We start from the raw sequence: 232,029 nt of genomic DNA, 5'->3' as shown, positions 1-232,029 counted from the left end.
AGGTGTCTGAAGTTGTACTATTTAACCCTATCTTCAGGAGGCCCTATAAAAATATGATTTACGTGCACTTAAAAATGGTTAAAATGAAAAATTTTGTTATGTGTATTTTACCACACAAACATTTTTGGAAAGATATGCTACAAGATGTCAACAGCGTTGTTTTTCTAGATGATAAGAATTTGGGTAATTTTACTTTCATTTTTATATTTTTTGAATTTTTGAAGAACTGAGCATGTATTATTTGTATAATCACAAAGGAAGATAATGCTCTTTCTGTTTTGAGAAATAAACACTTTAACTTTCAAGAAAAAAGAACACAATTTGTCCCCTGGAGAGGCAACACCTTAAGTCAGTATGTGTCTACTTCCTAGCTCAGGGAATTTTGAAAAGAATCCCCTGGAAAGGATGGAAGAAGTACAGGTTCCCTGGCCCAGGTGGCAGAGCAGCCCCAGTGGTTGTGAGGGTGGCCAGGTCTTCACATCCCAGCCTTGGAGGCCTGGGAGTGGAGCAGCCCGAGCAGTGGGAAGGGAAGCGGGTGAGGGAATGCTCCGGCCACCCCGCCCTGCTCTTGCTGACCACTCCCTGTCAGGGGCAGGGGCCAAGGTAAGGTTTTCCCAGTTCCTTTAGGTTGGAGCCTCCACATGCCTTTCCTTGTCTAATAGATGCTTTGGGGAAATGGCAAGGATGGCCACCTTGATGGCAGGGTGCACCCAATCTTTGGGGCTGGACGAGACCTGGAAAGGTCATTCAGTCCATTCCCCTGCCTCCAGGCAGCACTGGAATTAGCCCAGCTGGGCCAACCTTTATCTTGTTTTGAGGACTTCAGAAGCTGGGCATTCCACACCCTTCCTTGGTCAGTCATTCTCATGTGTAGACGTTTCTAGCCAGGAAGTCCTTCCTCATGTCTAATCCAAACTTGCTTTGCTATGAGTTTCCATCCTGTGGCTCTGATGGGTCTGGTTGGAAACAAAGAAATGCCTCTTGCTTCCCTGGCTTCATCCTAGGTCAGGAGCCACTAGGGCCTTGAACTAGGACCAAAGTCCTAACTCGCTATGTGACCCTTGGCAAGTCACTACTCCTCTTTGAGCTTCAGTTTCCTCATCTGTAAAGTGAGGCCAGTGATGTCCATAGGGCAGGAGTTGAGAGGTCAAATGAGACTGCGAATGTGTGGAAGAGCCACGAAATTTGCTCCTAATGTGAAGCTATAATTATTATTAATAAATAATAACCACCCATCCTGGCTGAACCGTTGTATAAGACAGTGCCCAATGTGGTGATACACAAAATAATTTTAGGTGATACAAGAACGAATATTCTAAATTAAAATTTAATGTATATTAGGAAAAAAATTAGCATATCAAATCCAGGATTTCACAAGTATTATTCCTTAGAACAAGGGCATGTAAAACAACAAAAACTTAACATTGTTTTAAAGGAAAAATATTGAGTAAATAAGACTCCAGGTAGCACAAGACTAGGGCAGAAATTGCGAAGGTGGTTTGAGAAACACTGGCTGAGTGGAGACAACAAAGGGGAAAAAAGGAGGCCGGTTCTTAAGAGTGGGTAAGTGTGGCTGCGTCAGGGGAGGGATGAGAAGCAATGTCCCAAGGATGGGAGGAGACAACTGTTAGTGGCCGTTGAGTGGCCTGCCCGCAGATGAGCCCTCTCTGGGTTGTGGAACAGTCTGTCTGCCCCAGAGCTGGGCTGTTGCCAGCTCCAGCAAGGCAAGTGGGCAAGCAGAGCTGGGCTTTCCTGTTCACATCCGTGGTCCCCAGCGCTGAGAGCCCCCTCTGCATCCAGCTCTCCCATCCCCGAGGGAATTGGACAAGTCTAACCCCACCTTGAATCCGTCCTGCAGTGTCACCCATCTGTGGTTTGTTAGCCTGTGCTGTGGAACACAGCCAATGACAGGAAACTTGTGCCTTCTCAAACAGATACCCCTTCTCCACTCTCACTGTGGGACTGGGTAAAGAGGCCCTGGGTAAAAGGCCTCTGAGACCTTCTGTGCATCAGGCCCCTGGCTAGGCACCGGGGACACAAAGTGAGTGAAAGAGGCCCCTGCCCTCCCGGAACTCACAGCGAGCCAGGGAGACCCACCTCTCATGGCCATCCCAGCTATGTTGGAGCTGGGTCTAAGATGGGGGGGGTGGGGGTGGGCAGAGGGCGGAGGTTGGAGGAAATGGTCCCCTCTGCCTAGGAGTCCTCAGCCTCTCAGGAGCAGGCATTCTCCTGGAAGAGGACATTACCTCCCTGTGCCCCAGGAAGAGACTCCAGGCCCCTCGCTTACCCTTCATGCCCCAGCCCCAGCACTGAGCAGTGCAGTCTTCCTCTTGAGCCAGCGTTTCTCAAACCCTGGGCTCTGTAGACAGGTTCTCTGGAGTCTGAGCGGTCTCTATGAGACTTTAGAATGTTTGTGTTTTCATTTTGGAATAATCTTTAAAAAAATCAATATCAACATATTTTAGACATCTGAACACTTGGCTTACAGCTGATTATGTGATCACAAAATTTTAGTGTCTCCATTTGCACTGATATTTATGGAAAGCAGTTAACTTTTTTTTTTTAATTTAAGTAGAAGCTACATACAGAAAAATACATAAACTTGAAGTATATAGCTGGATGCATTTTCACAAAGAGAACACATCTGTGAAACCAATAGATCAAGAAACAGAACATTATTACTGCACCCCCAGACACCCTCCTCCAGGCCTTCCACAACCCCCAAAGGTAACCACTACCCTGACTTCTTGCACCATACATCAGTTTTGCCTGTTTTTTGTTTTTTTTGCTTTTTCTCCCCAAATCCACCCCAATACCTAGTTGTATATTTTAGTTGTGGGTCCTTCTAGTTGTAGCATGTGGGACGCCGCCTCAACGTGGCCTGACGAGAGGTGCCATGTCCGCGCCCAGGATCCAAACCGGCAAAACCCTGGGCCGCCAAAGCAGAGTAAGGGAACTTAACCTCTCAGCCACGGGGCCGTTCCCTTGCCTGTTTTGAACTTGATATAACTAGATCATGAAGAATGGCTCTTTGGTCCCTGGCCTCTTTCTCTCAACATTACGCTGCGAGATTCCTCCATGTTGTCATGTAGCCCTGGTTGGCAGTGGTTAGTTTCCAATACAGTGCTTCTCAAAATGGGATCCTCAGTACTGGTTCTTGGGGTTCTGTGAACCTACAAGTTGGAGAAAAGCAAATGTGGGTGCCTGCTGGTTCGGAAGGGGCTTGAAGCACCCAACTTCATGGCACACAGTCCTCTCCTGGGCATTCATTCCACAGCCTGGGTCCTGCCATAGTCCCCCTCCTGACTTGCATTTTCCGTGGTGCACCGTGCTCAGCCATGCCTCTAGGTCTTTGTAGATGCTGTTCCCTCTGCCTGGGATGGCCACTCCTTGCTTGTCTGCCTAGCAAAGGCCTATGTGTCTGGTATCATCTGAAAGGCTGCCTGCTCTGTGAGGTCTCCCATGGGTACCCTGGGCAGATTCGGGTACCCCTGCTCTTATGCTCCCACTGTGCTTTGTCCATGTTGTCCCTGCAGCATTTATCACACTGTGTGATCAGGGCAGGTCTGTCTCCTCATTAGACCGTGGGCTTCTTGAGACCGGGAGTTGGGGGGGGGGGGGTATGCTGGGCTCACTCTGAGAGGAGTGAGGACTGAGTAGGGAGTCTTGCTGCACCCCCCCCCTCCCAGGGCCGTCAGAGGCAGGGGCAGGGTTCTCTGTCCTGGCTCACCTGCCCTGTTAAACATGGGGTTCAGTTGGCCCCAACTCTGCGCCATCAGCAAGGGTGGACAGTGTCAAAACTATGGCATGGGGCTTCCTTGGATAGGCCAACACGCCAGGGATTAAAGGCTGGAGAGCCCTGCGTGGGCCCAATGCCAGGCCGCAGGGCCCAAGGGTGAGATATATTACCAGGCAGGCATCAGTTTTCTCATCTGCGAAATGGGGACAATGAACCTGGTCACCTTGCTCTTTCTTGGGAAGAGTGCGAGGTTAATGAATGCTTAGGACCGGATGTGACTATAACTAAGACAGAGTGCAAGCTCCCTTGAGGCAAGGGAACAGCCTTGGTGACCCTTGGTTCTCTCTTCCTGCCCAGGACTGGAGGACAGTGTGAGACCCACAATTCAGCTGTGGCTGCTCGTCTTGGTCCCCCACTCTGCCCCGGGTGGGTCTTGGCTTGGAAGCCCTAATCTGCTTGCTAAGCACCTACCCTACTCATTCCTACCCAAATTTGCCCAGCCCAGTGACTTACCCCTGCAATGTTGTGTCCACTCATTGCAGTAAATTACCCAATTTACTTCTGGTAATTTGACTCTTCTAACAGAACCCTAGAACCGTATTCATAGTGTCCCCTGTCTGGGCAGCCTTCTCTTATCACTCTTGGGCATGCTGGGGCTCATCTACACTGTTGCCATTTGTCAAGAGTTTGGATCCTAGACTCCCTCAACTTCTGACCCCCACTCCATCCTGAGGTAGAACTGGGGCCACAGAGTGTGACCTGGCTGGTCCTTGGAAAAGCAGGCTCAGTCCTGTGGGAAAGCAAGATGCAGCTCTCTGTTGCCATGGCAACCAAAAAGCAACCTCCGTGAGCCTTTTCATTGGACAATGAGGTCGAGATCCCGCCTCTACAATCAGAAGGGACCAAACAGAGGCAGACTGCTGGAGGATTAGTGGGTCATCCCGCAGGGAGACCCATGGACACATGATCCCACTTCTCATGGCCACCCTGGCTACGATGGAGCTGTGCCGAAGAGTCAGTGGAGTGGGGGTGGCGGGGGTGGCGGGGGTGGGTGGGAAGCTTCTCGCAGGACGTTTCCTCGGACAGGGCTGGGCAGACGCCGAGCTGAGTAGATGGATGGAGAAGGAAACTGTTTTTCTTCCCAGCAATTCAGGCTGCCAGGGAAGGCAGGCTCCATGGGGCTGCGGCCAAGAGGTCACCGAGGGCCGCGAGGCAGAGGCAAAGGTGTTTCGGGGCAGGGGAGGAGGCTGCGGAGAATTATTAGGAAGTTGGGGGAGGAACCCCACTAACAAGACGACTGAAGCTTCTGGAGGTGGTAAGAGTCTGGGCTCGGAGTCACAGAGTACACGGGTTCGAATTCCCACTCTGCCCTGGCCAGCAGTGTGACCTTCTTGCACACATGTACCTACCTCTCTTTGTTTGGGGGGGAGGGGTCGAACACCTGGTTCTTTGTGCCAATCCCTGTGCGAACACCCTAGGAGTTTACTCTCCCCGTGCCCTCAAAACGACCCTGAAATAGGTGGGTGCCACTTTACAGATGAAGAAACTGAGGTTCAAGGAGGCTACGTGGGAAAAGCCCAAGGTGAGCTCAATTCCCAGACGTGAGACTGCTCTGGCCCGGTTGGTGGTTGTCTGGAGGGAAGTGGGCGGTGCCGTTCCCACTCCCACCCCCAGGCATCCTGGCCTGCTCGGCAGGAAGGGCTGTGCCAAGCGTGAGACTCGGGTGGTTTCCTTTAGCAAAACTGCGTCAGGCCCTCTCTGGGGGGTAAACCGCTGCTAACTGGTGACAGCGCCTCAACAGCGCCTTGACTACATGAGATCAGAAAAGGGAAACAGGCTTCTCCAGAAAGTTCCCTTTGCAGGAGTCAGCAGATTAAAGAAAATAGAGAGAGCATGCCCTCACGGGAAGGAGGGAGAGAGTGTTTGTAACTCCTTTCTGCCCTTTCAAAACCAGCTAAGATTACTTCTGGAAGCCCTCATTTGACAAAATAGACCCATTTAATTTAGCCTGGTGGAGACTGAGAACGGCAGGGAGCACTCACCCTGGGAAAGTACTGACGTGCTCCGAGAGAGGGGCTGAGCCAGCAGAGTGGACACTGGATTTAGTGGTAGGTTGGACCTAACCTCTGAGCCTCTCATTCCTTGTCTGTGAAATGGGCTTGATTAGATTGTGAGGATCAGGAAGAGTAACCATGACATCCACTAGAGCCTTTCTCGGTGCCACCTGTGATCTGGATGGGTCAGGCAGTCCTCAGTGCAGGTATGTTCCCCCCACACACCAGAGTTTCCTGGGACCCCACAGACTAGGGAAGAGGCTTTTGCCCTGATGCCCTTGTCGTTCACTCTGGGGGTCAGAGTCATTAGCAAACACTTAGGGAGTCCCTAAAGGTGGATGTTTTTTGACTGCCTAAGTGTCAGGCTCTATGTTAAGTGTTGGACCCTGATCCATCTTTTTAATCATCCCCGAATAACCCTTCCTTTCTCCTGAAAAATACCATTACTCTCATCCCCATTTTGCAGAAGGGAAAATTGAAATTTACAGAAAGGTTAAGAGAGGTCACCAGGTGAATTTCAGACTCTTTCTTATGCAAATGACAGAAAACCTGACTCAACCTGGATTATGCTAAGAAGGGAATTTCCTGGCTCAGGAAACTGAAAAATCCAGGCATGGCTTGATCTGGAGACTCAAAAACGTCATAAAGACTGAATCTCTCCACTCTGCCTTAGCCATCTTGGCACCATGTTTGGGTTCCATGGGGTCTTCTGCAGCTCCAGGTTCATATCATCCCAAGTTCTAGTTCAGTAGAAAAGAAGGTCTCTTCTTGGTAATTGTAACACAAGCCCCAGGATTTACTCTAATTAGATAGTTGAAGGTCACATGACCACACTGATAAAAGGCATTGCCCTGGAAGATTCAGTGTTGATTGGTGGGTCTGGTCACAGGCCCCATGCCTGCAGCCTCGCCTCTACCAATGTGCTGAAAGGGAAGGAGGGAGGAATGTTTCTCCAAAGGAGGAATAGAAGAAATGCGGGATGGCTGCTGGCAGCTAACTTGGCCTGTGTGCTCCACACTGAGGTCACAAGTTCACACGGTTGAAAAGAAGTGAGGCTTGGATTGAACCCTGGCAGTCTGACTCCAGACCCCACTTCCTGAACTCCTCTGTACCTTCTGCTACAGGTGCCAACACAGATGTGGAAGGTGAGGCCCCTGTCCTGAGAGAGAGCCCACCTCTTCCTCACTGGTCCCAGGTCCCTCCTCATCATGTCTGGTGCCCATCTCCACCTCTGGCCCTGGCTCTTGTTCAGAGGGTTGCTAGAGCCTTTCTGATTGCTGGGCCTGGGCTATTGCCTGCCATGCTTCAGAAGGCCCTTGGCATGTGGCTGGAATAAGCACTATCCTGGGGTCTAATTGCTTCCTGTTTCTCCAAGCAGAAGGGTTCCTCGGGGACTGGGACTAGGTTCTCCCTTCCCCTGTGTGTGGTGCCTCTCTGGAACCAAGCAGGATTTGTGCAGTAGGCAGCAACTGTGATTTTGAGGGACCCTAGGAAGGCCCCTCTCTACCTCCTATATACTTCCTTTACTTTTTAAAATTCCATCATTAGATGAAATGTCACTCCTTTAATTCCTGTTAAGATTCAAATTTCTCTGAGAGAGGAGGCATTGTAGGTCTTATCACTCATTCACACTTTAGTGAGAAGTAGTTCACAGAATTCTTCCTAAGGACAGGCTTTATTATCATGGGCACCATTTACTGAGTGCCTACTAGGTGCCCTCCACGGATTCAAGAGCTTCTCATGCATTACCTCATTTAAATTTCACAACTCTGAGGGGTGGGTACTATTATTACCCCTGTTTTACAGATGAGGAAACCGAGGCCCAGAGAGGTTGAGGATCATGCCCAAGGTCTGCAATCAGTGGAGCGGGGTTTTGAATGCAGGAGGTCTGGCTCCAGAGCCTGTGCTGCCTATCACTCCACAAAGATAATCCCTGACATGCCTCAGTTTACAAATACATTCAGTGTATTCATATAGACCTTTTGGACTGCCCTACAATTCAGCGAGGTGGTTACTATGACCATCCTCATTTCATAGAGGAGAGCGTTGAGGAGGCTCAGTTCAGTCAACTGGTGAGCGGCAGATCCAGGATTTAGACCCAGTACTCCTATCTCAGATCCATTCTCTTCCCTGGACCCCACACAGCACACAGTGAGAGGAGCCTTGAGTTTACTCACTGGTGTCCTGGGCACAGAGGGAAAGTGTGGTGGGCGTGCAAGCTGGGAGCTCCTAGAACAAAGCTGCTCCTTCCCCCTTCTTCTTCTCCTCCCTCCCTCCTTCTCTTCCTTCCCTCCTTCCTCCCACTGACCCATTCATCCACCTAAGCACGCCCTCAGGGTGAGGGCTGTGAGTAAGCAATAGCCAAGACCATGTCCCTCACGCCCTCACAGGACTGATAGTCTAACAAACAAACAAACCCTTGCTAGTTCTTGAGTGTTTCTGGTGAGCTGGGCCCTTTGCTGAGTGCATCATCTTCACAGCTCTCTTTTTCAGGTAGGAGACGGGGGCTTAGGAAGGGCTAAGTGCATTATCTCACTTAGTAGGACTCCAGTCTGACTCCAAAGTCCCAACATCTCACCACAAAGCTGGACTGCCTCCCTATTGGGGTGTAGTGGGGATCCAGTGAATATTTATGGAACATTGAACAGGCGCGCGCGCGCGCACACACACACACACACACACACACACACAGAGCCCTGGCTCTGTGACCCCAGCACCCGGTACCAGAGCCAGCCATCTCTGCTGTCTCCAGCACCCTCCATACCACCAGGATGCAGGCCCCATCCCATCCAGGAAGCTGAGTGGGGAAAGGCCATCTCCCAGGGCAGGGACAGCTGGCACACTTCAGGACCTCTGGATGGAAACTCCCAAGGAGATTGAATGAGAGAGATCTAACCAGAGGTCCCAGAAGGAGAAACCAGAGCCTTGCAGTTGAAGGGAGCAGAGGAAGCTCAACTCTGCTCCCTGGGCAGCCCTTTGGCATGACTTCCTTGTGCCTCAGTTTTCCCTTCTTTAAGTGAAGCTGTTCACAAGCTGTGTCTGAAGTTTTATGCATCAGAAACTTCCTCAAACTGGCTGGATGCTTCATCCCCCCTGCTTTCTCACCTTACAGATATGGAAGCAAGGCTCAGAGAAGCTGAACCACAGCCACACAACGAGTGTTAGAAATGCAGCGAGAACCCAGCTGGGTCTTGAGTCTGTTGCCCCAACAAGTATCTACTAAGCGCTCAACTGGGTGCTAGAATCTGAACCGTGCCTAGGAGATGTAGCAGTGAGCAAGATGGACTTGTCCCACCTCTAGGAGCACCAGTTTTGGTAGGGGGTGACAGACAAGGGAGGAAGTGTTGGAAGTATTGGCAGGACAAGGTGACAAGAGCTAAGAGACTTTTGGGAGGCAGGGGACAGAGGTCTGCTTGGGGCTGTCTCAGCTCCTTCACTTGGGAGGACCCAGCAGAGCAAAGCTTTGGGGGCTGGGGGATTGAAATGGGGAAGGCTGGGGTCCAGGGTCAGTATTCCCGGCTCTAGTGGGGTGCTGACTGGGAGAGGGAGTTGGAGCTGCCCCACCCCCAAAAATACCCGGACCAAGCCCACTTTCAGCCTCTGCCTGCCGCCTCTCAGCCTGTGCTCTGCCTGTCTGCAGTTTCTGTCCCATCGGTTTCCTTGCCCCGGGTGAGTTCCACCTGCTTTCCTGGAGCCCAGTTCATCCATCACTCCTGCCAGGCATGTACCACTGTCCCTCTGAGTAGCTCCAAGGACCCAGGGTGACCTCACCTGCTCCTGATTCAGTTTGACTGGCCCTCTCTATTTCTGGAAGGTAGCTCTTGGCTATTCTTACCTCATGCTTGGGCACCCAGGGCCTGTGGGAGGGGCAGATCCCCCTCCCCGCTCCTGATGTTAACCAGGTCTGTATCATGCAGGGGAAGTGAGGGAGCCCTGAGGAGGGAACCCTCATCCACACGGGATTAACTCACTCTCGCTTCGGACATGTCCTTTCCAACAATCCTGAACATTCTTCAGTCTACTTTCCTGTTTTTAACAGGAAAAGGACATTATTTAGGAAGAATTACTCTTGTTGTTAATTATCATTTGCTCTAAGCCAGGCACTTTATAGGCATCATGAGAGTCTCACAACATTCTATTATTGGTCTTCATTTTCCAGATGAGGAAACCGAAGCTCAGAGAGGGGACTTGACTTGTCTAAGGTCACACAGCAAGGAATTGCCTGAGCTGGATTGGAAGCCAGGTGTGCTTGATTCCGGAGTTGTTTAACCAGGGCCACACACCTGAGCCCTCCTCCAGCTGCCCATGGAGGGGGAGGGAAGAGGGAGATCATCCCACCCACCAAGCTTGAGCCTGCACAGATCTGGCCTCATGCACCCCCAAGAGCCCTTGTGGTGTTGGAGGGGATAGAAGCTCTGAAAAGGGCCGCCCAAGGATCTGAGGGCCATCCCTTCCTTGGTGGGTGGAAGCCCAGACCTACAGAAAGCCCACAGGAGGCCCTCCCCTTGTGACCTGTGCTGCTTAGTGGGAGCCACGTGCAGTCATCCCGCCTCATTTTTAGGTGGGCCCAGGCCTGCCCCCTCAGCTTTCCCCCACTTTTTCTCCCACAGCTGGTCTCCAGTCTGCTCCGGATCCCACCCGCTGGGCCTCTCCCACCCACCCTGCCTTCACACCAGGTGAGGACGTATGGCCCAGAGCTATGCTCACCAACACAGTGACCACTAGCCACATGTGGCTGCTGAGCACTTGAAATGTGGCTAGTGCAGCTGAGGAGATTTAAATTTTATTTAATTTTAATCAATATACATTTAAGCTTAAAAACTGATACTCAGTGCAGTTTTCTGAAAACATTTAAGTATGTTGGGAACAACCTGAGTATGTAAATTTACTTCTTCAACTGTGAATTTTATGAAATCTAAGTACAGATCATTTTCTGATGAAAATTTAACAAGAGTTTTAAGGGTAAACTAGACACCAGATTTTGGAGACTTAGTAAAATAAAATGTAAAATATCTCATTAATTTTTTAATATTGATTACCTGTTGAAATGGTAATATTTTTAATATATCAGATTAAATAAAATATATTATTAAAATTAATTTCACCTGCTTGTTTTTTTAATGTAGCTACTAGAGAAATTTTCAGTTACCTCTGTGGCTCATATTATATTTCTATCAGACAGTGCAATCTAGAGGTTAAATGTGTGGGTTAAAATCCTGGCTCTGTGTGTCCTTGAGCAACTTAACCAACCTCTCTGGACCTCAGTTTACTCACCTATAAAACAGGAATGATAGTAGCACCTCCTTCATAGAGTTATTCAGAGGAATAAATGAGATAATGTTTGTAAAGCATTTAGCATAGTTCCTGGCATATAAGAGTGCTCAGGAAAAGAACAGAAAAAAAATTATTATATGTTTCCTTTTATCCTAACAGTCAAGTGCAGTTCAATTAAACTCAATACTCATTGAGGGCCTGCTACGTGCCAGGATCCGGGGTTTCGATGGAGGACAAGCCGACCACTGCCTCTGCTCTCATGAAGCCCCTGTCCTCTAGGATGGAGGCAACCGCTGAAAGAAGTAGGGTGAGTGCAGGTGGTGCTAAGCGCTGGGGAGAAAATGAAACAGGAGATGAGCTAGAGTGGCTCCAAGACACTCTAGCAGGAGTGGCCCAAGAGGGCTTCTCTGTGGAGCAGGGACATGGGAGCTAAACCTGACCAACAGGGAGCCAACCGGGTGAAGCTCTGAGGGAGCGGCCAGTGCAGAGGCCACAGCGCAAGTCCCTGCGCCGGCCGTCTGTCTTCTCTATTGTACAAGCTGCTTCCACTTCTTGCATCCGGCTCTCTGGGCTACTGCACTGTCGCCTGCTCATGGCAATCTTTGTAACTCGGGCGCATGTTATTCCCCTTCTCGTCTGTTTTGCCTGCTGCTGTCTGCCTTCGCAAACCTCCCCCCTGCCGCCCCTCCAGCTCAGGTCCCCTGTTCTAGGAAGTTTTCCCTGATGGCTCCTGTCCCCACTCTTCTCTCTGTGGGGTTCTTCTAGACTGAATACTTTGTTCTACACCATCCTACCCTCCTCACCCCTTCATCTTCCTGGGGCAATCATGCCTCCCCAACAAACTTGCTCCTTTTCCTACGGCAGGCACCAGGACCAAGTCTTACACTCTTCGCCCTGAGCTGAGCAGTTCAATAACACCTGCGGTCTGCCAGAGGCATGTCTGCCCAGGCAGAGTGGAAAATCCCTGACTGGGGGAAGGGCCATGGAAATTTCTTCTTAAAGTTCTCTTTCCAGACTTGGACTCGCCCCAGAAAGCAGTCAAGCATTTGCCCAGTGACCTGCAAGGCTGTTCTGTTCTTCCTCCTCACGCCAGCCCCTACCGGCTCCCCACTCCAGGCTTGAACCCAGGGAGCAGTGAGGGGCGGGGCTGGGGAAAAGCAGCAGAAGCAGCAGCTGGCAGGTGAGCTTTGCCTCAAAGAATCACTCTTGATGTCATCCAGTCCCACCCCCTCAGTTCGAAGATGAGGAAATAGGAGAAATGAAGTAGATGAAGAAAAGGTCAGCGGCAACATCGTACCAGATTGCGGGTCTCCCCACCCCCAGTCCAGGCTCCTTCCACTGGCTCGTGTTCCTGGGTTTCCTCATCTGTAAAATGGGAATGATCATAACAGTACTTTCTTCATAGGACTGGTGATATGTTAGGTGAGTTAAAGACGTAAAGCATTCTCTAATGATGAGCGTCGTATCCTCTCTGGCCTGAGCCTGCCTCCCTCGCAGCCCCATGGTGGAGTGTGTAGTTCCCCTTCTGCCAGAGGCTGACCTCTGGGTGGGCTTGAATGAGGGCTTGGCGTAATCACTGGGCCAGGCAGGTTCCAATGAGGCCTGTCCCCATGTTGTCTGTAGACTGTATCCACAGCATGTCTGGCCCATATTTGTCCTGCTGCTTTTTCAATGTATGTAGATGCAGTTATAGTGAATAAAATACAAATTCACTTGACAGTGTTACTGAAGTCACAGGTTTATCATATAGTTGCTCCATCAGTGATAGCAAAAGTCAACTAAAATTTTTGGAGATTCAGAATGTGTTGGGGGCCACTGGGACAGGTGCCCAATCCTCAGCCCTCCTTCCCGGGGACAGAGGACAGAGGTTCCTCTCCTGTCCTCGGAGATGTACCAGCCCAAATCAGCTCCTCTTCTCTGTCCCCAGCCCTCAGACTACCCCCCCCCCAGAGGGGCTCTGACAGGGAATCGGAATGTGTTGCGGGAGGCCCAGGTGAGAGGAGTAGGAGAGCTGCCCTCACATGTTCAGTGCTGAAGTCTCATTCTTCCTCCTCTGGGAACCTGTCCTCGCTCTGTCTGGCTGATGTCCCTCTCTCCTCTGACCTCCTGGAACATCACAGAATACTGCAGATGGGTAGCCCTCATCCAGCCCTTCACTGCTTCCCACCTGGTAGTCGTGGGTGCGATGGGACATGAAGGTCGGGGTATTTGGAGTTGGCCTGGGATGGAGAGAGGCATAAAAGTGCTTGGAAGTGCTGTGCACTGTTGGTGGGAATGTAAAATGGGGCAGCCACGGTGGAAAACAGTTTGGTGGTTTCTCAAAAAATTAAAAATAGAGTTATCATATTATCCAGCAGTTCTACTTCTGGGTATATACCCAAAAGAAGTGAAAGCAGGGTCTTGAAAAGAGTTTGTACACCCGCATTCATAGCAGCATTATTCATAATAGCCAAAAGATGGAAGCAATCCAAGTATCTATCCATGATAAGCAAAATGTGATATATGCATACAATGGAATATTATTCAACCTTCAAAAGGAAGGAAATTCTGACACATGCTACAACATGGATGAACCTTGAAGACATTGTACTAATTGAAGTAAGCCAGGCACAATAAGACAAATATTGTATGATTCCACTTATATGAGTACCTCGAATAGTCAAATTTATAGAGACACAAAGAAGAATGGTGATTGCCAGAGGCTGAGGGGAGGAGGAAAAAGGGAATTATTGCTTAATGGGTATAAAGTTTCTGTTCTGCAAGATGAAAAGATTCTGGAGACTGGTTGCACAACAATGTGAATGTATTTAACACTACTGAACTGTCCACTTAAAAATGGTTAAGATGGCAAATTTTGTGTTATGTGTATTTTACCAGAATGAGAAAAAGAGGCCCAATGGGCCTCTCGAGAAGATGGCTAATTTGAGATGTCATGGGCCTCTCCATCCTTCCTTTCTTCCACACGCATTCACTGAGCATTTTCTATGAGCCAGGCAGTGTTCTAGGTGCACAAAAAACGTGAGCTGAGCTTCTACTGGCAGAGACAGACAATAAATAAAACTTGAACCAAAATGCTCATGCCTTCTCTTTGCTTTCCTTTTCTTAGTGAAAAATTTGCCATATTTACACTAAACAACCATAATTATGGATCCCCAATTTATGTTTTAAAACTTCTAGAGGGTTGGGGCTGGCCCCGTGGCCGAGTGGTTAAGTTCGCGCGCTCCGCTGCAGGCGGTCCAGTGTTTCGTTGGTTCGAATCCTGGGCGCGGACATGACACTGCTCATCAAACCACGCTGAGGCAGCGTCCCACATACCACAACTAGAAGGACCCACAACGAAGAATATACAACTATGTACTGGAGGGGCTTTGGGGAGAAAAAGGAAAAAATAAAATCTTTAAAAAAAAAAAAAAAAAAACTTCTAGAGGGTTGGTCTGGTGGTGTAGTAGTTGAGTTCACACACTCTGCTTTAGTGGCGTGGGGTTTGCAGGTTCAGATCCTGGGTGTGGACCAACACATGGCTCATTAACCCGTGCTGCGGCGGCCTCCTACATAGAAAAATAGGGGAAGGTTGGCACGGATGTTAGCTCAGGGCCAATCTTCCTCACAAAAAAGAAAAACCTTCCAGAGCTCATTTAATGTACTTTTTTGGAGGTGTTAAAAATTTTTTTAATAGAGGTATAATTTGCATATGGCACAATGCACCCGTTTTTAGGTGTTCAATTCTATGAATTTTTAAAAATGTGTACTTAAAAAAAGCTTTATTGATGTAATTTATATACTATAAATTTCACCATGTAAAGTGTACAATTTAATAGTTTTTAGGATATTGACAGAGTCCTACAACCACCACCACGATCCATTTTAGAATATTTTCATCACCCCAAGAAGAAACTCTGTACCTATTAGCAGTTACCCCCATCACTCCTCAGTCCCCCAGGCATAGGCGACCACTAATCTACTTTCTATCTCTATGACTTGCCTATTCTGGACATTTCATGTAAATGGAATCATACAATATGTGGTCTCTTGTGACTTGCTTCTTTCACTTAGTGTAATGTTTTTGAGCCCATCCATGTTGTAGTATCAGTATTTCATTTCTTTTTGTTGATGAATAATATTTTATTGTATGGATATACCACATGTTGTTTACCCATTCATCTGTTGATGGACATTTGGGTTGCTTCCACTTTGATATTATGAAGAAAGCTGCTATGAACATTCATATATAAGTTTTTGTGTGGATATATGTTTTTTTAAAACAGATTTTATTTTTCCTTTTTCTCCCCAAAGCCTCTTGGTACATAGTTGTATATTTTTAGCTGTGGCATGTGGGACGCCACCTCAGCGTGGCCTGATGAGTGGTGCCATGTCCACGCCCAGGATCCAAACCTGCAAAACCCTAGGCGGCTGAAGCGGAGCACGCAAACTTAACCACTCGGCCACTGGGCTAGCCCCTGTGGGCTTATGTTTTCGTTCCTCTAAGATATATACCTAGAAGTGGAATTGCTGGGTCCTATGGTAACTCTATGTTTAATGTTATGAAGAACTGCCAAACAGTTTTCTAAAGTGTCTGCACCATTTTACAATCCCCCCAGCAGTGTCTGAGGATTCCAGTTCCTCCACATCCTTGCCAGTACTTGTTCTTCTGTGTCTCTTTGATTACAGCCATTCTGGTGGCATGAAATGGTATGTCATTGTACTGCTGATTTACATTTCCCTGATGATCAATAGTGTTAAACATCTTTTCATGACTGGCTTATTGGCCATTTGTACATCTTCTTTGGAGAAATGTGTATTCAGACCCCTTGGTCATTTTTAGTTAAGTTATAAGAATTCTTTATATAATCTAGATGCAAATCACTTATCATATCATACATATGATTTGCAAAATATTTTCTCCCAGTCTGTGGGTTTTCTTTTTATTTTCTTGATTATGTCTTTTGAAACACAAATGTTTTTAATTTGTATAAAGCCCAACTTGGTGATCTCTTTTATCACTTGTATTTTTGGTGTCATATGTAAGAAATCATCGCCTAATCCAACATCATGGAGATTCACTCCTGTATTTTGTTCTAAGAGGTTTATAGTTTAGCTCCTATATATAGGTCTATAATCCACTTTGAGTTAACTTTTGTGTATATATACTTTTTAAAAAACTTTCTGGGGCCGGCCCTGTGGCTGAGTGGTTAAGTTCGCACACTGTGCTTCGGTGGCCCAGGGTTTTGCCGGTTCAAATCCTGGGTGCAGACATGGCACCACTCGTCAAGCCATGCTGAGGCAGCATCCCACATGCCACAACTAGAAGGACCCACAACTAAAATGTATGACTATGTACTGGGGGAGATTTGGGGAGAAAAAGCAAAAAACAAAAAACAAAAAAAAACCACAGGCACAACTGTGTACCAGGGGGGCTTTGGGAGAAAGGGGAAAAATATAGTCTTTAAAAAAATTTTTTTCTGGTATTAAGGTATAATTTACATTCAATAAAATCACCAATTTTAAATATACAGTTTAATTAGTTTCATCTTATATACTTTTAGTTATTCTATATCGTTGGGTATTCTTTCCTGAAAAGTTAGAGCTAGGGAAAATTGAATATGTGCCCATTTCCTCTTCCTCTTATGCCCCATAGTTTTGCTTGTAAATGTATGTGATTATTTGTGAGTATGTGTGTGATTATATGCGAATGTGTTTGTGTGTGTGAGAGAGAGAATTTCAATATTGGCTTCTTAAGGGTTCCTGCTTAAATTGGCTTTCTCTTGCAGCTGCCTTGGACCCTTTTAATTATATCTAAGTCATATAAGTTGAATGAATGAATGCAGTAATCAAGTGACAGCCCGTCAGTATCTGCCTTCAGAGCCATCAGTACCACATGGCCACAGGTGTTTCCATGTAGCTGCCATGGTTGGGATTGAGATGGACACTCCTCAGCTGGGCCCCTGCATGGATGTGCCTGGGTTTAATGGGCTGTTTTCAAATTTGTGATTCCTTCATAAAGAGACCCCCTTCCAGGATAATTACAGAGTCCTGTAATAATCTATTAACTGAACCTGGTTTCTGTGCCTTGTGTTTCCTCAGCCTTCTGCTGGGCTGCCCCAGCAGCAGTTGGCCTTCTCCAGCAGCTTTCCTCTGGCTTCTGTCTGGCCACCCAAGAAAAGGAGCAAGTGTGCTTGCTGCCTCCTGGTCTTGGAGAAGGGTTAGTGCTTACCGCCTTATCCAGCTCTTGCCTCCAAATACCAAGAAAACTGTCTGGCTGATCTGGACACCCTGAGAACCAGGAGATTGAGTGGAAGGCCCGGGAGGGAAGAGGCCACACTTCCCATCTTAGCCCTGCAGCCCCGCTCACTGAGCCCCTCTGTGCCTTTGCATTTCCTTCTGAAGCATGAGGTAGAATTAAAGGAGCCTTATATAGGGGGCTTAATATGTGCCAGGCTTAGAAGAACACAGCTTAGAAGTGAAGCTCTCTGAGCATATTCCCCACAAATGACGTTTTGTATAAGAATTTATTAAGGTAGGGGCTGGCCCCGTGGCCGAGTGGTTAAGTTCGTGTGCTCTGCTGCTGTGGCCCAGGGTTTCGCTGGTTCAGATCCTGGGTGCGGACATGGCAACGCTCGTCAGGCCATGTTGAGGCAGTGTCCCACATGCCACAACTAGAAGGACCTGCAACTAAGATATACAACTATGTACGGGGGGGATTTGGGGAGATAAAGCAGAAAAAAAAAAAATATTGGCAACAGTTGTTAGCTCAGGTGCCAATCTTTGAAAAAAAAAAAAGAAAGAATTTATTAAGGTAATATGTTGACATGACTGTTGTTAAGATGGTGACTTTTGAAAAGGCGTTAGAGGGAAGTAGGACCAGAAGGGAAGGAAGTCCCTATTGCAGGCGCTTGCCCTGCAGCCAGCCCCGCCACGGCTCAGGCCACCACCTCTTGCCCGGCCACTGGCTTCCTCTGCCAAGGCTGGACCTCAGTTATGTCTTGATATACATAATTTCCTCACCCGTATCCCATTTTACAGATGAGGAAACTGAAGCTTAGACAGGTAAAGTGACTTGCTCAAGGTCATCGACTAAGAAATGTCTGAGCCAGGATTCAAACCCAGCTTTCACTAACTCTCATGCACAGTAGCCTTAACCACTAAGGACACTACCTCCCTCCCCAGACCGCAGCCTCTAACATTCCTCCACGTTAGGTGGCAGGCATAATAACAACTAAATGTTTCTACCCTGCCCTCCTCTCTCCTTAGTTTGAGGGTCTAAGGCTGGTGGGGGAATTTTGTGTTGTCCGAGCCAAAGAAGAGGAGGACAGCCAGGCCTGAGGGGACCCAAGGGGTATCCCAGAACTGGGATACAAAACAAAGAACATACAATGAGATTAGAAAACTGCTAAATTTTCAACACTGCAATTGTGAAGGATGAGGCAGGAGGAGGCAGAGGGCAGCTATAAAAGGGCTACAACTTGCTCTGGGCCTTAAAGGAAGGGCAGGGTTTGTAGGTAAGAGAGAGGGACCACATCACTGGTAGAAAGCACTGGAATCAGCAGAGTCTGGGGCTAGAGAAGAGGGCAGGCCATACTGACTTGTACCAAAAAAGAGGAGTGGTAAGGAGTAGTGGGCAGTCAGCCTGAGTAGGGTGAATAGGGCCCAATATCGAAGATTTTGAAAGGCATACAGTAGGGGCCGGCCTTGTGGCTGAGTGGTTAAGTTCATGCACTCTGTTTCAGCAGCCCAGGGTTTTGCTAGTTCGAATCCTGGGGGCAGACATGGCACTGCTCATCAGGCCACGCTGAGGTGACGTCCCACATGCCACAACTAGAAGGACCCACAACTAAAAATACAGAACTATGTACCGAGGGGCTTTGGGAGAAAAAGGAAAACTAAAAGGAGCCGAGTGTGCTTGCTGCCTCCTGTTCATGGAGAAGGGTTAGGGCTTACCACCTCATCCAGCTTTTGCCTCCAAGTACCGAGAAAACTCTCTGGTCTGGAGCTAGACACTGTCGCTTTCCTTGCCCCTCTTTTGGCACCAGGGAAGCACAGACATGAACATAGGCATGGATCTCTAGTCCTGGAAAGTGCCCCTCAGACACCGCCCAAGTGCTGAGCCTGCTTCACTCCCGGCTCCCATCCTGAGGGGCTGAGAGTGGACAGGGGCAGCCATGGTCAGAAGAAGACAGGTGTTCGAGGGCTGGGCCTCTGTTGCCTAGTCTGTGAAGCATTACAGCTCCTGTCCCACCTGCCACCCCTCACAGGGTGGCTGTTAGGAGGATGTACCAGGAAAATGAATATGAGGGCTCTCCTGAGACTGCTCCAGGCACCTTCTTATTTGTTATCACCATGTTCAAATCCAGTTCTAACCCAAGTTCATTTATTTTGGGGAACAAAGCAGTTCTACCAAAGAGATGAGAGTCTTCTAAATATCCCAAAGTTGAGGACCCTGTGTGAGAATCTCTGGTGAAAATGCAGATTCCTGGGGCCCTACCTCAGACACACTTAGTCACAATCTTCACCCAGGGCCAAGGGATCTATGCATTAATCGGAGCCCCCAAGAGATTTGACTACACACGCAAGTGGAAGAACTGCGGTTTCACACTTGGGCAAACAAGGCCTGTCTGGGACCAGGAAGAGAGGTGATAACAACCCTCCAGAGGCCAGTGTGGGAGGACCGCCCCACTGTCACAGGGAGGGAGGAGTGGGAAGGGCCTTGGCCCTCATTTGCGCCAACCCCGATTTCACTGATAAGGAAACCGGGGCCCAGAGCCTGATGAGTCCAGTTCACCCCAGGGATTCATGAAGACAGGCCTGCAGTCCCCTTGCTCTCTAAGCCCTCACCACTCTCCTTCCTTCTTTGACCTCCATGTGCCTGGTGCATTCTGCAGCTGCCTGGGCCACACCTCCCAGTGGCAGGTCATGCCCTTCTCTGAACCCTAGGTTCCTTGTCCAGTAAGAGGCTTGAACTAAGTCATCTTTTTCAAACTCCATTTCCTAACTCCCTAACCTTTTTGGTCCTGCTCCCTAACCTTTTTGTATCTAGAGATAGAATTTGTAATTTTCATGACTATAGAACAAATACAACTGTGACTTTTTTCACAGAAAGAAAAAAAGTCTTTTGCAGTCCCTTTAGTACCTATGCAGACCTCAGGCTCAGGGGGCCCTTATACACGGCCCTTCTACCCAGGACAGCCAGGTGAGCTCTCCCTGAGACTCTGGCTCTGCGGGAGGTCTGACTCACCCTTCACCTTCCAGCACTTTCTAGCGCTTTCCCCTGGCAGCCTCAGCCAGCATAGAGCCAAGGGACCCAGGGTTTTGGCAGATGGCACACAGTCCACATACCTCCATTACCAGGCTGGCAGGCAGCCCCAGAAAGGGACAGAGAAACAACACACAGGTAGATGCAAGTCCAGTGAAACCTGCCTTTTACCAGCACCCATCCCCCTCCTCCCTTTTATTTCATGGCACTGATGAGAGACAACCAACTGTTTAACAAACATGTTTTTTTATTAGAAAAGTAAAAAATATTGCATAGGTCTTAATACTTGAACATCAAGTGTATTCATGAACAGCGAGTATCTTCATGTAAACAGTTCTAGATGGAAGACCCAGATGGCACTCCTCTGGGGGTGGGGTTCCAGCCCCCACCCCAAGGCTCTATCCCCTCAGACTCAACTCTTCAGAACACAGCAGGGGATGGGCCACACGCAGCTCCTGGGTGTATTTTTTCTTTGAGTGTCAAAGATCCCCAAGTGATCCCAACACCCGCCCCTTCCTCCTCTCACATTCATGCGTCTGTAAGATAGCTGCCTAGAACAGGTCAGTAGTGGAGCTCTGATCAAAAAGACAAAAGATACAAAAACAAGGAACAAACACCTTTGGCCCCTTCAGACCACAAACACAAATCACCTCCATGACCTCCCCCCTCCCACCAGGACCAGCTCCCCTGAGCACACCCCTTCTGCAGAGGCCAGTGCAGCCCAGCTGCTCTCCTGGCTGTCACATCACTGTTGTCTTAACTCTTAGTAATAATAAAAATAATAAGGTACATGCTACATACACATCCAGCCAGAAGCCTGGCAGGCCCCGAGCCTTTGTTTCATGCTACAGTGCTGAGGGGCACGTGCCCTCAACGGGAGCCGTCCGCACACGCCTCAGTGAGCGTCCTCGGAAACACTATGCTCCCCGCACCTAGAGGTTCCTCCCCTCAGGTGGTTGTCAGTTTTCTAACGATAGCCATCAGTCCCTCAGCTCCTGCCTGCCGATGTACATCCCAAAAGTTCAGCTGTCTCTGCCGTGGGGGCAGTGTCAGCCCCCCAGGCCCAAGTTCAACACTCCTCAATGAGCAGCTGCTCAGAGCTGTACAACTTCTTCTTGATGACTCGGAAGCCCGTGCTCAGCGTCAGGGACTGGCTGAAGCCAGGAATGAAGGGAGAGTTGGTGGAGCTAAACAGCCCCTGGATTTTGGGCCAGAGGCGTGAGTCCAGGCGCAGCACGAGGGTCAGCTGGAAGGTGGGCACCAGGCTGGGGTCGAGGGCCAGCTGGCCGACGCTGTGGCAGTTCTTGCCCTGCTCCACGCAGACGTCCAGCAGCGCCCCCCGCAGGCCGCACGGTTCGCTGTAGGCCAGGCGCAATAGTTCTTTGCCCACCTGGCTCACCAGCTGGCCAGGCATTAGCAGGCGAGCCGGGCGCCGCGAGCCCAGCCGTGCCTGGGCCAGGCTCTCCCGCAGCAACTGCATCAGGTTGGCACACAGGTGCTCATCCTCCGGGTCACTGAGCAACTCGAAGTCGGGCAGGGACACCCCATCCAGGTATGCCGAGTCTGGAAGGGAGAGCACACAGAGGAGGGGTGTAAGAGCAGATCCAAAAGGGGGAGGTGCTGTTTCGCTAAGAAACCAGCACTCTTTCCGACTCCGTGCCTGTTTCCGCCCCACACTCGTACCCTATACTCCAATCCCCCTCCCCCACTGCAATCTGGGTTCTGATGGAATAGGAGGCCAAGGTGGCTTTTCCTCCTTCTAGCGCGGCGCGTTCTCACCTCCCCGGCTCCTCGAGTCGCGACTGGCCCCCGCCCACCGCTTACCTTCCTCCGGCCCAAAGCCACTGTTGCTGCTGTCCAGGGACTCGCAGTCCGAGCTCTCCAGGCTCGCGCAGCGGCCGAGCCCCTCTTCTCGGGCCGCCGACCCCCAGGCTGAGCGCGGCGGCTGATCTGGGGTGGGAGTTCGGGACAAGGACGAGGACGAAGAGGAGGACGACGAAGAGAAGCGATCCCAAAGGCTAGGCATGGTGAGGACGGACGCCAGAACGTTTGCAGATGAGCTCAGGAGGTGGGAGCGCCGAAGACGCTGTAAGACAAGAGAGGCACGGACGAGGCGTCAGTCTGGGGGCTGGACCAGACTTCGAGCGCTAGGACTCGCACGGCTGAGGCCTCCCTGCGCAGGGATCAGCACACACACAAGGGACACTCACCAGCTAGCGCGGTCAGCGGGAACTGCTGGGACAGTGCGTACTGCCGCTTGAATGGATGCGCGAACTGGTGCCAAACCCCGAGCGCTGCCCAGACCTGTCCCTTCTACCCACCCGCGCCTCCCCCTCGGCCTGCGGCGGTCCCTGGCACCAGCGCTGAGAGGCCTATAAGGACTAGCGCGGGAAGCCACGCCCCCTTGGCGCAGCGGCCCAATCCAGACCCGGGAGTGTGGCCCGCCTCGGCCAATGGGCTTCCGGCGCACGTTCGCAACGTTCTCTCCTGCCCGGTGACAGCGGTCTGGCCCCGCCCCCGTAAAGCCCCGGAACGCTCCGGGCCGAACCTGGAGCCGCGGCCACGCCCCCTTTCTGGAAGAGATCCTCGGGCGGCTGCAGCTGCCAAGGTCCCCGAGGGCGCTCGCGGCAGGGGAGGATCAAGGAAAGACTTGTTTATTATAGGGTCGTGTTGGTGGGGGAGGGGGCAGCCCCTGACCGCGTGTTGGGAGAGGCAGGGGAACTTGAGGGGGCGGCGGGCAGGGAAAATGGTTGCCCCCAGCGTCTGGGAGCTTGCGAGCTACGGGCACAACTGGGCGCACGGGTGGATGCCCGTGGGACGGCGGAGCGGGGAGCAGTCGTTAACCAGGCCAGCCCTCGCGCACGTATCCCACGCTAACCCTGCCTTACGAAGGTCGGGATATGGGAGTGGGGTCCAAAGACTGGGCAGCCCCAGGCACCGAGCTCCGCCTTTCCCGTGGCCCCACTTGTACACCCTCCCGTTACTCTACAGCCCCAGGGGATGGGTTAATGAGGTCCGCGCCCCCCACTGGAGCCTGGCCCGCCAACCGTGTCCGCTCCCACCCCACAACTGCTCCCGAGGAGAGGGTCTGGGGAGGTTGCTTAGGGGAGTGTTGATGGGCTTGGGTTCCTAGCGCCTAGTCGTGGGGCTGAGAAATGGCACCCATATCAGAGGGACACACTGACCCGCCCGCGGGCCGAACAGACTGTCCACGGCGCAGCGGTGCCTCCCCCGCCCGCAGCGGCCCCGAGCCGCTGGGCGTCCGCCGGGTCCTAGCACCCCTCTCTCAAAAGCGCTTTGTGTAAAAGAACCGGAGAGTTGCATCAGGACGGAGGACCTAGGTCTCCGGAAAAGCCCGAGAGTGTAATGGCCACCCCCTGTTTCGTCATTCAGGCGGGGCCACAGGAAATCTGGCCTGACGGCAGTGTTCTGAGACAGTAACTGCTGAGGGTGGGAGGAGGTTTGGACGAACTCGACCTTTATTTCTTTAAAGGTTTATCAATTTGGGACACGGGGATCCTGATGGAAGAGGGAACCAAACTTACATCAGCCGCTCCCGCCCCGGGCGGGCACTAGCAGAACCAGATCCGATAGGCGGGCCTCGCCTGGGGGCAGACTTGCGCGTGACAGATGACACTTCCCAGAGAGGTCAAGCCACTGCCATCCCCATCCCCATTTTTTAAAAAGAAGCTGACCCGTGGGCCATCCGGACAAACCAAGACCTAGAACCAAAAAGGACTGGAACTGAAGCCCTGCACCCCATCCCCATTTCCCGTATAAGGAAAACAAACCCCGGAGACAAATTTATGGATAAAAAAATAAATTAGGGGACTCATTAGGAGATATCTTAAAGACTACTGCAAAACAGAATAGTCTTTTTGGGGCCAGCCTGGTGGCGTAGCATTTAAGATCACACATTCTGCTTTGGCAGCCCGGGGTTCGCCAGTTGGGATCCCGGGTGCAGACCTACACACTGTCAAGCCATGCTGTGGCAGGCGTCCCACATAGAAAGCAGGGGAACATGGGCACGGATGTTAGCTCAGGGCCAGTCTTCCTCAGCAAAAAGATGAGGATTAGTGGCAGATATTAGCTCAGGGCTAACCTTCCTCAAAAGAATAGTCTCTTAGCTGCTGGGGCTTTCAAGGCCTAAACACTGGCCCTTCCTATCCTCCAAGCTTCAGTCACTTACTGGGAGCCTTAAAGACAACAGGTCAAGACAGTTAGGCCCAGGGTTTGGAGGGCTGCGGGTAGATGACATCCTCTTGAAATCACCCTTTACTGACGTGGGAAGAAAAGAGGAGGGGTGATCTGTGTGGGTTTGGCTTTCTGTCCCAGGAGAGATCAGGGAATTACCATCAGAGGACCCTTCACTCCCCACCAGGCTGACTGGGTCTGGGGGCATCTAAGACTTAGGGTGTTTTTCTTCTTTTTTTCTCTCCCTCTCTTTTTTGGCAAAAAAAGAAGGAAATGTTTCAGAAAAATGTGGAACACTAATCTAAGAAAAATAGAGATTTTTAAAGAAGTGGATATTCATAAGCAAAAGAATCCCCAGCCAGTTGGGAATGGTCAGTTTCCTAGGAATCTTTCATTCATTCAATACATACCTTCAGGGAAGCAGTGTGCTCAGCACCTTTTTCCATTCACTGCCTCATTCTGTTAATAAAACAGCTTTTCCCAAATGGGAAGGGCTGTGTTAATGAGAACTGAGTAATTTTGTTTCTTTTCAAAAGAAATCTGTTAAAGATGTTGTCTCGTGTTTTTAAAAAGTGATGATAAAAGGACTTGCAGTTTTACCTCTGGAGGCTTTTCCCAGAGTAGGAGGGAATGGGCTAGGGGTAAGCAACCACCTGCAAGGAGGCCTGGCTGAGGCCTGGAGGGAGAGGGGGCCTCCCAGCTGACGCCCTTCATCTCTGTGGAGGATGGGGCAAAGCCGCATACCATTGTCTGCCAACAGAACCTTTGGACCTAGAAGGGGTCCCTCTGTGGAGCCAAGGCGAAGGGTCTTGGTTCATCCTGTGAGGTGGAGGGTGGGATCCCTTCCCCCTGGCTCTGGCTGTAAAGACTTGGTTAACACCTCACACATCCCTCCCTTCATTAAGCAGATGGGGTTGGAGGAACTCCCAAAACAAGGCACTCCTGCAGAGGAGGCAGCTCTCCCTTCTGGCACCTGAGCCAGGCCTCTTCAGAGCCCTAGAAGATTCTATAAACCCTGGGTTCGGTGAGCTGCTCTCCCCATCCTACTCCCCTCAGACCTAGGCTGGCTGCAGGTCAGGCTTGCCTGGACATGTTCCCACCAGCAGCCTTAAAGACCTAGCTCTGACATCCCTTCTCCAGGAAGCCTTCTCGAGCACCCCTACCTCAACCCTCCATCCCTTAGGTGCCCCTCCTCAGGTCATCCTTATACCCCATGCATGTCTCTGTTAACGGTTGTTTCCACTTTAGTCTTCCCACTGGACTATGAGCTTCTTGCGGGTAGTGGTCTAATCTTAATTTCCAGTGGCCAGCACATAGTAGAGGCTCAGTGAATATTCCTCTGATGAATAAATGAATGCATGAATAAATGGATGGCTAGATAAAGCAACAAGGTGGATTTTCACAGAATTGCAGACCTATATCTGGATTCCCAGGATGGGGTGGGCCTTCAGAAGGACTTGATGCTAACTTTCCCTCCCCTTTCTGACAAGTGCTGCCAAGAGCCTTGGATATGTCTGAACATTTTCCTTCCTCTTCAGCTCAGGTCTGGAAGGGGGGCTTCAAAGGCAACCTAGTTCTTCCAGTTGGAATATAGTCAGCTGGGGAGTGAGGTGACATTGTTACGAGGACTGACTTGTGGGAAATCTTTCAAAGCAATTAGGACTTTACCTTCAAGTGCCTCAAAACACTTTAAAATGTTTTTTTAATTGAGATGTAATTCACATATAAAATTAAACATTTTAGGGGCCAGCCGTGTGGCCAAGTGGTTAAGTTCTTGCACTCCACTTCGGTGGCCCGGGTTTCGCCGGTTCGGATCCTCAGCACGGACATGGCACCACTCATCAGGCCACGCTGAGGCGGCATCCCACATCCCAAAACTAGAAGGACCCACAACTAAAATATACAACTATGTACTGGGGGGACTTGGGGAGAAAAGGCAGGAAGAAAAGATTGGCAACAGTTGTTAGCTCAGGTGCCAATCTTTAAAAAAAAATTTTTTTAATAAAATTAACCATCTTAAAGTGAACAATTCAGTGTCATTTAGTGCATTCAAAATGTTGTGCAGCTACCACCTTTATCTAATTCCAAAACATCTTTATCATCCCAAAGGAGACGCTGAACCCATTAAGCAGTCACTCTCCTCAAAATACTTTTGAAGTTTATATTCTCTTGTTGGTGGGAGTAGGATTGCCCCCTTTGCGCAACCCCTGAGGGCACCGTTCCCATGAGAGTCTGTGCTTTTACTGTCTTTTGGGGAATTGTGCTCCAGGGAGGTCTCGTCACATAGACACAACATGCAACATGGAACCTGCATCAAGACAACCCTGGTGGGGAGACTGGCTGAACTCTGAGCAGGAGTGGGCGAGTGTCATCCCTGGGTGACTCAGGCCTCTGGAGTTGGTAACCAGGCCCCATGTCCCAGACTTTGTGGCCAGAGCCCTGACCATGCAGGTGCTCTGCCTCTTCCCAGCTCTGCTCTGTTCCCGTGGGACCCGCCACAGCCTGCAATTTAAAGTCAATGAGCACTCGCTCCTGGACACCCACCCCTCCCTGTTCAGGTGGTTTCTGTCCTGCACACCGGTTCCCAGGGCCTTAGTCTAGCGACTTGCCCCAGTCAGGTTTGGGGAGTTAAACCAGATCTTGGGGTGGGAGTGTGATTCTGGGAACCTCAGAATTCATGATGGGATTTCCTGAAGGCCAGCTAGCTTGCCTACACAGCTCTGCTTGGGGCACCTCTGTAGCCCTTGGAAACATCTCCTTGTGTGTAGTGGAGGGGGCAGGAGGAGCTGACAGGTCGGGGTGTTGGGGGAGGGCTGAGTGGTGGTAGCAGGTGGGGACAGCGAAGCCAGCAAAAGTGATCCCAGGACTTCTGTGGCTTTTTTACTTGAAAAACAAAAAACAACTTGGTCAAAATAGCAAGATTGTAAGTGCACCTGCTTTACTAGGAGGGTTGTTGAAAAGCTGTTGACAGCCCAGGACTGCTATTGGAGGGAGAATTAAAAACTCAGTGGGGACTCTCTTTGCAACTGAAGCTACTTTTTGAAATGGAAATACTAACAATACATTGTGTTGTGCAGCCTTTCAAAGAAGTTTTTCAAATGTATTATCTGCTTACACCCTGAAGAATGAATTATAGTGCCATTCTACAGATGAGGACATTGAGGCCCAGAGTAAGAGTCCAGTCATCCTTCCATCAACCAAGGGCTTTCAAACCCGATTGATAATTAGACCATCTGAGGAGTTCATAAACTATAGAATCCCAACTCCCCAACCCTCATTCTAATTTGGTAGGTCTGGATAGGGCCCTTTTGTACAAAAGCTCTCCAGGATGCTGATGCTCATCTTTAGTTGGGATGTCTGCTGACTTTTCAGAAAGAAAGATAGGTCCTGGAAGGAATGCTGGGTTGGCTCCCCAGCCTATCAAAGGGCCTCCTTGTGGGTTAGGGGTGGATTAAGAGCAAGTAAGATGGCATGCAGCTGTGGAGACCAGGGCCACAGTTGATAATAGTGAGCTCACAGCCAGCCAGTTCTGCTGGGCTCCTAGGTTTCACAAGAAGTCATTTCCTTTGGGGACAAGGCACAGGCAGTGGGAACCCCACAAAGGGCTGGCTTGATAAACCACCATGATAAAGGATGGAGGTTTTGAGAGCTGGGAGGGTAGCCTTAGGATCCTGATAGAGCTTGTTTACCCTGGCAGTGGTAAAAGGCACAGAGGCCTGCCAGACTGCCATTGCTCCCCCACCTCATTTCCCATGCAGCCAGAGTAGTCAAGTGAGCTGTCCTAGGGACCCAGCCAGACTCCAGGGCACTGTCTCTTCTTGCTAACCCATCCCACTGCCTCTCAGGAAGGAATCCCATCTGCTTGGGGCCAGCTTTCAGCCAGGTTCCCAGGATCCCTCTCCCATTCTGGCTTCTGAACCCTTAGAAGGAAAGAAAACAGTGAAGTGGAGGGAAGGCGAAGCAACACTCCACTCCAGGTGGTACCTGAAGCCTAGGCTAAATGGCTCTCATTTTCCAAGGCAAGCCCAGGCCCTATGAGGGGACAGGAGGCAACTGACCTGAGTTCGGGCTATTTGGCCACTAAGGATGAATAGGGCTCTGGGCTATGACCCAAAGCAGCCTCTAGGAAGCATAACATGTCTTTGAGGTCTAGTATTTTTATTACAAATGATCCAGTCTTGCATTCTATTTTACATTTTATCTGTGTTAATTTTAGTAGCAAATTGTTCAATTACTTGTTAAATTACTTAATTTCTCCTTCCCCCTCCAAAAAAAAAAAAGATACATTGTGATTATCCTGGGGTTCAGGTAGTGGTGGGATTTTCACGCTCCAGTTTTTTTTTTCTTTTAAGATTGGCACCTGTGGGGCTGGCCTGGTGGCGCAGCGGTCAAGTTCGCACGTTCTGCTTCAGCGGCCTGGGGTTTGCCGGTTCGGATCCTGGGTGCGGACATGGCACCGCTTGGCAAGCCATGCAGTGGCAGGCATCCCACATATAAAGTAGAGGAAGATGAGCATGGATGTTAGCTCAGGGCCAGCCTCCCTCAGCAAAAAGAGGAGGATTGGCAGTAGATGTTAGCTCAGGGGTAATCTTCCTCAAAAAAAAAAAAAAAAGATTGGCACCTGAGCTAACATCTGTTGCCAAAGCTAACATCTGTTGCCAATCTTCTTTTTTTTTTTCTTCTTCTTCTTCTTCTCCCCAAAGCCCCCCAGTACATAGTTGTAGATTCTAGTTGTAGGTCCTTCTGGTTGTGCTATGTGGGATGCCGCCTCAGCATGGCCTGATGAGTGGTGCCATGTCTGCACCCAGGATCCGAACTAGCGAAACCCCAGACCACCGAAGTGGAGTGTGCGAACTTAACCACTCGGCCACCAGGCTGGCTCCTTCATACTCCAGTTTTAAAAACCCAGAACTAAAGAATCTCGAAGGCCTCTTCAACCTCCACAAGGATCGTAATGAAGGAAAAGTCATGACGAGCTCCATGGAGCTGCTTTTCTAAAAATCCCAGGCCAGGCAGCCTGTAGTGGGTGGACCATCTGGAGGAGGCCTGCCAGAGGAGGTGGAAACAGACGCTCCAGTTCCAGCGCTTTCAGTGTTCTTGACTTTTGAGGGTTTCCAATTGCCATATATCAAAGGGGGAGGGGGGTCATGGTGGGCTTGTTCATCAAGCTGGGAATGGAGTGGGGTGGGGTGGGGGTAGGAGATGAATGGATGATCAGGGGCTGCTACAGTGAGGACAGCCTGAATCCAGGCTCACCACCTGCCTGGACAGCAAAATGAAGTCACTTTTTGTTTTTCCAGAGAAGAGAGACCAGCAGGGCTGTCCAGGAGGCTGGGGTGAGTAGGGCTGGCTTAGAGTGCTCAGTAGAGGGAGGAGTCGGTCCTCTCACTGTCAGTGGAATGAACCTTAAAGTCTTTGAATATTAGGGCCAGCAGGCCCTGGGAAGGCACCTCTTCCAGTCACTCCATCTCACCCCTTTATGGACAAGGATCTAAGCTGGAGGGTGAGGAGCCTTATGAGGTGCCCATGATCTCCCATTCTCCCGCCAGTCAGGCCTCACTCAATCCTCAGGAACTTTCTTTTCCAGGCTTGCAACCACTTCCTTGTCCCTCTGCCAAGCCTCTAACCTCACTTAGAAGTGTGTGTGTTTTTTTTTAATCTCCAGTGGCCTTGGTAGCCAAAGGCTTGGGAAACTCAGATCTATACAAAAGGCAGCCACCCAGTCCAGGGTCTGCATCCTAGGCCTTTTTCTGGAATTCCTATGCTGGCAGGTAAAGGGAGCTGCTAGCCCCACCTGGCAACTTTGCCACCTCTTCACAAAGAGCTTTGACCTTTCTGGAGCTCTTTTTAAAAACACTTGCATATCCTTTATTATTTTCATAACTCTGTCAATAAAAATAACAGCTAATGTCTGTGTAGTGTAAACAGGACAGGCCTCATGAGTGTCACTTTACAGGTAAGAAAACTAAGCTTCAGAAAGGTGCAGTGACTTGCCTAAGGTCACACAGCCAGTCAGCAGACTGGAGCCATACATGACTCTAGGTCTAGGATCATTTCCTTGGCTCCAAAACACCGACACTCTTAGTTGTGAGCCAAAGGGGACTGTATGACTGGAAAGGGGGGTGGCACATGTTGAGGAGAGGTGGTGTATGACAGGTAGACTGAACACCTGGAGTTGTTGACAACAAACTTTCTCTCCTGTGTTGGCTCTCGTTTTATCTGATCAGGTTCTTCTTTCCCTTGCAGAATTTAGCAGGGCCCAGCAGTCCTGACAATGGCAAGGCAGACTGCCACCCAAGGGGTTTCCCTTTAGGTAGACAACCCCAAGCCCAGAAGTGACAGTGATTCTGTCATCACATCCCCCCTCTGAGTATCCTCTCCAAGAGCTCTGCTCTGCTCTAGGAAGGTCAGTCTTGGAAGTGGTGGGCTGAAAGAGGGGCCTCTCCCCACCTTCAGGTGTCCCATTTGTCACCCACAAGGGTACAGCCTTTGGCATAGGAATCCAGGAGCCACTGCTGAATCCTTTTGTATTTATAAAACAAATGCAGAGAAACACAAAATTCTAGATTTCCAGATTCTGCTCTGATAAGAGGTGCACACAAGAGCTGGACATTGGGGCCGGCCCGTGGTGCAGCAGTTAAGTGTGCGCTTCCCAGCAGCCCAGGGTTCGCTGGTTCGGATCCCAGGCGTGGACATGGCACCGCTTGGCAAAAGCCATGCTGTGGGAGGCGTCCCACATATGAAGTAGAGGAGATGGGCACGGATGTTAGCTCAGGGCCAGTCTCCCTCAGCAAAAAGAGGATTTGGCAGTAGTTAATTCAGGCCTAATCTTCCTCAAAAAAAAAAAGAGCTGGACAACTTCCCCCGGGGTCTGCAGAGGAACCGGCCTGATGGGGGATGGACAGAACCCCTGCTCTCCCTGCCCTCCCCGGAGGTGCACCCTCAGGGGTGCCTGGCCGCGGAGGTGACAGATGCAGAGCAGCTGACAAGAGATGCGGGGGCGCTAATCTGTCTCGGCGGACCCCCTACCGGAGGGGAAGCTAGAACGTGACTTGGAGAACGTCTGTCTGGGGGACGGAGGGGGATGGGGGAGAAGGACGGGGCTGGCCCCGGCCGGGCTCTATCCCGGGAAGCAGGAGACTCCTCCCACTGTCCCAGAGGAAAACGGCCCGGCCGCAGAGATGCTGAGCTCAGCGCTTCGGTCGCCTGGCTGCTCGGTGGGGGCAGGGCGGAGGGGCTGGCGCCTTTCTGGTCAGGGCAGGAGAGAGGGAGACGGGGAGGGAGGGAGAGGCAGAGGAGGCCCTCACAACCCTGGGGCTGTAACTCTCCTCCGACCGGGTCTGCTAACAAAGCCGTCTCTGTTGGGGTGGGGGAGGCCTCCTGAATGCGAGCAAAACCTTATGGGGGTGGGCGGGGCACTGTCTGTGAGTCACCACCCTAAACCCTGCCTTAGCCCCAAGAGCCCGCGTCAGAGAGGCCGAACCCTTGTGCCCTCTGACCCCAGGATTTGTTTCCTGGAGGGAGTGCGGGCAGCAGGGCCTGCCCCGTAGGCCTGCAGGCCAGAACTGCCCAGGCCACCTCCAGCTCGTGCAGGAAGGAACTTTTATTTAAGGAAAGATTGAAAAAAGCAGGGAAAATCGGCTTGGGAAGGGAAGGAAGAAAACCCTTTGTACCCACCTGGCACAAATGGTTACCCAGGCCGAATGGGTGGGTGGCTATTTTTGAGCTGACCTACATACCTATTTGCCTCTTTATCTTTTTATTATCACACATGGTTATTATGGGAGCTTTTTTAGCACTTGGTGCAGCTGCTGCATTTGCTGAGGGCTGCACAATGAGGTGTGTTGCCTCACTCTCCCAGGAAGTTTTAAGAGTCTCTGGCCCTGGAAAGGAGGACATCAATAGACCTGCAGAAGCTTCACCAAGCTCCTTCCCCAAAGGATAGGATCCTAATCCTGATGCACCCACTCCAGAGCTGGTCAGCCCTGGAGGTAAGGAATGACGTGCAGATTTGACAACAATGGGTTTTGCTGAGGTCACTGGGTTTTGGTGAGGCTGGCCTAAAGCCTCCTCAGCCTCTGGGCCTCATTGCTTGCCAAAGTTGGCCTTGTGGTCCTGCAACCCCACACTATGGCTGGAGAGACTTCCTTTACAGATGGAGAAAGTGAGGCACAGAGATGAGCTGTTGACAGAACTCTTTTGGGATTTACTGCTCTGATTGTGGCGGCAACTCTGTTTTCTTAAGTAGAAGCAGTGAGAACCTGGAACTTTTATTGATTTTACCGTTGTTCAGCCTCACTAAGGTCTCCTTCTAGAACCTGTTAATAAATCCCTATTGCATTTAGGGCAAGTTGGGCTCCCTACCTGGGCCTAGCAAGCCTCCAGGGCAGGCCCTTGTCTATCTCTAGATTCATCTCCCTCCCACAGCCCAAGAAGGGAAAATCACAAATGGTTCTAATTACCTCTGAAATGCTCTTAAATTTCCATAAAGTACAGTATGCAAGGCTTTGTGTATACAACTTTGCACAGTAATATGTATGTAGATATGCAAAATATATTCAGCCATGTACAGTGAATCATAAAGAGGACAATAGTGTAAGCATATAACTTACAGTATTTTTTTTTTGAGGAAGATTAGCCCTGAACTAACTACTGCCAGTCTTCCTCTTCTTGCTGAGGAAGACTGGCCCTGAGCTAACATCCGTGCCCATCTTCCTCTACTTTATATGTGGGACGCCTGCCACAGCAGTGGGACTCCTACCACAGCATGGTGTGCTAAGCAGTGCCATGTCTTCACCCGGGATCCAAACCAGCGAACCCCGGGCCGCCAAGAAGCAGAACATGCACACTTAACCACTGTGCCACCGGGCCAGCCCCTAATTTACAGTATTTTTAATCACGCTAAAGAGAAACAGACTTTCAGACCTGGAAGTGAGACTGGCAGAGGTAAGAACAGATTTCTATCTTCTCCCATGTGCTGCCCTCTCTGGGACGTGAAATCTGTGGCCCCAGCAGGAGAAGGGGGACACTTGCACTCCTTAAACTGTTCTTTTTCGTTCGGGTTTTTTTTCAACACTGGTGTAACTGATGCGGCCCAGGTTCCCCGTGCCCTGTGGGATGCCTTTCCTCCATGGCCTCAAGCACCTTCCCTTCCAGCTTGCTCCCATCTTCACACTGATTACTCTTCCCAGATGTCCTTGTAGCTCCTTCTAGCTCTGCCCAACACTGCAAGCTTGTCTCAAGCTCAGGCCCTTCCAGAAGCCCTCTTTGAACACACTTGGGAAGCTCCATGTTCCCCTGCCAGGGAGTGCAGCACAGAGCCCAGCCCAGACCTGCCTGACTTTGCAGCGGTTCACATAGCTGTGGATGAGGTGCTCTCTTCTCACTTGACGTTGTATATTGAAATGACCCTTTCCTGGCTCAGATGCCCCATCAGATTGTAAACTCCTTCAGAGGTTGCATATTTTAAATCTTTAAACATCCACCACCACTACCACAACTTCCCCCAACACATACATACACACACCCCTCTATATGTTAGATACATATGGTATTTACTCAGCAAGTATTTGGCCCAGAACTGAACGAAACTAGAGCCCACGTGTGACTCAAGGTCAATGTGAAGTCAGTGAGAAGCCTTGCCTGACCCCTCCCAGGCAGTAGGGAACTCTGCTTCCCCTGACCTCTGATAGCATTTATTATTGTCACAGAAAGTTAAAACCAAAAGGGGGATTTCCCTTCTTGTCAGATGAGAAGACTAAAGGGGAAGTGTCCAAAGTGGCCTGGAACGGGAACCAGCTCCCGTGGTCAGCTGGCTTGCACTGGCCCTCTCTCCACTGCACCTCATCACCTCTGCAGAGAGTCTTCTCTGGTGGCCCCATCGCTTCTTTTCCACTGCTCTTTCCTTTCAAAGCACTCATTCCATATGTAATTTTACATGTATTTCTCTGTGCAAGTGCCCAATGCCTGTCTTTCCCACTAAACTGCAAGCTCCAGGAGGCCAGAGTCTGAGTCTGTTTCATCCTGGAGCTCCAGTGCCCTGCACAAAGCCAGGCCCAAAGGGTTCCCAAAAATATACGTGGAAAGAAAGAATGAGTCTCCACGTGGCCTGAGAACCCCCTAACATTTCCCTAGGGCAGCACTGAGATTGGCTCAAAAACTCCAAAGCTGAAAGGCCCAGAGTGCTCCTTGCCAGGAGCTCCAGGGGAAACACTCTGTCTTGAGAAGCTTAAGATCTAGCAGGGGAGATAGGGAATAACCCTAACACAAGGAGGATGGTTGAGCTGGGAATGATAGTCAGGTTGGGTGTTGGAATTGAGCAGGGGTGAGGAGGGCGGATTGGAGGTTTGAGACTGGAGGCAATTAGATAGTGATTGCAAAAACGGAAAACCACCTCAGTGTCTATGGCAGGAAAATGGTTAAATCACTTATAGTACATCCATGTCATGGAATATTATGTGGGTGTTAAAAAGAGTGGAGTAGATTTTGGAAAGATGTCCAAGATATATTGCTAGGTAAAAAGAACAAGTTGCAGAACAATGTGTATGTGATAATCTCATTCTGAAGAAAAAAGAGGACACTCCCCTACAGACACACACTTAAATGTGCAGAGAAATCATCTAGAAGGACCCTGGAAACACTGTTCACAGAGGTTATCTCTGAGGGATGGGGGGAGGGAGAGGTTTTACTTTTTCCCTTTACACCTGTGCACTGTTGAATTTTTTTTTTTAATTTTTCCTTTTTCTCCCCAAAGCGCCCCCCGGTACATAGCCGTGTCGTTTTTAGTTGTAGGTCCTTCCAGTTGTGGCATGTGGGATGCCGCCTCAGCATGGCCTGATGAGCAGTGCCACATCCGTGCCCAGCATCCGAACTGGCGAAATCCTGGGCCACCGAAGCAGAGGGCGTGAACTTAGCCACTTGGCCGTGGGGCCCTACACTGTTGAATTTTTATTGTGAGCTCCTATTACTTTCACAAGAATTTTTTGTTTTTTGTTTTTGCTATTGTAGGATTGGGGGGGGATGGTTAAAGAGATGGGGGTGGGGCTGGAGCAGTGGAAACCCAATGAGAAGTACTACAGAATGAGGGGCCACTGACAGGACCTGGGAAGATGGAGGAATGGTCTGAGAAGGCTCTGTGGTTCTAAATGGGGAAAAGTGGGGGTTACTGTGGAGACGGATTGTGGGAAGCACAGTGCAGTGTAGGGGAGGCTCATTCAAGGTGACTGACCTCCATAGTGCCAGTGACCCTGAACAGGGGACAAGGAGCCCAAAGCCAGGAAACCTTGACTTTTAGGAACAAGGGCAATGAAAGGAAGAAGGTCAACCTTTAGGACCCTACGGATTCCTTGGCCATTTCACCATCCTCTGGGTACAGGCTGTTCTGGCTGCAGCCTGGAAACAAACAGAGCAAGGAGGGGCCAAAGCCAAAGCGGGCGGAGAAGGGCTGCCTTCCACAGGCCTTGGTGGCACGGTCTCCGCCCTCCTCCTGCTTGCTCCTGCTTGCTCTTGTGGGCTCATATCCAGGCTGGGGGTGAAAGGCTAGGGCTTCTGGCTCCTTCCAGAGGCAAAGCCCCTTCCCAGGACCAGCATCGAGGAAGCCAGAACAATGCTGTTTGCGGAGAGGTTGGGGGAGAGGGAGCTGAGTAGGGGCAGGAGAAGTTTCTTGGCTCAGATAAGCCAGTAAAAGCCTGGAGAAGGTCAAAGATGAGGAATGTTCTGTGATTTCTAAGACAGCAGCTCATTTATCTCATAAACACTTGCTCTGAGCCTGAGTCCAGTGGTAATACTGCCCCCATGCAAGCTGGATAAGAACCTCCTCGGAGAAACTATGTTTAGAGTCTTCTCCAGACCCTATGAAAGGAAGGAGGGAAATGTCTGCCATGTGCCATGGGCACTTTCACAGGTGTCTGTTAGTCTGCACTACAACCTTCTAAAGGAGGTATTCTTTTACAAAGCAGGAAAGTGAGGCTGGGGAGGATGGTGCCTTGACTATGACCACATGGTTAGGAAGTGTTAAAACTGGGATTCGAACCTGGGTGTGCCTGTGCCCCACTTATAATTTGGTTGCTTGGAGCTCAGAAGACATTTTCGCATCAAAATAATGCTGTAAGTGGTGGTTTGGTTGCCATAATGGCCTGGCTCACCCAGGGTATAGCTGGAATTAATTCTATGTCTCGGTGTGGTTGTGGATGAATCAGGCTTCTGCGGGTTAGCCTGGAAACCCACAGAGAGGGAAAATGCATTTGAGGGTGTGCCCAGCTGGGAACTCTTGCCCTAACTATAGGCCTGATTCAGGGCAAGCAGGGAATATGGTGGCTCAGGGAATGCTTGGCCATTTCTAGAGCTCTTCCAGCAAGCCCTGCTGAGTTCTAACTCTTCACAGGAGTCGGGCAGAGCATTTGGCAGGTTTGGGGTTTATAAGACAGCAAGAATATGCACTAATTTTCCGACTCTGCACATCTTAGTCCTTTCTCTTTCTTCCTTACACTGCCTCTCAATTCCGTGCAGTCATCTTACACCCTCTTCCTCTAGGATGGAGCACTAAAGGCAAGATGTAGGGTTCATTGTCATGACTAAATTTGGTGTCTGCCTATGAAGTGGGTGGGTGATAATGACTGCACAGGGTTAGGAGTGATGGAGATCAAAGCAAGATGGAGAGAAGCAAGGATCCATCGAAGCTTTTAGAGTAACTTCAGGGAGAGCATTCACTCATTCATTCATTTGCTTGTTTACTCGTTCATTCAACAAACGTTTTTTGTGGGTGTGCTGAGCACTGTGCTCCTTCTTTCATGGCACTTCTGCTGCCAAAAGAATCCTGGGCAGGACTGACTGCGGGTCTCAGACCCAGAATCTTAGCATTGGAAGGAATCTTTTTACAGAGGGAAACTGCAGTCATTCATTAATTCAGGAAGGTCCGAGTGTCAGGCTACATACTGAGAATACAGAAAGCATGGAAATTACAGTACACAGAGAGATGAGAAGTGATTTGCCTGGTATCTCAGTCCAGTGTCCCATTGCCTGGACCAGTAGCTGCCTCTTCCAGCCACACCCATGACCTTCCTGCCTCAAGATGTGTCCCAGCCATCTTTTAGGAGTCCTCTGGTTTCCCGAGGAATGGAGTCTAGGGCCTGGGGGAAGGCCACTAAGAAGCAGTAGGATTCCTTTCTCACAGACAATAACAATGCCTCAGCTCTCCCCTGGAGTGAGAACCAGATTTCCTCTTGGTGGAGTTCAGAAGACTTAGAAGACTTTTCTCAGTTCTTTCGATGAGCTACCTGCTCTCTGAATTCCAGGTCTTCACAAGCAGTTACCTCTGCCTGGACCTCCCTTTCCTAACCTCCTTGTCGGGCTAATTCCTACTTCCCTTTGGGTCTCAGCTTAAAGATCTCTTCCTCAAGCACTTTGCTGGGCCCCTAGTCGTCCGCCGTCATTAGGTCTCCCTGCTCTGTGCTTGCTCCCAGTTCCCTGGACTTCCCCTGGGTTAACCGTGCACCCTTGGGATTGTGCTTGCTTACTGAATGCTTTTCTTTGCACTGGACTGTGATCTCCACGGCTGCCTTCCTTTGCATATCTGTTTTTAGCAATCGTGTGCCCATTATCTCAGTCAGTGCTTAGTACACAGTAGGTGCCCAATGTGCAGTTGCTGAATGACTGTGATCCTAAAGGCAAGGCCTTCCAGGGAGTGACCTTCACTCAGGTCTTTCAACAACCGTTTATCAAGGAGCAGCACACACACACACACTACAAAAATGACCTGGAAAAAGAGGCTTACAATCTAGTAGAGGGATTTATAATCCAGAATCCACTTTAAAAACTGCAAAGATCTCTTCTAACCACAGAGCCTCCATCCCCTCCTGAGTCCCCTCTCCCTCCCTGCTGTCCCACTGGTTCTTGGCTACTTGGGCTGGGTCTCGGCATGTGCCTCTGAGTTCCAGCCCCCTACACAGGAACAGAACAGCTTGGGGCCTGGTGTGGTGCTGCACAGAGGCTCATGGTGGCAGCTGCAGGGAGCTCGTGCACAGGGCAGACGAGATCACTAGGATGAGCCAGGCGCTGGGCAGGGCAGGAGTCAGGCTGTGGCTCCTCTGGACAGCTCTGCACCACATGCCTGAACTTTTGGCTATTTTGGAGAATTCATTAAGAAAGTGCCTTATTCTCAAATTGATCTGGAGAGAAACTTTGAAAGCAAAGGCTCACATTCATTCCAAGTGTTTGAAGTCATGTCTCAAAATCAGTTATCCCTAAAGTCTCAGGAGACCTGGGTCCAAAAACCTTAAATACTGACTTTGGCTGTGCCTCCCTATTTCCCAGAGCCTCAGTTTTGTCATCTGAAGGATGTTTTGTCAAGAGGGACATGAGATGCTATTGTGTGACAGTTCAAGCACATCGAAGATGCTTTGGAAATGCAGGATGAATTGGAATGTAAGTGGTCACACTCTGGTCGCTGGCGGCCTCACTCAGTAGGGAGGACACAAGGGAAATGGCCTCCCAGGGTCCTACAGTGGGCTTCACGCCTGCACTGGTGAGCTCAGGCTGAGGGCAGATGAGAGAGCAGCACTAGGACCCAGGGGCCGAGTCAGCAGCGGCTCCGCCGGGTAAGTTCACAGCCAGAACACAATGTTCTCAGTGTGCCCACAGGAAACCCTGAAGAGGAGAACTGCACATGGCCCTCTGCTGGGTGTGTTCTGGTCCCAGCCTTTTATTCTTTTTCCTAACCTCAGTCCCCACTTTCACATCCTGTAACCTGCAGAGCTGCCTGCCCCACCCCGCTGGGCTGGTCCCAGGCCCCGGGAAAGCAATCAGTGCAGGAAGCCCAAGGCCTTACTGGCCTTCACCATTTTCAAATAAGACCATTTGCCTCTAACCTTGGTTTCCTGAATGGACCCTTTGTGATGGAAACTTTTTCACAGTGCGGAAGCCAGTTGCAGGGGACAAAGCTGAGTTTCTAGCCGAGGTGAGGGTCTTGGCTCAGAGGCTGGGAAACAGCTGATGTCTCTGAACCACCTCCTCCCTTCCTCCCTGAAGGCCAGACCCCACCTGGGACAGGGCGAGGTCCTCCACTGCTGCCGCATAAATCAGGAGCAACTGGGAGCTGCCTGGGGAACCAGGGCCAAGTTTGGAGCAGAACATCCTATGATGTGGTTCCTAGTTTTTATTTCCACGAATGCTATAATATGTTGTCTCACCAAGCTATTTTTATTGAATGAAAAATTTTTTAAAAAGCAAACCTCTGCAAAACCAACAGCCTTCTCTTACAGGGAAGGACAAGGTGAACTTTTCACTTCCTTCCCCACAGCCTATCAACTCATCTGTGGTTTGGTGTCACCCACACTTCTGTGCTATATTCAATCTCAATTTTTGCCTCCTTGTTTTTGAAGACGCAAGAGCAAGGCTCTTAAACCCATGTTGCTCCTGCAAGTTGCATGAGATTTTCAAAAGAGCCTTCTTAGTGAGTTCTCACAACAGACTGCAAAATGGAGACCTACCAGCCTTCTGGCCAGGTATTCAGGCCTGCTGCCAGCCTCTGGGCAGAGGCAGGCCCGGAGAGTGAACGATGGGAGAGAGCATGTGAGGAGCTAGCACCATGCAGCCGTATTCTGGCTAACTGTGCTTTTGGGGGCTGCAAGTAAGGTGGAAAGCTCTGGATGACAGACTACATATCTGCCTTCTGAAGGAGGGGCCTGGCCGTTGAAAATGATCCCCAGTGCTTATATTAAGCTCTGTTAATAGGGCTCCCTCCACTCTGGCACTTCAGAGTCTTTTTCGAAATATTGGTTTGTACGAGAGTTTTAGTGTGTCCTCATCCCAGGTGTATGAAGAGATTCGACTGGGTGCTTCCCAGACTTGTCCAAGCTCAGGGATTTCCTTTTTGGAGAAGAGGCTTCAAAAGCAGACAGTGCTGCTTGCTACTCCTGGAGAAGTCCACTCAAAGCTCAGGGCCCCAAAAGACCTGAGTTCTAGTCTTAGTTTTTTCAATTTGCTGTGTGACCCTGTGCAAGTCACTTTCCCACTCGAAGCTTCAATATCCTTATTTATAAAAGGAGAGGGTTTGGTTAGATATTGCTGTTACAGGTGGAATTGTGTCCCTCCCTGAAATTCATATGTTGAAGTCCTAACCCCGGTACCTCAGACCTTATTTGGAGATAGATCTTGACAGAGGAAATCACATTAAAATGAAGTCAGTAGGGTGGGCTCGAATCCAATGATAACTGGTATCCTTATAAAAAGAGGAAATTTGAACACAGAGTCTTTCATAGAGGGAAGATGGTGTAAAGAGACATTGGGAGAATATTGTCATCTACAAGCCAAGGAAAGAGGCCTGGAACAGATCCCTTCCCTCACAGCTTCCACAAGGAACCAGCCATGCCAACATCTTGATCTTAGACTTCTAGCCTCCAGAACTGTGAGACAATTAAGTATCTGTTTTTAAGCCACCCAGTCTGTGTACTTCGTTATGGCAGCTCTCGCCCAAATAGAGTTGCCAAGCCCTTCATCTCTTAGGCTATGGGCTTCTTTCCTGCCATCCCTGGCCTTTCTCTTACCTTCCCCCAGTGTATGAGAAGTGCTTAGCACAATGCCCCACATATGGTAACTCCTCACTATATATTAACCATGATGAACTTTCTGAAGAGTTCCAGTGCCTGGATACCTCTTGTACCTACACTGAGACCCTCTGTGCCAACATGAAAGGTGTGGGTTCTGAGCCTAGGCCCTCATGATCACTCATGCCTTCATTATTGAAGCCTTTCCCATCCCCCTCAGCAGCTTTTAAATCTAAGAGTATTAAACTGGCACCTTCCAGGAGCCTAACTCTTTTTAATGGAAAGCTCATTTTGGTCACAGAGCCAGCAGGACTCAAGAGACTGCAAAGGCTCAGAATGGGAGATTGTTTCTCTGTCCTTGGACTCAATGATCCCCAGGGTCATGAAGGGCTGCAGAACTCTGAAGCTAAGCCTCTGTTTTCCTATTTGCCTAATGAGGACACCCCTTGGCTGGCAGAACACTGGATAAGGCTTAACTACAGGTGGGGTCAGCGCTTGTGCTTCCAGACAGTAAGGCGCTACCTTCCTCCTTGATCCCCTACCCACCTTGTGCTTCTGTTATAGTTCTTGGTATGAATACTCCTCTGTAACTGAGAGATGGTGTGGGGACGATGGCCTGCTTTCTTCCTGACTCCTGAGTCCATGGGTCTCTGGTAGCCATAGCACCTAGTACTCCAGCTGCAATCTTGGCTGGCTGGGAGAGTCTGATTTTCCTTTTCATTATCAGGAGCGCTTTCAAAAAGCACTCTAGCCTTGAGCATTGAAGCAGGATCACAGAATGAGCCTTGAGCCTTCTCTGGGCAATGACGCTGGTCCAGGATAGCCAAGTCCTAGGTTGTCCTCCAGGCAGTATGCGTTTGTTTGAGAGCTAAGTTGCCCTGACTTCATAGCGTATTCCAGATTTACTATGTTTTGGAGACTCTGCAGAAAGTTAAGTGGGTAGAGTCTGACTTCAACAGCCCTCAAACATGACCTCTGGGTTTGTTAAACACAAGAAATGCCCATGCAAGTATAGTTTATCTTCAAATATATGCCTGGAGATTTCTGAGAATAAGGAGAGGGAGAAAGGGCGTGGGAGTTCACTTCAGGCTTTCAGGGCCAGGGAAAGGAGGAGGAGAAACCATTTGGGGGAAAAAACATCTCTACACAACGTTCACATACTTTAGATTTGCTCACTTCAGGCTGTCTCTTATCCTGGTTTTTGGCTCAGAGCCCAGAAGGGAGGCTCCTTCAATAATTCTCTCTCAGCTTAGGACGTCTGCCTTTCCCTAAGAGTAAGTCAATAAATACAAATCTGTAAATGCTTAGTTTCTAGTCAGAGCAAAAATACTCTTCACCACCTAGTGGCCTGGAAAGATCAAATCTGATGCATCACAGCAGTGATGGGGCTAACTCTTCCAGGCCCTGTTTTCTAAGTTACTTATTGTGAAAGTCAGGATTCTTTCCCTCTTTTTTTTCTTTGCTTTCTTTTTTTTTTTTGAGGAAGATTACCCCTGAGCTAACTACTACCAATCCTCCTCTTTTTGCTGAGGAAGAGTGGCCCTGAGCTAACATCCGTGCTCATCTTCCTCTACTTTATATGTGGGACACCTACCACAGCATGGCTTTTGCCAAGCGGTGCCATGTCCGCACCTGGGATCCGAACCGGCGAACCCCAGGCCGCCGAGAAGCGGAAAGTGCAAACTTAACCACTGTGCCACCAGGCAGGCCCCTCTTTGCCTCTTTCTTAAGTGTACCCTGGCTGTGTCAGAGAAATGCTCTTTTGATGAAAAGTAGAGCATGGTGAATGAGGCTTAAAACAATCTTGTTCTTGGTTCCTTCTTCTCCTGAGAGGTCCCACCACTCCTGTTTACACCCTCAGCTCCAGCTACACCAAATAACTTGGAGTTCCAGAGATGGAGCCCTGCCTTTGCACACGCTGTTCCCTGTATTTGGAACGCTTATTTGGCATCTTCCCCTCTCGGCTTGGCTAACTCCAATTCACCAGGCACTGCCTCACCTTCTCTAGGAAAATTATCCTGTCATCCCCTCATCAGTCCCACCTCTAAGACCTTTTGGCTTCCATAGCACCCTGTGCAGACCAGAGTCATGGAGTTATGGCACTATATATATTCCATATGTCTGTTTCCTTGTCTCCTTTTTCCATTGGTTCAAGTGGTTTCCAAACCTGGCCACAGAAGAGTCACATGAGACCCCAGCCTTAGACCTGTTGGACCTGAGGAAGGAGGCCCCATAGTCTGTATTTTTATTAAGCTTGATTCTAAGCACAGCCAGGTTTGGGAACGATTGCCCTACCTTTGTGTTTCTGTTTCCCTACATATTACCAGAGACGTAGAAGGCTCTCAACTAATGTTTGACCCTTCTCGTTTCTCTCTGGCAAGCTCTTCTTGTTTTCACTTCCTTCCCTTTCTAGCCCTAGACCAACAATTTGCTTACCCTCTTGCCCTTACTACACAAAATTGTAACCGCCAACTATTCATTTTTTTCCGTTCCTACTACTAGGCTGCTAAGAGCTGCTAGTGCCCTTCCCCAAAGATTGGTGCTACTGCCAATTCAGGAATTCTAACTGCATTGGTCCTAAATGGCTTGGCAATCATCTGACCCTGGTCAGCTCTCTCCCATTCTTCACAGGGACTGTTCCCACTTCCTCCTGCCCCTCACCACAGGCAGTGGACCAACTCACCTCCTCCTTCACAGAGAAAATAGAAGCCATCTGATGGGAATTCCCTCCATTTCCTGCCACCTCACCTACACATTTACCCACATCAGCATTATCCTTTTTTTTTTCTTGGAAGATTAGCCCTGAGCTAACATGTACTGCCAATCCTCCTCTTTTTGCTGAGGAAGACTGGCCCTGAGCTAACATTCGTGCCCATCTTCCTCTACTTTATACGTGGGATGCCTACCACAGCATGGCATGCCAAGCGGTGCCATGTCCGCACCTGGGATCCGAACCAGTGAACCCTAGGCCGCTGAAGCGGAACGTGCAAACTTAACTGCTGCACCACCGGGCCGGCCCCAGCATTATCCTTTTTGCCCTCTCTCCAAGAATAATCGCTCCAACTGGGCTCTGGATCCCATCCCCTCCCACTTCCTCAGGGGCCTTACACCCTCAGTCTCCTTTCTCTTTGACCTCTCCCCTCATAAAAGAAAAAAACAAATGTCTTGACTGTGTGTCCTCCTTTAACTGCCACCCTCTCTGTTCCTGATATTTGCCTCCCCTTCCTGTTGAACTTCTTAAAAGGGTTGCCTAGATTTAGCCCCACGTTTTCACCTTCCACTCACTCTCCCACCCACAGCAGTCTGGCTTTGTCTCCACTACGCCACTAAGACAGCTGCTCTTGAGAAAAGGTCGCCAGCAATCTCCTTGGTAAAATCCAAAGGCCTTCTCCATCCCTTATTTCACTTCATTGCTTGGCTACGCCAGATACTGCTGTTTGTAGTCTCCTTCTCAAACTGTCCTTTCCCTGGTTTCCATAATTCCAGCCTCTGGTTTTCTGGCTCTCTCTCTGGTGACTTCCTGCCAGTTGCTTTCCTGGGCTCCCCCTCCCGTGCCTGTCCCTCACATGTTTGGGTTCCTCAGGGATCCCTTCTTGGTCCAATTCTCTTCTCACTCTATGGGCTCTCTCTCAGCAACTCCATCCATACCCCACCATCTCTAGCCTGGTGAGTCCCAAATCTAACTCCAGCCCAGCTCACTCTCCTGAGCTATAGAACCATAGAGTCACCTGCCTATTGGACATCTCCTTGAGCCTGCTCTGCTTTGTGTACCCCTATCTCAGTGAATAGTACCACCAGGCCCTCAGCTACTGACCTAAGAAAACTGGGTGTTCTCCAAGTTTGACCAGTCACCAACTCTTGTATACACTTCTTGCGTAATTCTCAAATCAAATCCATCCTCTTATCTCCATACCTTTAATTCAGGTTGCAGTCATCTCTCATCTGGATTTCCACAATAGCTTCCTAAAGGATCTGGATCTTACCGCTACTGACTCGCCATCATTCCCTCCAACTAAAATTTCTGAAGTGAAACCAGATCTTGCCATTCTCCTACTTCAAACCCTTTAATGGTTCCCCTCATGTCCTCTGGTTGAAGTTCAAATTCCTTAGCAAAACCCATCACATCCAATCCTCCGTCTCATCTCTAGATCACCTGGATCTCTAGAATCACCTTATATTCTATGAATCAGCCATAACAAAGCACCTGCAGCCCCACAAAAGCATCCTGTCCTTTCTCACCCTTGGGCCTTTGCAGATTTTATTCCCTCCACCTAGAAGGTCCTTCCTTCTCACCCCACCTACTCGTTCTTCAGGTCTCAGCCTAAACAGCATCCTTCTAGGAAGCCTTCTCTGACCCCTTGCTCAGCTGGATTAGCTGTCGTGATTCCACAGTATCTCATGCTTTCTCCTATCACACAATTGTTACACTTAAAATTACCCTTTTCTCTCTCTTATTTATAAACTTGAGGTTTCTGACTGTGTCTTGTTTGACAGCACATCCTTAGCAACTAGCAGATGCTAGTTACATATTAAATGCTCAATAAATGTCTGTTGAATGAATAAAAGACATTTGGAAAGGAACATCCCCTCTTTTGTTACTGGTAATAAATTGTACGTTGTTTCATTACTTGCTCTAAAGAGCTTATATGATGAAAATGAAATAAGCTGGTTCCGGAAAACTCCTCTAGGGAAACTTGACAGACTGAGAAAATTAAAGTATCTGGAAGGGTGGAGACTAGCTTGTGGATGCTGACACGTGGCACTACCACCAGCCCATGTGCAGGAACCCATGAAGAGGGCAGGGAGCCATCAGCATCACTCACCTTCATTTACATAAATGGGATCATGTGAGACACGGCTGCTTTGGCACACATTTCCTTTTGTTCCACAGCTTCCACCTGTCAGTGCAGCATTGTGGAGAGCTCTGAGCTGAGATCTGGTTTACAGCCTTGGCTCTGCCCATGACCTATCTCAATTACCTTAGGCATTACTCCACTATGGATGTTGCACTACAAATAGCTAGCACAGCTTCTAAAACAGGGTAAGCACACAACAAATTAATACATTCCTTCCCTCGATAAATACCCATAATACACCTACTGTGCACTAGGTAGTGTTCTAGGTACTGAGTAGTGAATGAAACAGACAAGGTCTGTGTCCTATCTGTAAATCAGGGATGAATTAGATGAGCTCTAAGGTCTCTTCCAGCTCCAAAATTCTGAGACTCTTTCTTTGACCAGATGCAAAAAAACAAGGCAGGCTAGTGGCCAAGCATTATGCTGCAGCCTCCTTCCCCTGTTCTTTCTTCACCTTTGGTGTCATCTCCATCCCAAACTGAGCTGGGAAACAGCAAAAGGTCTGTACTTTAGGTAAAGTACATTTGTACTTTGCCTGAAACCCAAGATTTAACTTTCCCAAGTATCCGTTATTTAAGCCCTTTCTCTCTTTTGTGGAAAGGCTTTGTCTTGGTTAGAACTTCAGGCAATTACAAGGAGGCCTGGCAAGATATTTTAGGCAGAGTTAGGTGCTTTGGCAAAAGGACAGGGACAGGCACAGTAGCCTTCTCCTCCAAGTGTAGTATCTCTTAGGTTTGCCTGAAAGGGCACCATGTCCTTGAGCAGGTTCTTCCTCTTCCCTCTGGATGACAGGCATCTCCTGGTTCTGTATCTTTTCTTCTGCCTTTGACTTGGCCTTCAAGCCTGAAGTTTCCACCACTTCAGTATCTGGTGTTGATTGGGAATAAGAGATTCAAGGACTCCCAGCCATATGTGAAAAGGGAAGCCACAGGCTGCAAGTAAATGGAGAGAGCCAAGAGAGGTGCTTGGGTGAGGAACTTGATTGAGAGTTCCAGACCACTGTCATTCCAGGTGGGTATCAGGTATAGGATGGCACTAATAAATAACATATTTAAATCTACCAGTGAAAACTCAGGATTTTAATGCTGATCCTGGATAATTAAATGTGAAGTCAAAAAATAACATTTTTGACTATGTAAAAGTAAAACCAGCTTTATTTAAGTTTACTATTTATAACTTATTACCATGACACAAATGGTTATATGGAATTATGTATATCAACATGAACGATTCTTTATTAACAGCAAATTCTGCCTTCAGATTTTCTAATATATGATAAATTAGAAGGCATAGAGCCAAAAGTTTGAAAGACCTAGCTCCTTTGCTTATTAACTGTAATCTTGGTTAATAATCTTGGTACCTTACCTTCTCTGTGCCTGCTTCCACAACTGTGAAATAATATTTGCCTTATCTCACAGGGTTGATGTGAGAATCAAGACACAACATGTGTGAAAATGCTTTGTTTTATGCACAGAGGCACCATTACCAACACCGTTCTTAGGATGGCTGTCTGTGCAGTCCTGGTCATTAGCTGCCATCTGCCCTCCTGCGTTCCTCCTTGCTCATTTAGGTGTCCCTCAAGCATCTAACTACATGTTCACCATACTGAACCTTAAAAAGCTATGTAGACACTAACATATAGCTAATTCCTATCAGTTCCTAAAGGAAGAGGCTGTTCCTTCATTGTGCATGAGACTCCTTGTCACCAAGCACTGGGAGGAAGAAGGGGAGGTAGTGACAAGGCTTATTTCCTCCAGGTAGTTAATTCATTTTATTATTAAAAAAAAACGGTTTTAGGATTTCTCTTTGTACAAGGCACTGGGTTGGGCTCAGGGGGATGCAGCATGGTGCACCTAAAATAATCTTAGCTTTGGAGTCTGGCAGACTTTGAGTTCAAATCCAGACTTGGCCATTTTCTTAGCTATGCAGCCTTGGCAAGTAATGTTTGCTCTCAGCTTCAAGTTCCTCTTCTGTATTAGGGGGTACTACATAACTTGCAGCATTATTGAAAGGATTATAATTAATGCCTGTGAGTGACTGACACATGAGTGTACAGGAGGTGACAGATGAGCAACAAGGTCCATCTTCAAGCCCAAAACATGGTAATAGGCGTTGTGGATGCTGAGACATAATGACCAATAGAAAGGTGCAGAGAGGGAAGGGCTGTCTTGAAAAACAGTGGTCTTGTTCCTGGCAGCACTCAAGTAGCAACTAAATGATCACTGTGAAAGGTGCTTCAGAAAGCATTTCTGTTTAGGATCTCTTCAATTTCTAAGAACATAAAAAGAAATGTCCAACTTAAAGAGAAAAATACTCTGTAAGTTCAAATACCAAAGGGGAAAGATGAGGGAATACAGTGTCTGTGCTGGACAGTTTCACAGGTGAAACAAATGAAAGAAAGTTAGTGATTGCTTCTAAACTCTCACTGAAAATATGATTTAAAGGTTTACTACAGTCTAGGTATTTTTAATTTTTACTTTGGTAATCAATCAAGATGGTTGATGCTAAAAAGTACAATGTTAGGAAACTCAATGGCTTTCAAATGTGAAACTTGTTTGGGTTTGAGAAATAACATGGAAATAGATGAGTTTGTGGGCTGGTAATTTTTGTGGTCAGATGTGCTTTATAGAATAGTGGGCTGAATTATCAATCAACTGCAATCTTCTAAGTTCCCAGATTTTCTTCTGCCTGGGCTATGTGACCACGAGCAGGTGTTTAACTTCCTGTGTTCAGAATCCTTACCGACTCAATGAGGTCACCACCTCCTTCCCTGTCAGGTAGTATGTGTTAAACATTTTAAACTCCTGAGATTGAGGCCAATTGCTACTGGGATTATATGTATTCATGATTAAGCAACCCTAAGCAGGTCAGGTACAAGTTATTACTGAGGAGAAACGCAAATGTTGTCTGAGGCAAAATCTGCATACAATCTAATAAATGATTCTCCTAATTGCGCAGTGTGGACCCTGGGGTCCCATGAGGAATAACAAAGGACACCTCTTAGCTTTCTAGGTTTTTCCCTATCATGGTATAAAAACCTACTCAGATATTGTTTTTTTCCCTAAAGATTGGCACCTGAGCTAACAATTTGCCAATCTCTCTCTTTTTTTCTCCCCAAATCCCCCCCAGTAGATAGTTGTATACTTTTAGTTGTGGATCCTTCTAGTTGTGGCATGTGGGACGCCGCCTCAACATGGCCTGATGAGTGGTGCCATGTCCGAGCCCAGGATCCGAACTGGCGAAACCCTGGGCCATGGAAGTGCAGCTCGTGAACTTAAGCACTCGGCCATGGGGCCAGCCCCACCTACTCAGATATTGATAAGATAAATTCACATACTTCTGTAAGGACAAATATCCCTGAGATAAAGCAAGTCTACCATTTGCTTAGGAGAAATGGTTTTTAGATTCCCTTCTTATAAAAAGCAATTTGACCTCTTCCCCCCTCCTAAATCCCTGAGACTTTGAACGGATAAAGAAACCAATTTGGAGCTCTTTCAAAGGATTTATTTGCTACAGAATTGCTTGAGTCCACCAAGATGAACTCAGAATTTCTGTGTTTAAAAGGATTTTGCTCACTGCTTTATTTTTACAAGTGCTTCAACATTCAAAAAGCAATTCTTTTTGCCAGCATTTGGCATGTCTAGAAGAGGTTAGAAAAAGTTAGAATCTATAGAATTAGATGTCTAAAAATAGGAAAAAACCCAAACATTTAAAAATTCCTCATTTGGACAGATCCTGAGTTGAAATCACATTCATCTGCAAAAAAGAACTGTTTTAGGTCAGAAATGCTGTATTTTATAACTCCAGATCCTGACCTCAGACTTCACTGGTGGAGGATTCCAGGCACTGCATGAATGATAGGAGAGACACCATTCAGTTGGCCAATTCTGGCATGTGTCCTACCTGGCTTGTGAAGTTTTATAAACATCTCTTAAACTCAAACCTCATAGTTCTCTAATGCCGATTGTCTTAATCTGATTCTCAATCCTTTTTTAAACAAATAAAAAAAAATTTTCCCTGCAAGGTCACACATAAGTATTTGTTGCTTTAGATACAGAGAAACCAAGTATGGATGTGAATTAACAATTCAGTGATGGAGCTGTGTATCTCTGGATGGCTATGTAAGCTGTAAGAAAAGTCCCTTGCTGGCCCTGCACTTGCTGTGCACCAGAGGTGACCATCCAGGCAAGGTTAACCTGAAGAGGGTGTGAACCCCAGCAGCTGCTCGATGGGTTTAAACCGCCACTCATCTGCCTCCAGCTCTTCTACCAAACCAGCTAGTTTTTCCATCCGAGCAACTTGCTGATCTGTAAAGAGTGAAGGAGGTAATATATACATGAGATAGTCACCAACCACCAACATAATCATTGGTTTAAAAATAATTTCTAGAAGAATTTTTTCCCTCAATATTCTAGTAGTAATGGAGTCTTATTCTATGTTGGTCAGAAGACTTAATCTTAAAAAAAAAAAAGTAATACTTATCCTCCATGCCATAGTGACTTGTGTACTAAAATCCTAGGGTTATGGGCAACTGCAACCTTTCCCCCCATATTACACTTTCAATGGAGAAACGGTCTGCGGGGCGGGGGGGACAACACAGTTCCCTGATGCACAAACGAGGGCCTGGTGAGGTAATGATGGAACAGAAGAGGTGGCACCACGATCTTCGAGTCCAGATAGAACATGAGGTATTATATAAATGTTTGAAGATGAAGATGATAATGGTAAAACCAGTAGAGGACAACATTAAAAGAAGGTTTCAGAAAGGAGAGGAAAATGCAACACAAGAGGAGTAGGAAGCATCGACTCCCCTGGAAAACTAACCCTCCCGACTCCACTGGAAGCCTTAATGTGGACATTATATCCAGATTGAGACAGAGAATGTTCTTGTTGGCAGGTAATTTACAAAGTCCACTTACATAGTTAAATTTCAGGAGTTTTTGTCACAGAGCACACTGACCTTTCTGAATCTCCGTCTCCCACTCCCCCAGTAAACTTATTCTCATAGTTAAGTACACAACACTCACGTGCTTACCATGTTTCACCTGTTTAAGCGTAGATGCCACTTGATAGCTGAAAACAGATTCGCAGAGGAATCTCTCAGAGCCATCTACAAACAGAAGAGGAAAAGTTTTAATCTGCTCTAAGGGTTTTATGGCTTCTGATAAACCAAGTAAACGTGTCCCTTCTTTTCCATGCTTTTCCATTCAGGGTCTGGTTTTTAGTGTTTACAAAGAGGGCTTCTGTTTCATTTAGAACTAAACTGCTCTGTTATAAAAGCTACTTCTTCTATACCGAGAATATTAAAATAGTCCCTCTACTTATTTAAGAGTTTAAAAATAGCATTTAAAAAAACAAAAACAAGAAACCTCAGTTTGATGTCCTGGTTAACATTTTCCCCCTCCCAGCCCGATGGTTTCTTAACGTTCTCCTGTTCTGTATGTCAGGCAAACACTGACAGCTGACGCATTTGGCCACATGGCTCCTGTGCTATCAAAATACAAAGGTACACCAAAACTCTAAGTCATTTTCATTCTAAAAAAGTAAAGCTGAGGGAAAAATAGCTGTTGTTGATTTTTAATATATCAAATTACATCACTATGACCATCGCAAAACAATGCTGGGAAATTTCATTCTGTAAACGCAAACTGTAACCTTGATATTCCAACTGAACCAAAACCCTGGGATTTGGATGGCGATAAGAGTATGGTGCAATTGTAGAACCTAGCATTGTACTGGTGCCAAGAACTGGCAAGAAGAAGGTGGCTAACTCAGTCACCACAGCACATGGAAGATGATTGTGAAACAGAAGCTAGCTCATGTTCTTCCATCAGGCAAGGGCTGATACAGCAAAACATACCCCAAAAGAGCTCATGTTGGAGAGTGCGACTTTCACAAGGGTAGCAAAAACCATTTGGAGAAGGTGTCTTATTGCAAAAATCCTAAAACAAATGGAGGGAGAGGACACAGCTGTCTTTTTTTAGATGGTGGTTCATGCCAGCACCATTAGGTGTCAAGACCTCACTCATCAATCATGGGTTGGTGTGTCAGCCAGGTATTAAGTAACGAGACAGGACTAACACATTCTAGCTTTATGCTGAGTTTCACACAAGGCAGACCTTATTTCAGAAGTCACGGCAAATAATAAGAAAAACTACAGATATTGTATCCAAATGGCTTGAACATACAACCAAGAGGGCTTCTGTTTAATATTATCTTTAAAATTAATGCAAAAAAATGAAAATTATTTTCATACATAATACATTTCAACATATATATTATATATTATTTCAAAATATAATTTATTTCATAAAGTAATGTACACTTTAGGGAGAGTGTTACATTCTTTAAATTCAACCTCTTTTCTACATATTGTGCTATATGGGATACGATCCTATCTCTGCCTCCCACCCCCACTCCTCTGGCTGAATGTAAGTAATTTGTGAGCAGATATCCAAACTGAGCAAAAAAAATTTTGTTTTCAATTAACTGAGTATTATACTGACTGTCCAGTTTAAAGATCTAGGTAAGCTAATGACATCACTGAGTTTTTTAGATAAGGGCAAAGGGCAGTGAAATAACTGACTCCCACTATGGGAAGAGGAACTGTGTGAACATTTGACACCAATGACGCAATTTATTATGTCTCTTCTGTGTCAATATGCCAGTGTTCATTATCCTATTCATACCCCCTTGCTTAAAGAGTCAAATTATAACTCAAGTTTTATTTTAGAAAGAGCAAAGCAGAGAAAATTAGAGCTTACTCCTCAGGTGGTTTGATCCTGAACTTTAGGATCTCACACAAGGCAGGGTGGATTATAGGCTATAAGGATCAGGCCAAGAAGTATTTGGAAGCTCTTGGAAGTCCTACCTCAAGCTTACATTTAATCACACGTGCCATTAGCATAAAATGCTTAAGTTCTAACATTTGCATATTTCCCTTGGTAATGAACTTCAAAGCAAAAGGATATAAGCTAATCTTTCAAAAAGGCACCTGCACAAGACTTTGCCACTCTATATGCCTATGGAACACACTTTTGCTGATTTGCAGCTCTGTATTAACCACAAGTCCACTGCTTCTTAGCCACATCCTATTACATATGATATCTGTACCAATCTAAAGCCTGGAATTTCTCCAGAGAGGAGTCAGTCTGGGGCAATCTGTCTTTCATTTAGAAATTGTAATCAAACCCTTTGTAACACATCAAGTAGCAACATATTAGCTTTCCTCTTAAAGGGACAAGCAAAGGTTATAAATAGTGAAAAGTTCAGTAAATTGCCCAAATTTAACACCATTGCCAACTCCAATAAATAGGATGCTAACAAATTCATTTAAAAGAATATTACCTCATAGCAGGAAATCAGACAATGCTAGATAATTTACACTTCAGTGGCCTACAATGTCACTAAAATTCAACCACTTCTGGGCTGGAAAGCAGTCTCTAACTTGCTGACAACTGGGTGAGGACAATCTTAGCCAAGGGCAAGAGAATGCTGACAACTGCTATATACTGCTTATGTGAGATGTCTGTTATCAGAGAGCAGATGCATGAAAAAGTTAATTTACAAGGTTAAGTACAGGTTATTTGGCTTTATTATTCTAGTAAGAGGATGCAAGATCAAGTTGAACCTGTTAAGATTATAAACAGCATGCAACTTTGATTCCTGATCGCTTTGCCTTACTACTTTTCCTTACTCTAAACAGGTAACTCTTCCTACTTTATTTTCATAGTTGATTAAACTACATACTGTAAGAAAAATGGTCAGGTACAAATGCATTAGATTAACTGCCTAATAGTATCACCTATAAACATGGTAGAAGATGCTTCGAAATCCAACATTCTTATTAACTCACACTTAGGAGTACTTTTTTCAATTTAACATTCTTGATTTCACCAGGATAGTTCAGGGATTGCCATCTCTAATTTTTCATAGTTTGTCCTTAAGTGTAAGCAGCTTTAAAACATAGGTGAAACTTTAAACCTGAGAGAGAGAAAACTGTGCACTATAAATTTAAACTTAATATAAATTCATTCTATAATAGAAAGCCAACACATTCCTTCATGAAGCACAGTGGGATGGAATAAAAATGGATAGAACTATAACTTGTTAGGACAGCAACATTCAGACCAATCTCAGAAGCCTTTCTTCTTTAATGTTCCCAAGTAGTCTGGTGTATACTGACAAAGAATGCTGATAGCTTTGAGATTAAGGAGGTACCTCCTGAATTAAATTCCTCCTGTAGCTGGACTTTAAATGACTTCAATTTTAGAGTACATCATTAAACATTGATTCCTCTTCTGCTGTTATAAAACTCGTTAAACAATTTAAGTGCCTCCAACTTTTGTTTTGTGGCAAACTTCCTTAATACCAGGTCTCTGCTGCATATAATTCAAATCATAATATATTTTTAGTGCAAATATAGTAAACAAGGCCCCAATTGTTCACTACCTCTAGACTCAGTGATACTAACTCAAGTATTCAGTTAACACAATTGAAGAGAACAAAAAGGCAAAGATAGAAGTACATACACCTCAGATGGATCACTAACTACACTACCTGAGTCTACTTCACACATCATGATTTGAACCAATTTTAGGGAGCCTTATGGTCCCAGTCTTCCCATGTTTTCCTGCCACAAATGATTCTTCTGTTTGCCCTGGCTTAACCCCAAACTCTGCTTTTTATTATACCTGATATAAATGAATAAAGATCACCCCAAAACGCTGACTCCTACCTATAGTTTGTACATTTCCCACAGACATTTCCAGATTAATTTTTAAATATACTTACTGAAATTTGCAAATTTAAAGCAAAAAAGATCAATATAATTAAGCACAAAAGTGCTAGAATCAAGCAGATTTTGAATCCTTAATATGCTGTTTGTCAATTTTTTTCAAAGTATGTGGAATAGTTTAATAGTTAAAGACCACTTTCATGAGAATCCCCTGTATGTTAGTCAAAATGAAGATTCCTGTGCTGTACCTTAGACTAATTTAGAATCTCTAAGGTGGGCCAGAAATGTGCATTTTATTTTTAATTTTTTTGGTGAGGAAGATTGGCCCTGAGCTAACATCCACCACCAATCCTCTTTTTTTTTTGCTTGAGGAAGATTGTCCCTGAGCTAACATCCGTGCCAATCTTCCTCTATTTTGTATGTGGGATGCCACCACAGCATGGCTTGACAAGCGGTGTGTAGGTCTGTCCCCAGGATCTGAACCCACAAACCCTACGCCACTGAAGCGGAGTGTGCAAACCCAACCACTATGCCACTGGGCTGGCCCCCAGAAATGTGCTTTTTAAATAAGCTCTTCGGGTGATTATTAGGCTTCCTATTAAGAATTTATTGGCCTAGCTCCTAAAGTGACATGAATCTGATGAATTCCGGGTGCCAGTGCTATTTCATGCTTACAGTCTAAGCCCTGATCTTGGCCAATCAGTTTGCAAATGTGTGCTGAATAAGATGGTGGATGATTTCATGCAAATCCAGCTCCAGTGCTAGACAAACTACACAGCACTGTCCTGCAGTAGGCCAGGAGACTCAGCTTCCCATAAAAGAGTAATAGATTAGTTCTTATTTCTTAGAACCTCTTTGATGGGGTGAATCTGTCTGTAGATTAATTACATTAGAAAAATACATCAATCTACTAACCATAGGGAGGCAGACTCGTGCCAGGATACAGCAAACTGGAACAGGAGGTCAAAAGAATTCCTGGTTCCAGTGCTAATTTTGTCTTTAACATGGTCAAATCACTTTTCTGGGTCCACATAACTCTAGATGACCTTCTTATTTTCCAAAGTCTTTTTCAGCTCCAAAATTTTGCTTCTGGAGAAAGATTTGTGCTTTAAAGATATTGTTTTGAAATGAGGACAAGAGATGAAATGTGGAGCTGAAATCAGGGCAAACTCGTCTCTAATCCACTTAATAGCTTCTTTACAATTAATATTCATTGCAGGTCTGAATCCAATTATTCAGCACAAAGCAGCATGAGATCACCTTCTAACATCTCTCCAGCTCCTTTTGGGTAGGTGAAAAGGGCTTTCCGTGGTGGGGCAAGGTCTGAGACACTGAAACCAGATCCAGTGACAGAACTTCCACTGACCCCACCAGCTGAGGAGGATGATGAAGAGGCAGCCATTTCCTCTCTAGTAGAATTCTCACTTCACTACAGAGAAAGAAAAACAGCAATTGGCAAGTTTATGGAAGTGAGACTGACAACATTTCATTCTAGCTGCCATAAAAGCCAGCATACAGTTTAGTCAAGAATTAGCTCCCCTTTTTTCCCCTCTCTACTCCCACAGTCTTTTATTGATGCCTCAGGCCAAAATGTCACTCAAGATTTTAAGTGAAAAATATGTTTACTCTTAGTTTTTCTACTTAAAATACCATTTCCTACTATTAGCAAACTGTTTATGTCACTTGGGATTGACTGCGGGTGATTTATGGGTTATGAAGAGGTGGTAAGGCAGTGCCAAAGTAGCAATTTGATCGAGGAAATAAATTATATGAGGATAAAACAACCATGCCTCATAGGACAGTTTGTCTTGGATACATCCTGACCAAGCCACACCAAGAAATTCAGTTATAAAATTTTCCAAATAAAATTCCAGAATAACACTGTGTTCTGTTCCCAAGGAAGGGGAACTGGGTAGGAAATACATACTGGCCCTTTCATTAAAAATGTTAAAAAACTTTTTCATCCAAATGTAATACCCAAATTGATCACTTGGTGGCATCCCATAACTGGAACAAGATAGCTCAGGAAATGATCTTAGAATTCATGTTCTATTAGGAATAGAGCAGCTGCCAGTGTTTAATCCTATGTCATATAAAAAAATCCAAATGTAGGGGCTGGCCCTGTGGCTGAGTAGTTAAGTTTGCATGCTCTGCTTCAGTGGCCCAGGGTTTTGCAGGCTGGGATCCTGGGTCCAGACCTAGTGCTGCTCATGGGGCCATGCTGAGGCGGTGTCCCACATAGCACATCTGGAGGGACCTGCAGCTAGAATATACAACTGTATACTGGGGGGGCTTTGGGGAGAAGAAGAAGAAGAACAAAAGATTGGCAACAGATGTTAGCTCAGGTGCCAATCTTAAAAAAAAAAAAAAATCCAAACATAAATAAGAGAATCTGTACTGAACACATGCACCTTACAAAAGTTCAAGACAAAAATACTACTTTTGCTATAGAAAAACACAGTTACAAAAGATTCTAAAAGTGTATGTTTTCTGAAAAGAATGGTTTTAGTACTGTGCTAATAGAACTTTCTGCCATTATGGAAATGTTCTAATGTTCTATTTCTGTGCTGTCCAATGTGGTAGCAACTAGCCTCATGTGGCTATTAAACTACCATGTCTGAAGACGCGTATTTTTAGTTTTATTTAATGTTAATTAAAATTTAAATAGTCACATGTGCATAGTGATTACTGTGTTGGAAAGGGCAGCTCTAGTATTTAGACAAAAAAATGACTTTACACTGAATTATACACTTTAAAATGGCTTAAGGTTAATTTTATGCTATATGAATTTTAGCTCAATTTTTAAGAAAAGAAAAAAATGAACTTAAAAAGATTTTAAAAATGTATTTCCCTCTTTAATGGCCAGAGAAAATTTTAGTTGAATTTTTTTTGCTAGTTGCAAAATGAAAACATTTGTTTAAAAAGTTGAAAGTTATTTTTAAAGTTTACAAATAGAAAAGATGAGGGAGGGGCCGGCCTGGTGGTGCAGCGTTTAAGTTTGCACGTTCCGCTTCTCAGCGGCCCGGGGTTCGCTGGTTCGGATCCCGGGTGCGGACATGGCACCGGTTGGCACGCCATGCCATGGTAGGCGTCCCACGTATAAAGTAGAGGAAGATGGGCATGGATGTTAGCCCAGGGCCAGGCTTCCTCAGAAAAAAAGAGGAGGACTGGCAGTAGTTAGCTCAGGGCTAATCTTCCTCAAAAAAAGAGAAAAAAAAAAGATGAGGGAATGCTATGCAGATATAAATCCTATACACACATAATCCAGGTTCCTAGCAAGGAAAATGATACACTGTACATTTCTGAAATGCTGGCTGTGCTGTTTCCTTAATTTAGTGATGATGATTTAAGGCTGTCAGGGAAGCAGAGTTTAGTTTCTGATTTCATTACATGTCTATAAGTAATACTGATTAATACTGAAGTGGGATACGGTAACAGTAAGGCAACTGCTATAATTAGAATGTCAGGCTATTTAAAAATACAAATTAATGACATTTTCAATCTTGCTATTAGATTACCTTTCTTTTTTTCTTCAAGCTCTAAAACTTTCCAAATTGTATTCATATTCATAGAGGTGACTTTTCAAGTTAGATGCATATCCAATCCTTTGGACTACACTAGCTTAAAATACGGCTTGACAAGTTTTTAAATCCTCTTTTAAAAAGAAATTAAGAAGTAATGGACCAGGTCCAAATTTCTAAAGTGGATTCCTGCTGGGGTCCCAATAAAGTATATAGACAACTTAGCCATCTCTTGGAGAGTAGCTCAGTCTCATTTCCCATCAGTTCAGAGTAGAACCTACTGTGAACTCTTGATATATCTCACCTAAGACTTAAAACTCTAATCTTTTTCCTTGATATATGCTCTATTCAGTTGCAAATGCAAGGAATACTTTATATTTTGAAATCAGTTGCTCAGCAGGGCACTCAACCAACTGCCAGAGTGAGGACAGCTTCAAACGCTAGACACAATGTGACTTCTAAACTGAATATAATCAAAGGAATTCCCTGTCATCCTATTTTCTTTCAAACTCCGAACTACTATCATTCAATACACAAAACAGCCAGGGTTGAAAACTGGAGTGCAGAATTAGCACAAAGCTAACTTTAACATAAATAAGCAGTTTTTTGCTGAGGTGGAAAGATACACCTAAGTAATATCTGGCTTTAAAGATTTTAGGTTAAATTTTGAATGCTATCAGCAGGTGGTAACAGTAGTTAAAGCAAAACTAACAATAAACTCTAGTTTGTAACTGCTCTATGAAGGGAGGCATTCTAATCACCAGAACCAAACATAATGGTTGGCCTATATTTCATAGCTATTGACTTAAATAAATGTTTGCTAAATGAATTAAACATTTCATAGGAACTACAAGATTCCTTAAAGGTCATCTAATCCACCTCCCTCGTTTTAACTTATTTGCTGCGACTTTTTTCAAGCAATGGCTTTGTTGGCACATCATGTGCCATGTGAGATGTGAAACAGCATAGGGGTTAAGACTCAGACTCTGAGCCTCCTGGCCTGGGTTCATGTTCTAGTTTTGCTACTTGACTTGCTGTATAACTCTGGACAAATCACTTAACCTCTCTGTTGCTCAGCTGCCTCATATCTAAAATGGAGATAATATTACCTACTTCATAGAAGTGTCATGAAGGTTAATATAATTAAAGCATTTCGAAGTTATAGGCACCGTAAACACTTAAAAATTTTAGCCATCCAAAATCACTCATGGATATATACTCCTGAATCTTTTTTTTCTATGCAGATCCCAGTTTTCATACTTACGACGTCCTAACATACTTACTCATGGGAAAAGGTTTAATTCTCTCCATTTGACACAGAGTCACCAAACTACTAGAGGGGAAAGGGTCTGCTCAGGAAGAGGGAAAATGCTCTCCATTAATGCACTTCACACTTTCATTTTAAGGTTCATGATCTTAGGAAGAGTCCTGTGATCTAGAAAAGGGGGAAGGAGTTGTCTTTCTACCCTCAAGGCCTTGCACAGGACCTGGATCACAACGTTTCCTGATGAACGATGAACAAATTACAGAATACAGGGCTAGCAGCTCAGCAAGGTTATGCAAGGGTTAGAGAAGCTTGGGGTCACGAGGGTCGGTCCATTACTGTTTTCTTTTTCTTCCTCATTCTGTAAATCTAGTTACACAACTCTCTCCCACTAGGCCGCCAGGACCCAGGGAGTGCTCAGTAAAATTCTGTTGAATGAATGAATATCGATGATGAAGTAACCTGGGGTTTAGCTGGGACTACTGACAGTAGAGATCCTCATAGGGGAGCAATGCTATTTTGGGGGACACAGCATGGCTGTGTGCACACTAAGATGATTAAACACTTACTTCACGTAAGACAGGGACGACCTCGTATTCATACTTTCCTTCCTAGCAGATCTATGCGTATTTTCTTAAAAAGAATTCTTCGTTTTGAAAAAAATCTCCTTATTAAAAAGACGCTGAAAGAAGTACCCTGGTACAATTGCACATTATTAGAACCAATCATTAAATTCCATCACCGACAAATCGTTCCAGTGCGTCCCGCTTAAACAGCTGATTACCGTCCAAATAGGGGTTGCGGCTAAATCCAGGTGGGGTGGAGAACAAGGACTTGAGAGAGGAGGGGTCAGAACGCCAGCGTTCCCAATCTAACTCCAAGCCACATCCCCCCCACCTCCCCGCTCGGTCCCAAGGGGACGACGCCACAGGCGCCGTCCCACTGCGCAGGCGCCGCCCCTCGGCCCGCATGCGCACTCAGTCTGGCGCAGCCAGAGGAGATTTCCTGACACGCCCTCTGCAGCAGGCTCCTGTTTCTCCTCCTACCTTCTCCATTTTACTAGTCCCTGCAGGTAGGATCCCAGGGATCAACTCCCTATCCACCAAGCTTCTGAGGGTCCCTGAGCCCTAGGCCACTTACCTCAGCGGTTTTGGCACTTTCCCCTACAGCCCCGCCCCCAGGGCCAGCCGGAGCGGCCGCGCTTCCAACGACGAGGACGGCGGCGTGCTCGCGCCCGTGCGGAGGGAGCCGGCGGCGGCGTGCGCGCGTCCGTGCTGTGGTGGGCGTGGCCGGGGCGGAGAGGCGTGGAGGACGCGCTCCTGGGGAGCGCTTCCGGGTCCTTTGGCCCCTGCGCCTTACTTCGGTTTGTCTGCGGTGGCGGTTACGTCTTCTCTCAGTTTGGCGTGCTCGTTATTTCGCTCGCTTTTGTGATTCAGGGCTTCGCCTCCTCCGCGACATCGCACGCCTTCTGCTTTCCTCTCCCTCTCCAAACGACCACGAAGCAGGGTTAAATTGGCTGTGCCGCTTTCCTTCCTCCTGAGCAGTCTCGAAGCCCGGGGCTGTGTGAAAGGCGGACGAAAGCGACTGCGGTCTCTGAGGCAGCTCTCTGCTTCCAGAGCTTCTGGTCTGAAGGCCCGGTCTTAACATTGAGGTCTGCCTTTGTGGAGAGCCTTGCTTTTTTTTTTGAGAGGTTCTGGGGGAATAAAGCACTAGGGTGTAATGTCATTAAGCTATTCCTAATAATACCCCATCTTCCCCCCATTCAAGTCGGTTTACCTTCTAAGTTATTTCTCACAACGCAAAATCTCTCTTTGGTTCCATAAGCAAACTACCAATTAAACTGACTTATGTTCTGGGGGTTGGATTAGTGTATTTAGTAAGGATTGATCTGTTTTCTTTGGGACTCTTCACGTGTTTTGGGTTTCAAGACTATCCAGCCTATGTGGTAGGAACACTGGTTGAATTTAAACACAGCTAGCCCGTAAGGAACCTTTCCTTCCTGAATTATTGATTGATTATGTGGTGACTAGAAGCTTGACTTCTCACTGATGCACAGTTTATTGGACAGTGGCCTATAGAAATTGGATTCCTCCCCTCAGCAATGTATTATTGGTTTGAAGAACCACGTTGGTTCGGCCATATTTTAACTGTCTTCATAGGCAACTGGATCTAGTCATTGAGTGTATATTTCAAGCACCTCTAAAAGTACTTAGGGGCTTTTTTTCCCCTGAAGGATAAGTGTATTAAATATTCCTAATTCTCTTAATTATCATGCTGGACGGAAAAGGTGAAACACTTTGCAAATGGTTAAACACAGAAGGTTGCATTTTGTTTCTTTTAAAGTAATAAGCAGACCTGTTCTCTCTTACACAGTGATGGGCAGGCTGTATGTAAAGGGCTCAGTACTTTTTAATCATCTTTTTTGGAGCACTGAACAGTTTATAAATTGTTGTCTAGAGTGAGCCAGGAATGGAATAGTGTAGTGGAAAATGCAGCAATTGGCTTAAAACAGCTTACAGATAGGGGAAATCTAATGGAAACACTGCTCGTTTTGCTTAGGATGTATTGAGAACAGATGCCCAATTATGGTCTTTCAGGCCTACATAATGATCCATATGATAGAGATAGAGTTTTTATTTCTGATTGAAACAAAAGGTAAGGTGATGATTTATTTTTCAGGATTTCACTGGAATATTATTTGGGAAACGTATCATGGAAGTTCTTCGCCCACAGCTTATAAAAATTGGCGGACGGATTTACAGGAAGAATCCCATCCAAGAACAGACTTATCAACATGAAGAAGATGATGAAGACTTCTATCAAGGTAATCCTAGTTGCTCTTTGGTCAGATTAGAAGTAAAATGTTCTCTGTATTGTAAAAGCAATTCTTTGTTTTGTTTCAGTGTGCTTCTGTGTAAGCGCTGAAATTTGAGATGTTTGGTCTCTCATACCTCTGTTCGTGGTGATGTCTTAGGGGACTGATGAGTTTGGGTTTGATGAGGTGTTCTCAGTTGCAGTTCATAAGTCAAGTTATGTTATCTTTCTACAGAGGCTTAGGTGTAATAAGGAATAACTTTAGTTAACTATTAATATTAACCATTAATATTCTGTGACAAAAGTTGCTTTATCTGTAAAGTTGTCAAGTAATATATATCAATTATTAAAAGAAGTGAACATATGTAAAGTATTTTTATCCTCGCCCAATAATGTTAGCTGTTACTGTTATTGTCTTATTTTTTCCTCTTTTGCAGATATATTCAGGCAGTTCCAAATATACAACTAACATAACTTTATTATTATCTAGGGACAATTTTAAGAAGTAAACTAAACATTTGAGATGATTATAAATATTTTCAGGCTAATTAACTTTGACTTGGGTTTAATGCATATACAGGCCCTTTCAGGTTCTCTGCTTCCTTTTTCTTTTGGTTTATGAGCTTTTCCCCTGGCCCTGAGCCAGGGGGTTAGTCTTCCCTGTGGTCCTCCCCATTGTTTTCCTTCATCCTTCGGGTCTTGAGCTCCTTTATTTCACCTCCTCCTTTCTCTTTGTCTTGGCTATATGGAGTAAGTTCTTCCAGTATAGCTCCTACCTCTTTCACTGACGCAATTTCGTGTCTTTTTTTTTTTTCGAGAGGTTTTTTTTTTTTTTCTGCTTTATCTCCCCAGACCACCCCCGTACACAGTTGTATATCTTAGTTGCAGGTCCTTCTAGTTGTGGGATGTGGGATGCCACTTCAACGTGGCCTGACGAGTGGTGCCATGTCCGCGCCCAGGATCCGAACCCTGGGCCGCCGTGGAGCGCTCGAACTTAACCACTCGGCCACGGAGCTGGCCCCGCAATTTTGTGTCTTAATACTAAAAAGCGCCGAGTTGTGCATTTTAAGAGGATGAGTTTTATGTTATATGAATTATATCTCCATAAAAAAATGTTTATTGTGTCTTAGCCTTCTGGGAGAAAACAGTTAAATAGTGGTGTGTATATACTACTTTTTCAAGGTTCCAAGACTGAAAGATTTAAAATAGTCCCCCTTTTTTTTGGTGAGGAAGGTTGTCTCTTAGCTAACATCTGTGCCGGTCTCCCTCTATTTTGTATGTGGGATGCTGCCAAAACATGGCTGACTAGTAGTGTGGAGGTCCACACCCGGGATCCAAACCTGCAAACCCTAGGCTGCTGAAGTGGAACACGCGAACTCTACCACCACACCACCAGGCGGGTCCCTAAAATAGTCATGTGTTTTTTATTGTTTGTTTCTCTTCTAAGTACAGGTCAGAAGGAGTGTCAGAGCAGTGTGCTGCAGTGTGAAGTGTTGGGCTGTTTTTTTGTGTGTGTATTGCTTTTCTTAAACCTTGAGACTGGTTGACAGCTGAAGAGAAGACTTGTCCACAGAGCAGCAACTCTGAGCAGGGGGTTATGCTTTCTGTGCAGGCTTCATGGAATGTGCAGAAGAGCCCTGTGATGCCTACGAGGTGGTCCAGACCCAGCAAGGTTTCCGGTGTACTGTGAAGGCCCCCAGCCTGCTCTACAAGTGAGTGAGGGCCCTGGCAGCTTGACGGGGAGGCACTTCCAGGAAACTCAGCGGGAAGCTGACTCTTCTCTTTTCCATACTTATTGCAGTGCTTGATTACTAATGACAAAATAGTTTGGTGTTTTATGTCCTAGAATTTCTAAGGACTGATTGCAGATTAGTTTCATCATTTCACATGTATCACCAAGTCCTGTTGATTTTACCTCTTGAATATCTTTTTAATCTGTCACTAATCTCTTTCTTTACTGCCACTACACTGTCTCTTCTGTGGATTACTTCAAATAGCCTACTTACTGGTCTCTCCACATTGATGCTTGCTCTCCGCCCAGTCAGTTTTTCACATTGAAGGTGGAATGATTTTTTTTAAAGTCAACTCTGGTTATTTTACTACCTCTGCTGAGGATGGAATTCTATTTCATTAGAGTAATGTCCAAAATCTTGCACATGACTTAGCCAGGCCTGTATTTTCAGCCTCAGCTAACACCCCTCTTTCCCTGGCTTCGCACTTAAGCCCAGCTGGTTTTTTCAGTTCCTCAAACATGCCATACTCCTTCCTCCCTTAGAGCTTTGGCATATACTCTCCCCGTTGCCTCATAATCTTTCCTCTTCCTTGCCTAGTTATATTCTCCTTCCTCAGGGAAGCTCGCTTAGACACCGGCATCCCCACCACCCACATTGATTACTGTACTATGTATTTTCTTTTCTTTTTTTTTTTAAAGGTTGGCACCTGAGCTAACAACTGTTGCCAATCTTCTTCTCCCCTACCCACCCCCCCCAGTACATAGTTGTATATTTTTGAGTTGTGGGTCCTTCTAGTTGTGACATGTGGGATGCCGCCTCAGCGTGGCCTGATGAGTGGTGCCATGTCTTCGCCTAGGATCCGAACAGGCGAAACCCCGGGTCACCGAAGTGGAGTGCACGAACTTAACCACTCAGCCACGGGGCCAGCCCCCCATACTATATGTTTTCATAACACCCTCTACTTTTCCTTTGCAGCATGACTCAGTCTTGTTTATATTTATTTGTGCGCTATTTGATATTTCCTCCATTAGATGGGAAGCTTCTTGAGGGCAGGAATGTGTTTGTTCCATTAATCTCCAATGCTTGTCAAAGACTGATATGTTTTTTCCCAGAGTCATCTTTATAAATTGCTTGGAAACTTTGATTACTTCAATCTGTGCTTGCTTGCTTGTGTAATTGCCACATTCTGTCCTATATTAACCCCTAATATCGGTAGCTTCTGTGGCTAACTGGCTTCTTTTGGGCTTATACCTCTGAAGACAGGCTGGTCTAGGAAGTCCATAAATTGTTTTCTGTATTGTACCAAATTAAGTCTGTCCAAGCTCCGCTGTGAGAAGAGATCTACAAATGTGGAGTCATATACCTTTAAGCTCCTAGAGGCAAATAGTTTGATTTTCATCAACATTGAGAGTATTCTGAAACACCTATTAATGATGAAATTCTTCTCCTGGAATGTGGCCAAATGGGAAATCAAGTGCTAACCCTGACAGCTCACTTTCCTCTCAGGCTCCAGTGACATTTTCTTCTAAGAAACATGATTTTAGGAAGTCATGGCTTAGTTTCCTGATAACATCAATGTAACACGTCTTCCTTAATGTGTAATATGCTACTGCTAAGGTATGTAAAAATTCCTTAGATGTCTGATTCTAACTTGATGATCTTTTGAATTCTATATATTCTAAGTGCTTGTTATGTTCCAGAAGACCTGCATGTTAGATTAGGTGTTGGTTTTGCTCAATTCTAATTAACAGACAGTATTTACTAGGAAGATTTATTTCTTATGAATCATTTCTGTAGGCTTATTTGGATCAAGGAAGAAATTATTTGACCAAACTAATTTACAGAGCCTAATGGTGGTAACACCTGTCCATGAACTAGATCTAATGCTGTGGTTCCCAACTTCAGGTACATGTTAGAATCACCTGGGAGGCTTTTAAAACTCCCCTTACCTGGGTGCACCCCAGACTAGTAAATTAGAATCTCTGGAGCTGGACCCAGGCATCATTAGTTTTTGAAGCCCCCTGGGGGATTCTGGTGTGTAGCCAAGATTAAGAACCACTTGGATCTGGTAAGAATTTCCACTTATGTATTCAATAAAAGAAGTCACCCTTTCACTGTGTATCTGTATTATTGTAGTGGATGTTTTAGACTTCCCACGTTTTTTGAGTCTGCCTTACTCTTAACTGGAAGGATGCCAATATGAGCTTAATAAGGATAGCATGGACTGCACTGAGCTATGTGCCAGTCACTGGGAAGCCCTTTTATATATGATCGCATTTAATCCTTACAACAACTTTATGATGCTTAGTTATTATTCACTCCATTTATATGTGAGAAAATAGACTTAGAGTGGTTAAATGACTTTCCCAAGGTTTGTGTGATTCTAAAGACTCTTTAACCTCAACCACTTCCTTTTCTAAGGTGCCTAGACTATTAATGAGACTTTGAGCCCACTACTTTTTGTGATAGGCTTGTCCACTAGCTACATGCTAACAGGAGGCTGGTTGAAAGCACCCTTTGCTGATAAGGCCTGGAAAGATAGAGGCCTGACAGAGTTGGTGCAATAGAATCTCTAGCCCAACACAGAGGAAAACCACATGGAAATTGTGGCATTCCAATTCTCTTCTAAACATCTTGTTTATTTAAAAACTGGCTTACTGCAATAGATCTTAATGGAAATAATCAGACTTAGTTATCCCATGTAAAAACAAATGCACGATTTTATTTTATTTTATTTTTTATTTTTTGGGGGAAGTTAGCCCTGAGCTAACATCTGCCCCCAATCCTCCTCTTTTTTGCTGAGGAAGACTGGCCCTGAGCTAACATCCATGCCCATCTTCCTCTCCTTTCTATGTGGGATGCCTGCAACAGCATTGCTTGACAAGTGGTACATAAGTCCACACCCAGGATCTAAACTACCGAACCCTGGGCCGCCGAAGCGAAACATGGGAATTAACTGCTGTGCCACCGGTCTGGCCCCCAAATGCACAATTTTAGACGTAGTCACCCGTGCTATTGGGTACTGTAATTGAAATCATAGAAGCTGAAATACTGTTGATGATGGGGACGTTTATTCTCATAACTTTATAGTCCTGTGATGATCTATTAGTGCTTTTTGGACTCTGAAACTTCTCTCCTGGGATCCAGTAGTCTCATTTACTTACACATCTAATTACTGTGGGTTCCAGAAGATAACCTTGGATTGTCAGAATTATTTATACTTAGGACGTCTAGGCACATAGTGTAAATGAGTCAATAGATGATTGAAATGGAGCAGATGAAAGACAGTAGGGACTGATGGGGATTGTGGTGAGCTCATGTTCCATTTTTATTTCATTAATTTTTTGCTGAGGAAGAGTCACCCTGAGCTAACATCTGTTGCCAATCTTCCCCTTTTTGTATGTGAGCTGCTGCCACAGCATGGCCACTCACAGATGAGTGGTGTAGGTCTGTGCCCAGGAGCCAAACCCATCATCAAAGTGGAGCGCTCCAAACTTAACCACTTAAGCCACTGGGGCTGGCTCTCATGTTCTGTTTTTAAAGACAAGAGTAGGCTCCAGCCTATTGTAGCCATGAGTTGTCAGATCTTCTAATTTTTTAAATAACCTAGAAATCTGTATTTTTAGGTGAATTTTCTCAATTTTTAGGTGAAATCTTCCAAGTAAAACATTTCTATGTGCTGAATTCAGCCTGAGGGTTACCTGTTTACTTGCTGTGCTTTTGAATCTATCCTGAATAGATGACCCTGCTCTTTGCTAAGCTTTTTACTCTTATCTATTAATCAGTGATAATTCCTTTAGGATGAACTCATAATCTAGATGATTTGCTCTCCAAAGGACAAGGGTTTCCCCCCTCACACTATAGACCCATTGGTTGTTGGCAGTGCCCTTTGAGACTGTACCAGCTTTCCTTTCACTGAACTGGAGACCCAGATTTTGAATTTAATTTTGAGAGGCGAACTGGTATTGGGCATAGTTACTCTATCTATACATTGAATTGGCTGTCGGGCATCATTTTGCCAGTTAGTGTAATGCAGCATGTTCTGTAAAGCTGTATGTCTTATAATTTCCTCTACAAAAATTGAGCTTTTACTGAAGTACTTTCTGTAAGTGAGTATCTCTGGCCACATTTTATTTATTTTAAAGATTGGCACCTAAGCTAACAACTGTTGCCAATCTTTTTTTTTGCTTTTTCTCCCTAAACTCCCCCGCCCTACATAGTTGTATATTTTAGTGGTGGGTCCCTCTAGTTGTGGCATGTAGGACACCGCCTCAACATGGCCTGATAAGCAGTGCCGTGTCCGCACCCAGGATCTGAACTGGCAAAACCCTAGGCCACTGAAGCGGAGTATGCGAACTCAGCCACTTGACCATGGGGCCAGCCCCCTACATTTGATTTAAACATGATGGAATTCTTTATTCTGTTACAGATTGACTTAATATCCTTCCATTAATTATTTTTTCTTTATATTATAGGCATATAGTTGGAAAGAGAGGGGACACTAGGAAGAAACTAGAAGTGGAGACCAAAACTTCTATTAGCATTCCTAAGCCTGGACAAGAAGGAGAAATTGGTAAGACTCAGTAAACATAAGTGGTAACTGCAAGCACTTTTGCATGTGTATGGAATAATGTGACCCATCTTAGGTGTCGAGTGGCTATATATATATATATATATATACATTTTTTTTTTTTTTGAGCAAGATTAGCTCTGAGCTGACATCTGCTGCCAATCCTCCTCTTTTTGCTGAGGAAGGCTGGCCCTGAGCTAACATCCATGCCCATCTTCCTCTACTTTATGTGTGGGATGCCTACCACGGCATGGCTTGCTAAGTGGTGCCATATCCGCACCCGGGATCTGAACCGGTGAACCCTGGGCCACCGAAGCGAAATGTGCACACTTAACCTCTGTGCCACTTGGCCGGCCCCATCTTTATGGGCTTCTATAGCTATTGGCCTTTTTGTGATATATCAGTATCAACCTCCCAAATGAGGGAAGATGTAGTTGTACAATCTTGTCTTGAGTACCTGGGCCTTCATTTTATGCTTTACTATGCACTGATGGAATAAAGCTTCCAGATCTCAATGAGTATTAGGAGATTTCTTTTATGCTTTAGTAGCTTGAATTGGAGTTGGTGAATTGTTTCAAGTTAGAATTAGAGAAAATCAATGAGATCAGCAAATTTGAAATAAAGTTCAGCCCTTTCCATAAATGTTCTCTTGTTCTTAGCTTGCTTTGTAGACTGGAAAGAAAATTCTGAGAGTAATGATTAAAGTAACCTGTTTCGAATAACTGCTCAGGTGAGAAAAAATAGTATAGCAATATAAATACAAGTTAGAAAGTGATTGTCCCAAGCATTGGTATGAGCCAGGGGCACAGACTTGTGTTGTAACATGGCTTTGAATGAGGGGCACTATAGGGATAAAATTTTTAAAAACTTACTCTAAAACGATAGGGCTTTTTCAAAGTCAGATAAGTGCAGCAGCTTGCAATAATTCATTTTCCATGAACACCCATAGATTGTATTAAGTTTTTGGAGAAAAAAATTACAAGTTCTCTTCTCCTTTTGCCCTGTGTGAGAATAATCACTGTGACAGATAAGTAGCAGTTGACTTTAGAGCAGTGCTGTCATGATGGGAATGTTCCATATCTGCACCATCCAGTACAGGAGCCACTAGCCACGTGTGACTGTGAAGACTCGAAATGTGTCTAGTGTGCTGAGGAACTGAACTTTCAATTCTGTTTAGTTCTAATTCATTTTACTTTGAATTTAACTAGCTGCATGTGAGCTCCTATATTGGACAGCAAAGTGTTAGAGTTTTCCCCAGCCCTTTGATAGCTTCAGCAAACTCTAGCATACGAACTTTGATGACATTTTTAAAAGATTTTCATTAAAATAAATATTCGGGGGCTGGCCCCATGGCCAAGTGGTTAAGTTCGCACGCTCCACTGCAGGCGGCCCAGTGTTTTCTTGGTTCAAATCCTGGGTGCGGACATGGCACTGATCATCAAGCCACGCTGAGGCAGTGTCCCACATGCCACAACTAGAAGGACCCACAACGAAGAATATACAACTATGTACTGGGGGCTTTGGGAAGAAAAAGGGAAAAAAAAAAAAAAATTCAGTTCATTAGAATTACAGATACAAAAACTTGGGTCTTTCCTTAAGTTTTAAAGTTCAAGTTACAAATATTGAAGTAATTTTATGATTGTATTAAAGGTTATTTCTTTATCTAGTTTTTTCTGATTGTAAAATTAATACATGTTTCAAAAAATGAAAGCTTGCAGAAATTATATAAAGTATAAAGGGAAGTCTCTTGTAATATGAATCTCAGACATAATCACTATTAACAGTTGAATATCTTCCCCATGTTTTCTATCCAGATAGTAACATAAAAATTTTTATTGCAGTAAAAATTATAACATGGTATAAATGTGGAGACCTTAGCCATTTTAAGATGCTAGAGTCATTCCAAAGTTCATCTAGAAAAGGGTAAGCAGGTTGTAAATTCCATTTTGACTTAGAAAGTACAAATATTTCAGTGTGAAAAACAAGTGTGTCTAATCGTTAAAAGTAGGAATTTATTGGAACTAATTTAATTGAAAAACAAGAGAATAAACCGGCTTATTGGTCTTGTAGGGAAGAAAGGATATAGGAAAATCAAATTTATTGGTTAGAGTAAATTCAGTTGTGATGTGAAATCAAGACTGCAGTTGCATTGGTGTGGTATTTGCTGTCATTTATTCATTTTCTTTTGCCTCTCCTAAATTAGACAGACTAGAGAAGGAAGTGATCTAGTAGGTTTTCTTTTGTTTTTTTTGAGGAAGATTAGCCCTGAGCTAACATCTGCTGCCAATCCTCCTCTTTTTGCTGAGGAAGCCTGGCCCTGAGCTAACATCCCTGCCCATCTTCCTGTACTTTATATGTGGGACGCCTCCCACAGCATAGCTTGCCAAGCGATGCCATGTGCGCACCCGGGACCCAAACCAGCAAGCCTCGGGCTGCTGAAGTGGAACGTGTGAACTTGACCGCTGTGCCACCGCACCGGCCTGATCTAGTAGGTTTTGATTTGTCCTCTAGTCAAGGACCTGGTCTAGTCTGTTTTGGAGTCTTAGGTAAAGGGATAGAAGAAGATGCTTTTAAAATAATATCGTCATTGTAGATGTACGGATGGCCAATAGGCACATGAAAAGATGCTCATCATCGCTGATCATCAGGGAAATGCAAATCAAACCTACACTAAGATATCACCTTACACCCATTAGAATGACAAAAATATCTAAAACTAATAGTAACAAATGTTGGAGAGGTTGTGGAGGAAAAGGAACCCTCATACACTGCTGGTGGGAATGCAAACTGGTGAAGCCACTATGGAAAACAGTATGGAGATTCCTCAAAAAATTAAAAATAGAACTACCATACGATCCAGCCATCCCACTACTGGGTATCTATCCAAAGTGCTTGAAGTCAGCAATTCCAAAAGTCCTAGGTACCCCAATGTTCATTGCAGCATTATTTACAATAGCCAAGACATGGAAGCAACCTAAGTGCCCATCAACAGACGAATGGATAAAGAAGATGTGGTACATATATACAATGGAATACTACTCAGCTGTAAAACAGAACAAAATCATTCCATTTGCAATAACATGGATGGATCTTGAGGGAATTATGTTAAGTGAAATAAGCCAGCTAGAGAAGGATAATCTGTGTGTGACTCCACTCATATGAGGAATTTAAAAATGTGGACTAAGAGAACAGTTTAGTGGCTACCAGGGGAAAGGTGGGGTGGGGGGTGGGCAGAAAGGGTGAAGGGGTGCACCTACAACACGAATGACAAACATTTAGGTACAACTGAAATTTCACAACATTGTAACCTATCATTAACTCAATAAAAAAAATAATAATATCATCATTGTAGTTAGGGAATTGGTTTTTTAAAGTTTAACATCAATGCCTTTAATTATATTCTTCCTACATATTCCTTGTTATAGTCCTTAGACCCATGCCACGTAAATTCTGGTCTCAGGTATTTGTAGTTGTAGAATATTTCTAAACTCATCATATTTGCTGTTTAGTCATTGTTTAATCAGCTTTGAATCTTTTGTGGAAATCCTTCTATCTGAGCACCTTTCATGTGCCCCTTTCAGTTTTCTGTGTTACAAAAATGAAAACATCTTATTAGTCTTATTCTCTACCAAACCACCTATGAATGAGAAAGAACAGATTTAACATTTTGTACCAAACTTTTACAGATATAAAACATAAATATGAGTTTTAAGCTTCCCTTGCCTCTACCCCTTTTTCTTTTAGTTTCTTATCATGTTTTTGATCCTTGGCAGAGATAATTATAATTTCTGCTTTCCTTTAATTTTGTCCCAGTTTGCCTTTGAACCCTCCTGTATCAGTACTTCTCTAGCATAGTACTTGAGTGCCTGCTATGGATACTTCCCTTCACTGGGCCTTTGAGTCTTTTGGATTCTTAAAGTATTCTATCTGATAATATAAATAATGTCATTAGAAAACATCATATCTCTATTTCTTACATTTTTAGGTTATTATTTATGTCACCTGTTTACTTAGGCAAAAGGCAAACAGTTCTCAGGCTTTCTGTTAATTAATTCATTCACAATTTACTTCTTTTCCTAGAAATTTCCATCATTTCTCTACAACAAAATGGGTATGATACCTTGATTCTTATTAAGAAATAGAAAGGTTGTTCTTAGGGAAAATATCAAGTGCTTTAATGGAAAGTATTAGGACAAATAAATGGAAGTATTTCTTTAACTTCTGCAGTTGCCTGGAGGGCACAAGCTTTGTGGTCTTGAAAGTATATAGCACATTTTACTGCTATTACACTTAATACTTCAATATTTTATAGCATATTCAGAAGTCTGTCCTTTACTCTTTAATAAATAGTCTGTGAAGCGCCAGTTTTGTTCATTGTTCACATCTTTAGCACCTTTCCTTAGTCTCTGTTTTGAGCCAAACCCTACCAGTTATGGAACCTAGAAGTTTAATCTCTACTTAAAACAGAGATTGTGTAATCCGTAAATGGTTTTCTTTTTGGAAACAGTGGTCTATGCTTTGTGGCTTTTTCCCCCTACTGTCATTTATATATACATAAAGACAGTTCAGATCAAAGAAGGCCAAATTATACCAAAACATGGATGTGGTATCCATACCTACAATGTAGACATAGATGAACGTTTTTACTTTGTTTCTCTTTTCCTACCTGCAGGATAGGATTGTATACATTGTAGTAGACTCGCCTTTGCTCTTTTACTATAGTGAATCACTAATAACTTCAGCCACAAGATTTTTTAAAATTAAGCTAAAATTCACATGACACAAAATTCCAATTTTTTGCTTTTAATTTTTATTGCTATTTGAATTTCTATGTGTTCTTTTTCTTTTATTGTGGTAAAATATACACAACATAAAATTCACCATTTTGACCATTTTGAAGTGTTGAATTCAGTGGCATTTAATACATTTACAATGTTGTACAACCATCACTACTATCTAGTTCCAGAACATTTTTTAAAAATTACTTTATTGAGGTCATATTGGCTTATAACAGAACATTTTTATCACCTTAAAAGGAAACCATGTACCCATTGAGCAGTTGCTCCTCGTTCCTCCCTACCCCTAGCCCTTGGCTGCCACTAATCTGCTTTCTGTCTCTGTGAATTTGCCAGTTCTGGATATTTCCTATAAATGGAAACATACAGCATGTGGCTTTTTGTGTCTGGCATCTTTCCCTTAGCATAATGTTTTCAAGATTCATCTGTATTTTTTGCATGTATCAGTATTTCATTCCTTTTTTTGGCTGAATAGAATTCCATTGTATGGAGATACTATAATTTATCTGTTTATCAGTTGATGGACGTCTGTTGTTCCCACCTTTTGGTGTTGTGACTGGAGCTGCTATGAGCATTTGTGTACAAGTTTTTTTGAACACCTGTTTTTATTTCTTTTTATTTATTTATTTATTTTTAAGATTTTGTTTCTCCTTTTTCTCCCCAAAGCCCCCTGGTACATAGTTGTGTATTTTTGGTTGTGAGCCCTTCTAGTTGTGGCATGTGGGATGCTGCCTCAGCGTGACTTGATGAGTGGTGCCATGTCCGCGTCCAGGATTTGAACCGGCGAAACCTTGGGCAGCCAAGGCGGAGTGCACGAACTTAACCTCTCGGCCATGGGGCCGGCCCCTGTTTTTATTTCTTTTGGGTTTCTATCTAGGAGTGGAATTGTTGGGTCATATGATAATTCTCTTTTTAACTCTTTAAGGAGCTCTCAGACTTTTCCATAGCAGCTGCACCATTTTACATTCCTACCCCAGCAAGGTATGAAGGTTTGCTTTGTAGCTTTTGAACTAGTTTTTCTGCTTCATCAGCTGGTCTTAAGGATATTCTGTTTTTCGATCTTATTCTGCTTAGATTGAATTTATCACTTTCTTACCCTTGGTACTGTCCCTTGTTTAGAATTATGTACACGTTCAGGACTGTTTTAGCTCTCCGGAGGTGATAGTGTTAAGAGGTCCCTATCTTACAAGCACTTGATGATCCTTGAGCTTGTTAACTCTTTTTTTTTTTTTTGCTTGCAGTAATCACTGGCCAGCATCGAAGTGGAGTAATTTCAGCCCGAACTCGGATTGATGTTCTTTTGCTCACTTTTAGAAGAAAGCAGCCCTTCACTCACTTCCTTGCCTTTTTCCTCAATGAAGTTGAGGTTCAGGAGCGATTCCTGAAATTCCAGGAAGAGGTACTGGAGAAATGCTCCATGGTAAGCAGCAAGCAAAACAAAAAGTTAAAGAGAAAAGTGAAGTGTACAAAAATGGTTCATAATTCAAACAGTAGATACAAATCTCTTCTCCCACCAAAATAGGTAGTCATTTGTGATGGTGTCTTTTAATTCTGAATTGACATAAGTCTCTATATATTACTGAAATATTCTTTAAAAGTTTCGAGACATAAAAGGATCATTCTAATATACACACTATTCTGCACCTTGCAGGTGGCAGTGTTAATGAGATGCCATTATTTGTAGATCTGCTGCCTCTGGGTAGTCATGGCTTACTTGGGGTTAGTAAGTAAAAGACAAATTTGCATACAGAATTGTCATACTTATGTAACAGTGAAATGCTTGTGACTAGGATAATACCAGATAATTTTCATTAGAAAACAAATTTTAAAACTCCTTTTGGCTATAATTTTAGGTGATTTAAAGAAATACTTAGTGATTTTTAACAAGGTTTATGAAAGTGATATATGTGCATTATAGAAAATTTAGAAAATATAGAAAAGATTAATAAAAAGTCACCCATCATCTCACCACTGAGAGATGATAATGTGGCTTATTTGTGTGTGTGTGTGTGTACACACACATACATTTAAAAAATAAAATATGACTTGTATATGGTTTTATATCCTGCTTTCTTTGAAATTTAGCATTATACCATGATCATAGTTTTGTCATTGAACAAAAACCTAAGTCTTTTACCTTTGCTTTGGAGGCCAGGAAGGAAATTAGAGCAGTGATGACTAAAATAACAGTCTGGTTTCATTAACTGTTCAGATGACTTAATTTTTTAAAAAATTTTTTATTGAGATAATGGTAAGTTACAATCTTGTGAAATTTCCGTTGCACATTATTGTTTGTCAGTCGTGTTGTAGGTGCACCCCTTCACCCTTTGTGCGCACCCCCCACCCCACCTTTCCCCTAGTAGCCACTAATCTCTTCTCTTTGTCCACATGTTTAAATTCCTCATATGAGTGGAATCATACACAGATTGTCCTTCTCTAGCTGGCTTATTTCACTTAGCATAATTCTCTCAAGGTCCATCCATGTTGTTGCAAATGGGACATTTTTTTTGGTTTTTTTTTACGGCTGAGTAATATTCCATTGTATATATATACCACATCTTCTTTATCCAATCATCTGTTGATGGGCACTTAGGTTGCTTCCATGTCTTGGCTATTGTAAATAGTGCTGCAATGAACATTGGGGTGCATGGGACTTTTGGAATTGCTGACTTCAAGTTCTTTGGGTAGATACCCAGGAGTGGGATAGCCGGGTCATATGGTAGTTCTATTTTTAATTTTTTGAGGAATCTCCATACTGTTTTCCATAGTGGCTTCACCAGTTTGCATTCCCACCAGCAGTGTATGAGGGTTCCGTTTTCTCCACAACCTCTCCAACATTTGTTACTATTAGTTTTAGATATTTTTGTCATTCTAATGGGTGTAAGGTGATATCTTAGTGTAGGTTTGATTTGCATTTCCCTGATGATCAGCGATGATGAGCATCTTTTCATGTGCTTATTGGCCATCTGCATATCTTCTTTGGAGAAATGTCTGTTCATGTCTTCCGATGACTTAATTTTTAATGGCTACTTACTATTCAATTATGTGGATGTATAATTTTTTAATCTTTTTTTGTCATTTCTATGTTTTCATTATTATAATTAATGATGTTATGAATATTCTTCTACATATGTTTTTTTGCACTATAATTAGTTTCTTACTCAGTAAGTTCTTGGAAGTAAGAGTACGTGTGTGTTTGAGGTTTTTGATATATATATCCAAAGTACCTTCAGGAAATGTTATAACATATAATCCAAACTATAGGTTTTTTTTTTAAAATTTAGTTTATGATAGTTTACAGTCTTGTGAAATTTCAGTTGTACATTATTGTTTGTCAGTCGTGTTGTAGGTGCACCCCTTCACCCTTTGTGCCCACCCCCTTTTCCCCCTGGTAGCCACTAATTTGTTCTCTTTGTCCACATGTTTAAATTCCTCCTATGAGTGGAGTCATACAGAGATTGTCTTTCTCTATCTGGCTTATTTCACTTAACATAATTCCCTCAGGGTCCATCCATGTTGTTGTGAATGGGACGATTTTATTCTTTTTTATGGCTGAGTAATATTCCATTGTATATATATACCATATCTTCTTTATCCAGTCGTCAATTGATGGGCACTTAGGTTGCTTCCATGCCTTGGCTATTGTAAATAATGCTGTGATGAACATAGGGGTGCATGGGACTTTTGGAATTGCCGACTTCAAGTTCTTTGGATAGATACCCAGTAATGGGATAGCTGGGTCATGTGGTATTTCTATTTTTAATTTTATGAGAAATCTGCATACTGTTTTCCATAGTCCTGCACCAGTTTGCACTTCCACCACCAGTGTATGAGGGATCCTTTTTCTCCACAACCTCTCCAACACTTGTTACTTTTTGTCTTGGTTATTTTTGCCATTGTAATGGTGTAAGGTGATATCTTAGTGTTGTTTTGATTTGCATTTTCCTGATGATCAGTGATGGTGAACATCTTTTCATGTGCCTATTGGCCATCCGTATATCTTCTTTGGAGAAATGTCTGTTCATGTCTCCTGCCCATTTTTTGATCAGGTGGTTTGATTTTTTGTTGTTGAGTTGTGTGAGTTCTTTATATATTATGGAGATTAACCCTTTGTCAGATATATGCTTTGCAAATGTTTTTTCCCAATTAGTGAGTTTTTTGTTTCAATCCTGTTTTCCTTTGCCTTGAAGAAGCTCTTTAGTCTGATGAAGTCCCATTTGTTTATTCTTTCTATTGTTTCCCTTGTCTGAGAAGACATGGTGTCTGAAAAGATCCTTTTAATACTGATGTCAAAGAGTGTACTGCCTACATTTTCCTCTAGAAGTCTTATGGTTTCAGGTCTTACCTTTAGGTCTTTGATCCATTTAGAGTTTATTTTTGTGAATGGTGAAAAAGAATGATTGGTTTTCATTCTTTTACATGTGGCTTTCCAGTTTTCCCAGCAGCGTTTGTTGAAAAGACTTTCTTTCCTCCATTGTATGCCCTCAGCTCCTTTGTTGAAGATTAGCTGTCCATAGATGTGTGGTTTTATTTCTGGGCTTCTAATTCAGTTCCATTGATCTGTGTACCTCTTTTTGTACCAGTACCATGCTGTTTTGATTACTGTAGCTTTGTAGTATGTTTTGAAGTTAGGCATTGTGATGCCTCCAGCTGTGTTCGTTTTTCTCAGGATTGCTTTGGCAATTTGGGGTTTTTTGTTGCCTCATATGAATTTTAGGATTCTTTGTTCTATTTCTGTAAAGAATGTCATTGGGATTCTGATTGGGATTGCGTTCAATCTGTAGATTGCTTTAGGTAGTATGGAAATTTTAACTATGTTTATTCTTCTGATTTATGTACATAGAATGTCTTTCCATCTTTTTATGTCCTCATCCATTTCTTTCAGGAAAGCCTTGTAGTTTTCGTTGTGTAGGTCCTTCACTTCCTTAGTTAAATTCACCCTGAGGTATTTTATTCTTGTTGTTGCAATCGTGAATGGTATTGTGTTTTTGAGTTCTTTTTCTCTTAGTTCGTTATGAGAGTATAGCAATGCTACTGATTTATGTAAGTTGATCTTATATCATGCAATTTTGCTGTGGTTGTTGATTATTTCTAAAAGTTTTCCAGTGGATTCTTTGGGGTTTTCTATATATGAGACCATGTCATCTGCAAATAGCGAGAGTTTCACTTCTTCCCTCCCTATTTGGATTCCTTTTATTCCTTTCTCTTGCCTAATTTCTCTGGCCAAAACCTCCAGTAGTATGTTGAATAAGAATGGTGATAGAGGGCATCCTTGTCTCATTCCTGTTTTCATGGGGATGGCACTCAGCTTTTGCCCATTGAGTATGATGTTGGCTGTGTGTTTGTCATATATGGCCTTTATTATGTTGAGGTAATTTCCTTCTGTCCCCATTTTGTTCAGAGTTTTTATCATAAATGGCTGTTGGATCTTGTCAAATGCTTTCTCTGCATCTATTGAGATGATCATGTGGTTTTTATTCCTCAATTTGTTGATGTGGTGTATTATGTTGATTGATTTGCAGATGTTGAATCATCCCTGTGTCCCTGGTATGAGTCCCACTTGATCATGATGTATGATCCTTTTGATATATTGCTGAATTTGGGTTGCCAAAATTTTGTTGAGGATTTTTGCATCTATGTTCATCAGCGATATTGACCTGTCGTTCTCCTTTTTTGTGCTGTCCTCGTCAGGCTTTGGTATCAGCATGATATTGGCCTCGTAGAATGTGTTCGGAAGTGTTCCATCTTCCCTAATTTTTTGGAATAACTTGAAAAGTATAGGTATTAAATCCTTTTTGAAAGTTTGGTAGAATTCCCCAGGAAAGCCGTCTGGTCCTGGAGTTTTATTCTTTGGGATGCTTTTGATTGCTGTTTCAATCTCCTTCCTTGTGATTGGTCTGTTCAGACTGTCTGCTTCTTCTTGACTTAGCTTTGGGAGATTGTAAGAGTCTAAGAATTTATCCATTTCCTCTAGGTTATTCATTTTGTTGGCATATAGTTTTTCTTTTTTTTTTTTAAAGATTTGATTTTTTCCTTTTTCTCCCCAAAGCCCCCCGCTACATAGTTGTATATTCTTAGTTGTGGGTCCTTCTAGTTGTGGCATGTGGTATGCCGCCTCAGCATGACTCGATGAGCGGTGCCATATCCTTGCCCAGGATTCGAACCGATGAAACACTGGGCCACCTGCAGCGGAGTGCGCGAACTTAACCACTCGGCCACGGGGCCAGCCCCAGCATATAGTTTTTCGTAGTATTCTCTTATAATCTGTTGTGTTTCTGTGGAGTCTGTTATTTCTCCTCTTTCATTTCTGATTTTGTTGATTTGAGCTTTCTTTCTTTTTTTCTTTGTAAGTCTGGCCAGGGGTTTGTCAATTTTGTTTATCTTCTCAAAGAACCAGCTCTTTGTTTCATTGATCCTTTCTGCTGCCTTTTTTGTTTCACTAGCATTTATTTCTGCTCTGATTTTTATTATTTCTCTCCTTCTACTGACTTTGGGCTTTGTTCTTCTTTCTCTAATTCAGTTAGGCATAATTTGAGGTTGCTTATTTAGAATTTTTCTTGTTTGTTAATGTTGCTTGTAATGCGATGAATTTCCCTCTTAATACAGCTTTTGCTGCATCCCATAGGAGTTGGTATGACATGTTATCATTTTCATTTGTCTCCAGATATTTTTTGATTTCTTCTTTATTTTCTTCAGTGATCTATTGCTTGTTCAATAGCATATTGTTTAGTCTCCACATCTTTGTCCCTTTCTCAGCTTTTTTCTTGTAATTAATTTCTAGCTTTATAGCATTATGATGGGAGAAGATGCTTGTTATTATTTCAATTTTTTTAAATTTATAGAGGCTTGCCTTATTTCCCAACATATGGTCTATCCTTGACAATGTTCCATGTGCGCTTGAGAAGAATGTGTATTCTGCTGTTTTGGATGGAGTATTCTATATATGTCTATTAAGTCCAACTGTTTCAGCTTTTCATTTAATTCCACCGTTTCCTTGTTGATATTCTGTCTGGATGATCTGTCCAATGATGTGAGTGGGGTGTTGAGGTCCCCTACGAGTATTGTGTTATTTTTAGTATCTTCTTTTGCGTTTTTTAATAGTTACTTTTTGAACTGTGGTGCTCCTGTGTTGAATGCATAGATATTTATAGGTGTTATTTCTTCCTGATGTAGTGTTCCTTTGATCATTTTATACTGACCCTCTATGTCTCTCTTTACCTGCCTTTTCTTGAACTCTATTTTGTCTGATATAAGTATTGTGACACCTGCTTTGTTTTGTTTGCCATTAGCTTGGATTACCGTCTTCCACCCCTTCACTCTGAGCCTGTGTTTGTCGTTGGAGCTGAGGTGTGTTTCCTGGAGGCAACAGATTGTTGGATCTTGGTCTTTAATCCATCTTGCCACTCTGTGTCTTTTTATTGGAGAGCTCAATCCATTTACATTGAGGGTGATTATTGATGCATGAGGGCTTAATGCTGTCATTCTGTCACTCATTTTCTGGTTTTCCTTCATTACCTTTGTTTCTTGTCCTGTGTGTTTTTGCCTACCCATTGACATCTCCTGTTTCTTATTTCATTACTTATTTTTTGTGTCTCTGTTCCGTTTTTAAGGTTAGTGGCTACCCTGAAGCTTGTATTCAGAATCTCGTTTATAACATAGTCCACTTTCTGGTGGCCTCTTATTTCCTTAGCCTAAACTGATTCAGTCCCTTTCCTCCTTCCCTCCTAAGTTATTGTCATCTCTTATTCCAACTTGTGTTGTGAGTTTGTGGTTGCAGTGATAAGATTGTCTTTGTTTTTGGTGTTTTCCTTCCCTTTATCCTAATGCTATAATTATATATTTGCTATCCTATTCTGATTCTATCTATTTGTCTCCTTACTCTGTGTTTTGTGACCCCTTTCTCCCTTTTTTTCTTGTTTCAGGTATGAGGGCCTTCTTGAGGATTTCTTGTATGGGGAGGGTCTCGTGGCTATGAAGTCCCTTAGTTTTTGTTTGGGAAAGATTTAATTTCGCTCTCATATCTGAAGGATGTTTTTGCTGGATAGAGTATCTTGGCTGAAGATTGTTATCTTTTAAAGTTTTGACTGTGTCATTCCATTCTCTCCTAGCTTGTAAGGTTTCTGCAGAGAAATCCGCTGAAAGTCTGATAGGGGTTCCTTTGTAGGTTATTTTCTTCTGCCTTGCTGCCCTGAGTATTCTTTCTTTTTCATTCACTTTTGCCAGTTTTACTACTATATGCCTTGCAGTTGGTCTTTTTACATTGAGATATCTAGGAGACCTGAAAGCTTCCTGCACGCATATTTCTCTCTCATTCTCTAGATTTGGGAGGTTCTCTGCTATTATTCCTTTGAGCGCACTTTCTGCTCCATTCTCCTTTTCGTCACCCTTGGGGATACCAGTTATTCTTACATTGCATTTCCTCATTGAGTCGGCTATTTCTCAGAGATTTTCTTCATTCCTTTTTGTTCTTAATTCTCTCTTTTCCTCTGTCTGGAGCCATTCAGCCTATTTTGATTATGCTGATTTGCTCCTCTATGGCGTCCACATGGGCATTCAGGGATTCTGTATTATGTTTTATTTCTTCCATTGTATTTTTCATCTCTAGTATTTCTGATTGATTCTTCTTTATAGTTTCAGTCTCTTTTGTGAAGTAACTCCAGAACTCGTTGACTTGTTTCTCTATATTTTCCTTTACCTCATTGAGTTTTTTGACTATAGCTATTCTGAATTCACTGTCGTTTCATTTACTTATTTCTGTGTCCTCAGGGAATAATTCTGGGTGCTTGTTTTCCCTCTGGTCTTGAGTTCTTGTGAATTGTTTGATGCTAGAACGGTTTTTGCCCATAGTGCTATTATTCGGTTGCAGTTACAGCCCGTCACCACTAGATGGGGGTCAAGAGCCACGTATTCTGAGCCCTCTGCCTTCAGCCGAGGTGGCCTGCACGTTGCGGGGGGGGGGGGGGGGGGGGGTGTACTTTCCCTTGCTCGCAGACCCAGTTTCCAGATCAACTCTCACTGCCTGCTCTCCTGGGGTCTTGGCTTGCTGAGGTCACCCCACGTGAAAGCTTTCCCCCGTTAGAGGGCTTCCGTCTGGGCTGCAAGGCTGTGGGAGTCCTGGGTGATCCTGTGGACGTGAGGCCCCTCCCCAACTCCCTCCCTTATGGAGCCTCCCATGGCAGCGATCCCAGACTTTAGGGGAGGGAGTGAAGATCTCTCTTACCCCGTTCCAGCTCCTCCGAGGGAGGCTCCAGCCTCTCCACCCTCCACTGTTTGGCTGCTGTGGGTCTCTGAGGATTCCTGTGCTATTAGGATATTTTTCGTTGGAATATTGTTGCTCCTTTTTGTGGTGTGTTGGAGGGGAGAGAGTCCCGGGCAAGCTCACTCCACCATGACGTTCATGTCCTCTTCCTGCCGTCCAAATTACATGTTTCTTTAAGTTTCTTTTCCTACCCTTGCCAATATTGGATGTTATCCTTTTAAGTTTTTTTGTAATTCAAGTGACAAAAAAATCTAGCTCATTGCTTTACTGCTCGTTTATTTGATTATCGGTGTGCTAAGACTTTTTCATATCTTTAACTCTTGTTTCTTCATGTCTTGGCTGATTTTTCTCTGAGTGCTTATTTTTTAATTTATTTATAAAGCTTCGTATATATTAAGATGATCAATACTACTTCATAATTTACGTTTAACTTTTTAGTTTATTTGGAGTGTATTTTGATATATGCACAGTCAGTGGTGAGAGTAACTTTTTTTTTAATGGTTCAGTTATTTCAGAATTTGTTTGGTTTACATGGTAAGATTGGCAAATAACTGTATAGTTTCCAAATTGTTAACGAGTTTCCACAATGCCATCCAGTAAATTATTCTCAATTTTCCTCTAATTTATAATACTAAATTATCAGGTATTTTATTTTTATTTATAATAGGATGATTTTCTTCCCTCTATAGTCTGTTTTTTAATTTCTCACATTAGTTTTTTGAAATCATAAAGGTTTATAACATTCTGTAATTTTGGACTGTAACTTTATTTTACTTATTTATTTTTTGAGGAAGATTAGCCCTGAGCTAACATCCGCGTCCAATCCTCCTCCTTTTGCTGAGGAAGATTGGCCCTTAGCTAACATTTGTGCCTATCTTCCTCTATTTTATATGTGGGATACCTGCCATGGCATGGCTTGATAAGCAGTGCATAGGTCCATGCCTGGGATCTGAACCGTCCAACCCTGGGCCACTGAAGTAGAGTTTGTGAACTTAACCACTATGCCTCTGGGCTAGCCCTTGTAACTTTTTTTTTAAAGTGCTATTTAGTTAACCAGTTATCCCCAGGAGAATTAAAAATTTTTTATTTTACCTTAAAAATTGTACAGTAAAATGAACTTTTTGGGTGTACATTCTCTGAATTTTAACACATGTAGACTTGTGTAAACACTTACCACAATCAGAATGCAGAACAATTCTACCACTCAAGAAACTCCCCCATGCTGTCCCTCTATAGTTATCTCTTTCCTACCCCAACCGCTGGCAATCACTGATCTCTTCTCGACTAGTTTAGTCTTTCTGAGAATGTCATATAAATGGAATCAACGGTATGTAACCTTTTGAGACTGACTTTTTTCACTCAGCATAATGCCTTTGTTGTGTGCATCAGTCGTTTCTTTTTATTGCTGAATAGTATTCCAGTATATACACACACCAGAGTTTGTTTATCCATCCACCTGTTGGAGGACATTTGGGTTGTTTCCAGTTTGGGGCAATTATGAGTAGAATTGCTATAAAGGTGTGCATGTTAAATTTTATGTGAACCTAATTTCCATCTCTTTAAAGTAAATACCCACTGGTGGGATTGGTGAAATATGTGGTGGGTGTATATTAACTTTATAAGAAACTGCCAAACTGTTTTTCAGAGTGCCTGTACCATTTTACATTTCCACCAGAAACATAAGAGAATTCCAGTTGCTCTGCATCCTTGCCAGCATTTGGTGGTGTTGGCATTTTTATTTTAGCCACTCTAATAGGTGTGTAGTGATATCTTATTCTGGTTTTAATTTTCAGTTCTCTAATGGCTAATGATGATCCACATCTTCATCTGTGGTTTTTTTTTGCCATCCTTATATCTTCTTTGGTGAGGTGTCCACATCTTTTGTCCATTTAAAAATTGATTGTTTTCTTACTGTGGAGTTTTGAGAGTTCTTTAATATATAACAAGTCCTTTCAAGGATATGTGATTTGTAAATATTTTCTCCCAGGTTGTCGTCTTATTCTCTTGTCAATGTCTCTTGCAGAGCAAAGGTTTTAAATTTTTTTTTTAAAGGTATTTTGATTTTTTTTTTAAAGAGTTTATTTTTTTCCTTTTTCTCCCCAAAGCTCCCCAGTACATAGTTGTATATTCTTCACTGTGGGTCCTTCTAGTTGTGGCATGTGGGACACTGCCTCAGCATGGCTTGATGAGCGGTGCCATGTCCGTGCCCAGGATTCGAACCAACGAAACACTGGGCTGCCTGCAGCAGAGCGCACGAACTTAACCACTCGGCCACGGGGCCAGCCCTGGTTTTAAATTTTTGAAGTCCAATTTATTAATTTTTGTTCTACAGATTGTACTTTTTTTTTTTTTTCCTTTTTCTCCTCAAAGCCCCCCGGTACATAGTTGCGTATTCTTCGTTGTGGGTTCTTCTAGTTGTGGCATGTGGGACGCTGCCTCAGTGTGGTCTGATGAGCAGTGCCATGTCCGCGCCCAGGATTCGAACCAATGAAACACTGGGCTGCCTGCAGCGGAGTGCGCAAACTTAACCACTCGGCCACGGGGCCAGCCCCTACAGATTGTACTTTTGATGTTGTATGTAAGAATTCTTTGCCTAACCCCAAGTTACAAAGATTTTCTCTTAGAATTATTCTTTTTTTTTGCTGAGGAAGATTCGACCTGAGCTAACATCCATGTCAATCTTCCTTTATTTTTTAATATGTGGGCTGACAGCACAGCACGGTTGCTAACAGAGTGGTGTAGGTCTGCATCCGAGAAGCGAACCCAGGCTGCCAAAGTGGAACATGCTGAACTTGACCACTAGGCCAGTGGGGCTGGCCATCTCTTAGAATTTTTATAGTTCTGCCTTTTTTTTTTTTTTTAAAGGTTTTATTTTTTTCCTTTTTCTCCCCAAAGCCCCCCAGTACATAGTTGTATATTCTTCATTGTGGGTCCTTCTAGTTGTGGCATGGGGGACGCTGCCTCAGCGTGGTTTGATGAGCAGTGCCGTGTCCGCGTCCAGGATTCGAACCAATGAAACACTGGGCTGCCTGCAGTGGAGCGCGCGAACTTAACCACTCGGCCATGGGGCCAGCCCCAGTTCTGCTTTTTTATATTTAGATTTATGATCCAGTTAATTTTGTATAAAGTGTGAAATTTGGGTCAGAGTTCTTTTTTTTTTTTAAAGATTGGCACCTGAGCTAACAACTGTTGCCAATCTTCTTTTTTTTTCTGCTTTTTCTCCCCAAATCCCCCCAGTACATAGTTGTATATTGTTAGTTGTGGGTCCTTCTAGTTGTAGCATGTGGGATGCCACCTCACCGTGGCCTGATGAGCACTGCTGTGTCCCCGCCTAGGATCCGAACCAGTGAAACCCTGGGCCACCGAAGCAGAGCACGCAAACTTAACTGCTCACCCATGGGGCCGGCCCCTCAAAGTTCTTGTTTTTGCATATAGATGTCCATGCTGTTTTTTCTCAATCTTGTAGTAAAGAGGAATAAAAGTATGTGGAATAAAATATAACAGTGGTTAATATCTTTGGCTCTTGAAATAGATGGACCTAGGTCTGATTCTGGGTTCCTTGATCCCTGTAGACTTGGGCAGGTGAGCATCTCCAGATCTTTACAGATTGCTCTGTAGAGTTGCAGCGAGGATTAAATGAGATAACGTAAAGTACTCAGTATGGTGCTTGATACATAATAAGCATTTAATAAGTGGTAGCTGCTACTCCTGCTATTTTTATGGCTGGTTAGGTTAAAGTTATTAGTATTACTTGGAGTATTAAGAGTAGATAAGGGCTGTCTTTGATAGTTGTGGGCAAAGTCAGTGAAAATGATTTGGGTGGAAAGTTTTACAAGATCCTTCCTCTTTTTCTCTTCCCTTTTCCTTTTTCCTGTCCTGTCCATATTACTCAAGCTGGGTCGTAGGTGTTAGAGTGTGATGATAAGATATGAAGATATAAAAGTATTAGAATTGTCAACGCAAATAATCTATAAACGAACTGTAGATCAAAATTGGGGTGAGTTTATTATGAGCCAGATCTGAGGACTAGCCCAGGGCCTTCCTTTCCCAAGGAAGGAAGGGCACCAAAGAAGTGAGTTGTACAGAGTGGTTGTATACTATCAAAGAGCATGTATCACATGTGATTGGAATGTCCCTTTTACAACAGTCATGAGATTGCCCTGTCAGCACAGTGATTCACACAGCAGGTAGCAGGTCTGTTGTCTCCAGCTGGGTGGTCACAGGGTGAGGACAGCAGTCACTCACTAGCCTAGGGAGAGATGCTCATCCTTAAGGAAATGCCAGGGTAGGGGAAGTTGCACCTGTATCTTAAGGGCATTTATTCTTGTCTTTGGGACACAGTATACGCTTAAAGCAAATACACAATGCATGCTCAGTGGTCAGCCCTTTTGGAAAAAGGTCAGGCCGAATTAGTTTTACACCAAATGGCTTCCTCGTATACTCCAGTATGTCCTATTGCTTGCCATATGTTTATCAGAATCCAAGTACTTTTGTGGGGCAGGGGGTAAGAATTGCTAAAATTGACTATTTAAGAAGGAGGCTCTGAAGGTGAGTAGATTCAGACTGGGCAAATATGAGTAGATAGTATAGAATTGTATAACCCATTTCTATTATTATTATTTTTATTTTCCTTCTTCTCCCCAAAGCTCCCCGGTACATAGTTGTATATTCTAGTTGTGGGTCCTTCTAGTTCTGCTATGTGGGACGCCGCCTCAGCATGGCTTGAGGAACAGTGCTAGGTCCGTGCCCAGGATCTGAACCAGCAAAACCCTGGGCTGCCAAAACAGAGTATGCAAACTTAACCACTCGGCCACCAGGATGGCCCCTGTATAACCCATTTTTAATTGACATTATAACTTGGCATTTATGTGCTTGAACATCACATCTGTAAGTCAGATACTCAAATACTATATAAAATATATAAAATGAGTTAACTATCGGAATATTACTCATTATTGTTAGTAAACCATCAGAATATCTTTTTTCCCCGTAACATTTTGTAGCAAGCTGATTTCATTCTCAGTGGATTGGAGGGTGGAGGGTGGGTAGGAGAAGATCTGGAACACTGACTTTTCAGTATGGGCTGGTAAAGTTTTTTTGGGTGGGGGCTGGTAAGTTTTGAAGTTATTTTACCTTGTAAATACCAACTTATTGAAGCTCAGTGATTATTTAATTTTTGAAATGTTACAAACACCTGGTATGGGACAAGCAGATTGTAATAAATTAGCCTTTTTTTTTTCTCTCTCTCTCTCTGTATGTTTTCTCACTTTTCTTTTGGCTCCTGACATGGCCTGACAGGGAACAAATATTGGAATGATTACTTTAACTGCCGGAGTGAGATTGGCTGCTATGAATGTCATGCTGGCCTTAATCAGTCCCAAGTACTTCCTTCCTGCTTTCAGGGAGACTCCATACTGATATTGCCTTCTTCCTGCTTTTAAATCAGGTCCTGATAACAGCAGGGAGATAGGCGTAGCATAAAAGAGTAAATAAGTAAGGGACCATTATCTACCTGTTATATGGAAGAAATTTTTAGTGAATTTCATTCTGATGTCACAACGGTAGGCAGATGGCTGTAGAAGCCTGTGAGCATTTTCCAGTAGTGCTCTGAATTTATTACCCCAACTTAGGCGAGTTCCCTTCTGTGAACTTTGAAGAACATATACCTGTTCATTGAGATAGCAGTTGTTTTCCTGAAAGACTGTCATTCAGTCTTGTTTTGATTTCTCTGAAGCTCATTTGAGCTCTCTGATAGAATTTCTTCATCTCTAAAATAGGAATGGTCTCAACATTCACTTGCTTATAGGGAAAAGGTGACAGCTCTTTGTATAAAGTTGGCTTATAAATTTTTTGAATTTACATGTATATTTGTTATATACATTTATTAAAATAAAATGTTATACATACTGTTTTGTAACTAGCTTTTTGATTTAACAACATATTTCAGGTCAATACATATAAATCTAATTACTGTTTTTAATTGCTGTGAAGTATTCTGTTCTATGAATGTACCCTAACTTATTTAATCAATCCTCTATTGATGGAACAGTAAAGGAAATTATATCTCTTAAATAATGCTGTAATGGACATTTTTGTACATGCATCTGTATGTCATTGGCTGATGGTTTCTTTGAGATACATTTGGGGATAAATTCTTTGAAGTAGAATTTGTGGGTTAAGGGAATGTAAACTTTAAATTTTTGATAGGGTTTTTCCATTTTATTTTAAAAATCAACTTTGTTCAGTTATAACTTACATATAATGTAATGCACCCGTTTTAAGAGTATGCTTTGATGAGTTTTGACAAACATATACAGCAGTGTAACAACCGTCACAAACAAGGTATAGAATGTTTCTACCACCCCAGAAAGTTCCCTCATACCTCTTTGCAGTCACTCCCTGTTCCTGCCATCTCATCTCCTGCCAGTGATTCCAGGCAATCACTTGTCTGCTGCCTGTTACTATTAGATTTCTCCTTACTGGAATTTTATACAAATGGAATTATACAGTATATAGTCATCTGTGTGGCTTTTTTTTTTGTTTAGCATAGTATTTTTGAGAGTCATTCGTGTTAGTGTGTGTTTCAGTAGTTCATGTCTTTTTGTTGCTGAGTAGTGTTCCTTTGCAAAATGTACCAAAATTTGTTTATCCATTCAACTGTTGATGGATGTTTGGGTGATTTCTAGTCTTTCGCTATTATAAATAAAGTTATTATAATCATTTGTGCAGAAATCTTTGTGTTAAGTATGTGTTTTTATTCCTCTTGGGCATATACTTAGGAGTATAACTGATGGATCAAGTGCAGACATATGTTTAGTTTTATAGGAAACTGTCAGAACTATTCCCAAAGTGGTTGTGCTTCTCCAACTGCAAATAACATATGACAGCTTAGGTTGCTCCACATTCTTGCCAACATTTGTTGGTGTCTGTCTCACTTTGATTTTGGCTTCTCTGGTGGGCATGCTGTGGTATCTTGTGGTTTTAATATATGTTTTCCTGATGGCTAATCCTGCTGAGCATCTTTTCATGTGCTTTCTGGCTATTTGTGTATGTGCCTTTATGAGGTGTCTATTCAAATCTTTTGTCCATTCTTGGTGGTGGTGCTGGGGCTTTAACTTTTCTCTTTATTTTTTTCTTGTAGTAAAGTACGTAGCATAAAATTTACCATTTTAACCATTTTTAATTGTACGTTTGCCTATTTTTAAGTGTTGTGTTTATTTCTTACTAATAAATTGTAAGAGTTCTTATATGTTGTAGAAACATGTCCTTTATCAGATATGTCTATTTTTTCCCAGTCTGTGGTTTTTCCTTTCGTTTTCTTAGTGTGTTTTTCTTTTCTTCTCCAAAGCTCCTCAATACATAGTTGTATATCCTAGTTGCAGGTTCTTCTAGTTTTTCTATGTGGGACGCTGCCTCAGTATGGATTGATGAGCAGTGCTCGGTATGTGCCCAGGATCCAAACCGGCAAACCTGGACCCCTGAAGTGGAGTGTGTGAACTTAACCACTATGACACCAGGCCAGCCCCTCTTAGTGTTTTTTAAAAAGCAGGAATTTTTAATTTGATGGAGTCCAATTTTTTTGTGGTGTATGCTTTTTGTGTTGTCTCTAAAAATCTCTGGCTACTCTAAGATGTCAAAGTATTCTACTACAAACTATAAAACTATGTTTAATATTATAGCTTTCATGTTTAGGTCAATGCTTCATTTTGAGTTAATATTTATGTATGGTGAGAGGTAAGGATTGAGATTCATTTTTTCCCAAATAGATGTCTAGTTGTTCAAGCACTGTTTGTTGAAAAGGTTATCCTTTTCCCATTGAATGATCCTGATACCTTTGTCAGAAATCAAATGACCTTATATGTCTGGATCTATTTCTGAACTCTGTCCTGTGCCTCTGTCTATATGTCTGTTCTTGCACCAACACTCTCCAGTCTTGGTTACTATATCTTTATAAGTCGTCATCTGACAGATGGTGTAAGTTCTCCAACTTTCTTCTTTTTCAAGATTGTTTTGTCTATTCATAGTCTTTTGTATTTCCATATAAATTTTAGAATTTATCTTGTTAATTGATACAAAAATGCCTGCTGAGATATTTGATTAGAATTGTGTTGAACCTGTAGATCAGTTTGGAGAGAATTAACATGTTGACAGTATTGAGTCCTCTAGTCTATAAACTTAGTATATATTTGTTGTTTAGATCTTCTTTAATTTCTTTTTTTTTTAAAGATTTTATTTTTCCTTTTTCTCTCCAAAGCCCCCCGGTACATAGTTGTGTACTTTTAGTTGTGGGTCCTTTTAGTTGTGCCATGTGGGATGCTGCCTCAGCATGGCTCAATGAGCGGTGCCATCTCTGCGCCCAGGATTCGAACTAGCAAAACTCTGGGCCGCCAAAGCAGAGCACATGAACTTAACCACTCGGCCACAGGGCTGGCCCCTAATTTCTCTTGATAATGTCTTATAGTTTTCTATATACAGGGTGCTCATATAGCTTGTTAAATTTTATTTTTGTTTTTTGGTTTTGTTTTTTGTTTTTTGTTTGTTTTTTGATGTTGTTGTAAATGAAACTGCTTTTTAATATTTCATTTTCTAATTGTATCCTGCTTGTATTAAAATTGCCCTAAGTTTTTCTTGTTTGGGGATTGTATCTTTTAATTTCAGCTTTCAGTTGTGCATTGTTACTTTATAGAAATATAGTTGACTTTTGTTTATTGATCTTTTATCCCGTGACCTTGCTTAATCACTTATTAGTCCTAGTAATTGTGTATTAGTTTGCCAGGGCTGCTATAACAAAGTACCACAGACTGGGTGGATTAAACAATAAAAATTTATTTTCTCACAATTCTGGAGACTAGAAGTTCAAGATGTAGGTGTTAACAGGCTTGGTTTCTTCTAAGGCCTCTCTCCTTGGCTTGTAGATAGCTGTCTTCTTCAAGTATCATCACATGGTCTTCCCTATGTGTGTGTCTGTGTCCTAGTCTTCTCTTTTTATAAGGACACCAGACATACTGGATTAGGGCCCACCTATTTGACCTCTTTCTTTAAAGACCCTGTGTGCAATTCAGTCACATTCTGAGTTAGTGGGGCTTAGGACTTTGACATAGGAATTTGGGGGGCACACAGTTCAGCCCATAACAAATTCTTTTGTAGTTTCCTTAGACTTTCTATGTATATAATCATTTCATCTGTGAATAAAGATGGTTTTATTTCTTCCATTCCGATATGTGTGCCAGTTGTTTCTTTTTCTTGCTTTATTACATTGGCTAGGACCTCCAATATAGTGTTGAATAAAAAAGGTGAGAGGGGACATTCTTTCCTTATTCTTGATCATAGGGGGAAAGTATTCAGTCTTTTATTAAGTTTGATGTAAGCTGTAGGTTTTTCACTGATGCCCTCTATCTGTTTGAGGCAATTCCATTCTGTTCCTAGTTTGCTTATAATTTTTTTAAAAATCATGACTGTTAAACTTTGTCAAATACCTTTTCAATATGTATAAGATTTATGTATTTTTTCCTTCAAAGTGTAAATGTGCTTTATTACATTAATTGGTTTTTTAATGTTAAACCATTCTTGGTCCTTAGATAACCTTGCTTGGTTTTGATGTATTATCATTTTATATGTTACTAGATTTGACTTACTAGAGCTTGTTAAGGAGTTTTATGTCTATGTTCTTGAGAAGTGTTGGTTTTAGTTTTCTTGTGATGTCTTCATCTGGTTTTTATATTAGGGTAATACTGACCATCTGATTCAAAACCTCATGAGTAAAATGAGTTGGGAAGTGTTCCCTTCTTTATTTTCTGAGTTTGTGTAGGTTTGTGTAGGTATTATTTCTTCCTCAAATGTTTAGTAGAATTCGCCAGTGAAGCCACCTTGATTTGAAGTTTTCTGAGAAAGTTTTATATTATGAATTCAATTTCTTTAGTCAAATTAGGACTATTTAGATTTCCTACTTCTTCTTGAGGGTGCTTTGGTATTATGTGTCTTTCAAGGAATTTGTGCATTTCAACTTAAGTTTTTGAATTTTATTGGAATAAAGGTGCTTATGATGTTATTTTTTTAATGTCTGTAAGTTCTGTATTGATATCCCCTATTGCATTGCTGATTTTGATAATTTGTGCCTTTTCTGTTTTATTCCTGATCTGTCTAACTAGAGGTTTATCAGTCATATTGGTCCTTTAGGAAAAAAAGCAGCTTTTGGTTGCATTGATTTTTCTCTGATTTTTCATCCATTTTCTATTTCATTGATTTCTGCTTTTATTTTTATTATTGCATTTCTTATGCATAGCTATGAGTTTAATTTCCTCTTCGTGTTTTTGGCTTCTTAAGGTAGCAGCTTACATCATTGATATGAGACTTTTCTTTTCTAGAAGTGCTTAGAGGTGTTAATTATCCTCTACACATTACTTTAACTGTATCCCCTCAAACTTAATATGTGTACTTTCATTTTCATTTAGTTCAAAATATTTTCTTATTTCCCTTGTGATTTTTTTTTTAGCGTTTTAATTCAGCTTTTTGTTTTAAGATAATTGTAGGTTCACATGCATCATAAGCCTGATGATTTCTTATTTGACCCATATATTATTTACAAGTATGTTGTTTACTTTCCTACATTTGGGGATTTTCCAGATCTCTTTTTGTTACTGATTTCTAATTTAATTATTTTGGTCAGATAACATACTCTATATGATTCTAGTTCTTTTAAATGCATTTATACCTGTTTTTTGGTTCCAGAATTTGGTCTGTTTTGGCAAATGTTCTATGTACATTTGAAAAAGATGTGTATTCTGATGTTTTGGGGTTGATTGTTTTATAAATGTTATATATATATCATCTGGTCATTTGTGACCTTTATGTATTCTATATCCATACTGATTTTCTGTCTACTTGTTCTGTTAATTACTGAGAAAGGACTGTTGAAATCTCCAATTATAATTGTGGATTCATCTATTTTTCTTTTCAGTTCTGCTTAGTGTTTTCATATCTTCTTGATGAGTCGATCTTTTTATAATTATGAAATGTCCCTCTCTATTCCTGACAAGAGTCCTTGTTCTGAGATCTACTTTTTCTGATGTTAATATAGCCATTCCAGCTTTCTTTTGATTATTATTTAAATTGTATATCTTTTTCCATCCTTTTACTTTCAGCATATTTATATCTGTATATTCAAAATAAGTTTCTTAAAGGCAGCATATAGTTGAATTTTGTTTTTTTAAATCTGGTCTGACATCTCTGCCTTTTAACTAGAGTGATTAGACTATTTACTTTTTTTTTAATTTTATTTTTCCTTTTTCTCCCCAAAGCCCCCTGGTACATAGTTGTATATTTTCAGTTGTGGGTCCTTCCAGTTGTGGCATGTGGGATGCCACCTCAGCATGGCTTGATGAGCGGTGCCATGTTCTTGCCTAGGATCCGAACCGGTGAAACCCTGGGCCGCTGAAGCAGAGCACACAAACTCAACCACTCGGCCACGGTGCCAGCCCCAGACCATTTACTTCTTAATGTAATTATAGCTATGGATGGGTTTAAATCTACCATTTTGCAATTTTTTTGGTCCCATTTTTTTCTTCATTCTTTTTTTCCTACCATGTTTTTGCATTGAGGATTTTTTTTTTAATTTCATTTTATTCACACTATTGGCTTATTAGCTACACCTGTTTGTTTTATTTTTTAAGTAAATGCTCTCAGGTTTACAATATATGTCTTTAATTTATCACCTTCAAACAATATTACCCCACTTTATGTATAAGAACCTTACAATAGATCATCTGTTTCTTCCCTCCTATCCTTTGTCTAATTGTCATTGATTTTATTTCTCTATATAAACAACTTCCTGTAAGATGTCTTAAAGTTCAAGTTTACTGGAAACACTTTCTCTCAGTTCTTATTTATCTGAAAAAAGTCTTTAATTTATCTTCTTTTTTGAAAGAGAATTTTTATTGGATTTAGGATTCTAAGTTGATAGTTTTTTGTTTCAGCACTATAAAGACATCATTCCATTGCCTTCTGCTTGTAGAGTTTCTGATAAGAAATCTATTGTAATTCTTTGTTCCTCTATGTGTAATATGTCTGGCTGCCTTTTTTCTTTTATTGGAAAGAATTTCAAATTTATAAAAATTGTAAAAAAAATAATAGAAGGAATACCCATGTGCTCTCATAATTTTCTTTTTAACATTTGCAATACAAGCTCCAGGGTAAGCTCAGGAATTGCATTTAATTTTTGTTCCTTTAACCTATTTTAGTTGGAATGTTTCATAGCCTTTCTGACTTTTATGTTATTGACATATTTGAAGAATACAGTCCCTTCCAACCTTTTTTAAAAGGTAGAGCATTCTGTTTTGCATTTCTTATATTTCCTCATGGTTAGCTTGATGTTATGCTTTCTCAGTCAGAGTATTACATAGGTGATCTTGTGTTCTTTTGGGGATATCACATCTAGGGACACATAATGTTCATCTTTCTTTCATAGGTGATGTTATATCCTGTCAAGATGTTGTCCAGTTTCTCCTAAGTTTAATAACTTTATTTTATATTTCCCTTGCAACTAATAAGCAATGTATAGGGAGATACTCTAGGATTGTGCAAATATCCTGCTCCTCATCAACATTTCTCCTGGGCTTAGCATCTATTGATGATTCTCACCTGATCCACTCTTTACCATGATGGTTGCAAAATGATCGTTTTCCAACTCTAGCACTCACTCTACATTTAGTATTCAGCTTTCTACATTCTACTGGAAGTAGGAGTTCTTCCTTTTCTGCTTACTTTTGAACTTATTTATTATTGATATGGTTTTATGAATTTTAATTTTTTTCAAGGGCTTATAATTTATTGTGCTTAATTATTTGGTGCTTTAAAAATCTCAGATTTGTCTCAGGGTCTTCTCAAACCTTTTTTGGTGTGCATCTTCCTTGGCCTGTGCGTGTGCTTTTGTTCCAGTTCTCCCATATACATGGCTGCTTTTAAATGTCTTAATTTCTCTAAGTTCTTACCCCTGCTTCCTCTTGGAGCCTTAGCTGTTCTGTTGTATCTCTCTGCCTGTAATTTCTTGCCCCAGGTACCCACAGATCTGCCATCTTCTGCAGCTCCCTTGCTCCGCAGGCACTCACCACTACTGATAGTGGCTTCCAACCTGATATCCAGAGTATGGCACTGCTCACAATAGTGCTCTGAGTCAGGCAGGACAGAAACAGTTCCTCAGGCAACCTCCTAACAAGCCAGAACATTGAAGTCTGCTTTTAGTCTTTTCCTTCTGTCCTAATGGAGTAGTGGAGATTGGGTTGCTTTCTCCTGACCTATTGTGCTGCCCTGAGGAAGGAATTGAGCAAGAGGTGGAGAGAAAATGTGAAATTTCCTACCATTTTGAATGTAGCTTTCTCTTGGTTCGGCATTTGCTTGGTTGTTGCAGCTTCTTAACTGGTGTCTAGAGTTCTCCTAAAGCTATTTTGGTCTGTATGTTTATTTGGTGTTTCTGTAGTAGAATGAGAGCCTAGATCTTCTTGGTCTGCCGTCTTGCTAATGTTGCTCCAAATTTGGTTTTAAGGCATTATTTCCTCAAATACCTTTTCTCTTCTCCTTCTGGAACTTAGATTACACATATATTGTACCAGTTAATATTAGTGCACAGGTTACTGAAGCTCTGTTCATTTGTCTTCCAGACTTCTTTTTTCTCTCTCTGCTTCACTTTGGATAGTCTCTGTAGCTATTGTCTTCAAGTTCACTGATTTTCTTTTGAAGTGTCTAGTCTGTTTTAATGACATTCAATGGAATTTTCATTTTGGCTCTTATTTTTTATCTCTTGAAGTTCCATTTGTTTCTTTTTTTAATATCCTCTTTTTCTCAGTATCTTTGTGTTTTCCATAAAATAGTTGAACTTATGTATAATAGCTATTTTAAAGTCATTGTCTGCTAATTTCATTAGCATGATAGCATTCTAGTTCTGTTTTTATTGACCAATTTTTTTACCTGCTTATGGGTTGCATTTTTCTGATGCTTGCATGTCTAGTAGTTTTTTATTGTGAATTTACTTTGTAGAGAGCAAATTTTTTTCTCTTTAGAGAATCTTAAACTTTGTTGGAAGATAGTTGTTTGTGAATCAGCATAATCATTCCAAAGCTTGTTTTTAAAAGCCTTTTAAGGAAAGATCTAGAGTATTCTTTGCTGTAGGGCTAATTTAGCCTCACTACTAAGATGTGTCCCTCCTGGAATCTCTGTTCACTGCTCAGTACATTCAAGAGTGGTCTCTCCACTCTGGCTGTGAAAACTTGAGTGTTTCCCTGCTGTTTGAGCTTTGAGTATTGTTTGGCTTACAACTCCCCAGTAGATGTTCTTTATCTCATCTTGTAGATTTCACCCTATGCATGTGCAGATTGTTGTTCAGCCAGAGTCTCAAAGAGACATTTATGAAAATTTCTGGAGCCCTTTTTTTGCATAGCTTCCTCCTCTTCAGTGCTTGGCTCTACAAGTTTTATTTGCCTTGGCATCCCCAAATTCCAGTCTTTGTCACCTCAACTCATTGAGATTATGGCACTCTTGTTTGGGTCCCCAACTCTGGGTCACTGTCTGGAAATTTTCTCCATTCAGAAACCTAGGATGGGGCTCAATCAGCGCAGCACCATCTGTTATCCAGTGTCTGAAAACATTTGTTTTATATATTTTATCTAGTTTTCTAGTTATTGCTGACAGGAGGGCAAGTCCTATAGGAGTTAATTTTTCATGTGCAAAAGGAGACATTCTCATACGTATTTTAATTGAGATATAATTCATACAACATAAAATTCCCAATTTTAAAGTACACAGTTCAGTGGTTTTTAGTATATTCACTATGTTCTGCAACCATTGTTACTGTCTAATTCCAGAATATTTCCATCATCTCAAAAAAGAAACCCCATACCCTTTGAGCTTTCACTCCCCATTGTTGCTTCCCCTTCCCCTAGCTCCTGAAAACCACGAATCTGCTTTCTGTCTCAGTGGATTTGCCTATTCTGAATACTCCATACAAATAGAATTATATGACATGTGGCCTTTTGTGTGTGGCATCTTTCACTTACAATCTTTTCAAGGTTTATCCATATTTTATCATGTAACACTACTTCATTTCTTTTTATGGCCAAATAATATTCCATTGTATGGATATATACCATGTTTTGTTTATGCATTCATCACTTGATGAACATTTGGATTGTTTCCACTTTTGGGCTGTTATGAATAATGGTGCTATTCATACATTTTTTCTCCTAATAATTTTTAATATTGTAAAACAGGACTGAGTTTACCACTATTTTTATTCACTTAATTGACATTGAGTGATATATAAAATAGCAAATAATTATTGAGCTCTTGCATTGTGCTAGACAGTATTCCGAGCGCCTCCTATGTTTATTTTGTTTAATCTTCTGTCCATCGCTGTGAGGTAGATATTGTTTTTCCATTTTAATGATGAAGAAATGGAAGTTTAGAGGGGGTGACTTGCTCAAGGTACCACAGCTAGTGGTGCCATTGGGCTGAGTAGAGTTGATGATACAAAGTTGCATAGGACCTAGTAACTGCTCTAATTTATGTAGTCCAGTAGAACAAATCGATGAAATTAGTCCTGGGAGTCACTGTGGGAAATTATTTCAATGGAAAAAAATCCTGTTTAAATTGAAGATTTTTTGATGATTGCTTGTCTGTTAACCAGTTGCACCAGTCTTTCAGCAGGTATTTTCATTAGGACCAGTCTTGACTAGAATTGGGTAGTAATTTGCACAGTATTTGAGGATTTAAAAAAGAGCAGCAGAGCTTTCTCAGTTATGCTTGGGTTTTTCAACTCCAAATCATATCCTGTTCCCTAGTTGTTAAAAAAAGATACTATATAGATCAAATATCATGTAAGAAGGACTTTTGTTCGTTAGAGGTATCCATCTTCAGTCCTGAATCAGGACTGAAGGAGGTGAGACTATCTTGTTAAAAAAAAATTATTATCTTTTTGTTTCTTTTCTTTCTTTTTTTGAGAAGATGAATTTATTCTCCTTTACAACTTATGTCAAATATATCAGGTCCTTTTGGATTCTCTGGGGTGAAAGATACTATTAAAATATGAGTTTATTAGTTTACATTTGTACCATACTCTATTGTGTTAGTTTTCTCTTGCCGTGTAGTAAATTACCACAATCTTAGCAACTTAAATAAAACAACACCCATTTATCATCTCATAATACTGCAGTAGTTTTGTAGATCAGAAGACCTGGTGGGCTCAACTGGATGCTCTGCTTAGGGTCTTACAAGGCCAAAATCAAGGTGTTGGCCAGACTGGTCTCTTATCTGGAGGCCCTGGGGAAGAATCCATTTTCAGGTTTGTTCAGATTGTTGGCAGAATTCAGATCCTTGTGACTGTAGGTCTGAAGTTCCCGTTTCCTTGACATGTGGCCCTTCTAGTTTCTGTCAAATCCTTCTTGTGCTTCATATCTCTGACGTTGCCACTAGCCAGAGAAAACTCTGTTTTTTAGAGAGCTTGTGTGTATAGATCAGGCTCACCAGGATAATCTCCCTATGTTAAGGTCAACTGTGATATAACATAGTATAATCACAGTAGTGATATCACATTCACAGGTTCCACCCACAGTCAAAGGAGAGGGGATCACACAAGGGTGAGGGTCATTGAGGGTCATTCTTAGAATTCTGCCCACCACAGCTATTAATTTTTATTTTCAGACATTGTTGTGAAGGTCACATATTTGATAGAACAGACAACTTTTCTACTCCCAGGTCTCCTCCGGCCCCTCCCTCACCATTCCTTGAACTTCTTTTTTCTTCTTTTAAAATAGTTGGCCTCTTTTCTCTCTTTATTTGGTAGCAGACTTGTCCTTGACCTCACCCTTGACTCTCCAAGGAATCTGTGAATTTACTTTTTAGAATAGCATTTCCTGAAATCACCTTCCTTTGTGCTGATCAATTATATAAGAAATGTTGTTTGACTACAGACATTATCACCATCATCCCTGTGCTTTAGCTCCGTAAACCTGAGTATTTCATGTAGGATTTAGCTGCTCACGGACATCAGCAAGGTGTTTTTCATCTATGTGATGTGCGGATAAACTACACCTTATTTTTTCATTCTCTACTCTCTTGCATTAAGATTCAAAGATGTCTCACTGTCTGCGAGTTCAAGAAGTATATTAAAACCCTGTATATCTCTCAATCATTCTACAGCTGCTAATGCTGCTATAATTCCATTTTATCTCACAGCAGGGTCCTGTAGTAATGAAAAACAGTAACTCTGTTTGGTAGAGCATTCTGAAGGTTTATAGATCTGTCTGAAGCAACAGGGGATTTCTTAGGCTGCCTGGAGAACCTGAATAGGTTGTAGTTCCAGAAACTACATAATTCTCATATTGTAGTATGAAGTCTGGCGCTGGGAAGAAATGGCCAATGGATCTGGGGTCCTCCCCCCCCCCAGGTAGGATTATTTTTTCCCATTTAGTATTATTCACTGAAGAAGAAAATTTATATATAAAAGCTTTAGTGTATAATTTAGGATTCTTCATGTATAAGGGGACTGGCAGGATTTGTAATTATCTTATGAATTAATTTAGAATGAAGATGAGATAGTTGTCTTTGGTTGTAATAAAAGTTATAAACTCCTGAGTTCTGATGTTTGGTAGGAAAGTAAGAAAAGGAGATATTTATAAAATTCATATATTTCACCATTTGGATGGAGATGGTTGTTGTGACAAGTGTTTAGCTTTTATTCATTCATTCTCTATTTATTAAATGTCTACAATTTGCCGGGCTCTATAGTATGTACTAACAATGGACTCTGGGGCTGGCCCCGTGGCCGAGTGGTTAAGTTCACACGCTCCGCTGCAGGCGGCCCAGTGTGTCGTTGGTTCGAATCCTGGGCGTGGACATGGCACTGCTCATCAAAACCACGCTGAGGCGGCATCCCATATACCACAGCTAGAAGGACCCACAACGAAGAATATACAACTATGTACCCGGGGGGCTTTGGGGAGAAAAAGGAATAAATAAAATCTTTAAAACAAACAAATAAACAAAAAAATGGACTCTACCTTTATGGATCTCATACTGTAGGGGAGGAAATAGTGTTCTTACAGAAATATAGTACTCTGATGTAAGTGCTATTAGATAGGGGAGTGCAGTAGGTACCCAGGGGAGAGATTCTCCAGTGGTCAGAAAATAAGGGAGGTGACGCTTCAACAGTCTTGAAGGAAGAACAAGAGTTTGTGCCAGGCTGGCAAGGGGGAGATGAGCATTCTGGGTAGAGGAAATGGCACTTGCAAGATATGGAGGTGTTCTAGTCTTCTGTGTTCAGGGGAGAGTGAGGAGTTTGTTATGACTGGAGCCTAGGAAGTGGGTAGGGTAGGGAAGAGGTAGGAGTTAAGAGCAGAAAGGTGAATGGTGTCCAGGTTGTGAAAGGTCTTGTGTGGGTTAAAGATTTTGAATGTATCCTATAGATAGGCAGAAACTAGTAAAGATTTTAAGTAGGGACGAATGTGATTAACTTAGCATTGTAGAAAAATAGTTCTGAAAGCAGTGTGGAAGCTGGATTGAGGGTTAAGGAGTGGGGCACCAGAGTCAGCTGACACCAGAGTCAGCTGATACAGTCTGTTGAAAAAAAGGTTAGGGTCTGTTGCATATTCAGGAGGGGATACATTCCAGAGATATTTCAGAGGTCTTCTCTAAAGTAGGTATAATAACAGTACCTACCTTTAGTGTTGATATAAAGCGTAAATAAGTTAATACATTTAAGGTGTTTAGAGCAGAGCATGACACATAGCTAGGTCTATGGACGAGTTAGTTGTTGTTATAATAATACTGTGGATTACCATGTGAGAGATGAGGTAAAGCGTGGCATCAGGAAAAAACTGAGGGTCTGGCTTGAACAGGAGGTGTATCATTAATCCACTGTTAATGTTTGAGTGATCTGTCTTTGGGAATAAATGTAGGTTAGTAGATGGACTGCTAACTAGTGCTTTCAAGTAACTGTGGAGAAATAGTTAAGCTTTTAGAAAAGTAGTTTTAACTAATTGTGCTCATCAAAGGTAAGAGAGATGCATCTTTTAGTGAAGGGGAAATGCTCTTTGCTCCTTTTTAATGGGCAGGGATATTTAGACAATGCATGAGAAAGTTCTTTTTTTCTGGTCAGTATAAAAGCTGATGCTTGAATATTTGTCCTTTGTTTTTAAGAATCTCTCCACTTTCCCATAATTATGTCTGGATAGAATTTATAAGCCAGAAGAGTCAAAACTGTTTTCTGAAACTTATTCAGCTTAATAAGGTATTATATTAACAACATATAGAGACTCTCAAATCTAAGTCAGCTTTTGTGAACATTCTTAAAGAATAATAGAAATGGGGGCCAGCCCCGTGGCCGAGTGGTTAAGTGCGCATGCTCTGCTGCTGCGGCCCAGGGTTTCACCGGTTTGGATGCTGGGCGAGGATGTGGCACCGCTCATCAGGCCCTGCTGAGGCAGCGTCCCACATGCCACAACTAGAAGGACCTACAACTAAAAAATACACGGCTATGTATCGGGGGTGGGAGGGGCTTTGGGGAGATAAAGCAGAAAAAAAAAAGAGAAAGAATAATAGAAATGACTTAGCAGAGCCTAATTTAGCTCTTGATGGTGCTTAAAAGGGAGAACAAAGGTGCTATTTGTTTAAAGTGTTGCATAGTCATGTAAAAAGCAAGAAGAGAGGAAAGCCTGTATTTATTCCATACCACTGTGTAACAGAGGCTTCATACATATTTCTCTTACTCCTCAGAACAACCCTGAGAAGGAAATGTTGTCTATTTCATAAATGATGAAATTGAGTTTCAGGGCTATTGAGTAACTCACCTCAGGTCACACGGCTGTTAGGGGGCAGAATTAGAATTTGAACCCAGGCCTGTCTGGTTGCAAAGCCAAATGCTCTTTTCAGCAGTCTACCTTGTTTGAATAACTTTCCTATGTAAATGAGGTTTATATCACCTGCCCAGAAGTGATTTTATGGGATTCGGCCATAAAAAAAGAAGGGAAATATAATGAACATAGGAGAAGGCATCCATGCTTATTTCCTCTCTTTCTTTGCGTAGAATATCAGGAAGTGAACTGGTGAATCCCTCACAAATACCTATTTTGTACTTAATTAAGGTTTTGTGGGAGCATGTAAAAAATTTATAAGACCTTTGACTTCGAGGTAAACTAGGCCATTTCCCTTACCTTACAGAGGAGGGAACCAGGGTCTGTAGGATTTCACTTCTCTAGAGAAGTAAGATGATTTGCCCAGTTACATCTGGTTTGTAACAGAGTTGGAATTAGAATCCTAGACTCTGTATTCCAGGTTAAAGGCCTTTTATAGCTAAATCACAAACATTTGTTACGCCTGGAGTTCCTAGAAGATGATATTTGTTAATGTAATTTGAATATAATTTGAGGATTTTTTTTGTCTCTGGCTCTCAGCATGTCCTCTCAAGGTAGAGTGCTATAAATTATTTACATTCGGGGTGCTACACGTGTAGATCAGATTCATAGGTGTTCTTTTCTTAACTCGCATGTAGTGGAGCCCTTTGGGGTCTGAGTCTGAAAAGACGCTACCCTTCTGCTAGCTGACAGCTCTGGCAGTTGTACCTGCATTGTATCCCATCTGCGTGGAAATGATGGTTGAGTTTTAACCAGGGCTTTAAGGAACCAGAGAGAATGCTCCATGGTGGAGCATTTTCTCTGCTGGCCTCTTCCCCAAGCTTGACATTTTTAGCTTTCACTGTTCCATGTTCATTGTTCATGCTGATAGCATTGCCAGCAGTTCTGCCCCAGTAGAGCCTGAGTGCTGGATTAAAAGTGAAATCAATGAAGGGCCCGTGACGGTATGGTGATTGCTAGTGGTAAATCATGGAGCTGCAGTTTCAATGAGAGGGTTGAAGTCTTGCACCTGGGACTGCTGAGTTAGAACATGACTTTGGATTCTGAACTCTGGCTTAGGCCTGCACGTAAACTTCCTGTGGAGTCAGCTTTTGCGTGCATTTTTTTCTTGGATGAGACCTCCTTAACAAATAAAGAAACTGAGGCTCACAGATGTGACTTAGCCCTAAAGAAACACTTTTTTTTTCCGTCTAGACAAAATTGCCCCAGGGAATTCCTGTTACTTCACCCTTTGCTTCTCCTTGCTGGGTGGAAGGTCACCATCATTAGAATTTTCAGGCACCAGCCTGGGTGGCCAACCTAATGGAGTAAAATAGTTACAGCTCTCAGTAATGGTGAGCTTGGAGCAGGGCCCAGTGTAATTAAACCCCTGGAGTAAAGAATTTGATGTTGGTCTTTATTTATTTCAGTGAAGAAGCTTGTGGGTGGGAATATGATATATTCCAAGCAAAGAAAAATAGTGGCTCTGGAGATTTATGCCATTGCCTTGAAGATTGTTTGGTTTCACATTAAATTTAGATAATTCAGTAAAAGTTTTTCTTGGTAGATGCCATTGCTAGGCAGGGTAGAATTTAGGATATTTCTCCACTTGTTAAACGATTGTGCAGTAGTGTTACATATAAATTATATGCTCTCCAATACAGTTAGAGACAACTCTTATGGCTCAGAGTTCCCCAAAAGATTTCAGGTTATGTGGCCTTTAGGTACCCCATCTGTTCCTTTTCCTGCTCTTTTGTGTTCTCTCTGTTTTGTTTCCCAGTATTCAATGTTTTCTTGGCACGTGAACTCAAGTCGCTAAAGTGGTCCCAAAGAGTAAGGTGAGGGAAGAAAAGTTCTAGAGCTTCCTGTTTTTAGATAATGAGATAATACATTTGTGTTGTTTTAAACCACTAAGTTTGTAGTAATTTGTTAGAGCAGCAATAGGATACTAATAATTTTAAACTCACAGAAAAGTTGTAAGACTAAGGTTAGTACCCTTTGCTCAGATGCACTTATTGTTAATATTTGACTCTCTTTGTTTTATCATTCTCTTTCTCTTTTTTCTTTCTTTCTGAACTGCTTTAGAGTGCATTGCATATGTCATGGCCCTTTACCCTAAGTATTTCAATATATACTTGCTAACAATAGGAGTATTTTCTACATATTAACCATATAATTCTAACTTCAATATATTTAACATTTATACTTTTCATCTAATTTACCATCCACGTTCTAATTTGGTCAATTACATCATTTTTTTCCCCTCTAGTACAGGATCCAGCCTAGGATTAGGTGTTATATTTAGTTGTTATGTCTTTTTAGTCTCTTTGGATCTAGAACATTTCCACAGCCTTTCTTTGTCTTTCTTGACATTGATTTTTTTTTTTTTTTTAATAGAAAGCTTCTCATTTGAAGTCTGTCTGATGTTTCCTCATGAGCAGACTCAGGTTATGCATTCTTGGCTAGAACGTTGCATAAGTGATGATATGTCTTTCTCAGCGTATTGCATCTAGATATGATGCCTTTCATTGGTAATGTTAATTTTTATACCATCCAGTCAAGGTATTGATTATTTTATTTTTATTTTTATTTTTTTGGTGCGGAAGATTCACTCTGAGCTAACATCCGTTGCCAATCTTCCTCTTTTTTGGTTTGAGGAAGATTAGCCCTGAGCTAATATCTGTGCCACTCTTCCTCTCTTTTGTATGTAGGATGCCTCCACAGCATGGCTGATGAGTGGTGTAGGTCTGTGCCTGGGATCTGAACCCCCAAACCCAGGCTGCCGAAGTGGAGCATGCTGAACTTTAACCACTTGGCCACAGGGCTGGCCCCCCAAGGTTTTGATTAATTTTGTCACTGTATAGTTACTATTATTTTTCCTTACAACCAGTAAGCAATTTCTGGGGAGACATTTTAAGACTATGCAAATATTATGCTTCTCAACAAAATTTCTCCTTAGATTTAGCATCTTTTGGTGATTCTTACCTGAACTAATCTTTGGTACGATGGTTAAAAAGTTATGATTTTTCCAACTCTAGTGTTTTCTCTATATTTACCAGTCGACATTCAGTATTCTACTGTAAGAAAAGCTCTCTCTTCTTATCTATCATTTTTTTTTGTTTTTTGAGGAAGATTAGCCCTGAGCTAACAGCCACTGTCAATCCTCTTTTTGCTGAGGAAGATTGACTTTGAGCTAACATCTTTGCCCATCTTCCTCTTTTTTATATGTGGGACACCTGCCACAGCATGGCTTGATGACTGGTGTGTAGGGCCGTGCCTGGGATCCGAACTCATGAACCCTGGGCCACCGAAGCTAAATGTGTGAACCTAACTGCTACTCCACCAGGCTGGCCCCTATCTATCTATTATTATATAGAATCATACATTCCTATTTTTTCAATAGTTCATAAATTATTGCTTTTCTTAATTATTTTAGTACTCAAATTATCCCTGATTTTTTTTTATGTGTGTGTGAGGAAGATTGGCTCTGAGCTAACATCTGTTGCCAGTCTTCCTCTTTTTGCTTGAGGAAGATTGTCACTGAGCCAACATCCATGTCAGTCTTCCTTTATTTTATGTGGGATGCTGCCACAGTTTGGCCGGATGAGCGGTGCTAGGTGTGCACACGGGATCCTAACCCACGAACCCTGGACTGCTGAAGCCTAGCGCACAAACTCAACCACTACACTACCAGGCTGGCCCCAAGTTGTCCCTGATTTAACCAGTGAGGGGAGCCCTTCAAGTTGGTTCCTGTGTGACATGCTTTCCCCCTCTCCCTCAGTACTTCCATACTTTCTGGCATAACAAGATGTTCCAGGCTTATCTTGTGCTTCCTTGTCCAAGCCCTGGAATCAGTCATTCCTCTAAGGAATCCTTGTTCCTTTTAGTGGGAAATGGTGTTAGAGACCAAAGCACCAGTGCTAGGTATGCTCTGGATGTCTTTGCTTCTAGGCCCTTTCAGTGGACAGAGCTAGGAAATAGATGCATGTATCTATGCACACATATACACACACACATACATACATATGCATGTGAATGCATATTTTAGAAATCCTAGTTCACAGAGATACCTCTAATTGCATTCATCCCCACAGGGTTCTTTCTTGCCCTCCACCGTTCCATGTTTTTATGTCCCTCCTTCTGTAGTAGGAATCCTGGCTTCCAATGTCAAAACCTTTACTCATTTGCTCAATCCTATGTACATCTAAAATAGTTGTTGATTTGCTTTGCCCATATATCTATGAGAAATAAACCTACTAAAAGACTTCAGGATTTATTTGTACTTCTCTCCACCCCTACCAAAAACTGAGATATAAAGTCAAATATTGTGTTCATAAGTACTTGAATTAGTTCTTCCTTTTTTAACCCCCTCTAGTGTGGATTTGATAATCATTTGAAATGCAGTTGGATTCATTTTTAGTTTGCTTTCAAATTTAATTTCTTTGCCTCTTCTCATCCTTGATTTAATTTAATTTAATTTAATTTTTTTTTCTGCTTTTTTCTCCCCAAGTCTCCCCAGTACATAGTTGTATATTTTAATTGTGGGTCCTTCTAGTTGTGGCATGTGGGACACCGCCTCAAAGTGGCCTGACAAGCGGTGCCATGTCTGCGCCCAGGATCCGAACCAGCGAAACCCTAGGCCGCCGAAGCGGAGCACGCGAACTTAACCCCTCGGCCACGGGGCTGGCCCCTAATTTTATTTTGAATATGTAGAGCATCGACATGCTTTCAAAAGTCAAAACTATCCGAAAGGGCATACTCAGAAGAAGTGTCGCATATTCCTGTATGCCTTCCACCCCATTCCCCTCATCCCTTGTGGGTAACCAGATTCATTCCTTTCTGGTTTATTTGTCCTGTGTTCCTTTTTGTAAAAATAAGCAGGTATATGTGTGTTTTCTTGTTTTCCCTTCTTTCTTACACAGATGGTAGCAAACTATATTCTCTTCTGTACTTTGCTTTCTTCGTTTAACATTATGTCCTGAAAAATCACTCCATATCACTTTATACGTGTTTATATGTAGTTTTCAACCCATCTTCTATACTTGAACATTTAAATATTTTCCAATATTTTGCAATAATGCCGAAGTGACTAACCTTGTGCACATGTATTTTATATTGTTGGAAATGTATCCTCAGGATGAATTCCCAGAAGTAGGATTTCTGGGTGAATTAGACTACTTGGGCTGCTATAACAGCATACCACGCACTGAATGACTTAAGCAATAGAAATTGATTTTCTCACAGTTGTGGAGTCTGCACGTCCAAGATCACTGTGCTGGCAGGTTGGTTTCTGGTGAGGCCTTTCCTCCTGGCCTGCAGTTAGCCACCTTCTTGGTCTGTCCTCACATGGCCTTTTCTCTGTGTGTGTGCTCCTGATACCTCTTTCTCTTTTTTTTTTTTTAAAGATTTTATTTTTTCCTTTTTCTCCCCAAAGCCCCCCGGTAGATAGTTGTGTATTCTTCGTTGTGGGTTCCTCTAGTTGTGGCATGTGGGACGCTGCCTCAGCGTGGTCTGACAAGCAGTGCCATGTCCGCGCCCAGGATTCGAACCGACGAAACACTGGGCCGCCTGCAGCGGAGCGCGCGAACTTAACCACTCGGCCACGGGGCCAGCCCCCCTCTTTCTCTTTTTATAAGAACACAAGTCCTGTTGGATTAGGGCCCCACCCTTCTGACTTCATTTAACCTTAATTACATCCTTAAAGGCCCATCTTCAACTATAGTCACATTGGGAGTTAGGGCTTCATCAGAAGGATTTTGGGTGGACACAATTTAGTCCATAACATGAGGTCAAAGGGTAAATACTTAAGTACCTTTTGTTTTGTTAGGTATTGCCAAATTTCCCTCTATGGAGGTTGTACCATTTTGCATTTCCACTAGCAATGTATAAAAGAGCCTGTTCCTCACAGCCTCTCCAATAAAGCACATTGTCAAGCTTTCCAATTTTTGTCAGTTTGATGGGTAAGAAATGGTTTTCAGTGTACTTTTAATTTGCATTTCTTTTTTTTATGAGTGAAATTGTACATCTTTCCCATATGTTTGAGTAATTCTTTATCTTTATTTTTGTGAAATGTCTGTCTTTTGCTCTTGTGCATTTTTCCTTTGATATTTAAAAGTTCTTTACATATTAGAGAGATTAACCTTTTATCTGTGGTATATACGTATTTCAAATACTTTCTTCTAGTGTTTTGTTTGTCTTTTGACTTTGCTTATGGTTTTTGCCACGTGAAAGTTTTCTATTATAGACACTCAAACTTCTCAGTCTTTTCTCTTATTGAATCTGGATTTCTAGTCTTAGTTTGTCTACATTTCAGGTTAAAGAGGAATTCACCTATGTTTTCTTCTGTATGGTTTCGTTTTTTACATTTGAGTCTTTAATTTGGAGTTCGTTCTTGTGTGTGGTGCAAGGAATGGATATAGTTGTATTTGTTTTCCAAACGGCTGTCCACTTGCCCAAACATAATTTATTAACAAAAAACAGTGATTTGAGTTGGCAACTTTATCATCTACAAAGATTTCTATGTGTACATGGTGTTTTTAATGTTATAGATTGAAAGACCTTTGGGAAGTCATCAAATAGGAAAGGTCAAATAAAAGATGACCACTCTTGAACTAGTCCATGAGGATAGCTCTCAGCATGTTGAGTTATAGATGAAAATTTGCTTCAGAGTTGCTAGGATGCTCTTAAAAAGAAAAGGCGTACGGGACCGGCCTGTGGTGTAGTGGTTAAGTTGGTGCACTCCACTTTGTTGGCCCTGGGATTCACAGGTTCGGATTTTGATCAAGTTCAATTAATGCTTTATTTTCTTCTTTTTTGGATCATTCTTTTGATATATCAATATCATATTGATCAAAAGTGTGGGCTTTGGCCATAAAAAAGAACAAAATCGTCCCATTTGCAACAACATGGATGGACCTTGAGGGAATTATATTAAGTGAAATAAGCCAGATAGAGAAGGACAATCTCTGTATGACTCCACTCATATGAGGAATTTAAAAATGCAGACAAAGAGAACACATTAGTGGCTACTAGGAGAAAGGTAGGGTGGGTGGTGGGCACAAAGGGTATAGGGGTGCACCAGCAACATGACTGACAAACAATAATGTACAACTGAAATTTCACAAGATTGTAACCTATCATTAACTCAATAAAAATTAAATTAAAAAAAAAATTAAGCATGGTCTTTGGGGCCTGACTGCCTGAGTTTGAATTTTGGTTTCATCCCTTCCTAGCAGTGTTACTTTGGGAAAATGGCTTTATTTCTCTTTGCCTCAGTTCCTTCACCTGTGAAATGTGGATAATACTACTTCCCTCGTGGGATATTTGTGTATATAAAGTACATAGGAAATGCGTAGAGAAGAGTAAGAGCTCAGAAAATATTAGCTCTTATTTCTAGGGGAACAATTCTCAACTGTAGTTTGGGGTGGAGTTGTGCATATTGGAATCATTTCGGGGGCTTTTTAACATTTTGCATGACTTTCTAAAGTGACAGGTTCTGCTATGGGTTAGAGCAGCTGGGTTGGTAAGCATTGCACATTTAACGCTGATTGTTCCTTAAAAATCACTTCATTAAGTGAGGCAATTTGGGTTGATGTGTGGAATCACAAAACTCTTCATCACATGTAAAAATAGCTCAAGCTCCATTAACACTTAGAGGATGAATAATCTATTAACTCCTGTTGCCAAGGCAAAAATTAGGCAGTCTTAGACAAACCAAGAACAGGATATAAGCTATCTGCATTTGATAAATACATTTCTCTGCCTTTGGAGTGGTTTATTAGTGCAGGGATCAGATTATGGGATAAGAACTTGCAATTCAAAGATCAAATTCCTGCTTTGCTCCTGTTGGGGAAGAAGATTCTCAGCTTTTTTCCCTGTCTTCATTTGCAGAATGAGTTTAATGAAATTTGAGACTGCCTGACCTTCAAAAGGGATTCGTGATCTGATGTGGGATTATTATTAGAGTCTATAAAGAATTCTTACAACTCAACAATGAAAAGAAAACGGGCAAAGGATTTGAATAGGCGAATCCTTAGGATTCAGTGTACAAATGTCCAGTGAGGACATGAAAATATATTCAGCATCATTGGTCAATAGGGAAATGCAAATCAAAATCACAATGAGATACCACTTCACGCCCACTAGGATGGCTATAATAAAATAAAAAATGGAAAATATTAAGTGTTGGTGAATGTGTAGAGAAATAGGAACCCTCATACATTGTTGCTAGGAATGTAAAATGGTTTAGCTGCTGTGGAAAACTGTTTGGTGGTTCCTCAAAAAGTTAAACATAGAGTTACCATATGACCAAGCAATTCCACTCCTAGGTATATAGTCAAAAGAATTGAAAAACATATGTCAACAAAGAAACTTACACAGGAATGTTTTTATAGCAACATTATTCACAATAGCCAAAAGATAGAAAGAACCCAAGTAGCCATCAAGGGATGAATGGATAAACAAATTGTGTTATATACATAAAATGGGATAAAAGAAGGAATGAAGTACCAATACATGCTGCAACTTGAATGAAGTTCAAAAACATGCTAAGTGAAAGGAACCAGGCACAAAGGTCATATATCATATGATTCCTTTTATATGCTATATTCAGAATAGGCAAATCCAAAGAGACGGAAAGCAAATTAGAGATTACTAGGCGATGGGGAATGGGGAGTGACTATTTGATGGGTATGGAGTGTTTTTATGGGGTATTAAAAAAATTTTGAAACTAAAGAGAGCTGGTGGTTGCACAACATTGTGAATACACCAAATAGCACTGAATTGTACACTTTAAAAGGGTTAATTGTATGTTAAATGAATTTCATGTCAGTTTTTTAAAAAGGGGTATTCACATGTATATTTACCTTTTCTGCTTCCCAGAGACACAAGTTTTACAGTGCAAAGAATGATGAAACAAGAAAAGGATGACCATATTTGATGTGGCAAATCCAATGTCTGGATATCTCTCCAAATTAATTTTTCACTCATCTCTTTGCATGGGAGGATTTTTTCTTTTTTTTCTCCCCAAATCCCCAGTACATTGTTATATATCCTAGTTGTGAGATCTCCTGGTTCTTCTTTGTGAGCCACTGCCACAGCATGGCAACTGACAGACAGGTGGTGTGGTTCTGCAACCAGGAAATGAACCCAGGGTGCCAAACTTTAACCACTAGGCCATCAGGGCTGGTTTGAGAATTGATTCTTAACGCTAAGTATTTTACCTGAAAATACTGCAGTGTCTGCTAAAATAGAAACAGTGTTTTTTATAAAGAATATATTATTCCCTGGGGAAGTCTATAAGAGACCCAATTGCTCTGGAACTAATAAAGCTGATAAGGAATGGAAGATATTTTTAGAACCCACATTCAGATGGCATTCAGTTTTTCCTGGGCATACCATTCCATTAGGCTACCAGTTCCTTTTTTAAAAAATACTTTTTTATCAAGGTGAAATTCATGTAACATAAAATTAACCATTTTCAAATAAATGATTCAGTGGCATTTAGTGCATTTGCAGTGTTATGTAACTACCAGTTATATATCATTCCAAAACATTTTCATCACCCCAAAGGAAATCCCCTACCTATTAAGTACAACCTCATCAGCAGTTACTATTTTCCATTTTTTTGATTATAGCTAGCCTAATGGGTGTGAAATGGTACTCGTTGTTAGTTTTAATTTGAAGTCCTCTAAATGACTAATGAAATTGAACATCTTCATGTGCTTGTTGGACATTCGTATTTCTTCTTTGGAGAAATGTCTACTCAAGTTTTTTTTTCTTTCTTTTAAATTGGGTTCCTTGTCTTTTAGTTGTTGAGTTGTAAGTGTTCTTCATATGTTATGGATACTTGTCAGATATATGGTTTACAGATATTTCTCACATTCTGCAGATTTTCTTTTCACTTTCTTGATAGTGCCCTTTGATACACAAAAGTTTTTAATTGTGATGAAGTCTAATTTATCTGTTTTTCTTTTGTTGTCCATACTCTAGGTGTCACACATAAGAATCTATTGCCAAATCCAAGGTCATGAAGACTTTCCCCTATTTTTCTTCTAAGAATTTTATGGTTTTAGCTCTTATATTTTATGTCATTGATCCATTTTGATATAGTTTTTGTATATAATATGAGGTTAAGGGTCCAACTTCATTCTTTTGCATGTCAATATTCAATTGTTCCAGCATCCATTTGTTGAAGAGACTCTTCTTTCCCCATTAAATTTTCTTGGCACCCTGGTTGAAAATCAATTGGTCATAGATGTGTGGGTTTATTTCTGGACTCTGAATTCTATTCCTACCATTTACTTTTGTTTTGGCTGAGTTTCTTGTTTTTCCCCTTTGATAACAGGATCACGGGGTTGATGGCACCATTTTCCAGAATCCCAAAAAGCTTCACCTAACTATTGGGATGTTGGTGCTTTTGAGTGAGCAAGAGATCCAGCAGACATGTGAGATGCTACAGCAGTGTAAAGAGGAATTCATTGAGTGAGTAGTCCACAGGAGTGGGGAAGGGTTTTCACCCCGTACTGGCTTCTTTTTGGTGTCACAGACTTGTTTTTGGACTAGGAACTGGGTGACATGGGAACAAGGTTTGTTGACTCACTCGTTTATAACACAGAACTTTGGATCATTGTAGGAAAGGTTTAAAATGGATTTAAAGCATATATTTACAAATTTCTACAGAAAGACGCTACTTTGTTATACTAGTTCACTTGACAAATTTTGTTCTTTCACAGAATATCCCATTATTTTCTCTGAAAGGCAATTCTCTTCATTGTCTGTTGAAGAGTATCGGCTGCTGTATTAGTTTTCTGTGCTGCTGTAACACATTACTACAGGCTTGGTAGCTTAAAACAACACAAATTTATTATCTTATAGTTCTGTCGGACAGAAGTCTCATGTGGATTCACTGCGCTGAAATCAAGGTGTCAGCAGGGTTATGTTCCTTTCCAGAGGGCAGAATCCATATCCTTGCCTTTAAAATCCAGCTTCTAGAGGCCACCCACATTCCTTGGCTAGTGACCGCCTTCCTCCATCTTAAACACTAGCAACACTGCATCTCTCTAACCCTTAATCTGTTGTCACATCTCTCTCTCTGGCCATAGCAGGGACAGGTTCTCTGTTTAAGGACTGCTTGATTTGACTGAGCATACCCAGGTAATCCAGGATAATCTCCCCACCTCAAAGTCTTTAGCCTTAATTGTATCTGCAGAAGTCATTTGCCATATAAGGTAGCATTTGTACAAATTCCAGAGAGCAAGACGTGGGCATCTTTGGAGGGCTGTTATTCTGTTTACCCCAGTAACTCACACATTATAACATGATTCCCTGGGAAGGTCTTCATTGTATTTCAGAAATGCAGACTTTAATTTTCTTTTTTTAATACAGGTAATTTTGTTTGAGTCAGCAAGGATACCAAAAACTGTCCAAGCAATCTGTTTTGGCTCAGGGAAAACAAACATTGCTGTTCTGGAGGCAGAGTTGTTAAACTTTTTACTGTAAAATTTTACCTTATGCATGGACCTGACCTAACAACTTTATTTCAAAGAATCATCTCTTACCCCCTCTCCCTTTACTCCTTTTAAGATTGATGAAGAACAAGAGAAATTTGAAAACTGACTCACTTGCATAGTTTTATTTTTTACTTAGTTATGATATACAGGTCCCATGCTATTCTGACATGGCCTTATAGAAAGAAATGAGTTACCTGGTTCATTGGGTAAAACAAGGTAAAATGATTTAAATTTTTTTTCAATTTATGTTGTATATGCAACTGTGTAATATGATGACTTATTTGTGGACTAATTCTCTTTTTTCATTAATTGTTTTGAAGACAAGATATTTTTCTTGAGCAATATCGTAAGCAGATTTGGTTTGCAGTCTGCTTATTCTTTCTGAATCTTAAACAGCAAAATATACTTCTTTGTCTTGTTCTTTGCTGTGTGATGGACATAACTCTTTTTCTCTCAACCTTACCAAAATTCAAAATGATTTGGTCTGTTAATTAGATATTTACAATTTTCCTTGCACAAAATGAAACTTTATGATTACCTTACAAAGCAGAGCAATTTTACCTGGCTTAAGAATCAGTTCTAGTACTTTAACTTTTTCTCAGATTTTACGTTTTCCTAAACAAAACTGAAAGCACCTGTATTTTTTTGGCTGCCATTAGATAGTCCTGCTAAGAAAAAACTTAAAGGTAGGTAGAATATTTGTTTAGAGAAGTATTTGGTATTTTTACCTTATGAAAATCAGGTCACAGGTTTTTAATCACTGAACTTTTATCCTGAGCTGTGTGAGGATTTAGCTGAGTTCCTCCCTTTTGTGTCTCTTGGTGCCTTTTATGACTAAATGCTAAATCCAAGCCCTTCAAGCATGTCAGGGTTGGTGTGCATAGGAAATGAAGAGCAGCCTTAATGGTTCCTAAGAATTTTTGACATGACAAGATGAAAACAGTAATTGTAGTTTTCAAATTCAGCAAAGCCTTTGAAATAAGACAGCTTTACCCTGCCAAAAATCTGCATGCAGGCAAAAATTTTTTTGAAAATGTTCTTTTCAGAAAGCTGGAAAGATTTGAAACCAGCAAGTAAAGCAAGCCTCCCCAGCCCTCTCCTCCCACCTTCGCCTCTGCCACACACACTTGTTTAAAAAGTATATAGTGCAAAATTAATTTACTTCTGAGAAGATGAGTGAGAGTTAGAATTGGTTGTTTGAGTTGGTTAGAAGTGCTGTGTTTTTCTAAAAGGAAGAAACTGTTTCCTTAAGAAAAAACGACAATAAAGCCCTAGTGAGTAAAATATCTCATCTAACTTTCTTTTTCTTTATTTGTGATCCCAAATTAAAATATAAAAATGGAAAACATCGAAAATGAAGAGATTGGTATATAATGTGCTGTAGTTTAATTTGACAGCTTTTTAAATTGAGATGTTAAATGTAGCTATCTTGGAATTTAATTAAAACTGTAGTGATAGATAGATATTTTAAAGAAATGGATAGTTGAATATTTGTTTTAAATTTTGGCATGGTTTTTGAATTTAAGGTCTGTTACTTGACCAGAAAGAGAACTTTGATTTCACTTTTTAGGCTAAGGGCTCATGTAGCTGTATAGATTTCGAATGAATTATTCACAGTGTTCAGTAAACGCTGAAGCTGTAAATGTGTCCCTTGTGACTTTTCTTTGTGAGCTGCAGAACACAAGCAGTGCAGTGGCCCTAAGTAACTATGTTGTCTGACAAATAGGCAGCACTTCTTTAGCTCCAGTGTCACTCAGCTTATACCTAAGGGTTCTCAACAGCCCTGAGGGAAAACCAAATAAGAAGTTAAGAAGGGACAAGAACGAGGAGAGAAGAAAAGGAGGAAGAATACCCATGGACAAATGTTGGTTCCTGATTGCCTCAGATGTCTCTCACTGGTTGAGAAGTCTGCTCACTGGTGTCCTAGATGGGATGAAGTTTGGTCACCAGGACAAAGAGCATTTATCAGGCAAACCATTGGGTTTCTCTCTTGCTCTCTAATCTCCCTCTTGGTACATCCTAGGGATAGGTCGAAAGAGTTTCTGGTTCTGCTCACAAGGTAGGCTTTGGATCCTGTTTCATCTTTTTGTTCTTGATAGCCCATCTATTTCCAAGGATTTGAGGTAGTTTCTAGTGAGGACATATATACAAAAGAAATGTTGAAGTCAGATCAGAAACCATAAAGATGAATGGGGAGAAAATTCTACCTGAAAACCAAGGTAAGATAATGTACTTGAGCATTAAAATTTAGTACTATCTTCAAGCACCAGTATACTTGGAACTAAATTCGAAAAAGAAACACAGTAATTATTATAGTTTTCATCTGATAAAAAGGAGCAAGCAGTTTTTTAGGAGAGAATCCTTTTCTGGTTCTCAGTCGAAGAAAAACTTGTTGGGTAAATAACATTAAGAACCCAGAATGATGATAAGCCGTGTCTTCAACAGGAGTTTTACAGAAGATACGAAAACATTGTTCACATCACTCTTTCTTGTATTGACTCTTAGAAATTGAGGATATAACATTAAATAAACCAGTATAATTTTAGTGGGAGACTAAACCAATGGTATGGTACTTTCTGGTGATTTAACTATGGAGGGTTAGAGCTGAAAAAATGTGGAGGTGTGTATAGTTACCATTAAACTGTTTTTTTCAAATAAGTTTTGTTGACTGTACTTTGATAGGATTGAATGGCAGTTTTTCATATTGACTTCTTTGGCTATTACTTGGAATGGAGATACGCTGTATTGTTGATTGAAGCTATGCTGTATTGTTGATTGAAGCTGCAGGCCTCAGGGCTTGGCTTGTGTTTTGAAATGTCCCACTTATTAGAGGTGGTGTCAGTGATACTTTTGATCAAGGCCATCATTTTTCTCAGTCAAGTCTCTGTCTAAAATAGTTGAGTTATTTAGTTTCTTACTGAGAAAAATTCTGGTCTTGTGCAATAATATGGCCTTGAATTTTTAAGGGAATCTTTATCATAGGATTCCTAGGCTACAAAGAGTCTCCCTATGACCTCGATTCAATATCAAGAGAACTTTTTTGTTTTGCTTTTTCGTAATTGTCTTTTGATGAATCCTAACATCCTTTTGTCTTTGAGCCAGTACCACATTTTATTCAGTGACAATATAGGCATGTGTCCACCTCCTTCTCAGAATTGTCCAGAACAGCTTTTCCCTTTATAGCAGAACATTCAATCAGTGTTTACCAGAGATGTATCGAATACCCATTTTATATAAGGTACTGAACCAGGTGCTGGGGATATAGGAGTGGACCAGATGGATAGAGTCCCTGGCCTCATAGGGCTTCAAGAAGGCTGTGTGTAGTGAGCTGATTTTTAGTTGGGTTTCAGCTTGGCACAGCAAGGCCTTTTCTGGTTGAAGTATAAGTCTGTTTTTAAGGGGTCTGGGAAGTAAGCAGTATGGTGGGGTTTCACCTAACATATAAGTAATACATGATAGTTTTAGAAAAGCCAAAAATTGCAGATAAAAATATCACTTACCACTTAAAGATAGTTACCATTAACAGTTCAAAGTATATACTCCCACACTTTTTTATATCGTGTATATATATATTTTTTCCTTGAGGTGTAATTTACTTAGAGTAAAATGCACAGATCTCAAGTGTAGTTGATGATTTTTGACAAATGTATACAACCATGTAACTTCACCCAAATCAAGATGTAGGACATTGTCATCACCCTATGACATTCCTTCATGCACTTTTCCGCTAAATTCACTTCTCCCAGAAGTAAATACTGTTCTGATTTCTATTACCATTGATTAATTTTGCTTGTTCTTTTATGTCATATAAATAGAAACATTCAGTATGTACAGTTTTGTGTTTGGCTTCTTTTGCATATATTTTTTGAAACTTTTTAATGGATAATACATTTACATGGTTCAAAAGTTTGAAGGTACAAAGAGTGTGCAGTGAAGAGTTTGCTTCCCACCAAGCACCCTGCTCTCCTCTCTAAAGGCAACAGATGTTAGCAGTTTCTTTGTCTCCTTCCAGAGATTTTGTGTATGTCCAAGCAAATATATATATGTAAGTTTTCTTACCCCTATCTTATGCACAAATAGTAGTATAGCGTGCACATTCTTGTGCACCGTTTTTTAACCTAAAAAGATAATCATTAGGTATCAGTGTCTGAAAGGCTTTCTTAGCATATATGGCTTATTTATTGCTCATAGTATTCTGATTTATTTAATCAGTCCCATGTTATTAGATACTTAGTCCATTGCTAATCTTTTGCTACTCCAAACAATGCCTCAGTCAAAACCCTATGCACAAATTATTTCTCGTGGGTATGAGTATATTCCTGTTGCATCATATCAGGAGGCACATATTGTCTGGTTGTTTTTTGTGTGTGTGATAAGGTTGATTGGTGGGTTCAGGTGTGGTCAGCCTGATCCATTGTTTACGGAGCTCTCCTTTGTAGGGATCTCTTTATTTTTCTTCAGCCTTTTGCCTGAGTTTTTAGCAACCATTTGTGATCTGTTATTTCATTGGGGTTGTAAAGTGTCTAATTCCATCATTACTTCTGCATTTATCAGTTGGAATTTTTCTATAAAGAAGAACTTTACTTTCTCAAGTATGGTTGGATATGTAGCTGATTTCATAATTTTTTTTTTCCTTATGTTTGCCTTCTAGAAATTGAGTTGTTTGGGCAAAGGGCTTCTATTCTTGAAGGCTTTTTATAAATATTGCCGGATTGCTCTTAAAGATGTGATACCAGTTTACACCTCCATTGTTATATAACACCTCGTTGTTTTATGAATGAAATACTTTTTGCAACATGTGGAAATAATGAAGTGAGACCTGAGAGATGAGCAACACAGTAAATGTCTTTGTCAATCAGAACTTATCGCTTGGCTTTTGGTAGAGAGTACTAATAAACTGGTATTGGGGTAAATATAGTATGACTTTGGAAATACTTGTGTTTCTAGTTTGTGTGCATTGAATGTGTATTAATTTTGAAATTAGAAGGATGGTTAGATAATGTTAGTAAAAAAACCCCTTCATTTTGCAATATTTGACTATGTATATTAACCGTGTTTCAAAACTATAACAGCCTTCTTAGCTTAAGCAATTATAAAAATCTAATGTTTTTTCCTTTGCAGCAACATTTGTCGGGGCAAACCCCTGGAAGTAGAGATGGCAGGGATAGAATACATGAATGATGATCCTGGCATGGTAGATGTTCTTTATGCCAAAGTCCATATGAAGGATGGCTCCAACAGGTATGTTTCTGGAATACTTCTTTGTTCAATCAGAAGATGCATAAAAGCATCTGTGGAACTAGTTTTCATTCCTTTTCTTTGAGATCTTGCTGTTGTAAAGAGTGTGTCAGTTCTTTTTCTTTTCTTAAAATAGTAAGCTAATATCTTGAAAGGGGAATTTGTTGTAGGAAAAAGGATCAGACTTTTAGTCTGATAATTATTGAATTACCTGTATGGTAGATCTTGATAGTAGTAATCTAGTTTTTATGGAATTCAGTGCTTCCTTCATGTCTTCCAGGATAATAGGAAGCAGGAAGGATGGCATTTTAGGATGGTAGTTTCAAAGGTGACATAATGCAGAGCTAGTAAATACCAGGACAAAATGAGGATGGTAATTATACAAACTTCATAGGATTATTAAGATTAAATTAATCTACATAAAATATTTAGAACAGTGCTTGGCACGTATTAATATTATCAAAGCATACATCAAAAATTCTGTTTTTTACTTTTGTTATTACCACACCTAGATCTCTTCTAGTGATTCTCGGTCTGCACCCCAGGCTATTTCTGAGCCTAGCTTAGGCATCCAGAGCCATTTCCGATGTTAATGCCGTTTATTTGTTTAACACTCAAGGCCTTTGGTGAGCAGAGGAGCCCAACTTGAACTGGAAGTTTGTTTTTGTGTGGTCTTCTCATTAGGGCAGGATAGAGCAGAGCTCACAGTGAACCAGAAACTCTTTAGAGAAAATCTTTTTGTCTAGGTAGGCCCCCAAATTGATTTGCTTTCTCAGAAGATTTCTTATAAGATTTCTCTTATCTCAATTAGAATTGATAATTTCAATTATCTTCTATCTCAATTCCATTGGAAGTGAATTTTGAGGCCAAGAGAGGAAAAAATCATTTTTCATGTGTGTTTCTAGACCAGATTTTTCTTGTCTTAGATACCTGGCATGTGCCTGAGGAGCATACTAATGACCCTGCCTTAAAAATTAGGGGCATATTGTTATTGAACAGGAGATCATATACTAGGACATCCCAGAACATTTCTACCAGGTTAGAATTTGATGTATGGTATGGATCATTTACTTTGTTTTCTAAGTCATAACTATCCAAATGCCTTCACCATGTTTTAGAACTAACTATGTATGGGGCAGATTACTTTTCAACTTTGGGAACGGAAACAGTGAATGATAAGATAAGCAGTTCTCAAACTTTTTGGCCTCATAATCTCTTTTATTTCTTAAAAATTATTGAGGACCTCAAAGAACTTTTGTTTATATGGGTTATATCTATCAATATTTACTTTATTAGAAATTAAAACTGAGAAATTTAATATTTGTTAATTCATTTAAAATAATAGTAATAAAGTAATTTCTTGTTTATATAATAGCATAAGTTTCATGAAACATCGCTCTGTTTTCCAAACCAAAAAAGTTTAGTGAGAAGATAGGCATTGTTTTACATTTTTTTAATTTCTTTACTAGAAGACAGCTGAGTTCGTATATCTACTTGTCTATTCAATTTATTGTCATATGTTGTCTTTTTGTTTGTTTGTTTGTTTGTTTTTATTGAGTTAATGATAGGTTACAATCTTGTGAAATTTCAGTTGTACATTAATGTTTGTCAGTCATGTTGTAGGTGCACCACTTCACCCTTTGTGCCCACCCCCTACCCCACCTTTCCCCTGGTATCCACTAAACTGTTCTTAGTCCATAATTTTAAATTCCTCATATAAGTGGAGTCATACACAGATTATCCTTCTCTCGCTGGCTTATTTCACTTAACATAATTCCCTCAAGGTCCATCCATGTTATTGCAAATGGAATGATTTTGTTCTGTTTTACAGCTGAGTAGTATTCCATTGTATATATGTACCACATCTTCTTTATCCATTCGTCTGTTGATGGGCACTTAGGTTGCTTCCATGTCTTGGCTATTGTAAATAATGCTGCAATAAACATTGGGGTGCATAGGACTTTTGGGATTGCTGACTTCAAGCTCTTTGGATAAATACCCAATAGTGGGATGGCTGGATCGTATGGTAGTTCTATTTTTAATTTTTTTGAGGAATCTCCATACTGTTTTCCATAGTGGCTGCACCAGTTTGCATTCCCACCAGCAGTGTATGAGGGTTCCATTTTCTCCGCAACCTCTCCAACATTTGTTGCTATTAGTTTTAGATATTTTTGTCATTCTAACGGGTGTAAGGTGATCTTAGTGTAGTTTTGATTTGCATTTCCCTGATGATCAGCAATGATGAGCATCTTTTCATGTGCCTATTGGCCATCCGTATATCTTCTTTGGAGAAATGTCTGTTCATGTGTCCAGCCCATTTTTTGATTGGGTTGTTTGATGTTTTGTTGTTGAGTTGCGAAAGTTCTTTATATATTATGGATATTAAGCCTTTGTCAGATATATGACTTGCAAATATTTTTTCCCAGTTAGTGGGTTGTTTTTTTGTTTCACTCCTGTTTTCATTTGCCTTGAAGAAGCTCTTTAGTCTGATGAAGTCCCATTTGTTTATTCTTTCTATTGTTTCCCTTCTCTGAGAAGGCATGGTGTCCGAAAAGATCCTTTTAATACTGATGTCAAAGAGTGTACTGCCTACGTTTTCTTCCAGAAGCCTTATGGTTTCAGGTCTCACCTTTAGGTCTTTGATCCATTTTGAGTTTATTTTTGTGAATGGTGAAAAAGAATGGTCAATTTTCATTCTTTTACATGTGGCTTTCCGGTTTTCCCAGCACCATTTGTTGAAAAGACTTTCTTTTCTCCATTGTATGCCCTCAGCTCCTTTGTCAAAGATAAGCTGTCCATAGATGTGTGGTTTTATTTCTGGGCTTTCAATTCTGTTCCATTGATCTGTGCACGTGTTTTTGTACCAGTACCATGCTGTTTTGATTACTGTAGCTTTGTAGTATGTTTTGAAGTCAGGGATTGTGATGCCTCCCGTTTTGTTCTTTTTTCTCAGGATTGCTTTAGAAATTCGGGGTCTTTTGTTGCCCCATATGAATTTTAGGATTCTTTGTTCTAATTCTGTAAAGAATGTCATTGGGATTCTGATTGGGATGGCGTTCAATCTGTAGATTGCTTTAGGTAGAACGGACATTTTAACTATGTTTATTCTTCCAACCCATGTACATGGAATGTCTTTCCATCTCCTTATGTCGTCATCCAATTCTCTCAGAAAAGCCTTGTAATTTTCATTATATAGTTCCTTCACTTCCTTAGTTAAATTTACCCCAAGGTATTTTATTCTTCTTGTTGCGATTGTGAATGGTATTGTGTTCTTGAGTTCTTTTTCTGTTGGTTCATTACTGGAGTATAGAAATGCTACTGATTTATGCAAATTGATTTTATACCCTGCAACTTTGCTGTAGTTGTTGATTACTTCTAACAGTTTTCCAATGGATTCTTTGGGGTTTTCTATATATAAGATCATGTCATCTGCAAACAGTGAGAGTTTCACTTCTTCCCTCCCTATTTGGATTCCTTTTATTCCTTTTTCTTGCCTGATTGCTCTGGCCAGGACCTCCAGTACTATGTTAAATAAGAGTGGTGATAGAGGGCATCCTTGTCTCGTTCCTGTTTTCAGGGGGATGGCGTTCAGTTTTTGCCCATTGAGTATGATGTTGGCTATGGGTTTGTCATATATGGCCTTTATTATGTTGAGGTAGTCTCCTTCTATGCCCATTTTGTTCAGAGTTTCTATCATAAATGGCTGTTGGATCTTGTCAAATGCCTTCTCTGCATCTATTGAGATGATCATGTGGTTTTTATTCCTCAATTTGTTGATGTGGTGTATCACGTTGATTGATTTGTGGATGTTGAACCATCCCTGTGTCCCTGGTATGAATCCCACCTGGTCATGATGTATGATCCTTTTGATGAATTGCTGAATTCTGGTTGCCAAAATTTTGTTTAGAATTTTTGCATCTATGTTCATCAGTGATATTGGCCTGTAGTTCTCTTTTTTCGTGGTGTCCTTGTCAGGTTTTGGTATCAGCGTGATGTTGGCCTCATAGAATGTGTTAGGAAGTGTTCCATCTTCCCTAAGTTTTTGGAATAGCTTGAAAAGGATAGGTATTAAATCCTTTCTGAAAGTTTGGTAGAATTCCCCAGGAAAGCCATCTGGTCCTGGGGTTTTATTCTTTGGGATGTTTTTGATTGCTGTTTCAGTCTCTTTCCTTGTGATTGGTCTGTTCAAATTGTCTGCCTCTTCTTGAGTGAGCTTTGGGAGATTGTAGGAGTCCAAGAATTTATCCATTTCCTCTGGGTTATCCATTCTGTTGGCATATAGTTTTTTGTAGTATTTTCTTATAATCTGTTGTATTTCTGCAGAGTCTGTTGTTATTTCTCCTCTTTCATTTCTGATTTCGTTTTTTTGAGCTTTCTCCCTTTTTTTCTTTGTAAGTCTGGCTAGTGGTTTGTCAATTTTATTTATCTTCTCAAAAAACCAGCTCTTTGTCTCATTGATCCTTTCTACTGCCTTTTTCGTTTCAATAGTATTTATTTCTGCTCTGATTTTTATTATTTCTCTCCTTCTGCTGACTTTGGGCTTCATTTGTTCTTTTTTCTTTAGTTCAGTTAGGTGTGCTTTAAGGTTGCTTATTTGGGATTTTTCTTGTTTGTTAAGATGTGCCTGTATTGCGATGAATTTTCCTCTTAATACAGCTTTTGGTGTATCTCATATGAGTTGGTATGGCATGCTATCATTTTCATTTGTTTCTAGGTATTTTTTTATTTCTTCTTTAATTTCTTCAATGATCCATTGCTTGTTCAGTAGTGTGTTGTTTAGTCTCCACATTTTTGTGCCTTTCTCAGCTTTTTTCTTGTAATTAATTTCTAACCTTATAGCACTATGATCGGAGAAGATGCTTGTTATTATTTCAATTTTTTTAAATTTGTAGAGGCTTGCCTTGTTTCCCAACATATGGTCTATCCTTGAGAATGTTCCATGTGCACTTGAGAAGAATGTGTATTCAGCTCTTTCTGGGTGAAGTGATCTATATATGTCTATTAAGTCCAATTGTTTTAGTTTTTATTTAGCTCCACTATTTCCTTGTTGATTTTCTGTCTGGATGATCTGTCCATTGATGTGAGTGGGGTGTTGAGGTCCCCTACTATTATTGTGTTGTTTTTAACATCTTCCTTTAGGTCTGTTAATAGTTGCTTTATGAATCTTGGTGCTCCTGTGTTGGGTGCATAGATATTTATAAGCGTTATTTCTTCTTGATGAAGTGTCCCTTTGATCATTATATATTGTCCCTCTGTGTCTCTCTTTACCTGTCTTATTTTGAAATCCACTTGGTCTGATATAAGAATTGCAACACCTGCCTTTTTTTCCTTGCTATTTGCTTGAAGTATTGTCCTCCACCCCTTCACCCTGAGTCTGTTTGTCCTTGGGGCTGAGGTGTGTTTCCTGGAGGCAACAAATTGTTGGATTGTGTTCTTTAATCCATTTTGCCACTCTGTGTCTTTTTATTGGAGAGTTCAATCCGTTTACATTGAGAGTGATTATTGATGCATGTGGACCTAATGCTGTCAATCTGTCGCTCATTATCTTGTTTTCCTGCGTTTCTTTTCCTGTTTGCTTTAGACTACCCATTTAATACTGCAATTTCTTATGCTTGGTTTCTTAGATTTTTCCTTATTTATGATTTGTGACTCTGTTCTGTACTTTATTTTAGTGTCTACCTTGAAGTTTGTATTTAGAATCTCGTGTATAATATAGTCTATTCTCTGGTGGTCTCTTACTTACTTGACCAATACTGATTTAGACCCTTTGCTCTTCCCCTCCTAAATAATTATTTTCATTTTTTAATCCAACTCGTCTTATTAATTTGTAGTTAGACTGATAAGATCGTCCTTGCTTTGGTAGTTTCCTTACCTTTACCCTAATGCTATAATTGAATAATTGCTATCCTGTTCTGGTTCTATCCATCGGTCTCCCTAGTCTGTGGATTGTGTCCCCTTTCTCCCTTTTTTCTTTTTTCAGGTATGAGAGCCTTCTTGAGGATTTCTTGTAATGGAGGGCTTTTGGTTACAAATTCCCTTAACTTTTGTTTGTCTGGAAAAGATTTAATTTCTCCCTCATATCTGAAGGAAATTTTTGCTGGATAGAGTATTCTTGGCTAAAGATTTTTATCCTTTAAAGCTTTGAATATGTCACTCCATTCTCTCCTAGCTTGTAGGGTTTCTGTAGAGAAATCCGCTGACAGTCTGATAGGGCTCCTTTATAGGTTATTCTCTTTTTTTTTTCTTACTTCCCTGAGTATTTTTTCCTTATCTTTCCTTTTTGCCAATTTTACTACTATGTGCCTTAGGGTAGCTCTTTTTACATTGACAAGTCTAGGAGATCTAAAACCCTCCTCTACACACATTTCTCCGTCGATCCCTAGATTTGGGAAGTTCTCTTCAATAATTTCGTTAAGCACGCTTTCTGCTCCATTTTCCTTTTCCATATTCTCGGGAATTCCTATGATCCTTATGTTCTTATTCCTCGTTGAATCCATTATCTCTCGGAGATTTTCCTCATTGTTTTTAATTCTTAGTTCTCTTTCTTCCTCTGTCTGGAGCCATTTAGCCTGTCTATCTTCAATTATGTTAATTTGCTCTTCTATGGTGTCTACATGGGCATTCAGGGAATCCATATTCTGTTTTATCTGGTCCATTGTGTTTTTCATCTCAAGTAATTCTGTTTGATTCTTCTTTATGATTTCAAACTCTTTTGTGAAGTAACTCCAGAACTCGGCTTGTTTCTCTATCTTTCTCTCTACCTCATTGAGTTTTTTGATTATAGCTGCTCTGAACTCATTATCACTTAGTTTACCTAATTCCAAGTCCTCAGGACTTAATTCTATGTTTTATTGTTTTCCTTCTGGTCTGGGGCTTTTATAAATTGCTGGATGGTAGAGGAGCGGTTTTTTCACATGGTGGTAGAATTTGGTTGCTCTTACAGCCTGTCGCCACTAGATGAGGGTCGAGAGCTGCGTGTTATGAGCTCTCCGCCTTGGGGCGAGATGGCTGCACCCACTGGCTTTGCCTGGGGGGAGGGGCTGTTACTCACACGTGCCGGTCTGGGTTCAGATCAGTTCTTTTCTCTGGTCTCCTGGGCCCTTGGTTTATGGGGTCCCCGCGGATGGAAGCTTTCCCCCCATCACCGGGTTTCCACTGAACCAGGGCAGGAGTCCTGGATGTTCCCCAGGTCGCGCGTCCCCTCCCCCACTCCTTCCCGACCCACGCCGCAGTGATCACAGACTCTAGGGGAGGGAGCGATGTTCTCTCCTTTCGTTCCAGTGCCTCCGAGGCTGTAAGTAGGGTTTATGATCTCCGCCTTCTTGGTATTGTAGGTCTCTAACGAGCTGGCATTATGTTTATTCTCTGAAATTCAGTTCTTTCAATCTTTTGTTGTATTTTGGAGGGGAGAGAATCCTAGGTCAGCTCACCCTGCCATTTTGCTCCGCCCCTCTGTCATATGTTGTCTTGATCGAAGTATATAAGAAAAATCTGGCCTCCCACAGAAGTGTAGTTGGAAAAGTGCAGAATACTTTAGTGGCCTTTTCAGGTAATTGTGGATATTTGATACTACTCTAAAATTTGACAAGGCGTAGTTTCTTAAAGGTTCGTTGCACTGTAAAATCCGAAACTACATCAGTGAACATTTCATACTCGGTTACATGAAAATCCATTGGTCTATCTTGCATTTTGCTTGGATCTTTAACCTATGCACAATTTTTTAACATTGGTCATTTAGAAAATATCAGCTGACTGAATTATGCAGATCTTCCAGATGTTGACAGATTTCATTATGCAATATTAAAAATATGTGTTAATCAAAATAGTATGGTCCTGGCATAAAAACAGACCAATAGACCAATGGAACAGAATTGAGAGCCCAGAAATAAACCCAAATATATATAGTCAACTAATATTTGGCAGCGGAGCCAAGAATACTAATAGAGAAAAGACTGTCTCTTCAATGACAAATGGTGCTGGGAAAATTGGATATGCACATATAAAAGAACGAAACTAGACCCCATCTTACACTACTCACAAAAATTAACTTGAAATGGATTAAAGACTTAGATGTAAGACCTGAAAGCATGAAACTCCTAGAAGAAAATATAGGAAAAAAGCTCTTTGACATCAATCTTGGCAATGACTTTTTGGATATGACCTAAAGTACAGGCAACAAAATAAAAAAAATAAACAGGACTACATCAAACTAAAAAGCTTCTGCACAGCAAAAATAAACAGTCAACAAAGTGAAAAGACTACCTACAGAATGGGAAAAAATATTTGTAAACCATATATCTGATAAGGGGTTAATATCCAAAATATATAAAGAACTCATAAAACCCAGTAGCAACAAACCAAATAATCCAATTAAAAAATGGACAAAGGACCCAAGTAGACATTTTTCCAAAGAAGATCTACGACCAGCCAACAGGTACATGAAAAGATGTTCAACATCACTGTCATTAGGGAAATGCAAATGAAAAGCACAGTGAGATATTACCTCACACCTGTTAGAATGGCCATCATGAAAAAGACAAGTGATAACAAATGCTGGAGAGGAAGTGGAGAAAAGGGAACCCCTGTGTGCTGTTGATGGAAATTTAAATTGGTGCAGCCACCATTCCGCTTCTTGGTGGCCCAGGGTTTGCCGGTTCAGATCCCCGGTGCGGACATGGCACTGCTTGGCACGCCATGCTGTGGTAGGCATCCCACATATAAAGTAGAGGAAGATGGGCACGGATGTTAGCTCAGGGCCAATCTTCCTCAGCAAAAAAGAGGAGGACTGGAAGTAGTTAGCTCAGGGCTAATCTTCCTCAAAAAAAGAAAAAAGAAAAAAAAACTAGTGCAGCCACTGTGGAAAACAGTATGGAGGATCCTCAAAAAGTTAAAAATAGAACTACCATATGATCCAACAATTCCACTTCTGGGAATACATCGAAAGGAAATGAAAACACTAACTCGAAAAGATATCTGCACCCCCATGTTCATAGCAACATTGTTTACAGTAGCCAAGACATGGAAACAACCTAAGTGTCCATAGATGGATGAATGATTAAAGAAGTTGTAGTATATATATATATATATATATATACACACACACACACACAGTGGAATATTATTCAGCCACAAAAAATGAGGAAATCCTGCTATTTTCTGACAACATAGATGGACCTCAAAGGCATTATGCTAAGTGAAATAAGTCAGACAAAGACAAGTACTGTATGACCACTTATATGTGGAATCTAAAAAAAATAAAACAACCAAAATCAGAGAAAAAGAGATCAGATTTGTTGTTACCAGACATGGAGGTTGAGGGTTGAGGGAGGGGGAATTGGAGGAAGGTGGTCAAAAGGTACAAACTTCCAGTTATAAGATAAATAAATGCTAGAGATGTAATGTACAATGTGATGTCTATAGTTACCACTGCTGTATGGAATATGTGAAAGGTAAGAGAGTAAATCCTAAGAGTTCTCATTCCAAGGAGAAAAATTTTTTTTCTTTTTATTGTATCTATATGAGATGACAGATGTTAACTAAAACTTGTTGTGGTAATCATATCACAATATATGTAAGTCAAACCTTCATGCTGTATATATACCTGAAACTCATACAGTGATATATGTCAATTATATCTCAATAAAACTGGAGAAAAAGTAAATATATATGTTAATATGACTACTGATTTCATCAGAATCTTTAAGTCTTAAGAAGCTGTCAAGCTCATGATGGCAGATACATGTTTTCTAAAATTGTGATTTTCTCTTGAAAGCTTGAATTTTATTATTGGTAAAAAATACTGGTAGTTTTTTTCCTTGAAGTTCCTTTTTGAGAAAATGTCTGCCAAATAGCCAAGTTTGAATAACCATAATTTGCCTGTCAGTTGTTCTTTCAAGTGAAAATCCTGTTCCGTGGACAAAGAGGCTAGTCCAGCTCTCAGGTACTTTTCCTCCAGACAGTCATCTACATCCAGGTATAGCCAAGTACTGTGTATGTACTGCACTTTCATCACACAGCATAGTAAAAAGACGTGTACCCAAGATTTAATAAAATTGATCATTTTTACTGCTTCATCAAAGGATAAATGAAACTGGCTCTTTAAATTTTTAAAAACTGTGAATGTATCGTGAAGGATATACTACTGCTACTACAGTTTGCTGCTACTGCCCTAATTCACGTGAAGGTACCAGCAGTTTTACCCACCATTGCTTTTGTACCATCATTGCAAATGTCGTTGCAGTGAAAAAGGAAAATAATGTCATATTACTGTTACAAAAATAGTTTTGACCTCATGGACCCCCTAAAAGAGTGTCAGGGACCTCAAGAGGTCCACAGACCAGACTATGACAACGTCTGATCTAAGTAAGATTTTATTTCTAACATTTAAGATTTCATACTTTCCAGGGAAATCATAACTGACTTTTGTGAGCACTTTCTCTTTGCCTGGTACTGTGCTTAGATTGTATTACTCCATTTTATCTTCACAGTATCTGTATAAGATAAATACTGTTATTCCCATTTTATAGATCAGGGAGGTTTAGAATGCTTAAGTAATTGGCTAAGGAACGCATTGATCAAAACCATGCTCTCAATCCCTGTGCCGTAATAAAGAAGGTTTTTAATGTGTATATGCTAGGTTGAGTAGGATAGACTGTTCTAATCCCTGGAATAAAATGGAAAATTGTGACTCACTTTTTTTTTGAAAGTGATAAAATTCACACAACATAAAATTCACCATTTTAACCATTTTAAAGTGTATAAATTCAGTGGCATTAAGTACATTAACAGCATTGTGCAGCCATCACCACTGTCTAATTCCAGAACATTTTTTATCACTCCAAAAGGAAATCCCATACCTATTAAGCAATCGACTCTCCATTCTTCCCTACCGCCATACTCCCCTCCCCCCAGCCATTGGCAACCACTAATATACTCAATGTCTCTATGGATTTGCCTATTCTGGATATTTCTTATAAGTGGAACCATACAATATGTGGCCATTTGTGTCTGGCTTCTTTCACTCAGCATGAGGTTTTCAAGGTTCATCATGTTGTAGCATGTGTCAGTACTTCATTCCTTTTTATGGCTGAATGATATTCCATTGTATGGAGACACCACGTTTTGTTTATCCATCAACTGATGGATGTTTCGGTTGTTTCTGCCTTTCGGCTATTGCGAATAGAGTTGCTTTTAATTCTTTTGGGCTAACTCACTTTTAAAATGTATCAAAGTCACGATTTTTATTTCCTTAACCTTGTAGTTTTACAGGGCATCCTAGCCACTCAACCTGACTTCTGTTAGTTTGCTTCCTTATCCTCTGTTACGGGACTTAGTAAATTTTTGTCAGTGCTAGTTTAAACTTTACTGTTGTAAAACTGAAATTTGTGATAGCCTATGGACATGCAGTTAACATGAAGCTATATGAAATTTTACATGGGATTACAGTGTTTCATTAAATGAAATAGGGAACTTTTCCTAATCTAGGGCTTCAGTCTGTGTTAACATACATATGTCATAGACACCACAGTTTTGGTTTACCCTATTCTTGGTGGCCCCCAGAGGGAAAAAGAGTGGTCATTAGGAAAGGATGATAAAATCATTACCTTGAGTGTTTCCATTGGATATGTTTACCTTTTGCTTAATTGTTAGACCCTTAGTTCTGTAGAAGGGCTTCAAGTATAGAGAATAATAGGTTTTTGAGATTGGAAGAAAAATAAAACCTATAGAAGCTAGATGTCTTTTGAAGACAGTGCTCAGACATAATTTGTACCCATACTAATGGTAGGGTAAGAGTTCAGAAGGTGAATACATTCTTTATTTTCCCACAGATCTAGCCCTTACAAATTTTGCACACTTTCTGTTGTCAAGGCCTTGTAAGCTGAAAGGTCTTGTGAAGGGTCTACTGAATCCACTAGTGTGATCAACCAAGAACATTTTTGAGTAATTCCCCTCTCTTACTGCTGTGTTTTCTCTTTTCTATTGCCCATTCCTCCTTCATAAGAAGAGACATGTTTGTGTTATTTCAAAAAGATTTGTAAATTTCCTTCCTCAAATCTGCAGTGTCTGAGGGACTTGTACACCTCTTATTTAATTCAATATTAAAACTATTTGAATGCTTCCTCTGTGCAAGATATTTTGCAAGGCTGTACGAATTGGTACAGAATTAAGACGTGGCGCTGTTTTGTTTTGTTTTGTTTAAGATTAGCCCTGAGCTAACATCTGTTGCCAGTCTTTTTTTTTTTTCCTCTTCTTTTCCCCAAGGCCTCCCACTACATTGTTGTATATTCTAGTTGTAGGTCCTTCTAGTTGTGCTATGTGGGATGCCGCCCCAGCATGGCTTCATGAGTGGTGCTAGGATCCAAACCAGCAAAACCCTGGTATGCTGCAGTGGAGTGTGCGAACTCAACCACTCAGCCACGATCCTGGCCCCGACGTGGCCCTGTTTTTAAGGAACATTCAGTCTTTTTTTCGTTTATGTGAAGAGACACTGCTCAATACAGGAGGCAAGGGGGAGAGGCCATATTGTCATAAAAAACATGCAACTTTCTTTGTATGATTTAATATATATATATGTATTTTTTTTTTGAGGAAGATTAGCCCTGAGCTAACTGCTGCCAATCCTCCTCTTTTTGCTGAAGAAGACTGGCCCTGAGCTAACATCCATCCCCATTTTCCTCCACTTTATATGTGGGACACCTACCACAGCATGGCTTGCCAAGCAATGCCATGTCCGCACCTGGGATCTGAACCGGTCAACCCCGGGCCACCGAAGTGGAATGTGCGCACTTAACCGCTGCGCCATCGGGCTGGCCCTGATTTAATATATTTTAAATCAAAGATTCTCTTAAAATGATTGACTGTGAAGTGTCTGACCTTTAAAAGAATGGAACCACTGAGACCGTATTTTTCCTCTGGAAACAAACTGCAGGGACAGTGTAGCTACACTCACTGATGCATTCTTGGGTTTGGTAAAGCCCGACTGGGTAAGGAGTTTGCGTTCAGCCTTTTTCCCATTACAGTCGTGCATCATTTAATGACGAGGATGTGTTCTAAGAAATGCATCGTTAGGCGATTTCATTGTTGTGTGAACATCATCGAGTGTACTTACACAAACCTAGATGGTAGAGCCTTCTACACACCTAGGCTACATGGTACTGATCTAATGGGACCACTGTCGTATATGCGGTTTATGATTGACTGAAATGTCATAAAGCAGCACATGACTGTACTTAGTAGTCATCTGTTACTAAAACTTAAGTATTGAACACGGTGTCTATTCTGTTCTGTTATTCTCGCAAGCCTCCACCCTTGCCCTTCTCAGAAGGATGGCTTCCTCACATTACACTGAGAAAATGTAGCCAACCCATCAACTTCCTTTTTTCCTTCACAATCTACCTATTTTTATCTTTCCGAACAGTGGCATGCATTATCTCTGATGAGATGAATCCCTTCACTTATTCTCACGGCCCCATTTCTTCTTATCTCTTCAAAGACCTGGCACCATCAATTACTCCACCCTGCAGGGCATTTCCAGTTCCCTCCTCCCTCCAACATTTTTTGAATGCCCAGTCTTTGAGGTGCAGTAGACCCTAGGGCTTCTTGTTGATAATTAGAGCTCCCGAGGGTGAGGGCTAAGATTGTAGGGGTGCATAGCTGGGCAGCAAAACTGTGCCCATGTGTGGGCAAATTTTGTAAAGGAAGGCTTGAGAGAGGAGGTTCCTTTGCTGAATAAGGAGTTTGCAGTCTGACGGAGTAGCATTTTAGGAAAAGGGAATAAGTAGCAAGCACTGTTGTATGGCATGTAAAGGAAGTTGGATTTTCATTTGGTCATTTGTTTATTCATCAAAAATTTATTAAATGCCCGCTGTGTGCTAGGCACTGTGCTAGGCTGTGAATGGAATGGTGAATAAAGCCAGACACAGTCATTGCCCCCATGTAGTTTACACACTAAAGGAGAAAGCAGATGTTAACAAATAACAGATAAGTATATAACTGCCAAGTGTGATAAAGACAAAGCAGGGAGGAAATGATACTCTGTTAAAGAGAGAAAATATTTGGCAACTTAGACTAGGGGAGGGCAGGGTCAAGGAAAGCCTTTCCAAGGAATTGATACTGAATTGAGATCTGGAGGTGTGGGAATTTGCAGGCCCTTGCATCATTTGCAAGGAATGATGGAAGGTTCTTTCCACCTTTTGTTCTAGGCAGAAGAAAATGCAGAGCAGAAGCCCTGAGGTGAGAAAAAGCCTAGCAAATTCCAGTTATGAATGAGGCATGATGAGAGAGAGGTAGGGTGACATGAGATGATCATGTGAAGAAATGAGAGTGGCTTGAATTGAGGGAGTAGCAATAGATAAGAGAAAAAAGACGAAAGACAAGCAGAATACGTTTTTAAAAAATGCATATCAAGATAAATCGTAATGGAACTGCAGAACACTAAAGACAGAGAGAAGATCATAGAAGTTACCTACAAAGGATTGACAACTGTAGGGATACTGGACTTCTCAGTAGCAACAATGGATGCCAAAAGACAGCAGAACTTTTCCAGAGAAAATAACTGTCAACCTGGAATTGTGTACTCAGGGAAAAAAATTCTAGACCAAAGGTGAAATAAAGACTTTTATAGATTAAAAAAATTTAGAGAATTTGTCACTATGAGATATCTACAGTAAAGCAACTTCTAGAGGATATATTTCAGGAAAAGGAAAATGTATCTAGAAAGTCTGAGGTTAAGAAGGATAGTATGAGAAGCAGAAAGGAATGGTAAATAAATGTATATAAAATGGCAAACATTGTCTACATAAAATTTTATATTTGGGAGAGTTTTAAAAAATGATCGAGCTAACATTCAGCTAATATAAATGTCAGCTAACAGCATGTAAGTCAGGACTAAGGGGAATTCTGGAGTTGAAGTATTCTAGAGGTTTTTTTTATTATTTAGGCGGGGAGGTTGTTAAAATATGATTTAACTTTGTTAAGATAAATGTGCATAGTAAAATTTTAAAAGTAAGTCTAAAAATAGTGTGTATAAATCCCAAACAAATGGAGAAAAAAAGGAACAAATGCAAATTCAATTCAAAAAGGGGCAAGTGTAGAAAAAGTGAAATGAGTAGAAATTAAAATGTAGGGAAGTACAAAGAAGTCCAAACATATAATATATGTTAATGGAATAAACTCACCAATTAAGAAAGAAATTAAAAGATTAGATGTAAACAAAATTCATTTATATGCCCCCTCACAAGAGACACATTCACAACATAAGGTTGAAATAATATAAAAGAAAAAGATATACTAGGCAAATACCAAGGAAAGGTGGCATAACAGAATTAATATTAAGCATGATAGGCTTAAAGAAAAAATCCATGATTAGCAGTAGAGAGGACTGTTATGTAATGATAAAAGGTTCCGTTTACCAGGAAGATAATAATATTCTAAACTCATATGAACCTAGTAGAACGGCCTCAAAGTAGAGTAAGCCAAATTTGTATAATTAACTTTTTATTGGGGAGAAATCGAGAAATCCATCATCAGAGGAGAAGATTGCAACATACCTTCCAATTATGGGTAGGTCAAGCAGATATAAAATCGGTAAAGATAGAGAAGATTTTAACATTTAACAAGTTTAATGTAATAATCATCTCTGGAATTATATACCCAGCAATTAGAGAATTCATGTTCTTTTCAAACACATGGAATAGTTGAAAAAAATTGATTACATGGTAGATCATAAAGTAAGGCTTAATAAATTTCAATGAGTTGATATCTTGTAAATCACATTTTCTGACCAGAAATGAAACAAGGTTATCTACAATTACCAAGTTGTTAGAAATAATAAGAGAGTTTAGCAAAGTGATTGACCATAAAATTTGTATAATAAAATCAATTGCTTTTCTAAATACCAGCAACAAACAGAAAAAATCACTTATAAAAGACATCATCAATTTACAGTAGGAACAAAAGCCATAAGGTACTTTGAAAGAGATATAACAAAGTATGTGCCAGATGTTTTTGCAGGAGATTATAAATTATAAATAAATTGAGAGACTGCCCATGTTCAATGATAGATTTAGTTTCATAAAAGATGTCAGTTTTCCCCAAATAGTTCTATATAAATTTAATGCAATTATATGCTACATATGTAATTTAAATGAAGAGCCAGGAACAGGAGGGGAAAGTATTTAAAGCTATTACAGTAATCTGGGTGAGAAGCAAGGAAGGCCTGAACTGGAATAGGAGCAATGAGAGTTGGTACATGGATGCAACAATAGTAAAATCTGCTTGATTTGGCAATTTTCTGAAAGAATGTAGGAGTCAGATGAATGTGATCCGTTATGACTAAGCTAGTTTATCTCAGAAATGTAAAGATGAATTAAGACCAAGAAATCTAATAATATTCTACTCAATTGATCAAATTTAAAAAATAATATCTAAATACATGCCTAAAAGGCTTTTGATGAATTTCAACCCATTTTTTTAATTAAAAACTTTCAGAAAATAGGGGCTGACCCCGTGGCCGAGTGGTTAAGTTCGCGCGCTCCGCTGCAGGCGGCCCAGTGTTTCGTTGGTTCGAATCCTGGGCGCGGACATGGCACTGCTCATCAAACCACGCTGAGTCAGCGTCCCACATGCCACAACTAGAAGGACCCACAACGAAGAATACACAACTATGTACCAGGGGGCTTTGGAGAGAAAAAGGAAAAAATAAATAAATAAAATCTTTAAAAAAAAAATTTTTCAGAAAATAGAATAGAAAGATATTGCCTAATATGATAATTACTGATTTTAAAGCAAAAATCGACAATCATATTGAGCAATAATTTACTGGGTTTATTCCCATTATAATCAGAAATCAAACATGGTTGCCTACAATAACCATTAATCTTAAACACATTGTTTCTGAAAGTTCTAGCCAATAACTAAGCTATAAAACAGAGACAATTGAAAAGAAAACAAAAATTGTCATTATTTGCAGATAACACACTAGTCTAAAGAAGCTTTAAAATTGATAAGAGATCAGTAAAAGTTTGGGTTAGCTTCTCACACTCTGCTTTGGCAGTCCGGGGTTTGCAGGTTCAGATCCAGGCATGGACCTGGCATCGCTCATCAAGCCATGCTGTGGTGACATCCTACATAAAATAGAGGAAGATTGGCACAGATGTTAGCTCAGGGCCAATCTTCCTCACACACACACACACAAAAGTAGGAAAAGAGCATATGAGAAAAATAAATCAGTTCATCTGAATACATAAAAATGTTATCAGTAGCTATTTCCAGATAGCAAGTAATTTTTTTTCATTTACCTTATGTGGTTTTCCCCCCTTTTTTTGGTATAACAGACAAATGTTCAGGTATACTTGGTCAGGTCAAAGTCAGTATGTGTTTGTAGGTGGTAGAATTATCGTTTGATCCAGTTCTGTTTGCTTGTAAAGCCTCTGCTTATGATGGGACAGAAAAAGGGGATTAAGAATAATTGGAGACTGACTACTTTTTCGAGAACTTTGGTGTAAAAAAGGTGAGTGAGGTATATATAGGTAATTTGAGTTAAATTTCACAACTATGCAGCTCAGCATCACTGTACCATCTTCAGGTTTGCCATCTTCCTTTCACAGCCAAGCTGCTTTTAACATTGTTTTCCTTATAAAAATAAAGCCTTACAGATGGGTGAGTGAAAATTAAATGGCTCCTTTCTCCCTGCCCTGATTCTCCCACTTTTCCGACCCAGTAGATATGTAAGTAGAACAAACGCTGCTGAGAGTCGTTTTCTGTGCATGTTATTTTACACAAATGGGATCCCATAACACATATAGTTCAGTTTGTTCTTCTCATGAAATATAACCTAGGCATTACTTTTATGTCAGTGTTTATAGAGCCTGTGGAATACTACTACATCAGTCTTTCTAAGCCATAGCCTATATACCACAGGACTTCTTTGCTTAAAAATCTCCTATCATTTCACACCATCTTTTGAATTAATTCATGTTCCTCAGTTTAGCATTCAGGATCTTCCTGTATGAAACCAATTTAATATTTCAGCATGATCTTCCACTGTCTTATACTTGCCCAAAGCCCCAGCCAGCTTCACTGCTTGTTGATGATCCTTTGTGTCTTTGTTAATATTGTTCCTTGTGACTAAAATTTTTCTCATGTTACTCTTCATCTTTTTGTGCCCAAATCCTATCTTGCCTTCTTGCTGTCCTTTCTGCTTTGTCTCCAGTAGACTATAAGATTCTTGGGGGCAGGGAGTATGTCTTATTCAGCATTGTCTATCCAGTGCCTTTTTTATAAAGATTGGTACCTGAGCTAACAACTGTTGCCAATCTTTTTTTTTTTTTTCTGCTTTATCTCCCCAAATCCCTCTCGGTAGAGAGTTGTATATCCTAGTTGCAGATCCTTCTAGTTGTGGCATGTGGGATGCCACCTCAGGGTAGCCTGATGAGCAGTGCTATGTGCATGCCCAGCGTCCAAACTGGCAAAACCCTGGGCCACCGCAGCAGATCGCGCGAACTTAACCACTTGGCCACGGGGCCAGTCCCTCCAGTGCCTTTTTTAATGCATAGCTCACATTAGATGTTCAGTGAATGTTTGTTGCTTATTTAAGTCATTCACCCAAGTGCACCTGATATACAAGATGAATTGGCTACAGTTAGCTTCCTATCCTAAGCCCATCCTCCTAGTAGTTTATTCTGGTCCCAGCCCAGCTATAATCTCTTCCACTTTTAAAGTACACAAAGCACATTGCTGGTGTCATTATCAAAGTCATCTTTATGGTTCTCTTAACAGATTGTAAGCTCCTTAATAACAAGGACTATGTTTGCTTTGTGTTTTATTCTTATAGTGACTAGCATAATGCCTGTATACAGTAAGCACTCACGAAATACTAATTGGATAGAACTGAATTAAGTTTGCACTTTTAAGGGAGGCAGTGATCATTCTGCAGCACAACTCCATATCTGTAAAGATGGCTCTGGAATGCTTGAGCTTTGTAGCACTTAGAGGCCTTTAAACTAAAGAGCTTAGATTTAAGGCATTGGTAACTGGCTTCTGTTTTTAAACACAAAGCACTAAATGATAAAGCTGCTTAAGAATAATTAATTTTTTTCTCATAGCAACCCTCTATTACTTTTAGTTCACTTATGAGGAAGCAAAGGCATAGAGAAGCTTGATGACTCATTCATAATCAAACAGGAGAGGATGAGTGGAGTAAGAATTGAAAGACTATACTGTTGGAAAAATATTGACATATTGTCAAGTGTAGTATCCATGATGTCAACCTGAAATTTAGTGATTGTACCCAAGCACCCTTAAGTTCTCTTAACAGAACTCCAAAGTTTTTGTTATCTGTGAATTCATGCATGCAGCAACTATTTGTTGAGCACTGATTATGTGTCAGTTAGGCATTAATGTAGGTGCCAGGAGAAAGCAGTGAAGAAGATAAAGAGCCAGCCTTCATGGAGTGCACAAAGCAAAACTGGCTGCCAGGAGATGGGATTCTGGTCCCTCTGTCCTCACTTTGAACAACTCAGTCTGTCTGTGTTTCATTTCCTCTTGTGTAAAACGAGCAGGTTAGATTAGAAATTTTTAAAGAACGTTAGTCCCTTTAAAGTTCTAAGTGTGTAAATTGGACAGAAATCATAATTTTCCAGAAAGACAACAGTAGAACTGGTTTCTTTCATTTAGTCTATTTAATTCCCTTTTTGTAGTATTTCTTGCTCCTTGCTTCTACGTAGTTGAACTCTCTCCACTTCTTTTTCTTTAATAGAGGAAAGAGAAAAGCAAGGCATCCTTCTGTTGTGATTTGTAATTGAAGTGGATTTTGAAGTGCTTGGTTATGTCTAGACTTAAGTCATGTTGTAATATTTAAAAATATTTCAAAACTTTGTGGTTCTTTGGTGTTAATGAGAAACTTTAGACCCATTATAATGTAGGTCTTTGCTTGGAGATCCATATGCACAATTAATTTAATCAATTAACTGCAAAATCAGAGTGATGTGCAGTATGAATGTATTTTATTTTCCCCTTAGGAATGGAGAGACAAAGTCATTTTCTTTCTTTCTTTCTTTCTTTCTTTCTTTTTTTTGTTTGAGGAAGATTAGCCCTGAGCTAACATCTGTGCCAGTCTTCCTCTATTTTATGTATAGGTCGCCACCACAGCATGGCTTACGAGTGGTGTAGTTCTGTGCCTGGGATCTGAACCCTCAAACCTGGGCTGCTGAAGTGGACTGCACTGAACTTAACTACTATGCCACAGGGCCGGCCCCACAAGGTTGTTTTCTTGAATCAGTCCTCTTTCTCCATCCTTAGCAGTATTTTATTGGCTAGCCCTTCTCATTGCTGGCTTAAACTCCTCTAAAAGGTATCTGAAATGATATTTTAGAAAAATATTTCATGACTTGAAAAAATATTCAGGGTATATTAAATGAAAAATCAGGTTATAAAAAATGTTTTGTCTTTTTTAAATTGATGTGTATCTGTATAAAAAGGTTTAAAAATTATATAATAAAAGTTAAATGTTTGTGGATGGTGAGGTCATGTTTTCCTTTTTATACTTTTCTGCATTTTCCATTTTTTCTATAATGAGCATGTATTATTTTTGTATTTAGGAAAAAATTAACTATGTAAGGAAGCATAACATCTCTCTTAACTGGCTTCCATACTTTTAATTTTCCCCTGTGTATCTTGCTTCTTACAAACCTTCATTGGTTCCCTATGGCCCACCAAAAAGTTTCCAGCCCTGGCTGACACATGCACAGGTACCTTCACAGCACGCTTTGGCCTGCTTTTCCATTTCATTGCTGCCCTTCCCCACTGTGGGTTTCTCATGAATCCTTGAGTGTATTGTTTTCTTTGATGTTCAATCTTTCCGTTGTTCAGGACAAAAATTCTTTTAGAATCAACTTTAACTCTTGATTTTAGCATATCAGAAAAGCTACTGCTTCTCACCACCTCCACCACTGCCGCCCCAGCCACCTGGGTGGTTGCAACAGCCTCCTAACTGCCTTCCTGCTGCCATCCTTGTCCTCGTCACCATCTGTCCTCCACATGGCAACTAGAGGTTTTCTTTAAAATGTCAGTCAGATCATGTCATTCTTCTACTAAAAAGCCTCCAAAAGCTCCCCACCTCACTCAGAGTAAAAGCCAAAGTCTTTACAAGGGCCTAAGAGCCCTGTGTAAGCCCATGTGACCTAGTCCTCTCTACCTCTCCAACCTCATCATCTCTCTCTCTCCAGTCTCACTCTATGCACTGGCTTTTTACTATTCCTCAATCATACCATGCATATGCTGCCTCAAATGTCTGTACTTGTTGTTCCCTTTCTCTGGAATGCTCTTCCCTCAGGTCTCAGCCCAAATGTCAATTTCTAGGAAGGCCTTCCCTGATGACCCTATCTAAGATAGTACACTTACCCCCAATCACTTCTTCTCCCTCTTTTTCATTTCATTTTCTTCATGGTGCTTAGCGCCATCTGATGTAGTATATGTATATTTGTTTACTGTCTGTGTCCTTCCGCTAGAATGTAAGCTGCTCAAGGGCAGGGACTTCTTTTCACCTCTGTATTCCCACCACCTTTGAGCACATCAGCCCTCCTGTCCCCTTTGAGATCTTGTTCTGTTAATTCTCTTTATTGCCTCGAGTTTCATCTTCCTTCTCTGTTGGATAATTTCTTATTGTCAATGAGCATTTTCAACTCATTCTCCTCATTGAAAACATGCAAACAGGCTGTCCTCAACTCTGTATCTTCTCATTATCAAGACATTAGACTCCTTCCTTTCAAGTTTCTTGAAAGAGTTTATGTGCACTCATCTCCTCGCCCCTCCTCTGCCTTCTCCCTTGGTCCTCTGTAACAAGGCTGCTGTCTCCAGTGTGCCAGCAACGCTGCTTTGGCAAAGTTCTCTAATAACGTTCCAATGGTGAGAAATAAGTAGGCACATTTTGCTCTTTTTCCTACTTTACTTTTCTATAGCATTGTACTATACTGATTATTCCTTTTTTTCCCCTTGTAATTCTTCTTTCAGCCTTGCTGAAGTCTTCCTTTTCGATTGTCTTTGCTGTTTCCTTCTCTGCCACTTTCCTTACATAGGAGTGTCCATGGGCTTCTCTCTCTGTCCTTAGCCCTCTTCTTCTTGCTCTGAGTCCCCGTCGCCCCATGACTGCATCTGTCCCATGACTTTAACTCCTGTTTTTCACTAATGACTCCTGAATCTGTATCTTTGGCCTGGATTTTTCTCTTGATCTTGAGGCTTATATCTCCATTTATCTCCTGAATATGTCCTACTTGATATCCCGTGCCACATATGCAGAAGCACACACAGTATAAACCTCTCCCAGAACAACACAAGATAATAATAGCAGTTGCTTCTCCACGGCTCCCCTCCTTGGTCAGTGACCCACCTGGTTATCTCAGGCAGACTCTTGGGAGTCACTCTCAGCTGCTTCCTCTCCCTTCGCCCTGCTGTGTTAGAGTGGGCACCAGCTTCTCTCTCACATATCTCTTTTGAGTCCATTCCCTTGTCTTAGTTATTGCCCCTGCCATAGTTTAGATCTTCATCCTTTTCTCCTTTATAGCGTGGTCCTTAAGAGCATGGACTCTGAAGCCAGACTGCATGGGTTCTAATTTTGGATGTGCCACTTATTATATGACCTTAGTCAAGTTTCATAACTTCTTGGTGCCTCAGTTTCCTCATTGGTAAAATAGGGATAATAATTTATTATGAAGATTAAATAAGTTAACAGCTATAAAGTGCTTAGAACAGTGCCTGCTACTTCATGTTTGTTGTTATTTCCACTATTACAGTACCACTCAGCTGACCTCTGTACCTCTAGTCTCTTCCCCTTCGTAAAGCATTTTCTACTCTGCCACAGAGTCAGCTTTCAAAAATGGACATTTGACCACATCATTCCCTTTTAAAAAGTTTCGGTGGCTCTCAGTGGTCTGACCACCACTTACCTCCGGTTCATCTCTAGTGCCCATTTTCTCTCGCTCTGGTACAGCTGTATCAGACAGTTGGCAGTTTCCCAGATAAGCTGTGGCAGTGCATGCGCTGGTGTCTTTGCACATGCTCTTTCTTCTTCTCGAAGTGTCCTTCCTTCCCTGGTTTTATGTATGAATTTTTAATGATTCTTCAAGACCATGTTTATTTTTCACCTTCAATTCTTAGTTTTTAATCAGTCAAATCCATCAGTTAACCAGTCACAGCCAATAGGTACTGAAAGTCAAGTATAAGGGTGCTCTGGCAGGTGTAAGACAAATATAACATACTTTTGAGGAACATACAATCTTGTAGGGGAAGGAGACAGGCAGACTTGAAACATTAAGGAACCATCCTTGAGAATGCTAAGGAAAGCACACATTATAAGTGGGGCGGCATCTCAAAGAAGGGCGGAATCACTGCTCACCCCAGAGATGGGAGAGTGGGGCAGTTAGGGGAGTTAGAAAGGCTTCATGGAAAAGGGAATTTGAGTTGGGCCTGGAAGGAGAGTGAGATTTGCGTGGGTGGAGGGAGGGAGTGGAGACTCCAGCCCAGGGAACAGAAAGCATAGAGCTGAGGCAGTTGGCAGTTGCTAAGTGGAGGAACCCTGTTAAGAAAATGTGTATGGGGGCTGGCCCAGTGGTTAAGTTCGCGCGCTCCACTGCAGGCGGCCCAGTGTTTCGTTGGTTCGAATCCTGGGCGCGGACATGGCACTGCTCATCAAACCACGCTGAGGCGGCATCCCACATGCCACAGCTAGAAGGACCCACAACGAAGAATATACAACTATGTACTGGAGGGGCTTTGGGGAGAAAAAGGAAAAAAATAAAATCTTAAAAAAAAAAAAAAATGTGCATGTTGAAGAGTGCCGAGGTCATGAGGCTGCCTCAGCAGCTGCTGTGGCAGGTAGCAGAGTCACCGGTGACACCAGAGCAGGGAGCATCCTGAGGAAATGGCATGTTGTAATGTTCCATCCCATGCTAAGCCACATTGGAGCCTGAGGCAAAAGGAGAATGCAGTAATACTGATCCCATTTTCATTCAGAATTTTGATATTCTGTTCATCAGAATGTGATTTCTTTCTGCATTAATTTTTATTTTTAAAAATAGTGCATTAAAACATGATTTATCTTGAGTACTGCGTTTTTTGGCACCCCCTTAAATTTTGTGCCCAAGGCAAGTGCCTCACTTTTCCCAGTCCTTTATTTCTGCAGGTTGGTAGAGGGGACATGGGTATTTATTTTCTTATTATTAATTGTGGCTTACTCATGTTATAAATATTCTTTGGTTCATAGACAGTATTTCATAAAAGACAAGATAAAGAAATTAAAGTTTTAAGAAGATTAGTTTGGAACTTTGGTGACTGAAAACCATGAAGGGGAAAAGAATTGTTTGTGCTCCTGAGTTCATCTCTGGGGGAAAATAACTCTCGCTGCAGCATATGCAGTGGAGGCAGGAAAGGGTTGTTTTGCCCACGTTTAAGTGGGTGAAAGATAAATGGGGGTTAGGGGTACCAGAGGCTGCTGTCCTCTTGGAGATAGGCCTCCAGCACCTTAGCTGCTGCAGCCAGAACAACTCTGCCTGAGGCAAGCTCTCACAAATGGGCCGCACAAGATAGACTTGGCCCATGTCTCACGTAAAACAAATCCATCCAGCCCTGCTCAAGGAGAAGCTGCTCACTGGCCACAGTGCTCACCACAGGGCCATGGCCCAAGAAGCAATGGAAGATTCATGAACTCTGTGTCTCAGGGCTACTTTCATCCAGGAAAAGAGGTAGTGTGTGACACAAAGAGTATTACTAGTACTTCTCAAAATGTAAAATATAAAAACTGAAATCTATTGCTGATTAATACACAAGTGACTAATTAAAAATTATTTTGAGCCAGGGAAGTCAATTAGCATGCAGCACAAATCTCAAAAAAGGCCAAGGGAAAAGTTGAAAGGTGCAGGCTCCTCCCTGTACTCGTCACCAGCTGCACTGCTCTGTCATTTGATGCGGACCTCCCAGTTAGCACCAGTGTTAAGAGCTTCTCCAAGCTCAGGGTGGATGTTTTGACACAATGGCTCTTACATCAGATAAGTGGGTGGTCACAGAAGATGGCTATTTCCTGAGGCCTAGGACCAAGATCTGCTGCACCACACACTTACTGGGACAATGATCCCTCTTGTTGGCACAACCAGCAGTTGTTCTTCAGAACTGAAGGAGAGAGAAATAGTTTTCCAGATAAACAAAAGCTGAGTTCATCACCACAGACTGGTCTTACAAGAAATATTAAAGGGAGTTGTTGAAACTGTTGAGCAAAACACCTGAACGGAATGAAAACTTCCTGTGCAAGAATAACTTCTGGTGGAGGTACTAGAATGAATAGCCGTCATTGAGATAGAACTCACCTATTGCAAAACCCTTAGCACTTAGAGCTACCCAGAGTCCATATGCGGCATCAGTCAAGCAGCCTATAGATTTTCCCGTAGTTGTCTTTATTGGTACTACTCTTCCACCTCATTGAAACACTAGTATAGTGTCCAAGGCTACTGGGATCTTCACAGCGCATGCTCCTTCCCAGTGAGCAAATGTCTTAGTGTTATACCAGACCTCATTTGATCCTGACAGAGACACATCAGTCCCAGTGGCTTTTGGTTCTGTGACTGGATGAACCAATAAAGCACTTCTTTTAGGCAACTCTGTTGAGCCTGGCTTCTTCAGCTTTATTCTCAAGATGATGAACTTCCATGTTCCTTCAAGACCATATTTAAACCTCCTGTGAAAACCTGGCCCTCTCCATGGACAGGTGATTACCCCCTTAACAATGACCACCGTGATGTATTACAGTTATTGTTTCCGTATCTGTCACAAGGCTGTGAGCTTCATGATGATGGGGACTACAGCCTTTTAGTCTTCCTTTTCTTACATGGGGCCTTGTACAGTGATTGGACCAGAGCAGATGCTCTGTAAACATTGTTGAATTAGTATTCAGGAGTTCATGAGACTGCTAAGATTTTCTGTACTTCTTTCTTCAATTTCTCCAGGCTGCAGGAATTAGTTGATCGAGTACTGGAACGTTTTCAGGCATCTGGACTAATAGTGAAAGAGTGGAATAGTGTGAAACTCCATGCTACAGTCATGAATACTCTATTCAGGAAAGACCCCAATGGTAAGTCCTCCATTGAACTGTAGCACAGTTTATGATCAGCAAGGCCTTGTGATATCCTTCGGGTTTGAATAGAATGGGCTATCAAAGAATCCTGATATATTTTCTTTTTTAGGTCTGTTAGCTTGTTTTAATGAGCACAGTGGAAGTGGGCAGGGACATATCTAGCATGGGACTGTGGCTTTCCAATGTTATTTCTGTCACACATAGCCTTGCAAGATTTAGCAAATAGAAATACAGGATGCCCAGGGAAATTTTAAGTAAACAGTGAATAATTATTTTAGTATAAGTATGGTCAATGCAGTACTTGGTGGCCTTTTTTGAAAAGAAGAAAGGAAGATTAGCTAGTAAAAGTAAATGTTTGACCAGTGGTTCTCAACCAGGGGCAATTTTGCCCTCCAGAGGACATTCAGGATTGACCGGAGACATTTTTGGTTGTCACATTTAGAAGATTGGGGGTAGGTTGCTACTGGTATTGAGTGGGTAGATGCCAGGGATGCTGCTTAACCCTCTACAATGCACAGGACAGCCCCCCACAACAAAAAATTATTTAGCCCACAGTGTCAATAGCACCAAAGTTAAGAAACGTTGTGTTAGAGTGGTAATTTTTTCCCCTCATGGAATCTGATTCTTCATTTAAAAATGCCTTGTTTTAACCTTGATTTGGGTTATAAACTACATTTCAAAAAAGGTTCTTCTGTTCTTCCCATTCCCACCTCCCAAGTGAAATCTTTTCTAGCACATTCAGCATCTATCTGATCAGGAGCCACAAATTCAAGTTTTATGCAGCTTCTCCTTCCAAAACCTGTTGTTTAAAATACACCAAGACCAAAATCCCATATTCAGGTGTTACTTCCTTTGTTAGAACTGTGACCTTGGTTTTAGAAAGCCTAGATTGGAAAAGGACTCCATCAAGACTCGACTCATAAACTATTTGTGGATTTATACTTTAGGACAGTTTGTGTCTCCTTTTTTTTTTTTGAGGAAGATTAGCCCTGAGCTAACATCTGCTGCCAATCCTCCTCTTTTTGTTGAGGAAGACTGGCCCTGAGCTAACATCTGTGCCCGTCTTCCTCTACTTTATAGGTGGGACGCCTGCCACAGCATGGCTTGCCAAATGGTGCCGTGTCCATACCCGTGATCTGAACTGGCGAACCCCAGACTGCCAAGTAGAACGTGCGCACTTAACTGCTGCGCCACTGGGCCAGCCCTAAGACTTTTCTAAATGAGTCGCTATTTTACCTTTGGGAGCATTGAGATCAAAAAGGGTTCAAATGATTCAGTCAAAATCTGTAGACTCGGGCCAGCCCAGTGGTGCAGTGGTTAAGTATGCACGTTCTGCTTCGGCGGCCCGGGGTTTGCTGGTTCGGATCCTGGATGCAGACATGGCACTGCTTGGCAAGCCATGCTATGGTAGGCATCCCACATGTAAAGTAGAGGAAGACGGGCACAGATGTTAGCTCAGGGCCAGTCTTCCTCAGCAAAAAGAGGAAGATTGGCAGTACATGTTAGCTCAGGACTAATCTTCCTCAAAAAAAAAAAAAGCCTGTAGACTCTTGTTTGGGGAGTTAATAGCATACAAAGCTCTATACTTGTTCTTATTCTGATAGAATGCACTTCTTTCATTTGGATAGTAGTATTGCAGAAGAATATTTGGAATTCCAGAAAAGAGAATATTTTCTGGAATATTTGATATTTATATAACATAGCTTGTTCAATGGAAAATTTAAAGGTGTTTGTGGTATTTATTTTGTTCTGCACAATTAATTTTAGGTTTGGAAAACACAGATCCACTGAGGTGATGTCCATTTTAACATTATTATATAAAGGCAGAATGTAAGGACTCTAGAGTGCACTCTAAATTCATTCGTTCAGAAGATATATTGTATCCAGCATCATCCAATAGAACTTTCTGTGATGATAGAAATACTCTATACCTGTGATGTACAATATGATAGGCACTACCCATATTCCTGGGCACTTGAAGGTGGCTAGTGAGACTGAGAAGATGAACTTTTAATTTTATTTGATTTAAATTAATTTAAATGTAAACAATGACATGTGGCTAGTGGCTCCTGTTTTGTACATTGCAGGTATAGACAGTATTTTATTAGACATATAATACTATCAGTAGTACATTGTGCATCTGTCCTAGTCCTTAAATCTTAGTTCAGAGCTCTTACAACTATACCATGCCCCATTATTAACTAACCTCTTGACATAAAGGAATTGAATTATGTTGGAATCTGTATCTTCTAAATTGTGTGGATCCAGATTTATATGCAGTTAGCACTAGAGCTTCATATAAGAAAATGTTCTATGTTCACCATTTAATTATCCTTTCCTACTTACAGATATTTTAAATATAACAGCTTTGAGATATAATTCACATATTATATAATTTGCCCACTTAAATTGCATAATATGAGGTACAAATTTCCAGTTATAAAATAAATAAATCATGGGAAGTAATGTACAGGATAGGGAATATAGTAAATAATACTGTAATAACTTTTTACAGTGACAGGTGGTGACTAGACTTGCTGTGGTGATCATCTCCTAGTGTATATAAATGTCGAATCACTATGTTATACACCTGAAACTAAATATATAAATAAATAAAATAAAGTATATAATTGGCTTCTTTCACTTGGCACAACGTTTGCAACATTCATCCATATTGTAGCATGTATCATACCTGATTCTTTTTTATTGCCAAATAATACTTCATTTTATGATATACTTTGTTTTATTTATCCATTCATCAGTTGATGAACATTTGTGTTGTTTCTACTCTTTGGCCTTTATGAATAAGGCTGCTGTGAACATTCATGTACAAGTTTTTAGGTAGGCATGTGTTTTCATTTCTCTTGGGTATATATGTAAGAGTAAAATTGCTGGATCGTGTGATAACTCTGTGTTTAACTTTTTGAAAAGTTGTCAGACTGTTTATCAAAGTGGCTGCACCATTTTACATTTCCATCAGTAGTATATGAGGGTTTCAGTTTCTCTGCATCTTTGCTAACACTTGTGATTATCTGTCTTTTAGATTATTGCCATCTTTGTGGGTGTGAAGAAATATCTCATTGTGGTTTTGATTTGCATTTCTTTAATGGCTAATGCTACTTATATATTTTGAACCTGTCATTAAATGTTTCCTCTTTTTTTTAAAGATTTTATTTTTCCCTTTTCTCCCAAAGCCCCCCAGTACATAGTTGTATATTTTTAGTTGTGGGTCCTTCTAGTTGTGGCATGTGGGATGCTGCCTCAGCATGGCTTGATGAGTGGTGCCATGTCTGTGCCCAGCGTCTGAACCAGTGAAACCGTGGGCCGTCGAAGCTGAGCACGCAAACTTAACCACTTGGCCACAGGGCCAGCCCCATAAACATTTCAGTCTTTGGTTATGATTACTGTTTTATGTGTGTTTTTTAAAAATTTTTATTGAGTTTATGAAAGTTTACAACCTTGTGAAATTTCAGTTGTACGTTATTGTTTGTCAGTCGTGTTGTAGGTGCACCATTCACCCTTTCTGCCCATCCCCCACCTCCCCTTTCCCCTGGTAGCCACTAATCTGTTCTCTTTGTCTACATGTTTAACTTCCACATGTGCGTGGAGTCATACAGAGATTGTCTTTCTCTATCTGGCTTATTTCACTAAACATAATTCCCTCAGGGTCCATCCGTGTTGTGAGTGGGACAATTTTATTCTTTTTTATGTCTGAGTAGTATTCCATTGTGTATATATACCATATCTTCTTTATCCAGTCGTCTGTTGATGGGCACTTAGGTTGCTTCCATGTCTTGGCTATTGTAAATAATGCTGCGATGAACACAGGGGTGCATGGGACTTTTGGAATTGCTGACTTCAAGCTCTTTGGATAGATACCCAGCAGTGGGATGGCTGAGTCATATGGTATCTCTATTTTTAATTTTTTGAGGAATCTGCGTACTGTTTTCCATAGTGGCTGCACCAGTTTGCATTCCCACCAGCAGTGTATGAGGGTTCCTTTTTCTCCACAACCTCTCCAACATTTGTTACTTTTTGTTTTGATTATTTTTGCCATTCTGATGGGTGTAAGGTGATATCTTAGTGTAGTTTTGGTTTGCATTTCCCTGATGATCAGTGATGATGAACATCTTTTCATGTGCCTGCCTATTGGCCATCCATATCTTTTTTGGAGAAATGTCTGTTCACGTCTCCTGCCCATTTTTTGATCGGGTTGTTTGATTTTTTGTTGTTGAGTTGTGTGAGTTCTTTATATATTATGGAGATTAACCCTTTGTCAGATATATGACTTGCAAATATTTTTTACTGTTTTTTAATTGATATTTATTTAGTGTGATTTAATGTTTCACGTCTCTTCAAAATAGAGGACCTATTTTTAAGTTGTGAATACACATGGAATTGGGATCTTTGATTAAGAGAATATTTCTGATTAGAGAAAGTCTCATAGTTACCCTTGTGTAATTCCTGTGGGCCAGTAAAATATATTGTGTTTGTAAAGTTGGCACTCTAGATATATTTTATCAGTTCTGACTTGGTAGTCTCTATACCTATATACAGTAAAAGAACATACTCAAAAGTGAAAATACAAATGTTTTTGAGAATCTGTTGGTGGGCAGGAAAGGGTTGATGTTTCATAAAATGTTCTGAGAGTTAAACAGTTCTTGAGAATGCTTTGAATTTTCTGTACTCTGTGTTGAATTTTTACTTGAAAAGGACATAGAATAAGGTGTTTCCCTTTTTCTTTCCTGTTATTCCTTTCCTTTGAGATCCTTTTTCTTGCTATACTTTAGGGACATCTTTTGGGCAAGCTAAATTAACTCAAGGAGTTAGAGCACAGCTTTGATGAAACTAAGGTCACAGATATGCTGCATTTCTGTGTAGAATATCTGTAAGAATACCTTTGATTGCAGCTAAAGGGGTCTTTCTCATTTGGGGGGAGTCCTTAAATCAACCCAAAGCATGCTTGCCAGCATTTTTGACTAGTTAATGTGTGAACTTTTATGCATTTTTACATATTTAAAAATGCATACAGCTTTTACAAAATCTTGGGTTTTTAGACTGCAAGGAACCTTTGGAGATCACCTAGTCCTAACCCCTAACTTTGTAAATGAGGAACTGAAGTCCACTGGGGAAACATAGTTTGTCTAAGGATATAGCTAGTTATGTAGTTAGTGTACAGTGAGTACTGTCAGGCGCTGCATTACGACGTTTCAGTCAACGACAGACTGCATATACAATGGTCCCATGAGATTAGTACCACATAGGCCTAGGTGTGTAGTAGGCTATGCCATCTAGGTTTGTGTAAGTTCACTCTATGATGTTCACACAATGAAGAAACCATCTAATGACACATTTCTCAGAACACATCCCCATTGTTAAGCAACAGATGACTATACTCACAGTGTTGAATGAATAAATATATGTTGAATGAATTGGTGGCAGAGCTGAGACTAGACACTGGCTCTCTCTTGACTCATTGCCTGATGTTTTTCCCTCCATATTATGCCACTTTCCAGGTAGTACTTGAAAATTTTGTTAGTTGTACCTATGGAAATCCAAGAGAAAATAACAGATAAATAATCCAAGCTTCTCTTCTAACATTATCTTTGGACTATTTACAGCTGAAGGCAGGTACAATCTCTACACAGCGGATGGCAAATATTTCTTCAAGGAAAGAGAATCATTTGATGGCCGAAACGTTTTAAAGGTCAGTATGAAGCAGAGCGAATTGGAAATCCTTTGGCATGTGTTCTAAATAAGCAAGGAAAACAAGTCGTTCTCCTTTTAACAATAATATGTATTTTTCTCATGCTTCTCCTGAGGCTCATTGATTGAAAGAGCTGTTTAAAAAGAATTTTTTTTAATGTCCTGAAAGAAAAGAGAAATCTTTTTGACTCTGTTAAGGCTGTGGTATCTTTGGAGTACTTGAAATTGATGATTTAAGAAACAAGTATCCCAACTACATGGTCTGTAGGAATGAGTTGATTTTAACCTGATGAGTTTTATTCTGTATTTTACCTCTGGAAATCTGAGTTTGCATTTTTTTAAGTGAAAAAAGAGTTGTCTAGTTCTAGTAGATTTTTCTCTTCACCTGCAAAGTCACTTTCCAAATTTGTTTTATAATCTGTTTTTACTCAGGAACAGCCCTTATCCTAAAATGTAGGCAGTCCGGTTCTAACTATTGAGGCTTTGCTTTCTGAGTAGTAAATTAATCTATGAAATTTAAATGAGGGGTTCTTCAGGATTGCATTTATCTTTCTCCCACAGACCACATTATGTAATGTCCACGATTTATGCCCTCTCTATCATGTTAACATGCCTTTGTGTTTCTGGGCAAAGAGAAACATGGGTTGATGCCAATGGAGAGCTTCTTCATTCTTCATTTCACTTGTTCTGTGACGATGTAGGTCATACATTTTCAAGGCCATGGGTGTTTTTTAGAGCTGGGGGAGAGAGTATGTATATAGCTGCAGAATAAGCTTTAGCTTTGGAAATACCTTTTCTTTTTCCTTTGCTGCCTCATGCTCTATTCCCTTACCTTGTCACTTGACAGTTTTCTTGCCAAAATGCCTAATGTGACCCCATTGCCACAATAATGACATCACTATTCAGCAGCTGCAAGCTTCTTACTGCAGAGTCCAGCAGGACAATGACAGCCTTCACCTCAGCAGACATTCCAGCTCCCGCATTGCAGAGCTATGTTGATTCTTTCTTTTCCTTTATATCTTTCCTCTTTTTGAAAAGTTGTCTTGTTTTCAAAGTAGCTCTGGTAGCTTTGGGTTTGAGTGGCAGGCTACTAATGAATTCAGTTGCATTTAACTCTACTGATTTTCCCAGGCCACAGTTTCAATGTGATATGAATCTTTCTCCCGCTCTATCTCATTTCCTTCAGGCTTTTCCAATAATAGTGTTAATTACTTTAGTTTTTTGTTGTTGTTAATTTGATTAAGAAAGAAAATAGACTGAATGGGGAAAGAAATCTATAGGAATGACTCAAAACAACTTGGTTCTTTTTGAATTAGGATTAAATCCCAAAAGATGTGCTGATGAAAGTCAAGTATGAGGTGCTTTGACATCTGTAAGAGGGAGGTGACGGCAGAGAGCCTCTGGGGTGGCTGTATGAACAATATGGACCTCTTACTTGATATTTAATTTCTCTCATTCTAAAGTCAGTTTTCCATTTAAAGATGCTTTGCCTTGAAATTTTCCTGAACACCCCAGTGATGACATGAGTGTGGCTCCCTCTGGTGTTGACAAGGGCTTGCTATGTCAGTAGTACCCTTACTGGTTGATGCCTAATGAGAGTTTTAGAGCTGGGCCCAGCTATGATACTTGGAGACCATTTATTTAATCCAGTTTCCCACTTTAATCTCTAAGGACACAAGATCCAATGTGGTTAAAATGACTTGCCAAAGGTTACTACCAATTAGTAGCAGAATCTGAATCAGAACAAAAATTTTCAAAACTCACGTTAGCATTGTTTCTGCTGCCTCCCATAAAGATGCTCAGTGTTTAGGTAGAGATCATTAGATATTTGAAATTGGGAATATCAATTTGAACAGATTAAACAAAGTTAATCTGTTTTTCAAACCTGATTAAAACTCTTTTCGTAAATGTTGGGGCAGTGGATTTGTCAGTTAGTCTAAAACTGTGGCTAATTAAGAGTTAGACTTTTGGGCTGGCCCAGTGGTGCAGCGGTTAAGTGTGCACATTCTGCTTTGGCGGCCTTGGGTTTGCAGGTTTGGATCCTGTGTGCAGACATGGCACCACTTGGCACGCCATGCTGTGGTAGGCATCTCACATATAAAGTAGAGGAAGATGGGCACGGATGTTAGCTCAGGGCCAGTCTTCCTCAGCAAAAAAAAGAGGAGGATTGGCAGCAGATGTTAGCTCAGGGCTAATCTTCCTCAAAATAAAAAAAAAAAGAGTTAGACTTTTGAGTTGAATATAATACCAACACCAAAAGAAATACTTATTGACTCTGTGCCATCTGCTAGACCATGTGCCCTGCAGATAAAACAATCATTATGATGCGATCCCTACCTTCCAGGGGCTTCCTATCTTTGAGGGATACAGTCGTTTAAAAGGCAATTACAATACGAAATGGTGGGGATGAGTTATGAGTGTGGAGGAGAAATACCTCTGAACACAGATAGCTATAAGAAAGTGTCCTTTGGTATAGTTTCCAATATTTTACTTTTTAATCATTAGCTTCAGAAAATATAATCTTTCACCTATGTTCAATAAAAGAAATTAACCCCTTTCTTTGGGAATAAAAGTAAAATATGGCCTCAGCGATTACCCCCACACACGCACACACAAGAGGTAATAATTGTATTTGTGAAGTAGCTATAGCAGCCCACCTTTTGGAAATACCTCAAGTGGACGTGTCTTTCTCAATTAGAACATGAGAGCTGATGGCCCTTGGGAAAAAAAGATTCAGAAAACCAGTGAGTTATATATATAGTTTTTGTACCAGACAAAATTATTATAGATAGAATGAAAAAAAGTCATTTTCACTAACAAGATAGGAACTGACTTGGAGTAAACAGAAAGGTTAACTGCTCTGGTTGTTAAGGAGCCCAAGCATATGTGTGTAGCATATTAGCAGCTACAGAGGTGAAGGATCAGGAATACTGGTGATTGGAAGCAGCCTTGGAAAAAAATCAACTTCATCTGCTATTCAGTAAGAAACAAAATGAGAAAGCAAGTCATTGCTCATTGCTGTAAGAATGTAATGAATAACAGCCCTCTTCCATGAAGAGACTTGGTCCTTTTGGCTCGGTATAACATCCGTGTTCTGGGTGCCTTAATAAGAAAAAAAACTTCTCATGACTTTCGGAAGTGGAAGCCACATTTTTCTTTTGTACAGTTCTTTTGAGAGTGGTTGCAGCTGTAATAGACTAGTATCTGGTTATTCCTAGTTAAAATAAGAATTTTCTTCCCCTAAAAAGGACTTTGAAGGAACAGACACAAAGGAATCATTTTCCTGTATTTTTCAAACCAGAAAAGGAACATACATACTTAGTTATGGTGTTTTTCTATAGAAGTTTGACAGATACTTCTGAAAGGAGGATAGATGAGTGAAGAAGACCTAGGCCAAACTAATAGGATAGTGTCCCTTCAGAGAGTTTCCATTTCTGATCTAAGAGAGAGGAACAAAGATGCTGTTTTTTTATTCATAAGGCAGTGGTAAACTTGTAATTGGAGAAATCATGCTGACCTAAAGACATACTGCCAGGAAATAACTGTTCCCTCACTAACTAGAAGTAGAACGGTCATCAATTGTCGACTTCTGGAGAGAGAAGTGGTCTTGATGGCAGTCTGTTTGGGGACTTATAAAATGGCCTTAAGCAATAGAATCAGTCTTCTAAGACTATGCTCTCAGCAGACTGAACAGGGATACAATATTAACATGGTTCAAAAGCAGAGCTTATAACTGCAGAGTGAAGAGGAGACACTGGAGCCCTAGGTTGGACTCACCAGAGATGATTTGGTACAAATAAAGGCACAGTGGTGTATTTGAGAAGAAATAGAAGGTACTATAGGTCCAAAATCAGAGGATACTATGGAAATGCCATTTCTTTAGACACTTAAAAGTCCTGGAAAATATAACCCAAGTAAAAAGGAGACATATGTGCCTTTTCCATTTTATATATAAGGATCTTTAAATTTAGAGAAAGGGAATTGGCAGTGTTAAACTATAACTATATAGTTTTTAATACTTGAAAATATGTTTTAAATCTGTCTAGCCACATTGAGACTCTTCTTGAAAGATGTAAATGAGAGTAACTCAAGTATTTCATTCATTTTTGCTCTACCCCTTAAAGTCTTTAAAAGGACAGGTAGAATGAATAAAGTTAAATGAGATCTTTATTTAGTTTGTGCTACTTAGAGAAGTTTCTATAAAGGAAGCTGTTTAAAATACATATATTTATTGTTTTTTGGTGAAAGATATATATAGAAAAGTGCATAAAACATATATGTACTGTTGAACAAATAATCTTAAAGTGAACAATGTAACTACTACCAAGGTAACCAACTCTAGTCTGTTTGTCCTGAGGTAAGAAAGGTACAATTAAATTCTTAAACTGTCTCAGCAAAGAGGCTTGTTTTGTATGATTACTTTGTTTCAAACTATTAGAAGAGTATTGAAAAGATGAATTCATTTTTATTTTTTCTAGGGAAGAGAAATGAGATAGAGAACTATGTAGCAGTTTTTTAAAAAAGATACTAATAATTGCAAAGCAAGACTAGCATTTGGAAAGTACATTATTTCTAAGGAAGAAAACATTGTGTTGTTTATTATCCTATTCAGTATTCAGCCATATTATATACTGTTCTTGAAAATTGCTTCTTAGTCACATGGCTTTTCTTTAGATTTGTTTTTCAAAGCTCAGCTTTTTCCGAAGGCATTTCCTTGAGAGTCTATCACTAAATATTCCATTGCACTATTACATCAGGATAAATAACAGCAAATTGAATGTAGAATAAAGTTACTATCTCTCATTAATATCATAACTATGGTTTACTTTCTGATATTTCTTTGACTTGAAATTTTAATCTTATTTAAGTAAAATCACTAAGCAAGTGTCACTTTCTCTCAAAGCTATTTATGCTTATAAATAGCTTATACACTGTTGACACTTAGTAATTCAGTTCACTTGGACATACCAGTATTTTGTAATAGCTTTTATGCATAGCATTGAAAGCATTCACATTATTCTTGACAATCATGTGAAGTAGATCACTTGTTAGAGGAGCAAATGTACAACTTTCTGAAGAATTTCCCTTGGAAAATAAAAATAAGTTGTGAGAAATTAGCAAATAAGAGAGCCCATGGAAATTACATATATCCACTCACATGCATATCTTCAATGAAGGATTAGAAGATAAAGTCAAGGAAATCTCTGGCAAAGGATAAAAGAGAAAATATGAGGGAAAAATATAACAAAAGAGATCCTCAGGCAGTGCAAAAATTAACTATTAGGGTTCTAAAGGGAGAAAATAGACCTTGAGGTCTTGAACTTGGATGAAAGAGGCTCTACATGGGTAGTGCTCCCAGACACTTGGCGATAGCAAAGAAAATCCTCTCTGGAAGAAGATTTTTTCATCACTCTCTACCTAAAATATTCCTTCAAGGAACTTTTCCCCCCAAAATGGCGAGTACACAGTCAAAGATAACTAGTCATATGAGGAAACCACACCCTATAAGCAGACATCCAAAACTCATAAAGCCATGAGATAAAGAGTTATCAGACTTAGGCTAAAAACAACTATGCTTACTATGTTCAAATAAATAAAAGCCAAGCTTAAAATTTTTATTGGGTAATTGGGAACTATTACAAAAGAAAAACGATATAGCAGTTTTGAAAAAGAACCAGATAGAAATGCGAGAACTATACAGTGCAATAACTGAAATTAAGAGCTCGTTGGATGGGTTTAGCAGCAAATTAGACATAGCTGAAGAGGGAAACAGTGAACTGGAAGTTAGGTCAGAAGAAATTATCCAGAATGTCACATGGGTAGAAGAAAAGGTAAAAATTATAGATGAGAGAATGAGAGACATATTAGGAAGGAGTGAGAAGATCTAGCATATATTTAATTGAAGTCCCAGAAGGAGAGAGAGAGAATGGGGCATAGCTGATGAAAGACATCAGTTTACAGATTAAACAAGCCAAATGAATTCCAAACAAGACTTCTGTTAATTGAGATTATATTGTGCTTTTCCTTCTTACAACTTGTGACTGAATCATGGATGACATTAACTAAACTGCTTGGGCCCCAGCAGTTTTCAAACTGAACAGCCGTAGTTTGCTGGCAGTATCCACATTACAAAGAGCAAAAAACAGGAAATTCAGCTAAAGAATGCTTTTCTTAACACAGGTTATAAAAATAAGAAAAAAGAATAAAAGGTATCCAGGAATCCTTTTTACTATTTTTGTAACTTTTCTGTAAGTCTGAAACTATGTCAAAATAAAAATTAATTTTAGGGACTGGCCCAGTGGTATAGTGGTTAAGTTCGTGCTCTGTGCTTTGGCGGCCCAGGGTTCGTCAGTTCGTATCCTGGGTGCAGACCTACATACTGCTTGCCAAGTCATGCTGTGGCAGCATCCTACATACTAAACAGAAGCAGACTGACATAGATGTTAGCTCAGGGCCAATCTTCCTCACCAAAATAAATAAGTAAATAAAATTTAAAAAAATAATTTTAAAAAGAAAAAAGACAGACAGACATGCACTTAGGAGGGGAATAGGACACTAACCATTTGTTGTATGTGTTTTTGTTTTTTTTTTAAATAACCACTTTCCAGAAAAGTTTGTTGAAGTCTTGCCTGTTTTGTTCCAACATTTAGGATAGATGCAGCTTTTATTGTTGATCTTACCACAAAAACTGGGCCATTTGATTTCAATGAGTATAAGAATTTAATGTAAGGAAGAACTTTCTGATTAGCATATTTCATATTAGAGCAAGCTACTAAGAAGGTAGCTGCATCTTTCATCTGAATGTTTTTTGTTTTGTTTAGGAAATGAGAGTCCATTTCTCTATAAAGCCATTCTTCCTACCATCAGCTCTTTCAAACTAGTCCCTATTTTATTCCTGAAACCTATCTCCCACCCATATCACTGTACTAAAACAGCACTGTAAAATGTCACTGATAGTTCCTATTTGTTCAGTGCCTTGACCTACTTTTACCTTTTCCCAGTAACCACACTGAGAGTACTAAGCCCTTTTCTACTTCAAATGTTTTCTTCTCTTGGCTTCAGTGGCAGTTGGCTCTCTTGGTTTTTTCCTGCCTCTGGATCAACTTTTTTTTTTTTAAATTCACTACTTTATATGACTGCGCCTTAAGGTTTTGTCTTTGTGTTTCTGTTTCTCTTTTACTGCAATCTTGTTCTCTACAAATACTACTCATTCTTTAAAGTCCAGTACAGCTGTTACCTCCTCCATAACAGTAAGGACCATCCCTGTCGATGACGCCCTTCCACCTCTCAACTCTTCCCTCCTCTCCTTACTTTGATTGTGCCCCTCAGTGCTTAGTGATGTATCTTGCACCTGCGAGCACTCAGGAAGCTTTTCCAAATTCACTGACTAAAACTGTTTTCCATAGAAATCAGATTTTGGAAGAGGAGAAGAAATGATTTTCTGTTTGCCAAAGGGGATATTTTTTGCCCCATCCTTGAGATTGTAAACTCTTAGAGCAGGGGCTGGCAAACTATAGTCTGAGGGCCAAATATGGCCTGCCACCTATTTTGTGTATGGCCCTCAAACTACGAATGGTTTTTGTATTTTTTAATGGTTGAAAAAAATTAAGAGAAAAATATTTCATGACGTGTACCAATGATATGAAATTCAATTGTCAGGGTCCATAAATAAAATTTTATGGAACAGCCACATTCATATGTTTAGAGTGCTGACTGCTTTTGCTCTATCATGCCAGAGTTGAGTAGTTGTGATGGAGATGGTATGGCCACTTGGCCCTTCATGGAAAAAGTTTTACTGATTCCTTTCTTAACGGTTAGAGTTGGGTTTAATTTTCTTTTATTTAACCCAACATAACTTCCTGCTTTATGATTAGATATGATGCTCATATTTAATAGACCTTCAAGACATACTAATTATGTCCTAAATATTTCGTTAACAACAGTCAGTTCTATTAGATTTCTGTTTACTTGAATCTTTTCTTTTCTAGCATATGTTTATTTCTTCTTTAAGTTTACTAAATTCAAGAAAAAGAGAGCCCCAAGTTAAATATACCTATGGCTGATACTCACAAATCCTCCCTTAATAAATGAAGTTCATTTTTCAGTTAAGTTTTTTTTTTTTAAGATTTTATTTCTTTTCTTTTTCTCGCCAAAGTCCCCCGGTACATAGTTGTATATTCTTCGTTGTGGGTCCTTCTAGTTGTGGCATGTGGGACGCTGCCTCAGCATGGCTTGATAAGCAGTGCCATGTCCGTGCCCAGGATTCAAACCAACGAAACACTGGGCCGCCTGCAGCGGAGCGCGTGAACTTAACCACTCTGCCACGGGGCCAGCCCCTTTTAGTTAAGTTTTATTGCAACTTTATTACTCCACATAGCAAGATTTCAGCTGATATGGATAATAATGAGCTTGAATTTACCTTTGACTGCCTTTTATTTCAAAATACATCGAAAACTAATTTTGTGTTTCTCTGTGGTATGCACTAATTAACTTGAAACATGAACAATGACTTCTTTTGCAGTTTTACTTACGCCTTATTGTAGAATGTATTAATAAAAATTATTGAATGAATACTAAAGAATATTGAACTTGTAAGTAAATTGTTCTAATTTTATAATTAGCATGCATATCAGAAAAATGTGGAATTTAGGAAGGAACTTGTGACAAGACATCTTACCAATATATGGCTGCTATTACTTTGCTACGTTAGTGATAAAATATGGCTCTGCCTCCATTCTTGATCATTAAAAATCAAAACTCATAAAAATGGGAGATTGCAGGAAATTTTTAGGGGCTTTCCATATTTTGCTAGTGATAGGAGCAACATACTCTATGTTAAAAGACCGGAAAGACTGCTGGCAGGTGATTGGGCAGCTTTTCAGAGCATCAGATATAAAAGGAAAAGTACAGTTGGAAATGCTGCCATTTGGTTTTGTGCAGTCTTATTTTAGGCTATTGAGTTGGGGGTCAGAGGGTCGGGGGAAGATTCAGATCCAGGCAATATTTCACCAAAACTTTTCCTCTGAATTTTGTTTTCTATGTAACTTTGCCTGGAAAGTGAAGTCTTAAAACACCGGTCACAGCAACCACAGATGCCTGTGAGTGAGGTGAAACCATCGTTAAAATGAAACTGGAAAACGAACAACTGGCTGTTTTTTCACAGAGCTAACATTCGTTCTAGAAAGATGCACTTTCTCTGGTCTGTTGCTTCTGTTCGTACACAATGTTTTTCTCCCTTTGCTCTCTTTTGAGTTTATGTTCATTGGTTATTCATCTATGCAGTGGTGCTGGAATACTTCCATGTGTTGTCTTGGCTCAGGCAGGCAATGCTGGATTTGAAAGTGTCTAACCTGCACAACGACAAGAAGTAGGCTATGATTTGGCAAAGACAATAAGAGTAGAAGAAAATTGAGACTTTTCTTTTCTTATCTTGGTGAGGAAGATCGGCCCTGAGCTAACATCCATTGCCAGACTTCCTCTTTTTGCTTGTGGAAGATTATCCCTGAGCTAACATTTGTGCCAGTTTTCCTCTATTTTGTGTGTGGGACACCATCCCAGCATGGCCTGATGAGCGGTGTGTAAGGCCACACCTGGGATGTGAACCAGTGAGTCCCAGGCCGCTGAAGTGGAGCGTGTGAACCCAGTCACTATGCCACCAGGCCTGCCCCTTAAGAGATTTTTCTTAAAATCACTTCTGGTTCTTATCAGGATGAAAAATGAATGTTTTATTGAATGCCTACTAAATATAAAGCACTAAGCTAGATGCTTGGTGTATCTGGGACAGGGGGAATAAATACTCAGTTGTCTTTGGTCCCTCTGATCCCATTCCTATGAACTCTTTGAACAGAGTGCCTTTTTTTTATTGCGGGAAAGATTCATCTCTTTTATATATTCACTTATAGGGGGTCCAGTCATATCATTTTGGGTGTAGCTCACAAATGAAGTGAGTTGGGTTATGGTGCACTTTGGGTCCATTGTGGTTTTTTTTAAAATTATGGTAACATATACATAACATAAGATTTATCATTTTAACCATTTTTAAGTGTACAGTTCAGTTGCATTAAGTACATTCACATTGTTGTGCAACCATCACCACTAGCCATCTCCAGAACTTTTTCATCATTCCAGATTGAAACTCTGTACCCATTAAACAATAACTCCTCATTCTCCCCTCCCCTCAACCCTTAGCAACCACCGTTCTACTTTCTGTCTCTATGAATTTGACTACTCTTGGTACTTCATGGAAGTGGAATCATACAATATTCGTCATTTTGTTTCTAGCTTATTTCAATTACATAGTGTTTCCAAGGTTCATTCCTGTTGTAGCATGCATCAGGATTTTGTTCCTTTTAAGGGCTGAACAATCTTCCGTTGTATGTATATACTCAATTGTGTTTTTTTAGCTACAGTGTAAACAAACCAGTAGCAAATTATAAATCTGGACCCAGAGATGGGACAGGGCACTATCTTCTTTGAAGCAGCTTATTGTTTAGAGACCAGACCAAATGAAACCATGTTAGATTGAGTGGCTTGGTACTGACAGTGTCTAGATCTTATTCCAAATGTTAGAGGACATTAGTGGAAAGAGGTAGAAAAAATGAGAGTGAAGTCCACTATGCCACAAAATTGCGATGACTTCTCAAGAAATGATGTCCTCTTTCCCATATACCAATGATGTAACAATTTTATAATTAATGCTCAAATGTGAACATTATTATTACGAATTAAAAGTGAAAACAGTCAGCCAGAACTGTAATTCAAAGTTTACTCTCTCAGTTGTAGGTTAAAAAACTGAGGGGGCCGGCCCCATGGCTGAGTGGTTAAGTTCGCGCGCTCTGCTTTGGCGGCCCAGGGTTTCACTGGTTCCGATCCTGGGCGCGGACATAGCACCGCTCATCAGGCCATGCTGAGGCAGCGTCCCACATAGCACAACCAGAAGAACCTACAACTAAAAATACTCAGCTATGTATCAGGGGGCTTTGGGGAGAAAAAGGAAAAATACAATCTTAAAAAAAAGAAAATTGATACCTTTTTCTTAAATTGTAGAGGTCTTGCAATTTCTGAGATGTGTCTGGGGATAACACTCTCCATCTTCTGAGGCCTTTTGCTTATTTGATGTTTAGCCCACACCTTTGCAGAGGGGACGGAGGCCATCTGAACTGGATTATAGACAAGTGTGTGTGTGTCGTAATATATAATGCTCTGGTGGTGCTGCTGAAGGCAGGTTTCCTATGGTCATGACAGGCGACAAAGTTTTTCATATCTAGTTGTTTAATTAGATGACTTAGTTGAAAATCCAAGATACCATGTGGCAACCCCTCTCCCATCTTCCAAGGAACCATTACAAACCCAGTTGTTGTTTTTATTTGTATGTACTTTGGCTGTTGCTTGATGTTGCCATGGGGCATCTGATTTGCTCTTTAACTTCTGGATGCTCTTCTCATGTTGGAAAAGCTGGAATGGAGATGGCTGAGCCTGATCACTGTTTTCTCCTCTCTCACTTTGTTCTTTTTCTGAATTTATTGCTTGGCACAATAGTCAGCCCCTTGATGCCAGCCTCGCAAAAGCTACTTGCCTAGAGACCCCTAGGCCAAGAAGAAATCATCTCTGTCACTGTCCCCAGTCCTCCTTGTTTCTGGTGACTTGCACTTCCTTTCTAATATATGTAATACAAAGATCAAACCCTTATCTCCTGTTGCATGTGTTTGAGGGACCATTATGAATAATACCTGAGGGAAGATGCCCAAACTGAAAATAAGAGTGGTAACATATTTGAGTGAGCTTTAAGTGGCATTCTTCTGAGGGAGAGAATTGATCTACAGAAACATTCCCTAGATTAGTTCCCAAAGGGCACCTGCCTTTAGGGTTGCTGATCATAGGCTTGGGGCATTGAAGAGTCTCTGCTAGCCAGCAGCCACCAGGGGCAGTTTTGTCCTGGTAAAGCAGTAATATCCATGCCCCTAGGCAATGTTTTCTCTGGAAGAAATTTTGCAGCAAACTGATCTCCCAGCGGCCTATCTCTGATGCTAGGCCTATCTCTGATGCTAATTCTGCGTGCTGCTGTGGAAGTGGAGCGGCGTGCGCTGAGATTAGGTAGAGGTTCCTCAGCCGTGTCAGCACAGCTTCTCTCCTTCCTCCTACCTCCACCCCTCATTTTTTCTTGCTACTTTTTAAAATTGAGTCTCTGCAGGGAAGGGAAGTCCCATGGCATTTCAAGTATTGAGGTGCTCAGCAGAACTGCCTGGCATCCTGTTTGTATATAACGGTTTTAATTCACTCTAATAGGTCATTTGGCCTTACCAGCAGAGTCTTAAACATAGTAATGCTTACGTCAGCACTGAGGCTCAGGCCAAACATCCAAATGCAACCCTGAGTGATGATTTGAAGGAGGTTTTAAAGCCGTCATTCCCTGGCTCTGTTTGTCCAGCTTCTACCTGGCACCTCCTTAGGTCAGGCTCTAACATTCCTCATGCTTGCTGGAGCCAAGAAAGGCAGGTGGTTTGGGAGAACAGAATGAATGAGGGAAGTTCACGTTCCCATTCCGTACAAGGAGGCTGATAACGTTTATGTGCCATTTCAGTCCATTGAGATGGGACTTGCACTCTGGCGACATGTGAGCTTTTTGGTACTCTCTTAATGGAGATGGGCAAAGCAGGAGTGACATGCTGATAGGTTGAAAAATTGCAACTGTTCCACTGATTTGCAGCCTTCTTGCTTCTTTCCTTATGGAGGCAACTGATGATGTTAAGAACCAGTCGTCCCACAGACTGGCCTTGACCTTGCTCCTTGGATCTGAGGTGCCCCAGGCCTTCTGGAAGTACATTATGTCCTCTTTTTATAGGCTATTATTAGCTATTATTATTGGCTCTCTCACCACTGATCACTGCAGTTTGAGGTTTTAAATTGAAAGTGGCATCTTGGGCAGAGGTAGGGCTGTATTTGGAGATGACTGTAGGATAGTAACTACCTGCCAACCACATGGTCTTTTATTCTAAAGTAGATGTTCCTATTTCAGTCTTTAAAAATATTACAGCCCTGTGAGACCACATAATGACTGCAGAGGCTCTAAGCTGTCAGAATTCCTACTAAACCTTTTCCTTTTTTCTTTTAAGGAAGCTCTGCTTTTTGGTTCCTGTAATGATACATTGGTGGTTATAGTCAATGAGTGACACTAATAATCAGAGCTCAAAATTCCATCTTATAATTTACCTTACTGGAGCTGCAGGACGTCTTTGTGAAGTATTGTCCCTTTTAAATATGGGGAAATTGGGGGAGAGAGTAGCTGTGTCGTTGTTGATAGGAAAGCAGTTAAAGTCTAGTTTGCCCTTAGAACTGTTTTGACCTCTCTTTTCAGTAGAAAAGACATTTCTATTTTTGGTTTCCAGGTGAAGTTGTGTGTGTTTGTGTGTGTGTAGAGGAACATGACTTACCTTTGTGTGAATAGGCTCAATTGTGTTCTTTTGTGATGTTATTTAGAAAGAATCCGTATGAGTGCAGCTTATGTGAATATGTTTAAAATAGATGGAAGGTTTTTTTGACTGCTGGATGTGTAAGATTTCCATTTTCCTTCTTGTCTCTTCATACCTCCCACATTTGCTCTCTGTACAAGTAATCTCACATGTACCCAGAAGAAAGATGCAAGGTACAAGAAAGCTTGAGAATTTTAATTGTATGGTACCTTGGCAGAAACTCAAATCGTTTTTTTAGGTTTGGGGGATTTTAATAGATAAAGCTTTGAAACAAAACTTATTTGTGGAAAACAAAATTTATTTGTGATCCTAAGTGAGATTAGTAATATGACATATCAAGAGCTGTGATGCTTTTCAAATCTATCATATTTTTCATCTTGTGTCCATATCTTTCTGTTTCCTACCTGAAGTCTTATTAATTCTTATCTAGAGGCCAATTTTGTGAAGAATGCTTCTGAATTAGACCATTATTTGTCTTGTTTTTCAGTCAGGATTGTCCAAGGGCTCTGATTGTAGTTTTTCGCATCACTTGTTTCTCATTCTTGGCCACAAAACCAAGTGAACACTTTCTTTGCTGTCTGTCTAACTGCATATGCGTAGCCTAAGGATGGAACTTGTTCCCCACTTGTCATTCTTTGGTACATATTTGTTGTTTGAATTGAGAGGCACGTGCGCATTGCCTTGTGGACATAGCCTGCTGGCCTGTGTTCTGGGCTTGGTCTCAGGAACTCTTAAGTTTATATCACAATGTTACTGGTCCTGGCCTGTCTCTGTTTCTTATCTTTTAAATGCGGATAATAATACTCAGCTCTGGTTTATATCACAGCAATTTTTTAAAGGGTTAATGGCCTGGGCTTTGTAAGATAGATTTAGATCCGTAGATGAAAGGTGTCATTTAACTACAGCAAGGCTTCTGCTGGAAGTGCCTTCCCAAAGAACTCAAAGTGCTTGTCAGACTGTCTTCCATTCATCCTCATGCCATCCCTGGTAGGGAGGTAGGTGACTAAGCATTATTATCAAGTATAAAATAGTGCTATTACTGTTACTTTTATCTGTAAACAGGGCCCTGGTAATTGTGAGAAATAGAAGTTGGTAAAACAGATTATGGAAGAAAAACACTGGGAAAACTTCAAAGTAGCATGCATTTGCTATTCCTGTTTACTATGGGTTTCAGAAGTTTAATTACCATACGTGAAAACAACAGAAAGCCTCCTTTCTTGGGGAGGAAATGGGACCCAGTACATCCTTCTAAATACTTGCATTAATTGAACACCAGTACTTATTTTCAGTTGCACCAGATGATGTTCTAAGGGTTACTTTAACTCACATATACCAGGAATGACTATAAATTTCATAGGACTTACATATTTTGAATCTTCATTTGGACTTCAACACTGAATTTCCTCTTATTAACGTCATATTGGACAGCAAATAGTTCACTGAGGCTGCCCAGCACAAGAGGTGGATTTCCTTAAAGGAGAGATCTTTGAAGAGAGCAACCACTGCTTTGTCTAAGATTGAAGAAAGAGAATGAGCCTCATTTGGGAAGCCACATGGGCAGGGATGCCCAAAAGGTTTGTCACTATGCTGTTGAGGATTGGCCATTCATTGAGTTTGTAGCTTGAGGTCACAAATAGGAGAAGGGTCCTCTCCACCCTCCTTCTCACCCACTCTGAGATTTTCAGTTTTGTCTTTGTAGCCTCGTCACATGTGGAGTTATTTCTGGTGTTTGATGGTTGTGTCCCAGGGCCTAGGAGAAGGAGTGGAAGACCTGAAATGAACGCAAGGAAGAATGACCACAGTTAGCCCTGAGCTCCTGCTGTTTGTTTTCTTTCAATGTATACCACTGCATTACTAGAAACCGGTAATTCCCTCAGTGTTCTCCCTGGGAAACAAACATGTACAAACTGCAAACAGTGGGCTTCACAGGTCATGTGAACAGAGGGCAGCAGAATTGTTGGATTTTATCAGGGAAGCCAAAGGTTTTGACCAAAAACTTTCGTCTTGATGGTCCACAGTTGTCTCTTTACTGGGTATTAGGAAAAGTTTGTTTAATTTTCTAAAGGTATTGTGAGTTCAATAAATGACAGCAGCTGTGTGCATAGTAGTTTTCAAACGTCATACTTACTTAGGTTTTAAATTTTCTTCTTGAATTCTCCAAATCAGTACTTATTCCTTAGAAATGATATCACAAATATTGACAGTCTTAAATTCTATTTTTTATTTCCTTACCAAATTATTTGTAGTTTTGTGTAGCTGTTCGTTATGTTCCTTTACAGCAGGGTTTTAAAATGCTGGCTGCTAGCACAACAGGGCCCTGTGTTTGTGTGTGTCAGAGAGAAATATTTTCAGGCAGAAACTGGTTTAGGTTTCAAAATCCCCAAGGGAATTTTTATAAAACAACAGTGAGGAGGAAAAACTCAACATGATTTAAATACCTTGACATGGTTCTTTTTTAATTTAAATTTTTCCTGTTAGGTCTTTTATTTTCTAAACAATAGACCATTTTGCTCTTGATGCACTACTTTGGGCTAGAAAGAGCTACCGAGTTTCTTTGTTCTTTTTTTAGACTTTCAGTTTAAGCTTTTTCCTTTTTCCCCTTCAGGTACCTAATTAAATGGAGCCATTTTGTTGATTCGTGCTTGTTTTCATCCAGAATTCAATTAAAATTCTTCTAGCTGAACTAGAGCCATCTGATTTTTAAACCAGCTCCAAGATAAGAGGTGGTAGTGAAAGTAGGAATAACAGATGGAAGCATAAGTTCAGTTCAGTCTTTGGGAGTTGTACAGGTCAAGTCTCCTCCCTGTGGCTTAAACAGGGCCCTGTGGTTCCACCCACAGGAAGAAGCTGGACAGTGCTGGGCCAGGGAGCTCAGACTCTACTTAGGCTGCCTGGGTTTGAATCTCAATTGTTTTATTCTTTTCCAGCTTTATGAATCTCAATTTTCCACCCTTTACTTGCTGTGTACACTTGGGCAAGTTATTTAAGCCTTTTAAACCTCAGGTTTAACTATAAAATGGGGATTAATGATCCATGTGCTTCTTGAGGTGTGAGGATGTAGTCAGATAATCACATAGAGCCCGCAGCATAATGCCTGGCACACATGCATTCTCAGTAAATGTTGGCCCTTATGATCTTTATTTTATTAGTGTTGTCATCAATACTTATATGTATTGTTCACCTTGATCTTTTAATATATAACAATACTGACATTGGTTAACTTTGTTTAAAAAATCTCCTGTTATGTGTATTTGAGTTAATAATTTAAATAAACATGGTAAGAACCACCATAAGCAAAGTCAAAAGACAAATGACAAACTGGGGGAAAAATATATTTGCAATTCATTACACAGACAAAGGATTCATTTCCCTAATATATAAAGAACTACTACTTGGTTAAAAAATGGACAATTGTAAAGCTTTTTATGGTGATAGACTTCCAGTTAACTGTGCCGTAGATTATATGTCTTCACTATATATCCACAGAGCCTACCAGGAAAACCCTAGGTTGGAAAAGGGCTTGGGATACATACAGCTAAAGATAACAGCCAGGAGTATGCAAACTGACCTGAATTTTTTCCCCCATAAAATAGCTCCCTCTCAGAAACGATCTGTTAACTATCAGTGGTACCCTCACGTACCCAACTTACCCCTGTCATCCATGATTTTTCTCATCTTTTCCTATCTCTTTCCACTCATCCAGGAAGTCACCAAGTCTTTTCTGTGTTTCATTCATAGTATTTCACATCTGCTCCAATCTTTCCAGGCCCACTACCACTATTTTAGTCAAGAGACATTTAATATCTCATGACTAAACTGCTACCCTGGTCTCCTTTTCGTTGTATCTCTTTTGCCCTTCTCCGGTCATCACAATATTCTATACCCAGATTAATTTCCCTGAAACATGGTTTTCATCTTGGGCCACCAACCTAGCCAGAAGCCTTCAGTGGTTCCCCACCATCTAAAGTGAAGTCTAACTTCTGAACCTGACCCTCAGGAGCCCCCTTAATCTGATTCACCCTCCTTCTGTCTCTAGCCTTAGTCTTTCTCATTGCTTCTCTTTAGGAACCCTCCAAACATCTTACCTGGTTTTCTTGGCCTGGCCCACCATGCCCACTGCTGCCTTCATGCTGCCCTCCCTCCTCCTCTTTGCTAAGTCTTAGATTTGCCACAAGGCTCAGTTCCTGCCTCCTCCAGATGGCTTTCCTAGGTGCCCCAGCATTCAGCATCCGTTGTTTTTTTACCTCTCACTGCATTTATTGATTGCCTGTACCTCTCCTCTCACACTTGACCTTTGCTGCCTATATTGTTTTAGGCAACCTTTTTAATTGAAGTAGAACATATGTACAGGAAAGTGTACAGATCACAAAGTAAACCACTCAGTACCTTTTCACAAGGTGAACATACCCCATGTCGTCCACATTCCTCTCTTCTGATACATACCCTGTCTCCCTAATCTAGATAGTGAGCATCTGGGAGACAGAACCATATCATGTGCCTCTCTGCATGAAAATGCATAATATTGGGTGCTCAGTGACATTCTAGATCAGGAATTTGAGCTAAGAAAGGGAGCTAGGCTTTGACAAATAAGAAACACATAGAAATTTAAAGGAGTACATGAAATTTCTTACTAATTACAAATTCATTCTTGACAACTAGTTACAATTGAGAGATGATTAGAGGTAATGTAATTTTGGTAAGTCCTGTTCAAGGATTCCTAGGTGGTGACTACAAATAAGACCTTTAAATCCAGTCTAGGGGCTGGCCTGGTGGCGTAGCGGTTAAGTGCGCAAGTTGCACTTCGGTGGCCCGGGGTTCGCCAGTTCGGATCCCTGGTGTGGACATGGTCCCGCTTGGCAAGCCATGCTGTGGTAGGTGTCCCACATATAAAGTAGAGGAAGATGGGCACAGATGTTAGCTCAGAACCAGTCTTCCTCAGCAAAAAGAGGAGGATTGGTGGCAGATGTTAGCTCAGGGCTAATCTTCCTCAAAAAACAAAATCCAGTCTAAATAAGGCCATGTGATAGTTTTCTCTTTTTAGACATAAGGTCAAAGACATCTACAACATTAACTTTCGTTGTCATTTTATCCAACAAATTTTTTAATCATATGCTGTCTACTATATATAGTTAGTGTAAAGTAGGCTTCAGTTGTGAATAACATAAAAAGATCCTTTATAGAGCTTTTATTTTAACGGGTAACTAGAAATAATTGATAGAACTAAAAGTCGTAAGACTAAAGATATAACAATGACTAAATAATAAGAGAACTATGAAAAATTGTTACTAAATCATCATAAACATACAGAGAGAACAAGAACATGGAGATAGGAAAGGCTACAACAAAGATTGGCAGTGCACTAGGACTTCCGGATAAGAAATCCGTTTGATTGTGACATTATCAAAAGGTATGTAAGAAGACAGCAACTCATGAAGGTAAAATAACTACAAGGTTAAAGAGAGCAGAGAGATGTTAAAAACATCATAGGAAATAATTTCCAGTAGCGCTTTACAGTTTACAAGAAAGGTACTTTGACTTGTTCATCTTACTGGATCTTCACCCATTATGGTCTTGTACAGTGGGTGGTATCATCTGCCCATAGTCACATGCTCCCATGACCCTGGTATCAGTGCACACTGACTTCAGCATTCTTTCCACAGGCTGCTCTTGCCTTGGGGGAACATGAGAATTTGTGTTCAGTATTCTCTCAATTTTTGTAATTGAAACTGCAGTGAAATCACATCCCAGCTAACTTCATTATCACTGTATTTACTCTTTACTTTAAACCTAAAGCGTGAGAATCTCCCTGGCAAATCATGCCACCTGGGGGTTATCTGCATAGGCGAAGAGAAGTCGAAGGTAAGTCACTTTCCAGCTCCTGCCTGTGATGTCTCCATCATTTGAAAACATAGGCACAAAGAGGAGAAGGTAGAGGACCCATAGGCTGCTCATCCTTAAAAAGTAACTTGTTCAAAGTATTATGAGTTCCCCTTTAGTTTTCCTTTGTCTCATTTTTTATTGCTCCTTCGGTTATGTCTATTTTGTACCTAGAAGGCGTCAGTTTGCAAATCTATAACTGGCAGTCTCGTTGATGTGGCTTTCACTTCAAATTAATGTTCAGCAAGGGATTAGGTGATAACTGTTTCGGGCTGTTATTTCTTTACACAAATGGGTGGATATGGTTTGAACAGGCCGCCAAAGCCAGAAAGAGAAGTTAGTTGTGTAAATCAATGCAGGCCAAAGCTGATCACCTTTCTGAAAGACAAGACAATGCAGCACACAACCTCTAAAGAGATCTTTGGGGTCAAGTTGATGTCATGTTGAAAAATCAATATTTACTGGACTTTATAAAGTTAGCCTTTAATGAACCCCAGGCATTTTGCTGGGCCATTAATTGCAGAAAGAGGAAAGGCAACAGTGGCTGAAATCCATGGTTGTATAAGTTGTATAAAAATAAATGAAGAGACAGTCTCTTGCTAATGTGCACAGGTCCTACCCTTAGGTTCTACTTAAGCATTGTTGAGTATGGATATTGAAAGGCTTTCTTGGGATCTTATTGACATTTTAAGAAAGAGCAACTCTTGCATCCGAACAGAAGAAGGTCAGTCCTTCACTCTTTGACACTCCTTATCTAAGCAGTTTGGCTTAATTTTCCTGGGATGAATTCTGATGTCATTTGGATTCTGCCTTATAAATGTGCAAATCACAAGAGCAGGTCCCTCTCAAAGTATGGCTCATCCCTCCCTCTGACGCACTTGAAAGCTTTTAAAGTGAAGAATTGTAGTGAAGAGCATTTACTATAGGGTGCTGCCTTGAATCCAAGTCTGATGAAAGTTTTTGGTAAATGTTACCATTTGTACATGTTCTATCATCCAGTAGAACTTTTCTCTGGCTGTTTTGTGTGTAGAAGTATTCTGTATTCCTCACTGGCTTGTCAGAATCATTTGTGGGTCAGGAACCTTATCTCCTTTGTAGTCAATGTTTTTAATAAATGTTGTTGACTAGGTAGAGGAATATATTATATCAAATTTTATCCTGGCTGTAACAAAAGTAGGACCCTACGTGGTCAGTAACTGAAAGTCATAGAATTATCTTTGTTAGGCTCTGTGAGTCAGAGTGTGGGTGTTTGTTACAAGTTCTCGGTCCTATCTGCTCAATAGATAAATTTTGGGATTGACTTTTCAGACCTCTTTTTCTGGAGCATTTTGTCAGAGGAGACTTTAAAATTAATCAGAGAAGAGCTGCTGTTCTTTCTCATTCCCATTCTCATCCCTCCTCTCCAGGATCACTTTTCAGAATAAATACGGAAAAGAAAAATCTTGGGAGGTTTGTTTGATTGTTGTGGTGTTTTAACAAGAGAATCTGATGTTTAATATTTTCATCTATAATTTTCTTTGAATATTCATTCTGGGTTTTTATCTTTCCTTTTCAGCTATTTGAGAACTTCTACTTTGGTACCCTAAAGCTCAATTCAATTCACATCTCTCAGAGGTTCACAGTAGACAGCTTTGGAAACTACGCCTCCTGTGGACAAATTGACTTCTCCTGAGGTGGCTCTTGGGAAACACTAGATATTGAACGTCGCACACAGTGCTGAGGAAACGTATCTTCATCTTAATTGCCAAGGAGGGATATGGAAGTTTGGATGGTGACTTTCCTGGTGGTTCCCCATGGACACCGTTGTCTCTGAAGGTTGTCTACAGTCATCACACTGTCAGCCAAGATGGTTGAGGGCACAGAGAGGACTTGTGCCTGTAACCCTTGGCTTGTTCATCTTTCACAGGGTTTACCTTTCTTTCCAAAGCTCTTCTCTGGAAATGTACCTCTGAAGCCTATTGGAGCTCAGATTCACATTATCTCCTATATACCTACTGTTTTTGCCACAACCGTTAAATTTGTGTTAATACTTTAAAAGAGAGTTAAAGTTGTGTTGTCTTATTAATCTTGCCACCTACCAAATAGCTACAATTTCTAAAAGGTTTGTATTTTTCCTTTCCCCTTGTACCCTAACTTTTAATCACTACCCAGAATTTCTTTTTTATTGTAAAAAACACACAACATAAAATTTACCATCTTAACCATTTTTAAGTATATAGTTCAGTAGTGTTCAGTATATTCAGATATTGTGGAATATCTCCAGAACTTTTTCATCTTGCAATTCTGAAACTCGATACCCATTAAATAATTCCCATTTTGCCTTCTCCCAAGCCCCTGGCAGCCACCATCCTACTTTCTTGTTTCTATGAATTTGACTACTTTATATACCTCATATAAGTGGAATCATACAGTATTTGTCTTTTGTGAGTGGCTTATTCCATTTAGCATAATGTCCTCAAGGTTCATCCATGTTGTAGCATGTGACAGGATTTCCTTCCTTTTTAAGGCTGAATAATATTCCATTGTATGTATATACCACATTTTGTTTATCCAGTTATCCATCAATCCATTTGGGTTCCTTCCACCTTTTGGCTGTTGTGAATAGCACTTTATGAATGTGGGTGTAGAAATCTCTCTTCAAGACCCTGCTTTCAGTTCCTTTACTACTAAGAATTTTATCTTTAGCAAAGTAAGTCTTTTAAGTCTTTACCTTTTGCCTTGATCTGCCCTTTTTCTTCTGAAGTTGGTACCTCTCTCTGTTAAGATTCCTGTTCCTTCACCCTACCCTAACCCTGGCCTTCCCAGGCCACTGAAGGAGTTGCAGTTGGTAGCTCTTTTCCGTTTACTTCTCAGCAGCAGCAGCAAGAGAAACAGTGATATCAGCAGGACTGTGCAGAGTTCCCTGGGTGAGTGTCAGCCGCAGAAGGTGCACCTTCCTTGCCGCAGACTCGCAGTGGGAGAGAGCTCCCAGCATGGCTTTGCCCCACCCCTCAGTCCTGCCACGTGCTCAGCCGGGGAGCTCAAGCCTGCTGTCGCCTCTCATGTGCCCCTCACATCTTTTCTCCTTCCGAGTCCTCTCTTTCTCTTTTCTTCATTCCTTATTCTTACCTTGATTCTTACTTTCTGTTTGAGAAGTCTGATTCTGAACCCCATGTATTAAGGTCACTACATAGTGAGGGCTGTGTATAAACACTCAGATTTGGTTTTTTTTTTTTAAAGATTTTATTTTTCCTTTTTCTCCCCAAAGCTCCCTGGTACATAGTTGTGTATTTTTAGTTGTGGATCCTTCTAGTTGTGGCATGTGGGATGCTACCTCAGCATGGCCTGATGAGCAGTGCCATGCCCGCATCCAGGATCTGAACCTGCGAAACCCTGGGCCGCCGAAGCAGAGTGCGAGAACTTAACCACTCAGCCACGGGGCCAGCCCCAAGATTTGTTTATCAATGTGACTACACAGATCATTTGAGAATAAATGAATTTCCAAAGTAACTGTGTTTTTCTTTTAGTATTATCATGTAGTTTTAGTTTGACCCCTTTAGTCAGCGTGCGCTGGGATACAAGATTGCCATCACTTAACTCACTGCCATAGCCATATTATTCATCCAGGATTTACATATTGGTGCCTGCAGGGTTGGCTTTTCCCAAAAAAACTTTCTACTGGTAATATTCATTTTTCATTTAAGTTGAGATTTTATCTTACTCACTTCCACTTGTTAGATAGCATGTAGGAATGAGTGCTCCCAGGGATAGCACTAAATAGTGAAGTGAACTGTGGAATTCAATACCCCCATCTCGTCTTGGTGCTGCTTTTCTCTTACTGGTTTCTTTCTGACAATGCCATTGGGCAGTCTTGGCCAGGAAGTAAAGATGTCTTCTTTTGGGTATCAGAGATTTATGACTTATGTTTTCAGTAAATTTTTTTTAAAGTTTTGTCTTCAGAAAATGTAACTTTGTATGTCAAATGCTAAATTCTCTTTACTATTTAGAGATAACTATGTGTTTAAGGACATATCATATTGTTAAATAATTTTACACAAGTTATTTATCTTTTTCACTCTTGTTCTCTCACGATTATATAGTGGAGTTTGCCAGAGGCTATGTGACATGGTGATATCATTCTGATAGTTAGTGGAGCATGTGCCTTTGTATCTTTGTTTTCTAGAATTTTGTAAGTTGGTCGGTAAATTTATTTTTGTAAGTTGGTAGCTAAATGTAAATTTATCTTTTAAATTTTCTTTCTAGAGGCCTAAATTTTTGAGACAGTGTAGCTCAAAATACAGTTTTAACTGCTGTTGTGGAATGGTGGGGGGAGTAACATGTAGTTTTGATGTAGGACTTGTATGAAAGAGCAGTGGTAGAGAGCAAATAATTTTTGATGGAGCTAAAAGAATATTTTAAGATTCAGGGTCCCCTCTCAGCTGCTGTGTTTATAATCAAATCTGTCTTAATATTACCATTTTGCAGTTCATTCTGCACTGAAATAGAGTTAAATTACACCTGTCCCCGCTCCAGTTGTTTTTTGAGGCACTGACTTCACCCTCAATTCCTCTAAGAGGAGGAGGGGAAAAAAAAATCTCACCACAATTATTATACAAGATCTGTGTTGTTGTATAATTAAAATAAAATTTGTTATGGAGAATAATTTTTAATTTTTTTTTTGGAGGGGGCACAATGAGTTTACCCCCAACTGAACTCCATACCCGTGGCAGAAACATCATAAATGTTACTTTATAATGGGTATTTTTTTTCCTTAAAGATTGGCCCTGAGCTAACATCTGTTGCCAGTCTTCTCTTTTTTTTTCTTCTCCCCAAAGCCCCCCAGTACATAGTTGTATATTCTAGTTGTAGGTCTTTCTAGTTGTGCTGTGTGGGACGCCACCTCAGCATGGCTTGATGAGCAGCGCTAGATCCGCAACCAGGGTCCAAACTGGCGAAGCCCTGGGCCGCCAAAGCAGAGCGCAGACACTCAACCACTCGGCCGTGGGGCCAGCCCCGAAATGGGTATTGTTTTTTTTCAGGATGATTTTTTTTATTGAGGTATAATTGACATATAGCATTATATTAGTTTCAGGTGTACGACATAATGATTCGCTGTTTGTATATATTGCAAACTGATCACCCCGTAAATCTAGTTACCATCATCACCATACGTAGTTACAAAAAAATTTTTTTCTTCTGATGAGGACTTTTAAGATTTACTCTCTTAGCAACTTTCAAATATGCAATACAGTATTGTTAAGTATAGTAACCATGCTATACAATACATCCTCATGACTTATTTGCTTTATAACTGGAAGTCTGTACCTTTGACCTCCTACACCAATTTCATCCACTGTCCATGCCCCCTCCCTTCTGGCAACCACCCGTCTGTTCTCTATAACTATGAGTTTGAGGGTTTTTTGTTTGTTTTGTTTTTTAGATTCCACATATGAGATCATACAGCATTTGTCTTTCCCTGTCTGACGTATTTCACTTAGTATAATGACCTCATGATTTATCCATGTTATTGCAAAGGGCAAGATTTCATCCTTTTTAATGGCTGAATAGTAGTCCATTGTGTGTGTGTGTGTGTGTGTGTGTGTGTGTGTACACGCCATCTTCTTTATCCATTCATCCATTGGTGGACACTAAGGCTGTTTCCATATCATGGCTATTGTAAATAACACTGCAGTGAACATGGAGGTGCAGATATCTTTTCAAGTTACTGTTTTCCAAATGGGTATTTTTTTAAGTGAGCTCCGGAGTTTACTAAATTGGACATTGATGAGAATCCAGCTTCATCATAATACAAAGCTTGGTTCAGGTTTGCTCTTGGGTTATACTCTTTTCTGGAGCAAAAGGGAACCTGATGGCACCAGAGGTGTGTTGAGTTAAGGACCATTTCTCAGACTGTACCTCGAGGCCTACAGGGAGCATGGTTATCAAAGCCCAAGGATGCTATAGGTGAGAAAAGGGCTGCTGTTAGGGGTTTTTTAATTAATAGCTTTTTTTGTTGTTAATAAAATATTCTTTTAAAGAAAGACAAAATAGAGGCCAGCCCCGTGACCTAGTGGTTAATTTTGGCGTGCTCTCCTTTGGCGGCCCAGGTTTGGTTCCTGGGTGCAAACCTACACCACTTGGTGGGCAGCCGTGCTGTGGTGGCATCCCACATACAAAATAGAGGAAGACTGGCTAACGCTCAGGACTAATCTTCCTCAGCAAAAAGAGGAAGGTAAAATAAAGTTCAATTTGTGAAAAATCATCAAGTTATACACTTTATGCTTTCTTCCATGTATATTTTATACTTAATTGTGTGTTTAAAAAATGTCTTCTCATCCAGAGCTTACTACTCCCTATGCATTTAAGCACGTATGTCATATCGTTAAGTAATTTTTCACAAATAATAACAGCTGATATTAGCAGAATGCTCACATTTGTCATCTACTTTTGTATTAACTCGTTAAGTCTTTACAACAGCCCACTTAAGTTGGTATTATCATTATCCTTATTTTAGAAACTGAGGTTTGACAAGGATAAGACATTTTCCCAGGGTCATACAGCTTGTACCAGTGGTTCTTAAAATGTGGTCTCTGGACCCCGGGAGTCTCTGAGGGCCTGTGGAGGGGGGAGTGAGGTCCACACTATTTTCATAAAAATACTTAGGTGTTATTTACCTTTTTCACTCTAATTCTCTTGTGAGTGTACAGTGGAGTTTTCCAGAGACTACATGACATGGTGACATCATTACTCTGATGGTTAATGGAATATTATGCTTGTATATTTTTGTGTTTTCTAGAATTTTGTAAATTGGTAGGTTCAGGTTATAAATGTGTGTTTTTAGACATTAACTCAGTTTGATCTCAGAACTTCTATTGTGCTCTTACTAGTTATTTTCAGTTATACCTGCTGCCATGGGCTGAATTGTGTCCCCTGAGAATTTGTATGTTGAAACCCTAACCCCGTAGTATCTCAGAATGTAACTGAGTTTGGAAATAGGGCCTTTAAAAAAGTGATTAAGTTAAGATGAGGCTGAGGCCGTTAGCGTGGGCCCTAACCCAGTCTGACTAGTATCCTTGTAAAAAGAGGACATTTGGACACACAATGAAACATTGGCCCCTGGCCTCCAAGATCAGCTCCCTACATCTGTCTCCAAAACAGTTTGGTAATAACACTACCAGTGATTGGAAGGGTCTGACGATTACAGTGAAACAGACCATTCAGAACAGACAGGCCCAGATTGAGGTAGTTCCCTAATCATCAGAACTCTCAAAGAACCACCAAGAGACAGAAAGAAGCAGAAAAATATTAAGTACAGTGGAAATACCACTTTCAATGAGATTGTCAACAGTGCCTGACCGATGCAGCACCGATCTTTAGCTAGAGAACCATTAAAGGGACTGGGGACTGCCAGTCCGTGGCCTGCAATGTTGATGGCTGCCACTGTCATGACATCATAGATGATTTCAAAAGTGGTGCAGTGGGAGTGCCCAGCTAGTTAAGAACAACAAAGGAAAGTATTTCAATAAAGGATCATTTGACAACCAAAAAAAAAAAGTCAGACACGTGCGTACACACGGGAGAGACCATGTGTGACACAGCAAGAAGGCAGCCATCTGCAAGCCAGGAACAGAGGCCTCAGGAGAAACTAAATCTCCCAACACCTTAATCTTGGACTTCTAGCCTCCAGAACTTTGAGGAAATAAATTTCTGTTCGTAAGCCACCTAGTCTGTGGTATTTTGTTTTGGCAGCCCTGACAAACTAATACCCTTGCTGTAATGCAGAAGCTCATCTACCTTCTGTCTTCTTTGGAGCCAGACGTTGAAAAGATTTGCAAAAACGGAAGAGATTTGCAAAAAGTAAAACAATGCCACTCTTCTTAATTTTGGGGGGAGAAATACAGTTTTTCATAAAATACATTATTTTGTTAATATGTAATAGGCTCAGTATTATCTTTAAGAAAACATTTTTTTAATTCTTAGCTTTTTTAATAAAGATTTCTTTTAGAACAGTTTTAGATTCACAGCAAAGTTGAGAGGCAGGCTTAGTTTTATTTTCAAGTACAGTAAATTATATCTATATATCTCTCATAAACAAAAGTTCTTTGGGGTCCTCAATAATTTTTGAGTGTACAGGACTCCTGAGACCTGGGAGTTTGAGAGCTGCTGCACTTCCTTCCAAATGACATCATATTATACATGATCTATAAAGCGCTTTTCTTACCTTGCAATAGGTAGTGGACCGCATTACTTGTCAAGATACAGATCTACGGTTTTTTTTTTTTATTTTATTTTTTTCCTTTTTCTCCCCAAAGCCCCCCTGTACAAAGTTGTATATTCTTCGTTGTGGGTCCTTCTAGTTGTGGCATGTGGGACGCTGCCTCAGCATGGTTTGATGAGCGGTGCCATGTCCGCGCCCAGGAATCGAACCAACGAAACACTGGACCGCCTGCAGCGGAGCGCGCGAACTTAACCACTCAGCCACGGGGCCAGCCCCCATGTCTGCACAATAATCCATTGTGTGTATGCATTATAATTTAACTAGGTGCTCCCTGACTAATCGACACTGAGTTGGTTTCCAGGTTTGGTATTATAAACAATTCTGGGTGGGACATCTTTGTGAATTTGTATTTTTATGCTTGTGAGGTCATCTAGAAGTGGGATTAAATGGTTTTAAAGATGTGGTTGAATTTGTTTCTTATTTGGAAGCTAAAGTTTCTTCCTCCACTTTATATTGCTAAATATTAAACACAAACAGAAAAACACGGAAGACGTATGTGCTATTTAACAAATACAGTCAGTGGTTTTGAGGCCCATTGGTTTGGAAAGGCTGACCTGCTAGTCTCTCAAAATTTAAGAAAACCTTTTCTTCTTTGTAAACTATAATTATTGTTCCTTTCTACAACTTTTTTTTTTTTAAAGATTTTATTTTTCCTTTTTCTCCCAAAGCCCCCTGGTACATAGTTGTGTATTTTTAGTTGTGGGTCCTTTTAGTTGTGGCATGTGGGACGCCGCCTCAGTATGGCTCGATGAGCAGTGCCATGTCCGCGCCCAGGATCCGAACCGGTGAAACCCTGGGCCACCACAGCGGAGTGCGCGAACTTAAACACTTGGCCACGGGACCGGACCCCTTTCTACAACTCTTACCCTCTCCTCTGGAAATTTGGATTCTCTCTCCTAAATGGCTTTACTACTGGGTTCATTAACAGGCCTGGATTGTTGTCGATTTGCTTTCAGCAGAGGGCTAATATGGACCCAGCTTGAAGGTGCTGCAGAAGGTAAGTCCACTGGAGGAGCTGCCCAGGAGTGTGGGAAACATTTTGACCTTCAAAAATCTGGAAACAGCTATTATGTAATTGATAGGACTTTCCAAACTCTTTATTGGGCAACTTTGGTAATTCTAGACGACCAGGGACTTGGTAAGATAGTGCTGGAATGGGATAGCTATGGTATTTAGAGTCTACCTCCTCAATGTCTTGGAGACACATAATTAGCTTTGCTAAAAGACTAGTATTGAGATGGTGGAAAAAGATGGCAAATTTTAGTACATGGGACTATGGGACATCATAATGGCCTCTTCTCAACCTGAGGGAACAAGAACTAACTTTTTAAATGCCCACTATGCCCAGGCACATAGTGTTATTTTGCATGAGTTTCACAGCATTCTTCTTAGATAGGTTGTATTAACATTAGTTCACAGATAGAAAATAGATTAGGTAATTTGCCCAAGAACCCAGCTAGTAAGTGAGATTCCACCCCAGTCTACATGACAACAAACTGTGCTCTTGGCACTATACAGCGCTGCTATACAACCCGGCAAGGCTGCTTTATTTACTGCAAGATGAAGACATCAATGGCCAGGGCCTCATTGCAGCACCACCTCTAAATCTAAACTGCAAAGGGAAAAGAAAGCACGGAAAGGGTGCTATTGTTTTCTGTTTTCCCAAGGAGACCGAACCCAAGCCACTGATGCATTCAGAATTCCCAGGCAGGCCAGACTCAGGGTAACTACCAACCTTACAACCTGTGTTTTTTCCTACCGATTAAGATCATGTTTTTCATTGCCTTTGATTCTTTTTTTTTTTCTTTTTAAGATCACAGCAGCCAAGTCTTTTTATAAAAACACAATCTAGGGCTTGGGTCCCAAAAGTTTAATGTTTTGTCCTGTCAGATTATCTGTTTCCTCTTCAATTTATTTGTAATGTAAACCTCACTCCATTTCTGCTCTGATCCTGGGACCGTGCCGAGCCTCTAGCCTTCCCAGCTGGTATGTCAACACATTTCTAAAGGCAATGATAAGGGTCATAATTTAACAAAAAACCTAAGCATCTCAAACAAAATCGGCCTCTCCCCACCCTGTTCCCCAGAGACTTAATAAAGTGAACTTGAAGTCAAAACCATGAGCAAATGTGCCTTTTTCAACTTGCAGCCTCAAGGCAGAGGAAACGGTCAGACACTTGCCTTTTAGGGTTGCCCTAGAAGGAGCTAACAAAAGGGGTGAACTTAAACAGCTGCTGGGGGAGGAGGACGTCTGCTTCTGTCCCACCAGCCATTCAGTGCTCAGGCCTTGCTCAGAAGAGAACTTGTGGGGCTGGGGAGCAATAGTTCTGAGGCAGCCAGTTGTTGTATGGCTTTTGTCCTAAGGAAGCCACCCATCACTGTAGAGCCATAACTCCTAGGAAGCCAGCTGTCAGGGCTGTGGTGCAGGCCCCTCTGGGTGGGAGGCAAGGGGGAGAGTGCGTCTGTGGCCAAATTCCCTTTTAGACACCTGAGCCTGGCTGGCTTTGTAACCCGAGAGTTTTGTGTCTTTTCCCCCCTCTCCCATCTTCCCTGGGGAGACCCCTTCTTCCTCTCCACCCTTGGAGAGACAGCAGGGACATCTCGGGATTCAGACTCCTTGGTTTGCAACTCCCTGAGGGCTGGGCTGGGCTCCGCTGCGGCTGGCTGGCGTTTGGCGTTCTGATCTAACGCTTCCCTTTGAAATCTACCCCCTCCTTTTTTTTTTTTTAAACCAGGTATGATGATGTCAAACGTGATGCTGATGCTACAGTTACAGACACGGCCCCTGCTGGCGCAGCCTCTCTGATTCTCTCTCCCTCTCTGCGTCCAGCGCTGGGCTTTTTCAGACAAGTGCATCTCCTAACCAGGTCACATTTCAGCCACGACCCACTATCCGTCTGTCACCGGAGTCAGACCGCAGGAGGACTGAGGAAGACGACGTGTGCTTCGCCAACTGCGGGGTGGGAGGAAGGACATTAAAACACTGCAGAAGTCAAGACCCCCAGGTCAAACCCAGACCACGATGCGCGCCCCGGGCTGCGGGCAGCTGGCGCTGCCGCTGCTGCTCCTTGCCGCAGCCGCCCTGGCCGAAGGCGACGCCAAAGGGCTCAAGGAGGGCGAGACCCCCGGCAATTTCATGGAGGACGAGCAATGGCTGTCGTCCATCTCACAGTACAGCGGCAAGATCAAGCACTGGAACCGCTTCCGAGACGTGAGTCTGCAGGGCCGCGAGGGCCGGGGGTCGGGGGCGCCGGTTTAGGGAGGGAGGTTCGGAGCAGAGTCCCCGGCGCCGGGAGCGGCGGCTGCACGTCGCAGCCACGGGCTCCCGCAGCCCAGCCGGCTAACTGCACCGCGAGTAAACAACGCGCACCCACCGGGCTCCGGGCAGCCGTCGCCGTCACAGCCCAATGCCCCCTCCTCGTGTCCCCCAAGACCCGGTAGCCAGCGGGCTTGGGACCCCCCCAGCCCCACCCCTGCCCCGGGCAAGTCCTGGGCGAGGAGTCGCTCCGGGGGCGCGCGCTCGCGACAGGATCTCTCCTGCAAGCCAGGCGCGGAGAGGGGTGTAGGATGCAGGGGTGGGGGTGCGCGGCGGAAGGAGCGGGGGCCCTGGCTGCGGCTGGGCGGCTGACTTGCTCCCCTCCCTTTTTGCAGCGAGCCGCCCCCAGGCCTGCCCCGAGCCGGGTGGATGCTGTAGGCTCCACATACGGGGCACTGCAGAAGGGGCAGGTCTGGGTGGGGCCGGCGGGGAAGGGAGCATCGTCTTGCGCGAGTGCCCTCTCTTCCCACCTTGGGCTTTGGGGGAGGGGGAACAAACGGGGACAGGGCTCTTGGTTGGAGCTTTGGGGGGGGGGGCGGGGGCGGGTACTAGCAATCCTCATAAGGCGAAATGGTGAAAGGTGTGTCCGTGATGCGGGGCGGGCGACGGCTGGGAAAATACCCGAGGCCACCTCCGTGCAGCGGCGCGAGCACGAACGAAGGCTGGTTTTCCAGGACCAACCTTTCATTGGGGAGCCCAACCCACAGCAGGAGGAGCGGCTCCGATCCGGAGAGAAGACACCGTAGCCCTATGGCTTGAAAAGGAGAGGGGAGAGGCGAGAAGCTGGGTCTGGGGGCCCTTGGCAGACGCCCGCCGGAACCCCGGCGTAACCTTGGGCCGAACTTTCCGAGGTGGGGGGTGGGGAGGCGGCTGCGGAGGAGCGGGCGCACGTTGTTTACGGGCACCTGTAGATCAGAGGGGAAACCGGAGGCGGCGTTCCCGCAGGGGGAAGTGAGAGTGAGGGGAGGGAGGGCAGAGGGCGTGGCTGGGACCCGGAGAAGGGGGCGGGAGTGTGAAGTGGAGGATGGGCCCGGATGCGGCGGAGGAGACGGGCTGGTCGCCAGACCTGGCGCTCTCTGATGCCGCGTTCTCGGAAAGCCTCTTCTACGACCTCGGTTCTTGCTCCTCATTCCCCAGATTCCCTCTTCGGACGCACCTAGTACAACACAGGCCACACTGTGACCTTTCTCGTCTGCTTTTAAGTAGCGTACATCCAGAAGTTCCCTAGAAATGTGTTTCAAACAGACATGCTTCATAGGATACATAGCCAACTGATGGGAAGAGGCAGAGATGCGGATTTTAATATGTTTGTAAGACAAGTGGCTGTTTCTCTCCAAAGTCAAACTGGTAGGTTGTAATTCATGAGAAGTAATCTACGCTGACAGGTCTTTGGGCTGAGGGGCCTGGGCCCCTAGTGGGCAGCTTGCCCCGCCCACAGCTGGGCCCGCCAGGGAGCTTGGAGCAGCAGCGAGGCCTTTTCCGCGGCCCCTGCAGGTCCAGCACAGATGAGCTGCAGTCTCCTGCCGCTGCCTGGGAAGCAGCCTGGCCACAGCAGCGAGGGGGCGGCTGCAGGCTGACCCATCCGCAACTGATCCAGGCCTCCCTCTGACTCCCTGGCTGTTTGATATTCCAAATGGGACCGGTGAAGGTCAGAGGGAAAAGAAATGCTTAATCAAAACCCTGTAGGTTTAAAAATAAAAAATGCCTCCCCACCTCCCTTCCTCCACCTGCTTCCAATAGCCAACTCTGTGGGTGAGGATAAATGACTGACTGCTTGACCCCCTGGCACAGGGCTGCCCACCTGTCTCCCTGTATTAGTGCCAACCTCTTCCCCTTTCCTCCCATGCTCATCAGAAGGAAGGCAGCAGATTTGAAATTCTGCAGGACCTCTCCCCGTGGGATTCAGGTAAAGCTTTAGGGCCTGGGGGCCCCGGGGGCATTTTATAGGGCAGATTTCCTCTAAAACCCCATTTAAGGTAGCCCTGGCTGCAGGAGGACAGGGTCAGGGAGAGAAGGAGGACAAGGAAAGCTGGGCAAGAGGGTCTGGCTCTGGGGATTCGTTGGCAGCTTCTGCAGAAGGGCAGGAGGCTGCTAGCTCAGAGCCACTGCATTGCATAACCCTAGGGATGCCACAGTGTGAGTGGCGCCTCCTGGAGTAGTGCAGTGCACAGACTGTACACAGGGGCTCTGTCAGCACTACAGACACTTCTGATCTCTCCTCTGTTAGTAGAGGCCCTACTTCCCACCCTAAGGGCTGAAGCCCCTCTAGTTGGGCGCAGTAGCCATTGGGCTTTAAGTGCATTTCATCAGGCTAGCTTTCTCGGAAATATGCTGCTTGGCTCCTCAAAGGAGAGATAGGAGTCTTTTTGAACCTCTAAGGCATTGCCAGGTTGAGCCAGAACCTTGTTCACAATCAATCAAAAAATGGCACGAGGCTCCCAGTTTGCCTCATAGAAGGGAGGCAAGCAAGAGGAGTGGGATATTCTTGGGGAATAGGATCGAGGAGTTGACAGTGTGCGTGAGGGACGTGTCTCATTAAATGGTGTTGACTGAACTGAGGGGGGAAGATTGAGGGAATCGTGTCGACGGGGTCAGGAGAACGTAGAAGAGGAAGAACGCTTGGCCAGTTGCTCCAGTGTGGAATTGGACTGAGCTGGTTAGGGGGAGTTAGTCGAACACTCTTTCTCTGAGCTCTGGGATTATAGAGGAGGCAGGATTTACCAGCGGAGTAATCTTCCCCTCCAGTGGGCGCGGGCCTGTCGCATCCTGTGCTTGGGTAGATCTCTTCTAATGCCCAGTGCCCTGCTGCCAGGGAGGAGGGCATTTCATGTCAGAGGAGATGGGGAGGTTGTGATCCAGCTGTGCCCTACCCTGGGTAGGCCTGGGCTTTTCAGAGCCCAGCTCTCCAGTGCTGCCATCTCCGGATTCACCCCCTGCAGGACTGGATGGGATTTTACTGCAGGTCTTTAGAACAAAGCGTCCAGGGCCTCATAGACAGGGATGCGCACTTGAGAGGAGACAGGCCCATTACACAGCATTCTTCCGGGCAGCTTCCAAGAGGCTGGCTAGGCAGCACTGACTGTTCTTTTTCTTCTTGGCTCTTCTCTACTTTGCTCTCTACTCCCATTAAATTTTAATGTATTTCTGAGTGTCTAGCATAGTGCTTGGCACCCAGGAGGTACTTAGTTAATTTATGTTGACTCAGTGATTGTTGATTGCAGTGAGCGCTTACATCTGCCAGTCCCTGCAGTAAGCATTTGATCTGTATTGCCTCTCATGCCCTTCAGCAACCTGTGAGATAGTTATCATTACTTTATAGCCCTCCCATTTTATGGTTGAAGAAACAGAGGCACAGAGAAGTTAAGTAACTTATCCAAGGGTCAAATAGCTAGTAAGGGGCAGGGCTGGGATTTGAATTCAGGTCGTCTAACTCAACTCTGCTGTTCAGGGAACTCTAGGCCTAATTCTTAGTGAAAATGGGAAGGAGTCTACCCTGGCTTGTGCCCTTTGAGCCTCCAGGCTGCCCTGGGCAGAGCAGCACCTCCTAGGAAGGTAGGCCAAAGCCTTCAACTGCTGTCGCAGTCTGCTCCCAGCCTGCTCCTCATCCCCTGGCCTAGTGACACTCCAAAAGCAGCTGTCCACCCAGGAGAGACAGGAGTGCAGTGTGCTGGGAGAGCTCTGTCCTGGGAGTTGGAAGGCCTGGGTTCGGGTTCTGGCTCTGCCACTGGCTGGCCATGTGATGCCAGGTATGTCACATAACCTCTCTGAGCTTCGGGCTGGGAGACTGAAATGAGTGCATAAACATGGAGGCATTTTGTTAGAGGGATGGAGGGTGTCCATTTCACGTAATGCTCTCCAGCCCCATGGGAAAACTACCAGCTAGATTGTCATTTCTGGGGCTAGCCCACACCATGCTTTAGTCCCCGTGAGAAAGATGGTGATGTATGTCCACTAACTCATTATTACTGCAGGTCTGAGCACCTCCCGAATGCCAGGGGCTTCACCACGATCCTGGGGTCTGGCCCAGGCAAATAGTGCCTGCTGCCTACTTAGGATTCTCATGTTTTTATGATCACCAAGCAGGCCAGTAGCAAGTTTTAGCTACAAAGGGACTCCCTTATTACCACCCCTCCACTCTCCCCGCCCCACACGCCTAAAGTAATGCAAGTGCAGGGATGAGCTGCACAGATGTTTGTAGATCAGTGTGGGTGTGTGAGAAGAACCCAAAACTGGGTCAGAATGGATTCCACAATTGGGGTTTGGGATGGGAGGGTGGGTCCTTCCCTGGCCTCCTCCTCCACCCTGGTTTTGAATCCTCTCCCACACTGAAGGGGTTGGCACCTCCCAGAGCAATGTCAGCATGGTGAGGGACTCTTGAACACCCAGTGGGGCTCCAAGCCTTGGGAGGAAAGGGAGCGAAGAGCACTCTTTGCTGGAGAGGCTGTCATATGCTCCCCTCATCTTCTAGACAGTCTGCAGAGCATGGCAAGCCAACACCATCCCCTCCCAGTCTCCAGAAGGTCAGAGGCTGTCTGGAGGAGTGGAAGAGCTCCGGCCTACCCCAAGCCTCAAGGGCCCAGGGAGAGGGCTCAGCTTATCTTCCTTGTGAGAGGACAGAACTAGTCATGTGACCTTGGGCAAGCCCCTTCATATTTCTGGCCCTTGATTTTCCCATTGGTTTAATGGTCAAGTTACACAGAATAATCTTCAGGGCACATATCACTCAGTGACTCCAGGAAGAAAGCACTGGAGCCCATCAGCAGTCCTTCTACCCACAGACACACCCCGCCTCTGCCACAGCTGGGCAGCAAGTCTTTGGATTTAGGCAAAGGATTTTCTTTTGCTCCTGAGGAAGTACCTGTGACCAGATCAGGGTAGGATATTAGCCAGACATGGAGAAACCTGAGAAACGGGGCCTAATGGCATCTTGGGGTAAACACAGGACTGGGGACGGGCATACTGCCTCTGTATATGTTTCCTTGCAGGCATGATGTGAATCTTCTTAGGGCTGTAGACAGGGGAAATGTGTGCGTAGGCCTAGGCCTGGACCCAAAGTTTAGACACCAGTGAGTCTGACCTTGGCGGGCAGACCTAGGTCCAGATGGGGGCTATGGGGGGATGTGGTTCATGAAATGTGCCAGCCTCTGACCCCCTGAGGGCTCAGCCAGCATTCAGTTGTGGGTGTAGCCCCTTCCTTATGGTTCCTGCAGTATTTACTGGCCGTAAACTCATTTGGTACACGTTGGTGCTGCCTCGTGGCATCACTTACACTTTGGGCTTATATCTCAGGAGTCCTTCTGCTGGTTATTTTTAACCTGTGTTTATCATGTTCCTCCTGTGGTAAGCCCCTGAGGGCGGGTCTGGGAAAAGACTGACTGTGTGTCTTACCACTCGTCCTCAGATCACTGCATGGGGTGTTTGTGCACACAGTAGGGGAGCAGAACCACGGAGCCTCAGCAGCATTAATCACTAAGCCCCCACATTTGACAAATGGAGAAAGACCCAGAGAAGGGCAGGCTCCTGAGAACCCGTCTCCCCTCACAGCCTCATGCTCTTTCACCACACCATGCTTGTGTTTCCTCAGCTTCAGTCCCTGGCGTCTTCCTCAGAGATCCCTGGGATTTAAATCCTGCCCCCAACTCATGTTCCAGAAGGGAAACCGAGGTCCTGAGACAGCTCAGATCAGAACTCCAGGTGCCCCTCCCCTGTGCTTCTCCCTTGTTCTCTGCCCTTTGTGGATTGCTGGGGCCACCTGGAGCAGAAACCCAAGGACTAGGGTAGTGGCCTGAGCTGCCCCTGGAGTAGTGGAGAGATCAGGCTTGGGGGAGTCTGGGGTGGGAGGACGTTGGTGCGGGCATACCTGAGGCTGGGTAGAGCTCCTGGCATGCAGGGAGTGATAAGTACATTTTTGCCCTCCAAGAAAATTCCTCTGAGGGGAGAGGAAGTGGGAGGCAGGGAGTCTGCCAGATGCCTGTCTCCTTCTGTTTGTCCAGACCTAACCCATAGCCTTCGCCACTCCCACTGAGAGAGGAGCAAATATCTGACTGCCCCCCTTCCCAACCTCCTCCACACAGAGGACACTGCCTCCTCAAGATGCCTTCTGCCTGGGCTTGTGGTGTGGGTGTCAGTCCTTAGCTGAGAAGGAGGCCAGGTGGCCCCCACTTCACCTCTCATCATTCCTTCCTGGTCCCTCACTCTGGGCTCCCCAGCTGTTTGCAGGGAGGGGAAGGGGGCGGCCCCAACCGCAAGTTCCCCTACGCCTGGGCCTTCTCCATGGACTGGGCTCCATCGGAGCCTCCGTTGCCTGAGGAATGAGGCAAAGATAATGCTGGCGACAGGGCCTTTCAGAGGCTGAGAGAGGCCTGGCCCATTTTCATTTTAGAGGTTCTTAATTTATTTTAAAAAAATGAATAAATGCCATAACAGGGTTACAAAACTTGTGGTTCATTTTAAGTCTCTTGATGAACATCTTTCATCCTGTCAGTAGATCTTCATTCAGTGATGTCAGAATCTACATTTGAGGCCCCCCTGTGACCATGAGCACCAAAAGCGCCTGTTGCCCACCCCTCCCCCAGGCTCCCACCATGTGTGCCGAAGAACCTGCGCTTCATTGGTCCTGTTTCATGGCTTTTGAAAGTACAGAGCTTCACAGTTTACAGAGTGCTCTCTCAGCCGTCATCGTGCCGAGTCCCTCTGAAGCTCAGGGAGGAAGGCAAGGGGCTCATCTTCATTTTATAGACAAGGAAGAGGGGTCCAGAGAAGGCAAGACTCTCTAGCCCAAAGTCTTGTTGGCAGTCAGAGGCAAGGCAACATGGGTACCCCGTGCCCTGATTCCAGCCCCAGGGGGTGCAAAGAGGCAGGTGGAGGTTTACCCAGGTGGTTTTTAGCTCAATAAATCAGGGCCTTGGGGGGGCTGCTCTTCCTTTATTCAATTCACTGCTGTGTCTCATCCTCCCCACCAGATGGAGAGGCTGAGCGAGATTGGGTTAATTCAAGCTGTGAAGTGAGCGGGTGATTTGGGTGCTAATTAAAATGGCAGGAAGTAAACAGCACTTGGAAACACCCAGCATGTGCCACCCTAAGCCCATCTAGGCCTGCACACTCACCACCATCTCTCTTCCAGCTTGGCACAGTGGGCCCGTCTCCATGGCAACCAAGCCGAGGCACAGAGATCAAAGCAGGAGATGGGTTAGCTCCAAACCAGCCCAATCAGGAGTGTGTGAAGGGGTTTCTGGAAAATGCCTGGAGAAGGGGGGCCCCCGGGTATCTTCCCTCACCACTGCCAGTCCTCTTTTCTGGCTAAAGGGACCCACGAGCTGGGATTGGGCCTCCTTAGTCCAGCCCCTGGCCTGGGGCTTTCTTCATCTGTTAAAGTTTGTGGGTTTATGGAGCAGTGCAGAGTCCTGGTTAGGGGCACAGATTCTGGAGCCCCGGTTCTGGAGATGCCAACACTTTCCTGCTGTGCAATTGATGTATGATCCTGTGTAAGTCAACCTTCCCAAGCCTCAATTTTATCACCTGAGAAATGGGGATAATAATAGTAATTTTCTCTATGGTTGTTGTGAAGAGTAAATGAGCCAATGAATGTAAAGTGCTCAGATGATGCCTGCCACCTGGGAATTGCTGAAAAGCTGTTAGCTGTTATTTGTAGCATTTTTACTAGGTGCTAGGTGCTGGGCACAGACAGATGAACTTTATGTGGTCTCTGCCCTCAAGGAACTACCATCTAAATAGGGCAGAAGCAATGACATTGCTTGGTGTAACCGGAGCAATAATAAACTTCTACAGGTGCAGTAGTCCTGAAGGAAAACTGGATATGATGCGCATTAGGGAAGATGATGCCCAAACTGGGTTTTGAAAGATGAATAGAAGTTCAGGGGCTGGATGCAGACACGTGTTCCAGAGGGGGAAGAAGGCTGTGCCGAGGGCTGGCCGTGCTGAAACATCTGCTGGAAGGACACGGGGCTGAGGTAGCCGGGAACAGGTCAGGAGAAGATGGACTCTCTTCTGTAGGTGACAGGGAACCAAGGAGGGTTTTTAAGATATAATATTTACTGTGGCTTTTTCTCTTCAGTACAAAAGTAATACATATTCATTGTAGAAATTTTTGCAACTTGGAAAAAAGGCAGAAGGATGCCAAAATTCTCTGTATTCCTATTCGCCACCCCCCCCCCCCCCCCCACCAAGAGGAAACCGCTGTTAACTTTCTGGTACAAATCCTTTTTACCTACTCACCTTTTTTTTTTTTTTAAAGATTTTATTTTTTTCCTTTTTCTCCCCAAAGCCCCCCGGTACATAGTTGTATATTCCTAGTTGTGGGTCCTTCTAGTTGTGGCATGTGGGACGCCGCCTCAACGTGGTTTGATGAGCAGTGCCATGTCCGTGCCCAGGATTCGAACCGACGAAACACTGGGCCGCCTGCAGCGGAGCACGCGAACTTAACCACTGAGCCACGGGGCCAGCCCCTTACCTACTCACCTTTTACATTTTTTTTTCAAAATGAGTGCAAACTGTATATTCAGTGAAGGATTTTAAGGAGGGAGAGATGTGATCAGAACTGTGTTCTAGAAAGATCCCTGTGGCTGCAGTGGTCTGGAAGATGGGTGGGGGCAGGGAGACAAGAGAGAGAGAGAGATTGCGGTAATGGAGGCCAGGGTTGGTGAGGCAGGACCAGTGGATGTGGTGAGGGGAGGACAGGCTAGAGAGAGATTCAGGAGGTGGAGTGGACGGGATGGGAAGACAAGAGCTGGGCAGAGTCTTTGGCTTGATGTCGTATAATTGGAGAGGATGGTACGATATGTGCTTCAAAGGAAAAGGCCTGGAGTTGGAAGTCAGGAAATTGGGTTCCAGTGAGTCTGCATTGAGCATCTGCTTTGTGTGAGGTGCCCTCAGAGGCAGGAAAGTAGCTGCTCTTTTTCATCCTTGGGGCCCCATCTGAGAGGTGAAGGAACCAGAGCAGATAAGAGCATTAGACATAAGATGCAGTGCTGGAAAGACCTTAGCCTGAGAGCTGGCGCAGTGGGCTCCCTCCGCAGTGGGCCCACTCAGCTGCCTGCTTAGCACGAGCAGGAGCTCTACTGGAGCCAGCCAACCCAGGAGATCCCAATGGGCTCGGGTGGCACTTGGACAATGGAAGGTTTAAGAAGTTCCGTGAGTGGTTCTAATGTGCACCCACATGGCACAGAGGGGAACACTTAACAGAGGGGGAAGTGACTTGCCAAGGATGCACAATGAGCCAAGGTGATAGCAGACTCCAGATCCAAAGTCTTGTCCACGTCTTCCCCTGCCCCCTTCTCTGAGCAAGACTCTGCTTCTTTCTCAAGAGACCCCCACATCCATGTAAGGTCAGGTCAGGAACAGGGAGTCCTGGCTCAGCTCTTCATCTGTCTTGTGGCCTTCAGCTGGTGCCTCTGCCTCTCCAAGCCTCAGTTTTCTCGTTTTTTATGGGGTTGATCCTATTGGTCCTGCCTGCTTCACAGCATTGTGAGGATAAAAGGAAGACAGACACATAAAAATACATGGAGAGGACTTGATATAAAAGCACCATGAAATACAAGCCAGGTCCACTTGTACATTCCAAAAGTTTTCCAAATGCCTGCTCTGTGCTGAGCATCGCTGGGTGCAGGGGAGGTCACGCTGGTTGTACTAACCCGGTAAAATAGATGTGTTCACCTTTAACCCAGAACTTTTGATCTCAGCCTATGATCCATCTCCCCTTGGGCCTGGCCCTCGCCCCAGCATCCTAGAGATGGGCTCTTCGAAATCCCTCTTTCTGAGGGGAGGATATGATCGACTGGCAGCAGAGCCAGGACAGAAGCAGGCCTCCTGTTTCCTGAGAAGACCCTGGTGCCTTTACCGGAATTTCTCACAACTGCTAATGGGCCCACTTGGGTGCCATAAATAGACACTGCTCTGTTGAAAGGCATTATTTGCACTTGCCAACAAACACCTTTTTCAGCTTATAGACAAGCCAGCCCACAACTGACCTCAGGGGCCCCCACGTGTGTCCCTGGGCTCTGCCCCTGTGCCAGTCAGAGGACTTCCTCATTGCCCTTTCCCCTCCAAGACCCCTCGGAGCAACTCTCCTCACACCCCACAGGTCTCTGCCCTCCTCATGGTGACCTCTCTCTTCTCCACTTGCAGGGGCCCCTCATGTGGCCTCTCCTTGCCGGTTTCCTGCCCCTTTGCCATTTTCTCCACCCAAAGTCTGTGGTCTCTTCTTCTGCTATAACAGCTTCTATTTGTTGAATAATTTCTGAACACTGGGTACCCTGAAGACACCACCTCCTTTAATCTCTGAGTAGTCCCAGGAGACAGGTGCTGAGCGCCTAAAGGTCAAGGTGCTTGCCCAAGGTGTGCTGGTAGGGAGAGCATGGGGATTCTGTGTGACTCCAGGGCCTCTCTCCTCCTCATCCCCCTCTGTGACTGGCTGCTCCCATTCTCTTGGGAGTGAGGGTCCTGGGATCCAGAACCACTCAGGCCTCCCTCCACCCCACCCACTGCAGTGAAGACAAAGAGCTTAGCTAGAACCCAGGACAACACTTGTATACAGAAGGGACTCAATCCCTGCATGCTGACTCCAGGGGAGAAGTCTTACCTATGCTCTGTTGGGGGGTGGAGATGGCTCCCCACCAGGGCTCTAACAAAGGGGCCGGAAGGTGAAAGCCCCTTTCTTAGAGCTCCCTCTTCCCTTACCCCACTTTCCCCTGGATTTCTGATCAGAAATTCTTGGTCTTGACTTTTGAGAACCCATTTTGTACTGAGTCCCAAAGGCTTCTTCTCATAGCCAGATTGGAGGTGAGGACCGAGGCGGGGGCCAGAGCATGGGAGTGAGCAGGCACCGAGGCCCCAGGGCCCTCCCCACTCCGGTGCCCGCTTCTGAGGCACACAGACCTTGTTGGTTGGGGCCAGGTGACTCACACCATCCACTTGCCCCATGCTCGTCATAACCTCATGGCCACTCCCCTCCAGGGAACAAAGGAGCACATGGGAAGAACCCACCTTAATGGAAGCCAGGGCCCTACTTTTCCCCTAATCCTTGCAACCCTGGCCTCAGCCGTTTGGCCACTCTCAGCCTCCATTTCCCATCTGTGGTGGAGTGGACACTCTCTACCCTGAGCAGTTCCTGGAGAAGGAGTGCGTCTGGGCTGGCTTCCTTTGGCTCTAGCAAGCGAGGGCAATTGTGCCTCAGTTCACTGTCAGCAGCTCTGCGGTCTCCTTAGATGCTTACCCAGGGGCTCAAGAGGGCTCAGGCCAGGCCATGTGGAACTGGGTGGGTGCTTGAGCCAGGAGCCTCGGCTGGCCTGTCTGGTGCCCCAGGGGCCGCCCAGTCCAGGTTCCCTGGAAGCCCCTCCTGAGGCTTTCCTCTTGCCTGCTTCTGGGCCCAAAGGCTGCAGGACACTTAGCTGCTTGGACATGGGGTTTGGGGAACAGGTGTGGGCAGAGTGAAGGGGGAGAGAGAAAAAAAAAGAGAGAAAGGGAGATGGACAAAGAGATTCATAGAGACACACATGACAGCAAGACAGAAAGAGAGAGCAGAGCCAGTGCAAGCCAGACTCTCACAGGGCAGGGGTCTTCTGGTCTCCTGCCCTCCCCACTTCCTTCCCATCCCACCTTGCCCTCTGTCTGTGGGAGCGACAGGAAGGCCAAGCACGAGGGATGGCCTTGGCGCCCACATATGAAAACTGGAGGTTGCTCACAGAAGTGGGCTTTGTTACATCCTTTCTGGATAAAAACCATCTGGCATAGGATGAGCTGCCTTGAAGTGTTCTTGTTTCCTATGCACACCCAGCATGCACTGTTGCTTACATATGTGTGCATATAGACACGTGCTTACATACCAGGACACGCATACTTGCACACATACATGCTCTGGAATACATGCCTGTGAACATGCATGTGTGCACCCAGAGCCTGCACAAATGCACACAATGTACAGAAGCACACTCTCAGGTACACACTTGACCACAGTATGCCTTACCTGGCAGTGATGCCAATTGTCTGCTTGGCTCTGCCTCCTTTCTGGCCTTTGCCCAGGAGGCCATGTTGATAGCCTCTTCCTGATGCCAGTCAACTTCCAGAGGGCTCTTCAGAGGCCCCAGAGCCCTTGGGCTTTCAAAGCCCTTGTGCTTGCCCTCCTTTGTGCTTGTTGTTGCACCAATGTTGGTGCCTTCTGGTGCAGGATCCCCCAGTCCTCTTCCCCCAGACCTGACAGGTCTGGCCCCTTCCTACCCCTATCCAACAGTGTGGAGGGGTCAGTTATGCAAGGCTCCTTGTGCCCTTCTACCCGCAGCTCCTGGAGCCCCATCCGGAGGGGGCCCGCAGCTGGCTCCTTAGCACTGCTAGCCTCCAGTCCCAAGAAGCCTCTCCCTGCCTGCCTGGTAGAACTTCCACCAGGTCACCCTGGAGCTGTTTGCTGGTTTTCAGCAACTGCCTCTGCCCCATGTGGGAAAGCAGGGACACCAGAACAAGTTGAGGGTTTCATGCCGGGGAGCTAGGCTGGGTGGGAGCCACTCTGCCTTTGGCCATGCTGGGGTCCACAGGCCCAGGGGAGGCCCTTGTGGCTTGACAGGGTGAGGAGTAATCTCTTATGTGCCTTAGGTCTTGGAGACTGTGTGTTGTAGCCAGAAGAGAGGTCTGTGCTGGGCATTGGGAAACCTGGGTTCTGTGATGGTGGGACCTGGGTCAGGTCATTTCCCATCTCTAGGCTTCCCAGCCTTGCCTTCACACGGGTGGGGCTGAGCCAGATCACCTCAGAGGGCCTTCTCAGGATCCTCTGAATCTGAGGATTTGTAGCTAGACTATGGTAACTGAGGAAGCCACTGACATTGGGAGGGACAGTGGCTCCCATTTCTCTCAGTGCACCATCCGAACTCTGTAGGGAACTCAGACCTTGAGTGGAAAACAGTTCCTGTGCAGCCTGGGAGAGAGGCCTTTTCTCCCACCTCACTCACATGGTGGGCAGGTGTGAAAGAAGGGGACTGCCGAGGGAGGGACCCTGGCAGAGGACAAGTGGCATTTATGGCACACCCAAGGCACGGGCCTGAGAGCCACTGTTCCCAGGCAGCATGGGCCCCTCAGACACCTGTCCTGGTGATGAGGCCAAGGCTGGGCTGCTGGGACCAGCTTCAGGGCCTGGAGTGAAGCGGTGGGCCATGGGCCTCACCCCTACTGCTCCTAGGGCCGTCCCTAAGTGGGCCCTGGCCTTAAGCTCTCTGTGGTGAAGACATAGGAATACTGTCCCACCATTGGAGGCCCTAGGGGTCAGAGGACCGTAGCAATCAAAGACCATTGCCCAGCACCCATGGCCACATGATGAGGCCTGGGGAGCCCTGGGACCACATGGTCAGAGGGTGGGCCTCCCACTGAAATTTCTGTCTCTCCTTCTGTCCTCCTGTTCCATTTCCCATGGCTGGCTGCTGCTTCCTGATCCCCAGGAGGTAGAGGTAAGTGTTGCCTGGGGCTCCAACGCGTATGGTCCCCCAACAGCTGCATACCCCACTCTCCTTCTCTCCCTCCACATCCTCACCCTGACTTCTCCTTCCCTGCAGCATCTAGTGTGGGATGAGGGGAGTAAGGAATGTATGGGAAAGGCTGGAAGGGATTCTGGACATAGGTTTAGAGGGATAGAGGTCTAGGTGAGGCAGCTGGCAAGGCCTGGGTGGACAGGGGTCATCTGGGCAGCCACCAGGATGGTGGCAATTTGCATGTGGAAGCAGTGGCCCAGCCCTCTCTTCTCCCTGGCCCTGGAGTTGAACCTTGATTGACTCTGGGCTGAATCTTTGCCCTTCCCTTCTCCCCCACCCATCTCTGTCCTTCCCTAGGATGACTACATCAAGAGCTGGGAGGACAATCAGCAGGGAGATGAAGGTAACATGCCCCTCCCAGGTGGGGGAAGGTGACTGATACTGGTGAAGACTTGAGACCAGAGGGCAAGTCTGACTCTGGCCTTGGGGGCTCCTAGGGCAGCCAGGTCCCATGGGGGTGGGACTTCTGGACTGAGGAGCTCTGGTTATCAAGGACTGCTGGAGAGAGGGGCTTCCTAGGTGAGAAGTGGGGCTGAGGGCTCCTGGGCTCTCTGATACCGATTCCCAGGTGACCTGTGTCCCGACCCTATGTCCCTGCAGCCCTGGACACCACCAAGGACCCCTGCCAGAAGGTTAAGTGCAGCCGTCACAAGGTGTGCATCGCCCAGGGCTACCAGCGGGCCATGTGCATCAGCCGCAAGAAGCTGGAGCACAGGTGAGGGGCTTGGCGAGGTTGAGCCCCGGGGGTGGGGTTTGCTTAAAGAGCAAGGGCTTGGCTGGCCCTCTCCTATGTATTAGTTACCTATTGCTGTGAAATAAACTAGCCAAAAACCCAGCAGCTTAAAACAACAAACATGTATCACCTCACACAGTTTTTGAGGGTCAGGAATCCAGAAGTGGTTCTGTTGGATGGTTCTGGCTCAGGATGTGTTATGAAATTACAATCAGGATGTTGGCTGGGGCTGCATCATCTTAAGGCTGGAGGATCCATTTCCAAGTTCACTTACATGGCTCTTGGCTCTAGTCACGTGGACCTCTCCCTTGGGGATGCTTGAGTGTCCTCACAACATGGCAGCTGGTTTCCCCTAAGGCGAGCCATCCAAGGGAGAGAGAGAGCAAGGAGGGAGCCACAACGTCGTCGTTTTGACCTAGTCTTGGAAATCACACCTCATTACTTTGCTACTTGTATTTGTTAGGAGTGAGTCACAAGCGCTGCTGCACTCTAGAGGAGTGGATTGGGCTCCATCTTTTGAAGATAGGTGTGACGAAGAATTTGTGGATGTATTTTAAAATCACCATGCTCTATGAGATCAATTACCAAACAGTGTGGGACCCAGGGAAAGTCACATCTCCTCTCTGGGCCTTGGTGTCCGTATCCGTGGGACAAATAGGTTGGACCAGATAATTTGAGGTTCCTTCCAGCTCTGACATGCAACAAGTTCACGAAATATTTAAGGCTGTAGCTTCTGAGGCTGGCAGAGGAGGGAAGGGGTGAGCGGTATTTGGGACCTTAGCTCCAGCCCAAGGACAAGACCCTACCTGGCTCCACGACCCCCTGAAAAGGTCCCATTTCCCTCCCTGCTTTCCTGAATCATAGAATCAGGGACCAGAGACTTAGGGTTGCAATCTTAGATGGCTGCAGGGGCCTGGCAAGTCATGCAAATGCATGAAGAGAGCTCAGTGACAGACCACTCTGGTGAGCCCAGCCCTGTGGAGAGAGGGCAGCTGTTTCTTGGCAAGGGCTGATTATGGCTATGTGGGAACGCAGGACCAGGACTGCCACATCTTCCGTGTTACTAAGAAAGGCCAGGAATCCAGGTTTTTATGTGAACTCTTCCATTTTGTAAACGTTGGTGAATAACTCAATTAAAAACAAAAACCTATTGTGGCCAAACAAAGTGAGTCAACAGGCCAGATGTGGGCCACGGGCCATCAGTTTGAAACCTCTGGTTTGGTCTGACCACTTATGGAAGGTGCACCCACCTTTTACGTCTTACAGTCAGACCTGGAGTTGCTACATGAAGGCCCTGGTGGACTCAGTAAAACCTCGAGAGGGGAAGCTGGGGGTCTGTACCCTGCCAGAGGGTTCCACCTGTCTGAGCTAGAGGAGGGTCTGGCTGGGGGGAGGGGGGAGGGTGGGCAGGGGCAGGAAGGTGGCTGCAGCTCCAGCTTCTTGTTGGAACTGGTCTCCTGAACCTTCTGTTCCCCTGTCCCTCTCTTGTTTTGGCCTCCATCCCTGTGCCCTCCCTATCTCTCTCCTGTAGGATCAAGCAGCCAACCCTGAAAGTCCATGGAAATAAAGACTCCGTCTGCAAGCCCTGTCACATGGCCCAGCTCACCTCCATCTGCGGCTCTGATGGCCACACTTACAGCTCGGTGGTGAGGAGCCCCAGCCCCAGGTGGTGGGGGAGGTATACCTGAGATCACAAGAAGCCAAGAGGACGACTCATCTGGGGCCTCCTCAGGGGCTCCCAGTGCTGACGTGGGGTCACATGCACTTGGACAGTGCATTCAATATGGCCAACCATAGTAGGGACACCTGAGCCTTGGGCTGGGGCTGCCTGAGAGTCTGAGCCAGACCCTGCTCCTGACCTCGGGCAGGTGTAGGTAGGTGGTGGGGCCTGGAAGGCTCAGGTGGGCAGGTAACTGCAAGTCAGAATAAGTGAGGTAAGGGCCTCAGGAAGGTAGGGAGGGCTATGGAGGGAAGGAGCTCTGTGGTCCTGTTGTTGGGGGGGTGAAGGATGGAGCTTCCCACAGGCAGATTCCCACATGGAGGGGATGGTGTTCACCAGCAAGCACCAGGCATTCTGGGGCAGGAGGAAATAATCCTCCACAAGATGAATAAGTGTGAGGGAACGATGGTTGGGGGAACAAATTCCCACCCTATGGGATTTTTGCGAAGATTAAATGAGATGTTATTTGTGAAAGCATTTTATAAACTTTAAAGTACCATAGAGATGCAGGTGCTAACTGTGAACGCTTCTACCAGCAACGAGGGGTTGGGAGTTGCTTGTGTTTTGGACGGCACTGACTGTTGGCTGGGGTTGGGCTCTAGGGCCTAGGAACCCTTTTGGGGTGAGATGCAAATTTAAGAGCCCCCCGCTGTGGGTGATGATTGAAGTTGGGGAGGGGATGAGGTACCCCAGACAAGAAAGAGAAGGGAGAGAGACAATAAGCAGGAGGCTGAGGGCAAAAGCTGCACTGAGGAGGCGTGAGGGGGAGGGGTACGAAGGAGATGGGGCCGACAGAGGGAGAAGGAGAAGGGCGCTGTGTCACACAGCCCCGGGGCAAAGCGAGCTCTGGGCAAGAAGCTGTGGTCTGAGGGTTGTGCCCTGTCCTCTAGGGAGGTAGAGGTCATCAGGAAGTCTGGCTTCCATCCCGGCCGCCTGGCTTTGGGCGAGTCACTGGGCCTCTCTGAGCTTCCATGTTCTCTGCTGAGCACGAGAAACACAATTCCTCCCTCACAGAGCTGTCAAGGACCAAGTGGGATAACGTAAAGTGCTGTGACAACCCGCTTCTTATTAGCAGTCATCTCACAGGGAGAAACCAGACACGACCAGGGGAAAAGGCTTTCAGGGCAGGCGTGGATGAGCCCCTCTCAGAAGCTGGCTGCAGCAAACAGCTGCGGGAGAGGGTTTTTAGAGAAGGGTGGGGAATTAGCAGGTGTTCAATAGCTGGTAGCTGTTTGTTATCAAGAGAGCTAAGCAGAGCCCACTGGAGTGACTATGGGAAGACCAGCCAGCAGCCAGTTGCCCAGGGACCAAGGGACTGTGGTGAGGAGGAGGACAGGCCGTGAGTGCAAGGAGGGGGTGGGCAATAGACAGCTCAACAGGGCAGGGGTGTTGGGAGGGGGTGGGGAGATGGGCGTCCTGGGAAAGAGGAATGTGTAGAGAGGGCGGGCCGGTGCAGAGGGGGGTTCATGGGAGACTTTGATTCCCTGGGACCCCCCTTCGTGGGCCTGCTGCTCCTTACCACTGTGTGCCCATGGACTCCAGAGGGACTAGGAGGGCCCCTCCAGGCTGTCATGGGTGCTGTCCCTCCTGTCTCCAGTGGGGAAGGCAGATGTGGCTGCCCTGGTAGGCTTTAGGGTGTCCCCAGCTTCAGGGACCCATAGGTGAGCCCCCCGTCACCCAGGCCCACCTCTCTTCTCATGCAGTGTAAGCTGGAGCAGCAGGCGTGCCTGAGTAGCAAGCAGCTGACGGTGAGATGCGAGGGCCCCTGCCCCTGCCCCACAGAGCAGGCTGCCACCTCCACTGCCGATGGCAAACCAGGTAATGAGGAGTGCTGGGCCACAGCCAGGCAGGGGGGCCTCCTTCAGGGCTATGGGACGGTAAAAGAGGTTTGCAGAGTGGGAGGGGAGAAGTGGCAAAAACAGGGACAGGCCTGAAGGACCTGTGGGGCTGGGGGGCCTGGTTAACACACAACGGGAGGGCTTGGGCCTCAGCCACAGGGAGGCCCACACTGTGTGCTTTTAGTGCAAGGGAGGGAGAGGAGGAAGAAGGGAGAGGGAACCTCTGATTTCTAACCCCCCTTCCCTCCAGCATCCCTGACCACTGCCCACTGTCCTGGCCTGTAGGGCAGCAGCCCGAGCTTGCTGCTTCACCTCACCTTCACCCTCCACCCCCTTCTCCCTCTTCTGCCAGCTGCAGAGACCTGCACAGGTCAGGACCTGGCAGACCTGGGGGATCGGCTGCGGGACTGGTTCCAGCTCCTTCATGAGAACTCCAAGCAGAACGGCTCAGCCAGCAGTGGAGCCAGCCCGGCCAGTGGTATAGGAGCTGGTTGCTCTGCCTGGGAGGAGGGAGGGGGATGGGGCGACAGGTGTGCACTGGGGCCAGCCTGCCTTGTGCTCTCTCCTGCCAGACTCTGAGCCCCTAAAAGAGCCTAAACCCCAGAACTGGAAGAGGTAGGCTTCAACCAGACAGGAGGGATTCGGGTTAGCTAATAGGGAGAACTTCTTAAGATGAGTAGAAGGAGCTCAAACCCTTAGATGGGGAGCCAAGGGAAAGTTAGGAATTATTTTCCCTGGAGGGCTTTCAAGGCAGGGTTTTGAATGGTTTAGGTGCAGTCCTATGTAGAGGCACAGGGATGGACCTTCAGCCATTCTTGACATTCTCACCCCCATGGTTAGTTCCAAACTGCCCTGACCATGAACAGAGAGGGCTGGGGCTGATGGAGAGGTGGAGGGATGGATGGACAGATGGATGGAGTTTTTACCTTGAGCATGTTTAAACCTTGGCCTTCTCCCCAGGGCTAGACAAGAGCCTGGGGGCCAGCTGCAAGGACTCTATCGGCTGGATGTTCTCCAAGCTGGACACCAGTGCCGACCTCTTCCTGGACCAGATGGAGCTGGCCGCCATCAACCTGGACAAGTACGAGGTCTGCATCCGCCCCTTCTTCAACTCCTGTGACACCTACAAGGACGGCCGTGTCTCCACTGCTGAGTGGTGCTTCTGCTTCTGGAGGGAAAGTGAGTGTCGCCTCCTCAGTGGGGCCCTGGCCTTCCTGCACGGGCTCTGCCCCTCACTCCAGGCTCTCTCTTTGGGAGTCAGCGTGGCTCCTGCTTGGCCACTCCCCAGGCCCAGAACTTTAACAGCTCACCCACTTGCTGCACTCTCTCAGCACCTCGTCTGCAGAGCCCAGGAAACCAACACTTTAACTCCCTTCCTTGGCAGGGATCCCCTGAGGTGGATCCAGATGTTGTGGGTCCTGAAGCTTATGCACTTTTGGAGGCCTTTTTAAAGAGTATTAAAAACTGCAAATGTAAGATTTCTGGGGCCTCTTGGAGAGCCTTGGAAAGGGCTAAGTGGTCCTGAAGCTGAAGCTACATTGGCTTTCAATGATTCCACTTTTGGGCACATCTCACATTATTTGCCCCAAATATGTGATTACATAGGTGATCATTAGCCTTAGAGACATGGCATCATTTGCTAGCTTTATATATCCTGAACCAGAGCTGGACATGTGCTCAGAGATCATCTAGGCCGAGTGGCAACTGTCATCAATGGGGAAACTGAGGTTCCCAGGGGTCAGCTGATCTGCCCAGCCCAGAGGTGGGGCCCGCCCCCGGTGGTCCGCCTGGGTCCCACTGTGGTCGTGTGGTAGAAGCAGTACAGCGTCCACGGCCCCAGGCTGAGGCTTCTGTTAGGGCTCCACCACGTGCTGGTTTGGGATCCTGGGCATGGAATTGAATCTTTCCTGAGTTCGGTTTCTTCATCTGATTTGGGAGATAACAATACCTACTCGGAGACTGTCATGAGGAAGGACTGAGAAAATCTGGGTGCAGAGCACCATGTAAATCCCAAATCCCTCTGCCAAGGCAGAGTGTTTTGATGAGTTTTACGGGCCCTGGCTGCCCAGCCTTCCTGCTATCTGCATCATTCCAGCACTTTACTTTCCAGGCCTTTGAAGTTCATTCCGTCCATTCTGTACAGCAGCCTTCTTGGGCAGGAGGCTGGGAACTGATAGCATTTGACAATCAGTCAGGCCTCCACATGGAAGCACTGGGGGACTTCTCAAGGTCACAGATAAGTTAAATTTGGCTGCTAGTTATTTTCAGGCTTCTGGCTAACATTTCCTCTGGTCTTATGTTCCCCTGGGGCCTCTCCCCCTGGGGTATCAGTGTGTTCATCCCACCTCGTCTTCTGAATCCTGTTTACTCATTCCATGAGTCCCCAGTGGAGATGTGGGCTTCTTGGTGGACCTCAGCCCATCCCACAGCCATGGAATGGCCTCCCCTAATTGGAGCCTGGGGGTTTTGATCCCACAGAGTTCCTGAGTCAGCTTTGCAGACCTTGGAGAGATCAATGCATCCCATTCCCACTCGGGGGCAACCCCGTATCAGGGCCTGGGTTTTTTCATCTTGCAGAGCCCCTTGCCTGGGTTTCTAAGCCTGGGCTGCAGTGAATCCTACCAGCAGCCTGGGATGGCCCCCATCAGAGGCTGCTTCTCTCCCCACAGAGCCCCCCTGCCTGGCAGAGCTGGAGCGTATCCAGATCCAGGAAGCTGCCAAGAAGAAGCCAGGTGAGGGGGCTGGACTAGGCACTCAGGAAGAGGCAGGGAGGGGTGCCCTGGGGTCACTCTGAGGCCCAGAGGGACCAGCCCCTGGTCACATGGAAGACACTGAGCCCAGAGGAGGCTCAGGGAAGGAAGACAGGAGAGAGAAACTCCCTTCCAGTTTTTGTTCTCGTGGTGGGACAGTCTCCCAATCAGCTCTCACCGTGTTCTAAGCACAAATTTTGTGCCCATTTATGCTGGGGCTGGAGGTTGGATGCAGAAGGTTCCTAGAACCCTCCATTCAGTAAGAGTGTGTGCAAAGCTTGGGGGAGGCCCCTCCAGAGCAGACGCTCACAGACTCAGCAAACACTTGAGTGCCAGCCCTGGAGAGACACAGTAGACCCAACCCAGGTCAGAACCGAAGGGCAAGACAGCCTGGTTCCTGGCCTCATAAAGCACACAGTCTCCTTGGGAAAGCACAACACGCAGTGGACATGCCAAGGAGACGGCGCTCCCAACTGTGGCTTGCATGTGTGTTATGCTGAGGGAGAGTACAAGTGGGCAGAGGTTAGCCTGGGGTCAGCGAAGGCCTCTCCGGGGAGCTCGCATTCAAGAGGAGACCTGAGGGATGAGAATGAGCCAGCCAAGCGCAGAGCTGAGGGCAGGAGAAAGCTCAAGGTTCCTGGGGAAGAGAAAGAAAGGACGCTTGTGGCTAGAGCGTGGTGATTGAGGGGCAGATAGCTCCCTGAGAACACTTGGCATTTAACTGCACTGGTGAGACTAGCACACGTGAAACCAAACACTGGAACTGCCCTGCAAAGCCACATTGACCACAGGCCCAGTGGCCTTCTGTGGCAGGCATTAGCACTGCTTCTGCCAGAAAGCCACCGTCTTCCCTCCTGGAAGCAATCCTCTCTTGTCTGTAGTCCCCAAGCATACTCGCTTGGCCTTAGGGCACTCATCCTGTGGCGCCGGGGATTATCGTTTCTGTGTGTCTCACCCCCCTAACTGGGGAGAGTCTATCTCTGGGTCCCCAGAGTGGTGGTCTCAGGAGACATCTGTGGAGTGGACAGAGGAGCTGGAGTTCTGGGCCCTGAGGGCAGGTCAGAATCAGAGGGGCTGAAAGGAGAAACCTGGGCATTCCCGGCGGGGGAGGCCAGGCCAGAGGAGCAGCTGTAGGATCAAGGGTGTTGAGCATGATGAGATCAGGTTGGCTGGCTTACAAGACTTGGGCCATGGAGTCGGGGAGACATGAAGGCAGGTGGGAGCCATCTTGGGGCCTGAGCAGGTCATCTAGGGAGACGGATTTTCTCGTCTCCAGTCAGTCGAGCTGGAAGAAACACTGGAGCCTGGCCCTGGACATCGAGGCTTGTTGGGTGGTCAGTACCTGGGCTGGCTGGCTTTGGTGGGGTCTGGACCCCTGCACGAGCACAAGGCTCCAGGGCCACCTCTCTGGAGCCCACCCCAAGGCTCCTCCTCTCACCCTGCTGGGCCCTGTCACATTCAGGAATCTTCATCCCAAGCTGTGACGAGGACGGTTACTACCGGAAGATGCAATGTGACCAGAGCAGCGGTGACTGCTGGTGTGTGGACCAGCTGGGTCTGGAGCTGACTGGCACCCGCACACATGGGAGCCCTGACTGTGGTAAGGGCTGGGCACGGCATGCGGTGCCTCTGCCCCGAGCCTGGGAACACCCGGGTGGGGGCCTGGCTCAGTGTGGCAGGGTGGAGAGGCGGCCAGCAGTGTCCTAACCTGCCCCTGGGCTTGTTCGTCTCACAGATGACATCGTGGGCTTCTCAGGGGACTTTGGGAGCGGTGTCGGCTGGGAGGACGAGGAGGAGAAGGAGACAGAAGAAGCGGGCGAAGAGGCTGAGGAGGAAGAGGGGGAGGCGGGCGAGGCGGACGACGGAGGCTACATCTGGTAGATGGCCCACGGGGAGCCGTGGCAGGCCAGGGTGCCAACGGCTGGGGGAGACAGGCCAGTAGAGACCTGGACTGAAGCAGGCAGCTTGCAAGTGGATCCAGAAAATACAGTCAGAAGGACCCTGGCTCCGGTGGGGAGGACTGAATGTATGAGTGTGCACAACACGCGTGTGGCATGTACGGCTGGGATGTATGAATGAATGTGTGTGTGTTTGTGTGGCATGTGCTGACACATGTGTCCTTGGTCCACACTGCTCCTGGCAGAGTGAGGCACCCAAGGGCCCCTTCAGTCTCCTTGTAGTTGTTTTCTTTCCATTTATTGTTGGTTTTAAAATACACACATTCTCGCACCGCAGGGTCAAAACTGATGAAATGAGATGCTCTCTCCCACGCCCCCTAGCCCCATCCAGCCTTGCCCTGACTTCTTTGCCCTAATTTGCTACCCTTGGCTCAACCAGCCCTGCCCGTGCCTGCCCTTCTCCCTCCCCTTTCTGGGGTCAAGCTCTGGCCTGCAGGCATGTTCCCCTTGCAGACAGGAGGGAGGGCAGGGAGCTGTCTGCTCACTGGGGGTCCTCACAAAACTGGGCCAATTTGGCTGTGACACCCCCACCAGCCTGAGATGAGGTGGGCTGGGACACCCACCATAGCAAGCCCCTTCCCTTTGTGGGCTCCCTAGCATTAGAGAAAGTCTCCTAACCTGAGCCAGTGTGACCAGCAGTGGCCAAGAAGGAGCCGGGATTGGGGGGGTTGTCTCAGGTGGGGGCCTAGTCTGGGCTGCTCCCTTGGAAGTGGTCGGTAAGCTCTGCCTGGCCCTGTGGGGTGCTGCACCTGCCCCCATCCCTCTGGTTGGTCCAGTCCTGGGGCCTGAGGATCAGGCCTGGGTTTTGGCCAGGGGTGTGTGTGTGCCCACCTCCTTCCTGACCCCTTAACTAAATGCTTTCCTCCCACCCAGACCCATAGAAAGGGTTGTCCCTGAGAGCCTGTGAGGGAGGAGCCAGGGAAAGCTGCAGGCCTTCTGCTCTGCGGGACTGTGATCTTTCTCCATCTCTCCTCAAGGGAGAGGCGCCCAGGGGCCATTTCCAGCCCCACACCTCTCAGCCCCTGAGGTTTCCCTCTGTCCCCTCTGAGGGTCCCCTGGGCTGCTCTAATGGAAGGTCTTCTCCAAGCTCTGTTTCGAAGCCCTAAAGTATTCAGGAGTTGTGAAAAGTCAGAGGGACAAGACTGGGGCAGCCAGCATCCGAGGCCACATCTCACTATCCCCCCAAATTTCCTTATCAGGTGGGAGCCAGGATTGATGGGAAAGTGCCCCATATATGTTTTTTCCTAATCTGTCCAGTTCTCCCTGTTGAAGCAAATTCCTTAACACCTTTGGTGAAGAATTTCTTACCGGAATGTGGGCCTCTGATGCCCTCTGGTGCATGATGAGTGCATGTGTGTGTGTGTGAGTGTGTGTGAGCCTAGGGACCATGTCTGGGGGCCTGGGATGTGAAGAGGGGCACCCTCTGTGCAAGGTGGGCAGCAGGGTGTGGGGCCCGCATGGTGAGGTTCCCTGGGCAAGGCTCCCAGCCTGGCTGTCCCCGGCTTCTGTAGCATCTGCTGCGTCTTTGGACTTTATGGAAAACCTCACCTAGTCCACCCCTTTACTCCACCCTGGAATCAACATCTTCTAAGCCGTCTCTTGGGGGAAATAATGGAACTCCAGTTAGCCCCATGAATCACTTCTCATTCCGCAGCACAGTTCTGATCGCTAAGGTGTCTCGCTGTTCCAGATCCCCCGCGCCCTATCTCCCCCACTTCCCTTCCCGTCCTCCTCCCCCTGCCCCCGCTGGTCCCCACACTCACTTCAGGGAAATGCCTTCTAGCATCAGCCCTCTGCTCTCTGAGCAGCCGCTCCTCTCACTCAGAGCTACTTGAAACTTCCTGCTCTTGCTAGGATGGGAGTCTGTCTGTCTCTTCCCTATGTCCCAGCTCAGACCTCAGGAACTGTCCTCCTGGGGGTGCTCTGGAGGATGCTGGGGCGTTCTGGGGTGGGGAGGCAGATGGAGAGGGAGGGGCACCCCTTTCCTCTCACTGTTGCCTTCCCTCCTGGGGGGCGCGTGCTCTCCCTGTGTCTCTGGGTCTTCTGGTTGTGCACGTTCTTATGACCTTGTAAATATGTTGTAGAAAGAAAGCAAAAAGCGCTGAACTAGACCCTGGTGGGACTCAGGGGTCCAACCTTGCCATCTCTGAAGCCCCCACACTGCTTTTCACTGCATTCTAAGACAAGGCTAGACAAAGCAACTTGTTCCCAGTGGGCTAAAGGCCTCCACGTGACTTCGTGCCAGACAAGCTTGAGGTTTCCTCGTGGGCAAAGTTGCAGGGTAGTCCTTTCCCGGCTCCTCGGATTTCTGCCCTTGACCAAGCTGCCTGCCACCCAGCCCCTCCCTGGTCCCTCTACTTGGACTTCCTCTCTGCATCCTGTTTCCACTCCTCTTGCTTAGGCAGGCAGCAGAATTAGGGCTGCATGGAAAAGAAGTCACCCAAATTTTAAAGGAACAGTTTCTTGCCTGGCTCTGGAGCTGCCCTTGGCTACCGCAGGCCTCCTTACCCGTGGGTGCTGGGAGAGATGGGTGTGTCTAAGATAGGGTAGGTTGAAGCTGGAGAGAACAAATGTGCCTTGAGAGACCAATCAAAGAGGGTCCAAGGGTGATGGGGGAGGAGGCACGGCGTGGGAGCTCAGGAAGGAGGGAGAGGGAGATAAGCTGAGGAGAGCATGATGGGGCATCATGACTGCCCACCACTGTCCCACTGGGACTGTGACCACGTGGGGTCATTGGTCACCCTTCCTCATGCCAGCCCTCCTGGTTTTATTGGGCAGGCCACCCACTCAGCCTTTCATGAGCTCCATCTGCTTCCAACTCCACCTCTGAGTGCGTGGGTCCATTGGGATCAATGTGGGAACCCTCCATTTCACCAAAGCCTCACCCTCAGCCCTTGGGGAGAATGAATGGCTAATCCACTGACGCCTGGCATCACGAGGCTGTGGGCTGGCAGGGGTCAAGGGAAGAGACACTAGGGGTGCAAAAGGAGACTCGAGACATCCTGAGGAAGTCCCAAGCAGAGCAAACTGCTTTATAGCCTGAAGCCTACTTAAACTGTGTTATGTGCAATAACTGAGCTTAGAGTTAAGAATTGTGTTCCAGTGCTTGGATTTCCGTCTGTATATTTAAGTGCTGAAATCGTATCTCTCAGTAATTTTAGATGTCTTTAAAAAAAATCGAAAAACAAAGTGTTAGACCGTGTGTGTGCATTGAGGGGCACTCAAGTGTCCTGTGGATCACCCTATTTCTCCCTTTCTCCTGTGCCCCCATCTACTCACACCCAGCCCCCGCCTCCACTTGGGGACCCCGCTTCGTGTTGTCTTTATCTGCCTATTACTCAGCCTAGGGAAATACGTACACGTCACACATGCATAAAGGAAATCAAATGTTATTTTTAAGAAAACAGAAAATAAAAACTTTATAAACACCACCAACCATCAGTCCTTGGATTATTCTTCCCCTTGGTGCCGTTTTTCACGGAATGACTGTCACAGACGAGGCCCGGAATACAGGGCTCGATCTGCATGCTTCTCTTCCCCACCTTCATCCACGAGAGCTTGGAGAGGGCGGGGCTCAGAGGAGGGGCCTGATTTACGGCGGGGAGGACCAGGAGCAACTTAGAAATCCTTTTGGTGCTTTGCAAATACATCTGCAATCTATATTTGTATATATGCCAATAACTACATCTCCGTCACAAAGCAGAGATCAAACTCGATGTCCTGCTTTTCCCATTTAACCCATTAGGGACCTTTGCCCATGATATTAAAACTATTTGAAGATATGACTTTAATAGTTACCTAGTATTCCACAATACGGAAGAACTCTAATGAGTTTGGCCATTCCCTATTTTTGGACCTTTATATTGCTTCCAATTCTTGATAGCCTCAACTCTAGCCCTAGAACCTGCTAACCCTGATCTTGGGCAAGTCATCTGGCGGATGGAGAAAAGAACCCATCTCACAAGGATCGCTTATCATAAGCTGTAGAAACGCCTTCTAACCAGTGAAAGCCCCACGCGAATGTCCAGTGCAGCCCCCTGGGCCACCCTTAGCCAGGGCAGGCTCTGGCTGTCCGGCTAGAAGGGATCCTATGGAAGGGAACTACCTCGAGGAGGGTGGGAGGCCGTTCGGGGTGGTGTCCTGCCCTTCATTGTTTCTCACGGCCACCTGCAAGGTCAAATTTGGAGGCTCAGGAGTCTTTCCAAAGGAAGTGTGAGGAGGGATGTGACTTGCCGAGGAGCTGCTCCCAGCACGCAGGATGAAGGGGAAAGTGGGTGGAGACAAGGATGGAGGTCCCTGGGTACCAGTCTACTCGCTGGCTTGTGGGAACCTGTGGTTTTGGGAACAGAGGAGCCATGGTGGCGGGCAGAGGGCTTGAGATCGGAATTGGTCAGTGGAAGCATCTTGTATAAGCCTGTGAGATAGGTACTGTTATTAATGCCCATTTTGCAGATGAAGAAACTGAGTCTCAGAGAGGTTCAATAGCTTGACCAAGGATATACAACTGGATTCTGCTTCCTATCTACCATCTGACACAAAGCAGGCTGCCATCAGGGCCCAGTGACTGTGCTCCTCATATGGCCCCCAGACGCTCAGAGGAGGAGGGCTACCTGCACAGGGTAAGTTCAGGAGGGCTTCCTGGAGGAATGGGACTTCAGCTAGGCCTCCTAGATGGGTAGGAATGATCTGATGGCTCAACCCTGGCTGCACATTAGAATCATTTGGTAGGTCCCCAGGCCTCACCCCTAGAGATTCTGATTTTGTTGTTCTGGGAGGGGGCCAGGGCATCAGTATATTTTAAAAGGTTCCCAGGTAATGCAAATATGCAGCCAGATGTGTGCTACCAGGCTAAGCAGACAGAAGTAGGACATGTCCCTCAGGTGGGGACAGGATGTACAGAGGCCAGGACAGGAAGAAGCCTGTGAGCAGCCAGGACTGGGCCCTCATCTCAGGGTGGGGCAGCGGGAGGCCTGCAGGCCAGTTCAAGGGCGGGAGCGGGAAGCTCCAGAGTTCCGCTGCAGGAGGGCTTCCATTTTAGTGTTTCACCCAACAACCTATCAGTCACCAAGCCAGGCCTGGGTACCAGGTCAGTGAGGAGCCCTGCAGCCTGCTGGGGCCCTGTGTCCACGGGAACCTCTGCGGGGGCACCCTCACCCTGTCGGGAAATGTGGTGTTTGCACTGGAGGAGCAGCATCTGTTTAGGCCTCGGGAGGTAGCGGCCAGGCAGGCCCGGCCTTCTGGAACAGTGCATCCATTGTCACCACATCCTGACAACCTAGATTCCCAGGGCACGCGGCAAAGAGAGCATTGCTGAGACAGGCCCAAGTGCTGCCAGCTGCTCCTCCTGGACGTAGGCCCTCCTCAGCAGCGTCCTCCACCCTCTCCCTGTGCCCTGGGTGCCACCTCCTTCTGGCACCTTGTTTTCCCTCAGGATTTTGCCTTTTGGGGACGGGGACTGGATATTCACTGCCCTCAGGTGAATAACAGGGGCCTGAGAACAAATTTGAAAGAAAAAACTGAACAGCACACAAACCCATACAGCTGCCAAGACCAGCCTCCCCCACTGCCCCCCAGGCCGGTGTCCTGGCCGGTGTCACACCTTGGCGGGTGCTCCGAGAGAGGGTGGGTTTGACGAAGAACAGATAAGCAAACAAACACAAAACAACAACAAAAAAACTTTAAAAAGTTTTTAGGGCCCAGCCCAGTGGCACAGTGGTTAAGTGCACATGTTCCTCTTCGGCGGCCCAGGGTTCACAGGTTCGGATCCCAGGCAAGGACCTATGCATCACTTGTCAAGCCATGCTATGGCAGGCATGCCATGTATGAAGTAGAGGAAGATGGGCACAGATATTAGCTAAGGGCCCCTCTTCCTCAGCAAAAAGAGGAGGATTGGCAGCAGGTGTTAGCTCAGGGCTAATCTTCCTCAAAAAATTTTTTTTTCTTAAATTTATTTTTGAGCGCAATAGATGAGGGAGAGGAGAAAATCAGGAGCATTTCTATGTTCCCATCAACATCCACATGCTTTTTACATTGTGTTGTGTAATCCTCCCAACACCCTCTGAGGTGGGAATTATTAGGCACCCACCCTGTTTATAGAGGGACAACTACACGGGGTGGGGGCGGGGGGCCTGGATCACGCGGTCGTGCACACTGTGGTGTCACCCCAGGCCTGGTTGACTCCAAGGTCAGCCTCACGTTCTGCTGCCTCTCCTGGTGGTGTTCCCACGGTGAGGGAATAAATACGACAGAGAACCTGAAGTCCTCATAAACAAGTCACTGCGCCCATGGATGGGAGGGAGCCGGCGTGTCGGGGAGAGGACGGAAGAGTGAGGACACTTGGATGTTGCCTGGCTCTGCCTCTGAACTGGCATCAGCACCGCTCCTTGAGCCTCAGCTTCCTCATCTATAAGATGAAGGGACTGAATAGATTGCCCGGTTCAGTGATTATGTGCAAGAGTGTAAAGGTATGATCTAGAAATCGGTTGCTGTTAGGTTCAGGATTTTCTTGCTCTCTCTCTCTGTCTCTAACATTCCACACTCGCTCTAATTAACCAAGGGCTCACACATTTGCAAAGCAAAAGTGTGCTTTAAAATGAACTCCCAAGAAGGAGCACGAGCAGCGGCAGCCATCTTTCTGAGGCTCCAACAGCTAAGTCTTCTGTTTGTGACATTTGGAAGTGCGTGAGGTGCAGGCAGGGGGTGCTTAGGGTTTTTGGAGGCTGTAGCCAGACTTTGCAGTGTGGCACGTCCTACAGTTGGGGACACAGGCTGGAAGAGGCCAGCACCATCACCTTCTGCCTGGACACACGGCCACGTGACAGCCGAGGATGCCGGGACAGATGTTGGCCTCAGGCCATGATTTCATCTGGGCCTTACAACAGGCCTCATCATCTTATGGATGAGGAAACCAGTCACATGACCATCTGGGACAAGTCCTCTCAAGAGCCCCCTTTACAGATGGTGAGGCTGAGGGGCAGGCAACAAAGGGCACATGGCTGAGCGAGTGGCTGAACTGGGACTTGAACCCAGGCCCTGGCACCAGGGGCCGTGCTCTGAGTTGCTACCCGATGAGTCTTTGTGCTGCTTCTCTTGAAGGCTGGGCAGCCTTGAAGCCTCTCCCTCTGGGACTGGTTGGTCTCTAGAGAAATGCTGGGCTGACCTGCGGGTCAGGCTCCTGGTCCCAGCTCCCATCCCTTCCTGATTCCCGCCATGCAGTGAGAGGGTGGGTGGTTTCCTTCCAGATTTCCCTGGAACATTTGCTTCCCTGGCCCTGTGGGGGAGAAGACCTCTCCCTGCATCCTGTCCTCTCAATCACGTTTAGGGTCAATGACAGACACCACCAGAGTCTGCACGCTGGGCAGGGCAGCTTTCCCTCCATCCTACCCCAGGCCTCCTCCCCGGACCCGTGCCAGGCAGCTGGCCCCCGCTGCCTCCTCCAACACTTACCTTGTCAGCCCAGGGCCTGGCAGCACCTAGCTGTTCAACCTGAAGTATATCTGCCCAAAGAAGCTCCAAACCAGCCAGGAGGGGCCCACATCAGCCAAGGCAGGGCCCCGGGGCCAGGGCTGAGAGCTGCTATTCACTTGCACACCAGCTGAAGTCCTGCCCCGCAGCAGTGAGCAGGTGCTGGAGCAAGGCTGGGCTCCTCCCCTGCTCTCCCCTACCACCTGACCCCCTGCAGGCTGCGGACTCCACCTGACTGGGTCTCTTGGTTGGCTCCTTGTCTGTTCCCTCTGCCCACATGCTGGGCTCCAGAGTCTGCCTGGCTCAGGACTCAGGTGGCCACGTTGAATCTGAGATTCTCAGACTCACAGGATCCTGGAATCATCAAGTCCCAGCAACGTCGGAGCTCCTCTGATCTGCTCCTTCCCTGGAGCGACACCATCCTCGACCCACGGAGATGTGAAGGCCCACACAGCTGAGTTTACTGAGCCCCTGTTAGATAGATGCAAGGCTCTCTGCTTGTCAGGGCATGGAGTTGGGGGTGGGGTGGTGGGAAAGAGGAAACAGAGAGAAACGAGATCCAGCCTGCCTTAGGAACCCTACAGACCAATTGAGAAGACAGTCTCGCACACCAGAACACAAGTCTGAGTGTGGTTCTTGCTCGTGCAGGAAGGTGCTCTTCCAAGGTTGCAAACTCATTATGAAAGGTTGACAGGGCCTGTGTGACGATGGGGGAGGGGGAGACGGGACTGTGACATTTTGGCAGGGACATGCCTTGTGCAAAGGAGGCTGCTGCTACTCAGGTCTTGTGTGTATTGTGACTGAGAGTCAGGAAGAGGCTCAGGAGGAAGGCTGCAGAAATAGCCGGGGCCAACCTGGCAAAGTTTGTCCTTTCCATATTTTTCCTGACTTTTAAGACCCAGGTCAAATGCCACCTTCTTTGGGCACTGTGCAGTACAGAGTTAGCACAGCAGGCCCGAGACTGCTGACCTTTGAAAGGCCTGCTTGCAAGCCTGGCCCTTGGCTGGAGTCCGGGAACTTGGATTTTGGGAGGGTTCCCACGATTCCCTGCGAAGGGGCGCCACTGTGCCTAAATCATCTGCGCACACAGTATGGCTTATGCTGAACACCTGCCTTCCTTTGGGGAGTCTGGAATGTTGGTGTGTGCTAAGCAGAGGGTACCTATGTGACGGGCCCCCAATAAACACCCAATAAACACTTGGTTCCCTAATGAGCTTCCCTAGTGGAAAACGTTTCACATGTGTTGTCCCAAGTCCTTGTTGGAGGAATTAAGTGTGTCCTGCGTGACTCCGCTGGGTGAGGACTCTTGGAAGCTTGTGCTTGGTTTCCTCCAGCCTGTTCCCTGTGCTGATTTTGCTGGACATTCTTTCACTGTAATAGATCTTAGCTGTGAGTGTGACTGTGTGTGGACCTCTGCGAGTCCTCCTAGCAAATCATCAAACCTGGGGTTGGTCTTGGGGACCCGTGACACGGGAACCTCCTCTGGTCAGTAAGCATGATAGTTCATCTCTTCTTTCTTAGGATCTTACAGAAGAGAGAGGTCCTTTGGATACAGGATGAAGAGTATTTGTAAATTTGGGGGTGTTGGGAGCTCTTAGCCTGGGCTCCTGGGGACTATGACACTATTAACTGGGCTAAGCCAGGAGGACGAACAGGTTTGGAGGGGCAACAATGACGCCGATGGCTTCACTCACTGAGGGCTTCTTTATCCTAGGCCCTGTGTGGTGGGCTACACCCACCTGGGTCATCTTGTTCACTCCTCACAGTCTAAAGGGCATGGGGAGCTCTGAGAGCCATTGGTGGCTCCAGAGAGTGACACAGGATGTGGAGGAGGGCCTCCAGCCGCCACGGCCTGTGTGCTCAGGCAACAGATCCTAAAACCCATGGATCCCTAGCAGTCCCTCAAACATAGGCTGGGGCAGAGGCTGCTGGATGACCCTATGTCCACTCTCCCCTTCTATAGTGACAGAACCTCCCATTTCTAACTGGGGACCTGGCTGCCCAGACAAAGATACTTCCCAGCTCCCAGGCAGCTCCATGTGGCCAAGTGACTCCCTGGTGAATAGCAGAATGTGAGCAGAAGTGACTGATGCCACTTTCTGTTTGTGGCCTTCAAGAAAAGAGGCTGTGCCATCCCTCTTCTCTGCCTCTTCCCACTAGCTGGAGCATGCACGTGGTGGCTCCATCTTGTCTGTGCAGCAGTCGGAAGGAAGGAGCCTGGGCCCCACGCATCCCAAAGCCACTGTTCCAGTCCAGAACTGCCCGGGCCTGACTGTCGTGGAGAGAGATACAGATATTTATTTTGTTTAAGCCATTGTCATTTTTGGTCCCTGATACAAGAGCAAACTCTATATCCTCATTCTGAGAGTCTCGAACTTTTTTGCCATGACCACAGAAAGAAGATTTTACCTTGTGTTGTGTATATAACTGGAACAAGGCTTTGTGAAGCAACACTACCCCTTGCTATGTACGCTGCATTCTAATATTTTAATTCTATTTAGTTTCTTTAAAAATGCTGTTGTGTGCTCACTAAATTGCTGTGACCTGAAGTCTGGAAAACCACGTCTTGACTGTTGCCCAGGCTGACCCTGTTCCCCTCACGCCTCACACCTTTCCCACTTCTCTGCCATCCCCACCCGCCTCGGCACTACCTCCCTCACACTGCCCTTCTTTCCCTCTTTCAAATAGTCATTCACTCAACAGATGTTTTTGGAGTGTCCACTCGGAGCCAGAAACTGCTCCAGCAGTCATCCTGGTAAAAGCAACAGGAGCTGAGAGAGGGGGAGACGAATCTGACTGCCAGTGATCAGAGGAGGCTTCCTGGTGGAGGTGGCTTTGCACTGGCCCTTGAAAGGCAGAGATGAATGTGGAAGGGCAAAGCCCTGCAGGCCTGGCCCCAGCTTCGCTGCAGCCTCCGTCTAAGCCTCGCCCAGCCTCGCAGTCAGGGGGCTCTAGCCACACTGGTCTTCCTTCTGTGCCTGAAAAGAGCGTAAGTCTTTTCCACGTCAGGACCCCCGCATTCTGTTCCCTCTGTCTGGAAAGTTCTTCCACTGTCTCACTCTTCATCACCCAGCTTCTACCCACTGCTGAATCCCCAGCAGTGACTGCCTGGGCTGGTGCCCTGTCACCGGGAACATGCGTACCACCACACCCGTTTCCACTTGTTTTGATCATATCCATCCTTTAAGGCCCAGTTTGAGTGCCACTTCCTCCATGAAGCCTTCCCTGATCCCGCAACCAGCAGAGTTTTGCTCCTTTTTAGGCCTTTGTTTCCCCCACTCTTAGTAGACTCTCACCTGATTTTATGCTATTTGTAGTGTATGTTGGTTCAGTAGAAAGAACCTTCCAACAATTAGTCCGTCACACAGATGAGGTGATGAGCTCTCCGTAACTGGAGTTTTAGAGCAGAGGCCTGTTTGGGGGATGTTGCAGAAAGCTGAGGACTTATTGAGGATTGTCTATCAGTCTCCTGGGCTGCTGTAACAAATTACCGCAAACCGGGTAGCTTAAACAACAGAAACGTATTCTCTCACAGTTCTGGAGACCAAAAGTGCAAATCTGAAGTGTCAGCGGGGTCAGTTCCTTCCGGAAGCTCCGAGGGAGAAGCTGCCAGGGCCTCTCCCGGCTGCGGGCGGCGGCAGGCGCTCCTCGGCTCGCAGACACAGCACTCCACCCTCTGTCCCATTTTCACGTGGTAATGTCCTCTGTGTCTCTGTGACCTTTCCTCTTCTGATAAGGACACCAGTCATTGGATTAGGGCTCACCCTAAATCTAGGATGATTTCTTCTCAAGATCCTTAACTCACTACCTCCGCAAAGACCCTATTTCCAAATAAGGCCACATCCTGAGATTCCGGGTAGATGCAAAGGTTTGGGAGACACTAGTCAACACACTACATGGATCCCGCGTAGGAGAAACTGAACGCAAACCGTATGGCTTCAGTAGACGCTCCACAGGTAAGCGGAGAGCACTGGCCTCAGCCCCAGTCGTCATCAGACCTGGTTTTCAACAGAAGCCAGAGATCTGGACTTTCATGTAAAACATCCAGATTTTTAAATGTTGGCAACATATTCAGAACGTTTTTAAGCATCATGATCCATACGTCTATACATTTACAGACAGTCCGTCTCTGAGTCAGGTTTGGCTGGTGGAGCAGGAATCTGGGCCTGTGGTGGAAACTCAAACTTGTCTGCTGTGGGCTCAGAAAAGAACGCGGCCTGAGCACTTCTGCCAAGAGCCACCAGATGGCACGCCAGTCATCGCATTAGGCAGGCCTCTTCCAGCCTGGCCTAGGAGATGTCCAGGGGCTGAACTCCCACAATGGGGCTTTTTAAGTCGGAGGGGAGGGGAAAGTGGGAGAATCAGATGAAGCCAATGGCCAGAGTCCATTGCATCTTAAACTTACTCTTCTATCATTATCTCAATCTTCGTTGCCTACTGTCTCTTGTTTGCTGGTGATACCCGCTCCCTTGACAGACAAAATGAGTTCAAAGACAGCAAAGACATACTACAGGAAAAAGAAAGGAATAGCCAGTAGTACCTGTTCAACAGCTTTTGTTTACTCTAAATAAATCAATTAACTTAAAAGAATTGGCACATGCACACAGCAAAAAGTTCAAACCACGCAAAATATTCCTGCTCCCACTGCCAACCCTGCCATCTCTGTTAATGCTAATTACCTCATCACCTCAAGAGCTCGGAATTCAGGGACTGGGATGATTTTTTGTTGTTGCACATAAATAATACAATTTTCTTGCAAGGAAAATTCTGCCTTGTTTGCACAGTGGAATTAATTACATCAGTACAGATGGCTACTGCTTCTATATAAATGTGACCCTGATAATCCTTATAAAAATCACAGGATAAATGCATAATAGTTATGGGGAAGGGGCATTTCTAGAATTTAATTACGTCTAATCACAGTTTGACTTTTAGATGCAATGCTTAATGATGTATTTCCAATATTTAATGCAAATTTATTTTTACTTTTTGTAATAGAAATGTTTGAACATTCACAAAAATGGAGGGAATGGTATAATGAACATCCACTCTTCAGCAGTTAGCAACTCATGGCCGCTCTTGTCCCCCACGATATGTACTTTTTGTTTGTTTGTTTCCTAGAGTATTTCAAAGCAAATCTCAGGCATTGTGTTGTTTCATCTAAAAATACTTTAGTAGTACACATCCTTTTGCTTTGTTCCTTTGTTGTTGTTCTTTGTCTCACAAGAGAACTCATGGCCAACTGGCTCAAGACCCATCACCATCCAACTCAGGCCAATGAGAGCTCCTCTGGACTCCATCTTGGCCTCGATTGTTTCAGGGGTGGGAGCCCACACCTTTTTCATCATTCCTATCGGCATGTTCACTTTTCTGTTTTCCACTCTTTTTTTGTGTGTGTGAGGAAGATTGGCCCTGAGCTAACATCTGTTGCCAACCTTTCCTCTTTTTCTCCTCCCCAAAGCCCCAGTGCATAGCTGTGTATCCTAGTTGCAAGTCATTCTAGTTCTTCCAGGTGGGACACCACCACAGCATGGCTTGATGAGTGGAACGTAGGTCTGTGCCCAGGATCTGAACTGGTGAACCCCGGCTGCCGAAGCAGAGAGGGTGAACTGAACCACTTGGCCACGAAGCAGGCCCCATCCACGCATTTTTTTAAAAATCAGATACTGCAGGTAAAACTCAATAGTGTATTCAAATAATTGCCCCAAATTCAAACAAAGATAGCCATTGCCAAAGTCCTTGTCTTGGCCAAAACTCAGCATCCCTGTGCCTTCATAGCTCAAAGAGTTTGTGGGTCAACTGAGGTCTGAAATGGCTGAATTTTGTGTAAAGAAAAGGTAGTCTAAGAGTGTCAATGTCAAATGTACAAGGGTCAAAGGTCATAGAGCTTCACCTGCCTCAGTTTGTCCTTACCTTCCCTGGATATTGGTAATGGCTCTGTGTGGAAGATTATATCTTTCAGAGATGGTTGCAATGACATCTCCCAATCTGCATGCTATTGTGTGGCCTTGACACTGGTCCCGTTGAGAGATGAAGTCTATGTCCTCTCTTCTTGAATCTGATGGGCCTGTGGCTTGCTTATAACAGATAGAATGCAACAAAAGTAACACTGAAGACTTTCAACACTGGCCATAAAACGTGATGCAGCTTCTGCCTGGTTAGCTAGAACACTCGGGCTTGAAGCCCTGAGCTGCCAGGTAAGTAGGTTCATGGTCCTGAGGCCACCATGCTGTTAGGAAGCTCAAATTATCCCGCATGAGATCGCATGGAGAGGCCCTAAGATTCCATGAAGAGAAAGATGCTTGCCATCCCCTGGCTGCCCCAGTCGCATGCTTTTCCAACACCAGCCTCTCTCTGACCACAACCTCAGGAGATTCTGAGCCAGAACCACCCAACTGAGCTGTCCTTGGTTTCTTGGCCTGCAGAAATCACAAGAGATAATAAAATGTTGTTGCTTTAGGCCACTAAGTTTTGGGGTGAATTGTTACTTAGCAATAGATAACCATCTTGTTGGTTTTGTGACAATTAACATAGCGTATTGTTCTCGTTACTGTTGTTGTGTTGTTGCCATTGTTATTTATTGCTGTAATTTCAGTTTGCCTCTGCTGGAGAATCTCCACAGGAGCTGGCAGCCTGACTGTCTCCCTCCCTCCACCAGACCTGACCTCTGACTGTGCTGGGAACCTCTTAGTGCCCGTCAGGAGCTTCGCACTGTTTCATGCTTACTTCTTGTTGACAGCTGGAGCCTCGCATCTGCTAGGGGTATCTGCTTCCTTGGCAGAGCACCCCCTGCTTCCCCAAGGCTGGGTGGTAAGAACCTCCAGTCCTGAGTGAAGTGAATAGCTTTCCATGGGTTCTGATTTCAGTAACCCCCAACATTCTGCTGCTCATGCCAGAAGGTCCACCATTACTAGCTGACTCTGGGATGTGTCACTGCCTCTTCTTGTGAGACGTGAACAGAGAGCGTTTCTGACCCCATTTCACCCTCCCTACTGTGAGGGAATGAGTTAGCTCTTTTCTTGAATGGAGCCAGCAAAGGGGGGCTGCAAGGCATTCCCCTGGACAGACCTGCTGATATTTGCAGACCCCTCAGCCCCACATCAAGGCTACCCTGCACCCTGTCCTCAGGGAGCAGGAGGGGACCCATCACACACTCTTTATGAACCAATGCCCCCCCCCCCCCCCCCAGAAAACTCTCTACCCCCTTTAACACCAAAAACCGGCACTTAATTTTCTTCTATGGGCACTGGGAATTAGTAGCTGACCATGTTTCTGTTTTTGCTTTGGTTGCTAGAAAACATATGGTCAAAGATAAGGATATAGCTCATGCTGGTAGAAAAACAAAGAAAAAAAATCAGTTACAGTTCTGTCGCCCAGAGATAAGGAGACTGGATTTTGTGGTCTGGCCTCCCAGACCATGCAAATGTGAAAGCGGGACTTTATAGCCCATGCAGTTTATATGTAACATAAATATCTTGTCACGGCACTGTGTACCCTTCTCGAGGACAGCCACTCTTCATTTCTTGGGGGCCATAGTCATTTCAAGAAGCTCATGAGACTTCTAGTCCCTTCCTAGAAGACTGCCCTTAGGCATATACATATGAATTTGTCATGAGGTTCTATAAATAAATAAACTATGTATAAGTAAATTAGGGTCTATGGCTGTAATTTCGATTTTTATGACTGCATAATATTCAGTTGTGTGGCTATATTGTAATTTATTTAACCAATCTCCTATCGTTGGACATTTAGGCAGCTTCTAATGGGCCACTGTTTTAAATTATACTGAAAGTCTCTGTAGCAGAATCATTACGAGCATCTTGTCCAGTCTTAACTTATGCTGCTTGCATCTTATGTATCCTTGTGGCTATTTTATTTCTTCTCTGGAACAAGGCAGGGCATGTTTAAATACATACACTGTTATAAAAATGAGAAATACACAAGTCGGGAGCGCCTCCCACCGCAGCTGTGGGGTGCAGCCCAAGGGCTCCTGGCTCAGCCTCACTCAAGGCCTAGTGGAGCGGAGGGGCTGGGCGTGGGTTACAGCCAGCAAGGTGTCAAGGACACCTGTGATGCAGGCTGCAGTGGGGCACATGGCCGTGGCTGCCTAGCCCGAGGAGCAGTGATTTATGTTGTGGAGGAGGGGCTATGTGTTCCTTCCTGGGGCCAGGGCTGGGCAGAGACGGGGACGGGCCAATGGGGCTGGAGGGTAGAAACAGCCGGCTTCCAAGGGCCCTGGTACACTGGCCAGCAAATCTTCATGTCCATAAAGTGAGCCTTCAGCAGCAGGCAGCGTCCTGTCCCAGTGCCACCCACAGTGGCCGGAGGCTGCCCACGGAGGCGGGCAGGGCCAAACACAAATAGCCAGCAGGAAAGGGGCCTTTGGGGCCAGCAGAGGGCAGCCGCTGGACTGGAGGGAGGGTGCCAGTGCTGTGTGGCCAGGGAGGGGGCCGGCAGGTGCTGTTCCCAGGTTGCCCCAATCCTGCTGCACTGGGGGTGGGGTGGGGGCTGTGTGCCAGCGGTTGGGAGCTTTGGTCTCCAGAGCACTTCCTTTTTAGTTGTTGTTCTTTCATCAGTTTTTTAAGAAAGGTTTTTCTCTTTATTAATTTTGGTAATTGCAAAGTGACATGGGCTCATTTACCTGGTGAATCCATACAAAGATGGCAAAAGGGCATAGTGAACCCTTTCTCCCCCATTTCCACATCAGCCCTGGGCCCTTCCACACCTCCTTATGTCTCTACAAGCACATACAGACATCTATGCAGCTAAAGTCTCACTATTGTTTGTTAAAAAAACAAAAACAAAAAACCCCACACCAGGCCTTATCACTGTGGTTTTTAGCGTGGAATATTTGGAAATACACTAAGAATTTTTGTGGTTCTTTTTTCTGACAGTGAGAGGGTGTGATTGGTGGGGTGTGAAGGGACAAAGGATGGTAAACGTCCTGCTGCGTGTGGGCAGTTTTGCACATTGAATTGTCTTGCCTGCGGTTCCCAGGGTGTCCCAACTCTGCAACGTGCTGTCTAAATTGAGCAGTGTGTATGCAGCGCTCCAGGTGTGGAGCTGTGCCTAATCCATTCTTTTTAACAGACTCATGGCACGCAGCAGCACAAACCTACCAACGTTTAGTCAACCATTTCTCTTATAGGGAAACGGCTCTTCAAATACCTAGGATTTTTTCACTATTTCAAACAATATGGCCAAACGACTCCTTTTTATATCCTTTTGGTGGGTGCTCTTATTCCTCTAGGAAACTTGTCAAGGTTGAGGCTGATGGGCTAACGTGTGTATTTCCTATTTTAGAAGAAAATGTCAGACTATTTTCCAAAAGAGTGATGCAACTCGCTCAAGAGGAAGTGCAGCTCACTGTTCCCAGACGTCCTCAGTGCCACCGGCAATTATTCTTTGTTTTAAATTCTTGTCTATTTGTGGGTGAAAGATAGTACCTCATTGTTGCCTTAATTTGCATTTTTCTGAACTATGATGAGGCCGAGCACCTTTTCAAATTTTTATTGGCCACTGGCTTTCCTCTTCTCAATTCCTGCTTCATAGATACCTCTGGGGGGGGCTGTCCCTTGTGGAGCCGGGGGAGACCATGGCAGTAAAGTGCCCCTCCTGTCTCATCATACCAAAGGTATATGGTGTCAACATGACGTTACCATCAATGCTAACCTTGCTGAATAATCTTTGAGCGAAGGCCCCGCATTTCCACGTTGCACGGGGGCTGCCTCTAGCCCGCACATCCTGCAGGACCTGCTGCTGCTGCAGCCACCGGGGCTCCTGCCTCCAGGAACTAGCTTCTCCATTCTCCAGCACCTCAAAGTCAAGGGGACACAGGCTGAGCTCTCCCAACAACTCTGCCTATGCTTTTGGGCCGTCAGAGGGCAGCCCCTCTCCCTCACAGGAACCTCCAGTCCCCATGCAGAATTCTGAGAGTTCCCCCAAAGGGACGGGGTGACCGGGCGAGACACTGTTCCACCATGACACCAGGTGGAAATTGCTGCTCCTCACCCGCAGCTCTCCCCACAAGGAAAATCATCTCTGAGTGCTCCGCCTATGATGGAGCAAGGATGGGGCCTGCTGGGGGGGGGGGGGGCCAGCTCAGCTGGCCTGAGGGGCTCTGGGGCGAGGTGTCTGGCCGCATCTGGGCTCTCTGAAAACCTGGGAGCCAGCCCTTCTGTGGTCCTCTGCTTTGCTTTTCTGCCGCTGTTTGGAACAACAAGACGAGTCCCTCTCACCCTCCTTTACGCCGTTAAATGATCAAGTGAATCCTGACGAGGATTCTGGGCCCGTTCTTAGGGACCGAGCACCTGCTGCACACCAGCCTGTGCTGGGCGCTGGGAGGCTGAGGTAAAGCAGAACCAGACAAGGCCTAGACTCCGTGGGGCTCACAGGTTGCTGTGATGATGAATCCAACATAAAGAAGAAAACCAGTAGTCACCAGGCATGAAAAACACCAAGCTGGTGGGGGTGGGGAGGGGCCTACTCCACACGGGCAGGTCAGGGGGGCCTTCCTGAGAAGGAGACTTTAAATGAAACCCAAAGGGTGAGGGATGGGAAGAATTCCAGGAGGAGGGGACAATAGTTCATCACCCTGCCTGGGGGGTGAGGGACATCCCCAGGGTCATTCTCACTCCCTCCTGCCTGCCTCAGCTCAGGTGGCATTTTGCCCCTAGGTACACCATGCTGCAAGTTTCTGTCTCCACAGCTGCCAGCCGCTCCTGGGCAGGCAAGTGTGGGTGTCAGGCCTGCTCCTGCCTGTTCTTCCATCTTCCAGCCCTGCCCTGGCACCACCTGCCCAACCACCCCACCCTGTAATTTTGCTGTCTGCCTTGGGAGCTTATTCAGGACTTACCCGGGATGGGTCTCTCTCAGCAGGAGAACATGCTCCTCAGCCCACTGCCTGAGACAGAGCCTCAGCCCCCCCCCACCCCCCCCCCCACCCCCCCACATAACCACCTGCAGACGCCACAAGGCGTGAGTAAAGCGCTGGCCTGAAGGTGGGGAGCTTGGACCTTGTCCTGGCCCTGCTGTGGTTCACTGAGTGACCCCAGCATGTCACTGATCCTCTCTGGGCCTTTCCAAACTAATAGCACAGAGTTTAATTGAAGGGAATTTAGAACGCCCCAAGAATCTCAGATGGCAAGAAGCCAGCCGGGTATTGTCCTCCTGCTGCAGAGGGGGAAACAGGTCGTATCACAACATGCTGGTTCAGAGGCTTTATGGTGTGGGGACAAGAAGCCAGGCCTAGAGAGTGGAACCTGTGTCCCAGTCCTATCTCTGACCCCCACCAGCCATGAGGCCTGATCCTGCAAGACTCTCAGAACCTGAGTTTCCCTATCCGTGGAATAGAGATGAGGCTGTCTTTCTCTCAGTGTTGCCATGAGGTTAAAATGAGATGCACAACATTAAAGGGCCTCACATAGAGCAGTTCTTGCTGGATGAGACCCCAGCCTCAGCCCACCCAAGCCTCTGAGTATATAAACCCTGTCCAACTTCAGCCAGAGCTCGGAGGAGCAGATGTTGGATATGGTGTCTTCCTTGGTGGCCAGGAGGAATTCTCAAGGGGCAGTGTGACAGGAGGCAGATATTCTTCAAGGGTATCTATGTGACATGGCCAACTTTACCAATGTCCCTGAACCCCAGTTTCCCCATCTGTAAATAAGAATCCTAATACCTCACAGATGCACGGATTAGCAACTCACTGAGCCGGGAGCCATTATTATTATTGTTATTATTACTGTTAGTTGCTTTTCATTGCTGAGGGAGATGTGGGGCAGGCGTATGTGTCCCTATTTTACAGATGAGGAGGGTAAGTGATGGAGGAGCCCCAGGGACAAACTTGGCCCCTCTCTGCCTATTCTCCAGGTGGGAAGGAGTGACCTCCAGAGACTAGAAGGCAGGTCAGGGGAGGCCTGAGGACCAGGGGATAGGACCTAGCCTTCAACTCTGAAAAATCAGATGAGGTCACCAGGGGACAGGGTCCTCGAGGAGACAAAAACAAGCCCAGACCATCTCCTGGTTGGGCGCGGAAAACCAACACTAACTCTTTTTACTCCATAAATAAACTTCACATTTAAATAAATATGGAATGACAGGACATTTTTTTCCTTCTGCAAAAGAAGGAAGCATTTATCCCATCTCCAAAAGCTCGTTCTTTATTTCCAGCTCCTCTCTGACATCACCCAGGGGCAGAACGGGAGGAATTTTCTCTTCTCATCCCCTGGGGGACTCAGAGCAGGCGTGGATGGGCAGCACTTGATCCCCAAGCCGCAGACAGGCTCTGTTCCAATTCTTCTATGGGTGGTTGCTGGGAACTCAGAGTGGATTTTCCTTCAGAAGCAATGTTGTCTGTGGTTCTTTGTCTCCCAGGCTAAACCCCCAACACATTCTGGAGGCAGGGAGGAAAAAGCGAGGGCTCTGGAGTCAGATTACCCAGTGTAAGCCCAGCTCTGCTGTGTCCTAGTGTGTGATCCTGGGGAAGTGGTCCAGCGTCTCAGCGCCTCCCTTCCCCAGTGTGTCAGTGTCGGGAGACAATCCTCCAGAGGAGCTCTGCAAGCTCTGCAAGTCTGCGCAGATTTGGTGCTGGGCTGTCCTTTCAAGGTTTAGCAAGCAGCCTTGGAAGATAAAGGCAGTGTCTGTCTCTAGGGCAGAGGGCGGATTGATTTGCTTTCCAGAACAAATGTCTCCCTCCAGGGCAAAGATTGGGTAGGTTTGCTAGCAGCCCCCTTCTAAGATTGGGAGTTCCCTAACCTCAGGGTTCCTCAGCTGAGACACAAATCCGCTGTGGGTGCAGCATCCACCTGGGCCCGCCTCCCAGTTGGCCCACGGGACAAGGGGGCAATGGGAACCAACGAGAACATGGAGCTTGTGCGCCTGTTTTGCCTGGAGTAATAAGTCCTGTGTCTCTGTCCCAGAAGTCTCGTGTCTTCTGCCAGCATTCATGGAACAGCCAAGCTGACTGCTAGCTCATCAGCAGAGTAAAATCTCAGACCGGCCATAGTTCTTGGCAGTCCATGCCTGGCTGTAATACCCATTCTGTTGCTAGGAGGGTGGGATGCCAGGCCGTAACTGGCCCTTGGTGGGTAGTTAATAAATGGTGCTTGGAACAATTTTACTATCAGTGGATGGGAAGTTGGTTATTCACAAGCTGCTCAGAATTTCCACCCAGGATACCAGAAGTGCAGCATGGCCTTGGCCCTGGGATTAGGAATTCATCCCATCTGGGAGGTCTGGGAGCTGGGACAGGCTTGCAGGACCTAGGGCAAGGGCTCCAGAAGGCTAAAGTTTAAGTCCTTCTTGACCACCCCATCAACCCTCTCCCCTCTCAGAGGCAGCCTCTGTGATTAATTTTGAAATATACCTTCCCAGACTTTTCCCTGTGCCTAGATACGTTTAGAGGATGTCTAGTTTATTTTTATATAAATGAGTTACACTGTATGTATTGCAATTTTTCTTTTTTTTCAACTTTTTTCCAATTTTTCTTGCAATTTTCTTTTTTCTCTTAAGAATACATCTTGGACACCTGTCTGTGTCAGCCCACTTGGCTTCTAAGAACTGCTAGATAATGTTCATTATGTGACTGATCATGCTTACTTACCACTACTCCTCTGGATGGACATTTGGTTGCTTCCACTTTTCTTCAGTACAAAGATGAACATTGCACATGTTGAAATGCCTGCTTGGCTGTATGGGTGAGGGCTTCTCCACGGCAGACATGAAGACCCCACGCCACATATTACAATGTGGAAACTGAGATCCAAGAAGATGTGGCCTTCCCTAAGATCACACTGTGGCTGGAGCAGCCGGCCTCAGGCCCAGTGTTCCCTTCCTCCTCTCCACTAGGAGTCTCCACCCTGAAAGAGGTGAGGAGGGGTGGGCACATCAGGCTGGGGAAACGAGGGAAGGGGCCACCGGGTCACAGGGGCTCTTCTCCCTGCTCTGCCGGCAGGTCCAGTGGAGAGAACTGGTGGGCAGCATGGAGGCCCCTGAGGAGCCACCACATGGGTACCAGAGGGGAAATATGGGCCAAGGGCCACCGGGACCCAGGTTTTCTAAGAACCCTCTCCCGGGTCCCCCACTTTGGAAAGAGGCTCTGTCAAGGGTGATACTGGGTTCAAAAGCTGTGAGGTCCTCTTGGGGGGCCCAGTCCTCTTAAGCTCAACCTGGAATCTGTCCACCAGCCCTGCAGCCTCCTCAGCTGCTAGTCTCTGTCACATACTCTTGTGGCCAAGGCATTGCAGACCAAACCAGTCAGGTCAGCCAACAGGGCAAGGGCTGCGGGTAAGGCCAGCCAAGACACCAGACCAGCTGACAAAAATGCGAGCTCGTGTCCCCGAGAGCCCCTGCCAGGCTCTGTGCTGGGCCTGCTGGAGACATCCGTGGAAGGCACAGCTTGCTGAGGTCAGGCGGACAGAAGGATGTGACATCAAGCATAACAACCAGAAGCGAGCAAACTAACAGGGAATTAACTAACCACTTACTGGGTGCTAATGTGCTGGGCTCTGTGCTAAGCTCTTTATCCGACCCCTCCTATCCTCACAGTAACCCTGTAGGTGGGTATTATTGCAACCCCCATTTACAGATGAGGAAACCAGCACAGAGAGGCTAAGGAACCTGGTCCAGGTCCCACAGCTAGTAAATGATGCACCTGCGACTCAAACCTGGGCCTGTCTGACTCCAGCCTTTTGCTGCCAAATGGTTCTTACCCTTCAGAGAGTCATGGAGCCCTGTGAGATTCTAAAGAAAGCCCCAGGCCTTCTAATCAGAAATGTGCCTGCAGGATAAACACCCAATCCACCCTGTGCACAGGGCCCATGTCCTGCGGTGCGGCCTATGCGGTCACATGGGGACAATCTCAGAAGGGACTCGCACTTGGTTTAATGTTCTGCTGTTGCCATCTAAAATTCTTAATACTTTTGTTACTTCCCAAGGGGAGTCATCTGCTTGCCGCAACACATGCCAACAGTCAAGAGGCAAGGTGGTAGGAGAGACAGGGCTTCTTTATTACAGCTTGCTAGCAAGAGGGAAGACAGCGGACTTGTCTGAAAGAACCATCTCACAGAACAAAGACTACAGGCCAGTTATATACGGGGCTGGTCTCCAGGTGGGGGAGGTGGCTGGTCTCTGGGCGGGGCAGACATCTGGTCTTAGTTCCTGATAGTCTTTTGTTTTACTAGATACGCATCAGGGACCAGAGCAACAGCCTATACCCTGATCTTTCAGTTGCCACTGATGATGGCTATCAGCATAGGCCCTCTGCCCGAGGGTCATCACATTCCTAAGGAACTCGAAAGAACAAAGTTATCATCTTAAAGCAGCTGGAAAGGACCACAAAATCTACAGAGCATGTCTGGGCTAGTTAATCAGCAGTCATTCAAAGTACAATATGGTTCCTTTTCTGCTGTATGGCTTCCCTTATGTCAACCTTGTGTTGAGCCAGTATCACTTTTTGAACAACAGGTCCCAAATTTTCATTTTGCACTGGGTCCCACAAATTATGTCCTACCTCTGCCTGCACTTTACACACACAAGCATACACACATGCCACAATTTTGCAAACAGATTTAGATGTGCTTGAGTCCCCTGAGGCCATTCAAAGACTCAAGAAAGGCCTCTTTTGCTCTCCCCTGCTTCCTGGAATGCTGTATATGTGTGCATGTGTATGTGTTTGTAGGTGTGTGTATGCGAGTGTATGTGTGTATGTATGTGGCAAGTTGTCAGGTGGGACTGTGTGTCCAGGCAGGGAGCTGGACCAGCAACCAGAGGAAGAGGTGACGAAGATGGCATTGACCTCCACAGTCTGTGAGAGCAACTGCTTCATCTCCAAGAGGAAACTATAGGTGAGGAAGGCATTTCCTCTACCCGCTCTGGGTTCTTCTGGCAGGAGAATGAATTAAATTCACGTGAGACAGAATAACAGAAGAAAATTAAACAAATTTTTATAACATGTATACATAGGAGAGACTCAGGCAACCTGAGCAACTCTCCAAAATGGCTGAAGCCACCACCTTAAATATCATCTTCAGCTAACAACAAAGGAGGATGTTGGGGATGGAGGGGGAGTGGATCATGGGAGGTTACCAGACAAGTACAGTAAATAAGAGTAAGATTATTATGCAGATTTAAGTCCTTGCCTTCCACATTGATTAAGAGTTCCTAGAGATAAGGTCATCCCTCCCTCTTCCTGGTACAGAGAGGGAGACACCTTTACAGATGGAGATTTCCTTTACAAATGTAAATGTATCTTACAAAGGGTAAGTAAATTCTACTTTTCAGAGTTTCTTTCCTGTCTGCAGTTTTTAAAAGTAACCAGCCCAAAATAACCCTCATGCCAGAGGGACATATCTTGGGGTGGCCAATTCCAGTCCCCCACAAAACCCAGTCCTGGTAATAAACAGCCCTGGTACTAAACCTATGTCCTTAAAAACCTGCCACCTCCCAGGACCAGACAAGGAGCCTTTGTCCAGCCTGGCAGCCGCAGGGTAAACACAGGAAGGCGACCAGTGGCGGATGCTCAGGCTCCCTGTCTGGGGCAGGGTTTTCGAGGTCAGGCTTGGCATTTCGCTCAGATGCTGCTGCCTGTGGTCAGTTGGAGGGCTCTCTGTGCCCACCCCTGAGAGCCAAGTCTCATAGGCAAGGGGCAAGCACTAAGAAGGCCACACAAGTCCCTAAGGACAGAGAGGGCACCGTGACAATCCTCGCTCTGATCTGCGTCACCCTGGGCAAGTGGCTTAATATCTCCCTGACTCCGTTTCTCCATCTGTGCAGTGGGGATAATAATAATACCTAGCCCTGAGGTTATTGTGAGCATTGACTTTAGCCAAATGTCCTTGCAACAAAGCACAATAAGTGAGAGCTACTGTTATTATTATTATTACTATTTAAATCTGAGGACAGGGCTTCAAGCACAACAGCCATACTTTTATTTTGGCGTTTATTTTATTTTTTCCCATCAGTTAAGTCCCCCTGTGAGGTATCATTGTGGTGGGGGCATTCCGTTACTAACAACGGGTTGGGGAAATATGCTGGGATGGAGAGTGCCCTGAGGGGAGGCGTGGGGCTAGGGGAGGGTCATCCCTCAGGACAGGGATCCCGACAGCCCAGGAGGGAACTGAACCGGCCCAGAGTCTGTGGCTGGGCCTCTCTGCGGGGAATGGGTTTGGACAACGGTTTCTTTTCCTTTCAGTAATGACAGTTAAGGGCTGTTTTCATGTCTTTGAGGGTGACAGATTCCTGGGTTCCTGCCCCCCACCCCCCAAACTCCCTGCCGACCTCCATCTGGGCCAAGTCTCATGGGGGCTGTTCAGTGGGTGTGTGAGCAGTGTCCTGCCTCAAGCAGGGCTGGATGTCCAGGGCCAAAGGAGGCTGGCAGTGGAGCCCGGAAGGAAGGGCCCACACTGGGGCCCCAGGGGCTCAGAGATCCGCCTGCCCTGGAGCCCTGGCCTGGGGCTCTACAGGACTTGGGGGGGTCATTTAGTCATCACCGTCCACCCTCCCTGTCTCCTGGAGGAGGTGTGATTTGACGTTCACCCCTGCCCTAAGCATAGGCTAACAATTTTGAGGCTTTCTACACACCAAGCTCTCTTCTAAGCTCTTTGCTTCCATTATCTCATTAACTCTCACAGCCTTCACACAACTCCAAGAGTTATTACACATGAGGAAACTGAGGCTAAGAAAGGGACAAGAACAAGCCTAGGTTGCTCAGGCACTGAACAATGAGCCTGGACTGGAGTACAGCTCAGGGGATGCCGAAACTATGTTCTTAACCAGTTCACCCAGACCCATGAATGAGCCACAAGATCAAGGCCACTTGGCCTGCTGGGTCACTGCATGAAGGAAAGTTGCCCTGGAGAGTCACATGGACCCACAGCAGAATTTGTGTAAGTGGGAAATAAACCTTTGTTGTGTTAGGCCCTGAGACTTTGGGGATTGTTTGTTACTGCAGCACAACCTAGCTTATGCTGACTAAAACACTACCTCTAGGATTATTGAGGGGATTAAATGGCTCAATATGTGTAAAGCAACTAAAGCAGTGCCTGGCATATAGTAAGGACTCGATAAATTTGAACTATTATACCATCTGTGTGGCTGTAGGCAGGATGCTTGAACTCTCTGAGCCTCTGTTTCCTCATCTTCAAAACAGGAGCAATGACAACATCTACTGTGGAATTGTTGTAGGGATTAAATAAGGCACTGCTTGTAAGTGCACAGCCAAGGGGAGGCGAAGTGTGTTCCTTCTCCTCCCTCTGCTCCTTGTTACAGTTCCCCAGTCAATGTGCTTGCCTGCCTGTCTCTCTTTGAGGCTCCTCTGAGCAGGACTTGGCCAGCATCCGCTGACCCTCCCTTTCCTGATGTGATGTATTGGGCCCCATTCTTCAGTGAAGTCATTGTTCAAAGCATCTGCTCTTTGTTTCATAAATCTTCCCACAGCTCCTCTGGAGGCCTGCAGCCCCCTGCTGTCAGGCATCTGACGGGGATTTATGCCCACGCAGACCAAGGATCACCCCATCAGCTTGTGCTGGGCAGGCCGCCCTTCCCAGAGCAGGTCTGCCCAGGCTGAGCTGTGGGCTCACAGGACCTCGGCGTTTCCAGGGATCAAGGCGAATCAGCTTTCCTTGTGCTCGGTCATCAGGGGATCTCCACCACGTGCAAGGAGGGAACCACGGCAAGAGGGAGAGCATTAAGACACCAGTGAACCTCCAAACTGAGAGCTAGGAGCTGTAACCAAGCGCCGATGCCCCACAGCTCAGCCGAACCAGGAGCAAAGCAGGGACACAGAGAAATGGCCTCAGCGAAGCTGCAGCTGGCCAAGTCAGAGAAAGATGTCAAGATTTCTCTTTGAGGTAAAAAAGGAATAGGAGTGAGATAAGGCTCTGACTGAGAACAGCAGAGTTTTAGTAAGTACTTAACTGATAACTGGATGTTTGCGCTTATTTTTATGATGTGCTCTTGTCGTAGATCTCACCTTTGGCTCTGGTGGTGTCAGCAGTGGTTCTCCCAGGATCCCCTGGCACTTTTAAATAACGGATGTTCACACCCCACTCCACATCAACGGAATTAGTCTCTAGGACGGGGGAGGGCAGCAGCTCTCAAAGTGTGGACCAGGGACCAGCAGCACCAGGGCACTTGATAAAATGCAAATTCTCAGGCCCCACCCCTGACTTACCGAGTCCGAGACTCTGGGGTGGGGCCCAGAAATCTGTGTTTTAACAAGTCCTCCAGGAGATGCTGATGCATTGGAAAGTTTGAGAATCAGGGAGTGATTTTAATGTGTCCAGAGTTAAAAACTATTGGGTTAGATTAGGGGGTTCTTTTTTTTTTTCTGAGGAAGGTTGGCCCTGAGCTAACATTTGTGCCCATCTTCCTCTATTTTATATGTGGGACGCTTACCACAGCATGGCTTGATAAGTGGTGCATATATCCACGCCTGGGATCTGAACCAGCAAACCCTAGGCCACTGAAGTGGAGTATGCGAATTTAACAGTTACACCACTGGGCTGGCCCTCTATTTTTTTTTTTTTTAATAAGATGTAAGAGGGTGAGTGTTGAGTTAGTGCCCTCTCTCTTCTCTGCTGAGGTTCACAGTTCAGACGAGGGCAGCTGGCTCCATTCTTTGAACATCACTTCATCCATAAGTGAAAACAAGACAAAAATTACTGCCACAATTAAAATTCCTACCTATTCTGTTCTCTTACCAACACCAATAATAGAAGAGGCCAGCCAAAACCTGCTCAGGGCATCCTCGACAAACTCTGTTTTGAGACTCTACTGAAATGCAAAGAAGTCAAGCACTGCCTCCCTTCACTGTGTCTTAGTGAGTTCCATTTAGGCCAAGTTCACGGCCTGCAAACATAAAGCCTTTCTTGGGTTTTGGCACATTCTTCACAATCCTGATCCTTGAGGAATTAATTTCTCACTTTGGAGAATAGTTGTGGGAAGTGGGTGGAGTGGGAATTTCTAGGAATCACAGGTTTTTTCATTCACTTCCTTCTCTCATTTTCCATCTAATGTTCCTGTCCACCCGCCGCTCTGTCCAGCAACAGTCACTCTGCTTTGTCTTGGGTCACCAGAATTTAA

The 232,029-nt window shown here is 43.9% G+C and overlaps 4 protein-coding genes and 1 long non-coding RNA gene across 13 annotated transcripts; 3 read left to right on the top strand and 2 right to left on the bottom strand.

Moving 5' to 3' along the window:
- The first annotated feature begins 4,600 nt into the window (after nt 1-4,600).
- Nucleotides 4,601-12,786, top strand: LOC138923609 (uncharacterized). The gene is made up of 5 exons (XR_011437468.1): nt 4,601-4,753; nt 4,885-10,036; nt 10,404-10,469; nt 11,227-11,374; nt 11,932-12,786. It is a non-coding gene; the product is annotated as an uncharacterized lncRNA (long non-coding RNA).
- Nucleotides 12,787-20,543: 7,757 nt separating this feature from the next.
- On the bottom strand, nt 20,544-22,670 carry DDIT4 (DNA damage inducible transcript 4). The gene is made up of 3 exons (XM_001502859.6): nt 22,525-22,670; nt 22,139-22,400; nt 20,544-21,877 (listed from the first exon to the last, which is right to left on the bottom strand). The coding sequence occupies exons 2-3, from the start codon at nt 22,338-22,340 to the stop codon at nt 21,384-21,386; spliced, it is 696 nt and encodes a 231-aa protein (XP_001502909.2). The 5' UTR covers nt 22,341-22,400; nt 22,525-22,670; the 3' UTR covers nt 20,544-21,383.
- A 26,717-nt stretch (nt 22,671-49,387) lies between these two features.
- On the bottom strand, nt 49,388-60,723 carry ANAPC16 (anaphase promoting complex subunit 16). 7 transcript variants are annotated; one of them, XM_001502853.6, is made up of 4 exons: nt 60,568-60,723; nt 55,903-56,071; nt 50,941-51,015; nt 49,388-50,212 (listed from the first exon to the last, which is right to left on the bottom strand). In XM_001502853.6, the coding sequence occupies exons 2-4, from the start codon at nt 56,042-56,044 to the stop codon at nt 50,097-50,099; spliced, it is 333 nt and encodes a 110-aa protein (XP_001502903.2). In that variant the 5' UTR covers nt 56,045-56,071; nt 60,568-60,723; the 3' UTR covers nt 49,388-50,096. The 7 variants fall into 7 exon arrangements, with proteins under 7 accessions (XP_001502903.2, XP_070083032.1, XP_070083034.1 ...); XM_070226931.1 differs by having other exon boundaries at nt 55,558-56,071; nt 60,568-60,708; XM_070226933.1 differs by lacking the exon at nt 60,568-60,723 and adding an exon at nt 59,997-60,402 and having other exon boundaries at nt 55,558-56,071.
- On the top strand, nt 60,184-173,878 carry ASCC1 (activating signal cointegrator 1 complex subunit 1). 2 transcript variants are annotated; one of them, XM_001503779.7, is made up of 10 exons: nt 60,184-60,499; nt 62,107-62,251; nt 63,854-63,953; nt 68,450-68,547; nt 74,582-74,760; nt 112,819-112,955; nt 119,105-119,224; nt 145,210-145,334; nt 150,959-151,044; nt 171,945-173,878. In XM_001503779.7, the coding sequence occupies exons 2-10, from the start codon at nt 62,140-62,142 to the stop codon at nt 172,059-172,061; spliced, it is 1,074 nt and encodes a 357-aa protein (XP_001503829.1). In that variant the 5' UTR covers nt 60,184-60,499; nt 62,107-62,139; the 3' UTR covers nt 172,062-173,878. The 2 variants fall into 2 exon arrangements, with proteins under 2 accessions (XP_001503829.1, XP_014588681.1); XM_014733195.3 differs by lacking the exon at nt 60,184-60,499 and adding an exon at nt 60,734-61,078.
- Nucleotides 173,879-180,775: 6,897 nt separating this feature from the next.
- On the top strand, nt 180,776-207,917 carry SPOCK2 (SPARC (osteonectin), cwcv and kazal like domains proteoglycan 2). Of its 2 annotated transcripts, XM_070226892.1 has the most exons (11): nt 180,776-180,813; nt 181,381-181,856; nt 195,785-195,830; nt 196,088-196,202; nt 197,752-197,866; nt 199,644-199,758; nt 200,131-200,256; nt 200,739-200,957; nt 202,448-202,510; nt 203,991-204,128; nt 204,264-207,917. In XM_070226892.1, exons 2-11 carry the CDS (start codon nt 181,668-181,670, stop codon nt 204,407-204,409), a joined length of 1,272 nt encoding a protein of 423 aa, XP_070082993.1. In that variant the 5' UTR covers nt 180,776-180,813; nt 181,381-181,667; the 3' UTR covers nt 204,410-207,917. The 2 variants fall into 2 exon arrangements, with proteins under 2 accessions (XP_070082993.1, XP_005602510.1); XM_005602453.4 differs by lacking the exon at nt 180,776-180,813 and having other exon boundaries at nt 180,923-181,856.
- The last annotated feature ends 24,112 nt before the right edge of the window (nt 207,918-232,029 follow it).

The sequence above is a fragment of the Equus caballus genome, chromosome 1, assembly GCF_041296265.1.
Source record: "Equus caballus isolate H_3958 breed thoroughbred chromosome 1, TB-T2T, whole genome shotgun sequence".
In the NCBI taxonomy this organism is placed as follows: domain Eukaryota; kingdom Metazoa; phylum Chordata; class Mammalia; order Perissodactyla; family Equidae; genus Equus; species Equus caballus.
Note: the sequence above shows the minus strand (reverse complement) of the source record. Positions and strands in the feature narration are given on the sequence as shown.

Excerpts from the sequence above, each read along its gene's own strand:
- ASCC1 (XM_001503779.7), top strand. The coding sequence starts at position 62,140 with ATGGAAGTTCTTCGCCCACAGCTTATAAAAATTGGCGGACGGATTTAC. Across the intron at positions 74,761-112,818 it reads TACTGGAGAAATGCTCCATG|GATCACGGGGTTGATGGCAC; the intron begins GTAAGCAGCAAG and ends CTTTGATAACAG. Across the intron at positions 145,335-150,958 it reads ATTCAGGAAAGACCCCAATG|CTGAAGGCAGGTACAATCTC; the intron begins GTAAGTCCTCCA and ends GACTATTTACAG.
- DDIT4 (XM_001502859.6), bottom strand. The coding sequence starts at position 22,340 with ATGCCTAGCCTTTGGGATCGCTTCTCTTCGTCGTCCTCCTCTTCGTCC. Across the intron at positions 21,878-22,138 it reads TGGCTTTGGGCCGGAGGAAG|ACTCGGCATACCTGGATGGG; the intron begins GTAAGCGGTGGG and ends TCTCCCTTCCAG.
- SPOCK2 (XM_070226892.1), top strand. The coding sequence starts at position 181,668 with ATGCGCGCCCCGGGCTGCGGGCAGCTGGCGCTGCCGCTGCTGCTCCTT. Across the intron at positions 181,857-195,784 it reads ACTGGAACCGCTTCCGAGAC|GATGACTACATCAAGAGCTG; the intron begins GTGAGTCTGCAG and ends GTCCTTCCCTAG. Across the intron at positions 199,759-200,130 it reads CACTGCCGATGGCAAACCAG|CTGCAGAGACCTGCACAGGT; the intron begins GTAATGAGGAGT and ends CTCTTCTGCCAG.
- ANAPC16 (XM_005602455.3), bottom strand. The coding sequence starts at position 60,398 with ATGCGGGCCGAGGGGCGGCGCCTGCGCAGTGGGACGGCGCCTGTGGCG. Across the intron at positions 51,016-60,211 it reads CCGCAACCCCTATTTGGACG|ATGGCTCTGAGAGATTCCTC; the intron begins GTAATCAGCTGT and ends TTCTGTTTGTAG. Across the intron at positions 50,213-50,940 it reads GCTTAAACAGGTGAAACATG|ATCAGCAAGTTGCTCGGATG; the intron begins GTAAGCACGTGA and ends CACTCTTTACAG.